The sequence below is a fragment of the Pogona vitticeps genome, chromosome 6, assembly GCF_051106095.1.
Source record: "Pogona vitticeps strain Pit_001003342236 chromosome 6, PviZW2.1, whole genome shotgun sequence".
Lineage (NCBI taxonomy): Eukaryota > Metazoa > Chordata > Lepidosauria > Squamata > Agamidae > Pogona > Pogona vitticeps.
In genome coordinates, this window is record NC_135788.1 from 99,767,490 (window position 1) to 100,055,847 (window position 288,358).

General features: G+C 42.9%; 9 protein-coding genes and 1 long non-coding RNA gene across 19 annotated transcripts in view; 4 read left to right on the top strand and 6 right to left on the bottom strand.

Moving 5' to 3' along the window:
• Positions 1–10,226: 10,226 nt before the first annotated feature.
• SOST (sclerostin) lies at positions 10,227–15,891 on the bottom strand. Its single transcript, XM_020793947.3, has 2 exons — positions 15,552–15,891; positions 10,227–11,894 (listed from the first exon to the last, which is right to left on the bottom strand). The coding sequence occupies exons 1-2, from the start codon at positions 15,781–15,783 to the stop codon at positions 11,473–11,475; spliced, it is 654 nt and encodes a 217-aa protein (XP_020649606.3). The 5' UTR covers positions 15,784–15,891; the 3' UTR covers positions 10,227–11,472.
• Positions 15,892–32,765: 16,874 nt separating this feature from the next.
• On the bottom strand, positions 32,766–57,790 carry DUSP3 (dual specificity phosphatase 3). The gene is made up of 3 exons (XM_020794069.3): positions 57,582–57,790; positions 37,879–38,105; positions 32,766–33,318 (listed from the first exon to the last, which is right to left on the bottom strand). The coding sequence occupies exons 1-3, from the start codon at positions 57,701–57,703 to the stop codon at positions 33,110–33,112; spliced, it is 558 nt and encodes a 185-aa protein (XP_020649728.1). The 5' UTR covers positions 57,704–57,790; the 3' UTR covers positions 32,766–33,109.
• A 483-nt stretch (positions 57,791–58,273) lies between these two features.
• On the top strand, positions 58,274–71,505 carry LOC110079191 (ras-related protein Rab-18-B). The gene is made up of 8 exons (XM_020794067.3): positions 58,274–58,338; positions 59,350–59,489; positions 59,613–59,668; positions 62,847–62,908; positions 65,362–65,434; positions 67,693–67,808; positions 70,730–70,796; positions 71,291–71,505. The coding sequence occupies exons 2-8, from the start codon at positions 59,413–59,415 to the stop codon at positions 71,461–71,463; spliced, it is 624 nt and encodes a 207-aa protein (XP_020649726.1). The 5' UTR covers positions 58,274–58,338; positions 59,350–59,412; the 3' UTR covers positions 71,464–71,505.
• A 5,609-nt stretch (positions 71,506–77,114) lies between these two features.
• On the top strand, positions 77,115–90,474 carry CFAP97D1 (CFAP97 domain containing 1). Of its 3 annotated transcripts, XM_078377972.1 has the most exons (7): positions 77,115–77,792; positions 80,022–80,092; positions 83,064–83,135; positions 84,948–85,066; positions 86,209–86,332; positions 88,281–88,333; positions 88,642–90,474. In XM_078377972.1, exons 1-7 carry the CDS (start codon positions 77,552–77,554, stop codon positions 88,691–88,693), a joined length of 732 nt encoding a protein of 243 aa, XP_078234098.1. In that variant the 5' UTR covers positions 77,115–77,551; the 3' UTR covers positions 88,694–90,474. The 3 variants fall into 3 exon arrangements, with proteins under 3 accessions (XP_078234098.1, XP_020649661.3, XP_078234097.1); XM_020794002.3 differs by lacking the exon at positions 83,064–83,135; XM_078377971.1 differs by lacking the exons at positions 83,064–83,135; positions 88,642–90,474 and having other exon boundaries at positions 88,281–88,337.
• A 3,292-nt stretch (positions 90,475–93,766) lies between these two features.
• Positions 93,767–174,641, bottom strand: MPP3 (MAGUK p55 scaffold protein 3). 3 transcript variants are annotated; one of them, XM_078377970.1, is made up of 19 exons: positions 174,261–174,641; positions 167,144–167,265; positions 164,405–164,523; positions 160,075–160,152; positions 153,829–153,909; positions 146,444–146,581; positions 141,333–141,414; positions 140,249–140,334; positions 130,142–130,216; positions 127,455–127,651; positions 121,776–121,840; positions 120,404–120,424; positions 115,928–115,969; positions 115,083–115,247; positions 113,345–113,425; positions 104,842–104,935; positions 102,576–102,684; positions 98,541–98,663; positions 93,767–98,089 (listed from the first exon to the last, which is right to left on the bottom strand). In XM_078377970.1, the coding sequence occupies exons 2-19, from the start codon at positions 167,166–167,168 to the stop codon at positions 97,910–97,912; spliced, it is 1,761 nt and encodes a 586-aa protein (XP_078234096.1). In that variant the 5' UTR covers positions 167,169–167,265; positions 174,261–174,641; the 3' UTR covers positions 93,767–97,909. The 3 variants fall into 3 exon arrangements, with proteins under 3 accessions (XP_078234096.1, XP_078234094.1, XP_078234095.1); XM_078377968.1 differs by having other exon boundaries at positions 141,312–141,414; XM_078377969.1 differs by lacking the exon at positions 174,261–174,641 and adding an exon at positions 173,755–173,839 and having other exon boundaries at positions 141,312–141,414.
• A 13,885-nt stretch (positions 174,642–188,526) lies between these two features.
• LOC140708460 (uncharacterized) lies at positions 188,527–192,086 on the bottom strand. The gene is made up of 3 exons (XR_013537591.1): positions 191,889–192,086; positions 190,897–190,983; positions 188,527–188,616 (listed from the first exon to the last, which is right to left on the bottom strand). It is a non-coding gene; the product is annotated as an uncharacterized LOC140708460 (long non-coding RNA).
• Positions 192,087–196,743: 4,657 nt separating this feature from the next.
• LOC110079128 (G protein-activated inward rectifier potassium channel 1) lies at positions 196,744–225,893 on the top strand. 3 transcript variants are annotated; one of them, XM_073004383.2, is made up of 4 exons: positions 196,956–198,138; positions 214,453–214,669; positions 224,971–225,090; positions 225,178–225,893. In XM_073004383.2, the coding sequence occupies exons 1-4, from the start codon at positions 197,485–197,487 to the stop codon at positions 225,573–225,575; spliced, it is 1,389 nt and encodes a 462-aa protein (XP_072860484.2). In that variant the 5' UTR covers positions 196,956–197,484; the 3' UTR covers positions 225,576–225,893. The 3 variants fall into 3 exon arrangements, with proteins under 3 accessions (XP_020649610.3, XP_072860484.2, XP_072860485.1); XM_020793951.3 differs by having other exon boundaries at positions 196,744–198,138; positions 224,971–225,893; XM_073004384.2 differs by lacking the exons at positions 214,453–214,669; positions 224,971–225,090; positions 225,178–225,893 and adding an exon at positions 200,757–201,436.
• Positions 225,894–235,141: 9,248 nt separating this feature from the next.
• LOC110079130 (uncharacterized) lies at positions 235,142–249,669 on the bottom strand. Of its 3 annotated transcripts, none has more exons than XR_012088663.2 (3): positions 243,966–249,669; positions 235,859–238,999; positions 235,142–235,677 (listed from the first exon to the last, which is right to left on the bottom strand). XR_012088663.2 is itself a non-coding variant. In XM_073004385.2 (3 exons), exon 3 carries the CDS (start codon positions 238,623–238,625, stop codon positions 237,510–237,512), a length of 1,116 nt encoding a protein of 371 aa, XP_072860486.2. In that variant the 5' UTR covers positions 238,626–238,999; positions 240,205–240,349; positions 243,966–249,669; the 3' UTR covers positions 235,142–237,509. The 3 variants fall into 3 exon arrangements, 2 of the variants coding, with proteins under 2 accessions (XP_072860486.2, XP_020649612.2); XM_073004385.2 differs by adding an exon at positions 240,205–240,349 and having other exon boundaries at positions 235,142–238,999; XM_020793953.3 differs by having other exon boundaries at positions 235,142–238,999.
• A 4,345-nt stretch (positions 249,670–254,014) lies between these two features.
• LSM12 (LSM12 homolog) lies at positions 254,015–264,244 on the bottom strand. The gene is made up of 5 exons (XM_020793997.3): positions 263,892–264,244; positions 261,344–261,477; positions 259,942–260,051; positions 257,476–257,602; positions 254,015–255,984 (listed from the first exon to the last, which is right to left on the bottom strand). Exons 1-5 carry the CDS (start codon positions 264,010–264,012, stop codon positions 255,892–255,894), a joined length of 585 nt encoding a protein of 194 aa, XP_020649656.1. The 5' UTR covers positions 264,013–264,244; the 3' UTR covers positions 254,015–255,891.
• Positions 264,245–268,893: 4,649 nt separating this feature from the next.
• G6PC3 (glucose-6-phosphatase catalytic subunit 3) overlaps positions 268,894–288,358 on the top strand; it is a 21,290-nt gene continuing 1,825 nt past the window's right edge. The window contains exons 1-7 of one of the 2 annotated variants that reach the window (XM_020793983.3): positions 268,894–269,477; positions 271,590–271,820; positions 273,894–274,000; positions 280,881–280,971; positions 285,186–285,304; positions 286,806–286,947; positions 288,222–288,358. The exon at positions 288,222–288,358 is cut by the window's right edge and continues 1,825 nt beyond it. In XM_020793983.3, the coding sequence (XP_020649642.1) occupies positions 269,278–269,477; positions 271,590–271,820; positions 273,894–274,000; positions 280,881–280,971; positions 285,186–285,304; positions 286,806–286,947; positions 288,222–288,358 (1,027 nt within the window). In that variant the 5' untranslated portion in view covers positions 268,894–269,277. The remainder of the gene's footprint in view (positions 269,478–271,589; positions 271,821–273,893; positions 274,001–280,880; positions 280,972–285,185; positions 285,305–286,805; positions 286,948–288,221) is intronic. The other variant, XM_073004387.2, reaches the window with a different exon arrangement.

Sequence of the window (288,358 nt, forward strand, 5' to 3'; positions counted from 1 at the left end):
TAAATATAAATCATACTGATATGCTTAGAGTCTATCCACCATCATAGTTGGCAGAAGAGAATTATGTTGGGGGAAGAGTAAATATGTAAGCTTCTTCTCTCACACACTCCGCTCCCCCCTCCTGACCCCAGCATTTCTGTCTCCATTGCAGCCATGGATGTGTCCCAGCTCCACTTTCTGATTGGTCAGAATAGTTCTAGCATCCTCAGTCAGAAACTGCTGGAAACTTCTGAACAGCTTACACTTCATTCAAGTCCACATTTTCCCAGTTCTTGTGACTTTTATTTTGTGACTTCAGCATGCTGCAGCTGCCGCTTTTGGACCTACACGCAGGTGGTCCAGACATTTAACCTTATATTTTAATTCAGAAATTTAATGAGTTTTTTGCCCTTGAAACTAGAAAGAAGTAAACTGCGGATAAATAAGACTTGGGCAACCACAATACTTAACTTCTAACAGTTCGTTATCCAGCAAATTAATAAAATCCATTGGAAATCAGGAGCCATGTTTGTAGGACTCAGTACCTAAAATATGAAAATCAGCCTCCTACCAATCTTAGAAGCACAAGAGATATTTGTGGCTATTTAACAATTATGGTAAGGGACTCTGTACATGCTCAAGGGTACTTTGCATTTTTCTGGAGTGCAAAAGAAATCCCACAAAATTAAGCTGTGGTTGGGGCTCTTTACACCAAATTCCTCTGGCACTTTCCCCAACTTTCCCACAAGTTAAATCCTTGTCGTGGCCTCCAAACTACCACACAGACATATTTATGACTCCCATATGTTTACAGAAAAGCAGAGACCTCACAATTTCCAAGGTTGATTGAAAAAATGTGTGGTGCTGTCAGCAGAAGATTATGGTTGAGATAAAAGGCAGAGAAAACTGTGCACAGATGTTTACTTGGTCCTCAACAGAAAGGAAGCCAAAAGTCCAAATCTTGGACCAGAAGAGGGCAGAGGGGTGTATAGAACATTAATTGCATTGTGTGCCTGGAAATTTTATCTTTTGGACTACAACTCTTGGAACCTCCTTACTCCCCCCCCCCCCCACAAACATGGTCCTATAGTTGGAAAAAAAAAAGACCAGACCAGAAAAGTAGCAGGACCTGTAACAAAATGATGCAAATAAAAATGCCTCTTCACACCCTCTAGTGGCAAAAAATATTTAACATATTAAAATTTTTAAAGTCCTAGGTTGCAGGGTGGGGAGCTTAAGAATTGACAACATGAATCCTTCACATTGTGAAGTGAGTACAATGAGACTTTCTGAATTGAAAGTGTTCCAATTTTGTTTTGTTGTGTTGTAGGATGCAGTAGCTACCAACATGAATTTGACCCAACTCCGGGAGGCAGTGGAAGACAGGAGGGCCTGGCGTGCTCTGGTCCATGGGGTCACGAAGAGTGGGACATGACTTAATGACTAAACAACAACAGGATGCAGTAGGAGCACTGATGGGCATCTTGGTGCAGGGGATGCAGAAATGCTTCTGGGGGATGCACATGGTCTACAGGTAACATGTTGCCCATCTTTGCATTAAAGACTTATATTATTTCTTTGCTTGCTGTTATACTCTGAATAATTTGGATTATTTTGGCCTCTTTTAAGACTCATAGAATGCCCCATGGTATGAATTAACTGCAAGATACATGGTTTTACAATAAATTGACAACACAGCTGGGTTTCAAACACTGTGTAAATATTTCTGTTTGTCCCATCACAAACTATGAGAGTTTTGTTTAAAACTTGCACACCCATCTCTACCTATTCCCAGCTGGCAGCAGGACTCATCGGCTCAGTGTGAAAGTATCTGTCTGTGTGGTAAACTGGTGCACCAGAAAAACAAGCAGGAAGGGGTTGGCACAAGGCAGAGCATACTGATGAGTGCATACTATACCATTTGGAGGAATGGAGAGAGTGGAGTGCCAGCACTGCGACTCATGAGCCTTCTTGATGAACAAGGCCTGGAAGAAGCAATCCAGGTCCTGAAATTAAAAAATCCCCCTTCAACTGGTATCTAGGCTTTCACAAGCCCCAGCAGCAACCTCAGGCCTAGGAAAGCTCCCTAAGTATCATATTATACGCTGTAGGGACAGTTGTGTGGGAGGGTGGCAAGAATGATTGCAACCACTTCAGCTGCTGGGCAACCTCAAATGGTAGGTTGTTGTTTTCTTAGCTCTGGTTTGCTACATTGGATTGGTTCATTCAGGCACATTCAACTCATGCCCAAGTCCACAATCAGCTGGCTCAAAGGTGGTCCTGCCGCCCGCTCTACAATCTTGCCTGTTGCACCTCTATGACCTCATAAGGAGCCACCTCCTAGACTCCAGTTTTGTCCCTCAATCTCAGGCCAAAGGATGCTTTTCTCCTGCCAGCCCTAAGTGGAAACCCTACAGTATTACGGGCCACTGTGGAACATCAGCTGTGGACTAGTTGCTCCTTCTTTCACTTACTCCACCAAACCCATTTCTGTGTTTTAACGTTGACTTTCTCGGCCCCCAATTCCTTTCCCTACTGCCTTGCTGGAGCCACAGTCAGAAGAGAAGGAGCCAATCTGAAGTCCCTACAAATAGCTTCACCCCTGAAAATGAGGGTGTAATTATGTCAAATTGGAGACTTATTTCAGGCTTTAGGAGGTTAGGGAAAAAATAAACCAACAAAGCCCAAGCTTTTTCTGCAGGCCTGGGTTAATTCCACACGATGAGAGTGAAACGGGTTGTGTTGTGTTTCACAGCAGAGGGGAGGAGGAAGGAAGCAGAGAAGCGGAAGGAAGGGAAGGAGGAAGAGGGAGATTAGATACAAATAGTCTTGCAGGAGCCAGGCTGTCCCAAGGCTGTTCCCGCAGGGGGTGTTCTGCACCGAAAGACTCTGAATGCAGCATGACCTCATTGTGTTATTTGTCTGCCCAGGAGTGATCTGTTTTCTTTAAGCCATGGAAATAACCTCACTTCACAAGCACTACAAAAATTGGTAAAGCACCAAAGGCCTTAGCTGTTTTGACTTAGGGGCTCAAGAACCCACCATGTAAACAAAACTATCTGGCCCCAGCTTGTTGGGAGAAAGTCAGAAACAACATGGATGGACTGGTCTAGCTGGGAGAGGAAAGGAAAGGAAGTTATTAAAAAGTTACTTCTTGGGTGATGATCACAGCATCCCCAGTTTGGCTTAGATTGTAATAGCAGAGGCTTGCACAAGAGAGATCAGAAAGAGGATGGGTTGCCCCACATCCCCACGCAGACACCCCAAAGTATTTTGCAGCCTGAAGCAAAGAACAAGATCACTCCCCCTGGATTGGAATTGCAGGCAAATCTTTCTCCAGCACTCTTGACTGGATAGTATCTCCCACCACATTTGAGGCAACAGGTTAGTTTGCTGGGAAACAGCCAGGAAGTTGATGAGTGCCAGAGAAGAAGGTGCTTTGCATCTGCCATCTGAGGTGATTGCCGCACTCTGCCGAATAGGAGAGCCAACTCTCCAAGGCTCAAAATAGGACATGGACAGGTTCAATACCTCTGACATCTATCCCAGTCTTTAGTCTTGGGTATGAAGATAATTGAATTGTGGTGCTGGAGGAGGCTCTTGAGAGTCCCCTGGACTGCAAGGAGAACAAACCTATCAGTTCTAAAGGAAATCAAACCTGAGTGCTCACTGGAAGGACAGATCCTGAAGCTGAGGCTCCAGTACTTTGACCATCTCATGACTCCCTGGAAAAGACCCTGATGTTGGGAAAGTGTGAGGGCAAGAGGAGAAGGGGACAACAGAGGATGAGATGGTTGGACAGTGTCATCGAAGCGACCAACATGAATTTGACCCAACTCCAGGAGGCAGTGGAAGACAGGAGGGCCTGGCGTGCTCTGGTCCATGGGGTCACAAAGAGTCGGACACGACTAAACAACTAAACAACAACAACAATGAAGATAATTAAGAAAGAAGGCCTGTATGTTCTACACAGAGTGCTCTTTTCTGAACACTGAGAATAGAGTTTGGAAAAGTTAGTCTTTGGACGACTGAGGGATTTGGGGAGTTGTCATCCAAACAGTAACTTTTTCAAACTTTGGTGGACTTTTGGAATCTACTATGTGGCAGCATACCTAACCACACACATTTGTGGACTATCATCTGTCACTCCCTAGCATGTGCTCGGGGACCCCTCTCACTGTGTTTCATGTAGCTGCCCAATCCTCTTCGGGAACATAGAAGGAGCCTCCCCAAAGAACATGAGGACTGTGGACACATTTGGACATGCCCTGGGCAACAACAGCGCTCACTTGGCTGATCCTTCCTTCCGTCCTGGAAAAAAAAATGGACTTGCTTGTGACATGAACAAATAAATTCTTAAGCAGAATTTAGCTTCCCAAACTTCCCTGATCTCTTTGGCCAATCTACCGCAGACCTGTGTGGTGGACCCTGCCTGAGAGCTTATAGAAAGAACCCAATTACAAAAACAGTTGCGTTTTTTTTTTTTAGCACAAACAAGTGTTGCTTGAGTTCAAGGCTGGACCTACCATTAAGCAGAGAAGGAACCTCTTCAAGTAGTGCATGCTGGGATGGAAGGGGCAATAGCTGTAGTGCTTTCACCCATTCTTCCTGGGCTTTCCTTTCTCTTAGAGAGAGGAACATTGTCTGCGTGTTGCTTGTGGCCTGTCTTGCTACACCTCTTAATCTACTTGACTGCCCTAAAGGGTAGTGGAAGATAATACACCATTTCCAGTATTGAAATAAGAGTTAAATTAGACAATATCATTAGCATATATTTTGAAACTTCATTAAGTAGGGATATTTGTTTATTTGAACAGGACTTTGTTTTTAATCCCTGCATGTTGTGAATTAGGCTTTCATTCTTTTTAGAATTGCGATTGGTCATCCTGAGATAAGCATGGACTCTGTTTGCAAGCCCGATTGGTCAAGCATGGAGTTTTGAAGGAATCTATATTTATGGAGGGAAAATACACGATCCGCTTTTGAAAGTTAAGCTGAGATTTCATATAATGTGACTGTGAAATTCATCTGCTAGCCTAGTCGCTTCTGTATGTGGATTGAAAGGACAGAGTCTTGTCATGCTTAGTAGTCAGGATTCAAGAAACTACAGAGTTTCCTGGCCTTTGGGTTTCAGATTTGTGGGCAGATCAGAACAAAAGTGACTACGGTTGTTGTGGGGTTTTTTTGGGCTCTTTGGCCGTGTTCTGAAGATTGTTCGGCCAAAGAGCCCAAAAAACCCACAACAACCATTAGATCCCGGCCGTGAAAGCCTTCGCGAATACAAAAGTGACTACCTTTCAAAAGCAATGACTCCTTGGGCGGGAATCTAATTCCAATATTTGATCTGCTTTTATAAAAATGGGGTGGCCATTCATTCATCACCAGAAAGAGGAAATGCATTACCAGTAATGGCGGTGAGTTTGTATCAAATGTGCATATGCTGATTTACAGAAAGAAACTTAGAATTTAAATACAACTGCAGTGCCGTTCACTATGGAAGAGAAAGCCTCAGGTCAGAGCTCAGAAGCAATCCTGTGGATTTTTAAAAACTACAACTGCCAAAAATCCCCCAGAACAAGGAGAAAAGTTGGGTTTGGAGGAGGAATTTGCAGGAAAGAAGGAAGACAGAGACACAGAGATCACATATCACAGAAAACATAGGGTGGGCAGGCATCTGTCTTATTGGACAGAAGAAAGTCCTTTACCTGAAAGCCCAAGGCAGGAGGAGGAGGAGGTGTTGCACAACAGTTTCCAAAATCCCCACAAGCCAGCACGACTGACTTGTTTTGAACTCCATTTTTTATCTGGCCATGGCAGCTGAGTAGGTCCAGGTCTCAAAAAGCAGAGGCTGGGGTCATGCAGTCCAAGTGCTGTGTGTTATTCATCCTTGAACTACAGCAATTTTAACTAGTGGATGTTTACTTAATGTGTATGTATAGACATAGGTATCTATATGCATATTTATTTATTTATTTGGCACATTTATATCCCACCTTCCCTCCAGTCAGCTCAAGGTGGTGTACTTGAGTCTTTTCTTCCTCACAACAATGCTGTGAAGTTGGTGAAGCTGATAGGATGTGACTGGTCCAAGGCCACTCACTTTTGCTGAGTTTTTGGTCTCCTAAGTCCTAGTCCAGCCACACTCTGAACTTCCACTTCCACTGCCTAAATGCCTCCAGTGGAAGACAACCCACCACCTGTAACACAGTCTTCATTCTGTTGCGGAACACCTCTGATCTTTAGGTTTCTCCTAATGTTTATCTTGCCTCTACTTCCTTGCCACTTGCAACCTTAAAATCCCAATTATGTCAATAGAAGAGTTGAGCAAAGACTTTCTTATATGTGTCTACCCAGGAGGAGGAGGTCCCACTGAGTTCTGTGGGCCTTGCTCAAAAATGAGTTGTGTATTATGCCTTCAGATTTAATTCATCCTGCTGGAATCAGGTCTGAAAAACGCTTCCTTCTTACTGGATCTGTCTGTGTGTCTTCAGAAAAATATTCGCTCTTGACGTAGTTTGACTGGTGACAACTTGTGGACAGCGAATGTTTGCACCAGCTTAAGTGCATTGGTATAACGTGGAGTATTGAGTAGCCATTAATTTACAAGCCTCTGATCAAATTTCCAGATGTGTGCCAAGGCAGGCAATTGAGAACACTACTAGGAATTCAGTTGGGGGCTAATTAATTAACTACTAATTGAACCAGTGTACTTACACATGCATAAACACTCATTTGGTTCAGGCCATGGTGTCTGTTCTACCTTCATAGGGAAGGGCTGTCTATACCTCAGTTAAAGATCATAAACCTTCAGGTCACAGATTTACTAGCAGATATCCAGGTGCAGACCAAGACTTTTTGTTGCCTGAGGTAGGTTGATGCCCCTCTCCCACTCCAAGTGTAGACAATGTCCAGAAAGCAGGGCAATCTTGTTTTACCACTAGTAGGACAATAGCCTGGCTTAGACAGCAGAAGGCAAGGCAGGTGATACACAGACATCGCTGTGTCCACCAGCATCATTCTGCTATACTCCACCCCAACAGAGAAATCTGCCACCTGAAAAAAAAATAACTGTTGCACTATGCCATGTAGTAGGGCTGGCCCCACTGATCACTCCAGCAAAAAGGTTTGGGAACAAATGAGTCCCTGAAGAGATTATTTTAATATCTGAGTGGACAACACTGGGGCACAGGAAACTTGGTAAAAGACAGCTTCCTATGAATACCTGTGGTCTGTGAGGTGGTTTACTTATTCAGCTGGATAAATACGGTAGCTTTGCTATCCAGCCCACACTGATAGCCTGTGTCACATGGCTCTGTAGGCTGCTTTTCTTTCCCATCACAGTATCTGGTCTGTGCTTTCTTGTGTTTCTCTCCACTGTTATTTGAGGCCCAAAATCTGCTCTCTTTTTTTTTTGCAAGTGTGTACAATTTTGCACATATTTCTCAACTCATGGGCATTGCTTGCATGCCTTCTCCCAATGACCTGTAGCACTCTTAAATCTGTGTTTTTAAATGTATACATTTTGTTCCAGGCATACTTTTCAACTGTGTGCATTTTTATCAGATGCGTTCATAGCTGTCCAGTTCCATGCAGATTCCAGGAGGCAGAGTTCATCTAATCCATGTCCATTCTGGACTGCGCAGACAGGAAGGGGGTGGCACTCCCTAAAACGACCCCTGGAGCTGGTTTTTCACACATCTCTAATCTCGGCAGACAGTTTCAGCTGGATGGCTGCCCATTTCCCCCCCAGCCTTCTGAACCTGTGACATTTGCGTTCCAAATGGCAAAGAAACAAGCAAACAAATGGGTGATTTTTTTTCCCCATGGACATGACTTTATTAACTTAATACCTTTAGGGATATATACGTATATCTTTGAAACATCTGGCTATATATGATGAGAGCAGGACTGCCCAGTTTGCTAGATGTAGAAAAACAAAGAAACATATAGTATAAATACTTTTTACAGCAAAAATAAATATAGCATTTAAATCTCAGGAAAAGTCATCTTTTTTTCCACAATCAAGTCCATCAACTGGAAACAAAATTCACTGAAGCTGTAGAAAAGTGTCATCTGTCTTCTGAGTAGAAGCAAATGGTGAGACATGAGCTACTGAGAACAGATGTGCCCAGATGCAAATGTTGGGCTGTATAATTTGCAGCTTGAAATATTCAGCCTAAAGATTTGAGGAAGCTGGCTGACAACTGTTGAAGCTCAAAGGCATAGATATAAAGGAACTCACAATGTATCTTTCTTGTCTTTCCCAACCTGGCGACCTCCAGACATATCAGACTACCGTTCCCATTATCTCTAGCCGATCTTAATTTGCTGGTTGGTTTTGTTGGAGTTATAGCCCATCACATTTAGATGGTGCAGGCTTAATAAAGGCTGTTTTGTTTCTTAAATTTTTTTAGCATGCAGTAGAATTTTTTCCCACATGCCAGGTTTCAGTTATGGAACAAGAAAATCAGAATATAATAAGGAGAGCCCATGAACATATGAAAAGTGCATTAATATTCTTCTCAATTTCTTTGGAAGTGGACAGGACTATTGGATTAGAGGGCATTACATCCCATGCAGGAAATCCTATTGTGATTTTTAAAGCAGGATTAAGCCTTTGGCACAAGAGCTGAGTAGGTTAAAAAGAAACAAGCAAAGGAAAATATTTGTCTTTGTTCAAACATTGTTACACTGAAGACATCATGGCAGGAATATGTGCAGCAAAGCATAATGTGATCCAAGCTCTCATGTGGAACATGTCAGAGAACAATTAACCACACATTGTAGCCCAAGAGCAGGAAACTTTTGACCCACTGGATGTAGTTGAACTCTGAACCCTCTCAGTCCCCACCAACCTAGTCAATGATTGGGGATGATGGAGATGGTAGTTTGAGACAGACAGATTATCTAGACTCATGCACAGTGCATGTTTTGGATGCGACCACACATCTGGAATTAGGGAAGAAGGTGTCCAGGAAATAAGTCACATAACCTCTATGGTCAAAATCCTATTCATAGTTCCTGTGAATCACTAGGATTTACATAAATGTTGACTCACTATTCAATTATTGATTCAATTGATCTCTTCTAGCTATAGGATGGGTAGAGCCTTGACGCTGCTGATTACAGAAACTCACAAGGAAATATTCTTCCTATCTTGCTTTTCTCTCTGATTTAATTATGCTTTTAATAACAGCACAAATTATAGCATCTCTAAGCTTCCTGGATTAACCCTAGGAATAGGTCGAAAACAGCCTTTCTCAAGCAGATTGTTTTGAACCACAAATCCCATCATCCATGCTCATTGGTCATGCTGACTAAGACTGATGGGAATTGTAAATCACACTATCTGAAAAAAGATCACAATGTGGAAAATGAGGATACCCACACTGGTTCTCACGGTGAGACAGCTGGATTCAATTTTCTGCTCAGCAGTAACCACATGAATTATTCTAACTCACTTCCCCCATTTTCTGTAGCAAAGAGCTCTAGAAACTTGTCTGCCCTTTTCCTTAAGAAGAGAGTGAGTTTGGGATTAGCCAAATTCTTGAGAAAGTTTTCAGAATATATATTCTGCAAACAGAAAATAACAATGCCCTGTGAAACATTCAGACCATACTTATCAAGCATCTGCAATATAGAATCTGAGCTTGCTTTACAGATTCTCCCCCCCCCGCCATGATTCTTGTTCTCACCTGGAGGGGCCACAATTATTACTAAAACTAGAGATGCTTTGCATATGGTCTGCTTTGCTATTGATTGTGTTTGCCTTCAGCAAGGAGTTTTAGCTCATCTGCCACAAGAGATGCAGTACAAACACGAGCTCACCCTATTTTTAAGCATGACTCCTTATATGTAATGAATGAAATTGTCCTCTTTTCCCCAGAAAAAGAGATACCTGCTTTACTGCAAGGTTGGGGAACCTGCAATCCTCCAGGGAATGTTGAACTACTTGTTCTCATCAGCTACCATCAGCATGATCTGTGGTCAAAGTGGATGAGAGTTATAGTCCAACATTGGGAGGATCAGGTGTTCCCCCAAATTACTGAGATTATGATCAGGATTACTAGCAATGATGTTTGCAGAGGGGAAACCTATCACTGCTTCTTTCATCCTCCTGTGCCTCCACAATGACGTTTGTTCCTATGCCCCTATCTTGATGTTCTGCCCATTTGCTGCTGTCCAACTTGCCATCTACCTCACCATTTCTGATGCTTTCTGATTCTACATGCCCTAGCAAAGTTAGCTGACTATAAAATATATGTGCATCTATTTTTATGTGCTATCAAGTAGCTTCTGATCTCCGATGATCTTATAAATTAATCACCACTAAAAGGTCCCATCATTAACTGCCCTGATCTTGCAAACTAAAGGCTGTGGCTTGCTTTATTGAGTCAATCCACCTCATATGAGGTCTTTTTTTTCTCCCACCACCTTTCCACTTTTCCTAACAATATTTTCATGTACAAAATCACACAACTTTTAGAATCCCCCAAACCTAGACAATGCAATATATGGAGTAATGACCACAGAAAAAGAAGAAGCAAATATGTGTCACTGAGAGAAAGCATGAAATCACATTGCTTAGGTACAGTCCAACGGCTGCAGAACATAAGGGAATGTGTTGATCAATCCATGAAGAGCAAAAGGATTAAAGACAACAATAGGAGTGTGCAGGTGAACACATACCCTTAGGGATATTACATTGTTCAAACAGATTAGTGTTTATTTTCACAGAGACACTGTACCAACACTATGTAGTTACAGCAGCTTAACTGTCATGGCTCCATGCTATAGAATTCTGGATTTTGTAGTTGGGTGAAAATGCTTAGACTTTTCTGCTAGAACAGTGGTTCTTGACCTTTAGCTCTCCAGATGTTGTGGGTTTCAATCTCAAATCCCTGGAGCTGCTAGCCAGACCTTGAAGGATTGATCCAAAATGCCTGGAGGACCAAAGGTTGAAAACCATAGTTCTAGAGATTGCTCTCCCAGAATTCAGAGCAGATAATTCACTAAACGACACACCCCAAGATTCCATAGGATGGGAACCATGGCAGTTAAAATGGGATCAAAGTGCTATAGCTGTATAGTGTCGATACACAGAAAGGCTAGTTCTTTGTCAAATCAAGGAAGCACAAGGAAGTTGAAGAGAACATAAAGCCCTTTAGCCTTCCGAACCGAACAAGCTCTTTATGACATCTGAGTAACTCTGCTTCTCAGTCTTAGAACAGCTTCCTCATGCTTAGTTCCACTCTTTCTACTTCTCTCTTTTTCTCTTTCTCTCTCCCTCATCCAACTTGCTCAAGGAGAGTTCAATAGCTGTTTGCCTGCATCAACTCTGACCTTTTGGCCATGAGAGCTACAGTGGTAGCGATGGCCTCCCCCCCCCTCACTTGATCCCATTTGGACCTTGATGCCATCAAAAAGGGAGGGTGGGTCGAGACAAAAAATAAAATTCTCCATTTCTGGGCTGAGTTTTGTCGAAGCTCTCCACTAGTAAGAATTCTCAAGCTCTGGTTGGTGGGCTTTACTGCCTCTGGCTCTGGAGAGGTGTGGCTTTTTGTTCTTTTGGCGCCGGGCAGTCTCTTTGCTGAAATCCTTGAGCTGGGAGCGATTGTGGTAGCGAGTGTACCGTTTGCATTTGCAAGCAGTGATGGTTCTGATCTTGATCGTCCGAACATCCTCGCCAGGGCAGGCCAGCTGGACACGCTGAGAACGGCTGTGCGCCGGGATGCAGCGATAATCCAGAGCATTCTGCCGCCACCATTTCCCTTTGCCGATTGAATTGGGGAGGAGATGGGATGGAAGACATTGACCCGAGCATACCAACTCCCTTATTGGCTTAACACTGCGGCACAAACCTTCGGTAACATAGCGGGTAGAGTATACTTCCCGGCAGCTGAACTCCAGATGTTCTAAAAAAGAAACAGATGAGGCATTTACAGATTGGAGGTGCATTGGTGCTGTCAGAGCCATCTTATGCCAAAGGAGGCACCACTCAAACTATCCCGACTTCTTTACGGAGCACATCATCAGGATACACAGACTATAATAAAATACATTAATTCAGCTTTATCACTTGGGGGATTTTTTTAAAATACAGTAAGCAAAGCAGTCTGGCACAGACATGAAATTATAGTTAATTTACGCAGCATGGAGGATACTCCTGTTCAGAGTTCAGTTAGACAGTCATGTCCTTCTGAGGATGTCATGTTCCACCATCCCTCACAGCTCCACCTGGCTTTCCTCCCTCCCTCCTCTTAATGAACAGATCAGAATTCTATATTTGCTGAGCATGCTGAGTCCTCACAGAGCTCAGGGGCCTCATGGTGCAGTGGTTAAGCTGCAGTGCTGTAAAGCCTTTGCTCATGACCTGAGTGCAATCCAAAGGGTTCAGGTAGCCAGCTCAAGGTTGACTCAGCTTTCCATCCTTCTGAGATTGGTAAAGTTGAGTACCCAGCTTGTTGTGGGGCAACGTGTTGTTCGCATAATTATGGTGTAAAATGACCAGACACTGCTTTAGCACTCTAGGGTGGCATATACAATAAAACAACAAAGCTGGCGGGGTATAAATACAATAAATAAATAAATAAATAAATAAATAAATAAATAAATAAATAAATAAATAAATAAATAAATAAATAAATAAATAAATATTATGGTTCCGGCCATACACTTATTTATACATCTGCAAACCTTTGGCTTGCCACAAGCTTGCTGACCCCTTGCTTGCATGTGGACGGTACCATTTTAGCTGCATAAAGACTGGTGCTTGGAGATGGAGTTTCCTAGTGGGCTAGAGATGAATTATGAAAGTTACTTTTCTGGACTACAAGTGCTTAGTCAGCTGTTCAGTCACTGCTATGGATGGGCAACTTCAAGCTCTCTCTCTTTAGGATGCTTTGTCTTTAAATTGGACTTGGACGGCCCAGCCTTTCAAACGTGGGACCCTTTAAAATTGAAAGCTGCCCTCTTGTAAAGTAAGGCACATGCACGTTACAGTTCTCAGGCCCCAATTTCTGGCAAACATCATATGCAGTCTCTCCTCAAAGCAGACAACATCTAACAGAGCAGCAGAGGCTTAACTAGCAATTTGGGTACTCTGGGCAAAGCAACAGCATCTTCCACCAATTCCTTGCCTTGGGTGAAGGTCATGTGTGCTACATCTATTCCAGACCTTATAACTGTGTGGTAGGGCAGAAGATGGATGTGGTATACCATGGTTCTCAACCTTCGGTTCCCCAGAAGTTCTTGGACTATAACTCCCAGAAATCCTGGCCAGCACAGCTCGTAGTGAAGGCTTCTGGGAGTTTTGGTCCAAGGACACCTGGGGACCCAAAGTTGGGAACCACTATGTATCAGAATGCCCTGCTTTTGGTTTTTGTTTTTCCCTTTAAAAGTATAAACATTCTCTTTTTTGGAGTGGGGGTTGCCATAGTGGCACAATGTCATGGAAACAGCACTTTGCTTCCTGCTTGAAGAAGTGCAAGAGCTTAGGCTAACCCATCCAATATGGGAGATCTTGCTATTTATATTTCTGAGACTCACTTCTGGACTTCTGTGCCCTTGGAATTTTAGCACCTTAGGCCAAAGCTCCAGTTGCTTGGCCTTAGATATGGCTTTGCTGAGCAGTGGATTTGCACAAGTGAGTTCCCTTCAAATCAATTCCTTGAACGTTGAAAAGAACATAGGGACAGCTGCCTTTTGCCCACCACCAACCTGAAGGGAAACTAAATTAGAACCCTTTTGCACTCTGACACACTAGAACCCAGATACTGTACAGGTTTACTACAAAGATGGGCCCAAATTTAAAAATTCAAAATCGAATTCATTAAAAAAATCACTAATTCTTCAATTCATATTGGTAAGAATCAATGCCCCCCCTGAATACGAATCGATGAATTTTTAGCAATTTTTGATTAATCAATTCAATTGTCTATAAAATGGGGGGGGGGATGCACCTAGAGACACCAAAATTGCTGAGAAGCTTTCTCTGACTCTCCTCTACATTCCCTCCCTGTTTGGTGGAGATTGGGTTTCCTCAAGTCAGCTGCTAAAGGGCATAATCATAATTTGCCCTCAGCCCAACTCTGCAGCACCTGGGAGAGCTCCCAGGGCAGGAGATTCTGGTGTAATCACATGGGAAATAGATTACAAATTGAACTACTTAGGGTGCAGTCCGATACAATCTGTTTACCAGCAATCCTATGATGTAAGCTGAAATGCACTCCAGCCTGATCCTGATCTGTGTCTCAGCTGGATCATTTTGGGTAGAACTATTACCCTTTGGGGCTGAACTGGAACAATTCCTCACAGATGAAAGGGCTGCTTTAAGGGAGATCACTCCTCCTGAAGTGATCTTTCTGGTGTGATCAGGTACATGCCTTTGCACCAGTCCGATTGCACCTTCTGATTCGGCTGTGGCTGAAGATGAACCAAGGTCTTTAGTACTGGCCTTGTACAGTTATGCATCCATGTTAGCCATCATCTGGACCATGTTTTTGATCCTGACAGGGGATGGTGGGAGAGAACCAGAGCTTCCCAAGAAGGAAGGCAGGCAGGCAGGCAGTTAAGAGAAAGAATCAACAAGAGTTGAATGCCTAGATATTTGAACAGGTAACTTAAAACATCAGTGTATATATTTCTGATGCTAAGAAGTGAATGTCATTGGTTACGTGATCACAATGACACACACTGGCAGCACAGCCCATCTGGAAGGTCACCAGTTCTGGGCTAGATGGACAACTCCTTTGACCTGATATAAGACATTTTCCTATGTGGGCTATCGCATAGCAAAAAGATCCTTTCCCCGGTTATAATGGATGTTCTAGGGCTCCATGTTGCAGTTTTGCACCAAGATTAAGGAAATCCAGGTTAATGCCTCAAGGTCACCCAATGCGCCACGAAAACACCTTGGGTGACCTGGAGTTTATTGCCCTCTCTCAGCCTGGCCAAACACTTCTTGCGAGTGGAAAAGAGTGTAGCTTTCAATACACTGGAGCAAAGGTGGCATGGAATGCCTGGAAAAGTGACTTTTGGAGACTACAGTTCCCAGGCTGGAAAACCCCAAAAAGGGTTGCCATTAGTCAGAATTGACTTGGCAAAACATGATTACTTTATAAATAATAACTAGTGGAGTGTAGTGGATAGAATAACGGACCACGGGATCTAAAAGCCCTAGGTTGGATTCCTGAACTCTGCCATGGACACTCAGGGGAGTGGGGCTGGAGGAACTGGTAAAACCACTCCTTAAATGCCCCACTTACCTTGAAAACTCTATTATTAATAATCATGGGCCATCAAGTCAACTCTGACTTAAGGTGACCATTTTTGGGGGTTTTGTAGGTAGAGAGCACTCAGAAGTGGTGTTTCATTCCCTTCTTCTGGGGGACACCCTGGGACTGTGCAGCTTGCCCAAGGCCACACAGGCTGGTTCTTCCCCCAGGAGGCACTGTGGGGAATTGAACTCCCAATCTATGGCTCCACAGCCAGATCCCTAAACCACGGAGCTATCCAGCCAGCCATGAAACCTCTATTAGTAGGGTCAAGGTCTCTTTCTGTTTGCATCTTACCCATCCGGTTCAAAGGAAGCGCGGGGTACCTCTCCCCTTGTTGCGCCCTGTTGCTCATGGTCTCGTTCTCGTTCTGGACAAAGGGTGACTCCTCCGGCATCTCGGTATTCTCCTGGAAGTCCGGGACGATCTCCGTGGCGTCGTTTTTAAGCACTTGCCACCCTCGGCCGGAGGGAAGGACGGCTTGGAGGAAGAAGAGGCAGAAAGAGCAAAGCGCCCGAGAAGTCTGCATGTCCGCAGAGGTTCAGCTGTGAAGCCTGGAAACAGCGAGCCTGCTTATTTTTCTTCTCCCACTTCCCCGATCCTCTTTCTGGATCCTAAATTCAGGATCCGCATTCATTTCTCCTTTTTAAATTCCACCTTCGAAGCCAGCCAGCCAATGAGAGGCGAGTGGGCGGAGCCGGGAGTAGTATGTGGGGACGGTGGGCGGGGAAAAGCCCATTCATGCCCATTTTCGCCTGCACGCACAGAGACAGGAATTCGGAAAGGGAGGGGGGAAAACATCTGCAACTTATGTTTATTTCTTCGCCTTCACTTTTCTCACTTGCTTCTCAAAATTGAGTGGGCGGGAAAAGGGAGCTGGCCTGGAAAGCCAAAGACCGTCGGGCGGGGGCAGGAAACAAACAAGTCAAGGATAATTTCCTTTATAGATTTAGGTTTGTTTTCACTTAGAACAAAACGATCTTTCTCCCCACACACACAAACACTTCAGATAGCTTTCTTCAGCATTTTTAGACTTCATCTGCATAACTTCCTGACTCCAGTCCTGGGTACAAACGCTTTTAAGTCTTAATCTTTGTTAAATCGGGTCCCCACCCCCATATTGTAATCGATTTTGCTTTTGTTTGTGTCTGTTAGTTATTCTGTTAGTTACTCAGTTCTGGGAGAAAAGCCAGCTATGAATCACATAAACAAATAACTAAATGCATTTGTTAGTCCTAAATAGAGCAGACCCATTGTATGAATGGGGATTTATGCAAATAGCAAAGAAATTGTGGTAGCAGAAACAGTAACAACTTTGATTTGGAGAGAGGTTTCATTTTGTTTGGCAATAAGGACCACACGGCTGATGAAGTGGGCTGCAGTCCATGAAGGCTTATGGGAAATAAAATTGATTAGACTTTAAGATGCAACTATGGGACTTATTGGTAATTAATACTGCAAAGGACTACACACTCCACCTGAAATCAAGTAACTGTTCATTTACAAAACTCTCATTGATGGATGTAATGGATTTACTCTACTTAGACTAGGTTGGATTTAGCCCTCCAATTATATAATTGGAAGGATCGGGTAAGTGATAACTAGAGAGTACAGCTTGAGAGAGAGAGAGAGAGAGAGAGAGAGAGAGAGAGAGAGAAATCCTGCCCCTCCGACAGCTCTCTCTCTGGTTTAATAGAGCCAGACGCATGCTATCTTTAAGTCTGACAAATGTATTACATGGTGGGTTTTTGGGATTATAACCCACTGTGTGGAATCTCATGTAAGAGGTCTAGATATACATACAGTGCACCTCTCTAAAATGATACTCTGTGAAGTATCATTTTGAAGACGTGGACTGGACTGGACTCCACAAAACTTTTATATTGTAATTGCCAGAATCTTATTGGAGTTGATATAAGGTTTGCATAATTTGCTAGGGCTAATTGATGAGATGCTGGGGCATGTTTGTCACAAAACTGGGCATATGATCAGACACATGACCAGGACGTGGTCTGTGCTTCACCAGTTAGCGACAATTAGCCATGGCAGGTTTTGCAAACATTACACAAACATGAAAAGGATTGCGGCCAGTGGATCATTGTTTTTTTGCTGGAGCACACTAACAAGGCAGACTCTATGGAAAATGCTATAAAAGGGCCAGATTCACAGTGTCAAAGCACCAGGACTTGTTTTTTTAATTAACTGGAATGATTTACATTTTCTCCCCACACCCCTTTTTGTTTTGTCTGAGATTAATTGCAGCTCTCATAATAGTGAGAAGGGGTGGCTTTTCACCACAGCAATAGTTGTGAGCAACCCCTTGTGTAATGCACAGAACATGGAAACTTGGGGGGGGGGGTTAGTGCAACTCCCAAATGCCCCAACCAAATACATTATACTTTTTGTTTTGTAGTCCAAAAAGCTAATATTTCCAATCTTTGGTAATGCAAAAGATTTTGTTGTGGCTTAATTTTAAATGGGCAATTAAGACCCATTAGCTTTACAAAAGACCTACTCCCTGATAGCGGCAAAACTACTAGAACTTGTTTGTGGATCAAAACAACTGGCTAAATTTCCAAACCCTCCTTGGAGGTGTGCTGTACGGGTTGCTGTGATCAGCACATGTGTCTCCAAATGTACCCCTATTCCATTCCCCATTCCTCTTCTTGTATTGCAACAACCACACAAAGCCCTCTTAGGGACATGGGCATATCTAAGATGAGCCTTTCCCAACCTGGGACCCACAAGATTTTTTTTAACTATATATTTTGTAGGGTCGCAAACATTACCAATAGTTGAGGATCAAATGTAACTATGGTCCAAAAACATTTAGGACACCATGTTTGAAAGGGCATGCAAGATATTCAGATGTGTTTCTGTGTGTTCATCATAAGAATTTCCCTTCATTCTCCAGGGCCAACCTGGCTGGTCTCCCATTTATACTGCACAGTTATAGCAGTTTGATACCACTTTAACTGCCATTGGGTCATCCCAAGGAATTTGGGGATTGAGTCCATTTGATGGCAGGAGAGGATAAACAGATTAAGAGCAACATAAGAAAAGCTTTAGTAGTGGATCAGAACAAACGTCTGAGAACAAACAGTAGTAGTTTACAATTTCTTTCTTCCAGGGGTGGCCTGGGACTGTGCAGCTTGCCCAAGGCAACCTAGGCTGGCTCTACTTACAGGAGACACAGTGGGGAATCAAACTTCCAACCTCTAGCTCTGCAGCCAGAAACCTAAACCACTGACAATACCACTGATAAACTATCTTATTATGGGATGTTTATGAACTCATTAACTGCTCATATATTTTAGTCACCCATTGTCACCTACAGATATATATATTTAAATTACAAACTACAGAGATATATTTAAATTACAAAGATCTGTGTTTAGTGTACCAATGGGGAACAGAAACATGTATTTATACTTAGAATATCTGGCCCACATCTGGATGGAATATTTTGTAGGTGTGATGTATAGTTTAAGGAAGTTAGGACGTAAACACCTTTCCTTCTTTGCTTCTCCAAACTCTGGCCTTTACTTTTAAAAAAAATCAGTCAGTAGGTGTGTTTGTGTAGAATATGTAGGATGAGTTAAGCCTTCATGGCCATCAGGTCAATTCTAGTGACCATTTTCCAGATTTTCTAGGTAAAGAGTACTCAGAATTAGTTTACCATTCCTTTCTTCTGGGGGCCTCATGGGATTGTGCAGCTTGCCCAGGGCCACACAGGCTGGCTTTTCTTGGTTGAACAGTAAGGAATGAAACTCCCAGCCTCTCTCTCTCTCTCTCTCTCTCTCTCTCTCTCTCTCTCTCTCTCACACACACACACACACACACACACACACACACACACACAGAGAGAGAGAGAGAGAGAGAGAGAGAGAGAGAGAGAGTCTTTCACAAATGTCCTCCAATGCAATGTTTTTTAATATGTGTTCTGTCCGCACTATATTCTTGGATGGGACCCTAAATCTGACGCTTCTTTCACTTACATTTCTTTCTTACATTTCTCTTCCCTTTGCTCACCTTGCATCAGACAAATTCTTTCACTTGTGTTTATCTGGCTTTGTTTTTCCTGCCTTTTTTTTTTTTTTTTTTTTTTTTTTGCCTGTTTGCGGCCTGTGCTTCTCAGGAAACCAGGCACTGATATGGAGCATCAGCAGCCAGCTTGACCTGAACATTTAAACAAACATTCCATCACCCTCGTTTCCTTTTCCTGCGAGACAGTTTTTCTTTCTGAGAGGTTTTCACACCGAGAAGCTAATTGTAGAATTCCAGAGGGAATGTGGCGCCCTGAACACTCTTTGCACAGCAGAAAATGTCTCGTTTCATGTGTGCAGGAACACACACAAAGGAAATTTATTATATCTCATTGGGTTTCTACTGATGGTAGCTCCTTAACAGATATTGGGAAGGTAATCTTTTTTAACTACAACTCCCCAAACCCCCCTGCTAGTTCCTGTTCAGACTGCTGATCCAGGGATGAAAAAAAATCAGCTGCCAAGCAAGTGGTAGCCAGCAATATCTACACACATTATATGGGAATAGGGCCATCACCATAAATGCTGCTGCCTGAGGTGAAGAACGAGTCTCCTCCCTAATATATGTATAGAAACCAGCAAGACTGGCAACTGAATTCTACTTCACCAATCACAATTATGCATATATATATGCATATAGTATTTATATCCTACATTTCCTTCAGTTAGTCAAACCTACATACATGGGCTTCCTCCCCCTCAGTGTATCCTCATGATAATCCTCTGAGGTAGGCCACGTTGAAAGAGTATGGCTGCCCCATGGTCACTCAATGAGTTTCATGAGCAAAAGGGAATTTGAACCCAACCTCCAGAGTCATAGATCATTGTTCTAATGAACCTGGGGACAGCAGGTTGGGGCAGTAAGTCTTAAATGTCTGGAAATTGCTGCTGGCAGTCCCAGCAGGCATGGCAAGAAGTGAGAACTGTTTTTGGAAAGTGTTCTCCAGGACCAAAGGGGTCCTAAGGCAGGCTAGGAATGTCATCAGGTTGGGGAATAGGAAACTTCCCGGACCACGTCTGATGGCATCACCGGACTTATATGGTATAATTTTATGTTACTGGATTACAGCCCATGAGAACAGGAGTTTGGGGGTGAGTAGAAGAACAGCCAGAGACAGCATGGCATAAAGCATGCACCGGGTATGCCACGGACGTACAGCACTCAGGCACGGCTGTGACTACAGGGTGGGGCCACTGGACCTTTACCCAGGATGCCCAGATTTAAAAGTGGTGGCACTGCGGACTAAACTGCAGAAGCCTGTGCTGCAGGGTCAGAAGACCAAGCAGTCGTAAGATCGAATCCACGCGATGGAGTGAGCTCCTGTCGTTTGTCCCAGCTCCCGCCAACCTAGCGGTTCGAAAGCATGCAAAATGCAAGTAGATAAATAGGGACCACCTCGGTGGGAAGGTAACAGCGTTCCGTGTCTAAGTTGCACTGGCCATGTGACCACGGAAGATTGTCTTCGGACAAAACGCTGGCTCTATGGCTTGGAAACGGGGATGAGCACCGCCCCCTAGAGTCAAACACGACTGGACAAAAATTGTCAAGGGGAACCTTTACCTTTACTAAAATCTAAAGGTAAATCCACCGGTGAGCGTTAGGAACATAAGCAGCAAAGCCTTCTTGCACAAGGGAACTTTTTGAGCAAAAAAAGAAATAGCTTCATGGGGGTGATGAGGCCTCCTTCCGGAGGCCACCTACAGGTCCCTGTTTGCCCAACCCTGGTTTAGTTGCTCCTGTTCCAATACAACAACACCAAGCCCCACTGTATGGACCCAATGGGAATTGTAGTCCAATACATTGAACAGGCATCTGGTTGGTTAGCACAGGTGAGCAAGACTAGGGGAATAGCCAGTTTTTAAGTGGTGAAAGCAGCCATTTTCTAACAAAGGCAAGACTGGCAAGCTATCACAACGCAGCTTTCCTGATAATGTGAAATTATTTTCCAAAACTCCAGACAGCTCTGTTCAGTAAGGTATTTCTCTACCCTTCTTCCACTCACTTTTGAAGACTTCTCTTTAACTGGAAGGCCTTTGAAATAGAAGCTGCAAGGTTGGCTCTTAAACATATTGTGCTGATGTCTCTTCGGGTGTTCGATTTGTTTTGAAATTACGATTGTTCTTGTGCTATTTTATTTTGCAATGACTTGGGGGAAAACACTTTAAAGGTGGGACAAAATGTTAATGCTAAACATAACAGGGTGATGATGGAGATGATGACAATGGATTTAATTTATACTCCGCCTTACTACCTGAAAATAAGTCTCAAGATGGCTTCCCAATAAAATGAATAGAAGGAAACATTATTTATATCAGGTAATAAAATAAAATAAAATAAAAAAAAAGACAAAAATGTTTTGGCATTTTTAAGACAGTTATATTTTAATGTGAGCTTTTGTGAATCAAATCCATTTCCTCAGACATAAGAGTAAGATTACATGGCAAATGTTTATATATTTATACGTGGCATCAAGATAGAGAGACAGTGGTTGGTTGGGTAGAAGACATAAGTTGCAAATTGTGTGAGTCAATGTGGTATTTCACACCAGGTATTCTGATCTTTTTCCATTGAGGCTTTATATTGTAAAAGGGAAAATATTTATATATTTACTTCATCTTATATTACATCCTTTCCCCTGGCTGGATGTACTTATAACACAAAGGGGGGGGGGGGAGAGAGAAACAGGCTCAATTAAATATGCACAATAAACCACAATATTAAGAGCTTTAAAATGATTTTCAGATTAAAACGAACAATAAATCAATGTGGTTGAATGCCATTTAAATGCAACAATAACAAAAAACAGCACCTGCTGTTAGAACATCCTGATCAGTGGCAAAAGGCCTGTTTAAACCAAAATGTCTTCACTGAGAGCCAATCTAGTTTCCCTCAGAAGGGAGTTCCATAATTTCAGAGCAGTCACCAAAAAGGCCCTCCTTCCTGTTCTCACCAAATGTACCTGTGATGGTGATGGGATGGGAAAAAGGCTGTCATTTAAATTTTAAAGTGCAGTTTAAAAACATAAAAACAAGTGATTAAAACAATAAAACCCTTTGAAAACCCATTGAAAATTTAAAAAATCAAGAGTGTTGATGATGATCAGTGATGCTTCTTATGCCCTCCATAGGGTTGTGACTACACAGCAAGGAACATACAGTTTGAACTCCTGTGATCTGCAGCTCATCATATCAGATTTCCCTGAGTAAATTGCTGAAGCCGTCCAAATGTCAAGAAGTTCAGCAAAGCAGAGACAGAGAGCTGGGTTTGCACAGAGTTTAAACAACAGAAGCTGCCTTAAAGTGCTAACAATGTGCTAATGGGCCATTTACACCTTTCTCTTTTTCTTTATTTAGTTCTCCTAAGTGTGCTAGCATAGCTCTGTTCCAGTGCTGAGTTGAAGATTGTGTGTTTGTGTGTATGTGTGTGTGTGAGAGAGAGTGCACCCATGAGCACCCCCTTTCCAACAGATCAAGTGAGCACATTGACAGAAAGTGGGACAAAAGTGATGTCCATCCAATGGCAACAAACATCCTTTCCCACATTGAGCTTTACATCACATAGTTCTCAGGTTTTAATAATCAATTAAATATGCCTACTTGGATACAGGACAAATTTTCTGCGACTGGAGAAATGCAATCAACACAGCATTTATGCCCCATCAAGTGTACAAAAGACAACCTAGCAAATGGCTGAGCTAATACTATAGGAGTGGCCCACTTCTGGTCAAAAACAATTTAATTATCTTAACATTTAATTTGTTTTTTTTTTTAATTTTACCTATATTTCATACAGATCCATAATTTTAAATTGTACAACACTCTGATACGAATAGAGAAAGTAATGTATACAAAATCATCTGTGTTCAGCTCAAAATAAACTGCAGGGGGAATTATGGCCAATGAAGTCATGCCCAGGTTCAAGAAATGAGAGGTTTTGCATGCAAAGACTATGCACACTAGTGACACCTAGAGGTGAAAATGTGTGTTCCAAGTAAGTAAAGGTTTCACTTGACAATTTGTCCAGTCGTGTCCAATTCTAGGGTGCGGTGCTCATCTCCGTTTCCAACCCAGTGTTTGTCTGAAGACAATCTCCTGTGGTCACGTGGCCAGCGCGACTAGACACAGATTGCTGTTACCTTCCCACCGTGGTGGTACCTATTTATCTACTTGCATTTTGCATGCTTTCGAACCGCTAGGTTGACAGGAGCTCCTGTCAACCTAGTTCACTCACCGGGCTTTGTGTGGCATGCAGGGCAGTTGTCAGTAACATCGCACCACTCATAGAAGTAGTGCAGCTGGCAATTCCCCACCTCCCTGTGCCACTGACCACTCTGGCTAGGAGGTGAGATGACAAGTCTCCCCACTCAAGCTGCTTACTAGTCAGAAGCTCAGGGAGATGGGGAAGCCCCTGCTGGTTTACTTCAGTGATTGGTGAAATGTTACCAATGGCCTCCACAGACACCACGCGAAGCCCAGTGAGTGGACCGGGAGGGTTCTGGGGGGAGGGTCCAAAGGGCCCAGCCACCAGCGGTGGCAATATTTGTATTTATCTCCTGCAGGAGATGATACAAACATCTCATCTCTAATTTCAAGATATCGTATGATTAGAGAGTACAAAATTTGTAGGCATGGACCCTAGCACCAACATTCAAACTCGGAATTTGGAATTGGAATTATAGCCCTTTGGAATTTAGAATTTTAAAAATTCAGAATGTCCGGATATCCAGAACTCCGTTACAGTCAACATGAATACTAAATACGTAGTCCTTCGTTTCCCATTTAGAAAAAAACCACAGGCAAAACATTTTAAAGGATTTCCTCTCTTGACACCTTCAGTGACTGTACCACCAAAAAAGAAAGAAAGAAAGAAAGAAAGAAAGAAAGAAAGAAAGAAAGAAAGAAAGAAAGAAAGAAAGAAAGAAAGAAAGAAAGAAAGAAAGAAAGAAAGAAAGAAAGAAAAAGTGATCACCAACAGCCAGCAGTGTCTATGTATTAGGAAATGACTTTAATGAATCCAGAACAGTAGGAATAGCACCAGGAAATGCCAGCAGCATTAGGATGCAGAGGACAGGGCACATTGGAGGGTGGTCAGATACCCTGGGCATCACTGGCAGGCAAACTGGAGCAGCAGATAGTCTGTGCTAGGTGGAAACTGTGCCAACAGCATGGGGCAAGGAGGGCAGAGCAAATGGGCATAATCTTGGGCATAGCAAATGGAAGAATGAAGGGACAGCACATGGAAGCATGGCATACCTAGTTCAGTGACGAGTGTGTGCCGTTCTCTCTTACTTAAAGGAGACTACAGGGAAGCCCAGCAAGGGTAGGTTGTCTTTAAGGAAAATTAATTTTTCAATAGATCCAGGTTCCAGGCATGAGCAGTGTGAACTGACAATGTCCCCTGCCTAAAATAACACTCTCTCACTGGGCATACTAGTTGTTGGGCAGTCCCATGACCACCCTGGACAGATCTCCCCAAAGACATTTTTTCCAAGTAAAACAAGGGATTGGCATCTTTAGGCTTGCAGGCCTCCTGCATGTATACCGGTACTTCTGCCATGTCTTTCCTCTGGGGTGGTATTTCTGGTGAACAGATCCCTGCCATGCTTGTCAAGACAGTGTCCCAGAAAGCTTGCCCTGTTGTTTCAGGGGTGAGGAGCTTAGACTTTAGAATACTACTGCTGGCACTGTGGTTTGGGGGGGCTATGAACAAGGCTAGTTTCTTTGTGCTCTATGTGACCCTCTCCATGCTAGCTGGACCTTCTTCACCAGATGCTGCATTGATGGAAAGTTGGCTGGCAGTCCTCTGCTCTGGCTGCTGCTTAAAATCCATTGGCCACTGGTTAATTGGGAGGAGGGGGATAAGAGGGTTGCTAGAACATACTGCTCCTTCTTCCACAAGGGGGCAAACTTGTAGTGGAGCAGGTGCTTGCTGGCCTAGGCGACCACTTTAGGCCAAAAAAAATGCTATTCTCCCCCTATGGAATCCACCCACCCACATACACTGCTCCTTCATTATGCCTTCCATCATGCCAGCCATGCCATAGAACACTTGGGCTCACTTGACTAAGGACAGCTGTCTCCCCACCAAAGACTTAAGTTGCAATTTCAACGCTTTGGAGAACATAAACGACTTCACCCATAAAGTCCTACTTCTCCACCCAGAGGTGCAGCCACACCAATGGAAGCCTCCAGTGACAAGTCATGGAATTCATCCATCATGTACAAGGAGGCTTTTATACACCGCAGTAGCGCCACTGCATCTATAAAGTCCAGTATACATACTGTATTTGCTGAGTGAATCTGGTACTATGGCCACATTAGTGTGAATTGCAAGTGTTGCCACCTACACAGTAGCATCTGTGCCATAGATCCTCTTCAGCTTGAGCGCAGTGATTTTTGAGCACATGGTAGCCTGTTGCCAGAGTTGTCGGTAAGAGAGAAAGTGATTTAAAAATGAAGATAATTCAGTGTTTTCAGAGTACAATTTAGAATTCTGGGGGTTGTCCAAAAACACAAATGCACACACCTCTAATAATCCACCTTTTAAATGAAAACGATGTACAGTTGCATGTTTCTGCTATCCAGAAAGAGTTATGGCACCATCTGGCGTTCAAAGACAATAGCTGCAAAAATAGTACTTCATACACCAAGAGCAAGAGGCAATAGAATTTTTTTAAAAAATTATACTTAAGTAACACTTTTTTCCCTCTTCATTTTTCCTTAAAGATGCTTTAAATCCAGTTCTTTCACCCGTTAGACATGTTGAACTACAACATCAATCATCTCCAGCCAAACAAGCTCAGAAATAATAGGAGCGGTTGTCCAATAAATCTGGAACCTCTGGCTTCACCATAGCCAATCACAGATGCATTTTGTGGGGACATGGGAAAAAAATCTTCTCTGTTGCTGCTCCGACTCTGGAACTCCCTCCCTATGGGAAGCTAGGTTGGCTCCATCTTTGCTGTCCTTCTGCAGGCAGGCCAAGACCTTTCTCTTCAGGCAAGCTTTCCCTTAGCAACTGGCTGCTGAGGGTGTTTTGTTGTTGTTGTTTTAATGGATTGTTGTAACTTAGTGCATGAATGTGTTTTGAAACTGCTTATGTTTTTTTTGATATTGCTCTCGTTGATTCTTTTAGTATTGTATACCTGTTGTAACTAAACTACTGTCTTCATTGTTGTAAGTTGCCTTGGGTCCTTTTTAAAGGAGAAACGCGAGTTTAAAATATTGTCAATAAAATGGTAAATGAATAAATTTATGCAGTGTATGATCCAATTTGTTCCACCACATGGAGCGTCTCCCAACTGCCGTGGCCATACATGGGCATATATTCTCTGGCACTCTGGGGCTAGTCACCACCATGTGCTTATCGCTTCATATGAGATGCTCGGGCATGGAGACTAAAAATGCTCTAAACTAAAGGCTGTTTTGCGAGCTGAAATAATAAATAAGTACCGGTGGCATTTTCTATGTGTCTCCTGGAAATTAGAACCGTTCCAAAAATTTATCCCTGAGGATTTTCAACGACTTGCATTCAATCTGAGAAAAAAGAAATTGCCCTTGAAAAGGATTTAGGAAAAGGAGAAATTTTTGAGGAATTCCCGTGGATGAGGTTCACCTTACTTCTGAGGTAGGTGAAAAGTGTCAGTCAGTCCTTGTGACAGCTGGTAGCCTCCACAACTGCCCCAGATGAAAAGCATAGACAGAGAAGCTGCAGAGTGGTGATGAGATAGATAATAGAAAGAAAACCAACAGGACAAAAATAACAAGGAACCCTTGCCTTTATTTGCATACAGATATACTGGAAATTGTGTAGAGTTGAGAAATGGTGCCCCAAAGTGGATAGGTTGGAACTAGCCTCAGAGAGGTAAATCTGAAGACAAGGGTGGGTGATACCTTTATTAAATCACTAAAAGATCACAAAGATAAGCCAGCTTTTGATTCCTACAGAAGTCTTCATCAGGCTGGGCATTACAGAGCTGGAGGTGATGCAGAAGAAACATAACAGTTCCAAAAATCACAACGAGGTACATATGCCAGGTTGCTCTATTTAAACCAAGTTTTAAAACGTGAACTGCCTTCAGTTAAAGGGTTTCATTTTAACACCAGGACACAGGTTAGAATGTTAGATAAAGGATTCCCAACCTCTCATGATCGACTCCTCTCACACTGTGTAGAAACACAGGGCTCCTTTTTAGCTGGGAACAGAGACTGAGGGGCTCCACACTGGCATATAGAGATGATATATGGATCACTGATAGCATGATTTGGATTGGGGAGGGGATTGTATCTGCACATGTTTCTACTTAGATCAAGCCATCCTTACCCTTTAAGAGCTGCCACACACCTTTCTGGCCCAGCAGTAGGGCATCCATTCTTTTTGGCATGATTCATTAGCTCCTTGTTTAGCGAGGAGACAGCAGCCTCCAACAGCTTCCGCTTCCAATTGCCCTCCTAACTGCAGATTCCAAGGGAAAGTGAGAGAAAAAGTGGAAGGAGGAGGATGGAAGGGAAGTGGGGGTATGGTGAGAAAACAGAACACCACCAACAGTGGGAGAGAGAAAGGGGACATGGAAGAGAATATTTTCACTTCGTCGCTTCCCCTGACCCTCCACAGACAATCTGGGGAAGCACTTCTTTGATAGCTAATTGGGCTATAAGGGGTCGTTTGCTGTTGGGACAGAAGGAGTATGTCAAATGGCATATCACTTCTCCTCCTGACCTCAACAGACCCTCAGGAGCCCAATCCAGCCCACACAAAAATGGCCAGTCTGGACAGATTCACAGAAAGGTGACAAACCCCTTATCAGATAAGATACCTTGAATCACTGACTGGGGCAGTACCTATTATGTAACAGTTGCAGTATTTTCTCAGTTCATAGTCCTGCACAGATGATGTTAACATCTTTACCCCATTGTAAGTACTATTATGTCTCTATTCCCAATCAAAAAGGCATTATGTATTTCTATATACTGTACAGCAATGAGGTGTTGCTGAGTCACTGACAATCCTTGGTCCAACAAGATTGGGAAGGAGATTCTAATCTACATCCTAAAGGTGAAATTTGAGATCTGATGCCTAAGCATTGACCCTACAGCCCCCACTTTGGAATTGGCTTTAAACACAGCAACCTGACATGTTCGTCTAGGCAACCTTTTTCATGCTGGGGACCATAACAACGTCTTAGCACAATATATGTACAAACAGGCTGCTCACCACAACTGTTTTGTGCATTGCCTGGTGTATCAAAACCTCTGAAAGCTTTTATTTACTTGAGGCTGTGCAGTAACTTCAAAGCAGACAAAGGATGAGAAGGATTCCATTAGGCAGGTGAAGGATTCTGATAAGGAAACTCCTGGCTTAGCACATATTGAATTGCATGTAAGATATGTGCAGCACAATCCAAATTAAGGGTGCAAAACCATATTTGAAGGAAGAGCAGAAGCACCCCAAGCCATCTCATAGACTTCAGGAGTGTTGTCATATCTCTTGACTTTACCAGTTCCCTGACCAAACCATTTGGTAGAACGTCTCTACCTGGTGCTTTGGGCAAAACCTTGCTTTTCTTTTACATTTCCTTCTCCAACCCCATCCTGAGGAGCAGCAGAAAAAAAGAAAGTGCTCTCAACTAACACCTGCTGAAGTCGGTGAGTGAAGACATTCCAGTTATCTCTGCTCAACAATGATCAGCGATAACAGCGACTTTTCTCCCACAGCTCAGTGAGCTACGTATCTCACTGTGGAGACAGCAGGTGGGAATCCAATTCTTCACTGTCCCTCCTGCAAGTGTTGTAGATTTAGCTAGTTTTAATAGATATATGTACCAGGTATTTTAACATCTTTCCCCGGGGTTCTGGACAGTTATATAAATCTGCATAACTGGATTAATATGGCTACCATTAGAATATCATGCCCACCTACTAGCCTCAGTTCCCCTTCTGCAGAATGGACACTGTATAAATGCATGCTACACGATTTGCAAATATTAAAAACTGTTACATTAAGAGGCTAAGTGTGGTTTTCAGCTAGCCAAATTGAGCATAAGTTGCCACCTAAAACTCTCTGTAAGTGGACAGTAAATCAGAAAGGGCCATTTTGGGGAATACTTGCTCTAATAATAATAATCATGTGTCATCAAGTCAATTGTGACTTATAGTGGCCCTTTTTCAGGGTTTTCCAGGTAGAGAATATTCAGAAGTGGTTTACCATTCCCTTCTTCTGAGGGCGCTCTGGGACTGGGCAGCTTGCCCAAGGCCACAGGGAGATGGCTCTATTCACAGGAAGCAAACTCCTAATCTGTAACTCTACAGCCAGATACCTAAACCACAACCGCTCCGGGGGGGGGGGGGGATTCTCCAAACATATCTTGGTGGCACAGTTTTGTGGCACTATAAAATCCCATTTGCCCATCTCCTGGAACAGGAGGTGGGACAAGGTGAAATGTACCTTCAGCAGCAGTTCACCCTTTAAATATGGCATGCCTTCCCTGCACCATTTAACATCCCAAAATACTGATTATAATTTTTTTTTTCAAAACTAGTTGACTTCTAGCAATTGCAGGTTTCATTTTCTTTTCCAGAATGTTTGATAATCTATGTGGCCTCCAGAAGATCCCGAGGACAGAAAACTGGACCCCAGGCCACCCTTGCTATAGACCTCGCATTTTTTTCAGAGATTTGTGGCTTTAAAAAAATAAAATAGCCCACTCTGCAAAAATTATTCAAAGGTGTCACTCTTTGGGAAGGCAGTGTGACAATAACAAAAAGGTATTTGTCAGAATGATCACTGAGAAACTCCTTCTGAGATATTTCAATGCAACATTATCACACAGCAAAGAAGGAATACAGAAGATGTCATACATCTCTGGATACCCAGTGTGGTATAGCGGATGGTGTAAGACAGTGGTCCCCAACCTTGGGCCTCCAGATGATCTTGGACTACAACTCCCAGAAGCCTTCACTGCCACCTCTGCTGGCCAGCATTTCTGGGAGTTGAAGTCCAAGAACATTTGGAGGCCCAAGGTTGGGGACCACTGGTGTAAGAGACTGTTTCAGGAGGCCTGGGTTCAAATTCGTACAAAGCCACAGAAAATCACTGGAGAACTGGTAAAACTACTGCTTAAATATCTTACTTATCTTGAAAGCCCTGTTAGCATCATAAATCAGTTCTGACAAAAAATGTACATCTCTACCACAAACTTGGATTTCATGTTACAATGTTAAATTATGCCAATTAAACCTCTAAGACAGCTTTTCAACATTATCACTATTACTATCAATGAAGTTCAATCAAGCAGCAGGAGACTGTTAACAGCTCTTATCAGTTCTCAACAGGAGATCACCAGCAGGCATCTTGAATACTGGAAAACACTGTCTGAATACCAACCATGTGGTACCAGAGCTGAAATCCTGAGAGTGTCAGCCTACCAAGACCATAGTTACACAGCCTAGATCAATGGTTCCCAAACTTGGGAAATCCAGGTGTTGTTGGACTACAGTTCCCAGAAGCCTTCACCATCAGCTGTGCTGGCCGGGGTTTTCGGGAACTGCAGTTCAAGAACACCTGGTTACCCAAAGCTGGGAACCAATGGCCTAGATGGCCATGACCACAGAAATCCAGAACTCAACCACATAAGCTTTTTAAAAAAAGAAATTGCTTTTGACACCAGAAAACCTGAACACAGCAATATCAACAATATATATAAAATGTTACTTGCATTGACAGCATGTTTTCAAATGGCTTTTCATCATTGCTTCTGTACATATATATATTATTTTCCTATAGATGTATTTTATATATCCAGATTCATATGAAACACACAAGTTATAGAAAATATTACCTTGTTACGAGAGAGCGAGAATGCTTCTGCTTATTTAAGTTAATGCTAATGATCCCGTCTCAGACTAGATTTCAGATGGGAAGACAAGAGGGAGAGATGGGTGCCGGTGCTGGTGCTGTTCTTTTAAAATAAGTGAAAGCAGAAAGGGCCAAATTTGCAACTTTTCAGGTGTTCTGATCTGTTCCCTCTGCAATCTTATAGTCTTGCATTCACATCAACTAGCTTTCTGTTCCTGCTGCAGATTCTCAGTGGCAGCCTGGTTTTTCCGTAAGAAAAACACCGATGGGGAGCTCCTGTCTCAAGAATAACGCTGCACAGCATCTCAGCTACGGAGATTAAGAAGGGAACCGAGCGCTGGCTTTAAATATCTGAAGTGTTGTCATGGAAAAAAAACACAGAGCCAATTTGTTCTCTATGCCTATAGAGGGCCACGGTTAGAACTAAAGAGTGGAAATTACTGTACAGGCAAGCAGACTTTGGAGCAATGTTAGAAGGAGTTCTCTACAGCAGGAGCTATTTGATCCTAGACTAGAGAACTTGAGAAGTGGTGGCTTCTCCTTCATTAGAAGTCTGTGTGCAAAGGCTGGATAGCCATCCGTTGGGGAGGTGTGGCTATTGATTCCTCCACAAATCAGGGGGCCAGACTAGATGACCTCTGAGGTGCCTCTGACCCTTACATTCTACCTTTCTACAAACAGTAGGATACAGTTGTGCCCCGCTTTACAATGAAATCGGTGTACGACGATCTTTTTGCGATCGCAAATGCAATCGCAAAACGATGGACTGAATAGGGTTTTTTCGCTTTGCGATGATCGTTTCCCTGCTTCGGGAACCGATTCTTCACAAAACAATGATTTTCCAACAGCTGATCGGCGGTTTCAAAATGGCCACCGGGTAAATAAAATGGCTCCCCGCTGTTTTCTGGGACGGCTTCCTCGCTGCACAGGCACCGAAAATGGCCGCCCTATGGAGGATCTTCGCTGGACGGTGAGTTTCCAGCCCACTGGAACACATTGAAGGGGGTTCGATGTGTTTCAATAGGCTTTTTATTTTCACATTACGTTTTCTTTCTACAGCGATTTCGCTGGAACAAATTAACGTCATAATGTGAGGCACCACTGTAGATGGAAATTACGTGGGGAGGAGGCAGTGCACCAAATGAGCCTGGCTCAACAGGATGGGGCCATATGAGCTGAAAATATCTAAGGACTAAGCAAATCAGGAGTTTAACCTGCAGCTGATTTGCCAACAGTGTAGGAGTCACATGTCAAATCCAGCTGGCTAGTGCCCGAGGTTTGCAGTTCTGGTGTGTTGGCAACACAAGGGCTGCCTGGCAACTAGGGGTAGTCCAACGAAGATCCCCGGCAGCCATTCTGCACAAAAGCACGTGGACCCAATCCCAGCTCTCCCAAACCAGTGCCTTTGGCAAAATATTAACAGGCAGGCAGGCCAGGGGATAGCTCTTGGCTCTTCATGTGTAAACTGAAAAGCTCTCATTTAAACTTCAGTAGGAGCAGCACAAGATAGTCTGCATGAGGGCCCAGAACACCACAAATGAAAGGAGGTCAAGGAGGCGCAGCTGGCTTGGGAGAGTCCTGGCAATAATTTTCAAGAAGCATTCACAGTCGTGATACAAAGTGCTTTAAAAAAAATCCACACGCACACGTGCGCGCGCACACACAAATATTACACTGGGCAGACTCCAACATAATGGCACAGAAAAAAAAGCCAAAGCTTTGTTGGTGGTGGTGCTGGGAGACCCACCTCTAGGAGTTATTTCAATATTGCAGCAACTCTCTGGTGCCTACCGAAAGAAAGAAAAAAGAACAGGCTCTTTCCCTGCCCACAGCAGAAGAAACAAGATGGCTTCTCTTGCCTTCCTTGCATGGCCTGGCAGTTGGAGCTGTCAACCCAAAAACAACGAACAGAGTCCTGGGAAGCCGGGCAGAGAAGCCGAGCCACGAGGCAGCGGTCACGGTTTCTTCAGCTTGCCTTCCTTCACCAATCTCTCGTTGAGCTGACAGAGCTGCCTCAGGAAGCCATCGTTGGGGCCAATCTCCCGCTTCTGTCGGACGGCGCTTACGGCAGTCTTGACATCCATGTTCTGCCGCAGCATAAGGTAAGCAATGACCAGTGTTGGCGAGCGGCTGTAGCCTTCACGGCAGTGGACAAACACCCGGCCTAACATGTGGAGGAAAAGAAGAAAGGAGCAAGAAAGGACATGTTTTATACCACAGTTTGCAAGGCTCATGAGCTACCCAGGACAAAAAGAGAAACCATCTCTCTCACACATAGCTCCGTGGGCAGGTCTACACACACACACCAATATACACACATGCTGGCTGGATAGTTCAGGGAATTAGGTACCTAGCTGTGGAGCCAAAGGTAGGGAGTTCAACTGCCCACTGAGCCTCCCAGAAGAGACAGCCTGGGTGGCCTTGGGCAAGCTGAACAATCCCAGGGCACCCCCCAGAAGAACAGAATGGTAAGCCACTTCTGAATACCCTTTACCTAGAAAACCCTGAAAAGGGTTGCTATAATTCAGAATTGACTTGATGGCACACAATTATTATTATTATATATACACCTATCCATTTTGACGGAAATCAACCCCGAGTGCTCACTGGAAGGACAGATCCTGAAGCTGAGACTCAAATACTTTGGCCATCTCATGAGAAGAGAAGACTCCCTGGAAAAGACCCTGATGTTGGGAAAGTGTGAAGGCAAGAGGAGAAGGGATGACAGAGGACAAGATGGTTGGACAGGGTCACTGAAGCGATCAACATGAATTTGACCCAACTCCGGGAGGCAGTGGAAGACGGGAAGGCCTGGCGTGCTCTGGTCCAAGGGGTCACGAAGAGTCGGACATGACTAAATGACTAAACACAACAACATACACCTATACCCATACCTACATGTATACACAAACACGTTTTCTATATAAAAAGTCAATATCTATGCCTATATCAACACGACACTGGATCCTAATGCCAAGGGAGGCAGACTATGAAAAATAAAGCAACAAGAGCCTTGCGGCGCAGTGGTTAAACTGCTGCATTGCAGCCAAAACTGTGCTCGCGACCCAGGGTTCAATCCCTGGTAGACGGCTCAAGGTTGACTCAGCCTTCCGAGGTCTGTAAAATGAGTAGCCAGCTTGCTGGGGGAGGGGCAATATGTAGCCTGCATAATTAAGTTGTAAACCGCCCAGAGAGTGCTTGAAGCACTATGGGGCGGTATATAAGTAGCACACTTTGCTTTTGGATGGATTTTTAAAGAAAAGAAAAATCATGGGAGGCAGGATGCCTAGCTCTCCCCCAACCAAGAGGAGAAACAGCTTCTGTCTACCATCAAGCAGAGTGAGGCAACCATCTCAAAAAGCAGATGGTGTGTGTGTGTGTCGGGGAGGGGGAGCCACTGTATGCCACATGGCCTGTCCTACAGCCCTTATGTTGGCCTACTGTCCTTCAGGGACAATGGAGGACACGCTCTGATTTTGAAAAGTTACTTTCAACTTCTGGTTCACTTTGTTTCGGTATCCAAAATTGGAGGAAGGGAGAATTGTCATTTTTGTCTGTTCCCTCAGGTAACAATCTCTTGAGCCATCTCTGCTTTCAACATCTGCTGCTCCACTCCAAAGTTCTTCTCTGCCTTTTGGAAAGTGACTTTTTTAAGGTATCCCTTCCTCCACCTGCATGGCTGCTGGCCACTCCGTCTAGGAGATTCTAGAAGTTCTCTGGAGATTCTCTCACCTCATCGACTCCAAGGGTCAATGGGGTGAGAGAATTTCCCCAAGCTCTGCAAAAGCCAGCCAATGCCTGAAATCCTTTTAATTAGCACAGTAAGTCACATTAGAGTATGCCCACTGAATCAAGGGGGAATTTGGTGAATCAACTCCTTCATAATTTCCATCAATTCAAATGGGCCAACACTAGTTGAAACTTTAGTGTAAATTAAAGCTAGATTTTGAGTTTGTGGATCAACAGTTAATTCACCATAAACCCATTGATTTAATGGGCCTCCTCTAGTTATGATTTACTTCGCTAAGTCAAGGGATTTCAGCCAATGTGATGCAAAAGAACAGCCAACAAAGATTGCACGGCTGTTTTTACTTTTCCACCCGGAGAGCTTTTTCCTGAGAGAGCTCAAACTTCTATCTTTATATATAAAATGGGGCTACAGTACATCTGTTCTTTTTTATCTAGCAAAACCAAATTTCTTCCACATATTTGGATGGGGAAGAGAAGGTGAATCATCTAAAGCTCCTTCAGAACCCCATGTGTGCAGCACACAAACAAGAATATTGAGTGTACATATTGGGGTGGGGAGGAGGGGGAGGACAATTCTCCTCTTCCCCCCTCCCAACTAAATCCACAACAATTAAATCCTTCATGATCTCCTTTGAGCTTTTTTGTCTGTCAACTTGGAAGAATCACCAAGAAAATCCTCAATCCACATCGCGTAGAGTAATCATTTGCAACTCCTTCTGCAATATCTCCAGAATTCAGAGCTGAGGAACGTTACTTTTTGACCATGGCCTCCATCATTCCCAGAAAATCTGCCTCTTTGCTGGGGATAATAGTTATCGTAATCTAGGAGTACAGCAACTTCTTGAATCCAATCCCATTCCATTGCAGTGGCGACACCTTCCTTAATAACTGAAGTTTAAATACTGTACACACACACAGAAGGAGCAGGGAAAGAACATGGTTCCATTTTTTAAAATGCAGGCCTTTCTGGCAGCCAAGTCATATCTTGGCATTACCCACACCCAGCCAAGCCCATTTTGGCTTCTGCGATGGAATCCTCTCCTCCTGATGCTATTGGAATATAAAGAAGCCCATGTATGGGTGAATGTTTTGGGATGAAGAACCGTCCTGCTCTTTTCCGATCCTCCAGTAGAAAGTACAGATGATGAAACACCACTTTAATCTTCATGCCCCGAAAATGGGGTGTTTTCCACACAGACCTAGCCCCTAGCATGGGTACTCTGAATCACTGTCAAATAAATAATAGTAAACAAGTTTCAGCCACTTGCCAAGCGCACTGGTGTTTTTGCAAACAACAAACAGCCAAGAAAATCGTCCCAACAAACCTATTGATTTTGGACAATGGTCTAAGTGTTGTTGTTTTTTAAATCCCAACCAAAAACAACAGACTGGGACAAAAAGAGTCCTGTGTCATGTTTCAGAAAACAATGAGTAGAGATTGCCTCTCCTTATCATTCGGTTTGCCCCACTGAACTAAACACTAGAATTCTCACTGGGGTCAAGAAGTACAAAAGGTATATATAAAAGCCTATCTTTGAGCAGAGCTTTTATGTGTTAAATGGGAGGACAAGCCAACAGATGCATCTAAAGAATAATTTTTAAAGTAATATTTTTAATGCTTCAACACTGCTTTCTGAAACATTATTTTCTTAAGATTAGATGCATTCCTTCCATTTAACATGAAAGTAGAAGCACTTTAAATCAAGCACATTATTTCCAAACTCTGTCCTTCACCCTAACCTCAACCACACTCCTAACCCTACTAACTTTTAATATACTGTATTGGAATTCTCATAGGGGTCATCCAATGCTGAACACTTCACTCAAATTGCATTAACCTTCACACCACACTGAATCCTTTAGTGGCCATGTGACTTTGGGCCCAGATCTGAACACTCCCTGATCTGAATGTAATACTGGTGCAACTCCAGAAACAAGGGAATAGTCTGGGTTGGCCAAGAAGGACAAAATCCATACAGCAACAGTGCAGAGTTGCTATCAACATCCTCTGTTCACATTCCCCTCCCAATTGTAGTATGAAGAGATTAGCAGGAGTTGCTTTACAAGCTGTGAAGCCACAGGATGCTGAAGCTGAAATGCAAAACTCGACTTTCACAGCATTTATCACTCCCCCACCAAAAACAAAAAAAGCACAGAATCTACCACCAGCCGCTAACTGAAAGCTATCTACTGCAAGCAGACAATAAACTATACTTCTGGGCAGAGATTAAAGTGAATATAATTTACAAGCGTCTCCTGTTAAGCTTCCTGCGCTGCCTTTGATTCCCATCCACACATGGTACGACCCTTAAACTCCACTCCTCTGCACAGCGAAAAAAAGTAAAAGTCATACAGATGAGCAAGGGGGAAAGATCATAGGATCCAAAACAAGAAAGGACTACGTCAGTGAATGAACACAGCCCTTCAGATGTTGCTGGACTGCAACTCCCATGACTGAACCAACAGTGAGGATGATGGGAGTTGTAGTCCAAGAAGATCAGGAGCTACACATTCCTCAGTCTCCTCCTGAGGCAGCTAAACAATTTTTTTCCACACTGTGGTTGAAATCCTGTTGCTAATTATAGTCACAGTTAGAATTTTTGTTGTTTAATTGTTAAGTCATGTCCAACTCTTCGTGATCTCATGGACCAGAGCACGCCAGGCCCTCCTGTCTTCCACTGCCTCCTGGAGTTTGGTCAAAGTTAGAATAGGCCCATGTGAATCAACTAAAATTACAAAGGAATGGACTTAGCAAATCCCCACTGATTCAATGGTCTTACTCTAGTTGTGTCTTGTTATACTAAGCAACAGGATTCCAGTCTATTGTTCTAAATCAGCTTTCCCCAACCTGCTGCCTGCCTCCAGAAGTTCTTGGACCTCAGCCTCTATCAGCTGTAACCAGCAGAACCAACAGTGAGAGTTGTTAGTCTTTGTAGTTGAAGGAGGAGGCTCCAAGTTGGGTAGGACATCTTACCATCTTTCTGCGCTAATGCCTTTTCAATGAAGTCCGCTGCTTCCTCAAAATAACGGCTGAGGTTGAACTCCTGGGTGTCGTTGGCTTTGATGCCGTGGTAGGTGATGCCGCTTCCTTCGTAATATTCGGCGTTAGTATTCACGTGCATGAAAGACTTGCCCTCTGCTGCATTCAGGATGTGGGTGATACCCAAACGTTGCAAGCGCATAATATTTTTTGCTATGAACCTGTGAAAAGGGGGGGAAAATCTGTCACGTAGGGAAGAACAGAGGAGATCAAGAGAATCTCAGGAAAGTTCTATTAAACTGTTGCATCTATGGGCTTTGAAATCTAGAGAAACAGAAATGAGACCTTCAACAAAGTCCTGCAGTGTAGAGTGGGCCTGTGAGAAATACCGTAGATTAGTGAGAAATAGAGGAATTTTGCAGGATCTTGTAGAGACATAGTGATTAAGTAGATTGCTTCTGTAACCAATTAGTACATGCATTCATTAATTATGTAGCTGACATTAGGAATTTTAGGGGAGGTCCGGGAAGCCAATGGAGAACATACAGATACGGGAGATGCCCTATTGTACTGACAAAAAGATTGAGTGAATGAACCTGGTAAATAATGAAGAAACATAATGGGTCAGTTAGAATGACTGCAGTGAGGTTAAGGGAAGGGAACATATACCAAATAAGGAGAGAAATAAATAAGAGTCTGGGGTCCAGGTAAAGAGAGGAGTGGGAGATGTAAACAAAGGCAGGACTTTCTGTGATCAGTTTAGGCACATTGGATAGGCTGTACACCGTGGAGTACCTAGACCAATGGGGAAATGAGGGAGGGACTGATACTAGAGCAGAATCAAACCAGATTTTAGTATAACCCTTAGCAGAGAAACTAGGCCCCAGACATTCGCGCATAGCTCAGGCAAATAGAGAAGCATTCACAGATAGTATAGGATTTTCCTTTAGTTACTCTTCCTTGCACCCCTTCACCTTTGATCTAGCAGATGGCCAGCTAAGGAATGTGACCAAGGAGGAACCAGGCGATAATAGTCGGAGCATCACCAGCAGGAGAGCCAAAGAGTGAAGGCCATATATCAGGGCCCAGGGAAGCCTACACATAAACATACCAAAAGATAAGATTCTTTTCCCAGACATTTAGACGCTTCCTGAGCATAAGCAAAAGACACATGAGCACACAATCTGCATATCTATAGGTAGCCAATAGGTTAACTTAGTTGGCATCATTGCCCAATGAGGAACTGGATCCAAACTTGGGGTACAAATGACCAATAGAATTGTAGTACCTTTATGACTCTTTGTTGGTATCATTATAAAATATATGTACACTGTATTTTTGGGGTCTTCTCTGCTTTTAAGAGAAGTCCCAGCTGACCTTTTCTTTGCCGCTATTCAAATAAAATTGGGTCTATGGTTCAGCTGTTGCATCTATGCCTGGTTCCTTGCTAGAGAATCTTAGAACCCAAATTTGGCTGGTAACAGGACAATGCAGCCAGGAGTAGGGGATAAATATCATGCTACCTGTAATGACAGGTGTGCCTACCCAGCTAGGACACCTGCCTTTGCAAAAGTGCTTTTAATAAAAAGAATGCTGTTTGTATTCGTGGTTGTCTGGTTACTGCTTTTAAGTAACAAGGGGTGAGCATTTCTCACAGGCCTTCCAGCTATTGCATTCAGTTCCTCTTCCATATTTAATCCGTTCCATTTCCTATCAGTTGCTCTTCAACAGGATACTCCATTCCGTTCATCCTCCATAAGGAAACTCTATTGCAGTGGCCTCCAACCTTGGGTCCCCAGATGTTCTTGGACTGCAACTCCCAGAAATCCTGGCCATCACAGCTAGTGACGAAAGCTTTTGGGAGTTTTAGTTCAAGAACACCTGGGGATCCAAGGTTAGGAACCACTGCTCTATTTTATTCCCATTCCATCCTGATTTTCTATCCCTACCCACAATAGTCAAAATCTCATAGCCACTAGACAGGTTTACTGTTCATGGGGCTGTTGCCTTTTATTCCCGCTGCACTAGTTGTTGGGTTTTTGCCCCTCAAGATGCACTGTACTTTTGCAAATTGTCAGGATTCCCCAAAACTTGCTGACATCCCCTGGGATGCATGTTTTGACATTTTCAGATGCAAGAGCAATGGCACTACAGCATAATGGCACTTCGGGGGGGGGGGAAGTGGAGTAAGAATTATTGGCCTGAATCCTATTCTCAACTTATGTAAGAAGAAATTGCCCTGCTAAGTCTTGGCTGCAAATTGTTGCTCATTATTGAGGTGCATTCTTGGGCATGCATCCGCTTACAGCCAGCAGCTGGTAGGCAAGACATGTGCAGCTTCCCCTTACACAAGCATAAATGGACTATAGAATTCTGGCTACTTAATTTTACCCAAGAAACTGGTTTGACTTATGTGGTGAACAAGTCCCATGCTTGGAAATGTTACTTTTTTGATTACTGTTCTCAGAATCCCCAAGCAGCACAGGAGTTATCTGAATGAATAACCTGTACCAGGTCTTTTCAGTTTTTCTGCCTTTAGGGAATTCTTTCGAAGACATTTTCCCAGTTACTGCACTCCTGTATGCTACAAGGGGTTCTGGGATTCTCTGTGAACTTGGAGGAAAGGACACATTCACTTAATGCAGCATATTAGCCACAATTGTCAGGTCTCATTTGGTTATGAGTAAAATTTAGAACTAAATTGTACACTTCAATAAATTAGTTGCATGTACAGTATTTCAACCGTACTCCCAAGTTGGCACATAGGAGCTGGCCCAAATGAGGTCTATCATATCCAGCTAAAGGAAGGATTAAATCCTTCCTCCTACCTGGTTTTCCTCCTAACTTAAACACACACAGAGAGAGGGAAGGGGTGGCTACTGTATAAGGAAGATAATGTCAATGAGTGCTAATGGTGTTCTTTCAGGTGAATGTAAGAAAAAAGAATTTAAAGAAGGATTTAAGGAAGAAAAACAATTGGCACGGAGAGCCTTCTTGTACTGTATTTAGAAGGCTTTGTTCAGATCAGGCCAGAAGCACTTATGGGTAAAAAAAGGAAAATTTAGTTGCCCATCAGGCATGTGACTGTAGCCTCTACTTTAAGCCTTAGACTATTCCACTCCTCTCTGGACCACCCTCTGCAGCTCTGTTTTTTTTTGGGGGGGGGGGGGGAGAAACAATCTACACTGGTGGACTCATTGTTTTTGAGGTCAAGGTTGTCTAGCATTGCTGAACTTCCAACAATTTACAAAGTGATGCTCTATTCCCAAAATAAACATCATGCACAATGCAAAAAGTGCATGCTTGGAGCAATTTTGAACTTCAATTAGATCACTAAAGGGCAACTGCCTCCCCGGCTCTTCGTTCATTTTGCTCTCTATAATTGTATCTACCTTGCATTTTTAGTTTATCTTCAGGCTCAATAATCTTATTTTTAAAAGCAACTCATGTTAACAATTTAAACTAGCACCAAAGTAGGCTCCAGAAGACGCTAGGCAGCAAGGCATTGTAAGTGCCCCCACCCTTGCATTTAAGTGCGCCTTTCCCCTCCATTTCCTCCCCTTGCAGGCCATCACAGATCATGCCCTCCCACCACGAGCTTACATTGCAGGAAATATTCTTTGAGGCAGAGTGTGTGTGGTTTTGTGGTGACACGTAGAAAGTCTATTTGAGGTCTGAACAATTGCTGCATCGGGGTGAAGAAAGAGAAATCCAAGGAGGCATAAGGAGCTAACCATCAACCACCAATACATAGGGATGGGCAATCTGTGCCTTCCTGTCTGGTTTTGCATTGCCACCCTAAATACAACCTTACTACCACTGCAACTCAGCAACACAGGAGTAAAAAAATACTGTAGGTACATAGTACACATGTAGCTTGTAGTTTAAGGGGGGGGGGTGCACTGGTTTTGCTGCTGCCACAGAATTTCAGCAATAGCCTTGACCATTTCCAGAGGACAACCTTCAGCTCAAGATCCACAAAAGTTGCCCATTTCTGATCTAATGCTGATAAAACAGAAGCTTCTTAGCAATGTACAACTACTGAACAGACAGGACCAGGTTGGTTTCAATCCTAGTAGGTGTTATTTCCAGCATGGAAGGGAAGTTCCAACAGCTGTCCCCTCTCTGGTTGATGGCTGCAGTCTAGCTGGCCTTCTCCTTACCCAGGTAAAGATCTAGTCTGCAGTTGGACTAGCTAACGTTTTGGGTCACCTTTCAACTCTACAAGCCTATGTTTTTCTGGCAAGGCTACAGGTTACAGCCTCCCAGCAGCCAATGAAGCCAGACCTATGGCAAATCTTCACATGCACTGTCATCTCAGCACTTGATCTAATTCCATCGGCAAACACTGACCAGGCCATCAGCTGCATCTTTCTTGAATATGAGCTATGCGACAGAGTCTTCCACTGCACCTGGGGGGGGGGGACCAACTTGCTTATGTAGCAGACAACAGGCCATGTGTCATACAGTTCTCTCTGCTGCCAGAGAAGCCTGCCTCATTCTGCCCAATAACCGTTGAAAAGAAACTCCGTATGGCGTACTAAACAGAATTTCCAAGAATGGAAAACTCAATACAATGAATGTATCTAACATAAGATTGTGATTATTTATAATTGCACAAGCAATTGTGTATAACTCAATCATTAATTAATAACAATACTCCCTTGCGGCTCATGTGGGAATGCTTGTTATTGAGAACCTGGATCGACACCACTTTAATAGGAGGAGGATTCCTAAATGAGGATGACTCCATTTCTTTTTCAGGGGTTTCAGATATTATTCTAAAGACTTGAAGACTCTTGATAAAAGACTACAAAGCCAGCGAAGTGGTGTATCAGGAATAAGAAGCTTGAAGCTCGTTGAGATTGTACATTTTAGACTGCTTTTATCAAGGATTATCGGGAACTAGAGACGACTTATTCCAAGCTTTATCAGAAACTCAACATGGACATTTGACGTAAGAATACACTATGTGCACCTTGGATTCTTAATGTGGAGTACGTAGGATTATATATGTATTAATTTATATGCAATACTTTACAGTTGGTTATATTATTTGTTATATATTACTTTATGGCGGAGTTATATATACACTATTGCTTGTGCTGTTATAATTACATTAATTGTATTGAGTTTTACATTCTTGGATATTCTGTTTAGTACCCCGTGCGGAGTTTCTTTTCGACTGTTGTTGTTTTCTCTATTCCCAACTTCCTACATCACTCTGCCCAGCAACGGAACTGTCCCAACATGCTGTGGTGGTTTGCTTTCCCCTTCCTGTTCATTGTTACAAACCATCCCTCTCACAAACACCCTTCTGCGGTGTACGTCTGTCCCATGGTGGCATATTGGAAAAACAAGCAGGGAGGAGGAGGAGGAGGAGATGCCGAAAATCAAGCCAATTAACCTTTAGACCAGGGGTCTCAAACTCAGTTACCTGGGGGGCTGCTGGAGGCAGAGTCTGGATGAGGCTGGGCCGCATCAGATTTTCCACCAAGTGGAGCAAGAGCCCAAGGAAGCTGCCCAGGAATTTCCTTAGCCCAGCTGGGGCTCTGAGGAGGAGGAGGAAGAAGAGGGGCGCGCGAGCCCTCGTCGCTGGCCATGACCCCCTCCAGCTCCTTCTTCACTACCACCACTACCACCACCAGCAGCAGGATGAAGTGGAGAAGGGAGGGAGCACTGGTGACCGTCTAGCTAGTGGGAGGAGGGCATGATATAAAATTTTTAAAACCCTCACAGAATTCGCCTTGCCAAAGGAGAAAAGCCCCCAATGTACCCACGAAATTAAACAGAACGGGGCGGGGGGCCCACAGGTGTGTGTGCGTGCGCACACACAAGCACACACACATGGAGGTCTGGCAACCTTCCTCTGAGGGCCCCCCTCAAAAAAGGTGCACTCAGCAGCAGCTGCCCCCACCATGACAGAGGAGCAAATTTTGACAGGTGAGCCCAGGCAGCCTCTAGAGACGAGGTGGCTGAAGTAGGACGAAGACGAGGAGGAGGAAGCACCGCTGGGTGGTGAGGCGGCCGCTGGCCAGGCTAGTGCTGGAGGTGCCGAGAGAGAAAGAGAGCCAGAAAGCTGCTTCCCTGGAAGAGGCGGCGGCAGCTGCTGTTGGCGGCTTGGAGGCACTCTTCGAGGATGGACCGGGAGCGAGCTCTGCTCGGCGGCAGCTCGGGCACTTGGGGAAAAGGGCCAGCAGCACACCTCGCTTGCCGGCTCTCGCCCAAGACAGCGCCTCTTGTACCCTCCATCCGGAACTGCAGCCTGCCAGCCACCCCGCCTGTCTGCTGGCTGGCAGGCTGCAGTTCCGGATGGAGGGTGCAAGAGGTGCTGTCTTGGGAGAGAGCCGGCAAGTGAGGTGAGGCTTTTTTTTGATTCTTGACAGCAGAGGACGCGTGGACGCTTCAGGGGGGGGCCCCCGGCAAGGTGGAGGCCACAAACTATCATCCGGCAGGCCGCAAATGGCCCCCAGGCCACATGTTTGAGACCCCTGCTTTAGAGCATATCTGACTCCCAGGTTATTTATTATTTATTTAATTTGTTTCTTCGTTTCATTTTTATATGGCCCATTTGGCCAAAGGCCACGCTGGGTGGTTTGCAACAAGAAACACACTGCAAACATGCCTAAAATAAAGAATGTACAACCAAGGTTCCCTCTAAAGTGAGCGACTGCATGAGTGTGCATGACTCCACCCCTCTGCGCTGCTTTCCTCCTCCTTCACACACCCACAGTGAGTGCTTCCAACCCCTTTGGGGTTCTGGTCATGATGGAACACTGCATGGAGGCGACAGAGTTGCGCAGGGGGGGCAGAGTCACGAGAGACAGGGTTGGAGCCCCATCTAGTGGGGCTGAAAATTAAAGGGAACGTTGAATACAACCAACTTAAAAATAATTTTTAAAAATTTAAAATAAAGAATAGAGTTAAAAGACACCAGAATACAATTACCATGAATAGACAATTCAGATAGTGTTCTAGTACCCCCCCACACACACCCATCATGCACTTGTAGCAAGTTCATCAAACAATTCCCTTGACCTTCCCCACAAACTCCCACAGAGAACGAACTGCTGGTGCCAAGGAAGGGACAAGAATTTGGAACACAGCCCCAGTTACCAATAAAAAAAGTTCAGAAAGCCCACAAAGCTTGAATCAAATGTCATGTCTTCTTCCACTGAAAAGTGCTGCATTGACAAGACCCAAAATGATGAAGCAGCTTTTTGGTTAGGATCTATTTGCATATCCAGAGGAAGGGCATCGAGGAGAGGAGACGGAAGATCCACACCGTCTTGTGGGCTTACACTGATGCTTATGCGTTTACAGTATTTATTTAAGAGACGTCTGTGCTACCCCACAAATGGTTCTCCGAGGGCCCCCACATCAAAACCATGTGAAATATTAAAATTCAAACTCCACATTTCACAGCAGAGAGATAAAAAGCATTTTTAAAACCAGTCCTAAAAGCTCTAACAGCACAGTCTTTAAAAAAATGCCAAAAGTCAAGGAGCCTTTAAAAGCTGAAATTACGGTCATTAGGAAGCTTAGGAGAATTGGAAAATCTCTCCTCGGTGCCACAAAGAATACAAAGAAAGTACCCAGTGAGATTATCTGTCAAGGATGGTCTACAACCAAGGCACTACTACTGCAGAAGCTCTCTCTTTAGTAACCAAATCTGACTAGGCAGGGGTACCTAGGAAAGGTACCCAGTGAAAACATCAGTCTGGCTAGGAATACATACCGTGTTTCCCTGAAAATAAGACAGGGTCTTATATTAATTTTTGCTCCAAAATGCATTAGAACTTATTTTCAGGGGTTGTTTTTTTTTCCATGTACAACAATCTACATTTATTCAAATACAGTTCTGTCATCATCTTCTGCTTGCTGCACAATGGTGGAAGGCGGGGTTTCACTTAATTGAGCCTTATTTTGGGGGTAGGGCTTATATTAAGAGCATCATGAAAAATCATACTAGGGCTTATTTTCAGGTTAGGTCTTATTTTGGGGGGAAACAGGGTAGGAGGAGGTGAGAAGCATAACCTCAGCTCATAACCATAGACACATATCCTCCTCTGAATGCAGATGCATGCAGAAAAATGGTGCCCGTATGCAATTCGTGTAGGGGCAGTAAGCACACCAAGATGCAGGGTATGTGTGTTATTCTCCCTCTGTGTGCCACTAACAATTAGCAGGACTTGGATCCAACATTTCAGTTGATCACTACTAACTACAAGAGTTAAGAAAAAAGCGCAAGAATAAAGGTACATCCCATTAACTGAAGAGATATTAATAGCAATGTAACAGTTTTATCTGAATGGGGGGAAAGCCTCTTTCACTGTTTCGGACATTTAGATACCACTCTATCAAACCATGGTGTACCCAAAACACTATTTAGACTCCAAACTGCAGAATGTGCTTTCAAGTGTAGAAGCAAACCAGGGTTTATACTGCTCAAACATCAATGGGGATTCCTCCCTAGGGCTGCAGAATTTAGGATTGCAGAGTTACAACTGTGCATTTGTTCAAAACATTTAAATATTATATTTTAATCCAGTTTTAAAATCCATATTTTAATCTGTCCTCCAGTTTGACAACCCTAGAGGTAGCTTCCACTCAGTATCTTAAGACAAATATTACAACAGGATCAAAAAAAATTAAAATACAGGGTTATAACAGCAGATCAAATTAGGATAAAACCAACTCTATGCAATTCTCTCTCTCTCTCTCTCTCTCTCTCTCTCTCTGTGTGTGTGTGTGTGTGTGTCTGTGTGTGTGTCTGTGTATGTACTCAGAGGGTGCACTGTCCTCAATTACAGTATTCCTAAACAGTGGATGTAAACAAGTCAGAGGAGGGGAAATCTGCCACCAACTCGAACTGCAGATCTTTGCACCATTTGAATGGTGAGGCATTGATACAGCCTAAAAAATTTCGTGACAAATTTAGAGAAGACTCTCATGTTCAGATCCACGACGACAAACAGTTCCAGAGGAGGAGAGGGAGGCCTTCTTCTGTTGCCATTACCAAGGGAAGCTAGAAACACTGGCCTGGCCCAAATATGGAACATGCTCCAGCGTCAAGCCTTATAATGTTACTCTAGCTGCCAGATCAACATTACCCTCAGTGGAACATTATGCTAGCAAAGAAACTGCCTGTGTCCAGTTATAAGAAACCTCAGCAACCTTTATGCTGTAGAGCTTGACTAGAGACAGATGATATTGCCTCAGGATAGAAATGTAAACGTTCATGCCAACAGGCATTAATTACTATATCAACCAGAAAGGGGGGGAAGCAAAAAACACAGCAGAGGGAGAGGAAAAACCCACATATTAATAAGATTAAAACAGAACATCCTTCAGCAGTGATAAGCAACTGAAGCCACCCAAATGTTCTGGACAACAACCCCCATTTTTTGACCTTTGGCCAGGTAGATTGGGGATGATGGGAATTGCTGTCTAACAGTGTCTTGGGGGGAGTTCTCCCCCTTCACATTCTACAGCCAACTGGCACAAAAAGAGCTCTAGGTTTTCTCAGTCTGTTCTCCTTCCTGAGAACAAGCTAAAAAGTTGGTGCCAAAATCTTTCAAAGGATCTTAAGCTCCAGTAGTTTATTCAGAACATTTTAATCTCACCTCTCCTCAAAAGCAGCCCGGGGCTCCCTTTCTTAACAGTATTCCTGCCAGGTAGGCCAAGGAACCTCATAGGCAAGTGGGGATTTGAACCTGGGTTTTCCCATGTTCTTATCAGCACTTTGACTGGAAATGCCTCTGCTAGAGAACTGGAACTATCTTTGACTGGACATTCTGCAGAAACAGATTTTCTCTTTCAGCAAATCCCAGCTCCAGAAACAGAACTAACTCTTGTTAGGAATGCAAGAAGGAAAAGAAAGGTTAAATCTCTTAGACTCTGATTTCTTTTGTTATCAAGCTGATATTATTTGCATTCTATTAAACCTACAGATTTCAATGGAAAGAGGCATGTAACTTCGCTTTCCAGTTTGGTTTTTAATGACAATTATGATGTGCTATCAAGTCAATTCTGATTTATGGTGACCTTTTTTCAGGATTTTCTAGGTACTGTAGAGTACTCAGAGGTGTTTTACTTTCTTCTGGGTGTGCCCTGGGATGGTGCAGCTTGCCCATGCCTACACAGGCTGGCTCTTCTTGGCCAGAAGAAATTTGTTCAGTGACACAGAAGGTGCAGTAAGTGAAAGAACACTGTAGGAAGTTGTTAATCTGACTTCTAGATAGTTTGTTTTTTAAGAAATCATAAAAGCCATACTCATACAATAAGTCATGGATAAACTGCATCGTGGCCTGCCATTCCTTCATATTCCTCCTATACAGAATCTCGCTTAAAACTTCCTACAGCAGTTTTTTCCTGCATGAGTCTAACATGCCATCATATTATCATGTTAAAATTGATATGTTTTCCTTTGCCCCATTATTTCATTTACTGTATCTTCTGTGCCACTGAACAAACTTCTTTTAGCCAAGAAAGAATAAAACAAAGTCCGTATTGTATAGCTCAGTGGTTTAGGTATCTGGCTGTAGAGCCAAAGGCTGGGTTGTAATATCAAAGTTTCCCACAAGGTGGAACCAGAGAGTATTTCCTTGGCCTGTAATAGCCACAACTCAACATGTAGATAATGTGCAATTACATAATTTAATTACATGACTAAAGCAATGACTATAATGGGAAGTAGGGACGTGGTGGCGCTGTGGGCTAAACCGCAGAAGCCTGTGCTGCAGAGTCAGAAGACCAAGCAGTCGTAAGTTCGAATCCACGCGACGGAATGAGCACCCGTCGCCTGTCCCAGCTCCCGCCAACCTAGCGGTTCGAAAGCATGCAAATGCGAGTAGATAAATAGGTACCATCTCGGTGGGAAGGTAAACAGCGTTCCGTGTCTAAATCACACTGGCCATGTGACCACGGATTGTCTTCAGACAAACGCTGGCTCTATGGCTTGAAGAGCGGGATGAGCGCCGCCCCCTAGAGTCGGACACGACTGGACAAAAATTGTCAAGGGGAACCTTTACCTTTACTATAATGGGAAGTGGGCTGTTAAGACTGAACAACACAACCAGTTCCTTTTGAAATACAATGTCTAATCTTATGTCTAAATATAAACCAAAGACATCTCTTTTTCTTTTTTACACCAAAAAGCCTTGATGTCACTCCAAGTGGGAATAATGCTATGATGATGATGCAGCATTCCAAGAAGCATGCTTGAGCTTAGTTTGCTCCATTCAAATCTCTTCTCATAAATGTGTACTGTATGTGTGTATGAATATTTGTATGTATTAAATGCCTAATTATATATACATTATATAAAGGTGCCTGGAAAGTCTTTTGCTAAGGTTGTGTTGTGCCCTGTAGTAGACCTTCAGGAGAAAGAGAACTTCCACTGTCTCACATTATACCCGAAATGTAACCTTTATATTTTAATTTTGTTTCAACATCTGTTGCCTCAATCCTCCCTGGATTGTTTACCTCTTTCCTTTTCTTTCTGCAGATGCTGCAGTTCTTCATCCCCTACTTCTAGCTGAAAGAGGTTTGACCTTTTATTTCAAGTACATTAATTAAAATGCGTAGAATTCATTGGCGCTTTGCTTAGCTAGCAATCCCATATCAACAACCTTGTCAATATTAGCACCAATCAATGTCAGATAGCAGATGGGCAAAAAGGGACTTTGTATGATACATCACTGAGGCTCACCAATATTTAATCCAGTTCTGGTTTGTCTGAGAGCTGGTGAGGTGGGGCAACCACTGTCTTAAAAGATCAGGGTTTAAACACCTCTATTACAGACTCACTGTGTGATATTAGGCAAATCAAGGTGACAGGTTGAAGTACAGTCGATCTATCTCATAGTCTAAATTCAGACATCATGTCAAAATAAAGTTGAAGGAGCTGAATCACAATTTAGTGTGAGGTCTGAAATGAAAAGGTACAATTTGCAATCTATCAGCAAATTAAAATCAGGGCTCAGATAGACAGGTAAATTGAAGCAGACTGCATTGGGCTAAATAGGGTTGCTTTAGGTCAAATAAAGTTGCATAGAGATGCATGGTGTGATCCTTGCATCCACATGCAAAGATTGGGTGGTCCTGGGTCAGGATGCTATATTGCATCTCAAGTGACCCTGTTTAGCAAAATCTTCTTTCCCTTTAAAAGGAAAGATTCTTTCCCTTTAAAAGGAAAGATTTCTCAAGATCCTTAAACAGCTGGCTAGCTGTCCCTTTTGAAAAGCCTCTTAACAATCTTATTAACGATCTTGCCTCTCAAAGGTCTGGAGGAATGAAAAACTCCCAGCTCTCATTTGAAGGGAGGGGAGAGAAGGTTTTGTATTTCTTTTTAATGGTTTGTTAACTGGCACAAGTACATCAGTGATAATCTGATAGGACTTGAAAAAAAATGTCAGGGCATAACCAATACATTAAAAACAATTAAAAATAAATGCAAAACTTCCACTTCCCTGCCCTGCAAAGAAGAAAGCAGATTTTTTTCCATTTCTCAAGACTGTTAAGAGGCAAGATTATTAAGAGGCTCCTCCTAAGGGACAGACAAACAGCCACTTTGGTTCAGTCTCAGCAAGAGATGGGGGTATTTTATTCGTACTGTATATGAATATTCCCATCTCTACATATCCTGGAATCAAACCAAAACAGAACGATCCTATCAGCACCTAAAAAACAGTAGCCTCCAACAGGGAGACAGAAAGGTGCAAGTAGAAATACTCTGGAGATGGGCTGGTTTGTACTGGCACCTACATTTTCTGGTCATAAGCAAAAGGAGCAAACCAGCCCCTCCCCAGAGCAGACCAAAGAGCAAGACAAATGCCATGTAGCCAGGCACTCAGTTCATGGAACTGATTTAAATCAAATCAATTCAAATCACAATTTAATTTTAAAGTTAAATTGTGATTTAAATCAATTCTTTTTAAAAAGCACACATTTTTTTCTTCCCTGAAATTATGTTTCAGCATGTTGTCTAAACTGACAAATCAAACATCTATAGTTCTGACACCAGGAATCATTGAATCTGGAACCTGGAGTGCTGATTAAATTGAACATGGAAAGAGGTAAAACCAGGGATTGGCTGTATTTCCGAATGCTTAAACCAGATTTAGGGTTTTGAACCGTGGTTATCAAAAACCATTGTATGGCTGGTTAAAAAATTGTGAGAACTCTACATATAAATACCTCAGCTGCTTCTTAAGTTTCAAATAAGCTAATGTTACTATCTAGTACAACCTATTCTGAAGAAAGACCTGCTGAACACAGTGGAATTACATCCGAATGAGCCTATAAATACAGACACAGTCCTCAAGACCAGTATCTGCATTTATCCTGACTGTCCAAATAGAGGCACTGTACAGTACTTCATGACAGACTGACCTAATTTTGAAGATAAGCACCAAATACATTGTATTGTTTTAATGAAGTAAATACATGCATAACAGAACTGTGTTTATATAACGTAATATTTTTGGACAGCACATCTAGGTCTCGGTTAAAACTGTGCAGCATGGTTTGTGGTTAAGTGTGTGGACTATCAGTTTAAATATTCATGTCCAAAAGACTTGAGTATTTTTGTAATCTTATTTACCAATGAGCTGGCTGGAGAGCTCATGGTTTACGTAACCGGCTGCGGAACCAGAGGTATGGAGTTCAATTCCCCATTGTACCTCCTGTTAGTAGAGCCAACCTGTGTGGCCTTGGGTAAGCTGCACAAGAAGAAGGAAACAGTTAATCACTTGTGTATTATCTACCTGGAAAACTCTAGAAAGGATAACCATAAGTCAGACTTGACTAGATGGCACACTATTATTGTTATTAACCAACAGCAAACTCATTCTCCAGATACTTGTATAGTCAGCACTGTATTATCCACACACAAGAGGGATATGGTGGGTTTAAGAAAAGGTTTGCAAAAATCCAAAAATATCTAGAAAAAACAATAAGCAAGGAAACCAGAAGACAATCATAATGACTGGGTATGTTCAGCAGCTGTGGAGTGCTTACTGTTGAGACTAATAGGCAAAGCCTGAAATCAACAAAATACCAAAATAATAGATGTAAAAGAACAATTTCTCATTATCCTCATTAAAATGGAGATGGCAGGGCCACGCCATGAGCCAGATAGATGGGTAACGGAATAAAGATATATGTCAACAGTGACCTTTGATAAGAAGAAGATCACAAACTAGATGGATGGATGATTTTAAAATATCAAGCAGGACTGACATGGATCAGAATAGCACAGAACAGGAATTTGCGGATCCAACATAGGATGTTAATGGACTAGTAACAAAGAATATTGAGAAAAATGCAGGGAGGAGACAGAGAGAAATGTAATAAATCCAATAACTCAGAAAAAGACACAGCTGGCTGGCATCCTGAACTAGAGCACTGCACCCAATGCATCATTTTGTTACATGTGTCAGTACACTTTTGGAGACTTTTTGGAGTATAACCCAACCAGCTTGATCACGGCCATACTAGCTGGGTGATTTGGAGAGGCAACATTTCCAGACTCTGAGTATACTTTTGTTTTCCTTGTGTGGTTTCACATCTATCCCTCTAAATCTTCCACAAGCCCTCTTGAACTAAAAACACCCACTCCCAAACTGGTTGAAACCCGCTCTCAGCTCACCTCACACAACATGCCTGGCAGATCTCTGCCACAGAATCACAGAATAATGGAAGGGACCTATAAGGCCAATGAGTCCAACCCCTCCGCTCAATGAAGAAACACAAAGCAAAGGATATCTGCCAGGTGGTTGTCTAAATGTCTCTTAAATGCCTCCAGTGTTGGAGCACTCAGCACCTCTTGAGGTAATTGATTCCATTAGCGTACTGCTCCAATAGTTGGTAAGTTTTTCCTGATGTTCATATGAAATCTGGCTTCCTGTAACTTGAACCCACTGTTGCATGTCCTGCACTCTGGGATAATCGAGAACAGATCCTGCCCCTCCTCTGTATGACAGTATTTCAAATACAGTATTTGAAAAGTGCTATTCTGTCTCCTCTCAGTCTTCTTTTCTCAAGGCCCAGTTCTTTCAGTCTTTCCTCACAGGGCTTGGTTTCCAGCCCCCTGATCTTTCTTGTTGTCCTCCTACGAACTTGTTCCAATTTGTCAGCATCCTTCTTAAAGTGTGGTATCCAGAACTGGACACAGTCCTCAAGATGAGGCCTAACCATGTCCATGTTGGAACTTTCATTCATAATTTTTATACCCTATACTTGGGGAAGCAAATTTTATTCACAAAAGCTTGTGTTGAATGTTTGATTTTTTTTTAGTGGTCTAAAATTCAGTGGTTCTTAACCCTTGTTACTCAGGTGTTTTTGAACTGCAACTCCCAGAAACCTCAGCCAGCAGAGATGATGGTGAAGGCTTCTGGGAATTGCAGTCCAAAAACATCTGAGTAACAAAGGTTAAGAACCAGTGGTCTAAATAAAGGTATCACCTCTTCTACATCTGGAGCTTTAAAGAGAAGCTTAGACCCTAAATGGATAAATTGTGGCAGGACAAGCTTTCAGCAGATGCATAAAGGCACAGAAGACAGGGAGTACGTCTCTGCCCCTCCCCACCCTTCCAGAGGATAGGTCAAAATAACTGCAAGACGGAAAGAAGAGAAGCAAAAGATCCATCCTGGTTGATTGTGTCATACTCATGTCACAATCACAAATAAAATATAAAGGAAATAAAGTAAAATTTCAATCTTTGATTGAAGAGACATTGAAAACACTTTTTAAAAGCCTGGAGAAATGCAATCACAATGGTTGATGTATGATAATCTTTTTCTTTTTCTTTTCTTGCTCTGTCAAGGTGCTCTGCACTGGGACTGTATCTTAGGCATGCATAAGGACACGTGTTGAGTATAAAAGGCCTCCGGTTTTATTCCTGGCATCTCCAGTCAAAAGGTTCAGGTACTCAGTGTGGTGTAATGGATTGAGTGACAGGTTGGGGCTTCGGAAACCTGGGTTCAAATCCCTTCTTGGCCATGAAAACTCACTGCGGAGCGGCACTGAATATCTCATTGACTCTGAAAGCCCTATCTGTTTCTTTCTGCGGAATTCAACAGATGATTGAAACTACCTGTACCTGAAAGGCAAGAGAGTCAGTATTCATTAAGACAAGACTAGGCTAGACAGAGGGAGAAAGGATTTGGCCCAGTTACAAGGCAACTTCCGAGTTTTTGAAGCTGTGCCATTTAAACTCTAGAAACAGCACAAAAGCATCATGCAAGGAGAGCAACTACTCTCTGGCTAGTGTCACTCAGCCTCCTTTTTAATGTCCAGTTTGTGTTCATTCATCCGCACTGGGCCTATTGTGTTCGGTGTGGAAACATTTGAAACGATAATGCACCACTGATCTGAGTCTGAGTTATGGAGCTGCTTTTTTAAATAAAGAGATCCACCAAAAACACCACCGCCAGCACCACCCCTACCCCAGAACAGATCCAACAGGAGGGATGTGCATGAGATACATCACCTCTCCCTTTCCCCAGTTCCAGCACCTATAGGTGGTGGCCACTTCTACAAAGGCTCCGTTAAAACCAAAAACGTATACAGGGAGCTGGAGGCTTCTTCTCTTCTTGGTTCCCATGGAGACCCTAAGCTAGGGAAGGGCTCTGCCCCTCTTGAGTAGACCTAACTCAGGGCTGGTCTACACATGCAACAGAATGAGGAGCAACCATTCTGAGGTGACGCTGTGGACGTGCCACCATGCCACTTCTGGCAGATGAGAAAATGCCTTCATAATATATCTCCATTTTCAGTTTTTAAGGGAAACTAGCATAGCAGAGACCAAGGAGTCAGGCTAAATCTATTTGCTTCAGGTATGTTCTACTCACAAGAAGTTTGAGATATATGTTCCACTCACACACACTGGAGACTGTTTAAAACAATGCCCACATCCCATCTCATCCCAGTTTTGTCCCGGCTTTCTTTTCTAATACCTCAGGATATTCATTCTTCTTTATATGTAGATCTAGACTTTATTTTCTTTTGTGGCGATTTAGGCTTTTGGGTGCAGAGCCAGAGGCTAGAAGTTCAATTCCCCACCGTGCCTCTTTCACAAAGGCTGGACTCAAGGATCAATAAGGTCCCTCCCAGCTCTGCAGTTCTAAGATTATTATCAATATTTGATAGAGAAATTGAGTGTCACAAAAAATTATCCAGGCCACAGCCTAGCAAATACAAAATACGCCTGCCTCAATAAGCCAGCTGGCCTGCAGAATACAGTACCATTGTCTCTTCTGACCACAGCAGACACCCTAGCAGTTTTTCTTTCTTCTAACTGTATGTGACTTTATGAGGGGAGGCTGGATAGTGCAGGGACAAGAGCAAACATTTTGTATGCAGCCAGTCGCTGTATCAAATCCCAGCCTTCTGAGTTCAAACAAAGATCTCCCAACCCCCTTCTTAAGGCTCAAAAAGACAAGTGCCTGTCAGAGCCAAAACAACATGATGAGTCTATATAATGGAGCTTCATAAAAATCCATGAGCCGCTTTCAAAATTGCAGTAACAAGCTGACACTTTTCAAACTTAGCTACCAGAAAGTGGGGTGGGAGGAAAGACCACAAGGACAAAAGACCAGGGCAAAGGTTCATTTGAGAATTCTTCTTTTACAACAAAGGCCTTCTAAAGTGTGTATCATGAAAAGAAGCAGAAGGCAATTCTCATTTGCAAACTCCCGTCTAAGCGAATTGCAGAATTTTCTCTTCGCAATTATGTCTCAAAGGATCAGGATCTATTCTTTCCCTGTGTCTTCGAAGTCTGCATCAAAGCATTCTCTCAGGTGGTGGCCAGAATTCCTAGAAATGCTACAGACTTGGAACACGTTAATGCAAGATGAGAGGCCCAAGCTAAAGCCAATTTTACACTCCAGCCAGAAAAGCTTTCTGCTACAATTTGCAACTGAGAAGAATAAAAAAAAATGTTGCATTATAAGTGGCGCTCATCAAATAAACCACCACACTCACCCAGAAGCAGATTCCGGTGCAATGAACAAGACCCAATTTCTTAGAAAGGTTTAGGATCAGGACGCCAAACTGTTCACCAGCTGGCCAAAGGCCTGGCTAATCTATCACTGAATTTCAGTTTTGTCCCTTTTATTAAACACAAGTATATCTGTATTTTCATTTACAAGCATGGTTCTATTGCCTCCATCCAGGATATTCATCCACCTGCCATCAAACATTTGAAGTAGAGATGCAGATATGAAATGCATTTCTCTTTAAGTATGACTGTAGCACAACATATATATCTTGGGTACAGCATATGCTTCCTATGCAGAAGGTCCCAGATTTATTCCCTGGGCATCTTCCATTAAAAGGAATCTGGTGGAAGATTATGGATTGAGACCTCTCCCTAACTTGAGCTACAAAGAAATCACAACCAATCAGACTGTACCAGGCTGGATGGACCGATGATCTGACTAAATATAAGACAGCATCAAATAATAATAATAATAATTTTAGAACTGCAAAGCTAGAAGAGTCAAGTGCAGCCCCTGTCAAGGAAGCATCGTAGGGAATTCAACTCCCAACCTCTGGTAGAAGCTCCAATACTTTGGCCATCTCATGAGAAGAGAAGACTCCCTGGAAAAGACCCTGATGTTGGGAAAGTGTGAGGGCAAGAGAAGGGGACAACAGAGGACGAGATGGTTGGACAGTGTCATCGAAGCTACCAACATGAATTTGACCAAACTCTGGGAGGCAGTGGGGCCTGTCATGCCCTGGTCCATGGGGTCACGAAGAGTCGGATACAACTAAACAACAACAAAAAGAGGTGGGCATATTGCTGTCCTCCAGATGTTGTTGGACTGCAATCCAGAGCAGCCTAAACCAGCACAGGGGTGAGGAACGATGGGAGCTGAAGTCCAACAACATTTGAAGTGTCACACTTTGCTCACCCCTGCAATAGATCTTTTAAATGAGGAAACTACTGTCTTCCAAAGAGTTTGGGTTTCAACTCCCAGAAGCCCCATATAGCATATGGAATGGGAAGCAATTACAGAGGTCTAAAGGGTATGTGGGATAAGCATGCAGAACAGATACACTCCTGGCTATCTAGGAACCCGCAAGCTTTTGTCTCAGTCCCTCACTTTCATAATGCCCTGAACCCATTTTGTAAGACCCTAAAAAAGGATCCAGACTGTTACAACCTTAATGTGGGCCCCTCTGGTCTCAGTCTCCCTATCTGTAAAGTGGGAACAGCCTCCCAGCACAGAAAACAAAACAGGGCACAATGCAAAAAAAGGCCTCAGGAAAAGAGTTGGGCTTTATAAATCGGATTTTTAAAGAAATACCTTCCAAGTCAATTGTACAAACCACGAAGAGAAGGAAACCCGGGTAGGTTTCTAGCCTATGACTGGAGGATGGCCTGTAAGTCCTGCGATTGGGCCACCCAGGGCGAGAGCCGGGACTAAAGCAGCCCGTCATCATCATCTCGCCCCCTCAACCAGCACCCTTCCTCTTTTGTAGCCCACCCCGCCGGGACCATCCCCACTACCTCCCCCCACACACACACCGGCGTCCGATCCGGTTCCTCTCTGGCTAATCCCTGGGCCTACAGCCAGCCCGAAGCGGAGTGTGTCCGGCGGGGGGGAGGGGTGATGTCTTTCCTCCCCCCCCCCGAGGCCAGGAGAAGTCGGGGTGGGGTGGGTCGTGGGGAGAGGCAAGAAACTCACGCGTTGCCCACGTGGACGCGGGGCAGCACCTCGTTGCTGTGCGCGCTGGGGAGGCTGTAGCAGCCGCTGCCGTTGGCCAGCAGGTCGTTGAGCTCCTCCACCGAGATCTGGAACTCGGACATGGCTCGCTCGCCCCGCCGAGAATGGGCAGGGCCGCCTCCCTGCTCCCTTCCCCGGGCCCGGCCTGATAGGAGGGGCTGCGATCAGCTGGTGTGCGGCGGCCGGCAACTCCCAAGCGGAGGCCGGGAGGGAAACCGAGAGCCCGATCGGGTGGCGAGCAGCCCTGGGCGCGCCGCCAGGAGAGATCGGCCGCCATCAGGACCCCGCCGCCGCCCGACTGGGTGGCGATCTCCATTCGGAGCCTTAGGCTATCTTTGCCATTTTAAAAGTATTTTACTCGGGATGAACTCACCTCGCTTGGTTGGATTGCTCTACCCTCCGGCCACATCGTGTTTTATTTTTTTAATCCAGATTAATTAAAATTCTGATGTTTACCACTTAAAGCCACAGGTGCCAGGAATAGCGTTTTACCTGGAAATGTCAGGTGTGCTGAGGCGGGCTCTGTGTACTCAGTGATGACAAAAGATGTCAAAAGCGTTGCCTTGGCACCTCACACGACCTGGTGGTGGGGGGGTGACGCCTGGTACTGAAACTAGATGTTGACACCGGCAGGCGAGGGGTGGGTGGGAGAGAGAGAGGCTTGGCTTCGGTTGAACCTGAGCCGTCACCTTCCGCCTCCTCTAGATCTCACGGTCGGGTAAGGGAGAGAAATGCCCTCGCCTCTCATTTCAGGCCGGTTTTGAACCACCGCCACCCCCCAGCTCTTTGGGGGAGATGTGTCTGGGAATCGTGACAGAGCCGTTTTAAAGTAGATCTTGGGCTCTCATTTCTGGACGAGCCATCAAAACAAAACGTAGATCCTCTTCCCCTTGTTGTGGAAGCCAGTCACTGGGGTTTACTTCTTAATTAGAATCGGGTTTTATTTTTTAGTTCAGGGTCCTTCAGATGAAAAAAAAAAACTTTAAAAACGGACAACTATTCTCCTACCAGAGGGGAGTGGTGGGAGGAATTGTCAGCTTATTTGATTGGAGAAAAGCTTTCAATCCTAAGCATTTTGTTTTATTTTCGAAGTAAATCCTGCATATTGTTCTCAGTGCAACTTCTGAGAAAACAGGCACTTGCGTTTTCCCCTACTGGCTCCATGCGCACCTTTTTACTCCAGAGTAAGTGGTGTAGCGACTATAGTTAATGACACCTGCCCAGGCGCCTGTCTCTGTTATTCTTACAGACCATTTACTTGTTCCAGTCCAAACCCTTATCACAGATAGATCCAAGATAAACTATAATTCCAGAACACAGAGTTCTAACTCCTGTCTTCTGAAGATGCCGGCCACAGAGGCTGGCGAAATGTTAGGAAGAAAAACCTCCAGAACAGGGCCAAACAGCCCGTAAAACCTATAATGACCTATACTTTCCTATCTTCAGTCATAAGAAAATGAGTATTGCCAAACTTCTCCCTCTTTTGCAGACAAAAATGAGCACTAGTTTAACCCTGAAACTTCTTCTGATTTTATATGGTTGTATAAAATTATACGCTTTTACTCTGAGCAATATATTGAGGGGACAGTCTTATTTTTCCCTCTTCATCTTTTCTTCAGGCTTATTTTCCTAGGCTGCAGCCTTGTGCCTCTCCCAGTAAGAATTTGCTCCTTCCTACTGTGGAGAGAATGATCCATCTTCTGACTCCTCCTTGTTCGTCTCTTTCCAGTGTCTCTGGCTCAGATGTTGGGGTGGTGCCCTTATTTTGTTTTTGCTAGATCCAGGGCTCGCCATGGCACAAGGAAGCATAGTGCCGTTCCCCACCTTGAAGCTACTGTTGATTGGAGACAGCTCAGTGGGAAAATCCAGGTACATGGAAAAGCAGGGGCAGAGGGTTATGGAGGAAGAAGGGGCTGGCATGTCACTTTAAGGGAAAGACATCAGAAGTGTTTCCATGTTGCTCACCCTTTTTCTCTTTGTCCCCTCTTGCAGCCTCTTGCTGAGATTCACTGATAACCAGTTTCAACCATACCTCAATCCAACCATTGGTGAGCACTGCTGGTTGCCTCTGTCTTTTGAACTCCCTTGCTGTCACCTGCATTGGCATCTGGGCTTCCTCACAGAGTCCCTTTTGCATTGTTTACATCAGGAATCATGGGTGGGGTGAACTGAGCACTTCAGACTCCTCTTTTCCGTCTTGGAAACGTTTAAATAAAGAGAGTGCCCATGGTCCGGTGAAGAATGACTTGCCTGGGTGGGTAGGAAAGTGGTTTTACTGCCAAGGTCATGACTTGTGGAGTGGATCACTGTTGTGCATATGCCTCGTTTTATATACCCCGAGTTTAACAATGGTGATGATGATGCCTGGTTTTATATTTAATCCAGCTAACCATTTCCTTTAATCCAGTTTCCTTCAAAACTCAAGTTTACATGGTTTTGTCCATGTTATTTTCCACCCAGGCCCTGTTCTGATCTATTTAGCTTCAGCATAATGTGCCCGTAAGCCATTTAAATGGATTGAAAATAGTCAAAACTCTGGTACCCCTAAATGTTTTTTTTGCCAAACAACAACTTGAATTGCTTGTTCAGACAGGCAGGATCAAAGACTGCTTTGCCTGCAGGTATGAACCAGTCTCTTCATGTGACTAATATAACCACTGTATTTTTTAAAATGAGGGTTATAGGTTAGATTTAAAGCAGAGAGGAACGGTGCAAGCTGCAGCTCTCCATGCTGCTTTCTAGGCATTGCCCCACTTTTAGAAGAAGACTTTAAAAGAGTATTGCTTAGAAACATTAACAAAGAGGTTGTCATCTGGACCCAAGTTTACCTAGAGTTACTTGATCAGCACCAGACTGATGAGTTGGAGGTACCAGAGATCAGAAGAGTAATGTTTATAGTGGAGGCACACTACACCCAACCCTGCATGGATCATGCCAACCAGAAGACAAAGTAGGAGTGTGCTTGTTTGCTTTTCACTGTGTCAATTTGGAGCAAATTCTCGTTGTTTCATGCCATCAAGTCACCTCTGACTTATGGTGACCCTATGAATGAGTGATCTCTAAAATCCTATCTTCAACTGCCTTGCTTCTCTCTCATAAACTCAGGCCCATGGGGATCAGTCCATCTCATATTTGGGCTTTCTCTTTTCCTGCTGCCTTCCACTTTTCCCAGCATTGTTTTATTTTCCAAAGAATCCTGCTTCCTCGTGATGTGCCCAATTGGGCAGCCTCAGTTTCAGCCTTTTGAAACTGAGATTGTTCAGGCTTGATTTGACGTAGGACCCACTTGTTTGTCTTTCTGACAGTCCAGGGTATCTACAAAGCTCTCCTCCAACATCATATTTCAAACAAAACTTTTTTTTTCCTGTCACCTTTTTAATTGTCCAGCTTTCATACACGGTGATTGGAAGTACAAGAGTGTGGATGATCTTGGTCATGGATGGGTTTCTGGCGATACTTACACCCCTAGGGTCTGAGCCTTTACTGACCACCAGCCCGCTCCTCTTTTCCCACCATTGTATTGCCTTTTATTTGTTTCCAAAATTTCCTCACTCCCACCAGTCCCCTTTATGAAATAACGTGATTTATTTACTTAACCACAGATTAATTACTTGAGTGTAAAATTCCAGCACTCTGTGCATGCCCTCAAGAAATAAATTAACACCAAAGTAATGTAGTCAAATAGCTTGGCTTTTCTGGACCAGATTAACCACATAGCTCTGCAAGAACAGATTCAGCACACCAAGAATCTATTCTAAAAGAAAAAGCTTTATTAAAAGGTAAAAGCATAAGGCAAAAGGTTACAAAATAGCCACACTTCCAAAGATTTCATTTCAGGGTTCAGGCAAAGCATAAATCAGAGTACAGGCAAGCTTAAGCTAAGAAGTTGTTGTCCGTTAACTAGAGATCCTGAAGCTAGCTCCAATACTTTGGCCATCTCATGAGAAGACTCCCTGGAAAAGCCCCTGATGTTGGGAAAGCGTGAAGGCAAGAGGAGAAGGGGACGATTTAAAATCATGGCTCTCCTTCTTCAAGGTACAGGCCTTCCTTGCTACCCACAGAGAGAACATCCACACAAGAGTATGGGATGACTTTCGGAACACTGTAAGGTTGCACCCAAAAGCAGACCATTGAAATGTGCCTTTTTTGGATTATACATCCCAGAATCCTTCAGCCAGCATGGCTACTGGCATAGCTGGCTGGTGGATTCTGGGAGTTATAATGCAGAGAAGGAAGGTTTCCAAACTTTGCCTAAGACCTTGAGAAGGAAGGCAATTCTTCATTATTCAATTTGGTATTCCTGCTTCATGTTTTATCTGTTCTTTTTATCTCTGTTATTAATGGCCTATGGATATAAAAACTGTCCTGAACCTTGCTTGTTCACGATTTAACTTTTTAACATGACATGAAACCTTCTGAACTGCACGGCAGGCTGTAGATTTTTTAAAAATAGAAAAATAAATATGCGTGCTTATGCGACATCCAATTCATCACTTCTATAGCAAGTTACAGTTGTTCTGTTTGAAAGTAGCTCAAATAAATATGAGCTTAAGAGTTCCATCTATTTCTCTTTATATTTCTTAACTGTTCAATTTCTTTGGATTTAACTGTATTACAGGTGTGATTTTTTATATGTCTTCACAAAAGAAAATTCCACCCAAGTCAGTAGAGCTTACTTTCCAGTTAATGCACAAACATAGATCCACTGAATTCTATATATACTGTACACTGTTTGTCTTTTGCATCCCATCTTTCTTCCTGCCAGCTAAAGTCTGTGTTTGTAGCTTTCCTTTTCTCTGCTTTATTTGGACACAACTCCCCTGCAAGGTAGGTCATAGTCAGAGGTCATGACTGGCCCAAGGTCACCCAGTCAACTTCATGGCTCCTTGCGAACTCAGATCTCCCAAATGCGAGACATATAATCACAATAGCACATTGGCCTTGTATGCTGTGCTGTGAAAAGGCAGAGTAGAATTATTTTGAACAGTCAGAGTCGAGTTAAGCTCACTAATTGCCATGGGCCTTGTGTTCCTTTGACCAGTTGCTTGATAAGCAAGCATTCCATTTGGAGCAGCATTTTCCAGCACAAAGATACGGGGGAAGGTTTACCTGTTGAATTTGTTTGCCGCTGATGTGGCCACCAGTACAGGCTCTTGGACCTCTTGCTGGGAGACTGGTGTGTCTCATTCTGACTGCCATATGTTTCCCTCTCTCTTCACTTGCCAGGTGTTGATTTTAAAGTGAAGAAGATGGTGGTTCGTGACCTTCCTCTGCAGCTAGCGATATGGGTAAGGCTCACATCTCCTTGTCAGCACTGAATATCCCTTCCCAGGAAGGCTTGGCTGGCCCACTTCCCACTGTCCTTTTGCCGATCTTCTGTCCCACTAGGTTTCTGTTAATACTAGCTGCTGAGGGAAGGGCTTTTAACATGGGGAAAAGATGTCTATCCTTTTTTTTAATCAGATGTGCTTTTAAATTGCTCTTCATCTTGTTTTTTCAATAGTATCATTTGTTCAATAGTGTTTTAATATTATAATAATGCGTTGTGCTTTGTTATATCCGAGGGTTGTGTGCGTGTTTTAATTATGTTGCAAACTGCCTAGAATCCAGAGCTGGGAGAAAGATGGACTATTAAAGAGTGAATTAAGTAAATAAATAATTAAGCTAAAATGTCATAAATAATAAATTTCCATAAGTGAACACTCTCCACAAAATGTTAATAGGTCGTAATATCTTTCAGCTTCATAAGTTAACTGAGGAACTTTTGGTGACCGGAAAATTGGAACACTGCTTTTATAAAATGTATTATCGGCTTCCTGCAGAGTCATTTGAATCCTCTGGGTCGGGACACAGACTTGCCTAGCTACTGAGATTTCTGATTGGTTTGCTAGAGGCGGGGAAGCCCTTCTGAAGTGGAGGTGGGAGGCCAAGTTTTCTCTCTAGTGCCCCCTTCATTTATATATTCACTGCCCCATGTCAAGTAGCATCGTTCTGCATCTGATCATCCCCATGCCAAATTTCATGTATTTTTCCGTGCATTGCACTACACTGCTGCCAATCAATCAAACGATAAAATGACAAGAAATTTTACCTGTAGGTTTTAGCTGGTGGATCTTTACCCGCTGTGGCCATTCACGCAGTTTCATTTTGCTTATTGTTGTCGCAACTTTAAGACAGTTTTGCCATTGGGGGTTGGGGACTGGGGGTAAGCCAGGCGTTCTGAAGAGGTTTGTGAGACCTCGTTTGGGGGCTGCTGGATCTGTGTAATTCCCTAGTGACAGTGGATGGTGACACTGTAGCTAATAACATTTTGACCTATTTTCACCCCCTCTGTAGGTTGCATCTCTGTCTGTTTGGCTCTGTACACTTCAGTGACTAGGAACACACTCTAAGGCAGGCTTTCTCAGTTTCCCACAAAGTGGAATATAAAAGTTCTATACCCACACCATAAGTACAGTATATAGAACCAAGATTTTGTTATGAAATCCTTTTTGTTAACTTACAAGTGAACCTTTTAACAAATTTATTACATCATGAAGTACTGCTGTTTGGTGCTCCGACTAGCCATGTCCTTTTCCAGCAGACTCCCATTTCATTTCCCCCTTTCCTCTTTCCTTCTGTTTTGTTCTTTCATCTCCCAGAGTTTTCAGAGCCAAATGATATTGTACAGATAATATGTCCTCAGATACATGATTTAGGCAGTCACCTGAGGGATCAGATTTGCAAATAAAGCCTGGTTTAGTTCCCAAAGATCCATTATGAGACAAAACAAGGTAATTTGCAAATAACATTTCTGATGTAAAGGTAAAGGTTCCCCTTGACAATTTTTTTGTCCAGTCGTGTCCAACTCTAGGGGGCGGCGCTCATCCCGCTCTTCAAGCCATAGAGCCAGCGTTTGTCCGAAGACAATCTTTCCGTGGTCACATGGCCAGTGTGATTTTAGACACGGAACGCTGTTTACCTTCCCACCGAGATGGTACCTATTTATCTACTCATATTTGGATGCTTTCGAACCGCTAGGTTGGCGGGAGCTGGGACAAGCAACGGGCGCTCACTCCGTCGCGTGGATTCGATCTTACGACTGCTTGGTCTTCTGACCCTGCAGCGCAGGCTTCTGCGGTTTAGCCCACAGCGCCACCACGTCCCTTAACATTTCTGATGAGGAGTTACTTATTACATTGAGTTCTGTCCTCAGTGTTCTGTGGCAACTGAGCATGCTCAGAAGTTTTTCATTTATTCCAGATACTTTGGTTCCCTCATACGTTTTTATCATAAAGTTTTTGGAGAATTCAGAAACCCCAGGATTCCCAAAGTCTACTGATGAGTGAGAGTATACAGCTTCATACATACTTGGTAGTAGCATTGAGGGAAGGAATACATTAAAAATAATACAGAAAACCACATAATGACTACTGCATAATACTTCAGAAGTGAAATTGTCTTGATGCCCTTTTCACATTTAATGTTACTTATGTTGGTGTGCCTGCAAAACCTTGCAGTAAAACTAGAGCTTTTTCCTTTAAAAATATTTCTAGGACACATCAATGCTTATCTTTTGGACTGTGGCAATGGTTTTTGCTGCAGGCTCCTCAGGCCATCCCCTGGAAATGCTCTCCAAGCCAGAACACATATTTGGAAGTGAATGTTCATATTTGTGAACATTAATTTAGTTTTATAATATTTGTGTTCCAGGGTTTTGAATGACCTTTCGGTTCTAAACACTTTTGTTTCCTTCTCACAGGACACCGCAGGGCAGGAGCGATTTCGAACGCTGACTCCTAGCTATTACAGAGGTGCTCACGGTGTAATTTTAGGTAGGTGGCAGACAGAGTAGGGTGGGAATTAGCACAACTCTGAAGTCAAACACATTAAGGCAGAGGCAAATGGAGGTATTTCTTTTCCTTCAAAGGTAGCTGGCACTGGCAGACAAAGACCAACAATTAATCATGTTGTGTGCCCCCACGCCATGAAGTTGTTGGTTGGCAGCCATAGTTGTTCCCTTGGCAAAGAGTATTGTATTTCTTCAGAGTATTTCTGATATAAAAGCTGCAGCAAGCCCCCTTACCTTGGCTTCTGATACATTTCCAATTGACATTGTCTAAAGCATAAAATTAATAGACCTTTGTAGAATGGGAGGCCCTTTTCCTAATCATATTGATCTCCCTGCTGCATTTTGACATTACCACAGTATTCCTCCAGGGGCTTGTGTTAGGGGGCTGTGTTAGAGGATTGAGTTTTGTAAATTTCCCAAAGTGATTCGGGCTTGCAAGGTTAAAAGTTGGATGGTTCAACAGCCCTAATTACAGGCTGTCCGTGTGCCTGTGACATTCACACAACCACATTCTGTGTGGCAATTATAGTTATACGTTGCTGGTATGTGGTAGTACATTTTTCCAGGAAAGAACTACTGCCCCCAGGGAACCAAATATTCCCTGAAAGGACCAGCTAGTAATAGTTAGAATAAGTAAGCATTACTTGTCATGCTACCACCTCCCAAAGTATTATCTCATGTTTTGAGAAGTTATGGGGTTTTCCCCCCAAGGCTAAGCCAGTTTTTTACTCTAAATATCATGGTCTTCTAGGCAATGCTCAGAAACATAACTGAAAAAGCTAACTTTTCGTATATTTTAAAATCATTTTTCAAAACCGAAACAAATGCCCCCAGGGATCCAAATATCCCCTGAAATGACCAGCTAGGAATATTTAAAAGTAATAAGTAAGCATTGCTTGTCATGCTATCACCTCCCAAAAAATTCACCTCAGGTTTTGGAAAGTTATGTTTTTCCCCCAGGCCCTTCTTACTTAATTTTTTTTTATTATGTGTTCATTCAGAACTCTATTTTGAGCAGCCTTGTATGTTAGTTTACTTATAAAGCACAGAACTGATGTTTTTCGCCTTTTGCTTACCTGCTGCCATCTCCCACTTGAATATGTTACAGCCATCTTGTTCCCAAATAACTCTTGCTGCTTGTGATGGCAGTGTCTGAACCTACGTGGTATTGCATTTTGAATGTATTTAAAATAACACAATTCTGACAGTAGAAAAAAGGTGACATATATTTTGAGTAAAAATAATGAGTAAATAAAAATTAAATGAGCATCTGTATCCATCTGCAAAATGTAAAAATTATTTTATATTCTCAGAAATGGGTAATCCGCCCCTGTGCATATCACTCAATGTAACCTCAAATCTACATAACATAACTAGCCTAATCCAGAGGTGGGGAATTTGTGACTCGTTATTCTTCACTGGCCAACATCTGGAGGGCCACAGTTTCCCCACTTTGGCACAGTTGAAAACATTTATCATGTTTTTGTACACCTGTTTTTTCACCTTTTCTTACTCTCCATCTTCAGACATGCAGAACAATGCAAACTATGGTTTTAAGGTCAAGCCAGGTTCACTCTTTATATGTAACATCCAGCCTGATGTTCTTGAAATGTGGAAGGCATGCCTTCCTCCATAACTCTTGGGGAGGACTCAGCAATATAGATTTGTTTGGGGCCTATGACACTTAAAAGCCAGCCTGATTGCATCATTCATTCATACTAGTGTGCATAAAAACCAGCATAGGGAGCTGCTCCCATACCAATCTAGAACAGCTCTCCACAAAGCTGGTCCTTCCAGATGTTGTGAGCTGTAAGTCCCATCAGCTAGCAAGGCCAATGGTTTAGGACAATGGGTTTCATAATCTAACAACATCTGGAAGAACCCAGGTTGAGGAGGGCTGCACTAGCAACTGTTGAGATAGCTTAGTTTAGGTATATGGCTGCAGAACCAAAGGCTGGGAGTTTGATTCCCCCACTGTGCCTCCCTGCCAGAGGCTGGACTCAGTGATCCATAGAGTCCCTTTCATTGCTGCAGTTCTAAGATTTTTAAAATCAACATTTCCCACTCTCATTGCCTAACACAGGGTAAACAATGGGGCTCTCTAGTCTAGTTACTTCAGATTTCCTAGGGGAAAACATGGGGTGACTATTTCTCCCTCCCAGTCATACTGTAGCGCTGTTCTGTGCACAGGCATCTTGGTGCAGAACAATTGTGTTTGCTTACTTTGTGGCTCCTGTCCAGTTTATGATGTCACCAGGAGAGAGACTTTTCTGGCACTGGATAGCTGGCTGGAGGAGCTGGAGATGTATACAAAGAAGAATGTTGTGAAGATGTTGGTGGGCAACAAAATTGATGAGGTTAGTTGTTGGACCCTTAGCTTGTTTGGCAGAGAGCCAAAAAGTGAGGACAATTCTCATCCTGTATTGCTTAGGTCAACGATTGCCTCTCTCGGTGCTTTGGACCCCCAGCACCCCAAACCATTTATGTTGTCATCCAGGCCTTCTGAAGTCAAAGCTTTCTAGAGGGCCAAATGTTGAAGTCAATGTCTTAGATCATCATGTTGATCGTGGTCTGCATCTGATGGCCACGTGGCTGTTCCAGACCAAATTTCACCCCATTGTCCTTCCTTCCATATATCTGTCCTTCCATAGTCAGGGTATCGCAGAAGTCCCTGACAGCTCCCAAAAGCCACACCTGATCCCTTAAAGTTTGTCTTAATTGAGATCTGCACTGAGTGAATACTAAGTGGATGATGGTCTCAAGGAAAGAAAATTACCCTTCCCCCACTCCCCTGGTGCAGTGAAGTACAATTGTCATGCTGTATGTTTTTTGCATATAAAAAAGAGGGATTGGTGTGAGTTAATGAGAGCTGGGATACAAAAGAAGAGATGCTTAACTCCTCTTCTGGGACTACAGCTTGATGGTCTTTTTCCAGCTCCTCATGAGGAGACAGAGTAACTTTGAGGTAGACATGCAGAAATCTCTTTGGTAGAGAAATAACAAACAGGAGGCTAAGGGAGGTGCAGAGAGAGGTTCATAAAGCAAATACAGACGTATAGGACTATAAGAAATCCAGTGGCTGGGGAAATGAAAACAGTAACTAACAGCGGAAGTTGCAGTTGGGCATAGAGAGATGTGGAGTGGCATGGAGAAGGGAAAAAATACAGGGGGTTAAACAGGGACAGATCCACAGAGAGTGAACGAATAAGAGAGAGCTATGGTATGTGTATAAAAAAGTGTTAAGAGAAAATGGATTAAAGAACTAACAAAAGTGGGGAGAAGGACTTCCCTATGGTTGGTGTGCTGTGGTGTAAAAGGCTCTTCAAGTCATTGTAGGTGTACATTCTGATAAAAGATGCCAGTCACATCTTAGATCTGCTAATAATCAATGGAGACTGCAGGCAGCCTCTGGTAGAGCTGAAGTGCGGACTGCATTAATAGCTAAAGCAAAAGAGCTCAAAAGGCTGCCGGTAATTACCTCCCCTCCTTCTCTCTGGGTCACTTGGGAGCCTTCTCCGAGCGTGCAGGGGCCTGCCGGTTGTTTGCTCCTGTTGTTGCCGGCCTCCTACGCCTCACCAGAGGCACCAGCTGCCTCCGTACCTCAGGTTCTTTGGCAACAGCTGGGCTCCCTGTCTTTCTCCCTTTCTTACTTAGCAGCCAATCTGTTTAGTCTGCCTCCAATGCCAGCCGGGTCCCTTTTGAGAGGCTCTTGTTTTCTGTTGCTGCTCCAGGCTCCACATCCCAATACAAAAAGCAATCAAGACAGAATCAAGAGGGAGATAGAAAAAGATGCATCACCGCTGTTTCGGCTCTCTGCTGCCTTTCTTGTTCGTTCTTTTTTCTTTCTCAGCATCTCTCTGGCAAATGGTTTGGGGGTTTGGCTTGTTGTTGTTTTGCTATAAACTCATCCTCTACAGAACAAAGTCCAAACCAAGATTAATTCTTGGAGCACAACTCCAAAGAAGTTGTGTTTTGCCTCAGAGTTGTTTCCTGTTGGCAGAGTAAGCTGGTGCCCTTAAGAAGCAACTTAATCCTCTGAAATATCAGGGCCCTTTAGAGGAACAGACCAACTCTGAAATGCAGACACCCTGAAACTCATTTCTCAATCCCAACACTATCTGAACCTTCACCCGTACTGGATTATTCTAAGATAAATGGCCCTGGGCCACCTCTTCGTCTGGAGAATTTCAGCATGTCCAACAAATGTTCTTTGAAATAATAACTCCTTTTACTGTTTGAGGAGGATGCTTAAAATAACAGCAAACAAAGCACAAAACATCCCTGCAACTTCTGCTCTGCAAGATGGCAGGGAATAATTTGTAAAGGGGTAATAGAAACCTCAATATGATATAATTACACAGTAGGGGGAACCATATATCCTCCCCCTCTGAGGTTAGGCATTGTTCTGTGCCCTCAGAATGAGGCTCAGGAACATCTTGGACCTTTCCAAAGATCATATGTTTGAAGCCCTCATAATAATTTTACATATACTGTAAACCTGATATATTAATACATATTATAATATAATGACAGCAATAATGACAACATCCTAATACTGTATTTGGGCTTCCTTGAAAATTTTAATGAGCTGGTTATTTTTCCTTATTGATTTTTTTCATTGATTTCTCCAACATTGACCTAAGCCAGGGGTAGGAACTGCTGGATAGTTATGTGGTTTAGGTATCTGGGAGTTCAGTTCCCCACTCTGCCTCCTTGACAGGGGCTGGACTTTAGGATCTTTTCCTGCTTTGCAGTTCTGAGTTGTTGATGATGATGATGATGTAAATGTGGAGTGCCCACGTCCAATTTATTTTCCATCTCCCCTTGACCTCCATGGTCTGCAACTGTCCCTTTTCGAAACTGGAAGTGACAAGAGTCACTTCAAGTTTTAAAAGAGGACTGTTTCAGATTTTTTTAAGGGAATGGGCAGAATAATCTTAAAATGAGGACTTCTGAGGGGATTCTCTATTTTGGATTCAAAGAAAAACAAGTAGTGGGATATTGTTTGTGGAGGTTGTCCTGGTGCTTTGACAGGCTGCATAAAGTCCATGGCCAACCTGATTCTCACCCCTAGCTTGGATCATGACGTTGCTGGGAGTATCTCAGGATTTTTATTCCCTCCTTCAGCCCTTGGAGCTTCTCCCCAAAGGTTTTAGGGTGCTTGGGGGCTGCAGCAGGGAGGGAGATTTACTCCCCTCACACACATTTATTTGTTGTTTTTTAAATGGTCCTCCTCCAATCACACCCATATCTAACAGCCTTCTCTCCCTCTCTACAGCCTGACCGTGAGGTAGAAAGACGGGAAGGCTTGCTGTTTGCTCAGAAACACTCCATGCTGTTTGTGGGTATGTGGGGAATATTGTGAAAGGGGTGCTGTGGGTTTGGTAAAGAGTGGAGAAGAACAGCTTATGGAACACAGCTACCATCACCTCCAGCCCTAGTGGCCCTAAGATATGAAAAAAGAACTGCAACATCCTAAAATGGGAACTGCTTAGAGAATTGAGGATGAATGTTGTGAGGTGATATGATTGGGCTTTCGCCTTATATTAATGTTTCAGGGAGTCCCCACAAGCACGCTGTAGTGAACCAAAATGATTGTTCAAAGTGGACCTAACGCAAGAGGGGCGTAAAGCAAGAATGGGTAACTTGTGGTTGTCCAGGTACCACTGTAGTGCTACCCCCGTCATCCTTACACTGCATATCTATGGACAGATGATGGGAGCTATAGTCAGAAAGCCAGATGCAAATTGCCCATCACAAGCTTGGAGAACACTGTCTTTTGTTCAAAATGAAGGATGTTTCTTGATGTTTTGTGTGTTTGTTTGCGTCTTTTGCATAGAGGCCAGCGCTAAAATGAGGGATGGAGTCCAAGAAGCCTTTGAGGAAGTGGTCGTAAGGATCCTGCAGACTCCAGAACTGTGGCATGTCAGAAGGGAGGGAGGGAAGTTGGCAGGGAACCAAGGACTTAAAGAAGCTGATGCCTGCAGTGGTGCATACTGCACTCTTATTTGAAACCCAACCATCTTCAAATAAAAGCTGCTCAGGTCAACGATACCTCAGAGGTTGACGTGTCCCTCTTGCACTGTCATCATTCCTGCCTTCTATCTTCTCTCAAGAAGATGGCCATGTTGGTATATTATTGCCTGCTCCCCTCATCCCTTTGCCAAGTTGAGACAATGCCCAAGGGTAGCCAAAAACAAAAACAAAAAACAAAACAAAACTCCAGGGTGGGTGTGTTGTGGCCCTTAAGAGATAGAGCTCCCAGTCAGCCCTGGGAAACATGGTGCATGGTGTGGGGTTGTGGGGCTTGCAGGCCATACGGCCACAGTTGCTCATCTTTCCTCTGATCAAGAAAGCACTGGAGATTTATGGCATCTTTGCAATATCTGTTCACAAACGCACAAGTAAAGGAGTTTCACAGAAGACTCTGAGTATTTTGGATGTTCAAGAAGAACTCTATAAGTCAAATCATAGCTTCCTCCTCCTGCCTTCATAGCTGCCCTTGAACCATCTAGCTCAGTAATAGGGTTCCTGAAGCCCATGCCTTAACTACAATGTGCAGTATCCCCAGTCAGCAAATGGCTGGGAATGATGGGGACTAGAGGTGGGCACGAACCACCAGATCCGTGGGTCATGCCAATTTGTCCATCTGATGAGCAGGTGTTTGGCACTTCCCAGCCCGACTTCAGCAGCCCCGCTCCGAGGCAGCAGCAGCCTGGCTTCTCTGCCCCATCTCCTTTGAGTGCTGCCTCTGAGTAAGGGCCAGCCAGGAGGAGGAGGAGGAGGAGGGGCTGGGAAATGCTGAACACCTGTTCATGCCCATCTCTAATGGAGACTATGGGATGCCAGCTTGAGCAAGCTGAGCTACACTGACTGTCAGAAAATCTCCCCCCAAAAAAGCCTTTTCTAGACCCACCCAAGATACTAAGGATTGAAGTTGAGACTTTCTTCATGCAGAGCTAGTGTTCTGCCATAAAACTGTGAACTGTTGGATAGCTCAGTGGTTTAGGTATCTGACTATGGAGCCAGAGGTTGTGAGTTCAATTCCTCTCTGTGCTTCTCTGAAAGGAGCTGGACTTGATGGTCCATTGGGTCCCTTTCAGCTCTGCAGTTCTGTGATTATTCTTATTTCTCAGTCTGGCCAAAGGAAGGAGTAATGTCTAAGTCATAACCATACTACCACAGAGTCATGTTTACAAATTCATCCAATTTTAAATAGAAAAAAATGGGTAAGAGTGGGATTAAAGAAATAAATTCCAAGATTTTTATTCAGGGCCAACTGGTGTGTCTGGGGCAGCTAACAAATTGTACAACTAATAAAACACAATAAAATAATAAAAGAACAGCATGGCATAAGATTCTTTAAGGCAGGTTAAAAGACGCAGGAGCTCAGCACCATCAACCATTTTATCCAAACTGTGCAACATGAATGTCTGTTTTGTTTGTGTTTTAAATATTTTGCATCGACTTGTGTGTTATTTGCAAAAAAATAATAATATTTTTTTCACTGCAGTGTGGATTTTGATATATGATCATTTAGGTGCCGTATGAGGCAAGAGAATACAAAAAAAATATCCCCGCCCCCATGAAGGTTAAGTCTTTGCCAAACAAAAAACAAACTGCAAGGAAATCTTGTAGATAACATTTCACTGAAGGCCAGTGAAGCTTCTTGATTCATTTGAGAGCAAGGAGTTCCGACTTTATTCAATTATTTACATTCCCCCTTCTTCCAATGTAAAAGGGGAGTGGCGGTGGAAACACACTATATGAATTAAGCAGAAAGACCTAAAAAGACAACAAGGTACAATATTAAATCTGAATTAAATTACATTGTTAAAAACAAGCCCTGAAATAAAAATTTAACAACTATTTAAAAGCCTGAGAGAAACAGAGTAAGTGCACTACAGCAAGTCTTAAGATGATGCAATAAACTGCATGCTGAGAAATAAATGGGTATAATTGTGTTCTTTTCCATTTTGTAAGATAAATGTATATAATACTGAACAGTGTTTCCAGGTTCATATCTATAAATAAAGTATACACAGGCCTCAACAGATGGGAAACTTTAACATCTGAGCGTTCAGCCTGGAGGCAGGTGGTGGAGCATGGCCTCTCCCAATTTGAAGAGACCCTTGTCCAGCAGGCTGAGGCAAAGAGGCAATCCCCAAACCTGCAAAATCAGGGAACTGCAGAGGGGACAGATTGTATTTGTCTTCAGTGTGGAAAGGATTGTCACTCTCAAATTGGCCTCCTTAGCCACACTAGACGCTGTTCCAAGACCGCTATTCAGAGCATGTTACCATAGCCCCTTGAGACTGAAGGATGCCTACAACACGGATGTGTTTAGCTCTTTATGGAAATGTGATTTTAAGAATGGATTGCATTTTGCTTGAATGAAAACTCCAGTCTCCTCTTTCCAACCAGACTGAAGCATATTTCCCTTTATCCAGGCTTCTTTCTACTCTAACTTCTTGGGACTTCCCCCACCCCCCAGCCCCAACTCTCCTTTCTAGTCCCTTCCAGCAGTAGTCTTTTTCCGTGGCTTCTTTGTTTTAAAGTGGTGGTTCTTTCTGGATGCCAACTCCTCAAATCCCTGCCATGTTGGCCACAGTTTCTGGGAGTTTATTGTATCTGGAGAGCCAAAGGTTTAGATCCACTTTTTCCAATTGGAAAACAAGTTCCTTTGTGACATCAGGAACCTAAAACACCAATCCTTGTCAGGTCTGGAGATACTTCTTCCCTTGTCCTTCAAGGAATATATTGGTTTCTAGGCAAAGTTAGGGTTGATGTCACAAAGGCACCTGTGGGTGAGCAACTTGTCTAATTGCTGGCATTGCAATTCATCTGATGTATCCCTTCAACATGTGTTCCGGTCATGTTGAATCACTGGCTCTTTGGAGGATAGGGAACTCATTGTATTAATTTCACTCTGGAGCATTTTCTTGACTTTTATAGATGATGTTTATGAGCTTTTAAATAACGTGTCTACTTCCTTGCAGTGGTTCAGAAAAATGGATTATCTGTGCCCCTACTGTAGTAAAAAGACTTATATTACAACATTGGCAAGTTAAATGTCCACCTTCTGTTTTCTGATTGATTTAGCACCTCAACTCTGTAAACATAATGCACAGCATATAGATGACAATTTTGCATGGACATTTTTTAGACATTTGCAGCCTTCTATAAGAACTTCAGTAAAGATTCTTTTATTATTACCATTGTATATCTATCTTTGTTGCACATCTTTTGGAGAGTTTTACATGATTTTTGGTATAATAAAAATGAATCAAAGGGCCCCGCAGCCTCATGGACTTGAAATACCCCACAATAGCTTTCTGTCAACCTGGGGTTTTCCAGATGTGGTAGGTGCCCATTCTCATCATCCCCAGCCTATGGAAGCTGGTGATTCTGATGTTGCAGCTGGGTGGTGAATCCACTCCATGTCTTAGTCAGAACTTTACAGGAGCTCTTCAAGGTGCTGAATTCATGTTTTCAAATTGGCTAGCTCAATTTAAAATTAAAATGTGAAATAGATCTGCTGGCTTGGTGACACTAGTCTCCCACATGAGAGATTTCAAGTCCTGCAAAGATATGGGCAAACTACATGTGACGTGTGCATAACATGTCCCCTCCACTCCCAGTGCTGTCTTTTGTTAGAAAGCAGGTTCAACAGGCCACAATTTAACTTCTGTAGGAGGCAAGGACAGTTAATTTGGGAGAGGGGGGTTGTTGCTCATCTGATTGGTTCCTTTCTTTGACTACTGTTATAGTTGTTAAAACTACTTGCACCCAATTGTACCAAAACATTCCTTTTCTCCAAAATAAAAAGGTTCCTTCAGAGAGAGAAGAGGGCTTCAGATGCAACCCACCATATGTTCATTATTATCAATGTCAGGCATTTAGGGTGCATTATAGAAAGGTGGAATACAGAATAGAAACAAAAGAAGTAGAGAAATAAAACAAGATCAATTTAATAGGTTTCCTGGTTATACGTCAGCCAGAATTCAGTCGTAGACTTACACTTGTTGCATCTAATAAAATCAGCAACCTTTGTCTATATTTCATCTCCCAAAGCACCCTAAAAATCTGTTCTAGAGGGCTGGGAAATGTTTAACATAATGGGGAGCTGCAGAGGGAGAGGGAGCAGAAGAAACTTGCAGTCCCTCTGCAGTTAGGTTGGAAAATTTAACATTAGACACTGACTGTTATCTCCAGTGTAGAAGTAGCAGTTGCTGGGACAATGAGCAGGAAGACAATCTTGTCCTTCTGTTTTTGGAGCTTCCTGTAGACATCCAGACAGTCACACTGTGCAGACAGAATTTTTTTTAAAGTACCGGTAGATACTTAAAGTACCACTGTTTTTAAAGTACCGGTAGATCCACTGAAATCAGTGGCTGAAATCCAGTAGTAAGACACAACTAGAGTAGGTCCATTGAATCGGAACCTATGGAACAGTTATGGACCATATCACCACTGAGTCAATGGGCCTATTCTAGTTGCATCTTACTGCTGGATTTCAGCCTGTAAGTCTTAAACAACAGCAGCAACAATAACCATCATTATTATCTGCCAATTCTGATGTATGATGGCCCTAAGTAGAGAGTATTCACAAGTGGTTTACCATTCCCTTCTTTCTCCAGTTACACTCTTGAGTTTGAATAAATCTGGATCTAACCCAATGCCTTCAAAATCAGCTGGAGGGAAAAGAAATACAACAGGGACACAATAGGGCTGGCCAGCGGGCAATATCACAGAATGCTGCAATGATCACTAACATAGGCCTCTTCAGAAAATGTTCAGATAAACCATTTTTGTACTTTGAGTACATTTCTCTAAGACCCAGTTTTTGTCTCTCCTGTCAACTCAGCATATTCTTAGAAGGTGAATGTGCTGTAATCTGCAAAAGAGGGACTTACCGGTAAAATACTGGGATGGCACCTGCAACAGGAATTTTACAGATCTTTTGGCTGAGTGAGGGGAAAAACAAGGGCAGATTTATCCCAAAGTACAGTAGAAAATAGATTTATCTTTTGGCAATTATCCAACAAGTCTGGAGCATTAGATCAACAAAAAACAAAATGAAGCACAGTAGCACCTTTAAGGCTGATAATTTTATTTTGGTATCAACATTAATGGATTGCAACCCACTTCTCCAGACACAGATGGCATAACTAGCCTTTGAGGGTGTTATTCTCACCCTTTTCATAAGCAGGCCAGTGATCTTCCTTTAGTTCAGTGGTTCCCAACCTTGAGTAACCCAGATGTTCTTGAACTTCAGTTCCCAGAAATCCTGGCCAGCATAGCTAGTGGTGAAGGCTTCTGGGAATTACAGTTCAAGAACATCTGGGGACCCAAGGTTGGGAACCACTGTTCTAGTTGTTTCCTGTCCCTGACAGTCCCTGATAGACAGCACCTAGAATGAAGTGGGCCGTTTCTTTGACACAAAAGTCAACTTTCCCAGGATAAATGTCCCAGGCAGTGTGGGAGTACTAATTAGGAATGGGACTTAAAAGATCCAGCTTTTAAGCCACTGCTAAGCCACCACCACTCTCAAGGCATCATCTTAACCATACCCCTCCCCCCCCCATGTACAGTTGAGTCACAAGACTCGCTGTCAAGTTGGACTTAAGTCACACGAGTCACACAGCTCAGGGTTGTTTTTTCAATAACTTGGACTCACCTCATGACTCAGAATCCAGCCACCCATCCCTTTTTTATGGGGAAAAAGCTTGGCTTTAATAGGAACTCTGATTTGGGGCTCGAGACTTGGTACCAAAGACTTGGACTCAGACTTGGAACTTGGTACCAGACTCGGACTTGGGACTTGTTACGAAAGACTTAGATTCAGACTTTGGACTCAGACCCAAAGACTTGCTAAGATCCCTGACGCAAGGACAGTCTGGCTGATCTAACAAGGAAGTTGTCGAGGCAAGAAAACTAGGGAAGAGGGGAGTGTGAATTCACTGGAGAAAAAGGAAGGTGTAATTCTAACAAGCAGTCCATCAGAAGTAGCTTGTGGTGGTCAGCCCATTGCACCTAAAGGCTATGGGTTTTTGCATGACACACTCAACCCTCCCTTCCTGTGGCATTTTCATAACTGATGATGTCACAGCCGGGCATCTATGACAAGCCTCAGGCAACAGGGAAGGGTAGTTCAGAAGGTGATACCTTAGGCTTTGCCTTTTTTTCTTGGGACCTGGTACCAAAAGGCTGTACCAAAATGAGCAGCTTAGAAATCTTGACATTCCCTGTGGTTGTTGCCAATTCTAGGCATAAACTCACCTCTGGAAAGAAACAGTCCCTACCGGGTGAATTCTCTCGCCGTGGCAAAACAGAATTGGGTAGGCTTCTTGTGATCTTAAACTTGTTTAAGCATTTGAATTGTACAATGCCATCTTATGTGTGCTTATTTTCAAAAAAGTCCCCTCTCCCCAGGTTCCATTTAGGATGACTCCCAGGTATGTGCATGCTCAGCATCATAGTTTCAAAATGGGGATATAGATGCAAAGATCTATAGTGAGCCCACACGCACCCTGCTGAAAATCAGGACATCATTTTCTCTGCTGCTTCTCACTTTGATAAAATTCCCAGGGCAATTCATATTGCAGTTGTAGAAAATAATGTTGAATACAGTGTGAAACCCACAATAACCCTGCAAGAAACACTAAAAGCTGAAGGAAGCACCACACATCACAATTGCACTCTAGCTAAAAAAAAGGAGGGGGGAAAACAGTTTAAATCTTAGGGTGTGGCTACACTAGCAGCAAGGAGCAAGCTAGAATGGGCTACTGGGGAAGAGCTGGGCTTGATTAGAATGATCGAATCAAGCCAGACCATTCACACAGAAATGGCTTCTGCCAATATCATGGTTTAATAAGTGAGCCACTTCAGGATATTGGCAGATTAGTCACTCTCCCTGCTTGGCAGAGGGCAGGGGGAGTGGAGGGGTGGGGTTGACTGTATATATAGACTATTGCTGATACGCTGCATCAGTTATTAATTTTCAACAAAACAATCTTTTCTTTGCCTTCTCTTAAAGGGCTGTTGAGAAACTCCCTACAGCTGAAGCCATCACTGTGGATTCAACAGTGGGCAGTTTCTCGACTGACCCTTTAAAGTGAGGCAAAGAAAAGATCTGATGTAGTGCATCGGCAATAGTGTACATGCAGGCAAAATGATTTTTTCCCACATGCCCTGCCCTCTGCCAATCAGGGAAAGTGATTAATTAGCCAATATCCGGAAGTGGCTTGTTTATTAAGCCACTTCATGATATTAATACATAAATTGAAAGAAGACTTGCTTTGGATTGGTTCTAGTGATCACATGTGTGGTTAGTTCTGGTATATTCTTATAAAAACAGGGGCATGCCTATAGATGGTGTTCTGGTGATGTAGGCAATTGGGCCATGATGTTCAGGACCAGGGAAACATGCCCCCACATTCTTTCCTCTCCCAATTGCCCTCTGAATATTTTTTATTTTTAAAAAATGTGTTACATATATGAGGTTAGTGCTAGATCGTCCTACCTCCTTATCACTGGGTCTTTGTTTTTATTATTTCCCATATTTAAACTCCATAAAAGGATCAGTAGAAGTGGGACCAGAGAAAGGGAGGAAAGAAATGGGGGTGGGCTGGAATGTGAATTGCATCAGATTCAGTACGAACAGCAAACTTCTGAGTGAATCTGTAGCCTCTGTGTGAGCACTGACTGCGATTTCAAATGTAATGCAGGATGTGAATCAAATCCAGAGCATTGACATCCTCTGTGGGATTCACATAATGGTTGATTTGCTATTTAGCAATTGATTCTGGGAGTTGACTCTAATTTGGACTCTCAAGAAGAATGCTGGCTATAAGGTTTCACTCCAAGAGAGTAAGGAAAGCATCATACCTGCAGAACAGCAGAACCAAGAAATCCCTTCGTCAGCATACCACTCAACATTACAAATGGTATAGGGCCATAGTTGAAGTTTTTCCTATTTTTGTCTTCATTTCATGAGTTATTATCAAACAATGCTTTGCTGCTATGGATGCACTGTACATTTTGTATCTCCCTTCCAACCTTCTAAGCACTAACTTCTTCATACATCTTATTGGCATGTCTTTTTTGGGGAAGGGTTTTACACTAACTTTATGTACACAGACATCCATCATCAACCTTTTGGAAGGTTTTGTTACTTTCAACCAAAATGTATCAAATTACTAACAAAACTGGTCATGTTACTAGGCAAAATTAAAAAATTCTCTGAGTTATAGACCCAAAAGATAATGTTTTTAAGATGTGTTTATCTCAGAAGAGCTTGGAAGAAGTCAGTAGAAGATATGCATTATCTTAGAGTGGAGAGAAGCTTAGGTGCTTTAGCACACTGGTTCTTAACCTTGGGTTACTCAGGAGTTTTGGACTGCAACTCCCAGAAGCCTTCACCACCAGCTGTCCTGACTGGGGTTTCTGGGAGTTGCAGTTCAAAAGCATCCGAGTAACAAAGGTTAAGAACCACTGCTTTAGCAGATCAGATCTTGTGTCAATCTACCTTTGTCCTTTCCCACAAATGTTCCTTCTTCTCTCACCAGCAAAGTCTCAGGTGGATAATAAACCACCAAGTGCCAAGGCTCACCGCTACTTCAAGGTCACCAAGATACAAGTATGTGACATTCCATGTTGAACTACAACAATGTGCTCCATGTTGGGTTGTCTTTGGAAAGTGTTGGAAGCTTCAGTAATGGTTGGCTGGGCCTGGTTTGGAAACTACAGAAGATTAGCCAGGAACTCTTGCTGAGGGCATGTGACTCTTTCAATAGTTTGACCGGTTACCTCTGGATTTCAGGACTCCATACCAATTGCTGACTATGCCCCATAAAGCTCTATATGAACTGAGAGGTTATGCTTCTCTGTTGTGAGCCAACTTGCTTCCCTGCACGTCAAGGAAACTTGATCTATGAGTAGAATTATTTGTATTCTGCAGCTTCATAAATGCAGAATTTGTTATTCTGTGAGAGACCATATCTTGGGAGCAGAGTATACAGTGTGCTTTGTGTGTGAAGAAACCCAGCTCCAGCCCCAGGTATCTCTAGTGAAAGTACCTAAGTGGCAGAGCTAATAAATGCTTCTGTGAGGACTCAGGAGGCCTGGGTTCAAATACCCACTCGACCATGGAAACTCACTGAGGGTGAGAACTGGTAAAGCCACTGTTTAAATACCTCACTTACCTTGAACACCCTATTAGGGTCACTATAAGCCAGTTCTAACTTGACTGAGCATAATAACAAACAGGAGACTTTAGACAGCTGTGGCTGGTATAGAGTCAACACTAGTGTTTAATATGTCCAATGGTCAGACAAGAATTCAAACTCGGAGAAAGTTACATTAATAGACTGCAACTTCCAGCATCCTCCACTCCACATAGTGTACTTACATGTTTGTTACTGAGAAAAGGAGCTAATTGCTAGCTGGAAACAATGAATTACTATACTACTGATACGATAGTATAGTAGCATAGTCTTTGGGCTAGGAAGTGCAAGTTTATCCACAAGAACACCGGAAGATCCTGGGTGCTGTAATCCAAAGGAAGTGATTTTTCCTAAGATTTGCTCAGCATGAAGTGACTGTATCTTGTCCTAGTGCATATTTCAACATTTATAGCCTAGACTGATCCATCTTTGCTTTGTAAATCAGATGTCAGTAAAGTTCCAGTATGAAAAGCTCACAAAGCTGTTATCTATATGACTGAATGAATGTTCATATGCATGTATATGTACAGTGGTGCCTCGTAAGACGATGTTAATTTGTTCCACGAAAATCGCTTTTAAGCAAAAACATCGTCTTGCGAAACATGTTTTCCCATTGAAATGCATTGAAAACCTGATAATCCGTTCCAATGGGAACGGATTGTCATCGTAAAGCGAAAATTGCCATAGGAAACATCGTTAAGCGAAATGCGGTTCCCAAGCGAAGAAAGCCATCTAACGAAACAGAGACCATTAAAAGACTCGTATAGCGAAGCAAGACCAAGCTGTCAAAAACATCGTAAAGTGAAAAACAGGGACCTAAAATTTAACCGTCTTGCGAGGCAAGGTCCCTAACATCGTAAAGTGAAAATCATCCATAGGAAACATCATTAAACAAAGCGCAAGATCGCTCCAAAAACCTCATCGTAAAGCGAATTCGTCATTATGCGAAGCAATCGTCTTGCGAGGCACCACTGTATATGTATTAGTTACATTTATATTCCACTTTTCTGGCAGTGAGGTCAAGGCAGTAAAGATATGTATCTGATTGTTTTAAGATCCAAGACTAAAATTAGACAATCCAGATAACTATTGCTGGCAGTGGGAATTCTTCAAATACTTGAAAAATATTTGATTATCATCACATACGCTTTCTCCTCCTTCCTCTTAGCTTTTAAATGAGCTTGTTTTGTTGGATGAGTAGCTTATTAGGAGGCAAACCTGGGCTTTGTTTGCAAGCACAATTGCTCAGGCCTGAAAGTCTGTGGAATTGCTATCAGTTATCATTTGACTTGACAATAAATCCAGGAATAAAGGAAGTTTGACATTAAATGGAAATTCAAAGGTTAAACCAGAAAGGTACATGTTTCTGGTTCAACAAAAGAGTATTTTTTAAAAAAATAAACATGTTGGATCCAGTACAGTAGAAACATTAAACATTTAGAGAAGTCTTCCCTGTCCACCAGATGTTTCAGATTTCATCTTCATTAACCTGAAACAACGAGGCCGACGGACCAGGAAGGCTAAGAGCTGTACTCTAAAGCAGTGGTTCCCAACCTTGGGTAACCCAAGTGTTCTTGGACTGCAGCTCCCAGAAACCCAAACTATCACAGAGGTTGGTGAAGGCTCCTGGGAATTGCAGTTTAAGATCATCTGGATTACCCAAGGTTGGGAGTCATTGGTCTAAAACACTGGTTTTCAATCTTGGTCCCCAGATGTTCTTGGATTAAAACTCCCAGAAGCCTTCACCACTATCCCTGTTGGTCAGGATTTCTGGGAATTGTAGTCCAAAAAGATCTGAGGACCCAATGTCCGGAAGCACTAGTCTAAAATATCTAGAGGACACCAGGTCAGGGAAAATTAGTATAGAGGAAGCTGCTATTTAGTAAGCAGTGTTTCTTCAAAAAGAGGGACAAGTGACATAAGAGGTCAATGTGCCATTTGGTAGTTTTTTTGTGTTGTTTAATTTTGTTTTGTTTTAATCTGAAAAGCATTGTACCATGTTAGAGGAAAAATTGGTTTGAATTAAACAAGACCAAGTAGAGCCATATGGTGTGGTGGTTAAACTGCAGTACTGCAGTGAATACCCTGCTCATGACCTGAGTTCGATCCTAGGATCAGGTAACCAGCCAGAGGTTCGCTCAGCCTTCCATCTTTCGGAGGTTGATAAATTGAATACCCAGCTCACTGGCAAGGTAGGGGGCAATGTGTAGCATGAACAATTAAATTTTAAACCATCCACAGAGTGCTTTAATTGCTGTGGGGTTGGTATATAAGCAGCACACTTTTTTGCTTTAGTAAAGGATGTTTTTTTAAAAATATATATATTATTTAGATGTTTAATCTTAGAAAAAAGCTAATGACGTCTCCGTACTCTCTTTCCTTCAGAAGCTAAAACTCCCCAAGATTGTGGAGGAAGAGAGGACGGAGACGCCAAATGAACCTGTGCCAGTAGCCCATGTAATTAAGATGTTAAATTAGAAAAGAAAAATAAGAGATATATCTAGATTTTGATGGTTTCTCTTTTGAGTTTCAGGAAATATTCTCCTTAGTGGATCCACTGACCAATATTATGAATGTGGACAGAAAGAGAGATTTCCTAATTCTAAGAGGGATGCAAAATTTATTTATTTATTCCGTATATTTATATACCACTGATTTAGTGCTAAGCACTGGTCTTAGCATTTTACAACAAAACAATAGAACAATAATCCATGCATCCGCCCAATAAACCAACATTAAATGAATGATAATTAAAAAGAGTCCCCCAAATGATGGCAGAATCAGGGGGCACAGATTAAAATTAAGAGAGGCTGTCTTTAAACACTTCTTGAAATAGAACAGTCTTTAGCATCCTCTTAAGGGATGGGACTTCTACTGGGAACCTGTTCCTTCTACTGGGAACCTGTTCCTTCTACTAGGAACCTGTTCCTTAAGGATGGGGCCACCACGTAGAAGGCACAATTTCTAGTAGCCATCCTCTTTGCCTCTCTTGGTGTGGCAACCCAAAGAAGCAAGGCCTGTGAAGAACACTAAAATAAGTTGAACTGGAGTAAGCCCATTGAACAGAACTTATGGAGGAACTAACCAAATCCTCGCTGATTTAATGGTCCTAGTCTAGTGTGGATTTCATCCTATATAGTGGGAATGTTATGTGAAAGTCCACTCTTTGTTAAGTCTCATCTCGTGGCAGTTTGCTATAGCTGCAAGGAAAGTGTTCAGCTGTTTTAGAAAGAAAAAGTGTTAACCCCACATGTTTTGTGCATGCTATTTTCTGCTTTTATTGTGGTTTTTATTGTGATGGCGGCTTGTGGCTAAATAGCCATGTATTATAATAACTGAATGCCATCAGAACAATTCTGACTTAGGGTTTCTGGCTTTTCAAGGTTGTCACGGCTACCCAGGCTGGCTCGTGTCCTGGGAAGCAAGTGGAGAACTGAACTCCCCACCAAGTATCCAAGTCATACAATTACTACAGCTGTCTCAGGCCCTCCTCCGCTTCACCAGTCCCATGCATTATTTCAGCATGTCTGCACTTAATATCTTCTAAGAAAAGGTTACCTAAGGGCTCACATAGAAGAATGTCTATAAATGCTAAGCGGTCGTTCCATGCCCAAAGCTATTTGCTCTAATTAAAGCAAAGACACTTGGAGACACAAGTACATTGATATTTTTAAAAGAACACAGTCAAAGAGGGGTGGACAAAGTGAAGGAGGCAGGCAGGTTTTAAGCCACCCCGCCCCACCACAAGTGAATAAATTGCAAAAATATCCTTTTTTTCCACCAGTGGCCTCCAGTAGTAGCACAGAACCCATCTGTATTCCTCCAATCTCCTGCCCCAAAATCAAATGCAGAAGTAGAATTTCCAGCCACTTCTAGTCAAGATTGTTTGTTTGTTTCATTGTTTTGTACATTTCCTGTCATTTCTGGGCCTAACGTAGTCTGAGGTCCTGCAATAAAATATCCAGTCACAGGTCCCCGGTTTGCCATTAAGATACAATAATAGGATTTGTTTGCAGTGAAGAAATTCAAAAGACGGCGAGAAAGACAATCCTGAATTTGTCATTTATAAATAGTAATAATAGGAAAGCAAAACTCTGGAACAAGAGTATATCATGCATGTGAACAGAAACGGGAAGATAGGACTGGCGTGCTGGTTGATTTGGGGGCAACATGGGGTTTTGTAGCTTATCTGTTGGGTGCAGAAGGTGTGGTAATAGCATCTTTAAAACAACAACAATTAACTCACACCATCAACATCTCTTTCTCCAGGATGCCCAAAAGAAAATTGGGCTGATTGAAAGGGAAAACAAAGCCCTTTCAGCACGACTAGCTGATATATATCGCGGAGCGGGCATGGTTGACTGCTGGAACGAGTACCAACAGAAGAGGTAGGTGCTTGGGAAGCATTAATGAATGCTTCCAGACAATCAGAGGTTGGGAATGTGATTGGGTGGAATACAACTCCCAGAATCCCATTTCCATGCTGCATAGGGGATTCTGGGAGTTGTAGTCCTAAACAGTAATACTTCCAAGCTCTGCAAACAGGAGCTTCATTTGTGCATTTTTTAAAGCAGATTGACAGATTTGGTGGCAGAGGAGGTGAGGATGGAAGACGGCAGCAGTTCCCTTGCAACCTGTGCCTGCTGTAGAAAGTCTGGCATTTAGATTCCCAAGCGGACCTTTGGAATGGAAGCTTAATGAGATATGCTGCTCAGATGGAAGAGCAGGCTGCTTGTGTGACGGTTTTGAAAAGCCTGTTAAATAAATGTCCCTCGATGCTTCCAGATGGAAGGCGAGGTTCATAGTATCACCTGTCAAAAGGAACAATTGCAGCAATTCTGCCTGTTCCTCATTCACCAGATTTGGGGAGAGGGTAAGGGAAAAGACAAGGAAAAAAAGGGAGATTTACCAACCCAATCCTCTGTAAAATTAGAAGAAACCCAAAAGCAGATGGTGTTCCGAATGGAGAAGAAGCACCAGATTGCAGGGCACTAAAATAGGTGCAAAATATCCTGATGGGTTATTTCTTTCAAACTTATACTATGTAGTATAAATGATCATAGCAAGCCTTTTTGTAACTTGCCACAGCTAAATGGATGTGTATATTATGTCTTTACATTTGTTAGTGTAAGACACAGCTATTAGTGCCACTATTTAGGTTAATACAGATTTAGTCGTAATTAAAAGTACACTTGTTCAGATCAGTGGAATATAAATTAGTCATCATTGACTTAAATTCCAATGATTGCCTCGTCAACTCTAAGCAGAGCTTGGAAAAGTTACTTTTCTCAGCAACAACACCTGAAATCCCACAGCCAACATTGCCAGTGGCCAATAAAGTAACATTAGCAAGCAATGCTTTTTAGTATATTTAAGTCTGGATCTAAACCCTAAAGATCCTCAATCTGTGCGCCTTCTTTCACCAGCTTGGGTTTCCAGCCCAAGCCAAGCTCCTCCCTCTCCTTTCCTGGGGTGTTCCCCTCGTGCATGTGTCCTCCCATGTGAAATAGAACCTATTTGGGTTTTGCAGCTCATTTCGACAGAAGCAGAATGTCGAACTCGTGAGGATTACTGTGGAGAACCAGGGAATCCTTAAGAGGATCAGAGATCGGAAGCCAACCTATGACCGGAGACAATCTGAGTTGGATTGGCAGGCAAGACCATCCTTTGGCATAGTTCTCAGACAACACTCCATTATCAGTTCCTTGCTTGTAGTAGCTCCAGGCTTGGAAGGACCAGCCAATATAATAGTTTTGCCTTGATGCTTGATAGGATGCCAGGCAAGTCTCAAAGGTTGCAGGACTGACTTTGGTACTTCTTAGAGGCCTGCAAGCAGACATGGATACAAAACAGTGGCATAGGGCCATGTCGAGCCACATGCAAAATGGTACCTCAGAGTCTGATACTGATTACAGTGGTGCTGTGGTGCCAAACTTGGGGACAGAATTGCTGTTTTTTTTTTTAATTAACAGGAATAATAATGCTGATTTCTCTCCCTTTGCTGGGCTTCCTTAATACTTCTGAGTTTAGTTGCTACCCTTATAGTAGCTGGACTGGGCACATACGGAATTGATTTCTCCAAGAACAATAACCTATGACAGTGGTTCGCAACCTTGGGTCCCCAGATGTTCTTGGACTAAAACTACCAGAAGCCTTCATCACTACCTGTGCTCGTCAAGATTTCTGGGAGTTGTGGTCCAAGAACATCTGGGGACCCAAGGTTAGGAACCACTGCCCTTGCACAGCCCTTGCTTTCACAGATGACGCAAGACGTATTTAAATGACCTGCCGTAGAGATCATGAACATTAATGCAGAATAGAACATATTTTCCTTCTACTCCGTTTCTGCTATCTGAGTCTCTTCTCCCAGTCCATTTCTGGAAGAAATAGAGAAATTGGGAAGAGACGGGGTTTGTGCCATTTAAATCATAGGCTAATGAAGTAGGGAAGGGTTAAACCTCTCCACTGTTGTGATTTTTACCCAACGAAAGGAAGAACTTATGAGAAAATGTATGCAGTACCTTGAGCTTCTATTAACTTCCCCATTATATCAGCACCATTTAATTTTTACATTTCCAAATTAAAAACAGAACTTCTATAGTTGATTAATGTTGGGGAGGGAACACACCCAAACCCCACAGCATTCACAGTTGTGATTATCTGGGAGGGGTGTGAAAAGAGGGATAGTGAGGGGCTGTTTCAGAAGCTCCTGTGTGGGAAGTAAATGTTCTAACCCAGTTATTAAGCAACAGTGGAGGCAGTGAGTTTCAATCCCACACGCCACATTGCAGCCTCCACCCCACCTCATCCCTTTCTCACCAGTTCCATTATTGCAAAAAAGCTGCCAGCCCTAATTTCTTTGTCGGGTGGAATAAAAACATCTTCCCAAAGTCGAGTGACATCCCCTTGATGTCAACAAACCTCCCACAGAAAGGGAAAGCAAATGACACAGCTGCCAGCTTTGTCTTTGCAGGAAAAGTTTTGCCACATGTTTCTTGTGTGAAAACAAGAGGCTGTGGAAAATGCTTTATCATCATTATTTTGAAAGGGACTCCCAGTTCTAGACCACATCCTCCCAGTATTATGAGAGGTTGCGCTCAGGTGAAACCTCTTTCATTCCACTGTTTTCTCTTCTTTCTTTCCTTTGATCCACCCAGAAAGCAAAGGCTAGGTGATTCTACAAGAACCCAAAGAGTTAATACCCCTGGAATAGCTATGGTGTGACAAATCAGAGAGACATTTCTCAACTTATTGCCAAATAAGACTCAGGAGAATCTGCATGTTTTCTTAAAGCATGGATGGGGACTGTGTGCCCCTCCAGACGTTGTGGGGCCACAACTTCAAACTAATCAGTGAATAAGAGATGGTGGGGCCATGGGGCATATGCAATAGGTTGCATATTTTTCACTTATGTTTTAAATTCTTGCAATGCTTTGTGAGTCTCTAAAGGAAAGACAGTGTGCAGTCTCTTTCAACTACCTGTAGAGAGGTAGTTTGTGTCTGCTTTGGGTCAAGGTTCAGAAGATTTCATAGGATTCTACTTACCAACTGAATAGCATCCCTGATTTTTTAAATTTACCTTTGTTGTCTTCACCTCTGCAGAATTCAAGGAAGTATCTGAGAAACAGCACCTGCTTTCTAATCTCAAACAGCGAGTAGGTATAAAGCACCATCCAAACAAAGGCATTTGGGGAAGGAGGACATGGGTATAGGGAAACTATGCAAACGTTTAGGCAGAGGAGGGAGGTCTAGGGATCTCGTGACTGGAGCAAAAGAATAATCTCTTTGGCAATTTTGCCCTGTGTCCCCATCCGCTCAGTCCACACGCTGCCCCCCAGAGGGTGATAAACTGAGGGAGACCATATGGCCCAAGAGAAGACTTCCAAAGCAATGAAGGGCCCAGATTTCTCTGATGACACATCTAATATGTCTTTCTAACATTTCTCCTTCTGATTTATTACAGAAAGCGAGGCTATGCAAGGTATAACAAGGGATTTGGGGCTGCTCGAACATAACAGCTAGTTGATGGCTCTGTCAGTGACTGGCTGATAATCTTTATTGAAATATTAGAATAAAACATGAGTGTTGAAGGAACATTTCTCTTTTGCTTCTGCTTTTTCCTTGGGGAAAATCCCAAGGCACACCAAACGCACATTTAACTTTCCATGGGATTCTGTTCCAATTCATGAAAGAAATAAGTGGAGCCATAAGAAGTGCAAAAAACAGTAACACCTTAAAGATTAACAAGTTTTATTTGGCTTACATTTTTATGCACTGCAGCACATGTCATCTGATGCACAGTTGTCTTTGCGGGCAGATACTTATACAGATGCTTGGATGAAAGAAGAACATACAGAAATTGACATGCAAAAAGATACAGACCTTGATCATCATTATCTTAACAGTTGTCACTAAAAAAAATGCAAATGGGTGACGATATAAATATCCTAGCACAGATAAACAGATTCACACATGGGTCGTGATAAAGAGACTTCATCCTATTCAAGTTACAAGAGATAATCTGACCTCTAGAAGAATTCTCGTGGATGTGAGGTTGTAATGCCAAATAAAACTTTTTAAGTCTTTAAGATACAGCTAGAGTATTTTTCGTTATTTCTGCTGTGGGAGAAAACACAGCTACCACCTTAGACATTTTTGCAGAAAACTCAGTCCGTGTCAGTCATATCACTGAGAAGAAAATGTTGTGCTAGTATAGACAAAATGGCTGCTACTTAAGGACATGTCAATACTGTATGTTGTGACTTTGAGATATTACATGCAGGAGTTTCATTGTATATAAACATTCTGCTCAGTCCTCCTTCAATTTTTTTTCATGCATAAAGAAGGGCCAGGTCTGATAACAGCTCTGATCCATTATGCAAAGAATATAGCTGAATCACTGCCTTTACTTTCTGCATTTGCACAGAGATAGAACATGAGAAAACAGCCAATGTGCACATAGCTAGATAGTTGAATTGTGGGATGTTTTTCCTTTAAAAAACTGATAAAGTTTACGAAATATTTTATGGATACCATACTCTGTGTGGATAAGCTTGTAAAAGTAGCCAGTCAGTGATGCTAAAATAGGCAGCTAAAGGGTAAGTGGCAGAAGACTGACCAAAAATGACATGGAGCTTTTTTGAAGGTCCTCTTATTGTGACATATTACCATTTTGCAGTTTGCTATTATGTTTGTCATACTTTTTGCAAAGAATCATTCCTTTTCAGTCTGACTTTGATGTTGTGAAATTGAAACAATCTAGAAACCAGAAGGGACCTCTTCTTTTCTTAACATCACTGCATGGATGCTCAAGTACTGTAAGTTCTTACTCATCTTCTGCAGCCAATACAGACCGTCTTATTTGCTCAAGAAATCACAGATTGTTTCATTTTTGAGGGAATATTGTCACCAGTTTTGAGGTAGATGTTATTACCTTAATTCTTTTGAAACCTTTTTTTGTAACAATGGGCAAATTATAAACAATCTCAGACCTTGCACATTTGCTCCATGAAGTATTGAAGCAGCTATGATGCCTTTTTAAAAAAAAAAAAAATTCATTTTTAAAGAAAATTGCTTTCCTGGTTCTGTTAGATTTCACCAGTCTTTAGAGCAAATATTTACTCTCACTGATAATGTGTATTTGCAAATCAGTGGCAAACATGGCACAAAAATATGTTCCTTTTTTTTTTTTTTTTGGACTTCTCAGTGGCTGTCAATATCTTTCACAGGAAAGCCTACCCTCAAAGATCTAGGTATGGTGCATTCCTAGTACAAATGAGAAAATCAGGAACAAGAGCATGGACTAGGGCTTCCTCTGTTGTGATACCCAAACTGTGAAACTCAACAGTCAAGTTTCAGGGATTTTTAATCTGTCCACCAGTTTTCAAAAAAGCTAAGACTTCAATACCCATGTCATGGGCAGAACCTACTCGAAGTCTCACAATATATGACAAAGTGGCTCTTCTTAGTGGCTCATGAAGATGTAGTTTTGTGTTTAGAAAGGTTCTTACCAGGAGCCAGTGTGTTTTAATTCTTATAAAACTAAACTGAGCCAAGTGACCTGCGCTCAAGCCTCACTTGGAGATGAAGCTCACTGGATGACCTTGGGCCACCCATATCCCCTCAGTCTAACCTACCTCACACTTTTTATCAGTCTAACCTACTTTCCTCACTTTATTTTATTGTGAAGATAAAGCAAGGAAGACAGACGTGTACATTAATTTGAGTTTACTGGAAAAAAGGTGGGCTATGAATACTATGAAATAAACACTCTTTATTAGATCTTTCAGTATATATTTTTTATCTAATCAGATTTCTATTGCCAGAACCAGTAAAGATCCACAAGGTCTGTCTCTGGGTTCCTACTGATCACATCAAATATATTGGGTAAACTTCCTTTTATAGGAGAGGTGAGGAGGCTTTGGCCCTCAAACATTTGAACTACAGCTCCCACAATTCCTCAACATCGACCCTGATAACTGGGGCATCTGGGAATTGAAGTCCAAAAGTGTTAGGCCAGAGTAGTTATGTTGTACTGAGAAGTTCTCACCCCCAGTCAGCAGATTCCTCCAGCCCCATGAGCCTCAGAACTACAGCTGCAACTCTCAGTTTTTTAGAAGTAACCTTCAAAGTCAGAAACAGAAGCTTGTGTTCAGTCATCATTAAGGCCTAGTTGAGAAAGGATTAAGTCTGTTATCATTTCGACACGGTGTTGAGAGCCAGCATGTGTCTATGTCTCCGTACCAGTTCCTGGCTCAAAAAGGTCTCAAAAACAGCTGGATTGCTGCTGTTCAGTTCCTCCTGCCTGAGTCTTCGCAATGATTGAGCAATGGTTCTATTTGAAGGAGGAGAGCTAGCTGCTGTTTCAGGCCCAGTACTCTATCCAACACAGTGATGTATTTATGTTATAAATAAAAGATATTAAATCAGGAACAACAGAGAGCCGCTGCTCATTTCAAAATTATTCTGTGCCATATGTTCCTGTCAATACCGTCTGTAATTAAAACTGTTTAAAATTTGAAGAGGGATTTTTCATTGTACACGATGGGGGGAGGGTAGGTATACAACAGTAAAACAAGATAGATTAAACAAAATGGACAATTATTAAAAATAATAGAGTGCTGTCAAGTGAATTCTGACATATGGCAAGCCTTTCCAGGATTTCCTAGGGAGACAGTACTCAGAAGTGGTTTCCCATTCCCTTCTCCTGGGGGCACCTTAGGACTGTGCAGCTTGCCCAAGGCCACACAGGCTGGCTCTTCTGGAATGCATAGTGGGGAACTGAACTTCCAGCTTCTAACTCACTGAGCTATCCAGCCAGCTGAACAATTTTAGCAGTGGGTTCCCAAAGCAACAAAACACACAAATCTCATTGCCAGTGAGAAACAAACTGCCTAAGGCTGCAATCTTACACACACAGGTTAAGTCCTGAATTTAATCAGATTTACTTATGAGTAGATAAGGTAGAAGTATCCAACTAACAAGAGCAGGATAAGCCTGCTCTTCATGTGTTAAAGCAGTTCAACTTGCATGGCCAGTGCTATCATGACATGGAGAAATCTGCTGCCTTGCTCAGCTGATTGTAGGTGTCATAGAACAGCAAAAAAAATGCTGGTCATTTCTGTATTCGTAATGCTAGGGAGAAGACATTTTCTTTACCTCAGGTCAGGTACCAAAATAACTTAGCTGGCTTGGTAGTATGACACTGATGTGGTAGGAAAATGGGAAGAAAGGGTCCTGTGGCACCATTTGCGGTTCTGCCTCAGGCAGCAAAATGTGTTCAGTGGGCTTGACTGATTAAGCAAATGAAGGTATACAATTTGTTTTTACAGTTTCCACAGTCTTGCATCAGGGCAGCATGAACTGTACAGATATGTAGCATACCTGCATTCTATTGAAAGCACTGACTTTAATTTTTTGAGAAAAAAGGGTGCCAACTCTTTCTTGCCTCATGGAGCACTTCAGCACCGTAACTAAGAAGTGAACATACAGAACCTTAGGAGGACGTTAACACACTTATTTGTTGGTATACCAGGAAGCTCTACAATGTTCTGTATTGTAAGTGTATGCGGCTGATCATAACAAAGCCAGGCCCATCACTGGGTAAACTAAGTTAATTCACCTTAAATATCATGAAGTGGCAGCACATTGCTATGGTAGGCATTTACAGAATTTGTAAATAAGTTATAAGCAACATAGTAACCTGTAGTAATAATTTTACTGTTTAACTCATTTATTATTTAGTTACATGTTTACTTGTTTCATGTTGTGAACTGCCCAGAATAGTGCATTGCACTAATGAGGTGGTATATAAAAATAAATTAATAAATAAATACCTGGGAGATGACAAAGGTCTAATGAATTCACATCCTCGAAGCAGAAATGGAAAAATCTGATAGAGGGGGTTGAACTCAGAATCCAATAGTCAGCAGCATAGTGACTCCAGTAGCTGTGGGATTCTGGGAACTGTATATATTTTTAAAGCCTTTCCTATTGCTTTCCAAAAGTAACACAAGTGGAATCCAGCTATCTTTTGGGATAGGGCAACATCTTCTAGCTACCTCTTCCAGTTATTCTGCAGGAATTGTTTATCTGCAGGAATTTTTCAATTTTAGGTTTTCTGTCATGTATTTACCAATCCTAAGGTTTAAAAAGACTAACAAAAATATGAGGCAATGCAATGAGTTACAGTACTTCTAAATTCTGCAATGAGCTGTTTTTAAAAATAATATAATGAATAATTATTGTATTTTTTACTGCCACAGAAGTGAAAAGAGGAATCTGTTCCCTCCAGTGGCAAAATAATTTTATCAGCTAGAGTACTCTGCACCATGATGGTGGGGAAGGGTACTATTTGCAGCCATACCTAAAAGCAGGCCCTGATGTCCTGGCAGCATAGTCGTTTTTACCATAAGTCTTTCCCTGACATGAGACTGATCCATTTTTGTTCTCCAGTGATTTGCCTGCTTGCATAAAACATGTGCTGTCCGGTCACACTGTCAGAATATCACGCTATGGAAAAATGAAGACGTTTCATGGATGAATGCTAATGTGCAGAAATCGAAGAAAGCTAAACAGGCAGCAGCATGTATCTGGTGACAGAACAAAAGCATTTACTTCAGGAGCAACAATTTAAAAAGGATATCAAAGAGAAAGAACAGAATTCTGAGTTCTTCATCCAGACAGTCTGCCATGGGGAGTGGGGGAGTGGGTTGGACTCAACCTCTTGCACTGAATCTACAAACTCAAAGAAATACTATGCATTGCTTCACTTAAATCACAAAATAAAATATTTACAAAAGGAAAATAACTGTGATTTCCCCCAATTTTCTTCCTTCAAATGACCTTGCCTGTATTAATTTGTTTGTGAAAGAACACAGTAGCACTTGTCTGGAATTCCACCCTGCTTCTCAAAAACTCAGGACACATTCTAGAGCTAGCCTGGGGAATATGAGTCCCTTGTGATTTTGCTGGGTGGTAATTCCCACCACCCCTCACCAATGGCCATGATGGAAACTGAAGTCAAAGAGCATTTGGAGGGCTACCTAATTCTTATCCTGTATCAAAGGTCGAAGGTAGACTTTTATTAATAGGCTTGTTTCACTTCATTCATCAGTAATAGAGAACCTCTTACTTGGGACACAACACGTGAGGAGGCTTTATACAACAATTCAGCTGTCTTCATGCATGTACCCCACATGCAAGGAGAGAGGAATTGTGTCCCTAGTCTTGCCTCCTCTACAGTATTGTTGTTTTCTTCATGTGGAAGTATTGAATCTGAAGAGGGTGTTTTTTTCATGTTCACTTGTTACCTGTATGTACAGCCTTAATGGATAGAATCAGACTTCTTCCTGAAACACATCTTTTGTGTGAGGACACTGATGATGGTGGAGTACAGTACTCCCTTCCTGACATGTACCTTATTCCCAAAATATGTATTTAGTTTAGGTTAAAAATCTCATTTGGAACCAATGTAGCCAAAGTAGACAACCTGCTTACTCCAGACATTTTGAATGACTCCCACAAGTCCTCACCACTGGTCAAGCTGGTTGGAGCTGCTGGGACTTTTTGAACTACAACCCAAGGAGACACAGGGTTGCCTACCCATAAGCATTCTAGCTATACATGGCTTCAGGAAAGAGTGCAATTATAGTGACGCTGGGAGGAAATAAACATCCACTGACCATGTATAGAATTCTAAGCAAGATCCTCCTCACCTCTTTACACCCTCAATTAAGGGAAGGCAAGAGGGAATTGAACACTACATATCAAGTGAATGTCTAATTCCTGCTGGAAGTGCATTGTGCGCAGGGTCTTGTCCCAACTTGTTGGACTGAAAATGGGAAAAGTTCCTTTCAAAAAAGAAGAAAACTCCAGCTTCCAGAAGACTCCAGCTTTGTGTTCTGGCTGGGCTAGTCTCCTTTCCCTCACTCTCTGCTCAAACCTCACCATTCACCTCCATTAATTGGCATTCTATTCTAGTTCTAGGGATATTAAAATGTCTCTGCCTTGATTTTGTTGCATCAGTCTAAATCTCATCTACAACCCCATCCTATCCTTTATTGACACCAGGCTGTGAGACTCTGCTGAGGTGTTACCACCCCCACCCTCACTATGGAAATTCATGTTCTTTTTCTATACAAATGTTTGATAATGCCCACATTTATTTATGCTCTCTTCCTACCATATGTTTTGTACACATTTTCCCATTGACTAAAGTGTATCCGTGCAAATTTTTCCAACTATACACATATTAAACATTCATATTACCAAATCGTAAACAGGATTTTGCACATATGAAATATATCACCAGCTGCAATATTATGCAGATTTCTGAGGCAGGGTGCACTCTGTTTCACAACAAATCTTGGAAGATGCAAAATGGACAATTTCAGCAAAAATTTCATATTTTTGAAATTATTTTCCATCCACATTGAGAATACAGTACATCTCAATTTCTAAGCTATCTTTTGGGGAAGCTGGCGTGTTATTGGCAATCTTCTCCATGAGAAATTCTGATCAAACTCCAATGAACTAGTGAGTTCAACCTCTTGTCAATATAATTTTGCAGCCACTAATCTAAATAACAAGTACATTAATCACTCCAGCATTAAGGTTTGTGATACAGGTTTTGGCTGACACACCTAACAGGCTGAAAAACAGCCAGTGCCAAGTTTTACTCATTGGGACAGTTCTTACAAAGAAATACAACACAGAAAAATATTACAACGGAATAAGTTCAGAAAGGATTTTCCAGGAGCTGGGAGAAACCCAAGCAAACAGTGAACATGAAGGGTTGTGTGAAGATACAGAACAACAAACACCAAAGCAACATCATGTGCCAAAACCCCTGCATTCTGCATTGAGAAGTCTGCAAATGAAGACAACTTGCTTGTACATGTTTACACTGCATAAATTAGTCTGCTTCCAAGATCTCAGCTTGTTTTGTTTTGGGTTATTTTGTGGAATTAAGTAGCAAAGACTGGTGGAATAGGAAGTGTACTGAGATTGAGGATAAGGTGACTATGGATTTCATGGCTACAGGGGCTCTTACGCACCACACCACACCTTAGAATAGCCATGTGCAGCTTCTATTTTTCTACCAAGACCAAAAGAAAAAGCAACAAACACATATATTTTCCATAGCCATAAACATCAGAAACTTGTCTTGCTTTTAAAAAATAAAAGAATATGCATTTTGAAATGCTGAGCTCTGCATCCAGTTCAAGGCATACACATGCAATTTCATGGGTCTGCAAGACACCCACAGGCCTGGATTAATGCTGGATTAATGTCACTCCTGCCAACTGACACTTGTGATTCAGAGCCAGGAAATATTATATTATTTTATTTTTGGACCATAATTTCCAGAATCCTCCAGCCTCCATGGGCTCTGCTATGAGCCCATGAAAAGATCTGATGCATTTACAGTGATATCTGATCAGGAATTTTCCTGTCAATTCCCTGTCCTCATCCTCATGCTGTTTTCACAAATTCAGACCACTGGACTAAACAGAAACTTTTCCAGAGTATGTAGCTGGCCTCCAGAAACATCTCAGCATTTTAATTCTTGCTCAGATATTCTGTACTTTAGAGATCTCTGGGCAATTTGCTCATTTGGAATTTCTGGTATTCTGGTTAGGACAAGGGAAAATGTCTAGTAGTGTAAGCACCTGATTCAGCATGCCATTCTGGATAGCATTCCCCAACCTAGCACCTTCCCATACAGCATGTGCTAGGGTCCCCATCATCCCCCTGCCCAGGAATGATGTGAGGTGTAGCCAAACACATCCAGAGAGCGGCAGTTTGGGAAAAGCCATTTTTGGGCAACTAGCAGATACAATAGAGGACATCCCACTTTGATGACTCTGAGTATATTAGTTCCGACTACACTGTGATTAATTTCGAGGCAGAAATTTAAACACTTCGCTGCTCTCCCCTGCAAAGCTTCCCTTTGGCAAAAGTATGAGTGATCGCCATCTGGATAAGACCTCTCTCAATTCTATCTGCCCAACCGGGTTTTAAAAGAGAGTTTCCGATTTTGTTACTTGAAAATATAACTCTTCAATGGAATTGATTGTTCATCTATTTTTAATTACTGTCATCTTAGATGAAGCTTCTCTTTCTTGTAATACAAAATTCGTACCATTTCCCTCAGTATCTAGTCTTTGGGTGATTCTAGATGAAGCTTTCATCCTGCCTCAAACACAGGACTTTATGGGATGTGGAAGGCAAGGAGCTGAGGACATTGTTTTCCAGTTGTGCCCCTCCCACTGTTCCCACACTGCTCCATCCAGCTTTTCAGAAACAAATGTCTATTAAGGAGAAAAAGACAGAATAGATGCCTGGTGCCTTGTAATTTGTAGTGCTAAAAGCTTTCCATCTGGATACACCCTTTATCTAGGCTGCCACATTTCAAGCCCAGATTGCAAGTCTTTATAGAGAAAAGAAAAAGGCTTCCACCCAGATACCTGGAATGTGAGATCAGACCACTCTCCAATGGCTCACACCACTGTATCTTGCAGTGATTTTTTTCATTACCTTCGAAGACTTTTCATTCCTGTGAAGGTAAAAGGGTTCATCAGAACAAGTTCCCAGGTTCCCTTTGCTGCTCATCCAAGTGAAGCTGGCTGTTCCACTGGGCATTTCTTTCCCTTTTGATCATCCTTCCTATTTACAGCATACCAACAAACAGGCAAATCTTCTTATTTTGTTTGGCACAGCATAGTTGACTACACCCTGACCCAAGAGATTGGCACCCAAAATGAGTCTGTACTTAGTTTCTCCAATATGGCTTTCAACTGGTTGCATGCACTGGGGAGATCTTCCTTTACCAGGACACTGTCAATTAGGTGGCCATACTGTTCCTCAATGAAAGCAGCTGAGTTTACCATTTCTTGCTGCTCCTCATCCTGCAAATCAAGACAGAAAGAGATAGGACAGCATAGTGGTTAGACCCCTGTGCTGGGAGTTGAGTGATGCTGGTTCTAATCATGAATGAGCCATGAAACTCATTAGATAACTTTAGGCCAATCACATTCTTACAGCTAAATATAATGCACAGAACTGATGTGAGGATAAAGTGGGAGAGGAAGTGGGTACAAGCTGTTTTGCATAGGGAAGGTGGGTCAGGGGACCACAAGGCTCTCGGTCAGCACTTCCAGAAGAGTCTGGGCATGCTATTTGAGACAAGGAAAGGGAATCTTAATCCAGATTTGTGTGAACCAAACAGGTGAGGAATCGGTGGTCCTGATGACTCCCAAATCCCATTAGCCCCATTAGGCTACATATTCCCTATAAAGTCCCAACAACATCTGAAGGGCCACAGGTTCAGTCATCCCAGCTTCCATGTGCAATCCTTACAAGAGGGACAAAGATGTCATCTGGAGAAAGAGATGTCAGGACGTTCTTCTTCTTCTCTGTGACAAGAGGCTTCACAAACACAACATAGGGCTTGAACTCTGCCGTCCTCAAGTGCTTCACAGCCTGAGAGCAAAAATAAAGGAGCAGCACAAATAATTGAGTTTATTTCAGTAAGGAGGCTTAACATGGCAGTAAGGGAGTCCCACCACCCTATTCAGATTTGCTTGTTATTACAGTTGTGCCTCGCTTAACGGGCGCCCCGTTTAACGACGAATCCGCATAGCGATTATTTTTTGCAATCTTTTTGCGATTGCATTGCGATGTTTCTAATGGGAAAATATCGCTTTGCGATGATCGGTAAGCTGTTTCGCTTACCGATTTTTGCATAACGATGATTTCTCAACAGCTGATTGGCGGTTCCAAAATGGCCGCCGAGTAAAAAAATGGCCGCCCACTGTGTTTTCGCGCCCATTCCTCGCTTACCGGGCAGCGAAAATAGCCGCCATATGGAGGATTTTCGCTTAAAGGTGAGTTTTTTGCCCATAGGAACGCATTAAATGGGTTTTAATGCATTCCTATGGGCTTTTTCTTTTCGCATAGCGTCGAATCTGTATAGCGACGATTTTTGCTGCATGGATTATTGTCACTATGCGGGGCACCACTATATTTTTTTACCCTTCTACAAAGTGTCGGCTTTGGATGTGGTTTTAATGGCTTGATAACAACAGCAGAACTGTGAAATCTTCAGCTGCCATCATCCTTCCAGAACTTGGAAATATGACTCTTTGGACTACAACTCCCAGGATACCCAGGCCAGCATCACCGCTGGCATCTAAAAATGCAAGATCTTTAAGTATTGTTTCCTTCTCAAAGGAACTCAAAAAAGAGAATTAGAATGCAATAGCTATGGAATTTCCATCGCACCATACCACCCAAATTTGAGCTGATGGTTTAAAAAATGTTCTTTTTTTAAAGAAAAAGGATCACAGCACCCCTACCACCAAAACCACTGAAAGCTCTCTCCCCACTGCCACTCTCTAGGGGCTAAATCATCCACCAATCTCCGTGGTGTTGTAACAGTCACCCCCAATTTGTTCCTTGAAATTGTTGGAAGCAGCCATTACAACTCTCTCTGAAAAGGGGATATTGAGAAGCATGTATCTTTATTAGGAACTTCCAAGTGCATGTAAGTTATATCTCAATATATCCCATTTGTTGTAATTAGTTGGTATTTACATTGCTCCAAGGCACAAAAGAAAGTAACAAAACCTGTTTTCACAGGCATGTAAAAATGTAATGTCACAGTGATTGTTGCTGTGTTCCTTAGACTGCATTGCTAATTTCTTCCTGAATGCATTGCCTTGAACAAATAAGGACATGTTTGCATGGTGTGTGGGTACGCATATGTGTGAACAGCAGATTAAGGTGAAGAGCTGAGTCTGCAGATTGGTTTAAAAAATAATTTAGGCTAGAATAGAAGAGAGAAACTGCCACCCTATAGGTCTAATCGGGTCGACAAAGGATCCAGGAAATGCCTTGTTCCTCTCTGAAGACAGTTGCTTCCTTGGGATTGGGGTGATTCCCCCTATGCCTATCACAGGGGTGGGGGCAGGATGGCCATTTGACCCAGGCCTCACATTCACAGAGCCACAGATTTAAAATATTCATGATTTTGGTATTTCTTCTTCAAAAATGAAAGTGCCTTGGGCCTCACTTGACCTCTAAGAGGTTCTGCACCTTTTGCCTTCCAAATGCAGTGGATAGAGGAGTCTTTCTGTTTTCCTCAGGAACTTTTCATCCCCCCTTGCCTCCAATTATTATTTATTGCATTTAATTTACAGTTGTGCTGCAGATCCTGATGGGCAGTGGGGGTGGAAAATTAGCATCTGGACCCTCTGAACTTGCCTGCCCCTGCTAACAGGACAAATGAATGGTGCTACCACATTTCCCCATGGTGTCAGCTGAGAGTTAATGATGGGATTCTATTTTTCTTCTGCTTGGGTTCTCAGCAGCCAGCAGCGGGTTGTGCTAGCTGAGAGATGCCACTACTATCTGTGATTAGAGATGGACACAAACCTTGGTTTGGAAGTTCATGCTGGCACAGCATTCCCTTCCCCTGCCTCTCTGGCCAGTGAGCCACTCACCTTTCAGAGCATGCTCCTCTTCAGCTGTTCAACCAGTCCGCCAACAAGTCCACCTGGATGAACAGGTTTGTCTGTCCTGCCTCCTTGTCCAAGTGGTTGATCAGCCAAGGAGGTGGGGCAGGGAAGCCCATGCTTCTGCCAGAGACTGGTTGAATTGCTAAAGAGAAAGGGGTGTGTACTGGCTGGTGAGTAGGGGATCCAGTTGGGGAGGCAGAGGAAGGGAATGTGTGGCACCTGCGGTGCCACACATACAAACTAGCACAAACCTCTGAACCAAGTTTTGTGCCCATCTCTATTTGTGATTTGAAATCAAGGTAATAAGGGGACCAAAAAAAGTCCAGAGAGCCAATTTTCCATCTCTAAGACCTGTTATGGGTCCTAGGCAGGAAAAAGGGTGCCTGGGGACAAACTGGGAAGCGGGGAGGAGATGCAGAGAGAACATAGCAAGAGGAATTGAACATTGAGGAAGGAGAAGAGCCAAAAGGCATTCATCTGAAGGGCTAGTACAAGATACTTTTCTCTTTTAATAAACTATTGATTTATTGTTCTGATGTATTAGATGTGTTTCTCTGAAACAACAGCACCTGAAGCAACACAAACAGCTAAAAAATCAATCTAGTGCAAAAACAAGAACATCAACTACACCGAACAGCACTCATTGTAAAATGCACTCCTTCATCAATCAAACGTTGAAACCAAAACACCAGCTAGAGAAATTTTAAGATATCGTCACATGAGCAACAACAGCAGGGGAAGAGGTGACATTTGAGAAAGTTAACAGTTCATCAGCCTCACTACATGGACCTCCTAAATGAAAAGTCTCAGTCTGAAGAATAGAAAACAGAGAAGTGATTCACCAGACCTCCTCACATGTGTGATGTTGGATTTTCAGCCTTATTCAGACAACCAGTTCAAATCACTGGAATGTTAATCATGACTAATTTAATTCCCATTTTTTTTTCAACTAGTTATACAGGTTTGTATTTCTGGACTACAATTCCCACTATTTCCAGAACTTTCACCTGCCATGCTGCCTGAAGAATTTTAGGAGTCATTGTTATAGTCTGAAACTGTAAGCAACACTACCAAACAAACAAAAAAGCACCTACTTTCAGAAAGACAACACATCCCAGTATTTCCCATCAGCATGAAATGCTTGGGGAAGCACATATGAGTAAATGTGTTCCTAGATATATTTGAGATCCAGATCATTTAAAAAATAAGTACTAGTGCCTTAAATTTCTCTGGTTAAGATTAAGGGTTAAGAACACTAAAAGCCAAAGTATACATTATGGATCGCCCATCATTGGAAGCAGAAGTCTTCTAGTCTATGAATAATATGATTTAGGCAGACTTTTGTGATTGACTGATCATACTTGAAATGCAACCTGTGCTTACTTCCTATTGGCCAATCATAAACAAAGCATGCTAATTTGCAAACTTCAGAAAAAATGTGAAAGGCTCCAGCTGTTGTGACAATCATGTTTTCCCCTCTAAAGCAATTCACTCTTTTAATGACAAGCCATCTCTAGTGTACACTTTGGTTGTGAGTCATCCTGTCCTTGAGTGTCAGGTGATTCTCCCTTCTTCTGGACTGACTAGCTGGGCCCATTCCAGTATGGGACCTTCGCCTGAACAATAGTGTATGGGACCCTGCATTTGACCCTGCTGAGGTTCTGATATGGATCTGAGGAGGACAGGTGTGCCACAATACAACTGCAATTTACACAGCAAAAAAACGCCAAAACCCTGTTCTTTTCAAAGAGGGACATCCCTCTACACCCCCTTTTTCTTTTCTTAGAAGGTAAATTGTAGGTGGGTGGTCTCTAAAGAACAAATCTGTAAGACAGATTAAAGAAAACCACAGCAACAAAAATATTTGACAGTTTACCTCAGGCACGACATCAACGAGGCAAATTTTATTTTTGGCCATGACAGACTGTATTGCCTCCAGGCTTGTCCCGTAGAGATTCTCTTTATACTCTCCATGTTCTACAAACCTGAGAAGATTTAAGGAATTAAGTGTGGGAGGAGAAAAGGACAGAAGAACACCTAGCTCAGAATAGATAACAACAGAAATGTGCCTCGGGGTGGTGGTGGTGAGGAAAAGCCCCTTCTCACCCACCAAGATCTGCCACCAGAACAGCCAAAAGAGGGACAAAAGCAGCAGAACAATGGAGGAGCCAAGGTATGCCAGATCCAAACTTCATCAAGACCTGGGGCACTGCCACTATTCTGATGCCAGATTAGGCCTGGTTGAGGATAATTTAAAGTAATGTCCAGTATCTCCAGGTTGGGGAAAGACTGGACTTAGCTGCCTAGTGTCAGCTTAGCTACTCCTCAGTCATCTTGGCAGTTAGGAATCTGCTTTCCTACAGCCAATAACAGATCAACAAAACTGATTTTGCACATTCCACTGCTGTCAAGAGTATCAAGGGTTAGACATCTAAATCCCATTTAGGCAGAGGCAACAATCCAACTTCACACAAAGATGACAACTCTTACATATTGCTTATTTTTGAGGTGGCAAATTGCTCATAGCAACAGTCATATACATTGAACACAAAAGCCCATGAGTGGTGGGGAGAATGGGTGGGTGTGAGCGAGATACTCCAGGCACCCCTAAACAGACCATCTACCCTAGTCCTATGCCCCCTGGTGAGCCCAATGGAGATTCCAGCACTGGGGGGCCAGGAGGGCACAGAAAGGGAAACAGAGACTCGAAATGGGAGAGAGGAGCCAGTGGTGGATGAGCTGCATTTGGGCAAGGAGGTGGATGCCATGCCCTAGGCAAAGAGGGGAGTCTGATATAAAGGAAGAGGAGGAGGAGGGGGAAGATTCATGTCCTACTGGATCTGCAAGAGTGGGGAGAGCTGGAGGAAGAACTGGACTCAGTGTTTTGCCTCCTGGAGAGGGAGGGCATGTTAAGTATTCAGAATCCCTGGAAATAGGTCGAGGTCCAAATGGGAATGGACAAGGGTGTGGCCATGGTGTGCCAGTCTTCAGCCTGTCATTTACTCTGGCCCTCTCACCAACCCTTTGAGGACCATGCTGACCAGCAGGGCACTCAGCCCCTACCCAAATGCACTGGAGGAGGAAGCACCAAAATGAATGGGGGAGGCACCAGCAGGAGGGACTTGAGGGGCCTGCATGCCAGTAAGCACAGGAATACAAGCTCTCCCTAAAGGGAATTAGTTGGTTCGGGGCTGTTTGGAAGACTCTGTACCAACTATGGATTGTGGGTAGCTCAAACTCAGTTAGTGGAGCTTGGCTTCAGGTAAAGATCAAACTCAGCAGGGAGCTAGTGAAGCTAACTCAGCCCTCTTGTGGCACGTGGTGCAGCACCCAACCTTTTCTTGTGCAGTGGACCCTCGACTTATGGAATTAATCCATATTGGAACAGTGGCTGCAGGTCGAAATGTCTGTAGGTCGAGGCTCCATTGACCTACAATGCATTGAAAACCGATTCATCCGTAACCACTTGTTTTTGTTCCATTTTGACTTTTTTCCCCCGGTCTGTAGGTCGATTCTCCAGCTGCAAGTCGAACCTAAATTTTGCAGCCAGAGAAGTCTGTAACTCGAAAAGTCTGTAAGTGGAGCCATCTGTAAGTCGAGGGTCCTCTGTACTTTGCTCCCCTACATTAATAAAATCTATTTCCAGCAGCAAAGAGGGCTTCACCACTGCCACACCATGGATGCGGATGGTGGCACTCACAGTGGGGAAGAAACATTTTAATATTCCCTGTGTTCTAATAAGGATTGATTATTCATGCAGAAACTGTTTTAAACATATGACTCCCCGAACCAGTTGTGAGGTGGAAAAAAGGAACACATTCACTGAGACCAGGAAGGAATGTGCCTGTAGATCATGACAGGTGTTAATAACATGTGTAACTCTGCTGGACTTTATTGTGGATTATATCTAGTCAGTGCAATGTCAGCTAGCAAGTAACTGGCTGATAGCTGCCAAAAATTATTTGGGCCAAGGAATGTAAGAAAACCCAATTTCCCCTCACTTTTTCTCCTCAGTTTATTAAAGAAGCTTCCATCAGCATAGCAAATAGGGCAGCGCTACTGACATCAAAGAGCGTCTGTGATGCAAGCCTGGCCCTGAGACGTGCCTTCCGTTTCCATCAGCACAACAAAGCAATGCCTACTTGTTATGCTGTATATCGCTTTCAAATGACTGCTTCGAAACAAAGTTGTACTCCACACCCTCCTTCTCATGACTCTTCCTGGATCTTGTGGTATCTGGAAAGGAAAGGAAGCCAAGATTAGAGCATATCTATATGGCCACAGGGCCAGTGATGGGAACTGTAGTCCAAAATCTCTAGTGGGCACCTAGCTGAAGAAGGTTGACCCTGTTCAAAGTCCCCATTGGTTTTGGATGGCAAAGGAATGAGCCGTTAGGGCAGCTGCAGTGAAGCTGAAAGAAAGGGATGGGCTTGAAGAGCAGCCTTCCTAGCAGAATTTTATGTTTTCAAGCTGAAAAACAGCTCAGGAAAACACACAGGACATGTTGTGATGTCACAGTTGTTGTCGTTTAGTTGTGTCCGACTCTTCGTGACCCCATGGACCAGAGCACGCAAGGCGCTCCTGTCTTCCACTGCCTCCCGGAGTTGGGTCAAATTCATGTTGGTAACTTTGATGACACTGTCCAACCATCTCATCCTCTATCGTCCCCTTCTCCTCTTGCCTTCACATTTTCTCAACATCAGGGGCTTTTCCAGGGAGTCTTTTCTTTTCATGAGATGGCCAAAGTATTGGAGCCTCAGCTTCAGGATCTGTCCTTCCAGTGAGCACTCAAGAGTTGATTTCCTTTAGAATGGATAGGTTTGTTCTCCATGCAGTTCAGGGTCCCTGCTAATCAGTGCTCTCTGAATAGGTCCTTCTGGTTCAACTTGGCAAAACTTACTCGTTAGGCCCTTGGTCCTTCAAGGGACACACATTATAATAGTCGGGGCCAATCTCACTATGAAACACAGCGAAGTATTGCCCCAGGAACCAGATGATAAATAATATGGGGGGAACAACCCCATGGCCATTGCCTTCTGTTGGAAGACAGCGCTGTGTATCGCACATAGACTGCCCTAAGCTAGCCTGTTGCTCTCAGGTGAGTTGAAACCTGCTGTCACATCTGGCATGTTAAATAAGATTAATCCATTAGTCCAATATGCTTGTGTGGGTGTTTGGGCCAGCACACCATCTTTTTTTCCCCCTCAGGCAGCAAAATATCTTGCACCTGCCCTATATGTATGTCAACTATATGGCAAGTGCGGTTTCTACAGCACAGTAGCTTCTGGATATGCATGTGCAAAATCTTTGAACAAATTAAAAACAAAGCACATAATAACTCATCATCATCATCAACAACAATATTCATGGAGAATCAAGCCTCTCTGCAAGAAATGCTTACCCGACCCAAAAAAAGTCTGTGGTTGGGTTTTCATTTCATGCGGGGGGTTTTACAGTGTTAAACTGCCAGCAGAGAGAAGCCAAAGCTGTATATAAATTGCTCTAGATATTTATCAAGGCTATAATTACTTTCAAAAGGGGAAACTTTACAGAAGGAGAAAAGTTACAGGAAAAATTGAAGGAGATGTTTAGAAGGGTCAAAGAAGCTTAAAGATTATTTAAAGCCATTATAATAGCCACTATTATAGAGAATTTAATTTTAATGATTGGATTAGCATACTTAGTTGAACTATAAAATAAACATCAATGATTTGGAAGGAGGATTAAACCACTCCCCAGGCCCGGAGACTGCATGAGCAATTAATTAAACAGAAGGATTACTTAAAAAATAAGTAATTACTGATTTTAAGATTAAATGAAGTCCTAACCTGGACACAAATTAACTAACTGTATTATATATAGAACAGACAGAAAGCTTAGAACATTTGAATAGAGTTTGAAGCCATTTGGAACCATTATATAGACGGCAAGAGGTTGGAAAGGAAAATAAAGGAGGGAAACCTACGGAAAATTATCTCATAGTAAAATTTAGAATTGGGTTCTAGATCAAAGTCTGAACTCTCCCTCAGACCAAAAATGGCTAAACTGTGGCTATCATACTTTGGGCATTTTGTGAGAAGACAAGATTCTGGAAAAGACAATAATGTTGAGAAAAGTTGAAGGCAACAAGAGGAATACCAAATACGAGGTGGATTGACTCAGTAAAGTAAGATGTGGGCTTGAGTTTGTAAAAACTAAGCAAGGTTGTGGATGATAGGACTTTCAAAAGTTTTCTAATTCATATGGTTACCATGTGTTGGAAGTGACTGGATGCCACATAACAACAGAATTTACTCACAGAAAGCATAATGATTTAGATTATAAATATGAGAGAAGGAACCTGTACCAAAAGCAATCCAATACTGAAAATTCCTCCTTCTGGTATGAAAGGACCACTGATATATGGACATGAAACAGAAAACAGAAACATTGTGAACATGGAGAGTAATAGGAATGTCAGTCTTTTTCCATCACAATCGAATTTATGGTTAGCTTGGGCAAAATAGAAGATAGTGGAATCATGATTTGGAAATATTTTTAGATTATAGTTTCCAGAAGCCCCCAACACAAATGGCCAGTGATTATGCTGGTCTCAGGATTCTGGAACTTACTGTCCAAAAAAAGAAAATTATCCCAAACAGTGCCTTGTATCCTAAGCTACTCCTCTGTTCATATAAACAGGAGGAAACAGCCACCAACTCCTGACCTCCTCCTCACCCACACTTCTCCTGTAGCATATCCCACATGTTGCTTAAGGGATTCCCTGCTTCTAGGACAGTGGTTCCCAACCTTGAGTCCCCAGATGTTCTTGGACTGCAACTCCAGAAATCCTGGCCATCACAACTAGTAGTGAAGCCTTCTGGGGGTTATAGTCTAAGAACATCTGGAGACTCAAGACCACTGTTCTAGATTTTCAAGGGAACTGTGGACATAAGATAATGCAGAAATAAAGGTTATGATCCAGCACCTTTTCCAATGAAGCACACTTCCCTGGATTGAAGCCCAAAGAACTCAGAAATCATTATCTGTTAATAATAATCTTGGAACTGCAGAGCTAGAAGAGACCCTATGAACCACTGAGTTATGTCTGGAACTTCCTGCCACCAGATGTGTTGATTAGCAGCTAATCTAGCTTTAAATACAATGAGACAAGTTTACAGAATTATGGGTCTACAAAGCCCAATGTTTACAAATAACATATCTTGCAGAAAAATGCATGGCTTTCCAGATATTGCTAGACTCCAATTGTCTTCAACAATAGCCAGCAAAGCTTATGGTAAGGGATGAGAGTTGCAGTACCACAACATCTGGAAGGTCACAAACTCAATTGTGAGAAATAACGGGAGTTACAGAACAACCAGTGGAAGGATGCACTTTGCTCAAACCTGTTCCAAACTGTGGTGTAACTAAAATAATTTTGTATCCTGAACTTAGCATTCATATGCACTCTGTCTGGATGGCATGTGTATATTATTTCCATTGTGATGCACGCAACTAACTTGAACTTAGCATTCATATGCATTCCATTTGGATGGCATGTGTATATTATTTCTGCTGTGACACACACAACTAACTATTCTCTTCCTGAACCTATCTCTTGCTATTCTACATTCCTGATATGTTAGATCAAACAAACAAACACAAAACCTATGTGCTAATCTTGAGGTAAGAAAACCCACACTCTAAGTATATGAAGTATGTGCATAAATTCAAAACACGAGGTACTCATAACTACAAAATAAAACAGAGTTTGCATCTGCTGCCTTAATGTTAAAATATTTAGCTTGGGGAAGGCACAATCCCACTATATAAAAGGATAGTACATGTTAAAATAATAATAAATTAAGCTCTTGGACTTCCTTGTCCAACTGCTCCCCAGCTAGAAAACATTCTTCCAAAGAAGAATGAAAGAGGAATGTTGAAAAGAGCAGCATCAGCAACTGGGCCAATTCCTGGTGTTTTTAGGGGGCAAATCATACCCTTCCCCCTGAAATCCTCAGGACCATACCAAGTTTGCCACTACCAGACTTGGTGCCAAAGTTGCTTTTAAATTCAGCAACAACTGCTGCAGCTGTCTGTGGTGCAGAAATATGCTAAAGCAAGCAAGAAAGATAGAAAAAAGAAGAAATTACGTTTGCGGGAAGGTGTGGCAACATATCTCACAGTCTGCAGAAGCACAACACAATGGAGTCCACAAAATCCTCTTTGAGGTTTGAATGTCACCCACTTGCAGTCCCTATTTTGCCCACCCCTGCACCAAATGAACCTTGACCTGATCCAAAAGTATAAATGGTTCTGTTACAAAGTCCTAACTCAGGAGTAAGGAAAGAGTAGCCTTTCAGATGTCACTGGACCACAACTTCACAATATCTACTTGACCACTGACCATATTGGTTGAGGTGGATGGGAGATGTAGTCCAACAACATCTGAAGTTCTCCACCCCCTGCTAAAACTTCATACTTGCTGCCTTTGTACAACATCAAGGCTTCATCTTCTTAAATCTGGCATGAATTTAGAACTCAAATCTAAATGTGTGGAAAATAGGAAGGGGGGGGGAACTATTTAAGATGCTTCCCTCAACAGGTTTCAAAGCTCTGTTGCTGTTGCTCAGCTCTAAGTATCTTAATTAACTTGCAAATGAAGTGCAAAGGGGAGTCAACTGTATTCCTTTCATTTTGCAAATTCAGCTGCAATTTTGGGACAGTTCACCTAACCGACAAGAACATTGCTTATGAAACAACAATGAAGGTGAACTTTCCAGAATAACACTAAGTTAAGAAATATGTTTTCAAAGCAGGCACAAGGGGGAGGTGGGGAGAGCAGGAGGAAGAGAAAGAGGGAGAGGAAGAGATCAGAATAGCTGATTCCAAAGCAAGAAATCATTGGCTTCTGACTTGTCAATTTGAACTCTGCCCAGAGGATACAGAGTCAAGGAAGGGCTTGTGTTGACTCTCAGCACCACTGAAACTCTTCAGACATTGCATGTGAATAGAAGCAAACCTTTTTAAAACCACCAGGGCCTTGCTTTTCTTAACACAGAGATGTTAATAGTGTTACCACATTGCTGGAGTGCCAGTTCCAACGTAACTCACATGCCACTATCCATGCCCAATAAGAGAGGAATCAGCAGGTTTGAGAAACCCCAAAGTTTGCAAAACGGGGGCTATTTTAAGGTTAAAAAGAAAAGACAACCAATAACCTCAAACATCTGATGGGATTGGGCAGTTTTTAAATACTGGCCTCTAGTCAACTGCCTGCCTCTATAATTTATTTTTCAAGAGGGAGCTTTTCTTTTTTATTATATATTGTTATAAGCGTTTGGATTTTAATATTGCAAAATGCCTTTTGGGGGGGAGGGAGGTTTGGTCAGGATACCGGGTTTGAAAATCTGACCTTTTTTGGCGGGGGCTATAACATCCAGAATCCCTCAATGCCATGTTGGTAGAGGCTTGTAGGAAATCTACACCCCTTCCAAAAAAAAAAAAAAAAAATTCCAAAGTTCTAAGGATATCATAATTTACTAGAAGAGCATCCATGTTTCCTTGCTGGCTTTGATCAGGTTGGCTAATGAGATCCTTGGAGGCTGTCCATGGTATTGAAACCCCCAAGCCAAATCAGGTTGGGTGAAGATGTTCTGATAAACATATACAAAATGATGCAAATTTCATCATATGCAGGTTGGAAAGCGCCTACAATGAATGACAGAAAAACACAACTGGGGACAGACAAACTAACAGCCTGAAACTTTACCTAATGAATGGCCGGTCCAAAGAGGAATGTTATTTTAGTTCACGTTGGAAGAATGTACTTACATTTGCAAATTTGTTCATATTTGAGCAGGAAAAGGTTATAAATGTAAAGTTTGTCTAATTCATATATATGAGGAAAGGGACTGATTTTCCCATCCCAGGACCTGATCCTGAATTGATAGAGAAAGGATGCAGCTTTTGTCTTGGAAGTTTCAAAAAGCATACCCTACATCTAACAACATGTGAATGTCCAGTCCATTTCCTCCCTTCCCTCTCCCAACTTGCTCTGCAATACACCAGAAATTTTGTTCATTACACCTGTTGAGAGAGGCTTGTGGACTTGGATGCTGTCAGTGAGGACCAGGAAGAAATTCTCCACTTGGCACATTATGTACAGCTCTGCAACTCACTGCTACTACTGGCTTGGCTCACTGGCCTGAGTCACTCAGATCTATTTTGCCCTGCACACACTAATAATAACAGTGTGCTGTCAAGTCAATGCTGACTTATGGTGACTCTTTTTTCAGGAATTTCCAGATAGAGAATACTAAAAGTAGAGGCATTCAATGTATTCGCGAAGGCTTTCACAGCCAGGCCAAAGAGCCCGAAAAACCCACAACAACCAATACTAAACGTAATTTACCATTCGCTTCTTCTGAGGGCATCGTGGAACTGGGCAACTTGCCCAAGGCCACACAGGCTGGCTCTTCTTTCTAGTGGGGAATCAAACTCCCAACCTTTAGCTCTGCAGTCGAACACCTAAACAATTGATTGATTGCATATTTTAAAAATGATTGTTTTCGATACTTACGATCCCAAAGGAAGCAGCAAGGCACATGATGACAGCCACTTGGCTGCAGAACTGCCACTTCCATGCCCACTGCACTCTGTTTAAAATGCCCATGGGACAAGGCAAACACTGATGGCAAAAATACTGTAATAACAAATAGGCTGAATAGATTCCCACAGGGCAGAAGTTCTCCCTTGGTATGCAAAGGCATGCACATCTGACGCAAGTAGCTCAGGTGCACCTACGACCCTTCGAGACAGAAATGGCATTTGTGATCCCAATGGAGAAGAGGACCCACCTGCACAGCTCCCAAATCATCAGAAATGGGAAGCCTGAAATGGGCAGGGGATCAGGCTGTATCAGCCCCTGCATCCTATAGACACAGCAGTTTCTTTGAGGTCATGATCATTCTTGCTGCCGCATGCCATGGATGGCTACCTTGTTAAATCATCCATCATCTAAATACAGTTTCATACATTCACTCCACAGCCAGCGTGGCAAGTTGTGTGTGAATGAAGAGATACAGCAAGCAATTCATTTTTGCACCTGAGAATTTTCCATTTGATTTCTCCTCTCTCCCAGATCTTGCTGCTTTTACAGATTAATATCTCTCCTCCATCACCCTACATAGCTGTCTGAATTCTTTCAGCAACAGCCGGAGTTTGGGAAAGGTACATTTTCAACCACAACTTTTTGTGTGGGGATTTTAGAAGGTACAGCTCACAAAAGGAACTTTTTCAAACTCTAGGAAATTATTTTCCACTGAAATATTTCTCTGATTTCATACACTCCCCCCCCCCAAAAAAACCCCAAAGTTTAATTGGGCATAGGTCTCAAACTTTTTCCAGAACCAGATCTCAGCTTGGGAGTTCAGGAAGAAAAGTATAGCAGGAAAAGTAGCAAAAGCAGTGAGCTCCACCCATGAAACTTGCCTATATCCAGTTCAGAGGGCTGGGGAGAGCTCTTTCACACCCCATTCAGTAGAAATCCCTGGTGTTCTGTAGGGCAGTGGTCCCCAACCTTGGGCCTCCAGATGTTCTTGGACTACAGCTCCCAGAAGCCTTCACCACCACCTCTGCTGGCCAGGATTTCTGGGAGCTGAAGTCCAAGAACATCTGGAGGCCCAAGGTTGGAGACCACTGCTGTAGGGCTTTCAGAGGCCTGGGAGGGTTATTTCAAGGAACAAGGGGCAGAAAAGAAACAGGGCCTGCTCAAAATGTCAAGCTGCCCTTCCCAATACCCTATACCAGACCTGAGGGCCACATACAGCCCGCGAGCCATTCCTGTCCAGCCCGCAGACAGTTTTGAACATCAAAACCATTTATAGCTTTTTATCTAAAGTTGATCAGTTGCTTATCTTTAACATACCGCAAAAAACCTCTTTAGTATTTGTGAATATTAACAAGTTTAAAATAAAAACAATCATAACATGTTTCATGTTATTTTTAAGTAAAATTGGTTCAGCCCCCGAACACAGTTCAGATTTTTAATGTTTCCCCCCCCCCAGAGATTAATTGCCCACCTCTGCCCTATACAGAAATTTAGTGACTCTCAGCCAACTTTTATTTTCATTGCTGGTGACAGGACAACAGCCTTCACCACCACATGGTGAGGACAGCAGGTCAATTTAGGGAATAAGAGTTTACTACAGGGTGCACCCAAAAGGTCATCCAACAGAGGAGAATGACTAAGAGGTTCAGGAGAAATATGCAGGGCCTGCTGCTGCCGCCCCCCCCCAAACACCCGCCATTTGAAATGGTTGCCTTGCTTTGTCTAACAGTAGAGTTGGCACTGTGGTATGTTCATCTATTGGTTCAATTGTGGAGCACCGAAACCTGGTCCAGCTTAGTGTATCTTTGTAAGTTATTAGCTTTTCTTCTTCTCTTTCCTGGAAACTACTGCACTCCAATTTAGGTTGTTGGTTTTTAATACTACTGAGTTCTATTTTATCATTTTATGCTTTAAGCCAATCAGAAAACAATGTTAACAGCTGACTGGACATACATAAGACAAGCAAACACATAAGAAAAATGTTATGGAGGTTTCAGAGGGAGGTGATGGCTGGGTGGACAGGGAGAAACAGGTTTCATTAAAATGGTGCTCACGTGGCACAGCAACTCCGTACTCCTGTGGGTTTTCAGCTACCACCTTCTGCTTGAGTTCATTTAGCCGGGACCCCAAGGAACCTGAGAGGTCAGAGAAAAAACATAAGTGGACAGAACATAAGGCATACAGGTGCTCTGCAGAAGAAACCGTTTAAAAAGGGAGAAAGAAAAGGAACACAAACTGTAAAATAGGTATGCACTTGTGATTCTCCTTGTTTTACTCTAAGGAGTAAACTTGAAAAGATGCCATGTTGGTCCATTGTGCATGGATGGGGGTGGAGTGTAATATTCCCTTTGCTATTTATATTTGCATAAGGAGAAGAAAGCCCCAATTTTACCTACCAGGAAAGTCCCCTGTGCACAATACAAACAGCAAGCACAGGGTCCCTGATTGAGGTCACAGTACAGGAAAGTGGGAGAAAGGAGCTACAAGAAGGAGCTACAGTACAAGAAGCCAGATTTAGGTTGAATAGAATGAAAAACATCTTAGCTGTTAGAGCAGTACAACAATGGAACCAATTACCTCAGAAGGTGGTGAGTGCTTCAATGCTGGGGGCATTCAAGAGAAAACTGGACAACTATCTGCAAGATCTGCTTTGATCTGGATTATTGCATTGAGCAGGGGATTGGATTGGATGGCCTTAAAGGCCCCTTCCAACTCCATTATTCTCTGACACTATGACCTTTCGCTCTCCAGATGTTTTGAGCCAACCTCCAGAAGCCTCTTTCAGCATAGCCAATGGTAAATGATTGTGGAATCTATAATTCAAAACATCTAGAGATGTAGGAGTTCTTGGCCTACGGAGCCGTCTCACCACATAGTGGATTTCTCTCAGGCATCTGCTATAAAACTGCGGGGAACCTAGGGCTACAAATCCCATTCTCCTGGGGTTCCAAAATGGTTATATGGGCTTACCCAAATGGGCACCATCTCCTTCTCTACTGTCCTTTGGTAACTTCCCAGGTTTTTTACCAATAACCCCACACACACCCATTCTGAAAGGTAGAAATGTATCTCCTCAGAGTTAGGGCTCTTCCAGAGAGGGCAAAAGTTTCACCCAAAAATTGGCTGTGGTTGGATAGCAGGAAAGCAAAGGAGACCATGTCTTACTGGAAGTTAAGTCCAAACTGAACTTTTAAAAGCAACATTTCTAGAAGTACTCCTTTTTGAGAGCTCTTTGAAATCCTTGTTAGAAATCCACTTCCCTGCTGGAGCTTCTCTTCTGCAGATATTTTTCCAAAAATATGTAATGATGCTACCTACAAGTTTCCAACTGGGAGGCTCTGATGTGGAAACAGAACTGTGTAACAAGCGTCAAAGTACTAAACTTCTTCCCCAGAACAAAATAAACTGTGCCTTCAGGAGTAACAAAAATAGGGAAAGGCAAAGAGCAAAGTGCTCAGTAGATGCATGCATGGCAAGAGAAGTAAGGAAACCATAATGTGGCTTCTATTTCTTGTAATGGAGCAAATAGTCTGTCCCAATAGTTCTTAGTTCCTGGCAGCCAGAGCTTTAAACAAAAAATTATACCATCTACCACTGGAATGTGTCCCCAAGAACTGGTCTGAAATTGGATTTGACCCTCAGGGTGAAGTAAATTCACCTCCTGTTCCTATGGCAACTCATGTCTTGTTAAAATCATCCAGAAGCTCTTTTACTGCAGCAAAACTTTGGGGAAATTGGACCTTAAGCTCCAGCTTGTAAGTTCTTGTATTCTTTTTCTACAAAACAACTCACCAATTAAAACCACCAGCCTTTTTCTGTCTCCTGGCGGCTGCTCGTATTTGGTGACTTCTTCATATGTGAGGAGTTCTAAGGGCTGGGTTTGCTCAACTTGCTTTACTTCATTCTGGCCATTCTGTTTTTCCTTCCGGCTGAGCCGGAAACTCCGCCTCAAGCCAGCTACAACACCAAGAAAACAAAACAAAGGGAAACAAAAACCCATAATCATCATCATGAGCACCATCCCTGTCATTATCATCATCAACATCAACATCATTTGTTGAATGCCTTTTTCTGGAAAAGACACAAAATGTCACACAGCACTTAAAATATTGTTTGTTGCTGTTTAGTCATTTAGTCGTGTCGGACTCTTTGTGATCTCAATATCGCTTAAAATATACAAACAGTTAAAATAAAATAAAATAAAATAAAAAAAAATACAATACATTGGAAATTTAAAACAACACTTTTGGCGAAGATTGACAAAGTAAAGAGATAATCAAATAGCAGATTAGTAGAAATAGCAGGAACTAGTTCAAATTCTAACTTTGCAATCTCATCTGAGCTCCCTAAATCTGCTCCAGAAAGCAGTTGAGAAACCTATAAGGGCTGAGCAGGAGTTGAAGGAAAGAGAAATTCCTGTTACACAAGCAAAAAGTTGTTGTACGTAACATTGGATTTAGCTTGACAGCTCTAATGTTCTTACATACACTCTCAGTGACTCTTGCATTCTAACAAATTAAATCCTACTCCTCCATTTGTATTTGCAACATTTTTCAACCAAATCCCCAAGGTGATATGCAAGTATATATATTTGCATTATATGAGCCAGTTTGGATTCAAGCCCAACAGTTTCTCACCTATATACTGTCCGTTGAAGTATCCCTCACAATCACAGTCCTCTGTTTGGAAATAACAGAAAGAAGGGGAAGAAAAGTATCAACAAAACAGAAAGTATACTGTGCCTATTTCAGCAGAGAAAGAGTCTCATGTTGCATCTTTGGTGCTTTGGTAGGAAAATAAGGGACTATAACAGAAGAGCCGAAAAGAGGTACTGTTGTTACATGTGAGTATGTGAAAGAGGTTAGGAGGGGCTTCAGGTTAGTGGTAGATCATATACACCCTGCATGCAGAAGTCCTACTCTAGGGGATAAGGCGGGGTGGGCAATCTTCAGAAGGCTAGATGCTGTACACACTAAACGATGGGCACAAATCAATGCTTTGTGCTGGTTTGTTTCTCGATCAAACAGGAATTTGGCACTTCGCAGCCCCATCTTCTCCTCCTCTTCCTCCTCCTCCTCTGAATGATTGCCCACTAGAGGAGGCAGAGCTGAGAACCACCAAACACCCGTTCAGCCAAGAAACAAACAAGAATGAACCATCAGTTTGGTAGTTCAGGCCCATTTCTAGCACATGCTTCTCCGTGAATGTCGGATGGCCATATCTGTGACACCCCAATCCCAATCTTTTTCTTATAGTTTTTTTAAAATTGGAAAACCCTCTTGCACCTTCTAATGGACAACTTTTTCATATTTTAAGGGAAACAGCGGTAGAGGCTGGGGGTACTTGTGGGCCCCCAAAATACAGCACAATTGCCTCCCAAAGCCTGGAAGGAACAAGGGAAACTCTTGAGCCCTCAGTTTTTTTTCCATATAACTTTTGAAACTTTCAGGGGAGTATGTTGGGGTTCTTGGGATAGGGCAGAGATACTGGGTGGTACAACAGCTAAAGCAACAACAAATATCCCCATCATACTTTAAAAATGGGCACATGCATTATGGCATACATGCTCATAGATTAGAACCCACTTCATCAGATAAATGAAGTGATATCCTGAGCTAGGGGAGGAAGAGGGAGGGCAGTAGACATTAAACAGCGAGGTGATAGAGAGGATAAGCTGTAACAGTGACATTATTAACACTGAGCTCACGGAACTGCTGATAACACAGAGGTCCTGATGGTATGCGAGTTAATTAATGCACAGAAACAGGATTTCAAAAAAAAAAACTTCTATATTGATTCAAGCCACAGGGAATAGAACTGATCTTGGTGAGGAACAGCAACTCAACAGTTTCTCATTCCAACCTTCCTTTGAGGTTTCCTGGCTCAAAGATTCCTTTCAAGTGTCTTTGCTCACGAATGGCTACCTTGAGGCCATTAAGACTGGTAACAGAATGCCAAGAATGCTTAAATACTTCCTCGCTGTGTTGTTGTTTTCAAATATTGCCATTGTTAATTCTGTTTGCTTTTCTTCTAGTGCAATATGCAACATCCATCATCTCTTTAGGTGATGATTTCAAACTAGATCTTCCTACTTCTAGTCCAGGGTTATGCAATTCTAATAGATCGAGACACCAATTTTGTTCCCCTGGCAGGTCACTGCAAGCTGCACAGGACCTCACTGCCACCACCTAAAGAACCATTTAAACAATTTTAAGTTTTCCTGATTGGCAATAACATTCAGTGGCAACCTTGTGTAATTTTTTTAAAAAACAAGATTTTTCCTTACTCTCAGTGAGCATTCCCTACTTGTTTCTGAAACTCAGCAGCTGGAAACTACTATAAGTAATTTAAAACAAGCAAAACACACACTTTAAACATGTTTTCCCCAGCCTGGGATGCTGCTGAAATTCAGCTGTACAATTTATCTTTGAATTCTGGCAGCACAGTCTTGGGTGGGAGTGGTGGTAGATTTCTGGCAGCCAGAAAAACAACCTTAGGAAGCCAGATGTAGCTCACAGTCCACATGTTGCCCATCTGTACATCTGTACCCAACTGGGGAATAGGGACAATTGGAGTCACAATCCAGCATGACTAGAAAGCACCAAACTGGGCAGAGAGAAAGAGTCTTTTGTGTTCCTGCTGTTTCAGACTCCATTTCTCAGAAGTCCCAACCAACATGGCTCAGTGGTAAGGGATTACAGAGCTATACTCCAAGACCTCTAGAGCAGTGGCCCCCAACCTTGGGCCTCCAGATGTTCTTGGACTTCAACTCCCAGAAGCCTTCACCACCACCTCTGCTGGCCAGAATTTCTGGGAGTTGAAGTCCAAGAACATCTGGAGGCCCAAGGTTGGAGACCACTGCTCTAGAGGAACAAATGCTTAGGGAAAGCTGCTGTAACCACTCTGGCTCTCACATTAACAAAATGTGCAGCAATGAGAACAAAGGCCGCTGAAATAAACTGTGAAACTGCCATGTTTACTGACAGATTCAAAACCATTTCCTTTCCCCATAGTCGTTTTGTGTATGTGTGTTCTGTGTTGTCAAGTTGAAACCAAAATTACAATGACCCTAATAGGGCTTTCAAAGTAAGTGAGATATTTAAGCAGTCATTTTACTAGTTCCACTCCCCCAGTAAGTCTCCATGGCCAAGTGGGGATTTGAACCCTGTACTCCAGAGTCCTAGTCTGTCACACTATCCACTGCACCATACTGGGAATCCAGTATAGTTGTATAGTTATTATATTTAAAAAAGAGAACATGTTCTGCCTTGTAAGCTCAGCATCTACAGGAGGCATTCCTTTTTAGAAGGAGCAGGCTAAAATCAGATAGGGGGAGGGGGGAATAGCAGTACATCCATGGTTCAACAGGAAATTACCTGCTGTGTTAAGCAAAGCTCCAAGGAGCATCACAATTGCTTTTAAGAAACAGCAGGCATTTAATCCATGTGATTAGTACAAAAAATTACATGGTAAAAAACACAGGACAAATAAATAGCTAGGAAAAATTAAATAAGATTGACACAAGAGTCCCCAGATGGCAAAAGGGAGAAATGTCAGAGGTTCCTCTACCAACTCCCATCAAAGGGCACAGCCTATAAAGCGGTTGAATGTGCAGTAGAAAGAAGAAACCCAGCTCAAGCTAAGGAACTACGAGTGAATTAAGGCAGAAACACAAATAAACCCAGACTTGAGCTGGACTAGGAAAAGGAAGGAAATTAGATTTAGAAGCAAATCAACCAACTCATTTGGCATGACAGCCACATCATTCCCAAGAGCCAATCCTGCATAGACAGGGTGAAGTGCTGTTAGATCAGCATTTGCAGCGTTGCCACAAGACCTCAGCTCCTGAAATTACTTCTGCGCCAGCCTCTCTCTCCACCTTCAATGTGTTCTAGAAGGAGAGGGCAACTCCATAAGGTTCTTTGCTTACAACTCCCTTTGGCCGTAGCCAGCACAGCTATTGGGAGCTAAAGGCCAAGAAATCTGGAGTGTGACAGCTGCTTGCCTCTCTTTAGAACCTTAGGTCCCCAGATGTTCTTGGACTAAAACTCCCAGAGGCCTTCACCACTGCTTGCTTGCTTGCTTGCTTGCTTGCTTGCTTGCTTGCTCGCTCGCTCACTCACTCACTCACTCACTCACTCACTCACTCACTCACATAAGCCTCAGCCAATCAGGAAATAAGGGACTTTGTATCTGGTGTCTGGCATCTTAAAGGTACCAATTTACCTATCCCTCTACATCAGTGGCCCCCAACCTTGGGCCTCCAGATGTTCTTGGACTTCAACTCCCAGAAATCCTGACCAGCAGATGTGGTGGTGAAGGCTTCTGGGATTTGAAGTCTAAGAACATCCAGAGGCCCAAGGTTGGGGACCACTGCTCTACATCACATCTTATATGTTCCCTTTATCATATAACATAGCACCACTTTAAACCAAAAGTGAAGATTTTTGGCCTTCTAGATGATTTGAACTTCAGCATGATCAATGAGAAGTGACTGTGGGAAGTGCAGTCCAAAACACTTAGCAGACCAGAAATTCATCATCCCTACTTAAATAGAGATTAAAAACAGTAGTTGTAAAATTTTGGAAGGAAGATCATCTGAAGTTTACTCACATGCCTATACTTTTCTTCCAACAGAGAAATTTAAATAAACAGGATATATAGGCTGGATATTAATGAGTAGCATCCACCCTTAATATCATAGAGCTTATAGCTGGGTAAATGTTCATCGAATTAGGCTGGAAAGCATCATATGAAACAAGGGAATGCAGAAAGTAGTCTCCAGTTGTTCTCTTTTTATTTTTTTCGCTCACAGAATTGATGGTTGCACAGAAACATCCCCATCGTCATCTCTATCTAGAGCTCATCTTCCCTCGTCAAAACGTGAACAAAAAGTTATTTGAAAAACCTGGATTTTGGAAGCAAAATCAATTATGAAAAGAGATGCAAACAAATACCCAGATTGTGCCATTTGGGCTTGTCACAAAAGCTGTCTCAGAATCTGGATTTGCTTTACTCTGCGTTAGGCTCAAGGGGACAGATTTTGTTTGGCAAGCCACTTATGTGATAGAAAAGGTACCGCTTGCTCATTCCAGAATATGGGGAGAACCTACCTTTCTCAGAAGACTGATCATCTGTGGTTAGCATAAAAAGACAGAGGCAACAAAGTTAAAACAAAGCCCCCCAAAATGTTCCAAGGCATCAAGGGTCAAATTTTGAATATTCATGTGCCAGGAAGCCCGCTCTGACATATACAGAAAGAGGGACAAAGAAGCAGCAGTAGCTGTTTTCTTCTCCTAGTCTGCCACTATCTCCTACCTAGGACCAAACCACAAGAAATAGGTATACACACAACTGCCTAGTATGGTCATAGACCTGCCACTGGGATTGTAGAAACTAAACGTGGATCTTTCCATGAAATGATGCTCAAGATACCTAACTGCAGTCAAATAGAAAACAAAACTAAAGGTATAATGCTGTCTAATCAAGGACAAACATTTAGAAAATCAATCTAATTTAAAACAAAATAAAAATATCTTTAAAAATGCTAATCAGAGGCATTTGTTACAAGAAATCAAAATCCTTTTAATCAAATCACCTAACTGGTTAGTAGATCAAAACAGTTGACCTTAACTCTATATATGCGGGCTCTCTCTATATGCTGGACAACAGCAACCCCGATCCCCAGCCACTATATGGGAACATAAATTAACACATCTGGCAGACAAGACAAGCTAGAGAAGCTTGAACCAAAACACTAGACCACACTTAACTGCAACATTTACACAAGGATTAGCCTATTTGGGTCAATCCTGATGTTCTTAGACTGCATCTCTCATCAATCCTCACCACGGGTTATGCTGGCTAAAGTTCATGGGAATGGCAATTCAACAATATCTAGAGAATTACATGTTCCCTTGCCCTATTCATTGCCTTGGGGTAGCCTGCCACACATATGGGGTTTAGAAATGCATGTTTATAAGCAAGTTTCCAAATGGCCATTTCTGGGCTTTTCTTCTGGTGCCCTCTCTTGATTTTTAATCATATTAGCAAACAATGGCTGCTTGTTGTGGATGCCACGGGAAGAAGTTCAGGCTGAAAAATGACATATTTTCTTCAGCACCAGAAAACACACATTTTAAGGTCTTTAGACATCAATTCCCAGAATTCTCTAGTGAGCATAGTTATTAGCCATGATATCTAGGGTATTCTAGGAGCTATACTTCAAAAATATAGGTTTTCTCATCTCAAATCACTACGAAGTCTTTTCCCTCATTGCTGTCCACTCCCCATCGTGCTACTTAATTTTTTTGACCTGCTATAGTTTCCGCAAATAATTGATGCAGGCTCCTCATAACCTCAGGGTCACATCCTTTAAACGGCTACATTATAAAGCCTCAGCAATGAACTCAACAAAGAACTAGATGTAGTTGAACACATGCAAGTGCTGTCAAGCACACAAGAGAAAGATTTATGGTGACTCACAGAGTGGCTTTGTGACACTTCTGGTGTTATGTAGTGCACCGACAGTTCTTCTGTACATCAAACGCCTACATGTGAAAGCAAGAACGATGTCATTCAAACAGAAAGGAAAAATGAGAGCCCTCAATCATATGTTAATGCAGATTAAGTTCGGTGTGCTCATTTGTTCCTACCAAAATATACGGCACTTTAAAACCTACCCTATACTTTACTTCATTCACACTTTTAAAAGGGGAGGAGGCTGTAAAATTGCCACTTTTATTCTGAAGTGGAGAAACTCGAAGAAAGTGTTTCTGATCCAGATCAGACATCCACACCAGTTTCCTGCTGAGCCTGTGCTATGGGCACTATTTGCTCTCAGAAGTGCTCTTTATACCCAACAGAATGGTGGGTGGGTGGGGAGGGACATTTAGAGTTAAATTCTCAGATGCGTGCTCTAGATTAAGAAGCGTGGGATGCTTCCTTCCACTTCAAATAAGTATTGGCAATATTATGCCTATTTTTTTAAAAAGAGCATGAGTAAAGCAATCTGCAGGTTAGATTTTAATTCCCATTGATTCGAACTGCAACTAAGTGCACTTAATTCAGTCTGGACTCTGATCCCTCATATTTTTTCCACTGAGAAGTAACAGACCACACAGCAAAAATATGGCAAGTGTTGGCGCTCTGTCTCACGCACACACACACACACACACACACACACACACACACACACACACACACACACACACACACACACACACACACACACACACACACACACATGAACTTTTTATTAAAAAGCAGTTTTAAGTAACCAGAAACTTAGGCATTTTGTGCCTCTCCAATATAAAAAGAGGTTACCTACCTGTTCTACCATGGTTCTTCTAGTGGATCTCTGTGAATTCACACAAATGGGTTTGTTCTGTGCCTGCGCAGGATGATTCAGAACTTTCTAGAGCTTAAAAAAGATTTGACAATGATACATTCCGCCCCCCTGTGGAGCGCAAGCTCCGCCCTCCAATCTTCCCCTCAGTTCCTTCCATAGTCCGCCGCTGTCAAGGTAGTATATTGGAAGACAACATGACGGACAGAGGGGAGGAAGGGAGGGATTGGGTGAATTCACAGGGGTCCACTAGAAGAACCATGGTTACAGGTAGGTAACCTCTTTTTCTTCTTCGTGTCCTATGTGAATACCCACGAGTGGGTGATTGACAAGCTCACTTACTGGATGGTGGGACATCACGGTAGTAAAGATGTCAAGATTGCTCTGCCAAATGCAGCATCATTCTTCGATCTTACATCAAGGCGTTAATGCTTAATGAAGGTCAATGGGTTGGACCATGTTTCTGCTCGGCAGATGTTTCGTAGTTCTATCCCTCGATGGAGAGCCGTAGATGTTGATAATGCTCTAGTGGAATGTGCTTTTAAATGTTCAGGGGGTGCTTTGCCTGAAAGTTCATATGATATTGTCTGTATGATACCAATGTTTTTATCTTTCTTTTTCTGAGTGGCTTCAATGGAGTGACTCTTGGTTTTAGATGAGGATGTCGAGCTGGTCTTTACTGAAGGTTTGGGTGACTCCTTTTGCCTTACTGGAGTTGGCACCAGGCTGGATATTGATCGGGCCATCAGGCTCAATACTGATTAGACTGGCTCTGGGCGCCCTGAGTCCTTCGTTGTTGGTGAGGTAAGTGTATCCATGGTTGGGTGAAGAAATTTCTCCCAGAAATATGACCTTAATCATTGTAATCTGAGTTTTATTGCTGGTTTTGTTAACTTCTTACATTCAGGACACAACTGGGTTTGGTGTTCTTCCCCCAAGCAAAATAAGTATTTGTTGTGCCTGTCCGTAAGCGGGATTTTCCCCCCACAAAGATCGCATTGTTTAAACAGTTCTGAGGGGCCGTAAAAATGGGAAGAAGGGGACATCGTTGTTGGGGGGAGGAAACACAGGAAGCCAAAAAAGTTGTATGTGGGGATAACAATAGAAGTTAATCACAAGGAGATGTAAAATAATGATGATTATTATAGAATCTGAGAGTTCAATTATCAAAAAGGATATTTTCAATGAGTAATACTCACAGTTAAACACTCTAGTTGTTCCCAACATCCTAACCACACGGTGGAGAAAAAGGAACTGAGGGGAAGATTGGAGGGCGGAGCTTGCACTCCGTGGGGGGATGTCTCATTGTCAAATCTTTTTTAAGCTCTAGAAAGTTCTGAATCCTTCTGTGCAGGCACAAAACAAACCCACTTGTATGCATTCACAGAGGCCACAAAGAAGAAATTTTTATTCACAAGACCTCAGACTGGCATACATGGTTTGTCCTCTCCAGTTTTATCCACACAAACATCCTTTGAGAAAGGATGTAAAAGCTCAATTCTCTGATCCTTGCAGACAATGATGAAGGACTGAGGAATTATTCTCCTCGCCCTGTGAATGCGGCATTCCAGAGAAGGGAAGGTGAACAATTTATTCACAAAATAAGCAAAACTGTTCAAGATAGTATTTTTAACACAAATAACTGAACTAGAGTGAAATGACAACAGTTGTTGCTTTATTGTGTTGACTTTGAAGCCTCAAATGGGCTGTTTGTGTCTCTTTTAACAACCATTCTTCTGCACTTGCTGTGTTTGTGCATTTTGATTCTCAAAGGAAAAGGATGCGAGTTCTGCATACAAGTGTGCACAAGTAATGAAGAATTAATGAGGAAAAAAAAATCACCCTCCTTGCCTCACTCTCTCCTAGCTGTGAGGAATTTCATAGGGCTTGAAAATTCCTTGTTGAGGCAACTGATCAATAGCCTAATTCAAGACAAACAAAGAACTGAGCAAGTATTCCCCACATTCCTACTTGTGTGGTCGGCTAGAATGAGATATGACTGATGATTACCCCACAATCTTCACTGGACTGAGTAAGGATTTGAACTTGGGTCCACCTAGTCTTTGTCCAGCTTTCTAACCATGAAGTCACACAGTTGTCTTTGCACTTTGTTTTTCTTCTTATACCTGCTAGCTCTCTACCTTCCTTTTACAGAACCTATCAGAACCCTCTCCCTCTCCTTATTATTATGGAGTCTTTGACCACTCCACCACTTTTCCTCTTTTCTCACTCCTTTTTTTAAAAAGAGCAGATAAAGTTTGGTCTTAATCTTCTGGCTGCTGACTTCCCTGGAAAACGTGTCCTGTGTGCCTCTGCATAAGACAGTCACGTAACAAAAGTAACATGTTAGCAAGTAATCAATAGCTTTTCTTCCTGGTCCAATAAAACTACCTTCTTAGACACTGAGATGTCTGAATCTCAAATAGGCCCATCACTTATTATGAAAGGAGTAACATTCAACTTGGCATTCAGCAATAACTTCCCAGGGAATTAATAAAGCGGGATGGATAGACATAAAGCTTGTGCTATTTATTTTGTTTTTATTTTGTTTTTCACTATAGCCCCAAAGTGCCCCAAGAATACATTTACGAATTAAAAAATTCTAAGCCCAGAAATTTGTTGAACACAAAACACTCAGAACAAGCACATATTCCTTCCTTGTAAAAATGTACTCTGGACACCCTAAGCTTTCCTCCTTTCAGCAGGAGAAGGAACAGGAGTTATGTGGCTGCTACCATTACTAAACAACAGGAGTCACAAATCTTTATTCATCTTCCAGAGACCTCCCAGTAGATTTAGACATATCTTCTGTTCAGTGCTGGTACAAAAAAGCAGACAATTGACAGGTTTCAGGAATGAGGAACTTGTGGCCTTCTAGATGTTTGTGGCTATGTCTCCCACACTTCACCATTGGCCATGCTAGCAAAATCTCTGGGAAGATTAATTACAAAACATCTCACAAACCAAAGGTTCTCCACCCCACCACCTGGTTTAAGGAATAACTCACATCCTTTATTAAAGCCTCTGGCTGGCTCTAGACATCTGTGCATGCAGTTGTTCAATGTGCTTCTAGTTATCCTGATTAAGTCTGCTCAGCTCTATTTAGAACTGTCCATGGTACTGATTTCAAGCCTGAATTCTGACCCTACTTTCTAATTTTTCCTTCAGGGACAGTCACCTAGAAAATGCCATATCCACAAATTTTAGAGCTTTGAGTTATTTTCGGACCACAACTCCAAAAATCTCCAGCATTCTGGCTGGGAGATTCTGGAGTTGTGATCCAAAAAAGTAATGTTCTCAAACTCCGAGGAATTCAGACACAGGATCTAAACTGTGTAACAAATCAATACATTTGTTCAAGGGATGTGAATCCGAGGGTCAAAGCACAAGCTACAACAACACGTAGTAGGCAGCTATAGAGTCTTTAATCTGCATGAGAATAAACTGCTGCACTCCCAGTTCAGCGTGCACAGCTCAGGCCTCCTCCCACCTGAATTTTATCTAAAAACTGGGGCGAGGAGAGGTTTAAAAACTAGCAACAAATAAATCCCTGACTGTCAGATGTTCAATTTCTTCTTTTAACCCATCTGGAAGGAAGGAGCAACTTTTAAAATAAAAACCAAATGAGATGGAAGGCTTAAATTTCCTCTAGGATGAATACTGATTCCGAAGTATACTAGGGTTGTGCACACTTATTTTTGAGTTTATACAAAGAAGGGGATCTCGTGATACATATTTCAAGTCCCATGCAGTTTGGCCCACAAGGGGTAACTCAGATCTTCTCTGGAAGAAAATTATTTTCACAGTCATTTAGCACAAGATGAGAAAGACATTTTGTACTTCCTTTCTACTGTAGGCTTTTCCTACACCCCTGTACAGAGTGCGTACAGAACGTAAATGAAGTTAAACCTATATGCAGCACTGCAACATTCTTTGCTTCTGGGTTTCATCCATTGTATTTATTAAATATTTGCTGCAGGCAGAGGGGAGGACAGCCTTTCCAAAGATGAATAATCAAAGAAAAACCCCATGATTAAAGGTGGAAAGCAGCCAGTTTGCAAAATGCTGAACACTTATTTCTATTACCACTGACTGGTTCCTTTCTTAGCAACAAAAATCAATTTTTAAGAAGAGAAAAAATTGCAATGGCAACTTGCATCTCTCTATCCAGAGGAGATGGATTGTGTTGTTTCAGCACACTCAGTATGGCTGCAGAGGGGTGGGTGGAATTAGTCTTCATAATAAGTATGCAAAATTTGCCACAGCCAGCTGAAAGGATCCTGCTTTTCAGGTTATACAGAAATACTTGGCTCCAATGCAGAATATGACATTTAGGAGGATTGGAATCTAGATGAAAACAAGAGCATGAAACCATCATAATAATACAACCAGTGCAATGTAATGTTTAGAGTGATGGGCTGGGATGTGGGAGACCCAGGTTCCAGTCCACACTGAGTCAGAAATTTGCTGGCTGATCTATAGCCAGTCCCTCTCTTTCATTCTGACCTATCTCAAAGAATTGTTGTGAAGACATAGTAAGGAGGAGAGCCATATATGCCATATTGAGCTCATTAAAGAGAATGCTAGGTACAGTGGTGCCTCGCACAACGATGTTAATTGGTTAAAAAAAAACGTTCTGTGAAACATCGTTCTGTGAAACACCATTTCCCATAGGAATGCATTGAAAACCGGTTAATCCATTCCAATTGGAACGGATTGCCGTCCTTAAGCGAAAATCCCCATAGGAAACATCGTTGAGGGAAACGCGGTTTCCCAATTGAAATGCATTGAAGCCGACACTGCTGGCCCCAACTCACCTTTCCTGAAACTGTTTGGAAGGGATCAGACCCGCCCGAAGGTTTGTGTCTCCCATGCGTTTGGCCTGCCACCATGTTGGGTCATCCTGGCTTACTACCTCTAAGATTTGCCTCTTCTGAAATGGCAGCCCAGCCTCTTGGCAAGGGATGGCTTTATCTTCTTTCGGATTGTAGGAGAAGAGAGCTCTCATATATACCTGTTATATTAGGGGAGAGAAGGAAAATTACAGCCATTGCTGTGGACTGCTAGTGATTTGTATTCGCGAAGGCAAATGCAGAAAAATCACAGGACATTACATAGAGCACATTCTGAGTTAAAATTCTACTTTTATTCCTGGATAAATACAGTATAAGGTAACAATATTTTTTAAAAACCCAATACACAAAATGCATTTTTCAGCCCCAACTACAGCAAACCTAGAAAACGAAGAGGAGTTTGGTAATTCAATGAGTATATAAATTCCATTGATTTATCAGGTCTAACCTCGCTGGGACCAGCAATTAAATTTGGGCCACAGTTTTTAAAAATTTGGCATGCACATTGATACAACAACAGAGACAAGGTTAGACTGAATGAATTCCACCCTTCACCATTCAGTTTGCCACTCCGACTAACAGGAATAGCCATTACAGCTATTATGGATGTGTGTTTTTATTACTTCATTTATAAACACATACATGACTGAGAATTTAAAAAAAAAAAAAGAATGCAACTGAATTGTGCACCTAATTATAATTACATTTCTCCTTAATAAATAAAACAGAATTATTAATTAAATACCCTGTTTTCCAGAAAATAAGCCTTAATGTGTTTTTGGAACAAAAACTAATATAAGACCCTGTCTTATTTTCGGGGAAACACTGTATTATTTATTGCACCTACATAAATACAACCATTAAAGTAGTAACAATAAGTATCCATTATTTATTAATAACAAATGGTCAATTAATATCTATAATTATTCCTCCTTCAATTATTTTGGGTGTAGAGGTTGATATATTTTGAGAGGTTTTCACAGGAGGGATGGTGGTGACTTCCTCTTTTTCTCCTTTTACATTTTTTAAAAAAATCTATATTAATTACAGTGGGAGCTGTTCAAAAATTCCCACCTGTGATAACCAATAATTATTTAATATAACACTACATGGATGCATGGAAGAAAGAGATCCCACATGGATCTCTGCTCATCCCTGGAGGCAGAAGGAGAACAATAACAAACTAAAAAAAATTACAAACTAAAAAAAAAAAACACCATTGAATGCCCTTCCAGGGCTGCTGGGCTGCCTCACTGGATTTGCCCCTTTAGGCAACAAAATTTTATTTATTTATTTAAAATATTTTTATTCCACCTTTCTCCTTTGAAAGGACCCAAGGCTTACATAATTTAAAGACAATATTTAAAGCTGAAAACAGGGAGTATAAAGAGGCAGCTTACATCATTAAAAGACAATATTAAAGCTAAAATAAGAAGTATGCAAATATTTAAAAGGGACAAACAAACACAACTGTGAGAGATGTTAAACCCACCTAGTAGTACTAAGGACCCAATCAGAGCAGTAGTACATAACATTCCATCTAAAAGGCACTCATATAGTTTATATAACTAACTTAATTAAGTTGGCTTTGGATAGCATGCCATAGTGGACTTTTTCTTGTTTTATTCTACTTTATTTATAGAAGAGATAACCTAGCTAAGAAAGCCAGTAATGTACGAAAGAAGGGGAGATCCTATAGCCATTGAAATCCACAAGCACCAGCAGAACTTAAACAAAAAAGAGGAAAGTTTGAAACTCAACAAACTTGGCTTCCAGCTCTGAAAAATACAGTGTACAAAAGGTTAACGACCTCTACCCAGCCACAAGGACCGGGGATCACTACACACAAAAGACCAGCTAATGACACCCATCAATCATAGTGACAGATAATCTCTCCTCCTTATCACAACAATACATCCACAACAAGACACACTAATCACCCACCCCCTGAATAGGACAAAAGCCTATCTCACAGCCATAAATACTCCACTCCCAAGCAAACTACACCAGAGCACAGAGTGCTGTCCTCTGAAGATGCCAGCCACAGAGACTGGCAAAACGTTAGGAAGAACAACCTTCAGAACATGGCCAAAGACCCCGAAAAACCCACAACAACCATTAGATCCCGGCTGTGAAAGCCTTCATGAATAGATCCTATACAGTTTCTAGGCTTGTAGTTTGCAAAAGTGCCACAGCAAGGCTGGCCTTTTAATGCTTTTTCCACCATACATCAGGAGTGCCTATGGCACACAGAAAAGCTGGGCCTTCTTATGCATTAACTTCTACCTACATTACCGTCACTAATAGTTATATTCATCGCATACATATGGCTCCTGTTCTTTTCAGTGCTTTTCAGATTTGACTGATAAAAGTTCTGAGTGAAACAAGCCTCAAGCTACTGCAATACTAGATGGAATACAAAGTACCCATCATGATGCTTGGGTTAATAGCCCCCAAGAGTCTTATCCTCCATGAATTTGCTCAATCCTCTTTTTAAAGCCTTCTAAGTTGCCCCCCAACAGCAAATTATGCTGTTTTAACTCTGCTCTGTGTGAAGACAACACACTTTCTTCTCCACCTCCTGCACCACATTTGCCATCCACCCTCAAAGGGGAGGAAGGACGTTTCCAGATGCCAGCAAGCAATCTTACCTTGCTCTCCTTCAGGCGATCTTCTTCTTTGGTGGCTGGAATTATTTTCAGCGTTATCGATCCTTGGGACTGAGCCTGGAAGGAAAAAAACTTTGTGTTGCCCTTTTTAGGGAAAACCAGACTGTCAGCAAAACACTATGAAGAAATTTGACTCTTGCTTAATAAAGCTCAGATTACTGGTCCACCTAGTTTGGTTATTGTCCGAACTGGCCTTTCCCAACCAAGGGCGCTACAACCCCATTGTTCCCACCCAGTACAATAGGAGTTGCAGGCTAACTCATCGGGAACACATCCAATTGGATGAAGCTCGACAACACTGACTGGCTGTAACTTGCCAAGTCTCCATCATTTCAAACTGCATTTTTAGGCTTCACATGCCTCTGGTCAGCAGACAGAAGAAATCAGAAGAAAGATGAGTCAGAGGTATCCCTCTGTACAGAAAGCTTTAGTTAAGTGGCAAGAGGTTTGTGTTAAGTGTTCATTCTTCTGAGACAACCAAACAAGACCAATGTATTTAAGCAACAGACAAGCATTCTTTTAAACAAATGGTATGGGATAATAAACAGCCTATCAGAATTGGACCAGGGTTGAAATTCCATGGTCAGCTAATAGGGACCAATTGGATTGGTCTCTCTCAGTCAGCTCACCTCTTTGGTGTTTTTGGAAAAATAATATGGGATGCACTCATAGATAATGCCTGGAGATCCACTGGAAGAAATATAGGGTGTTAAGGTACTGTGAGGCAGCAGCCTGAGATGGCAGAATCATGATATGCATCCTTCAGTCTCGAGAGACTATGGTAACGTGCTCTGTATGGAGGACTTGGAACAGCATCTAGTATTTTGACGCTGTACGCGAAGCTGGAGAATACTAGATGATATTAAGAAAGCAGCAGCTGCCACTGCCATTTTCTGGCTGTTTCATACCTGCAGAGGACAGATAACCTTTCCTGCACTTCCCAAGGCAGCTTTTTGTGCTCAGGTGCAGCAGAGAAGGCTGTGCCATCTTGAAATCAGGTTCTGAGACTAGCACAGTTGGCTTCTGCAACTGGAAGGTAAAGGTACCATCCAGTCTTTTACCTCAGACAACAACATGGCTGCCAGCCCTGACAGAAGGCACTCCTATCATTTCACAGCGAAGAAAAATGTAGATTTGGTGCAACAGCCAAATCTATATATCTCCTCACACCCAGCAATGTTATCAAATACGATTTCAGTTTATTCTTTGTGCAGCAAGTTTTCCAAGCTCTACCTTTGCCAATAGCATTATTACAATTTCATTGTCTCTTGTTTTTAATTTGACAGTGCTTTTTAGTTGATTTATTCTTCAGCTACTCACTGACCTGTGTCCACCTTGCAGTTCAGTTCTGCAATTAGCATTCTGCAAATTTTCCCCAACAGAAAAAAGCCATATCTTAATACAAGAGGGTTCATTTTGTATGCAAAAGGTCCGAAGTTCAGTCTGCAACACCTCCAGCAAAGGCCAGAAAAGATCTTATCTGAAACCCTGAAAAGCTGCCACCATACAGTGCAGTAGACCAGTGGTCCTCAACCTTGGGCCTCCAGATGTTCTTGAACTACAACTCCCAGCTTTTACCACCACGTCTGCTGGCCAGGATTTCTGGGAGTTGAAGTCCAAGAACATCTGGAGGCCCAAGGTTGAGGACCACTGCAGTAGACTCTATCAAGCTAGATGAAACAGTAAAGTAAAATACTAAACCATTTTATGAAACCATTCTATGTTCACTATGAACAACTTCAGAATCTTGTATTGGGGTATAAAAACAGCACATTAAGAGCCTTGGGTCTTGGGACCTAACTAAAGGACATGCTTACTACATTTGTAGAAGAGGTCCTTCCTGACGTGGCAAAAAGACATCTATATCTTTTAACACCCACTTTTCTTCACTTACATACTTTGTATTCAACTAGGTTTTGTTTTGTGACTTGATGATGAAAGGTAATCATGGAGTTCATTTATAAGTCTGAGGAATCTCATGCTGGGAGGAATTTCCAACTACCGGTACATTTATTCTATGATTCTACGAATTTCCAGGTTAATTGAAAGATTTACACATTTCCTTTAATGCCTAATTTGACCCTCAGGGTCAACTTGTATAATTTGCTTATGATTGCAGTCTAATCCATATATATCTAGGTACAGATTCCTTTGAATAAAATGAGGCTTAATGTACACTGGATTGCTCTGCATCACATACTCTGAGACTGACGTACTGTAATTATAAAAAGCATGCTGGTATAGTAAAAGGCAAGGTGATGATGAGGAGTGACTAAGCAGGATTTTTTTTCCAGGGTCCTGCAGTAATTCATTAACCCTGTTCATCACTAGCAGATGCAAAGAGAGGAGGAGATAGTAAGCAAAACAATTCAGTTCATAAAACGCTGTGTAAAATTAAATTATAAAAGCCAAAGTAGGCATTTGAAACCAATTCTTAAATCCATACTTTATTGGGTGAGCCCATTTAAAAGGCATTAAAAGTGTGTTAGCTTTTAGGAGTACTATCTCTTCATCAGTGATTAAGTGATAGTATTCTCAAAAGCTTGCACATTTTTGTGTCTTTTTTGGTGGCCTAATGAAGGCATCACCTCAATATGCTGTTTGGAATTCAATTTTCTTTCTTTTCCTGAATTAACATCATCTGTACACACTGCAGAAACCAATTCTTGGCAGAGATATATTTAAAAACACAAATACTAATCCTTGGTCCTATTTCACTGGAGGTCCTTAAATAGAGGAGGAAGAGCCGGCTGCCAGGGATAATGAACGTGCATCCTCCACTGCAGATCTGTCATTGGGGAGGGGGATGTCCAAGAACAGGGAATATCCATGAACTTTGCAAGTCTAGGATTTTAAACATTTGTGTTTTGAGCAGACCTTGGAAAATTTACCTTTTTTCCCCAACTATAATTCCCAGAATCCCCAACCAGCCCAGTTATAAATTTGGGGGATTGTGCATATTATGTATCCCTCTTGGCTCATCTGGCATGAATTTTTGCAGCCTATATGGCTCTCTTGATCATGGCACCCTTAAGACCATGCTTATCATGGTTCTAGAATTTGGAATCTTTTTTTCTTTTGATTTTTTTACTGCTTTTCTATTATTATGTTTTGTTGTGTCTGCCACTCCGACCAGTAACTTTACTACTAGTTGGGTAGGATTAAAATGTAAATAAATAAATGAAATGAAATACAGCTGCAAAAAAGTAATTTTTCGAACAAAGATCTTGCCTCACTTTCTCTGTTCTGAAAATAACAGCCATTTTCCATGCACTGTCCTTGCCGCTAGAAGGGTTTCCCCCCCTGATTAATCTTAAAAACATCGAGGTATAAACTGCATTTTGCACACACCACATTGTCACATTCTCCTAAACAGGTACTGTCACTGACAGTGAAAAAGAGGAAGAGATATGGAGAAGGGCTTTGTAACCTGAAACTCTTCGCACCAAAGCTTAGAATTATTTTCAGATGTCTGAATAAGAATCCTGACAGTTTGGGTTCCTTTGCTATGAAAGGTCCCATTGCTTAAAGAACCAAAAACAGAAAAGGAGACTTCTTCCCTCTCGCACTGAGTGAAAGCTTTCAGTGACTGAGATTTCTTGCATTCAATACATCTCTCATAAACCAACCCAATCAAAGGGACTGTTCCATTTTGCTTTCTTGTTTCCAGTTTGGGTAGTAAGAGATGAAAGGATGTTCCCCTTCCCAGTGAGGCACTTAGCTCATTTTTGCAAGTCAGTAAATGACAAATGTTCAGAGGACCTATTTATGTCACTTTGCAAGGCATCTGATGCATTAATAAACAACACATATATTTAGGGCACACCATTTTACTGAATAACATCAGGCAAGCATTTAATAGTTTAATTTAATCTGATTATTTTAACAAAAAAAAAATCCTACCGCATTTCGTATGCACGTATATTCAAATGCAAGTCTGCACAATGGGGCTAAGGAATCCTTTCTATGTTGAAGGGTGCTGTCCCTCCAGAAATTTACAAAAGTTATTTTTGGACTACAACTCCCAAAATCTCTTTAGCAAGCATGCTTGTTAGACTATTCTGGGACTGTAGTCTAAATAAACTATTTGATTTTGTCATGGTCTAATTTGCTAAGAGATCATCTTTTGAGTACGACATACCAATAATGGACCTGACTGGAGTCAAAAACGTATATAGCCCAGCCCAGTGTGGGTGGGAAGCTACTCTTCTCTCTCTTTGTCACTCTATTTCCTCCTCCTCCTCCTTCCTCTCTCTCTCTCTCTCTCACTCTCTCTTTCTCTCTCTCCCTCTCCCTCTCCTTCTCCCAGAAACTGCTCTGAGCAAACCATTTGTGCTACAACAGCTGACAACTGGACCTTTTTCTGAAGCTGCAGTAATTCTGCTCAGTCCACTGCCATTCATTATAAAGACACACAAAATAAGGAGAAAAACCGAAATGATTTATGTCTCTTAACATATTCATTAAAACTCATTTATTCTTTGATTTCAGAGCACTCTACTTTTGGAGCTTAAAATGGTAGTAGAAGCTTTAGGAAAAAAGCATATTTTATAACAAGATATTTGTAAAATAGCTTACCAGAAAATAAATATAAAATGCATACTGATTTCCATGCAGATTTTCTCAGGAAATACATGCAGATTAATGTAGAACAACATAAGACTTATGAATTAACACATCAAAATTAACAAAGACCAAAATAGCCTGATAGGACTATTCCTTCCTTCCATCCTTCCATCCTTCCTTCCTTTATTTTATTTTATTTTATTTTATTTTATTTTATTTTATTTGCTGATTTTATTCCCATAGGGGACCCAGGTCAGCTAACAACAACTAAAATTATAAAACAATCAACTGTTTAAAATAATATATGACTATATTAAAAAACAATTAAACACATATCAAGATTTAAAACAATTTTTAAAAAACACTTGAAAATCTGTAAGTTAATAAAGAACATATTTTTGAGAAACCTGCTGCTTAAAAGCCTGCTTGAAGAGGAAGGTCTTTGCCTGACAATGAAAGGACAATAGGGAGGAGGTCAACTTGGCTTCTTGGGGCAGTGTATTCCGAAGTCTTGGAACTGAGAAGGCCCTCTCCCGTGTCCTTGTCAAACAAGCTTGGAAGGTAGTAGCACAGAAAGAGGGCCTCCCCAGAAGATCTTAAAATCTGAGAAGGCCTGGCCCCAAGCCAGGGTTTTATAGGTAATAGCCAGTGCTTTGAACTGGGCCCAGAAACAGATTGGGAGCCAGTGAAGTCATTTTAATAAAGGAGTTACATATTCCCTGTAACCAGCAATAATCAGCAGTCTGACTGCAGCATTTTGAACCAAATGAAGTTTCTGAACACTATCAAAGGCAGCCCCAAACAGAGTGCATTGCAGTTATCCAAACAGAATGTAACATTTGTCACTTTAGTCTGACTGGACATCTCAAGGAAGTGGCGCAAGTGGCGCACTGGCTTTAACTGTGCGAATGCACCCCTGGTCACTGCTGAAACCTATGCATCCAAGCTCAGGGTCCTAGGAAAACACTCAAGATACAGACCTGACTTTTCAGGAGGAGTGTAGCACCATCCAGTACAGACTGAATCCCTAGCCCCTGATTTGCCTTTTGACTGACCAGGGTAGCACCTCTGTCTCATCCAGATTAAGCTTCCATTTCCTCATCCAGTCCACAACAGACACTGGTCTAAGCACAGGACAACTTTAAAGGCCATTAAACTAGAAACATCAAGGACAGAATTCGGAGTCTTCTTTGTCCTGTTATCTTCCAAACCGCCAAGCTAAGGGTTCTCCTTACAACTTGGGAAAGTTATCTTCAGAACCTACAGAAATAAGTTATACAAAGTTATCTTCATCCTCTACAGAATTCTAGTGGCTATGCTTGCTGGAGGATTCTGGAAATTCAACCCCCCCCCAAAAAAAACCCCTCTTCCAGATGCTTGATCTTCTCCTTATAATTCTCAGAGACTGCAACACGATAATGTTCTGATATAACGATATACACATCCATTTGTAAGATGTTGGTTTAAGGCATAAAATACCACTGTGATGTTCCCTAGAACATTCTGCTTTCCAGAGCGGGGGGGGGGGGGGAATGATATTTCCAGCTTTTTTTCTGTTGCTTTTAAAAGCAAGGAAGACAACACTGATGATTCAGGTGTCCTTGGCTACTCTACAATCTCGAAAGGACAACTTTTGTAGAGTTCATGTTTACTTTTCAAGATACATCCTCAACTTCAATGGTAATTACAGCACCATTGAGGAATGCCTTTGGGATGAAGGCTGCATTTCTCCATGCTCCCGAGTAGGAGTTGCTGAGCAAGTCATCTCTTCTTTGCAATGGAAGAAGTTGCCTTGTCATTCTATAATTAATGCTGTGCCAAAACTGGCATGTTAAATACAGTTTCTGCATCACTAGGACAGAAGGGAAGTCATGTTCCCAACCAAAAACCTTCTCTGGAAATTACTTCTCAGTAATGACATTCAGCACTGCAGAAACAGTGTTTCATACCCTCTTGGAGTTTGCTGCCTTTCCAGACGTTAGAAATAACTTATAACTTACAATAAACAATTAATTGCAAGTAACTATTTGTAGCTAGTGACTCCCAACATTGCTGCTACTTTTCCCACAGCTAAAGTATCATCATTATGTTATTACTGTAACTTGAGAAGGAGTAACTATCCTCCTTTTCCAGCAGGTCTCACTAAACAGTCTGGGTTTGAGATTTTATAGTGAGTTCTAAAATGACTAGGGGAACTGTGGAAAACACAGCCATACACATGTACATTGTGCGTTAAAAGTGGGGTTTGAACAGCTGTATAGTAGGGGTCACTGCAAAACAGTCAGCCGGATCTCCAGCCAAATCTGAAAGCAGGATCAAAGTAACACTTCCTTGAAAAAAAAAATCTCTTTCATAATTACTTAAAACATGAGCGTGGATGTAAACGAATGATAAGAAATACATAACATTGGAAAGAAAACCATAACATGGTGGGGGGACGGGACTCTTAAGAGTCTTAAAATGTGGACAGAACAAATTGGTACCTGGCCAAGTTAATTCACCAGCAGTGAATGGTCATGGCATTTTGACTACCCAGTAAAACAGTATCCAAGTAAATTATTATGGAACCAGTTAGCTGTTACAGCAAATGCAAGAGCCCAAGTAAAAAAAAATATAAAAAAGGAGTTGCTTCCTTACAAATTTGCTACCTTAGTACAGTAAAAGGAATAGAGATTTCCATTAAAAAAATTCTGATCATTTATATAGATCAGCAATTTACTACACAAGCAAAATTCAGTTTACAACTGGAGGGAAATGTAAAGAACTGAGAGAAATATAAATATAGGGAGATAAAAGACACACACATGACATGACATGACATACCACATACACCAGATAACAACAATACTGATACTAGACACCAGACATCAAAGAGCAGTAACATGAAGCAGCAAAGTAGCAGTAGAAAAGACATGATGGATTTCCCCCCATAGAGTCAAAGTGGTTTGGCTGGGTGAGCACTTGGAATATTTTTCTGTGTGTATCTTTATAAGACGCTTAAAGGCTAATCAATGTATTTTCTTTCATAGTCTTACTTTTAAGAAGTTTGATGTTTTGGAGATATATTCTCTGCTCTTGATTGTGCCTTTTTAGGCTTTAAGCTCCTACATTATTAAAAAATAATGAAAACATATTTTGCAATATTTTTATTGTACCTTTTACGCTCCTTTATTTTGTACTGAAATCTAAGCATTTTCCTAAGACTTAGGTTTCTACGTATGTTCAAATATTTGTGCCTATAGTTTTTTTCACAGCTGCAAGATTTTAGCTGGTCTTTTACATGTCTGCGCCCACAGCTTTTTCAATGCTGTAAGTTTGATTTCACTACATCTGAAATGTGCTTGCAACTTCTCAAAACCGTACATGTTTTCAACAATTCTTAAGTATTTTGATAATACAGAACAGAAAAGCAATACAAAGCCTGTAGACATAGATAAGCTGATTTTGCCTGGAATCATTCCAACAAGGAAACTCCTTATTTTTCCCTAGATACCCAGATGGATTCTGATATGATTGGAATGTTTTTTTCCCCATTCTGGAATTAACCCTAAATGGGATAAATACCAGCTGAGATGAACATAGGCTTCTGATTTTTCTCTCTTTCTAGAGTTCTATAGAAGCTGTTCAGGCATCAGACTTTCTGACAAAATAGTAGTAGAGGAATAATACACAGGACACAGTTCAAGAGCTCTCTTGTACTATAGCTCATACTCTGTTCTAAGTGGTGAGGTGGTGGTGCCCCTATCATTACCAGCATGCACGGTTACTAGTTGGGGTAATGAGGGGGGTGTCGTCCTAAGATTCAGATAGCAGTGAAGGAGAGAACAAACTAAACTGATTTATACTGGAACTACTGAATTCTAGAGCATAGGCAGCTTCCTTATACCAGGTTAGACTATTTCTCCACCTAAGCCAACATTGTCTGCACTGACTGGTAGCACCTATTCTGGTCAAGCAGGAATGGGTCTTTTCCATCACCTGCTGCCCAAGATCTTTTTCCATGCAGATGCTGGGGACTGAAACTGGGATCTTCTGCATGTCAAGCAAATGCCCAGCCATTAACGAGTGGCTCTTTTTTCAGCTGATTTTTCCATGCAGTTACTTCTGACGAAATACAGTGGTGCCTCACATAGCGACGTTAATCCGTGCAGCAAAAATTGCTGCAAAGCGATTTCGTCGCTATGCGATTTTAAAAAGCCCATTGGAATGCATTGAAACCCCTTCAATGCATTCCTATGGGCTTAAAACTCACCTTAAAGTGAAAATCCTCCATATGGCAGCCATTTTCGCTGCCTGGTAAGCAAAGAATCCGTCCCTAAACACAGTGGGCGGCCATTTTTTTTACCCGACGGCCATTTTGGAACTGCCGATCAGCTGTTGGAAAATCATCGCTATGCGATGATCGGTAAGTGAAACAGTGAACCGATCATCGCAAAGCGATTTTTCCCCATAGGGAACATCGCAATGCAATCGGTTTTGCGATCGCAAAATCTTCATCGCTATGCGGTTTCATCATTAAACAGGGCGCTCGTTAAGCGAGGCACCACTGTACTGTATTTTTCCATGTATACGACCCCCCCAATGTATAAGACAACTCCCTAATTTTGACCCTTGACAGAGGTGGAGGAGCAGTCAATGGGCAGCCACAAGGGGCAGCCCAGCGTGGCTGCTCCTCCACCTCCGTCTCCTGCTGCTGCTGCCTCTGCAGCCCAATCACCTCCTCCAGTGTGACTGCCGGGGCTCACCCCCAGCTCACGTTGCTGCCTCGTCCCTTGCCCAAATGAAGCTCACGAGTGGCACTAGAGGAGGCGATCTGACAGCGGCGGTCGCAGTCAATAGATAGCAGTGAGAGGCGGTCAAGCATGGCTCCTTTTTGACTCCATCTCTGCCTCCTCCTGCTGCTGCCTCCGCCACTGGATCACCTCCTCCAGCATCACTCGCAGGCTCCCTTCAGACAGGGGACAAGACGGCGATGTGAGCTGGAGGTGAGACCCAACAGTGGCACTAGAAGAGGCGATCGGACGGTAGAGGCAGCAGTCAATAGGCAGATGTGAGAGGCAGCCGAGTGCGGCTGCTCATTTGCCTCTGCCTCCTTCCATGTATAAAACAACCCTCAATTTTTCCTCTAATTGTTTTAGGAAAAAGTGTTGTTTTATGCACGGAAAAATGTGGTAGATGGCAGGAGATACAATCATGGATCTCTCACTGCATGTTTACTTTGGCCCTTCAACAAAATGGTCTTTAGTATGCTGGAGAACCAGTGTTGGGAGAAAATTAGACTAGCCCTGCAATATTACTGGTTTATCAGGCATACATCAGAAGGAGTAGACATATGCTTCTTTATTTCCATGTACAAAAACCAGATTCCCAGAAAGTTCACAGGTCAGTTACAATGGGGCATATCCCACATATTTAGGCAAAAGCTGCACTGCGCTTAGTTTCAAGTAGATCTCTCTAACATTGCACTGTAAATACTGAAAGCTTAGTGAGTTAGCATTTAAGAGTGGAATAGTGAAAACATACCAAAATTTGGCTAATCTCTTCTGGACGTTTGTGAAGCACAGCAATGCCATTGACTTCTCGCAGTTCATCTCCAACATGGACAAGACCTAGGAGGAAGAAAAGAGAAAAATATTAAAAAGTAACTATCCTTTCTAGAACAGGAAAGGTTCCACATATTGCACAGATGGCTGACGATGGCCCTTTGGGTGCTGGACTGCAACTGCCATTATCCCTCACTGCCAGATATGCTAACCAGGACTGAAAGGAGTTGCAGTTCATCAACTTCTACATGGCCACAAGCTGCCCACTCCGGAAGCCATTCTTGTCAGAACCTCTTGTTGATACCCACCCTTTTGCTCTTGCTGTCAAGACCTAGCTGCAACGCTCACTAAAGATACAAGATATATTCCAAAACATTCTTGCCCTTAACTAAAAAAACCTTATTTTCATGTACCGAGACATCCCATCAAAAATAGTCAGCAATTGCAAAATTTTAGACATGCTCCTCAACAAGTGAAAATAACAGCACTTTTCACCAGAACCAGTATTAGTACAAAAAAAAGTTGTATACAGCATAAAACCTCTGTATTTTCACCCATAAAGCTTTGTATTTTATATAAAATACAAGTGTGGGTTCTTTTTTTTAACAAAATACTTTTTACACAAAATGTGTTTTTTGTTCAGAAAAGGTTCCAAAATGTAAGAAATACACAAAAACTTTCATAAACTCACTTTCCAAGGAGGAAAAAATTGAAGTTTTTTTACCTGTGGGAACTAAGTAACTGAAGGTTTCTCTCTAAGAGTAGGCTGAATAATATCATCTTGCGTAATGGCGCAGTCAGATTCTAACAAGAAGCTGCTAAGCTGGAAAGAACTAGAAGAGCATCTCAACTATTTTCAGATCTATGCATACAAAACATATGTTCAGTGCTACATTCACTGACAAGACTGGGAGTGGGGCAATATCACTTCAAGCCCTTGAATTGGTCCAGTGAAATTATTTAGAGCACCACTCCCCATAAAATCCTAAATCAATCCAAGGAGTACTTCCACTTTCTAACTTCAGCATAAAGGAGAAAAACACCTGCTATGTGAAGAATCATACCACTGCGGTCAGCTGCTCCTCCCCTCATGATCCGGGCCACAATCACAGCCCCTGTGTGCTCATCCCGCCTGATTGTTGCACCCTAGATTGGAAAGAAGATGCCTATCAGTTTGTGCTTCTTGTCTAGTCCACATATAGGCAGCCGTGCACAATTAAACCCAAAGTCCACTCCTGCAACCTAATGCCCTCCAAACAATTCCCATAATTCCTGTGACCAAGGCTGCTCAGGATTATAGGAAGTTCAATCAAAAACATACGGAGGATGCCAAGCTAGAGGAAGCTGATTTAATGATTTAATAGAAAGCCTAAGCACATTATTCGAGAAATCCCACAAGGGCTTGTTTCCAGCAGCATTCCAGGGGCACTATGATATATAATAGCCCAGTGCTAGATTATTTTTCTTGATGAAATTTTCTAATTTCCCTTAAGAGCAGTGGGTCCCAACCTTGGATAATCCAGGCATTCTTGGACTGCAATTCCCAGAAGTCTTCCCCACCAGTTGTGCTTGCCAGGGTTTCTGGGAACTGAAGTCTGAGAACACCTGGGTTACCCAAGGTTGGGAAACACTGCTTTAGAAATAACTAAGGTGAGAATCATCTCCAGATTTTACAGAACTAAATTTAACTACTATTCCAGAAATGATCATTTTAACCTACAATATTTTACACATATTGGGAGCACAGTACCTGATAGAATACATCTTCAGAATCTCTTAAGATCAATATCTGAGGTCTCCTTCCCATCCATAGAATGCTTATCCCAGGGAGCTTTATCTGCTTCTGACACTACTGTCTCTTCAGCACTAGATTAAAATGTTTCTCTGTTCATCGACATATGACTAGCTAATTTTAAAATATTAGAATTATGCCAGTTTATTATCCCTATGATTTTACATAATTGACTGGATAGCTCAGTGTGTTGAAGCATTTGGGTGCGGGGTTATTACCCTGTTTCCACGAAAGTAAGACCTAACCTGAAAATAAGCCCTAGTATGATTTTTGCCGACAAAGTTCCGCATATTCAAAGCTACGGTTTTTCCAGTAGTGTTGTATGGAAGTGAGAGCTAGACCATAAAGAAGCCTGATCTCCGAAGAATTGATGCTTTTGAATTGTCCCCTGGACTGCAAAGAGCTCAAACATATCCATTTTGAAGGAAATCAACCCTGAGTGCTCACTGGAAGGACAGATCCTGAAGATGAAGCTCCAATACAGTACTTTGGCCATCTCATGAGAAGACTCCCTGGAAAAGACCCTGGTGTTGGGAAAGTGTGAGGGCAAGAGGAGAAGGGGACAACAGAGGATGAGATGGTTGGACAGTGTCATCAAAGCGACCAACATGAATTTGACCCAACTCCGGGAAGCAGTGGAAGACAGGAAGGCCTGGTGTGCTCTGGTCCATTGGGTCACGAAAAGTCGGACACAACTTAACGACTAAATAACAACAAATGATTTTTCAGGATGCTTGTAATATAAGCCCTACCCCAAAAATAAGCCCTAGTTAAGTGAAACCCCACCACCCACCATTGTGCAGCACTGAGCAACAACCAGATGACATGACTGTATTTGAATAAATGTAGATTGTTGTACATTAAAAAAAAAATAAAACATCCCCTGAAAATAAGCCCTAAGGCTTTTTTGGAGCAAAAATTAATATAAGATCCTACCTTATTTTCAGGGAAACACAGTAGTTCAATCCTCCACTGAAGAGCCAGCTTGTGCAGTCTTAAGACAAACTGCATGGTGCTAGAGCACCATGAGAATAAGGGACTGATCAACTGTTTCTGAGAACCTTATGCCTAGAAAATCCTGGGAAGGTTGCCATAAGTAAGAATTGATTTGGGAGCAGATAACCTACTTGCATATAATTTGACATCTTTGGTATATTTTTATAATTATACGATATATAGTTTTGAGTTTTATATATTTTATTTTTTGCAAGATGCCTTGTGCCTCTCTTGCATTTTTTTAAAAAGAAGCAGGCATCTAAGAAATTCAATAAACCATAAACCATAACAATCTTATTTTGTTTGAGGAAATACTTTTGGGGGTCTGTCCTTCATTTATTGCTGATCCAGAGGGGCATAAATAAGGCTGTACCAAATGTTCTCGTAAGAAATTTATCACATTCACAGAAATGAGAGAAGGGGGGAAAAAGAGAGGAAGAACAAAGTGGATTGAAGAGCCCTTGATGAGATTTGGGAGTAGCTTTTGGGAAGTGAACTTACATTTCTCCTTCTTAGCCTTTACAGAGAAGTGGAGAAATTGGGGTGGGGTGGGGGCTGCCTAGAGAAGAGCAGATGACTTTCTTATTGGAGGAGGACTTACATTTTAGCAGGCACAAATTGCAGCAAATGAGAAGGTTTTTAAAATTTACATTAACCACCACTGCCATTATCACCACGTTTCTTTATTGCTCTAGCACTAGCCTCATCCACATGTTTTAAAAGCATGCACATACCATGTGATGAGTTGAACACCCTAACCCCATCCCCTCTGTAATTTTCCTCACATGACAATGCATGTCAGAAGAGGAACCTTCGTTATGTTTGCAGAGATTCCAACCATGAACCAGCTTTTTTTAACATTCTGGTTGATGAGTAGCGCCTCCACAAGTAAGAAAGGATGTTTTCTTCCAACTTTTGCTTCAATGTGAAAAAACAGTCATCGGAGGGGCAGAACTAGCATGTTACTTCAACACTGGAATGTGGCTAGCATTTGCTGCTATCTCCTATGGCAGTAGTGATCATCCTCCATTAGAAGCCATCTTGCCCACATCCACGCCCACAGTGCCTCACATAAAAAGAGCCTGCATTTTGTAAAACATTTTGGAGCAAGACTGACCTCACAGGGGACATCAGGGCTGTCACAGAAAAGCAGGAAAAAGTTGTCTTAAAGAAAGAATGAGGGGGAGTTGTAATAAAATCCTGACGGTGTTACTGTCCCTGCTAAAAATGTAAGCATTCCTGCACTTCATCTGCCCAAGAAAGGAGGGTCAATCCAAAACATTCTGGTCCCTGAGGCAAGGAGTAGCAAATAGCAACTCTCCCACAGCAAACCAAGGTCCATCCAGTACTGAAAACCAGTCAAATTATTTTGGCACATGAGACAGAAGATTCTACAGGCACCTCTTTGCATCTGAAGCAATAAAAATATGACAATGATAACTAAGTAGCTAACAATTTGCTGCCCTTTCATGAAAAAACCTATATATGGTACTTCCCTCACTCTGCCTAATGGCAGAGTTTTGCTTTTACTTTAAAAAAAAAAACACTGAAGCTGAGGATAGAAAAAAACTATTTCAATTTTATTGTTTCTCCCCAAATAGCTGCATTGTGTTGTGCTGTATTTATGCCGCCTTCTGACTTTGGAATTTTTGAGAATTTTTCTAACACATTTTTCCAAACATATGGATTTATTTTCAGATTCTACCTAAATTCCACAACTTTTCCCATTACCTCAAGTGCTTTAAAAGCAACAAGGAGTCTTGTGGCACATTAAAAACAAGCAAGCTTTATAAGGCATGAGGTTACATGGCCTGTAGCTCTTTTTTAAAAAGATGCAAATGTGTTTTCACATACAGTATTTTTAAAGATGTATATTTTCAGACATTCATATTTTGAAATGGGCACATTATTTCGTGTGCATATTATTTCTCCAAAAGTTTACAAATACGCATGCTTTTGAAGTGATGTGTGTTTGGTTGTGGGTTTTTCGGGCTTCTTGGCCGTGTTCTGAAGGTGGTTTTTCCTAACGTTTTGCCAGTCTCTGTGGCCGGCATCTTCAGAGGACAGCAAAGCCTTCGCGAATACATTAATGTGTGTTTCTTATTGCTACAAGTCTACAAGTCTCAAAAGATACAAAAATACTCAGAGTGCTTTGTTAAATACAATTAACTATTTTTCTTCTAAAACTCCAGCCATTCATGACTGCACGATAGCAGGACAATGCTCTTGATATTGGAATCCTACCATTGCTCAGATATGAATAGTTTCATATACAGTATCACTATATTTACTGTTTTTAAAGAGCTTCCCACATTCTGCCCAATGATAGGGCCAGCACTGCAGAACAGTCATATGAGTTCCTCAGCTCAAACCTAATTGTGCACAAAGCACTTCCCCATCTTCAGAGCCCAAGAAATGGACAAGAAAGTGTTGAGTGAGACCCTTCTAAACAGCCCAACTTCTAGCTCTTCTTCACTCAAACAGAGCGTGAATGGTTTAAACATCAAGGTTGCAAGCCCACAACATTTCTAAAACTAAAAAAAAGTCACCAATGGGAAAAAAAGGAATGGTTTTAAATTCAGAATAAAGAAAACAGATATACTTAATCAGACAATGTCAAAATCACAAGAGGGCACCTCTTTCAGTGTTTCAGAGCCAAATTTAATCTTTCAGTGGTGGGCAGGAATAAATGCAGATGAACATAACTAAAAATAGCAGAATATTTAAAGCCCTGGTTGCCAATAACTAAGCCAAGAGAGAGGTACTTCAGTATTATGAAACGAGGAAAAAAATCTCTACAAAAGGAGAGTAACCACCAAATTATGGTGCTGTGGTAAAAGACAAGAAACTGGCTATTTGGGAAAGCCCCAATGGACTGATTGCAACCCTGAGAAGGGTCACAATGGAAGATAGGGTACGAGGTTCCTAAACTCTTGTGTAAATTGATTCATTTTGTTGTTTAGTTGTTAAGTCATGTCCGACTCTTTGTGACCCCATGGACCAGAGCACGCCAGGCGCTCCTGTCTTCCACTACCTCCCGGAGTTGGGTCGAATTCATGTTGGTAGCTTCGATGACACTGTCCAACCATCTCATCCTCTGTCGTTCCCCTTCTTCTTTTGCCCTCACACTTTCCCAACATCAGGGTCTTTTCCAGGGAGTCTTCTCTTCTCATGAGATGGCCAAAGTATTGGAGCCTCAGCTTCAGGATCTGTCCTTCCAGTGAGCACTCAGGGTTGATTTCCTTCAAAATGGATAGGTTTGTTCTCTCTGTAGCCCAAAATCTGTTGCAGCAGTAAATGAACTGGGACAAATTGGTTTTTCATGCCCATCATTCATCCTAATCCTTTTCCTCCATCCATCACAGCCTACCTCTCTTACGTACATACCAGTGGTTCTTTATTTTTCACCAGACGAACTATTTTCACTGATTCTTCCTCAAAGTCATCATCGATATTCTCAGGCAAAGGAGGCAGGACAGGGTCAAAATTCTTCTGGGCAACAGTGTCATGTACAACAAGCATCGCCTTGGGGAGATGAGGGGAAATGGAAAGGGCATGAGAAAGAGTAATACAGCATGTGGAAATGGGAATGTCTTATGGTATACTTCACCAATATGGCCGCTTCCAAGTGTATTAGACCACAATCTTACCCCAACATGCACACACATCAAGCAGAATGGCCATCTTGTGGGAGAGAAACATTAGGGACAAATCAGAAAGGTGCCAGGTTACAGAAAGCTGTACTGGAGCTTCCATTTCAGCAGGTGTCCAAGCAAGCTGTCTCAGTACATGGATGCTTCAGCTGACCTTGGCAAACTTCCTTGTCAGTCCAAAGTTTGGGAGGCTCTGACAGATGCATTCCCAACAAGACAGCCCCCCTTTAAGATCTGAGCTTCCAGCAAAAACTATGCAGCCACTCTCTTTGCCTGGAAACTATTTCTAGAGGACAAGACAAGAACTTTAATTTGTTTATACACTGGTTATCTTTTTTCAAATTGCTATCCCCCTAGTTGCGGCTGGATGAACCTTGAATCCTGCTTTCACACTAATCCTCTGAAAATGCAATTAAAAATAATCCAACAATTATCATCAAACCACAGAATATCGACAACAAAGAGCAAAACCCTCTCAAATGTTTCAGCAGCACCATTAGTTCCAATAAAGTTATCAACAAGTCATCCAGCCCTGTTTTGAACCACAAATGTTTCTTTTTAATCTTGTTTATCTCCAGGACTACAAGTTAAATAGGTGATAGCTAGGAAAACAAAGAAATAAAACTCATTAACACAGAAAAGTATACATAAGATTGATCTTTATCCCAGGGTTTATCCTTCCAGAAAATGAGGGTTTTGTTGTTTTTCAATCGAGTTGGTTGACTTTCTCCCCTTAAAATAAGCTCTGGAGCTGTACCTTAGTTTGGTCATCAGCTGCATATTCCAAATTATTCTGAACCAAGTGGAAATTGAAAGTACTGTGAGATTGTTTCCAAACTAAATTGCTGCTAAACTAAATTTTGTGGCTCTCAATTGATCAACTATGCAATAAAAACATAAACATCCAAGAACTGGATGTAGCTGGGATTGTGACCCTGCAACATACAGTAGAACAGCCCAGTGTAAACTTGAGCCTGCTCAGTGGGCTGGAATACTATGGGACTGCTCAAAGGGGGCAGGTAACTGGGGAGGAATAGAATGGATTGGCTGGAATCTTGAGCAGACACATTCCATACTGCAACATTTTGTTACAGAACTTCATTTTCAATTCTAAGATTGTTGTTTTAATATACTCTTTCAAGGTAAAAAGGCAGCTATCTTTTTCTGTAGTGGTCACGGAATGAGAAGGCTGATGGTTTAGGTGATCACAAGTAATTAAGAAAGCAATTAGTCTTAGAGAGAGAAGTTAAAGAAGTCAGTCACACACAGAGATGTCCGCCAGCAGAGTCCTCCTGCCTGTCCACCTTTCTGGGGCAACGCCCCCAGGAGGACTCCCTTTTATTAAGCTTACAGATAGCTGACAGTATACTGATAGGGCACGGTTACATAATGCCAATTAGGACTGGCCAAAGAAAGGCTTTGAAGTAACCGTATTTTTCGCTCCATAAGACGCACCTTTCCATAAGACACACCAATTTTATAGGAGAAGAAAACAGGAAAATATAATCTGTTTTCCTCGCTCCATAAGACGCACAGACTTTCCACCCCCCTGTTTTGTGGGGGAAAAGTGTGTCTTATGGTGCAAAAAATACGGTAGCTCTCTATCTCTATGAGAAAGGGGAAGAAGGGGTAGCCACTCCTCTCCAGAAGCAGCCGGGTCATATCCAGGAGAGTATGCTCTACACTGAAGAACAGACAACAGCTTAGCAACCTTGGGGAGGGCGCCCCCCCCATTTTTCTTTTCTTTTTTTTCTTGTCTTGGGGAGGATTATTCTACTGTATCCTACAATCTAGTATGTCATCAAATGTTTGCATTAGTGGATATACGTAAGACTGCCTTGCAAGCTGATGCAAAACAAGAACAAAATGAACCTAAAGTCAAATAGAGTGCAAGAGAAAGGGAGTAAAGCTGAAATTTATAGAACTGAAGGCAACTACCACACAGAGATATCAGAACCCAAGGCTTTTCTTATTCTATCTCTAGCTTTATATACAAGCTAAGCAAGCTAGAACTTAGGGCTTCAGATTTTGAGAGGCTTCGAAATATATTTTTAATATAATCTTTTGTTAGCACAATACACTTTGAGGTGTATCATTAATACAGCCTCTTGAAGCTGATATAACCAGCATGCCTTAACCCAGATCTGTAAAATTCCTCCTCAACAACCTGCTTTTATGAATCTACAACAAAAGGCAATGCAGATATTTGTGGTCATGAGAGCAATAATTTCCTTACCAGACCCTGGTAAGAGACCATCTGCCTAGTGCACATGTTGTGTGTGTGTGTGCGTGTGCGTGTGCAAAAACTCTGCCTTCTTTAGACTCCTCTCTTTATTTCTCCCTTAAATTGCCTTTCCCCGCTGTTCCTGCATGTTTTATTAGACTGGAGATAAATCTAGAAAGAACATAATATCAGTGCTTGCCTGGTATCATTAAATATTTCATACAATGGATCTAAGCTGGCAGCCAGCCACAAAAGCTGCATCGGACTCAAGCATAAAGGAAGTACTTTTCCACAGTTCAAAGAATAAGTTGACTTCTGAACAAGCAAATGCATATTGATGGAAGGGGTGCAAAGTGGATAGGTGGGAACAATACAGATCTACATCCTAGAAATTCTCAAACGGAGGTATTAGAAGCCAATAAAAAACTGAACCTCGGCCAAGAATTTGATGTTCCAGCATCAACTCGGCCATCTGGGGTTGTATGAACAGGAAAAGAGATTTGAACAGTGTCCAACCAGCAGTACTTCAAGCAGAGCTAGAAAAGTTACTTTTTTTACTCTTCAGCTTCTGGGGGATTTGAAAAGCTATGGTTCAAAAGGTAAAATTTTGCAAATTTTGTCTCTCAGGCAAGGTGCCACAAAGATCCCCCTTGGAGGCCACTGTTCATCATTGATATGTACACTACTTTATAAACATACAAAGTGAGCAGAAAAGACATGCTCTGATAAAGGTACGATCAAAAATTTAAACTCTGCTGAGGGGGAGTGGAACACAATTGCACATAACGATGAACCAAAATTATGGGGAACTGTGGGCGACTTAGCAACAAGCAATGCAGACATGTATACTGCTTAATTCTTTCCACTGGCTATCAGCAGGAGTGGCTATTGCAAGCTAGGAAATTGCTTGTCAATGGTTCGTTGAGCCCCTACTAGCTATTTTTCGGCTATACATGCAACAATTTCTAGCCAGCAGAGCCAATAGTGAAAGAGGATAGACATTTCAGTGAAGCCATATTCAAACATTTAATTGAACACTACCTGAAAGGCCATACCTTCACCATCTCTAGGTGAACTGGAATTCCTGGCCTGCCCATCCCTTACCTTGGAAATGTTCCCCTTTTTGGAATTCTAAAAGTAGAAGCCCAAAAAGCACATGTTTCCAAACTCCGGCCTCACCCAACAAAATGGCTTCAGATTCTCTCTTGTTAGATGAGCAACAAACCAGGTATCCCGGTCCGAATACAATACAAAATCAAAAGAGTTTTCACGGTTTTCTTAACCCATTGCCAATATCAAAAGAGAAATGTGAGTGATCCAGAAAACCTAGATCACCATTGTATTTGCTTGTTACCAACAAACCATTTTTTTTTTTTTTTGGGTAACTCTGGCTTAGTGCTACTATTTGTTCGTCTAGTCCGGTGGTTCTTAACCTTTTCGAAAGAAACGCCCCCTTGAGCCATTGAGGAAGTTATCATCGCCCCCCTCCCTGCGGCGGGGCGGCAGTGGAGGCACCAGATCCACTGCCAGCACCAGCTGCTCTGGATCCGCCTGCCAGATCCGCTGCCAGCACTGCGGCTGCAGCTGCCTTCTCAAGTTTGGCTCGCTCCATTGCCCCCATATTGCCCCCTTTCTGTTCCTTCGCCCCCGTGTTGCCCCTTTTCATTCCATCGCCCCCCTGAAAAATGAAATCACCCCAATATCACCCAGATTAAGAACCACTGATCTAGTCCAACACCGTCTACTCTGTTAACAGCTGGCAGACTGTCTTTACCACTATCTGCTACCCTGTTGGGTTTTTTGAACTGGAAATGAACTTGGGATTGTCTTCATGCAAAGCATGTGCAGTTCCACTAGGAAAACAGGAAGAGAAGGGCTTTGGTTCAGACATGGTAAAGACACCAGCAACCAGGAGTATCTTTTAAGTGAATGCAGTTGCACATACCTAGGCTTTGTTTGAATTTACATCACACACAAATTCATACACCAGTAGCTCATTGGCCATTTTAAAGCAGGAAAACATCGTTCCAGTGGAAATTATAAGGGATTGAGAAGCAATGGGAAAAGAATGCTTAACTGCTCTCAAACTCTTTTTTTAATCCACTCTGAATTACTTTGCAAGCAACTCTCCCTACTCCTCCATAATTCCAATGAGTGTTTGTAAAACAAAATATCCAAAACATACATATGAAAAATGTCATTCTGTGAATGTTATATAAGCACACACTTTTCATACTCTAAAGATATATTTCTTCGATATACTTCTCTCTGTGTGTCTGTATGTGTGTAATTACATATAGTTATATACATGCACTCTTCTCCCCCATTCCTCCCACTCCCAGCCAGCTGGAGAAGATCTTATTGCCTTTATTAGGCATAATCAATTTTAATTTCTGTTTCTTTTGCAAATGATCTGAACCACTCAATAAAAACAACTCTGTGCTACCTTGAATTCCTGTCTCTTTCTAAATCCGTTAAAGACCTCTGCAATTTGAGCTCATTTGAAAATCACTCTCTTCATATCTTATAGCGCTCGGTAGAAGTTATTAAAACCCCATTTATTATCTGCCTATTCAACTCTAAACGGAAGGCGAACGCACACCTCCCTCCTGGAGTGGGAGAATAAAGGTTTCATGCTAACAAGGGGGAGAAGCCATTTATATTCTGCATCAAATGCTGCAAGACATGAAACAATGGGTTTAAAGGAATATGTAGGTTCGAATAAACACAATGAAGAGAAGAATAAAACTATCACTCAGTGAGGGATTAAAACCAACATTTGGCTGGTTTCAATGCCACAAACTCCAAGTAATGATAAAAATGAGATTTCTTCTGAACATGGACAGACTGCCGATTCATGTTCTGTGATTAAATTCTCTCCCCTCCACAACACAGAACCAAGGACTCTTTAAAGTCTTTCCCTATTTCTGCCATACAAGACATCCAAGACAACTTGCTAATAAATCCCAAAATAAAACCTATCACGCTCCTGGCTTTATATCATAAAATTACTAATCAGCCTCAACCAAAAGCACAGGAAGAAAAGCACATAAAGAACTTTAGAAACTCAAGTAGCAGCAGAGCCACTGCGTGCCCAGCAAGAGCAAGAAACAGGCAGTTAAACAGTCATATTTTAAAATGTCTTTTAGAACAGTCTCGTCCTCCCCTGGAGAATTAGGGGTGAGCCACATGGCTACATATTCAGAGGAAGACAATCCCAATCCCAGGGGCAGCTGCTGACAAGGCCCACACCTGTGTGCCTTCTGGCCCCACTCCAGGGGTGATGTGAAGGATCAGGAAGGCTCCATGATAGCCAGGTAAGTGACTGCAGAGAGCACCATCTCAGTTGCACGGCCCACTCTGGCACTCCTTCCCCAGTAAAGGTTTTCTGACGCCAAATCTGAGCTCTTTCCAATACCAGACAATTGCTATGCTGTTTTCCCGTTACAGATTTCCTACGAATGCTCTACCCAGCTTCTCTATTCCTCCCTCTCTTTTCCCTCAACTCTCTTCCATCCTGTCTTACATCCCACTGTTTGCAATGATGTCCCTTAATCTTCCATAACATATTTTATCTCTTCACAGGGATAGGAGGGAGAGGAGCAAGCCAATTTTGAGTAGGCAGATGGGAGAGAGTGGAAAGTTAAGCTCCAGTTCCATCTCGTCTCTCTGTTCCTACTGCACCCACTGGCACTTTTCAAATACAGTGGTGCCTCGCCTGACGGTGTTAATTCGTTCCAGCGAAATCACTGTAGAGCAAAAACGTTGTCAAACGAAATAAAAAAAACCCCATTGAAATGCATTGAAAACCGTTCAGTGCGTTCCAATGGGCTGAATACCTGGTCGTCCAGTGAAGATCCTCTTTACGGCAGCCATTTTCTGGTGCCTGTTAAGCAAAAAATCAGTCCTAAAAACACCGGGGGGCCATTTTCTTCAGCTGGTGGCCATTTTGAAACCTGACAATCAGCTGTTTGCTGATCGTTGTAAAGCGAAAATCGGTTCCCGAAGCAGGGAACTGATCATCATGAAACGAAAGAAACCCATTTAAACCACTGTTTTGCGATCGCAGAAGCGATCGCAAAAACTTCAACGTTAAGAGGATTCGTCGTTATACATGGTGATTGTCCAGCAGGGCACGACTGTACAAAACCGACCACTAGCTGTGATGCACACAGAAATGTGTCAATGTAGCATGTCTGTTCTTCAGTACCTCTGTTTTGTGTGCGGTTCGTATACCAGCCAGAATGGCCACTTGATGTCTTTTAGGGTACCTCTAGATGATGCTTTTGTTGTGCATCACCCTGCTATGGAGTGACTTCTTTTCCCACAGGTCCAGCTGCAACTTCTCCTCCCTTCTTCCTTCTGTTTTATTACCTCAGAAAAATGTTAAGGAAGCAAAGACGGAGCAGCTGAACAATGCATTTTGATCAGTAGCACTATCAGTCATTCTGGATTGGGTGGAGTTTTTTTAAGCATTCTATAACTGATCCACGCAGCAATGCCAATTTCACCACCACACCTGGAGGGGAAAGAGTGCTCTTGTAGACCTAAAGCATGGGAGGTTTGTAGTCCACAAAGCCGTAGCACTCTTAGTGAGCCAGAATCCTCCAGCCAGTGTGGCTAGTGCTGTGCTGACTGGGACTTGTAGTCCAAAATGTAACTTTTCCAATGACATTCCCAAATGTGGGGGACCAAGATGTGCTGGCTAGGGCTTCTGAGAGTCGTAGTCTAAGAATATCTCGGGCCCCAAGTTAGTGAGCTGCTGATTTAAGCAATGATAAATTACTAGACCTAATAAAGAAGGGATAAAAACACAACTCCCACTCCCTCCATTCAGGAAATTACTGGGCTGCACCACCCCCTTTTCCCGAACCATTGAGTATGCAGCCTTTTACCCTGAGATGAGGAGTTGACAGAAGCTGGAGAAGTTCCTTTTCATCGTTATTCATGGGTGCTGTCTGCAATTCTTCTATCACCTTAAGAAAGACAGGAAGAGCATGAGTAACCCATCTATGCACAAGACAGCATCTTATTTTCTGCTTGCATTTTTAGGTCAATGTTTTCCTAATCCCAGTGTCACACTTCAGAGAAGTAGCAGTAATTGCAAACACACATCAGGAGGACCTAAGTCTTCATGAAGCACAGAAACACCCTACAAGATACCCAGGCTTGGGAAATTACATAGGACAAGAGGAAGCTGCCCGTCAATGCATTCATCTTGTTCTATATTGTCTACAGCAGCTGTAGCGATCCCAGATATTGTTGGACTTCAACTCCCTGATTCCCTGGGCATCAGCAATGCTGGGTGGGGCTTCTAGGAGCTGAGATCCAAGATCATCTGAGGGATCAAAACCTGGGAACTATTGATCTACCACAATAACTGGCCATGGCCTATCATAGTCTCTGATAGCAATCCTTCCCAGCCCTATCTGGAGACATCAGGGAATGGAATTTATGATCTTTAGCCTCTAAAGCATATGCAAAAGGGAGAGCCGACATTTTTTTAAAGACCACAGAAAATAAATGGGACTATGTTGTGAACCTTTATGTCACTGATAGCAATTCCACAAATGCCAGAGCATTCAGACTTGCAGTTAAAGCCCATATTTACTGCCTGATGACCAATCAAAAGACAAAGCAACCTAATTTCCTTGATGCTGGAGGTAGAAAAGCTCATGCCACAATAGACTTCCTTCATCGCTTAAGTATGATGTTTCTAAGGGCAGGGCACAAAGAGGTACTTCCCAATGCCTCACATATGATGGAGGAAGCATCAGCCAATACATGGCTGTGGTTAGTTAGTAAGGCATCCTTCAGTCTCAAGAAACTATGGTAATGTGCTCTGAATGGAGGACTTGGAACAGCGTCTAATGTGGCTGAGAAGGTCAATTTGAGATTGACAATCCCTTCCACACTGAAGACAAATACAATCTGTTCCCTGTCCAGCTCCCTGATTTTGCTGGTTTTGGGACTGCCTCCTTGCCTTGGCCTGCTGGACAAGTGTCTCTTCAAATTGGGAGAGGCCATGCTGCACCGCCTACCTCCAGGCTGAACGGTCAGATGTCAAGGTTTCCCATTTGTTGAGGTTGATTCCTAAGGCCTTCAGATCTCACGTGCAGATATCCTTGTATCGCCGCTGTGGTCTCCCTCTGGGGCAATTTCCCTGCACTAATTCTCCATACAGGAGATATTTTGGAATTCGACCATCAGCCATTCTCACGACATGCCCAAGCCAACGTAGACGTCGCTGTTTCAGTAATGTAGACATGCTAAAAATTCCAGCTCGTTCTAGGACTATAGTGGGGTCTCGACTTACGAACGGCTCAACATACGAATGTTTCGACTTACGAACCGCTCTCATAGGAATATATGGACTCGACTTACGAACTTAGATTCGAGTTACAAACTCTTTTTTTCCTTTTTTTAAAGCTAAGTCATCTTAGGTTAAAAGGAAAAAAGAAAAAATATCCCCCTCTAGTGGCAGAAGGAGGAATAGCAGCTTCCCATTAGTTTCTATGGACGAAAAGAGCAGATACGGATTAAATGGTTTTCAATGCATTCCTATGGGAAATGCAGATTCGACTTAAGAACTTTTCGACCTGAGAACTGCCTTCCAATACGGATTAAGTTCATAAGTCGAGACCCCACTGTACTCTATTTGGAACTTTGTCCTGCCAGGTGATACCAAAAATGTGTCAGAGGCAACGCATATGGAAGATGTTCAGCTTCCTCTCCTGTCATGCACAAAGGGTCCAGGACTGACTGCAGTACAGGAGTGTGCTCAGGACACAGGCTCTATAGACCTGGATCTTGGTATATGCGATTAGCTTCTTATTAAGCTATACTCTTTTTGTGAGTCTAGAGAACGTGGTAGCTGTTTTGCCAATACGTTTATCCAGCTTGACATCTAGGGACAGAGTGTCAGAGATCGTTGAGCCAAGGTACACAAAGTCATGAACAACTTGCAATTCTTATGTGGAGATGGTAATAGAGGGAGGTCAGTCCACGCCCTGGCACATGACTTGTGTTTTCTTCAGGCTGATTGTTAATCCTTGGCAGGCTTTACTAAAGCGATTCATGAGTTGTTGGAGGTTTTCAGCAGAGTGGGCAACAACAGTTGCATCATCGGCAAATAGGAAGTCCCGCATGCATTTCAGCTGGACTTTGGTCTTTGCTCTCAATCTAGAGAAATTAAAGAGTTTTCCATCTGATCTAGTCCAGAGATAGACACGTTCTGTTGCAGTTCCAAAGGCGTGCTTCAGCATGAAAGCCCTGTTTCACTCTGCTTTGGATGTCAAAGCAATCTGATGTTGAGCCATCAAAAACTACAGTGCCCTTAATTTCCTCATGAAAGGACCTGATGATGTTAAGGAGTCAAGGTGGACATTCAATCTTGGGAAGTATTTTTAAAAGGCCATCCCTGCTAACCAAATCAAAGGCCTTTGTGAGATCTATGAAGGCCACAAAGAGTGGCTGTTATTGTTCCCTACATTTATCCTGCAACTGTCTGAGGGAGAATATCATGTCAGTGGTGGCTCTATTAGCTCGAAATCCACACTGTGATTCTGGATAGAGTCTGTCTGCAAGCACCTGGAGTCTCTTCACAACATGGGCAAGCAGCTTCCCTACAAAGCTGAGAAGAGAGATGCCACGGTAGTTATTGCAGTCGCTTGTCACCTTTGTTCTTATACAATGTGACAATGTTTGCATCCTTCTTGTCCTCTGGTACTCCACCTTCCCTCCAGCAAAGACAAAAGATTTCATACAGCTTGGTGGTGATTATCTCTTTACAGGATTTCAGCAGGGATGTTATCCTTCCCAGGTGCCTTGTCGGAGTTGAGGGAATCCAAGGCCACTTTTATTTCTGCTAAAGTTGGTTTGCTGTCCAACTCTTCCAAGACAGACAGGCACTCCATGTTATTTAGTGTCTCTTCAGTTACTACATTCTCTCTGGAATATAGCTCAGAGTAGTGCTGCACCCAGCGTTCCATCTGCTGTGCTCGGTCCTGGATAATCATGCCTGTAGCAGACTTCAAGGGAGCAGATTTCTTCTGTATTGGACAGGGCTGTGGTGGAGAGTCCTCAAACAAGCATTTTACCATTGCCTTGCAGTGTCTTTAAAAGGCTCTCTAATAAATTCCTACTTCTAATGTGCTATTTGTATCTTATTCTTCGGGCCTCAGTTTTTCCAGTCTGAATTACCACCAACAAATGTCAGAGAGAGGTGCTCCATCCTAGTTCTTCCATCTGATGTTCCATTTTTGATATGTAGAGAATTAAAGGGTGTAGATCGCTACCTGCAGCCTAAATTGCTACAGACAGGATTAACACCCTTGTGAGAATTACATCAGTGAGTTTCATATTTGTGAGCCTGACGATAAACATGGATGCACCTGGGGGAGGGAGAGTCAGGAGCAAGAGAGAGAGAGGAAGCCCATCAAAGGGAAAACACTTTAGAAGAGGGACAAGCTGTATGGGCAGATCACGGAAAGTTATATTTTAAATGTATTATAGTAATAAGCTCAGCACTTCCCAAGATACAATCAGTTATTGCAACTGTATATAGTAGTTACAATTATTTACCTTTAACACCAGAATGCAGCAGCATGAAGAGTAGAATGAGCCAATACTAGAATCAGTACCCCTTCATCATTTAATGAGGCCATACTGATTGTAAAAGAGAGTCTCTTGTAAAAGTTACATGAACTGAACAATGTGTGCAGTTTTACCTGATTAACTTGCAGCTGTAATGTACTTATATTCTTGCTACTAGGGAAAAGGAATTAATTGCATGTAAGTGGTCAGTTACTTCCCAGCAATCTGTAAGAGTGTTCTACATGCACTAAAAGCCTGGAAGCCAAGATGAGAAAATTATAGTGTGTAATATTAAAAGAGAATACAAACTGAGCGAACATATTGTTCTCTTTGTAGTTTTATTCCCCTATGTTTTACTGTGTTCTACTGTGATGGCCTATGGCTAAATACAATTAAAGTAATATATGATAAATGATGACTGAGAGAACTGGGCAGAACAATGACAATTCATGGGACACAATTCCCCATGGATCTAAAATCTATAGAAAGAAAAGAGTAGGCTGGATTGGAGGTGGTGTTGCTGATGTGTCAAAGACAGCAGTGTCTCCAATAAATTGGAAGTCATCAAAGAAGCAAGCTTATCTGCACAATCTGTCTGGTAAGACTCTCATTCTTTAAGAAGTAAAAACAAGAGGACTGCCTTTGCAGCACCAACAAGTTGGGGGCAGAGGTCAGCTTCTAACACAATACAGAAGAAAAGTTTGGGTTGTGGGTGGCTAGAAATTTCAACCCAGGAAGAAAAAAATTGTATGTTTAAAGAGAAAATATACCAATTTAACACATGATCTGTTACAATGTGACTCTTAGACACAGAAAGAAATGTGAAGCCCTTTTGTACCTCACATTATGTACTTAAATCACCATTCCAATAAACATGTGACATTAGAAGTGGTTACTTAAGTTCTAGAAGCTCCTTTATGATTTTATCAAGGACTACTGAGGATATATGTATACTGCACACTTATAGGAATTTGATTCCACTTTAACTACTATGCCTGTATCCCAAGGAATCCTGGGATTTGTAGTTTGGTGAAGTACTCAGAAGTCTCTGCTGGAGAGCTCTAGTATGCCACGGCACAGAATTCTGGGGCCCTCACCAAACTACAGATCCCAGGATTCTGCAGGGCACAGCTATGGGAGTTAAAGAGGAATTAAACTGCTAAAACTGTAAAACTGCCATCTTGAATGTTTTCATTACATGTCCTTGCGTTGCTTTTTAAAAGCTTATTGATTAACATATATTTATTGTTTATTTTCATATTACTGTGACATTTATGTTGCTACTACAGTGGGGTCTCGACTTACGAACGACTCGACATACAAACGTTTCGACTTACGAACCGCTCTCATAGGACTATATGGACTCGACTTATGAACTTAAATTCGAGTTACGAACTCTTTTTTTCCTTTTTTTAAAGCTACAGTAAGTCATCTTAGGTTAAAAGGAAAAAAGAAAAAATATCCCCCTCTAGTGGCAGAAGGAGGAATAGCAGCTTCCCATTAGTTTCTATGGACGAAAAGAGCAGATACAGATTAAATGGTTTTCAATGCATTCCTATGGGAAATGCAGATTCGACTTAAGAACTTTTCGACCTGAGAACTGCCTTCCAATACGGATTAAGTTCATAAGTCGAGACCCCACTGTATTTAATGTTGTTATTACTGACTTATTTTGTTGTGGACCACCTACAGTGGACTTTGCAGTCTAAAAATAAATAAAGTGCATATACTGTATATATTTTAGAGACACTTGTGAGCATGAGTTGGAAAACTTTTTACTGGCAAGGACCATATTGCCTCAGCAGATGTTTCTTCAGAGTAGCAGTCTGGACAGGGACCACTATTGCATGAGAGTACAGATGGGTAAGAACCAAACTATGAACCAGAAAAAAAGTGTTCATGGTTTGGTTTGTGCAACCCATTTTGCCAAACGGAAATGAAGCACCAAACTTTTCTCCTCTTGGTGCTTCATTTTGCTTCAACAAAATGGACACCCGCCAACCCCCATCTCGCTGTCCCCGTCACCTCCCAACCTGATCCTGGCACCAATTCCTCCACCGTTGATATCTTCAGAGACAGTGGCCTGGCTTCCCTTCCAGGAGCCAGGCCTGCTGTCTCTGAGCATGCACCTGTCTTTCAGTTGACCAGCTGGGGATCACATGCATGTGTACAGGCAGCATCCAGACTCCTGGAAGGGAAACTGATCACTGCCTTTTGTGCATTCGTTCACTCCTCAGCTGATCAGGTCAATCAGCTGGAGTTCAGGCACCTGCACACAGGCAGTACCCGGGCTCCAGAGGGACCAACAGTGGTGTGACAGAACAAGGCAACACCCTCTCCACCAGGGATGAATTGAAAACTGAAGCAGTGCACAATTCAGTTTTCTGGTTGGTTCATGGTGGTTTGTGGCTAACCCCAAGCCATCGCAAACCACCATTTTTCAGGTTCATGCCACCCTCTAGATGTGAGGTATCAGCATGTACCCAGCAATGCTTACTCTAGTGCTAGCCCTAAACATACTGTACATACTATGTGAAGAGACTTACATCTTCAGCTAGAGCCGAGGCACTGTGCAGAACTGGAACTGGACTCTGCCGTTCATAATGACAGAGCTTTTCATGAATCTGAAACAGAAGAGAGCCATAAAGGTATAAGACATGAAACATTCAAGGGTTGGTGGTCCCCACGAGAAGCTCTTCTTCTTACTGCTGAGGTAAAGGCAGCACCACAAACAGACTCCTCCCTTTATTGTGTGCACATTTTTGTTTTACCTATTGGTAGTCCTTTGTTGTTGTGCTGCTGGACACTGTTTCTTTTAGGCTGATTGTTTATTATACAGTGGTGCCCCGCATAGCGAGGGTTAATCCGTTCCGGATTAACCCTCGCTATGCGAAATCGTCGCTAAACGGGGTAAGGGAAATGTATTGGAACGCATTAAACTTCGTTTAATGCGTTCCAATACCTTTGTTACTTACCCGTTCAGCGAGGATTCCAGGTGCCGGCAGCCATTTTCGCGCCTTCGCTAAGCGAGGGCAGGGCGCGAAAACGGCTGCCGGCAGCCATTTCCGGGCTTCCGGCGGCCATTTTGGAACCGCCGATCAGCTGTTCGGCGGCTCCAAAATGGCCACCGCAATACCCGATCTTCGCAATGCGGGTTTTCCCCATTGCGACGATCGGAGGAGTTTCCGTATAGCGATCCCGAAAAAGGGATCGCTATACGGAAACATTGCTATACGGTGCACTCGTTAAGCGAGGCACCACTGTATTCCTGACAGTTCCAGAGGCACAAGATAAAGAAATAGTATTCAGGGATTATTAAGATTTATATGTTCTTCTGTATTCATGTGATCAGGAATGCTTCGAAAACATTTAATATATTAAATAGCTGCTTGTAAAAGCTAAAAAAATAGCTAATTGATAATAGCACACCAAAAAAATTGGAATACAAAAACATAAAATCCAAAAGGGCTGGGAAAAGGAAGAGGACTCTGCATCACAGTGGGCATCATCCTCTTGAAGAACAGTGTCTCCAGAAATTGGAAAAGTTACCTTTTTGGAACCAAAGTGCCAAGAAATTTAGAGTCAATACAGTTAGTTATTGGGATTCTGAAGATGTAGTCTGAAAAATCAAATTTTCCAACCTCTGAGAATTTCAAAGTCAATGTGTGCCACCACTGAGGGAAAAAAACTTTTGTCACCACCCACCACACCTTAGCTGGTGGAAGACACCAAAGAACTTCAGATGAACTTAACATGTAGGGGGATGTGGGAATGCAGATGGTTCATAATCACCATCATCACCACAGCAACAATAACAAGTAATCATTATCATGAGTTCCCATCTTCTTTCCTTATATTCTTCTTCATACACTTTGTTATATCCCATTACAGTGGTGCCTCGCAAAACGCTGTCTTGTGAAAACATTGTCTTGCGAAATGCGGTTCCCCATTGGAATGCACTGAAATCTATTTAATGCGTTCCAATGGAAAGATCATTGTCTTGCAAAAATCGCCCATAGAAAACATCATCTTGTGAAATGCGGTTCCCCACTGGAATGCATTGAAATCTATTTAATGCATTCCAATGGGGGAAAATCGTCGTCTTGCGAAAATCATCCATAGGAAACCATCGTCTTGCGAAGCGCAACAGTGATTGCAAAAACTAATCATCTTGAGGATTAATCGTCCCGCGAGGCAATCGTCTTGCGAGGCACCACTGTAGTTCATATGCCAGTGGTCCATTTCTCTTCTGTATGTCAGCCTATATATCATGTCAATCTGAACCCTTTCCTCTTCTGATTGTAAAACCATTTTTATCACTTTCACTCCTTCAACAAATCCTTTTCTAGACTACTCTGTCCTCACTGTGCCTCTGTTTCCACTCCCAGTGGATTCTCCTCTTTTACCCTATCTCCAAGACTCAATCTATGATCTCTGCACGTCAACACCAGGGTTGCCATTGAAATTTTATTTTTCATTTCCCTTACTTTCTGTGACCAACATTTGTCAATTTCCCTGACCACCATTCAAATATAACCACAAGTTAAAAATGAATAGGTCATATTGCATTAACCCAAGTCTTAATGAAATATTCCACTCTACAATTACACAAGTCTCAACTGCAAAAATAGTTGTCAAAGTAAGAGATTTAATACCAGCTTCTTTCAACATTAACTGCAGCAACATCTGTTTTACAATTGCACCAAAAATTACACCAAGATACAAACTTCAATTCAAGTAAACTCTGAATGCTAACAAATGATATAACATTTTAGCAGGAGACAAAACATCAATTCCATACACAAGCAGGACCCCAAATTTATCTTTATATTTATATGTATGTTAAATGCAGTACTAGCAGTTAGGGAGGAAAACAGTTAGATGTTTAAAATTTGTATCTTGCTAACCGTTTAAACTAGCCTTGCTTTGCAAATGCTACAGGCAGACTTTGGAAATTATGCAGGGACAAAGCTCAACAAACACATTAGGCTGATCCTGGGGATGGAGCTAAGAAAAGGTGGAGCAGGGAAAGGGCATCATTAAGTTTTACTTGTATTCTGCTACTTCTCTATTCCAGTTGCCACAAGAACAGATCATGCTCTTGCAGCAGCAGGTCAAAAATCCACTGCTTTAACATATTTTAATCACAATTCTCCTGACTTTCTCTGGTTTCAGACCAATTTCCCTCACTTTCCCTGACTTTCCAGAAAGTGGCAACTCAGCATTCACAGTGTTTGTTTGTCCCGGAGTTCAAGTAGATGACCCTATGTCACTTCTGCACAGCTCCCAGCACATTATTGACCAGATCCCAGAAAAGTTACTTTTCAGGAATAGAGTTTCCAAAATCCTTCAGTCAGAGGACTTTAATGGTCTCAATGACCACGCTGATTGGGAGAGTCTAGGAGCAGAAGTCCAAAAGGTAAAATTTCCAGGCACTGCTGCTGGTGCTATATGAACAACAACGGTTGATCATGGACATCATCCAAATGTTTGGAACTACTAGTGATAACATAAGTCACTCCCTCTCAGTCAACATCCACTTCCCACCCACTCCCTTTAATATACAGAAATTCTAAAAGCAGTACAGTACAATAATTTTTCCCAAACAATCAGTACCTTCCAGCAAAATGTGTATCAATTGTTTTGTTACTAAGTTAAGCCATGGTATTTAAACTCTGAAAAGCAGTCTGCACACCTTTACTGGCAAGAAGTGCCATTAGAATTCATTTTTTCATTTGTCAGTTGTTCACTGATGTTCATTATTCACAGTTCCATCAATTCCAACTAGAGAATTGGCCAGCGTTCTATTACCTGTAAATTCAGTACTTTCCATCTGAACAACATATACACAACCGATTGGGGGGGGAAACCCCATTTTATAGGCAATTTAAAAGGTGTAGAGGCACAGCACAATGGATGTCTAAACAAAACAGAAGCTTCTGTGCTCTCACTCTTTTTATCCTCCCTGCAACTTTCCCATGAACTGCTGGTGCAGTTCTAGTGTTTCAATTTTTCATATCATTAGAAACTAATGAGACAAATTAGAAACAAACTGATTTTTAATTTTCATCTGCTGAAAATTTTCATTTTCACAGTATAAACAAAATAAACCAGGGAAACTCATTTGTTCGGTATTTATTTTTTAAATGAACCCATGCACCCCTTCTCAAGAGTGTTATATGGAGGTTCCACTCTATACAAGAAATTAATGCCCTGTCATATGCCAAGTTGTGCAACTGGCATGTGACTAGGAGTTCAAATGGCAACTCATCAATTGACAGTAATTCACTGCTGCAATTTAGGCCCTTAAACATATGCCAATGTATATTTCCAAAAGGAATCTGACTATTATGTGATAGAGGGGAGGACGCCTGCACGGCTGCTCCACGATCACATTCTTAGCTAACATGAGGTCCTGAATGTATAAGCCAGGGCTATATCAGGAGGACAGATGGATAGTGCCTGGTGTAGTTCTATCTCAGCAACTAATAAAGCCCAACTGGGTTAGTACTTGAGCCAGACTCCACTTTTGCCAATTGAATGCAGAGATTGGAAACTTCATTTCTGGATTATAGCTTCTAGAATTCAGAACACAGTTGGGGATTCTCAGAATTCTAAAAGCATAACTTTCTCAAGCTCTAACCCAAGAGATCTGGGTGGCGGGGAACAGGAAAGCAAATAAAAAAAATCTGCACATGATCAAATTGAAAATGCTACATCAAAATTCTGTGCATTTCCATTTTACTTATATGCATCAAAATCCAATGTTAGTTCTGGTAATAAAAAGAGATTCTAGGATTAAATGCAAGACAAGGTCAAGTCACCAGAATAACAAGACCAAGTAAAAGTTTTTTTTCTCAAATCCAAAATATTTACCTTCATTAAATAGCTGAGACTTCTCTCACTAAAGATGTCTCTAAGGAACACCATTTCCTCCTTGTGATTTGAGTCTGGTCTTAACTGTGATGTCAGGAGGGCAAGGGTCTCATGCAAACCTAAAGAACAAATACACAAAGAATTCACTGGGGTATTCATTAGCTTGTTACAATGCACTGCAAGAGCTTTAGGCCAAGTCCTGTAGGCAACTTCTAACACAGCTGCAGAGGAAAATAGGAGGTGAGGATAAGAGAAGACACTTCAAAGAATGGGTTCCAAACAAATGAGGATTTTGAGCTACAATCCTAGCATTTAAAACTTTGCAGCTCAGACCTGATCTTCCTTGTGCTGAAGTTGCAATTTAGACCAGCTAAAGCTCAGCACAGTTCAGAACTTGAAAACATTACCTTTTTGGACTAAAAATCCCATGCTGGCTGCAGGCCCTAGAATCTGTCATCACAAAATTAAATTTTACCAAAGGTTGGCCCAATCACTGTATGGCTTGCAAACAGAGGGGTGAACTGAATTATTTTGCATTCCTACAGATAGAACTGAAGAAGCAGGATACGTCAACATCAAATAAAGTTAACTTCAAATAAATCAAATATGTTCATCTTAACCATGTCACAAGATTCTTTGTTTTTCTGCTTTCAAATCATCCTTTCAGCTGTAGCTCTTAGGAGTAAGATTTAGGAGGCCAATATTTCTTAAAATTGAATGACAGCCCGTAAAAGTGGCCTACCTTACAAAGCTTGAATATACATTATACTGTACAAACATTTGGGTTCTATTGTTCAAACTGTGGTTTGGACAACATTGACTGAAATCCAGTAGTAAGTTACAACTAGAGTAGGTCCACTCAAGAAGTGGCAGTTTTGTGCTTCTTAAGGAATTTCTGCTGGTATTTCTTATTGTACACAAGTAACAATAAGGCACAAAACCCAATAATGAAAATTGAGTAATTCACTGCTGTAATTTATGCAGTTCCACATAAGCCGGGACATGGAAACAACAGGATTCTGGCCAATGATTTTTAATGCTTTAATCCAGAGTTTCTTTCTCTCTCTCTCTCTCTCTGACACGCACAAATATTTGCAGCTGCTTTTAAAAAAAATCTTTAATATCTCTAGTTAAAGAAGAAAACGGGACAAAGGGGAGGGATCAAACATAGAGACTAATTATTATAGGTGACAGCCCATTAGAACACACTTGAGTTTTATGGCACCTTGAAGACAAATAGACTAACTGGAGCATGAAGTGTTATCCTCAGCTAGAGGATGTACAGATTAAAAAAAAAATACAAGAAACAGAAGAGTATCTGCCAGCTGAGGATAACCATGCATCTGATCTGTTGGGCCACCACCCACAGAAGAGAGAAGAGTGCCTTTCACCATGTGAATCTATCTGAGACTTGAGAATATCTTCCAAGGACCTGGTCTGTCATTCCCCCAGGAGATAAACACCGAGAATTCTTTCAATCATGATGCAAGGGATGATTTGAATGCAAAAAACCCTCCAACCCACCCCCATTAGAACTGCTCAGGCCCAATTCTGGTGTCACTGAGGTCTTTTTATCCCTTCTGCTGAATTGCATAGTTGTATTTTCACTCTGTTTTACCAAGCAACAGCCTGCAATCAGAGGGGAGCAGAGAACTCCTACCTCAGTCCATGGGCTATCCATTATATCCACTTTTAACTATATGGTTATTATTGGTTTTACGTCACTCCTGCTAACACTGCTGGATAGTGGTTTAGGTATCCGGCTAAAGAGCCAGAGGTTGGGAGTTAGATTCCCCATTGTACCTCCTTGACAGGGTTAGACTCAATGATCCTCAGGACCCTTTTCAACACAGTTCTAAGATTATTATGACTCAGTATTTCTGTTCTGAAGACAAGAGAGCCTGGCATGCTCTGATCCATGGGGTCACGAAGAGTCAGACACGACTAAACGACTAACCAACAACTTCTGTACTGACAGGACATATTCCCAAATGGGACATGTGAGACTGCTATAGATTCTCTGTTCTGTATGGCATGGAAATTTGGGATCTTAATAGGCTACTATAAAAAAATTGTATTTGAAATGTGGTGTCTTGAATTGATAAAGTGACCAATGAATAAGTACTAGAACAAATGAATGACATCCAAGAAATCATAATATTTTGAAACAAGATAATGACAAATGAAAAGTGTAGATTGTTAGAGCTTATCATTCAAGGTAAAATAAGCAGGAAATGAGGGAAGAAGAACATAATGGTAGGAGAATCATGGAGACAGCTTTGCATGTGGCAGTGCATCACTGCTATCCAGCCTCCAGAAGGAAAGGGGAAAAAGAAAAAGAGACATGCTTGAATAAGTCTTGACGCATAAAGAAACCATTTTTAGTGTCAAAACAGAGAACCCATGTCCTTCTAAAACAAGACTGAGTGTATTCCACTGATTTATTGTAGTCAGGTTCCTTTTCTTTCTTATTTATCCTGATAATTATAAGATACTATAACATTTTTTTTTATTTTCCTACAGTGAATTCCAGGCAATGTACCCGGCTCTCCTCACTTCAGTCTCATAAACTTTATAAGTAGTGTGCCTGGCCCAAGGTCATTCAGTGGGTTCTAGAACCTGAATTTCTTTTGCTACCATTCCAGCATTCTAAGCAGAGCACCACACTGGCTCTCTCCCAATTTCCTTAAAACAGAATCATTGTTAGAGAACATATTAATGTAGCAGAAAGTTCCATACCTGAATCTTCAGAAAGGACAGGCATGGTTTGTTCCTCACTCACTAACTACAGATGAAAGCAGTCTTTCAAAGTAACAACCGGTCTACCTCCAAGGGCTAGGGCATAAACAGGAACAAAATGCCTGAAAGTCAAAGAAAAAACTGGATGAGAATCACTTTTATTTCTCTTAAAACACAGCAAATAATAAAAAAAGTGAATATGTCTGTTTCATTGCCCAGCTTGAGAAAGGAGAACATTTTACTTAAATCTTGCTGCTCATCTTTGCTTTTCTTATTTATATTACTTATTACATTTATTCATTAAATTTATATTCCAAGTTTCTGCCAGAAAGGTCCATTCAGTAGCAAAACCAAGATAACAACAAAAATGCAATTAAAACATAAGAACAGAACATTACTCACTCAGAGGGCAGCCAGCTAACATGACCATAGAGTGGGCTTCACATTTTCCTATCACTGTTTTGCCACAGAGAAAACATTATTCTTTTTCCTATGTGGGACCATTATCCTTTGTGAGAATGTGGTTTCACAAATAAGACAAGATTTAGTAGGACTGATGATTCCCCACAAGGCTTGGGAAAGTTCCCTCTTTTTGAAATACTCTGATTCTCAAAGCCCTCCAGCCACATGAACCCCATTGGCAGGGGATTCTGGCAGGTGTGGACCGAAACAGGGAGTCTTCCAACTCCAATGGCTCCATCATCTACCCCAGTGACATGCGTTGACACCATCTGGAATATAATCTGTTTTAGCAATCTTCTGCATGTTTCCACACAAGTAAATCCTGGTGTTTCCAACTGGACTTATTCCCTAGTGCAGGAATGGACAAAGTGTTTTGTCTTCCATGTTGCTGGACTGCAACTCCCCATTAGCTCTAGACAGTGTCTCTAATGGTAAACAATGCTAGAAATTGCAGACTTACATCTAGAAGCTAAATTTTGCTCATTTCTCTTCTGGTGGATACTGAGAAGGTGGAAATGACATGCATTGAGAGCATGCCCACATGTCTCTGCAGAATAAGCCCCAATGGAATCAGACAGTCATCTATTATGCAGTTGCTTGAAAACAAGTTTGTTACATTCTTCTAGGGCTGAAAGAGACAGTTTCCAATCTGCTTGCCTTCAAGCCCTCACAAGTCCTAGGATGGTCTCAAACTGTCTCATGTGATTCAGCAGCAGCTTTGCTATGCCATGGCTTCTGCTCTCAAAAGTCCTGCATCTTGTCAAGTCAATCTATCCTTCAATGGTGCGTGCCATCTCTTGATGCATCTCCATTGACAACTCATCTCAGCTATCCCAGGCATGAATGGCCTGGTTAATTTATTTTCCCACCAGTTTGATGACAACATTCCCTTCTGCAGACTGTTCTATCCACACATTGAAGAAAAACAGATCAAAACGGATGGGCAAGCATTTCACTCCATCGTTTAGAAGAATTCAACAAAATCTGAAAATGTCTTCAAATGGATAAGATTCAACAGCCTTAAATTTCAATGTGAGAGAAAATGAAATTGATGGATTTGCTATCTAGCTCCAGATTTCACTGTTTTAATTCATAAAATCCAAAACCAGGGTTGGATTTATTGGCCCACTAAAACAGTTTTTAAAATGAGTCTTCTAGTCCTCCTGAACATCAGGCTAGGCATTACAGAACTGGAAGGAGGAAGCAGAAAAATCTAAAATTCAAGCCTGGATGACTTTTAGATGTCTCTTTTTCTCCTCATGCTCCAAGTTTTGCATTGCCCTGCCTGATAAAGGGTCTCTAAAGGACGCATGCCCTAATGAAACTGCAGTGGTTTAAGAATTCTGAATTTTGCCCACAGATCACACAGCTAAATAATTTTTGTATTTTATAGGAGTCGGGATTTGGATACCTGTATATTCAACCTTCTAGTAAAAAATTAGTGCTGCCATCTTTTTTTTCTGAAGGACTCCTCCTCTTTAACACCAGAAAGTACAATATGGTCCTCTCTGCACTATTTAAGACTTGAAGAGAGTTTCTTGAGATCCTATTCTTATCGAAATGTTGATCTATAGAATCTATCATTTCGCACAAGTGGTCTCCATGATGCCTTCAATCTTCTGCTCTATCTTCACAAAGGAACAATGTGACTACTAAAATCCCAGTAACTGACTATGTAACCCATGTGGGAAGGTTTTTTGACACTGTATTTCCTCAACTTGAATCATATGGTTGGCTCTAAACACAGTCATTGCTAGAGGAAATCCAGTGAAATCAATGGTTTTATATTTTATATTAGTCCTGGCTAACTTGTTTATTTATTTATAAATATAGAAACTACATATACCTGAAGAGCTCAAAGCAGCATTAAAAATTCATAAAACATACAAAAGAAAACAATACATAAGAAAAAAACACAACATTTCTATTATTCATAAAATAGATAGTAAGTTTTCAACATATGTAGGTGAATAAAGGAAGGCAATTAGCTTTAGAGAAAGTGCACAGGAGTCGACAAGCAGATGTCTGAGCCAGCGGAGCCTCAAGGAAACGCCCTGAGAACTCTTTTTATTGACTTAGCAAGAGTTACATAGTATGTTGTGAGAATTCAGATAGGATACTAGTTACCTAATCATAACCAGGGTTGGATGAGGAAACTCTTTGATCTAATACTCTATCTCTAAGCGAAAGGGCAGAATGAGGGGTTACCCCACTCGCTGGCAGCTCCTGCTCCTGCCAGGAGTGTGTGCATGTCACTGGAATAGAATGCAACTAACAACCTTTAGGCAGAAGTTTCCCACAAACATACACCTAAAGTTAAGAACAGTCAGACCACAACTGATGGCAGAAAGAAGTTTTCCATACAATGGATGCTCCCAGTCCTGGACAACTGCTGAACAGATCTCAGGAATGGATGTCCTTACCAGAAGTGTTCTTCCAAACCTCTTAAAGTGCAAACAGGTCCATTAGGAAGACAATGATTTTTTTTAATAACCAGATAATTTAAGACAATATTTGAAGCTAATTTTCAGTCCAGACCAGCCTGTCTGATTTTTTAACTGATAGAGAATATCTGTGGCTTTGTACATATCTGAGATTCACTCCTTCAGAGGTCCTTTGTGTAAACTAGTCTCCCCCTCCAGATGTGTTGGACTACAACTGTCACCACTCCCAGGTGACCATGGGGGTTGTATTCCAACATATATTAAGGTGTCAAGTTAGGGGAAAGCCATTCTCTGTTGCTGCAAAGTACAATACTGCACTGCTGCTCCCCTACTGTTGCATCATCCACCACAAGGTTTTGTGCTGCCCCACGGCTGCTCCTGTCCACATCTAGGCTTGAAAAGGAAGAAATATGTTTTGTAGGAGAGATGGTGTAGTGGGAGTAGCAGTGGCTGGCAAGGATAAGCTCTCTTGTGTTAAATGATCCAAGCTTTCTCAATTAAGGGGCTGGATATAGTTGGACAGAATGTACATCTAAACTGAGTTAAACAAGGAGATCTGTAAAGGAAGTCATTTATCTCTAGAAATGAAGGATAAAAAAATACATTTTTGGATTATGTTATGGGATCCTGAGAGCTGAAGCCCCAAAGTAACTTTTCCTATCCCTGTTTTTCTCCACTAAAATATAGCAAAGCAAAAAAAAAAGTGTGCTTTATATACCGCCCCATAGCATACCGCACCAGTTACATCTTCAAAAAGAAATTTAAAAGCTAAGCCCATAGTTTTTATCTATTGAATTTGCAAATGAAATTCCACCAAGAAAGAACTATTTTAACATTCTGAACCTAAGGGGTCACCAAACATGGGTATATTAGCCTCAGACTACATTCTTAAGCGCCTGGATCAAATGCCTACATTGCCAAGCCCTCAGGAGCGTTCTAACCTTATTCTCCCCACCATGACAGAATGCTCTCATTCTGAATGTCTTGAGCCTTGCACTATTACATAACTTATTCCAATTCCATCTTCTTATTTTATTAAAGGATTCAGCCAACCCACTTCTTTCCAACTATGTCAGTTCTTTGTAAAATTATGCTCTGTTGCCTTATGCATTTCTCAAGCAAGAATATCACTGGGAAAGGGCTGCAGCACAGCAATCACACACCTACATTTTGCATGCATAAAGTCTCTAGTTAAATCCCTGGTCACCCTTCTTCCAAAACCAGGTATTTTATACAGAGGGCCTCTGACAAAGATACCAGGCAACTGGTGCCAATTACAGCAATACAGGGCACCTTCCAAACATGCTGGATTATAATTCCTTTAATTTCCAGTCATCAAGTTATCTGCAAATATAAGAGCTGTAGTCCAACTTGCAGTAGGTCAGGCAAGACAGACAAACACTCTGACCTGAGGGCCAGAAGGAAACCCCTACAAAAAATACCCATTTTAGGAACTGGAGGTTCTTCATCCCCATTCTAGACCTTTTGCCCATCTGCTCTAGTCTTGCTAGTATGTACAACTGAGCATTAAGTGTTGTGCCGGCCACAGTGCATATGAATGTCCCATATACTGTATCAGGGACTGGGAACATTTGGCCCTCCAGTTGTTTGGATTTGAACTCCCAATGAGTCAAATACAAGGTATTGCAGCAGTTATAATCCAAATCATCTGGATGCCACAAGTTTCCCACCATCTGCTATTGAGGGCTTCTTCTACTGAAAGCATAAGGATGCTAGGTAAAGGTAAAGGTTTCCCTTGACAATTTTTGTCCAGTCGTGTTCGACTCTAGTGCTCATCCCCGTTTCCAAGCCATAGAGTCAGTGTTTGTCCAAAGACAATCTTCCGTGGTCACATGGCCATTGCGACTTAGTCATGGAACGCTGTTACCTTCCCACCAAGGTGGTCCCTATTGATCTACTTGCATTTGCATGCTTTCGAACCGCTAGGTTGGCGGGAGCTGGGACAAAGCGACGGGCGCTCACTCCGTCGCATGGATTTGATCTTACGACTGCTGGTCTTCTGAACCTGCAGCACAGGCTTCTGTGGTTTAGCCCACAGCGCCACCACATCCCTTTTATAAGGATGTTAGCACATAAAAATTCCCAAAGTGAGTTCTGAGGTTTGGGACTTGCTTCAGCCTTGTGTCATTCCCGTCCCTACATGCATCCAATTTTTTTTTTTGCTTTAATGCAGTAGTGCCTATTGACTCCAATTTCAGGATTGCTGTGAATCCATCCTGTTTTTCAGTCTGTATGCAAGAACTATCAAAGGTGCTGAATACCATAATGGGTTCAGGACCTTGGACAGCTGCTGTACAGAGCAAACTACAACCCAGGGTAAATGCACAGCACCCCAAAACTGGAGTTAACAGCTGCCACTGCTTCTAGCCTAAATACAGATAACAGATTCTTCTAGGGCATTAGTCCCCAACCTTGGGCCTCCAGATGTTCTGGGACTTCAACTCCCAGAAATCCTGGCCAGAAGAGGTGGTGGCAAAGGCTTTGGGGAGTTGTAGCCCAAGAACAACTGGAGGCCCAAGGTTGGGGACCACTGTTCTAGGGCTTCTTTTCTTTTCTTTCCTTCTCCCCTTTTTTTGCATTGATTACCTTTAGGGAGCAGGACAGAGCTTATGAAATAACCACAAACGGCATCCATACACAAGTCTCATTCTCCACCCCAAATGTACTTCCCCAGAAGGGAAGCGATTACAGGAACATAGGAAGCTGCCTTATAACGAAGCTAACCATTAATGTTCCCTGCCCAGTATTCTTGGCTCTAACTGGTAGCAATACTTTTCCAGCTATTCAATCAAAATCCTTCCCCAGCCCTGCCTAAAGATCCTAGAAAACCTGGAACTGTCTGCATGCAAATCACATGCTCTCCTGTAAGGTAGAGGCCTCTGCAAATCATCATCATCATCATCACCATCACACTCACTCAATTGTTTAAAATATTTATTGCTGTTCTGCCAACCAGGGCCACCCCAATAACAATAACTCATCTGAACATGTGCAGAGTGCACTTCCCATCTAAGCTTAAAATGACAACTAATTATTTTTATTAAAAAAACACCATAACCGATAGGCAAGGCCTAAAGCCTCCTCTCTTTCCTTCTTATAATTAAACCATAGGCAGCTGCCAACCAGTATATGAGGGAGCCTTCTCCCAAAGTGTTGGGAGAATTTGTGGTCCAGGCAAAGGGCCTTGAAGAGCATCGTGTACAAAAACGCAGTCATGGGAAAGTATCCCTTGAGAAGGCCCGCAGGAAACGAGGGAGCCCCAAAGAATCCCCACCCCACCCCGGCTCGCTCCTTGGCCTTTCTTCCCGGTCCAAAAAAAAAAAAAAAAAAGGCCAGGAATCCCAGGGTTATTATTAAACACTGCGAAGGAGAGAAGGAGGCGATTCCTTTGGGAGGGGGGATCTAAGGTGGGGAAAACACGGGACGTGGCCGAGACGAGGCAGCGGGAATTTCGGTGTCTTTGGTGGGTCTCCAGGAAGGAAATCCCCCGAAAGAGAGGGACGGCCGGTCCGCCGGTGGCTGGGTGGGCTCCCACGCATGCAACCCACCGCCCGGGCTTGGCTCGGCCTGCTTCGGCCTCTCTCCTTCCTTCCCTCTCTCTCTCTCTCTCCTCACGCCGCCCCTCCGTGGCCCGCCCGAGAGGCAACGCCGCTCCCGCACCCTCCACCTCCGTGGAAAGGTTACCCGCAGGGCTGGAGCCACGACCCCGCCGCGCTTTCGTCGGCTAACTGGCTGGCTGGCTGGCTGGCGCCAGTGGCCCCCTTCCTCGGTGCCGCCTTCGGGGGCGTCCAGCGGCGGTTCTGCTGCTCCTCGGGAAAAGGCGAGCCTCGCTCCTGCGCTTGGCGGTGCGGCGGGGACGGGACTGGTGGGGAGGGCGGGAAGGGGAAGAGATGGGGGGCCGCGGGGCCGCTCCGGCGCACCTTTCCCTCCGCCTTTTGTTCCGCGCTGAGAAGAGCGCGACGGAGAGGCGGCCCTTGGTCCAGCTTCTCTCTCTCTCTCTCTCTCTCTCTCTCTCTCTCCCCCCCCCCCGAGAGTTGCGCCTCAGACTGACAGGAAAAGACACCCCCGCTTCTCTTTCCCTCCTCCGTCGGTGCGACTCGCCTTCCTCCCGGGGTGGGGCGCGGGGGCTTGGCGACGGCGGTGGAGAAAGCTGGGAATCTCCATAGGCTGCACTCTTGACTCACGCTTACCCAAGAGTAAGCTGTAATCGAACCAGAGGGATTTACTTCCTAGACAACACGGGCTGGATTCGCGCTGTGTAACTGGCGGCCTCCTCTTAGCAAGCGCAGAGAGGACACCCTCCTTTTTTTTTCCCTGCCGCTTTGTTCCCTTTCTCGTTCCTTGCCGAGTTACTAACCACCACATAACGCCTTCTTGGTTCGTTCACACGCCGCTCCTTCCCTCATCCCGAAGGTTGGGAGCGGATCGCCTGGCCAAGGAATCCCCCCCCCCTTTTCCCTCAAAGGGTCTCCCACCCGCAACATGGAGGAGGAGGGAGGGTTCCCCTTGTTATCGGAGGGGAAGGGAGGGGAGGACGACGTTGTCCTCTGATCAAGCCGGGCTACTCGACTGGGGGAATTCCCGCGCAAGGATTCGCGAAGCTCCCGGATGGAGCCGTGGAGGGGGGGATCAGTTCCGCCCACCAACCCACCCCCCTCTGACTCAAGGCCGACGACGTAGGAGGTCCACAGGGCTTTTCCCCTTTTTGTACGGCTATCTTAAAAAAACAGACTTTCCCCCCAGTCTGGAGCGGATTCCAGATGTGTCGGACTACAGTCCCCATCATCCCCAACGTGGGTGGACAGGGGACAGTGGGCGTTGTAGTCCAGGACATCAGGAAGGTACACAGGTGGGAAAGTCTCCTGAAAGCAATACTAGAGTTCCTGGTTGTACTGTTTTTCCCAGATGTTTATTACGTTGATTTTCATTTTGGCTTTTGATTGGGTTGTGTTTATGTGTGTGTCCCCCCCCTCCTTTCAGCTTTTCCTCTCAGTTGTTTGGTTTGGTTTATGCTCTAGCCCTTTATTTGCTGCTGTTTACTGCTAACTTACACTTCTCTCCTTTCATTCTCTCTGACAGCAGCCATAAACAACCGACAGACAGGCTTTAGATTCTCAAACACTGCCATCACAACAACCCACAGGAGAAGCAGGAGTCAATTATTGCTATAAGCTACTAGAAGGGCTATTCCAGAAATGCAGAAAATCTGAAATACAACCAAATAAGAGGGACTATTTGCATGTGAACAAGCACAAGTCATGCTAAATCCTAGTATTCTATTTTGGCATCTTTAGCATTCTCTTTTATCTGTAGTGTTGCTCTTGAAACAGAGATGTCTTTAGCATTATTTAATGAGTCAGTTTTGATGCTACAGAATGTTTGGAAGCAGTCAAACTTCTCAAGCAAGAAAACTGTTGGGATATTTGGAACCTGGTCCTCTGATGAGAGGGAAATATGCTGGTATGACTTGGATTGAAACCTAATGAAAAGGAATAAAAGGGAGATCCTGCCATCACTCTTGCTTTGCTGAAGCATTGAGACTTGGACATCTTCAGGAAAAGTAAGATATGGGATGAATTGTACATATTGATGTGAATTAGTCAGACTTTCCTTTGATTGCAGTGAATGAGTTAATGCATACGTTGCTTTCAAGTTCTCAAGGACTTCCAGCAGATGTGCAGAGCAGGCCTAGTCTAGGGTACAGCTGTGCACTTGATGGCCCCAAACATACACAAAGAATGCTCCAACTACCGGACAATTGCACTCATCTCACACGCCAGCAAGGTTATGCTCAAAATCATACAAGGTAGGCTTCAGCAGTATGTGGACCGAGAACTCCCAGAATTACAAGCGGGATTCCGAAGGGGCAGAGGAACTCGAGACCAAATTGCCAACATGCGCTGGATTATGGAGAAAGCCAAAGAGTTCCAGAAAAACATCTACTTCTGCTTCATTGACTATGCAAAAGCCTTTGACTGTGTGGACCACAGCAAACTATGGCAAGTCCTAAAAGAAATGGGCGTGCCTGACCACCTTATCCATCTCCTGAGAAACCTATATGTGGGACAGGAAGCAACAGTTAGAACTGGATATGGAACAACGGATTGGTTCAAAATTGGGAAAGGAGTACGACAAGGCTGTATATTGTCACCCTGCTTATTTAACTTATATGCAGAATACATCATGCGGAAGACTGGACTGGAGGAATCCCATGATCACTGCAGATGGAGACAGCAGCCCCGAAATTAAAAGACGCCTGCTTCTTGGGAGGAAAGCAATGACAAACCTTGACAGCATCTTAAAAAGCAGAGACATCACCTTGCCAACAAAAGTCCGAATAGTCAAAGCTATTGTTTTTCCTGTAGTGTTGTATGGAAGTGAGAGCTGGACCATAAAGAAAGCTGACCGCCAAAGAATTGATGCCTTTGAATTGTGGTGCTGGAGGAGACTCTTGAGAGTTCCCTGGACTGCAAAGAGAACAAACCTATCAATTCTAAAGGAAATCAACCCCGAGTGCTCATTGGAAGGACAGATCCTGAAGCTGAGGCTCCAGTACTTTGGCCACCTCATGAGAAGAGAAGACTCCTTGGAAAAGACTTTGATGTTGGGAAAGTGTGAAGGCAAGAGGAGAAGGGGACGACCGAGGATGAGATGGTTGGACAGTGTCATCGAAGCAACCAACATGAATTTGACACAACTCCGGGAGGCGGTGGAAGATAGGAGGGCCTGGCGTGCTCTGGTCCATGGGGTCACGAAGAGTCGGACACGACTATACGACCGAACAACATACACACTGAGAATGGGCAATTGAAGTAACACCCTCCAAGTAGCACTACTGCTGTGGTGGGAAGAACCGCCACCACTGTGCGGATGAGACACCTACCATTTTCCTATTCATGTTTTGACATTCCCTTACTGCTGCACCAAAGTGCTGTTGGAATGTCAGATGTGGTTAGGAAGCCACTATCTTGATAATATTACGTTAGAGCCCCGTGGCACAGTGGTTGAACTGCAGTGCTGCAGCCAAAACTCTCTTCTCACAGCTGGGGTTCAATAAGAAGGTTGACTCAGCCTTCCAACCTTCTAAGGTCAATAAATGGAGTACCCACCTCACTGGGTGGGGTGGAGGGCAATGTACAGCCTGCATAATTAAATTGTAAACGATGGAGCAGTATATAAGCAGCATGCTTTTTTTTAAAAAAAGGAAGACACACCTTGAAATCCACACAAAACAGCTCAAAAGCTAACTGAATGGCCTTAAGACGGATCATCTCCAGCATAACCCATCGCCTGGGGATGTGATGAAAGTAAACAGGGACACTGCTTGACAGTAATCATTCGTACTTTTCTCATTTCTGTTACACACTTCAGCATTTAAAAAAATGCTTTACTATATATACCATTTCTTTTTCTTGCTCTCCTTCCGCCATTGCTGTTCTCCAGCTGGACAATAGGCAAGGGCTAATAGTGGCATGAGGTTTGCCAGGAGTAACTACAGTGTGCAAGCTCCCCTCCCTCCTTTGGAACACAGTTTGCAGCTGTTGAAAATACTTTGTGCAATCCTCCTCCTTCCATGCATGAAGCTTCTCAGCTTGTTATATAACCAATGCTTCCTCTCTTCCCCCCCCCCACTCCACTAATGAGGTCGCATTAAGAAAAGTAGCGATTCGGTGTGATTCTTCTTTGTACTGGAGGGTAGAACAAAGATCTGCATTTTACTTGGTGTATGTACGTGTGTGTGCGCTTGCATACAGGCCAGTACAAATCTGACACAAAGGACCCTCAAAATCAGAATGTTTTGCACAATTTACTCTGCTACTGTGCTGTCAAGGGTTGTGTGTATGTGTTTTTTTTAATGAAATCTAATGTGGAATTAGGCTGACCATAATGCCAGCACGTGTTGGCCCTGTACAGGTCACACAAGGAACATTATTTCATTGTGGTTTTAGGGTTTTCAGCACATCATAATTTGCGGCAACATCTTTATTTATCTAAGAAGTGCAAAGCATCTACATAGAGCCAAAGGAAGGGCATTATCTTAACGACAGCATGCTTCTTTCTTCTGCATAAATAAATATGTTGTTCCTCATCCTAGTGGGATGCTTTCCCAATGGAGAACAGCTCATTATGGGAGTGGGGAGCAGGCATTAGATTCACAATTTGTTTCCTTTCCACGCTGGACTCTTTTGATGGATAAAGATAATATCTGACGAACTGGGCTTTTGTCAATGAAAACTCAAGCTATGACAAAATTGATAGTTTTTATGGTGCCAAATCTGATTTTAGTCTGAACTACAGAAGACTCCAGTGGAATCAATGGGACACCAGTTAGTGTTGACTAACAAGATTCATTCATTTCAATGGACCTGCTGTAGTTGAAAGTAACAATTGGATTTATAGCTCTTTGTAGTTTTTGCTGCAGCAGACTTAAGATGGCTAATCCTTTGGAAATAAATACATACTGTACACTGATTGATTTCCTAGAAAGCAGCAGCCATAGATTTCAAGGGGAGGACCAGCATTCAAGCTCCCTGCAGCTAGCAGAAGCTGCATAGTGACTTACTCCCTATTCCTAAAGGGACAGCTTGGGCCTGGAAGGATCTCTACTTATCTCTCTCCCAGCATCAAAGCCTGTAGAAGGGAAATAACACATCCTGTGCCTTCATCAAACTACTTTAAGAGTTTCCTTTTACCCTGCCAAATTCTTATAACTGCTGCAATTGTTAAAGGCTAAGTACCCCATCCATGTAAATGACAGGTAAATGACTCTATCAAGAGAATAAGCCCACACATTGAGCACACCCACACACTGAGCTGCATGTTCAGCTTATTAGCCATGCAGAGAAGTGTGCCCAGATAGGTCAAGGAAATACCTGATCTTTTGTAGTTTATAAAGAAGCACTTCCTTCTCCCCTTTCCTTCTCCCTCTGCATTTCTTTCTGCACTGACAAGAAGCTCAGAAAAATCTTTCATGCTTTTCGCTTCAATATCAAACCGGATTCCCCATGCCTGCAAATGCCTCTGGTTGCTTGCTGAAGAATGGGTTGAGAGGCATCACTTTGATTTCCAAGAGGAAGATGGGACTAAAGCCAATGCTACTCTTCAAAAGCCACATGAATTTCCAAATGACCTGCCTTTCCTCCTTAACCACAAAGAAGCCTTGCATGGGGGGGGAGCAGCTTGCAGAGGAGAACGGAAGGTGGGGTGTTTGGTCATGAGCCTATTCTAACCACAAGATGAGTGCATGTTTGTAACCTGGTAGGGAAGATGTTTGGTCACGAGCGTGTCTTGACAGCAGGGTGGCAGCATGTCATGACCCTGTCTTGGCAAGAACAGTTTTGGGCCATGACCTTGTCCTGACAGCAGTGGGGCAACAGAACCCAACCCAGGCAGAAAAGGTGTTTGGTGAAGAATCTACCCACGCAGCAGGGTGACAGACAGCACAACCCTTGTACTGTACTGGCAGGTTGGGTCTGGTCATGAACCTGTCCTAGCTGCATAACTCAAGCAGGAGGGCTGTCTAGTCACAACCCTGTTGTGACAGAAGCAGAGAAACCCAACACTGTTCCAAGACATTTTGCTGCCTGAAGCACAGAAGAAAATGGCTCCTTCTCCCATTGTTTGTACTGTACAAAAGATGAATGGCCTGGCAGATGAATCATTTTTCAACATTAGTAAAATATCTCCACTATTCAGAAAGAGAATGGAGCCTGGAAGGGGGATGCTCTAGCTCAGGGGTGTCCAACCTTTCACCTTCCCTGGGCCACATTAGAAGATGAAAATTTGGTTTGGGCCGCACATACATTTGGTTTGGGCCACATGGGGGGGCAGCCCTAGCCGTCCTCTGCAGCCCCACTCCTAGCATGCTTACCGGCAGCTGCGATCTCAGACAGCAGAGGCTGCCAGCTTCCACTCCGGCAGCTTTATGGGGCCGGGAGGGGGTCCACTTATTGACGGGAATGGCGCAATGCAGTCATGCAGCCCCCCTGTCCACTCCCCTCCCACTCTTTCCTTCCTTCCCTCTCTCCCCGTCTACTGTTGTGACATGCCCCGGCCGCAAGCGCCGGCAGTGTAACTTGAAACTTTGGAAATAAAAAATTGCACTGGGCCACATTACGAGCTGACCTGGGCCGCATGCGGCCCTCGGGCCGCAGGTTGGACGAGCCTGCTCTAGCTGAAGAGGAAGAAGAATCCTTAACCAAGCTGGAGATCTTACTAAAGCAAGTCTCTACTCAGACGTATCAAATGTCCCATAAACCTGGGTACTGTCTGCTTGCTTGATTGTTAAACAAATTTAAGCCACCCTGTAATTTGCACAGCTACAAAAATTAGAAGATAATCACACAGTCTGTACTGCTTAAATCAGCTCCCTTTCTAATTGCAAAACAGCCTATCTTGGGCATTTTGGTCCTAAGCTAATATTTTCCAACCTGTTTCCTATCAGGTATGTTGCATTGCATCTCCTATTAAGCAAGCTTGACTGAAGTTATAGTTCAACACATCTGAAGTTGGAGGGTCACCAACTTCAACTAGGACCATTTGTCATCTTTTTGCAGTAAGCAAAGGATTGGATCATATGACCTCTAACACCACTTCCAGCTCTTTGATTCTGCTTCAGTATTGTGCCCCTCAGATAACCGATAGATTCTCTCTTGTTACCTTTCTTCAATATTCTATCTCTTTCTCTTATTATGAGTGTGTTAAAACTGTTCCTACATTCATTTTTGGTTTCTGAGGCTCATAGATTGTTGTTTTTGTCCATTTTTATTGTTTCCTTATTTCTTATTATGTTAGTATTTCTTTCTTTATTTCTAATGAATTTTATGGCTTTAGTTTTATTACATGCATTATTTAAAGAATAGTAAACCAGTATGAGTTTCTTCTTGGAGTGAGGGACTGTGATACTAAAAATGGTCAAATATATAGTCCATAAAGACTGAAATACCCAGTACACCAGAGATGGGGAACACATAGCCCTCCAAATACTTTTTGGACCACAGCCCCCATCATTCCCAGTATTTAGCAATGTTGCCCGGGTCTGGCAGAAATTGGGATCAACAGCTTCCAGAGAACCATAAGTTCCTCACCTCTGCTCTAGTGGCTTATGCAGATTTCTTAGCATTGACTTCTTACTGTATTTAGACATCCTTTATTCATCCTCTCCCATAGGTTTGGCTGTGATTCAATTCACTTTGACATGTGGATTCATGCAGTTTTCTTACACTAGTTGTATCTTGCCTTTGTGGAATTCAACATCACATAAACTGTGTTTTCCAGGTGGTCTCTCAGCATGATACCAACCAGTTCTGGAGGAAACTGTATTTGAATCAGGTTTAGAATGTTTTAAATTGACTACATAACTCACATGAAAGTGTGGATAGTTTTGTCAGGGAATTGTATTATTTTGATCAGAAGCAATGTATTTTACTATAAATGGTATCTGTGGGGTTTGCCATTCAGGGACGTGGTGGCGCTGCAGGCTAAACCGCAGAAGCCTGTGCTGCAGGGTCAGAAGACCAGCAGTCGTAAGATCGAATCCACGCAACAGAGTGAGTGCCCGTCGCTTGTCCCAGCTCCCGCCAACCTAGCGGTTCAAAAGCATGCAAATGCAAGTAGATAAATAGGTACCAATTCAGTGGGAAGGTAACAGCGTTCCGTGTCTAAGTCGCACTGGCCATGTGACCACGGAAGATTGTCTTCAGACAAACGCTGGCTCTATGGCTTGGAAATGGGGATGAGCACCGCCCCCTAGAGTCGAACACGACTGGACAAAAATTGTCAAGGGGAACCTTTACCTTTATTTATTTATTTATTTATTTATTTATTTATTTATTTATTTATTTATTTATTTATTTATTTATTTATTTATTTATTTATTTATTTATTTATTTATTTATTTATTTATTTATTTATTTAATATCCCGCCTATCTGGTCGGTTAAGACCACTCTTTACCTTTACCTTGCCATTCACTAGTGTACCTTCCACGCATCCTTCCCTTCTCCACCTCAAACTGAAGGGTGGGAAAGAAAGAGGAATTTGGGAGGATGGAACTAGAGAGCTAAATAACATGGACTCACGTTTAATGACACCATTGTTTTTAAAAAATGAATAAAGTTTGCAATCGTTACCATTTCATTAGCTTTAATTGGAGTTTTAATTAAAGTTAGCTGCAGTTGCATCTGTCTCTTTGTAATTTTTCCACCACTCTGGTAATGAACTTTCCAAATGGTGTGCTTATTTTGGGTTGTTCTTTATGCATCTGGCAGTTCTGGCCCTTCCTTTGATAAATATACTAATTCATCCAGGTAGTAAGTGACATCTTTCAGAACATCAAACTCTTTAGTGAAGAGAAAGAGAGAACGCTGTACTGCATTGGGAAGCAGTTCAGATGGATTCCTATTTCATCCGGTCTCGTAAATATCACACCAAGATCAGGGTGAAATTAAATGATTTCAGCAGAGCCTTTATTGCATATTCTACCCTGCCAAGAGGCTAGATTGGTGATTACAGGGGGCATCTTCCTCAGTAGCGGCACCTTGATGATGGAATTCTCCTCCAAGGGACATCAGGCTGGATCTTTTTTTGCTGAACTTCCAGTGGACAATCAAAACAACATTATCTTGTTAACCCTTTGGTTTCCAATTGTTTTAACCTGTTTTGATACATTTTGTCCTACATTACATTGGGATCCCTAGCGGAAGAAAAACAATTAATTAAATTGGATGGATGGATGGATGGATGGATGGATGGATGGATGGATGGATGGATGGATGGATGGATGGATGGATGGATGGATGGACGGACGGACGGACGGACGGATGGAGAAACTGATTGATTCAGGCAAGCTGATCAGGTCAAAGAATAGGGAAGGTATGTGGCGCAGTGGTTAAACCACTGTACTGCAGCCAAAACTGTGCTCACAACTTGGGGTTCAGTCCCAGGTAGCTAGCTCAAGGTTGGCTCAGCCTTCTATCCTTCCGAGGTTGGTAAAATGCGTACCCAGCTTGCTGGGGAGGCAATGTGTAGCCTGCATAATTAACTTGTAAACCGTCCAGAGAGTGCTTGAAGCACTATGGTGCGGTATATAAGCAGCACGCTTTGCTTTGCTTTGCTTTAAATGGAATTCCCTGATAAGGACTGTACAGGTAGAGCCAGAGGAAATTCAGTTCTTCAGGGATGATCCAAGAGATTTTGCTAATGGAAGCAGAGATGCTAATGGTACTTTAGCCACACAGCTCCTGGCACACAGCAGACAAAGCCAGACAAGTTGCTTCACTACAGGAGGCAGAAAATAACAGAAATCTCTCCCTCTGTCTCTGGCAGTAATAAGGCAGTACTAATGCATGGATAACTAACAATTTGCTGTTAAATCATGAGACCCCAAAATCTGTATCTTGAGACAATTCCCTCATATTGCCTACTGGTAGGGCTGCCCTTGCTATTAGTGTAGGAAGTAGGAGTAACCGCCCCTTCTGTTCCTCCATCATGCATTCTGAGAGTCTTGAGATCAGACCTGGACAAACATTGCTTTTTGTCTGTTTGGAGGGAAATGTTGAATTTCTGGTTAAAAAAAAATATGCTACACAGAGACTCACAGAGAATACCTATACATTCCCTGTGAAGGAGAGAATGCCAGTGTGCCGTGCTCTACCGAGCAGACCCTTGAGGAAAGCCGCGGCTGCGTGAAGGGAATACTGGTGGAGATAGGGCAGGAGAAGGAGGAATATAAAGAGTCACTAGAGGTGTGTCTAGCTGACGAAGGCGGGAAGGAGCTGGACTTGATTATCTGGGAGGAGGCTATAAAGGAGGAGAAGAACGTGCACAGTTTTAGAATTCTAACGGACGGAGGACAACCAAGAGGAGGAACCGAGAAGTGCAAACCGAACTAGCATTTGGGCAAGAAGGTGCCACGGGTTTGTTGAAGGACTTTCTGAATCTCCAGATTGGAGGAGGCTTGTTGCCAGACCCAAAGGGCTTATATGCGAAGGAGGGTGCTCTAGAACTGCTGGAATGGACTGTGGAGGTATATCCTCGCAACCAGTATGGGGGACGGAGGGTGATCCATCCCAGTCCCTCTTTACTCTGTCCACAACGGGAGGGGGACTGGGTGAGACACCCATGCTGTGGGACAGTTTGTGCTGTGAGGAGCACCCCCCCCCGAGGCCCATGACTGATCAGGAATGGTTTGGACCAGCCCCTCAGTCAGGAATGATTTGAGAACGCCAGATGTAAAAGTACGAAGTTGTAGGATTTTACCAGAATTGAGTTTATTGGATCCCTTTGAAACTGTTGAGTTGAATTTGTTAGACAATAAAAAGACTCATGTTAAACGTTCAGAGCCACCTCCAACTCTTCTTCCCGCGCAAACTCAGGGTTTGCCTCCTGCGGAAGACAAACTTATTCACATTCCCCAAAGTCCACCCCTTTCTCCTTAACTGGGCACTTATAATCTCAATAACATACTCTGAGATATTTGTAGGAGAAATATTTTTTTAAAAAATCATTACTTAACAGTTGTGGACAGATCAACAGCAAGCAAACAACAAACAAACTGCTTCCAACAGACTAAAGAGAGTGAAAGGGCCACTCAGCAGAGAGGCAAAACTCTCTTTGAATTCAGAGGTAGGGAAAGAATGATTGATTAGTGCTGGATAGATTGACAGTCACCTTAGAAAAGTCCCTCCTGGTCACTCAAACCACAGACAGCATGCGAGGTTTTAAAAACTCTGTAAGAACTCTGTCAAAGCTTGGCTATGAGATTCTGTTGTCACTGCCTGCTAACCAAAAAGGCCTTAGACCAAACCTCATGCTCAGTGTTTAAAGTTTGCCAAACACAATCCAAGATTCGTCTCGACATTGTTGTCCTTCTTTTGTTGACATGCATGCCAGAGATAACATGGCCAAACTACTGATTACACAAAGGGATGACTATTCAGAAGCCAAGTGGAATACAAAGAACACATTTCCCCCACTCACTAGGGAAGAGAGCCAAGTGGATAGGACCTGGCAGGCAGGCCAGCTTCAGAGAGACAGGACATCAGCTCTCGTTCAGACTGCCAAAGTGCACCTCATGGTTTCCCTCTTTTAACCCAGACACTCTTCAAACAGCATTTGTAGTGGTCACAGATGTTCAACAGTCAAATAGTGCCAATGTCTGGAGACATGAGACACCTCTTCTGTGTGGAGGAGCCCTCGGCAATGTGCTCTCTGGCAGGATTCCCTCCTATAACAGTGCTCCCCCCCCTCCAGTGGGAGCAGAACAGCCAAAGCCCTCTCGGATCAGCCATGAGAGCTCCAAGGTCCAAACTTCAAATTTCCCCTTAGATCCTACAGAGGTTTGTTCTGAGGTACTGTGCAAAATTAAAACTTCCCAGACCAACCACTTGCAAGGAACGGATATTCCCCCTCAATTTTTTTTTAGAAGTCAATGTTCCAACATACAGTATCAAATTAAATTTGATCAAACACGATTTGAATTTAATGTCTCGATACACCCATCACAAACAGGTTTATCTCAAACACAACCTATCCAGAGTCACAAATTAATAGGGTCCTGCATCTACTCCAAATACATTCAGACCAGTTTAATACTCCAGATGTTCACCAAATTTTGTAAACGTCAGAGCCAAATTGAACTGGCTAGGTTGTGGTAATTTATAGCTAGAAAATTCACTTGGAAGCATGAGATTCCATATCTTAGAGTTTCCCCCACCAGTTTTACAGTTAAATCCCATTACCATACTCTGGAGGACATATCAAGGAACAGACACGATAGGTTTTGGGACAGGACTTCCAGATCTTAAAAACAAAAAACAAAACACAGCTCTCACTATTGCTTACTCTTGACCATGCCGATCATCTTTGTAGTTGGAGGGTACAGTAGAATAGGAGTAATACCCAATAACTTGGAGGAGGGTCAATGTGGGGACAGGGCTCAGGGAGTGTCCAGAAGCACAGAATTGCTTCAGGCAAGACAGTTGTCTCCACAATGGTAAGGGCAAATGGTTAGGCAAAAAACACCCATAATTTACTAGCTCAACAGCATGCCATTCCCTGAGAGAAAGGCCCAAAATCTCACTACCAGCCCAAAGGAGGGTTCTTTTCTCCAGGATTCACATGGTTTTCCACCTTCAACAAAGAAGGCTCACTGCTCCTGATGTTGGTGCTCAACCCCCTTCCTTGCTCCAAAGGCCCCAATAGATCTAAGCGCACACACCCACTGGCTCCAATTCGTTCCACTTCTCTCCTGATGTTTTGGTGTGTCAACCGTGCACACATGCAATACACATATAAACCCCTTCGTGGCGAGTGTCTTGGCATCAACTGAGAATGTGCAGACATGGGTACCTAGACTTTAAAGCTGCCTCTCATACAAAAATCAGTATTAGAACAGGTCTCCTGTATCCAGAGAACAGGTATCCATGGTATCACTTATCCTCAGTCTAAAATATTTAAAATGTTAGAAGAAAAAAAAGAAATATGTATGCTGATGATGTATTTACCAGAACTAACCATTAGAGAGAACCAAAGACTATGCTATATATTCTCGTTGGTAAAGAATACATACAGTAGCATGGTCTCCAGTTCCCTCTAGTGCCCAGTTCTGGTAATACATGATGAAAATACTTTTTTTCAGGATTTTGTTCTTTTACCATGCTATGCACAGTGTTTGCAATTTTCAGCATCCATAGGGGGAGGGGCTTGGAACCAATCCCCTGTGGATATGGGGGTCCTACTGAACTTCCTCTCCAGAACCACTAATCCTGTGATCTGTCTCGCCCCAGAAACCCTCCAGCTGGTGCCCTGAGACCTGGCAACACAACATGCCCGTTCATTTTCTGCATGCATAGGCATGTGAGCGCTTGTCCTCTATGAAGTGGCTTATAGCAGAGCTTAGAACAGCTGCCTCCTTAGACTGTACCTCCAAGAACATTAGGCAAGGCCACTTGGAGGTATCATTCAGAAAGCAACGTTTCCAAGGTTTGGTTCACAGTCACAGAATCAGAATAAGAAGCCTTCACAAATCTGTTCAAATCATTTCATGCGCCCCATGACAATTTAAAAAATGTGAACTGAATTTTCCCTGTAACTAAAAATGTGGCTGCTTTTCTGATTACACCATGGAGGAACATTTCCCTCCTGTATCGAAGAGAGTAAGTATGGTGTGAGGATCGGAAGCTGCTTGATTAGTATTTGAGAGAGGCAAGTTCTGTTCTGCAACAGGGCATGAAACTCACTTGATTGCTGTAAGAATAACATGCAGAGGAGAGCCGATTTTGAGGGTGAGGGAAGAAATAATAACGATGGGCCATCACACTGAACCTTCCCAAGGCTTCCTAGATACAAAACACTCAGAAGCAGTTTACCATTCCCTTCTTCTGGCAGTACCCTGCAACTATACAGCTTGGCTACAGCAACACAGACTGACTGTACCTCCAGAAGCACAGTGGGAAAATTGTACTTTCAACCTCTGGCTCATACTTACCTCTCTGAGCCACCGAGCCAGCTGCTGGAAGAAGTGTGGGGGCGGGGCGGTATAAGAGAACAAATAAACAAGAAAGGAGAAAACTGGAACCAAAATCAGGGAGAGGAAAAAACACACTCATCCATATTTCACTATCTCAAAAAAATGATTTAATTATTCAACAAATGCATGCCAATTTGCAAAGCTGAACATGTTTTTCTCTACATCTATAGTATGTGTGATCATGAGAGCAAATGAGTTGGAGTAACGCATCAATATGTCATTTAGCTGCGATTTTAAAGTCATTTCAAGCATGAAGACTCAGAGGACATTTCAGAGAACTGTAAATTAATAGTTTCCATTTGCACTGAAGTCTTTGTGGACACAGCATCCAGCAGTACACAATCTTTATGGTACTGAGAGATGGTATGGCTGTAATGATAAGAGTATAAGACTAGAACAGGGGAGATTCCATGAGGCTTATTGAGTGATCTTGGTCTACTTACTACGTATCTCTAAGCTAACCTACCCCTCACAGGGTTGTTGTGAGGTTAAAATGGAGATAAGAACCTTCAGCAGTTTGAGGATATAATGTTAACAATAAAATAAGTGAGATAAATGCATATACTGCACTCTCCTCACACATCATTTACATGAAGGGAGAAGTTTAACCCTTCCCTCTCTGCTTGATAAGATCATGTTTAAAAAATCAATAATAACAATCATCATCATCACTGCCAACAGCAACGAAGTAGACAAAGTCAGCAAATAAAAGGGGACAAAACCAACTTCACCAAGGAATGAAAAAGCTAGTTTTTTTTCCTCAAGATACCCTATTAATATAGGAGGCAGCACAGCCCGTGGATTAGATGGGATGTGAAAGAAAAGGCGGGCTCTCCCACTGATTCAAGGAGCTTTACTGAAGGCAACATGTGCCCCGAAAATATTTTACACCCCAGAAATAAAAGAGACACTGCATGGAAAAGTTACCTTTGGATTACAGTTTCCAGCATCCCCAGCCAGCATCCCCATCCTCGAGCATGAGCAAATGTGGGAGTTGTAGTCCAGGAAAACAACATTCTGTATAAGAACATTTGGTCTCTGTAATGCCATCAGATTGATTTCTGCTTTGTAATCATTATGCTACACAGAATAACTCTAGGTATTTTTAAAACAAGGTACCTTATTGAATTTTACTCTCAGAATTTATGACCCTGAGCTTGAAACCAGAGAGAATAGTGGCTGTTATTGCCGTTATTCTCATCCCTGGTCCAAATGGAATACTTTTCAAAGCATATAAAGCAGGAAACCTTGTCCAGAGAAGCTTATAATATAATAAAGACAACAAAATGAAATATAAACATGAAAACTGGAGAGAGGGGAAAAAAACAAAATACTAGAATTAAAGCCATAACTTACTTTCATTAAAAGAAGATGTGTACTATATAATCTTTATCTTATCAAAGATCATACTTGCTCAGAAAGAATTAATGGGGGAACATTTGCCAACCGTGGGTGAGATCCAGAATAGGCTAGTATGGCCTGCATTTAGGGGGCAAAAAACTAGGGGTGTTAGGATTCCAGGGAGGCTTGGGGGCCCATTTTGTCCATCCCTATTTAGACAGTATTGCATATTACACCAATGAAGTCATTGAGAATTAACACTGGTCTCCTCCATCTTTTGATTCATTTGATTCCATTATTTACAATTGCTCTTAATTCCTGGGATCAAACCAAAAACATGCAAAGAGAAAATATACCAATGGAGACGTATTTCATATGACATAGATTGTGTAAATGTCTCCCTAGCATTGCATACATCCGAAGAAGTGGACTGCAGTCTATCAAAGGTCGTGCCAAATAAAACTGTACAGTCTTTAAGCTGCCACAACACTCTTTGACATTTTCACTGTAACAGGATAACACCATCATTTTCTAGGAGTTGAGGCTAATTAGTTACACAGCAAAAGAAATTAAGTTACCCCATAAGCAACTAGTGCTGGGGGCAGATGAGCAGCCGTCCATGTGGGGGTAAGGCTAACCCTGCTTCCCCCCCCCACTCGATCTAGAAGCCAACACACGCTAAATTGCTATCATAATATAATGTTATACCTTTGTTCTGAAGTTATTCCACTGTTATCAGAAAAATGAACTATTTAACAAGCAACAACAAGAAATTTCATACAATACTATAAGCAATTGCAGATCTCAGAAATAACACAATGAGAGCTACAAAACCCAGCAATATTAGGAACAACATACATACTGCACTGATATTTAAGACTTAGGTTTTTGGTTGAAACTTGTATCTAATACCAGCCAATGCTGTTATAATTTTGACCGACCATGCCTGGTGTTTAATAATAATAATAATAATAATAATAATAATAATAATAATAATAATAATAATAATAATAATAATAATAAGAATAAGAATAAGAATAATAATAATAATAATAATAATAATAATAATAATAATAATAATAATGATGATGATGATGATGATGATGATGATGATGATGATGATGATGATGATGGTGATGGTGATGATGTGTGTGTGTGTGCGCGCGTGTGCACGTGCACATGCACATGTGTGCAGGCATGCGTGCGTGTGCATACGCACGCGCACAGAGAGAGAGAGAAAGAGAGACTGGCATCATTAGCCACTCCTATTGGATAGGGCAGAATCCATGTCTTCTGTCCTAAAGGTAAAGTCCCCCTTTTCTGAAGGCTATGATGAACTGCATGTACAGCGTCTCGACAAGGGATCCTGGCCATCTGGCATTTGAGCTCTACAGGTTGCAGCTTCAGGACACGATTTTCATCTCTATATGATGTCTCCTTGATTTTTATTAACTCTCATTATCTGTCAACGCCTTTGATCTAACCAGGAAGCCCTAATTTGTTGCCAGTCTTTTCTTCTCCCCCTTGAGCAAACGCTTTCACTTACTTCTCACTTTCCACACAGCCGTGTGACTCAGATTATAAACCATGCCTTTTCCTTTCTATCTTACAAGTGCAGGCCTTAGATTAATAGGTTGTCTCCATCCCCTCTCTGTTTAATTCTAGGTCTCAGCCCCCTGGAATAAAGATGAGTTACAGGGAAGAAAAGAGGGCTCTGGTGCATGGGAGAAGAGCCTCCGCTGCTGAGCCACTAAGCACAACCAATCAGCCACACGCTTTCAGGATCAGGGACACTGCCTTGAGGAACAAACAGGCTTTTCTAGCAAATCAATGCAGAAAACACAGATGCAAAAATAAAAGGAGTTCAAAGCAGGCAGATGAGAATAGGGGGTGGCAAGGAAAGGAAAGACCGTACAAGGCAAGGCTGGGACAGAGCTTGGACTGAAGTTCTGTTACCTTTTTTTGGACTATAATTCCCAGGATACCCAAGTGCTTATGTGATCACTGTGGCCAAGCCGGCTGGGATGTTTTGGGAGCTGCAGTCTGAAAAAAATTAAAAATACCCTTTTCTAATCTCAAGGAAGGGGTGGCAAACTTCAGGCCCTGAGGTCCAATGTGGCCATCATGGGGCCTCATTCCAACCTCCTGGATTTCCCCAGATTAGCCATGCCCCTTCCCCCTAAAAAAAAAATCATTTGGTGGCACCCAGCTGTCATATGGCTTCTTTTCCAAGAACACTGCATTAACGTAACATAGACCAGGTCCCCTCTTTTTGGCTTCTTCTGCCCTTTACATTTCTCCAACACAGTGGCCAAAAATGTCCCTAAAGTTCAAGGTGACTCTGGACCAAAACCTCCCCCCCACCACCACCATATATATATATATTTGGACTGTTGACCTGACTAGTTTCTACCTGTGTACATTTAAAGAAAGATGAAATTTAGGGTTATAGGGAAGGCAATCTTCCTTTTCTCCTTTACGCAGACACTAATGGACACACCCAACATGAAATGGGTTGACTCAATAAAGGAAGTCTTGGCCTTTATTCTGCAAAACCTGAACAGAGCTGTTAATAATAGGATCTTCGGCAGGTCATTAATTCACAGGGCTGCCATAAATCGCAAGTGACTTGATGGCACATTAATTCACAGGGTTGCCACAAATCAGAAGCAACTGGAAAGTACATCCTACCTATACATGGCAGTGTGAGATAATTAAGTGCACAGTGAAATACAAAGGACACTGTGTGGGGGAGCCATTGTCGGGCTTTTTCCTCATCCAGTATGTGCATCGCTTTTGTGTGACTTCCATACCACACAGACTCCCCACGGTACTCCCATTTGAACGAAGCACTGACTCAACAAAGGTACGTGAGTCCCCGAATGCTAAGGCACTTTCCGAGAGTTGATGGAAGAAAGCCTCGGATCTCAGCACGCTCCGGTTCTCACCATTCATTTGATCCTTAGCTGTTACCGTTTCCTCGGGAGAGCATCGAGTTGATTTGCAAAGAAATTAGATCGAAAACAGTCACTGGGAATCCTGGTTCATTCCACACTCCAGGGACCCCCCTGCTGGTAAGCAGGAAAATAATACGTTTCGGAGATGAGTGGGGACGACTGCAGGGGGGAGGGAATAGCTAGCAAGGAGGACACACTGGATATTTTTAATTAAGATCAGATTGTACAATTGAGAAATAGCTGGTTGGCTTTCGATTCAGAGAGATAACCGAAAGCTGTAGCAAAGCGCAGCTGTGAAGCAGTTGCTCTGTTCTGAACGAAGGCATGGACTCGATAATCCATAGGGTCCTTTTCAGCTCTGCAGTTCTAACACTGTAGAATTGACAGATAGCTCCACAGTTTAGGTCTCTGGCTGCAGAGCTGGAGGTTGGGAGTTCGATTCTCCACTGTGCCTCTTGACAGCAACTGGTCACCATGATCCATGGGGTCCCTTCCACCTCTGCAGTTCTAAGATGATTATATTTCACACACTTAGCAGCTACCTGTCCAGGTCACAGACACCAAAAGAAAGGTAGCACATCTGTGAGGACCCCCTCCCCAAAATGTGCAAAGTCCTGTGAAAATGTCTAACGACACACACACACAAAATGCTTGCAGACTGAAACTCTAGCACAGGGACATTAATGGCATAGCAAGCAGGTTGTACCCTGTTATTCAGTTAGCCATAACATTTATGAGCTGTTCTCTCTGCTTACAGCACTCAAAGCGAATTGATTCATAGGATCAAGGTGACAGAGCAAAAGGAGAATGAGCACCCAACATTCATTTTTCACAGTAATTTATGCTACTGGTTTTCTCTCTTTCCTCTTTTTATCAAGCTCAGCATCATCCTTGTTAATTCTGACCTTAAAGGTGGAACTATACATTACCAGAAATGCATGGCGTTGCGGACTTACAGAGAAGATTCAGAGAGAAGGGGATGCAAGGGGCCTGCTGAGAATCCCAGCATAAGCTTAAGCCATCTCAGCCCCCCCCCCTGTTTTCGTTCTGGCATTTGGCTAAGCTCCATTCCTGATCATTCTTACTTGCAGGTGCTTGAGCCCTCCTATCCTGACTGATTACCTGTTCTCTCCAAGTCATTAACTCTCTTCTGTCCCAAGCAAATTCTTTCCTCGTTCTTTTAATCATCTCCTTGAGACAGGAACCTAAATGAAAAAGATCAGCAGGGGAGGCAAGTGGCTTTGGAGGAGGGGCAGTGAAATTTAGAGGGTGTGGGAAAAGTTAAAGCATGCCTGCTATCTATTAATTCTACTCTGCAAATGTTCCATCCATGCCTACTTTCTTGATAAGTTAGGGAACAGAGTTGAGATGGGCCAATGTGATGCAGTGGATAGAGTGACAGACTGGAGGAGACCTGAGTTCAAATCTCCATTCAGCCAGGGAAACTCACAGAGCAGAGTGCTGATAAAACTGCTCCACAAATATCTGAATACACTGAAACCCTTAATAAGGTCTCCTCAGTCAAATAGCTGGTTGGATAGTCCAGGAATTTAGGTATCTGTCTTCAGAGCCTGAGGCTGCGAATTCAGTTCCATACTCTGCCTCCCAGTAGAACCAGCCTGGGTGGCCTTGGGCAAGCTGTACAGTCCCAGGGTACCCTCAGATGAAAGGGGTGGTAAACCACTTCTGTTTATTCTCTACCTTTAAAAAAATCCCAGAAAGGATCACCGTATGTCTAGACTTGATGGCATGTGATTATGTTATATGTCAGATGTGACTTGATGGCGCGTAATAACAATTAGCAGAAATAACACATTGCTCCATCCGTGGACCATCCTTCCATACTTAGAATAGTTCCCCCAGACTGACTGACAGACAGTTGTGGTTTTCTCACATGAGAGACAGTCTAGTTTAGAGACTCCAACAATTATCAAATACAAACATTTTAGTGTAATCATGTATAATGGCTCAAGAGAATGGATAAAGTCTGAATAAATCATGAGATTATAACATTTCTTCCAAACAAGGAGTACCATGAGTCCGGAACTTGGCATAATTTAAAGACAAATGTTGGCTTCTCAAGGCTACAATTCTCCCTGGCCATATAGAAAGATGTGTTTAAGTACAAAGTCCCCCTGAAAGCTCACTTCTGTATGGGTTTACTCACAAAATGAAGCAAAAGAACTCTCTCTAGAACTCACTGCCTCAGGATTCAATGAAAGGCAGCAGTGTGGTTGTTTTTTTAAAAAGAGAATGGAATTGTGCAATTCCTGGAAGAGAAAGCCATTAGCATCCATTCCTCACCAAGATTGTGGCATAAAGCCTCCATATTAAATGATGGTATGTTTCTAATTTGTTTATTTATTGTGTTTCCCCGAAAATAAGACAGGGCTTTATATTAATTTTTGCTCCAAAAAGTGCATTAGGGCTTATTTTCAGGGGATGTTTTATTTTTATTTTTTCATGTACAACAATCTACATTTATTCAAATACAGTCACATCTTCTTCTTCCGGTTGCTGCACAATGGTGGAGGGTGGGATTTCTCTTAACTGGGGCTTATTTGGGGGGTAGGGCTTATATTATGAGCATCCAGAAAAATCATGCCAGGGCTTATTTTCAGGTTAGGTCTTATTCTCAGGGAAACAGGATAGCTATTCATTTGAAATATTTAGACCCTGCCTTTCTCCTAAAAGGGACCCGAGCTGGCTTACAGTATTAAAAATAAGCAATATTAAGAGCTAAGAACCATAAATTATGAAAATATTTAAAAAGAATTAATCAAACATAATATTAACACTGTAGATGAAAATAGTACTGAAAACATGAACCACAGTGTCTCGTTTTAAGAATCCCCTCTTAGACACTAAGAGAAAGCTTGCCTGAAAAATCTTTGCCTGTCTGTGGAAGAAAAGCAAAGATGGGGCCAGGCCGGCCTCCAGTGGGAAGGAGTTTCAGAGTTTGGGAGCAGCAACAGAAAAGGCCCTCTCCTGTGTCCCCACCAAATGCACTTGGGAGGGTGGTGGGACTGAGAGCTGCCCCGGGAAAGTTTGTTCCTTCCAACTCAACTTGTGGGCCTGCAAAGCACCACTGATGACAACTGTTTTGTTTTGAATCTAAGTAAATGTAAACTTTGTCTTTCTTCTTCAAAAGTGGTGTACCTTTGAGGTCATTGTTTCTATATATTTCTTGCTTGCATCCATATTCCACCTTTCTTCGTCTTCACTTTATCTCACAGCCACCTTGTGGAGTAGCTCAGACTCACAGAGGAAGAGAAACCTGACCCACTGATTTTGAGCTGACAGTTGAGATTCGCACATGGATCTGTCAAGTCCCAGGCCAACACTCTTGACCTCCGTGGGTCCCTGGAAAAGACTCTCCCATCCAGGAAGTGGCCTGCCTCAGACCAGCAACCTGAGAAATCTTAGGCATCCACTTACCTTCTTGGTCCTGCTCTTCCATTCAGTGCCACTCTGAAGAGGGAGAGAGAAATCACTCTGTACATGCCCAAAAGTACCCTTACCACTTGATGACACACAGCCAGATGGTGGGCTGGGCTAAAATGATGCCTAGCTCTCTTCCTCCACCAGCACCCCTGCTCACTATCCACCCTCCTGCCCCCCCCCAAATTCTCCTCCTTCAGGGACTCGCTCTCCAAGGGTCCCTGAATCGGGAGGAGCAGAGTCCGCCCCACCACACGCACCGCCGCGCCGCGCTACCAACCAAACGACAGGGGAGGGAGGGGGGAGCGGGGAGTCCCTAATTCGAATTCCGACCACTTCTCCGCCGCTTCTTTACGCGGGACTTGAGCCACTGTGTCGCTCGCTCGCATGAGTCACCGCGGCTTTAGGCATGAGGTTCGCGTCTCCCCCGTCACCGTCTCCAGCGCTCTGTGGCGGCGGCGGGGCGCTAGTCCCTGCAGCAACGGGAGCCAGCAGTGAGGCCGGGGAGGAAGAGTTTCTTTCCCCCCCCCCCGCTAGGAGAAGAAGGGATCGCACTTTCCACTCGGTTGGCAAGGCAGCCGGTGGGAGAGCGCGGCGGCAGCGCGGCGAAGATCCCGGCGCGCAAGACCGCCGAAGCGCAGGGGCGCGAAAAGGGAGGCGGCGGCCGCTAGGCGGCGCTGCGCAGACCCCCCCCCGCCGCCGCCGCCGCTGCTTTACTACTCCACTTCGCTTCCCTGCGCGATTGGCCGAAGCCCGGGATTTCTGCTTCAGCCACCCGCCTCCGCCGCCTTCCGAACTGCTCGCCCTCCTGACTTCCACCGACACCAATCGCCGCCCTCTGCTAGAGCCACGATCCGTCTCCCTTAGATGAAGACCGAGCCTCCCGATCCAAACGTGCTGGGAAAGGGCTGAGGGAGGAAAGGAAGGGAGACAAAGAAAGAAAGAAAAAACAGAAAGCAAGCAAAAAGGGTGGGCGGGAGGCGAGAAGATTTCTTCCCGCGCATCGCTCCTGTTCCTCCGTCCCTCGGAAACCCGGCGGGCAGCGCGGAGCGGCTGGTCTTCTGCAAAAGAGAGGCGCCGCTCCCGCCGCCCTTCGCCCAAGAAGAGCGCCAAGTCCCGTCCTAGGGAGCTCCGTTCCGCCGAGCGCCTGATCCCCACGGATCCGTATAGCAAAGAAGAAGAAAGGACGACAGACAGCCCTCAGCCACCCCCCCCTTCGGTCTCTTGGACTCCGGCTGACCACCGCCAGGAACCCGAGCGAAGCCAGATCGGGCTTGGCGTCCCGAACAGACCCTCCCCCCTTAAGCCGTCCCTTGGCGGGAAAGGCATCGCTACAGCCAAACGCTTCCCTCCCCGCCCGCTTGTCCTGGAACCCGCTTCTCCTTGTCCGAGAGGGACCGCCGAGGCTTACGTCTCAGCCGGCCGCCAGCCTACAGTCTGCGAAAGATCAGATCCTGCTACCCCGTGCGGGCTCACTTCGGTGTCCATCCACCCACCCCCGATCCATAGGCACCAAGCGGTCTCTGCCCTCTAGCCCCCGTTCCTGGCATTCTCGGGGAGCCTGCAGCTCCCCCCATACACACACACACACACGGGGCAAACCAGCCGAGGCATGTGAAAACGAGACCCCCAGGAAGCCACTCCGGGACTACCTTCAAACCTTCCTGGCAGTGGACATCGCCGGAATACAGAAGTGGTCGCCCAGCCAAACCAGGTGATTCGCTTCTTTTCTACTCCAGCATCAGCCTTCAAGGAGAGGGAGGGGGTGGACGCAATCCTGGACCATCTAGGTTCGTTTTGTACTATCTGGCAGTAGCCCAACCTGGGGAAAAAAACACCACCAGAATACGCTAGCCAGTGCCCAAAACAAATCCCAGTAAGAAGGTGGTACTGGCCTCTTCCAGTGTCCTCCCATGGTGAACGGAAGAGACGACCTGCCAGTCTTGCTCAGTCCTTCACCACCACCCCTTGTCATGTATTCCTGAGTCTAATCTGCCCCTCCCCAGAAGACAAAGAACATCCATTCAGATAAGTTCAGTTTAGGGGCGTGAATCTAGAAGAGGCCACCGTCCAGTTTTGGTTCCTGCAGCGACAGCTCTGGGTAAGAATCTATTTAGCTGCAAACTAGTCATTCTTCCTGATCACAATGTCGGTAGTGCGAAGGAAGTTTGGCGATGAGTACCAAGCTGTGGTGGGTGCCTCGGCCCGCCGGAAGCGACAGCGTTTTGTGGACAAGAATGGACGCTGTAATGTCCAGCATGGTAACCTGGGCAGTGAGAACAGTCGCTACCTTTCGGACCTCTTCACCACCCTGGTGGACCTCAAGTGGCGCTGGAATCTTCTTATCTTCTTGTTGACCTACACAGTGGCTTGGCTGGTTATGGCCTCCATGTGGTGGGGGATTGCTTATCTCCGTGGCGACCTTGAGATGCACCACAGTAACCACAACGGCGGACACAACCCATGCGTAGCCAACGTCTACAACTTCCCATCGGCCTTCCTCTTCTTCATTGAAACGGAAGCAACCATCGGCTACGGCCACCGCTACATCACTGAGCGTTGCCCGGAAGGCATTGTGCTTTTCCTCTTCCAGTCGTTGTTAGGCTCGGTGGTGGATGCCTTCCTGATCGGATGCATGTTCATCAAGATGTCACAGCCCAAGAAGCGGGCAGAGACCCTCATGTTTAGCCGGGCAGCCGTCATCTCCCAACGAGACGGAAAGCTCTGCCTCATGTTCCGGGTGGGCAACCTGCGCAATAGCCACATGGTTTCGGCCCAGATCCGTTGCAAACTCATTAAGGTGAGTGGAACAGGTTCCCCTAGAAAGGGCCGAAGGGGCCTCAGAAACAGGGTCCTGGGGATCCGTGCAATCCATGTCCCCATCCTAGAATAGAACTGGGGAACTTATGGCTCTTTCGTTGTGGCTGGACTCCAGATCCCATTAACCCCAGCCTGCAGAGCCAGTGAACAGGGAGGAAGGGAGATGCAGCCCTGCACCTTCTTTGAGGAAGGATGAGAGGTTCCATACCCCTGGGTAACAAAGCTGCATTTGGATGTGGGAGAGCAGTAAATGTCAAATCCAGCCTCTGCCTAGGCCTATATTTCAGTTGACTAACAAGAGTCATAGGAAGCTCCCTTATGCTGAATTAGGGACCATTAGTTCACCTAGCCTAGTATCATCAACTCTAACTGGCAGCAGCTGGTCTCAGGTGGGCATTTTCCCAGCTTTATGCTGGTGGGATAGCTCAGTGGTTTAGGTTTCCGGTTGCAGAACCAGAGGCTGAGAGTTTGATTCCCCACTCTGCCTCCTGTGAGTACAGCCAGCCTGTCTGGCCACGGGCAAAGCTCCACAGTCCCAGGATGCCCCCAGCAGAAGGGAATGGTAAAACACTTCTGAGTACTCTGTAGCTCGGATCAGAATTGACTTGACAGCACATGGTTATTATTACTAACAGGAATGCTGATGATCGGATCTGGGGTTTTCTACATTCAAAGCATGTGCTCTACCACAGAGCATAGCCCCCCCCCCACCTATCTTTTGGAAAAGGGGAAATTACAAGTGTTTCCCGGTCCCACCAGAAGTATTGGTCTCAGTTCTCTTTTATATAAAATGGAGAAATTCAGAACTGCATCATGGAGTCATTGTGAGGACAAGCACAGTATAGATGATAAAATCCTTTTAATGATAAAAGCCCTTGCAAAGAGAAGCTGCTGTTTAAGGGATCCATAGGACCAGGCATGAAACAGACAAAAAGCAGAGATGCTAAAAACAAGTGGTAGGTATGAATGGGAGCCTGGGGGAAAGAATCATCAAATGACTGAAGCATAACCCCCATGCAATATATTAGAAATCGTGCAGAAACATTTTCCTTTGCTTTGGGGACTTGATTTTGATATGTATCCGTCTACGCATAAACACACCAGTCTTCTTTCACCTGCTCTCCTCTAGACTACAGTTTCCATAATCCCTGACTAGTGGGGCATGGTGGATGGCTCTGATGGTAGAGGTAGTACACAATGAAGGCTGCAATCCTGGCTGTACTTACTTTGAGGTCAGCCCTGCTGAATTCAGTGGGATTTTGTTCCTAGCAGACATGCGTAGGATTTAATGGTAAATATTCAGCTTGCTTGATTCAGTACTGTTATTACTTACTTTCTCATTAAAATGACAACACTTAGAAACCAAGTAAGCATTCAGAGGGAAGAAAATTGGGAAAAACATCAAATCAGAAAACTGTGCAATTTGAATTTTCAGTTACTGTAAGCCACCCAGAGAGCTTTGCGGCAGACAAAACATGATGGCATATATATGATGTAAATAAATTAATTAGAAGTATAACCTCCTTGGGAACTGTGTGTGTGTTCATGGACACACACATATTTAAACTTCTGCTGCATAATTTGAGTGAGGGGTCAGCCTAAGACATTTATAATGTCAGCATTAGCACACAGAAAATTGTTTCAAAGAAGGAGTAGTTTCAAGTACAGGTAAAGTGCCTTTTCATAACAAATGGTTCCAAGCCTGTTGTCCTCCCCATCTGGTGACTATTTTGATCTCAATTGCCATCACTTTCTATCCATTCCTCATGATGGATCCTTGCATGAAAGAATTTGCACCCAGACCTATGCTTTCTGGGACACATCATGGCGAAGTGGTCATGATAGTAACAATTGTCCATTAATATATTCTAGCATAACTATTGAACCCTTGCTTTAAAAAAAAAGTTTGGGAATGCTCCTTAGGATGCCATCCAGAAGTTCAGCTGTGGAGCGAGCACGGATGCCCTCTAAAACCAGCGAGGTTAGTTTTCCACATTTTGAAACAAATAAAGTACCAGCCAGTGGCTTCCAGGGAGTGCACAACACCATTTGAAATGTGAAGCAATGCCTGTTGCTTTCTAAAGAGGAGGCCCAAATAAATCTAAAGTCTAAAAGAATGTGACTACATCATTGCTGCTGTGGATGGCTCATTGATTGAGGTCTCTGGTTGCGAAGCCAGAGGTTGGGAGTTCGATTCCCCACTGGGCCTCCTTGACAGGAGCTGGACTCAATGATCTATAGAGTCCCTTCCAGCTCTGCAGTTCTAAGATCATTATGGTTGTTATTATTGCTCTCAACAAGAGACACAGGAGGCAGGGTGTGTGATACTAGAGGCATTTGGAGAGGGAAAAGAACAGGTATAAAGCAAAAGAACGAAAGAGTATAACAGAAACACAGGGCAGAGTGAGGAGATATGAAAATAAGATCCTTTGCCATGTGTGTTATATGCTGATCTACAGTGATCCTAATGTGGCTTTCAAGATAAGTGAGATATTTAAGGAGTGCATTTACCACCCTCCCCCATGAGTTTCCACAGCCAAACAGGGATTCAAACCCAGGCCATACCTACTTGTTTTTTTTCTCTCCATCCTTCCACAGTTAATGGAACACATACCATTCAGAGACATAGGAATTTGCTTCAGCCAACATGGTGCTCCCAGATGCGTTGACCTAAAACTCCCATCACCTCAGCTGACATGACTGGCATGTTAACTGAGGGCAATGGTGTTGCAGTCTGAGACATCCCAGCGACATCAGGATGGGGGCAGGTTGCTGTAACCACTAACAGTGATGGGAATTTGGATAATGCATCAAGATCGACCCATAACTACTACGCAATGAAAGCCAGCCTGTTGATAAGCAGGAGGTCCCCATTTACCAGATATTGGGAACAATTACTGAGGAATAGTGGTCTCCATTTTAGCTGGAGTGCAGGATTGGATGATGTTTTTGTTTCATACTGGCTGAAATCACAACTAGATTAGGCTCATTGAATCAGTAGGGATGTAGTGAGTCAAAATCTATGTAAGCTCTATTGATTCAATGGGCCTACTTTAGTTGAGCCTTATTACTGGATTTTAGCCACTATCTAAGAATCCAGCGTTCTTACATTCTGTTTCTCTTCTGAAGGAGTGCTCCATCTGAGAATGATTTTTAAGTGGGGAATGAAATTTTGCAATTTGTTATTGTTGTGAAATCTATCATACTTTTCTTCTTTGTTATCTGGATGTTCTTTCCACATCCTCAATATCTTTCAGAAACAAAATCCCAGCCCATGTCCCTTCTGGAAGAAATTAAAGCCAGTGCAACTGTAAACTAAAGTATCAGCAGAGACTCTGATTTCTCTTTGTTTAACATAATTTCCTGTTTTCTTTAAAACTACAGTCTCTAAAATTCTCTCTGCAACCTGGTTTCCACCTTAGGGATTTTAATATTTTTCCATAGCTTTGCAAATTATATTTTAGCTACAACCAATAAAATATTGAATTATGCCCTACATTTCCTCCTTTACATAATATAGAATACTCTTTTAATAACAGAGCCTTTGAAGTATCTTGGTGATAATAACCAGTGATGATATGAATACTGTAATCCATAAGGTCTTTGCCCAATTCAGTTTAATGCATGGGCATCTCCACCACATATGAATTTAACTTCCTTTTCTTCTGCAGTGTTTTAATTATATCCCTTATCCTTTTCCTGTAAATTACCTTTAACCTTGTTGAGATATACAGTAATACTCCTTAATTAATGGACAATTGCTATTCATTGCTATCAGGACACTGTACTGCTTTCTAATACAGTTTTCTTTTCTCAGTGGACCAGAGCATAGATCAGGGTGAGGAAACTGCTGGCCTTCCAGATATTTTGAACTGCAAACCCCATTGTTGTTGTTGTTGTGTGCTATCAAGTTACCTCAGACTTATGACGGCCCTGTGTATGAGCGAACTCCAAAATGTCCTGTCCTCAGCAGGCATGCTCAGCTCTTGTAGACTCAAGCCTGTGGTTCCTTCAGGGAGTCTTATATTTGGCCTTCCTCTTTTCCTGCTGCCTCCAATCTTTTCCAGCATTACTGTCCTTTCTAGAGAATCCTGTTTTCTCATGCCCAAAGTAGGGCAGCCTCAGTTTTATAAATTTTGCCTCCAGAGATAGTTTGATTTGATCTAAGGCCCACAGTTCGAAAACATGCAAATGCGAGTAGAGAAATAGGTACCACCTCTGTGGGAAGGTAACGGTGTTCTGTTTCTAATCGTGCTGGCCACATGACCACGGAAACTGTCTTTGGACAGATGCTGGCTCTACGGCTTGGAAACGGGGATGAGCACCGAGCCCTAGAGTCGGACACGACTGGACAAACTGTCAAGGGGAACCTTTACCTTTACCCACTTATTCATCTTTCTAACAGTCCAGGATACCCACAGAGCTTTCCTCCTCTATTACATTTCAAACAAATACATATTTTTCGCTCCATAAGACGCACCTTTCCATAAGATGCACCAATTTTTTTAGGAGAAGAAAACAGGAAAATATAATCTGTTTTCTTCGCTCCATAAGAGGCACAGACTTTCCACCCCCCTGTTTTGTGGGGGAAAAGTGTGTCTTATGGTGCGAAAAATACAGTAAATTTTCTCCCTCTCAGTTTTCTTACCTGTCCAGCTTTCACACCTATACATGGCGATTCAGAATATAATAGTATGGATGGCCTTGATCTCGAGTGACACATCCTTGCACTTAATGATCTCTTCTGATTCCTTCATTGCTGCCCTTCTGAGTCTCAGTCTTCTTTTGATTTTGTAGCTGTAGTCTCCATTTGGAATGAAGACTGAATGAAGGTATACAAAATCACTACGTTTTTCAATTTCTTCATTGTCAATGCTAACATTATTTCGTTCTTCTGTAGTCATGACATTTGTCTTTCTAACGTTCAACTGCAGTCCTGCTTTGAAACTTTCTTCTTTCATTTTCCCTAAAAGTCATTTCAAGCCACTGCTGTGTTCTGCCAGTAACATCATGTCATATGCATATCATAGTACCTTAGCATTGACTGGTAGTTGGAGGCTACTGAAAGTTGAACTCTAGGGCTAAAACCCAAGGCAAGGAAGCAAAGCAAGGCAAAAGCAAAGCGTGCTGCTTATATACCGCCCCATAGCGCTTCAAGCACTCTCTGGGTGGTTTACAATTTAATTATGCAGGCTACACATTGCCCCCCCAGCGAGCTGGGTACTCATTTTACCGACCTCGGAAGGTTAGAAGGCTGAGTCAACCTTGAGCCAGCTACCTGGGATTTGAACCCCAGGTCTTGAGCACAGTTTTGGCTGCAGTGCAGCGGTTTAACCACTGCGCCACGAGCCCCGCAAACAATAATGTTAAGCTGATTCTTCCCACATTTGAGCAAGTAATTTCATTCAAGAAACATAAAATAAGCATAATTATCATTAAACCTAGTTTTAAGATGTTTTTAACAGCATCTAACTAATTATTGTAATACTAATAGATGTTTAATTGACTTTAATAAGATAACATGCCATGTTTTTAACAGGTTTGTCTTTAAATAACTTGTGAGACATCTTGGATCCCATTAATTGGGCAAAAGGCAGCATAGAAATAAGATAAGTAATACTATACCATGCCAGGTTAGCCTATCTCTCTGTTGCCAAGATCTTCCTCTGTGGGACCCCAGCTATTCTGCAATGTTGACTTAGCCACACTAACATCAAAACTAGTCTTAAGGGCCATTCTGAGGGCGGGGGGTTGCACTGAGGGCAAAATCCGTGGCCAGCCAGACCTTGTTCCTCTTGGCAAGAATCCTCTGCCAGCTGCTGTAGCCCAGCTACAAGTGTAGGAAGTGCCTCAAGCTGTCACTTGCAATTTTTTTTATATAAAAAAAATTTTTTTGCTGCTGTCTTCTCTCAAGTTCCTATAACCATGGAACAAACCGTTCTCTGACATGGCCCAAATCCAAACCCAAGTGCTTTGACTATCAAAGGCAATCCCTGCTGGACCGCTGAGTGCTAGAGATTTTTGACAGATCCTAGCCAGTAAAAGGACACAGGCAATCAGCATCTCATGGGGCATCCATCCTGACACTTGCCGGGGCTTGACTGTAATAGCTGAAGGTCAACATCTCAGTGCTGTGAGCATTTACGTATTTTTCTGTTTCCACAACTGCTATGAGTGACCTATTGCAAACTGAGCATCCAGAGAATGTCAGTTTTACTTTTATTTTTGAAATCCAAGTTTCTAGTCCCTATTGTTAACAGAGATATTTTTTAAAAATATCTGCACTCTGCTGTACATGTAAGAATTATTTCAAAAGCCCAAAAGGACTGGGGCTTAATTTAAACTGTGATCCAGTCTGCTGGGAATATCAACATTTCACAGAATGTGCAGACTTCCATTCCCTCATGTCTCCATCACCACAGCAATCCTCACCATGATGGATCAACAAGTAGACAGATTTTAATTTATTTTCATTTTTTTAAAAAATCAAGCAACAAAAGTACTGGGACTCAAGCAAGGTGCACAGAACAGCTAGCTCTTGAACCAAGAAGGGGCAGGCTGCCTAGAAACTTGAACCGGTGGCCCTTCAGACGTTATTGATCTACAATTCCCATTACGTTGCAGTACTGCCAAGCTAGTACTGATTTGAATTGGAATAAACATGATCTGGAGAGCCTAAAGTTCCTAGATCCTCAAAGGCTGTCCTCAAAAATCTAAGATTCCTGTTGGGTGAAACTTATTTTGCACATGCTCAGAGACACTGCCCAAACAACCAATGCTTTGAAAGTGGTGGCAGTGACCCCTTTCTCTTACTGTATTAGAACTGGAGATCTTACAAGGAAACTGATGGGTACCAGATTCAATACATAATGAAAGGGTGCGCTGTTGGCAGAAAACATCATTAAGGGAACGGAATTCTCTGCCATAAGGTTTGATAGGCAGTCCTGGTTCAGATGGCTTTAAAAGATGGTTAGATACATTCAAGACAGATAAGAGTCATCAACAGTTACATTAGCTGATCGCTACAGTGGCACAATTACAGTATCCTCTTTCCACTCTTCCTTCGTTAAACTGTGGAGTTGGAAGGGATCCCAAGGATCATCTAGTCCACCCCTTTGCCAGTACAAAAAATCCAAAGCTATAGCCTCTCTGAGAGAAGCACTACTGTATTGTTAGTGCCCAGCAGCTAATGATGGATGAAGTCAGGTGTTTCAACCTGCTGCTACATGTCCCTGTTTCCCTTTTCTCTCTTTCACACACTTTCACAAAGAGCGTGAGTTAGGGAGGTAAGCAAGAATGGGCTGGCTGGGATGGGCAGAGCCTGAAGTGGGGCACCCTGTTTGCCTTAATGGGCCAGCTGCTACAGTCAGCCACTTTCCAAATTAAAGGGTACATCAGCACAAAAGCATGGGGTGGGTGGGAGGCTGCCTTTCCTTTTGCTCAGCAAAAACTTGGACAGCCACCCCAAACTCCTGCCCTAACAGTTCTGCCACATAAATACAGTGGTGCCTCACTAGACAGTTACCCCGCATGACAGTTTTTTCGCTAGACATTGACTTTTTGCAATCGCTATAGTGATTCGCAAAACAGTTATTCCTATGGGGGAACTTTGCTGGACAATGTTTGGTCCCTGCTTCGCAAACTGATGTTCGCTTGACAATGATTTTGACAGCTCCCTCCGTGCTCGCAAAACAGGTGTTTTGGGGACTTAAGCTTTTCAAGACAGCTATTTAAACAGCTGATTGGCGCTTTGCAAAGCGGCTTTCCTATGGCCGATCTTCGCTAGACAACGACGATGCTTCCCCATTGGAATGCATTAAACAGGTTTCAATGCATTCCAATAGGGAAATGCTTTTCGCTAGACAATGATTTTGCTAAACAGCGATTTCAGTGGAATGGATTATCATCATCTAGCAACTGCACCACTGTAGTTTCTGTGCTCAAGACCCATTTTAAATTGAGTTACAGTGGCTAAGGAAGCCACAGAACAAGCTCCCTTACTGAATGCCTTCCCCTGCCTATTCATAAAACCAGGGAATGATTGAATAGATAAGGCTATGATACACTGCGCTGCCTGAGATACAGTGAAAATCACCTCCACCTCTGAATCAAAGTGCAAAGTATCCAAAGTCTGGCAAATTATTCTGGTCCATGGGGTACAACATGCCACAAGCAGCTCTTTCCATTCCTATCTACACACGTAAACCAGTAACAATGGCAATTTCTTGTTATTTCATGACTGCCCAAGTTTTTGACAGGGGGTACTTTGAACATAAGGAGGGCGTCCAGCATACGTAAATGAAAAGCTAGTGAGGTGCAATCATTTAACAGGTGCTGCACCAGTGAACAGAAGCATGCCTTTGGACAACAACTCCCAGAATCCCCGTCCTGCAATCTAAAAAAAAAAGTCCCCCACATGCTTTGCTGCATGCCCTAATTAGGGTTACAGTGGCAAATCTGTGACCTTGCTTTGAGGAGGAGGGGAGTTAGGAACCATTTTGCGTGCCCGGGACCCTTCTACCCTCCACCAAGGCCTGCCGTGGCAGCTCCCTCCTTCTGCTGAATAGCAAGGCCAGCCCTAAAGGTTGAAGCCGTCCTTGGCTGAGGTGGCCCAGGTTTCTGGTCGTCGCTTTTCGACTCTGTGGTTTGTTTTTTTTTTTTCCTCAAATCGTCTGGCAATGTTTTAAGGAAGCACACGGGACCCCACACTCCTGCAGACATGCTTTTTTGGGGGGGGGAGGGGGACTGCTTCAACCTGAGGTGTGAGGGAGAGGAGACTAAGGCTTCCCTGCAGCAGCCTCGCCCTCGCCCTGAGGACCCCGTTGCGGGGAGGGGGCGCTCTTCCAATTCCCCCCCCCTCAGCCGCCAGCCAGAGCCCGGGATGGCGCTACTGCCGCCTCCGCTTCGGCTTCGCTCCTTTCTCGTCACCCTGATTAGCAACGCGGAGGCCGCGGCTTTCTTGCCTGTCGAGCGCACCAGGCGGGAGGGAAAAGATAAGCCTTATCACGCCGCCGGGCTCGGGGGCTGCTTGCCATCTTAGAGAAAGCTTTCCCGCCACGCGCCCTCCTCCTCTCTCTCCTCAATCCCCTCCCTCGAGATAAGCGAAGCCTTTGCCGAAAAGGGGTCGCCTCTCCGGCTCCGCAGCGCGCCTTGCCGGAGCGCGCCTGAGACCCCAGTCGACCCCGCGCGCGACCCGGCCTGCTTCCTCCTGCCTCCGGAGAGAGAGAGAGAGAGAGAGAGAGAGACGGTATGACCAGCAGCCTTCCGTGCTAGCAAGCGAGGACCTTTTTAAAAGCAACGTGGCGTGGGGATGATGACGATGATACTTACACTGAACTTCTCATTTCTCAACATTGCTGATGCTTTGGGGGGGGGCGCGGAGCGGACCAAAGGGTCCAGCTTAAGTATTAAAAAATATATATTTCAAATAAATATTTAAATAACTCTTAAAGATCACGTCTTAAGAGTTTGCAGGCGAGCGTGATGTGTTTGCAAACACCCAATTTCGAATTTCGGGAAGCAAATAAGCAGCTTATTGTTAGTTGGTTTTTTTTAAGCGGTACCCAAAGATTTTGGAATGGTGTCAGTTGCTGAAATTACTATGGGGAGGAGGAGGACTTGATCTTGCTTTGAACTGTTTTTAATTAAAAGCAAGTGTTTTAATTAAAAGAATGCTTTCAATTTCTGGCCTCAATGTTTGGTAAGGGGACCCAGTGGGGTGTAGTGGATGGAGTCACAGCCTAAGACTCAGGAGGCCTGGATTCAATCAGTTTGGCAATGGAAGCTCACTGGAGGAGGTTGGAGCTGGTAAAACTACTCCTTAAATAACCTACTTATATTGAAAGCGTTATTCATCATCATCATCATGTGCCCACTTACGGACATCCTTTTCTAAGAGTTTTCCAGGGAGAGAACACTCAGAAGTGGTTTACCATTCCCTTCTTCTAAGGGGTGCCCTGGGATTGTGCAGCTTACCCAAGGCTACACAGGCTGGCTGTCCTCACAGGAAGCACAGTGGGGAATCAATATAAAGGCAGGAGCAGGTGATACCTTTAATCGAGCATTAAGAATACAAAACAAAGAAACAAAAACCAAACAAGTATAGCAGCAAGTATAGAATCCCTCACTATTGACTGTGATGGTTAGGGCTGACAAAAGCTGCAATTCAACAACAAACACCTGGAGGGTGAGAAGCCCACATGCTCTGACCCTCAGTTGACACAAAGACCACACATATAGCACATGTCTGCTTATGGGCTCCTCTTACCAACTAAGGCACAACGTGAAGCAGCTTTCTTGATGACTTTAGTTCTCTGGAATAAGAGAGCATGTGGAAGCATCCTGCAGGTCATTTCAATTACAGCCCTGCTTTTCCCGGGATTGCCTTTTGAACTTGACACCTGGCTGTTACATGCTGTGTTAATCCTATTTTCAAGCTCAAAAAAAAATTACAAAGTGATAAAAACGCATTTGGTTTATTTATTTCTAAAAGAAAATGTGGAGTTCTACCTTCTGCCTCCAGTTGGGACCTTCAAAGCAGTGAACAAAACATTTCTTAAAAAGAAAACTACAAAAAATTATAGATTTGCTCTCTGGTAAAAGCATGCCTGGACAAAGAGCAGAATGAAAACAAGTAACAATGGGCTCAATTCACACTGCTGATTTGTTTCATAATGTGGTGAAAAATGTTAAGTGCCTTTATTCATGATGATAAAACCTTTGTCTATTTTCCCCAAGGAGAGTCCAAAAAGGCAGGCAAGTATATTAACAAACCAATCCATCTCTAATAGGAGCAGATCTTTTCTAAGGTGAATGTATCTTAATTTCATATCCATACTACCCCAAAATACTTCATTACAACAGGGATAGACCACAACAATATATTGTTACTAGTGAAAATCCATTTCTACCTGAACTACAGTGAGAATTGCACCAAAGTTCGGAGGGAAGTGGGAATCAAGAAGGCCACGGCTTGTGATGGTCTTATCCTGGCTAACACGGCAGGCCCTGCATCCCCAATGCCACTGGTTTTGCCCAGCAGTTCTCTCTATATCACAATTATCTAATCAATAAAATGTGGGAGAACTTTCTCTCCTAGGTTGTAGGTATACAGGTACACACTTACACAGAAGCAGAGTATCCCTAAAGCATACACTTTCTGAAGTTAAAATCTTGGAAGGCTGCTATGTAGCATCAAGCTGTAATTGGCTAACTTTCTTTCTCACAGGCTCCCTCCTTGTAAGTCAAACTGCGGTTAGTTCATGGCATGCTTTGTTGCCATAAGCACAATAAGGTAGAAAAGTGGTTCCTAATCTTGGATAACTGGGTATTCTTGGACTGCAACTCCCAGAAACTCCAGGCAGCACAGCTGGTGGTGAAGCCTTCTGGGAACTGCAGTCCCACAACTGGGTTACCCAAGGCTAGTGGAAGCTAAAACCATGCACCCACCCTTAGAAAGGTATGCCTTCTAAAATAGGAGACACCAGAACATGCGCCAATGACTAGCTGTCTCCAGGCACCTCACAAGTCCAATCATCTTCCTTTGAGAACATGGAATCAGCAGGAATTGTGCCAAATCAAAACTTGGAAAAATTACTTTGGTGTAACTGGCTGGGGGATGCTGTGACTTGTCAACCCATTTTCCCAAGCCTGTAGAAAATAATCTGCAGCTTACGACTTTCTGCGAGAGAGTTTCCAGGATTCTTTGAACCTCTGCAAATAATGGCTCTTGGCAGGTACCAACCTCAGGCCTCACCATTTGTCTTTGTGACATGTCAAGGAAGGGAAATGCCCAAGAAGCCTCCTGGCAGCTGGGCTCAGTTCTTTGTTTGAAGGCTCCCACATGTTTCTGTGCCTCCTAGTCCTATGCAGCTTTCTCACTCTTTTTATTATTATTTTTCCCCAGTCATGACATTGACTTTTGCAGTGCTTTCCTCCCTGATCAAAAGAGTGTCCTTTGACCATCTGTTATTCGGGGGACCAGTTGATGCCAAGGCATGTAGCGTTTTCTCCATTGTCACTCCCCCCCTTACTTCTTTGTATTAAATGAAAACTGCAGAGCCTGAAATCTTTCATAGACGTCCAGAAAGGAGAGGGCACGTTCCCCATCTGGTGTTTTTCCTCCATTAAAACTCGCCTTCCTCCTTAGTTAATAAAGATGACATATCCCCTCCCAACTGCTTTTTCCCCCCTGCTGATGAGAGGGGAGAGCAGCAGAATACAAATAACTTTGTGGCCACATGTCGTAAAACAAAAGCAAAAAATCCCTTGAAAATGCAGATGACTTGATGTCAAGGCTGGCTTAGGTATGATACAGTCAACACCTCAGGCAGCAAAGGTCATAAAAGGGATGCAAATCATTAATTATTTGAAAACATTTGCTACTGCATTTTTCAAAATGCTAGAGATGGAGAGAGATTGCTGTGGGGTTGTCTGTGTTGTCTGCTGAAATAATGTACCTGGGTTGAGATACTAGGTCCCTGGGCTTTGGTGAACATGAGCACCATTGTGCTGCTCTGCCTCAGGCGGCAAAATGTCTTGCTCTGTCTCTGCCTGGCATGGTATACAGGTTTTCCTTTAGGCAGGGGGTGGGCCACCTCTAGACAGCCGGGGGCCACACATGCTCATTCCTGGATTTTATATAGCTTCACCCCGTTTTACTGCCAGTTGAGCCCCACTCCTGCACCCCATAGTGACCAAGTGTTATTTATTTTTTTAAATAAAAGAAATTTAACTATTTGTCCTTTGAAAATGTGTTAAAATTGCCCCCCTTCACTCCTAGAGAATACAAGATGACTCTTCAGCCCAAATAAGTAGTCCACCACGACTAGATAGGCGGGATATAAATTAAATAAATAATAATAATAATAATAATAATAATAATATTTGTGGGGAGTGTCTACAGCACAGTAATACTAGGGAATGCAAACGCCCCCCCAGGACTGACATGTTTCCCGCTTCTGAGTTCAATGGGACTGACTGTTCCTTCGTTTGAGCTGCTCCTTCAAAGCATTTCCCATATTAGCCTGGCTTCACCTTATTCACATCTAAACTGCTAATTGCCACCCCCACTCTGCCCACGGGGTTCTTTAATCCCTGACATACAACAATATCTCTGTTATTGCTTATTTAGTTTTTCCACTGATAACTCCTTGGCCAGAATCTTATTGAGTTTTCACATCATGAATCCAGAGTTGTGTGCCCAGTGTGCACAATTGTTCTGGCTGTTTGTTGCATGCTCATGCACTTAGGTGCCTGCCTGCATATGCGACAGACAGACAGAAAATTGTGAAAACCACTTAATACAATTTCCCTAACAGACACAGCATTTTGCAATTAGAATGTCAGCCTTTTTTACCCTTTTCCTTGTCTGAAAAGACACCAAAGCAATTTATAAGTATTAGAAAATGAGACTATCTCTGCCACCAGGCTTAGAATCTAAATGATATGACTCTCTCTCTCTCTCTCTCTCTCTCTCTCTCTCTCTCTCTCTCTCTCTCTCTCTCACACACACACACACACACACACACACACACACACACACACACACACACACACACACACACACACGTTTTTAATTACAAACATCCATCAGGTAACAAATCCAGTTCTTCTGGGAAGTATGCCTAACAGGTTGGAGAGCTAGGGATTAATTTGCAATGGACGAATTGCTTCTTTCTCTCCTTCCAGTGACTACAGCAGTGGTGAACAGTAGCTGGAAGAGAGGGGCTGTTACTCGGGGATGAATCTAGTCAGGGTAGAAGGAGTAGGGCTTTTATAACCTTGCATGCTGCCTTTAGTAGGTTTGGCTGGGAGGGATCTTTCTGATCTGGAGTGACTGTCAGTCTATCCAGCACTGACCAATTGTTCCTTCCCTGCTTCTGAATTCAAAGAGCAGGCCACTCTGCTCCGTGGCGTCTCTCCTCTTTGTTGTTTGTTGGCAATCAATAGTCTGCGGAGGTCTGTTGCTGAAAGCAGTCATGTTTGTAAATTTGCTGCTTGATCTATTCACAACTATAAGTAAAGAAAATGGATTTTATTCTTTCTACTACTAATGTGTCAGAGTGAGCTGAGACTGAAAGTGCCAGTTAATGAGAAAGGGGTGGTCTACTCTGGGGAATGGGAAACTATTTCTGCTCTGTGAATCTCTGCACTTCTGCTGCATAGCCATAGGAATTTAACGAAAAATTCAAAACTCTGAAACACTAATTGCTGCCACCTTGCCTTCCAGAGGCCTCCCAGAGGCTTGGAAAAGTGAATTTCTGGATTATAATTTCCAGAATCCCCATGGGCATTCTGGCTGGCAGATTTGGGGAGCAGTAATCAAAAAATGTAAGTTCACCAAGCTGGGTTCCTTACTGTTCTTTGTATAGCACATTGAAGCTACCTGTGGTTCTAGTTCTACACATGGGTAAGAGGATAGGTTCCCATCACTGTGCCTTGGTTTTAACACTATGCTGAAGTCATGATCCTATGAACCTTTTAGCCGAAAGGACTTAGACTGCCTGCCTTCCCATTTTGAGCTTTCCTGGCAGGGCTATCACAGGGCAGCCCACGCCACCTGCCATTCTTCTTGCATCTGGCAAGAAAGGAAGCTCACTGCTCCTTAAATTGAGGTATTCCCCTGGCAAACAGCCCCTGACTGCCATTCTTAGCAGCTCTGCTCTCCTCAGCCCCCAGGAGAATAAGCCTTTTGAAAAGAAAAAAAAATAAGGAGGGGGGAACCCTTGGCCATTCAGGCACATAACATCACATTTGTTCAGCAGAGGACTTGCGCACTGCGTTGAGACGGAGTGGGGGATTGACATCTTAGTTAATAAAGATGACATCTCCCAACAGTGACTGAAGCAGGCAATACATGTCTGGTTAATCCAGCTCGGCAAGGCATGCTGGTATGAGTGTGGCTGAAAGAAGGGAGCGGAAGGTTCAGATGTACGGGGTCAGTTCTGGATATGCTCAGGCCAACCTCTAGAGGCCTCAAGCAGGGCCCTGTGCTTTTATTCGGTCAAATGTCTCCAAACATCTCTTGCAGCTCCCAGCTCTCTTCCTTTTTTTTCAACCACCCTCTCCATCTCCATCAGAATGGTTTTCGTTTTAATGAATTAAAGCTTATTCTGCCCATATCTACTGCAGACACCTTGCTGGGTTCCCCCACCCCCCACCCTGTGCTAATTATCAAGCACGGCAGCGCTTTCTTCTCTAGCTGCTACCGTGCAGAAAATGAGAGGAACATCCAGTCGTCATGTACAATCTGGCCCCGCATGCAGAGATTCACATGGAAAAGTCAGCAGACATCTCTCCTAAATCAGGAGCAGAGTTCGGAAGAGTTCCTTTTGTTGGACTACGACTCCCAGAGCCCCCCCCAAGCAGCATAAGCACCATAGCCTGGGAAGCATAGTTTTAAAATGTGATTTCCCCCCCCCCCAAAAAAAAAGCCTGGTAGGAAGTGTAGCCAACTTTTTTGCTCACACAGACTCCTAGAGAGGCTTAACTCGCTCCCTGATGACACCAATTGAATGCACACGCCCTTTGGGTTTTCTGGCGTGGGGCAAATTTTTTGGTGATGCACTGTTTTAAGTCCCACCCCACTGTCCTTGGGTCTGACCCAGTATGATGGGGTAGTGTGCTTCCTTGCAGATAGGAAATGAATGAAAGCTTAGCCACATGCTATGCATTTAATATATCATGCACTTCAACTGGGCAATTCAGGTTCACTCCGTAGTACCTGATCCATAGCGTTCATGCTCTGACAGTTAGGTGGCCAAGCTCTTCACTCCAAATCTCCCATACCAAAGTCCAGCTCACCACTGAGTCCCTCCAAAAAAAATAAAAAAATAAATCAATATATATTGAATGCAAACACTCTGTGAATTCCTTTCCCATTCTGTTTCCATAGCTTTCATGCTGGGAGGTTTATTCTCAAATCACTGCGGCTTCTTTGATCCATGCTGGGGTGATATCTTTCTCAGGCCAACAAAAAAGCACCAAAAGAAAAGTGTACAAGCTTTCAAGGTCACGGATCTCTTTGTCAGCCAAGATATTACAAAAATAAACGGCGTGGGGGAGGCCTGGTTTTGTGAGCCTGCACAGGGCAGGCGATGTAGGAGGAAAGCTGTGCAGAACATCAGCTGAAACTCCTCAGGTCATGCAGTGGGATCAGGTTATCACCCAGGGTAACCCCTAGACCTCTTGCAAAGAGAAACATTTTGGGTCTTCCATTTTCTAAATGGGAGTTCTCTGTCTTTGTCTCTCTCTGTCTCTCTTACTCTTCTCTCTTTCCGTGTTTTGTCTTTAGTCACGACAGACGCCAGAAGGCGAATTCCTGCCACTAGACCAATGCGAGCTTGATGTTGGATTCGGAACTGGGGCCGACCAACTGTTCCTGGTTTCTCCTCTAACCATCTGCCATGAAATCAATGACAAAAGCCCCTTTTTTGCCCTTTCGCAAAGATCGCTGAGGAGCGAGCAGTTTGAAATTGTTGTCATCCTGGAAGGGATCGTTGAAACCACAGGTAAGAAGATACTGAATCTGGTACCTCATAGGAATAGGAATAATAATAGCAAAAGCAGCAGCAGCAGCAACAACACAGTAGACAATTTGTATAGCACTTCCAAGCATTCAAAACACATCATATGCATTATTTACTTGTAATGTTTATAACAATGCAGAAAGATAGGTTGGTTTTATCATTCACCATACTATAGATGGGGAGACAGAAGTTGAGACAGAGGGTGGCCTGTCTAATTAGTTTATAGCAGAGGTCAGTTTTAGACTAAGTCTTCCTCATCTGTGACTCAGTTTCTGTGCCCTGTACCCCGACCGGATTTGATGCACATCCTCAATGGCTGAAAACCATGAAGAAAGAGGGCCTATTTTGGTGCTCCGGAGTAATGTTTCGATGCAGAATTCACACAGAAATAGACCTGCAAGGGTGTGTGCATTGTATGCATTCTTACCTGAAGAGACATAGAAAATGTCACCAAGTTTTAGGAAGTGTGAGGTATTTTACAGACAAAATGGCTGGGGCAAAAATTGTTTCAATTAATCTCTTGCTTTTTGCAACTCTGTGTGTGTGTGTGTGTGCATGTGCGCGTGCACACAAGATTATTATTATTATTATTATTATTATTATTATTATTATTATTATTATTATTATTATTATTATTATTATTATTATTATTATTATTATTATTATTATTATTAACAACACCAGGCATGGTCAGTCAAAATTAAGTTTAAGTAATGTATTCTGGTTATTGTTAGATTGGTTACATTTGGGATGGGTAGTGGAATTCTTATACTGTAGGAGTCAATCAAACCCTACATTAAACCTTAGCAATAACTCTGCTGCTAATCTTCAATATACTGGAATTCTTATGGAATTTTTAAAAAAATACTCCACAACTCATTCAGCACAACTTTTGTTCTGCACCGCTTTGTTCTTACATCACAGGGGATGAGAATTAACCTTCAGCCCAAAGATATTGTTTTGTAACCTACTTGGGATCAATACCCTAATTTAGGAGTTATGTGGTTTAGGTCCCCGCTCCCCAAATGCTGGGGTAGAAAACTCTCTATACACAATCAGAAGGGATTTTACTATAGCCCTATTATGAAATGCAGATTCTTTCAGTACTTGGTGCTTCCACACAAAAGGGATTGTTGGTGATCAGTGATATTGGGGAAAACACAGATCTGGTATAAGAGACACAATCAATCAATCAATCAATCAGTCAGTCAGTCAATCAATCACTTTTATTAGCATTAAAACCAATAACCGTACAATCAAGATTATACTTTCCACTGCAATAAGATAAATATGACCAAGTTACGTCAAGGCTCCTTGAAATAGTCAGCTTAGTTTATTACAATAATGTGAAAAGGTTCTTGTGTAGTCTTAGGCAGTCCTGAATTTGGCGTGGAAATCAAAACCGGAGACTCACTGAAAACATTAACAGATTTATTCTTATTCAACAAAGGAGTATCTATAATAACTCCTGTGGGATAAACACGATCCCAATCATATAACTGTGTCCTGAACTTCACAGAACCATTATATCCAGTCTCTCTCCTTAATACTGAGGTGCCGGACCAAAGCGTTCCTTGTCCGTTGGCTTCTGTAGCATGGCGCTCCTCATCGCGCAAATGGTACAGGGGTGGCAAGCCCAATCCCCCTCCGGTGGTGGCTTGTTGTAGGTGGGATGGGGCACACCACTTTCTTCAAGGGACCCTTTCCCCTTGGATAGACCATTACTGTCCATTCTCATGTTTCGGTGATGGTTACACCCTCTCTTTCAGGTACCGGGTAAACCTCCCACTTTCAGATTGGGAAAGTCCTTCAATAGTTCTCTTACTTGATCACATTTCTTTTCCTCCTTCTCTTTCTTGCCTGTCGAAATCCAAAAATCCCCTGCTCCTGTTCCTACTTTTATATCCTCCTCCCACACATCAATCATTTACTCCTCCTCCTTTCCCTTCCCCTCTTCTGTCAAACAAACTGCTATTTTTAACTCTTTCTTTGCCAGCCTTCTGTTTTAACACATCCCTCTCCCTTTCCTTGACCACCATATCTTTACTATCTGGAGGAGACAGCACACTCTCATCCACCTTGCCTTCACAAATAGCAAGATATTTAGCTACATGCTCAGTCAAATCAGGTTGTTTATCTGCTAACATCATTCAGATTAAGCTCTCAGGGGAGACAGATAAGTTTGAAATAACAGAGCTAAGTAGTAATTGGCAGAGCTCACTAAATTTAGGGCAGAGAAGAAGAATATGTAAAATTGAGTCCAGTTCTGCTAAGCAGTGCTTACACCGGCGGTTCTTAAAGGGGATGTTACGATATCTGCCGGAAATAACAGCTGAGGGAAATATATTAAATCTAGCCAGTAAAATGCCCAGCGCCACAGTGGGTTAATGAGGTTGGTGAAATAATTGGCACCAGTTACAGACAAAGGGGGCAAACTATAAAAATGAGGAGAGCAAATTAAATTCAAATCAGCTGCCAGAGTCTGACGTTCAATGTCCCGAATACTTTGCTGAATAATATAGTAAAATTGAGTTTCTCCACAATTTGTCAGGGAGTTGGTTAATACCTATGGAAGTGATTTTAGAGTTAATAAAAGAGTACCATGTGGAGATAAAGAGATCACTTAATAAATCGGTTCAAAAGGGATTGGGAAGATTTCTGAAAGTGTAAACAAAGCCAAAATTTAACAGTGGAAGAGACATAGAGTAACTTCTGGATTTGTTTTCAAGGTGGACTCCCACATGTGCCGTGAAATAAGTATGCATAACGTTTCCTCCCTATTCTCAGTTAAAATTATTTCCAGCTACTTTTTTCGCCTCTTAGGAGAAGATGACTTGGTCCACATGTATCTTCCCCTTCCAGGGAGAAAAGCAACCAGAAGGAAATATGGATTAAGGGAAACAACTAAGAAAATGATTAAATTACCTTTAACCCCATCCATCCCATTGTTTCTCCAATTAGATTTGAAACCTCTCAGTGGCACCAGTACAGCATCAGTAACTTTATTGTATTTATCCAAAGGCTATTATAAGTTAGTGGACAGTGTAAGAAGAAAAAGTAATCGAGAAGAAAATAGAATATAATCTGTTTTTAAAATGTAACACAACTTCCACAGAGCAAATACAAGAACAGTCCTTTAAAATTCATAACTAAGGACTATGAAAATCATTAATATAATAAGCACATCATTTCCCAGCAACTTCAGCAAATTATGCTGCTATCAAGCTAACTGAAGGTTGATTAATGGCCAATAATTGCACCCTTGTGTCTTGAGATAGTGTGGAAACCAAATTCTTCTGGAGATCTGACACCTCTAGTTTGGCCTTGAATCTGAAATCAATTAGAATGAGGTGCTCCTCATTCTAATCATCGCTAGTCCAGCCTGACTGGAAAAGACAGTCTCACAACCAGAGGTACAGCACAGATTTTGATCATGACACTCACCATAATCCCCAAGGAAGGTCCAGAAAATGCTTGCAGCTGTGCTGATCTATATCTGCTTGCCTCTTTAGATGCCTGTCTGGCTGCCTCTATTATGTGTGTCTGCGTCTGTGTGTGGGTGTTGCATATTTCCTTCTCGGAAAAATCTGTCTCCCCTCCCCACAACACCTCCCAGCTAGGGTAAGGACCACAATCAGTTTTGGCGGGAACAAGACAGGCTTGTGGTAAGGATGGTATTGTCCCTGCTGGCCGAAAAAGTCTCTGCCAACCATAAGATCAGAATCTCATGCAGGGCCGGCCCTACTATTAGGCAAAGTACATCAGGCTCCTCAAGCAGTAGATAGTGGGGCAGGATAAGGAATGACAAACAGCAAGTTGTTAGAGTGAGCTTTATAGGCCCCATAGCTTGTCCTAAGACTGCTGCTGTCAGGATGAGAGTGCATCGGCACCTGCCAAGTCAAAAACAAGACACATCGTCACCTCTTGCACCTGAAGTGGAAGAAAGCCCCATCTTGTCTTTTCCCTCAAGAAGCAACTGGACTTAGGCTAGCCTTCATCCGCTGGCTTCCACCACTTGAGCCAACATGAAACAAGCATCCACACCTCAAATCTGAATCTCCCCACTTGAGCAATACTTGGTTTTGCATACTGGCCTGCAGGTTTTGAAAACACACACTACGATTGCCCAAAACATAGAACTCACCAGAGCTAATGTGTGGATTGGGATGGGGGTTTACCCCATAATTTCCCCTTTCTCTGATCACAATCTGCCTATGAGAGTAACTAGTTCCTTGTAATTAGTCCCTTTTCACAACTAAGCTATAACTACATGGCAGCTGTAACTTCCTGAGATAGAATCTCACATTCTGACGCCCTCTTTTCCCTCTCCTATAGTTCTCCTATTTTGTTTAATGTTTTTGTCATGTAAAGACTGTTTTAAATATATATTTACTGTATTATTTTATGTTGTTAGCTGCCTAGAGTGGTCCTGATCCGACCAGATAGGCGGGATATAAATAAAATAAATAAAAATAATAAATAAAATATTTTGTAGTGCAGCTGTGACTTTTAGTGAGGCAGCTTCACTAGACAATAGAGAAGGAATGTGATGTTGCTGAAATGGCAGCTTGTGCCAGGCTCTGCGATGAGGTAAATGGAAGGAAAGTATGTTTTCTCTCACAGGCCATCAAAAACCATCTATTAAATTACTTCTAAGGACTGGGAAAGTGGAGATAGTTTCTATAAAATTGCAACTATAGCGGGGACTAATGACTTGGGAGGGGTTGGAACTACAACTGTATCTAATTGCTTTTTTGAAGTCATTTCTCAACTTCTGCTCTTGCCTCTCTACTGAACAGAGCTGAGAACTTTGTTCCATTTATATATAAGCAATGAAGGCACCCAAGCTGGAAAAACAGAAGACTTGCCTGAAGGCTGACCTGCTGCTTCACTGCCAGGAGTTTGGCAAATGGGACTGTTACAGAGAGATTAATTACATTAATTCCCCTTCTGGTGCTCTGCTAAGGAACCTTTTTATACTGTAATACATACTGGATATGGGTGGTTAAAGGGGGGGAAAACCTCATTTACAGTTCTTAAAAGGAACTCAGTGCTTTTCAAGGTAGGAAAGCCAATCTCCCATGAACCTAGGGCCTAATTTAAGCCACCCCTCTTTTATAGTTGTCAGATCTGCAACCTTCCAGCTTAGCCCTAGGATTTGCTTTCAAGTTCTATATAGACAAGACTCCCTATGGCAACTGTTCTTTGAAACTGCTTTGCTTAAAAGTTAGAGCAGCTCTAAAATTAGGGGGCCAACCGTCCTTTGAGACCGAAATGCTCTTCCACTCCTTTTAATTGGGTCCAGTGACGTTTAAAGGCCATTAATAACATAGTGGGGAAGGGAGGGGAACCACTGAGCTAACAAATATATATATACAGGTCTTGGAAAAGTTATTCTTTTGGACTATGGCACCATGAGTTTACAATCCAACATGGCCCTGCATTTCATTTAATGGGTTGCATTAACAAAAACATGCCAACGCTTATTTTGGGAAGTCCACATAGTATTTTAAGTGCAAGCTTGTGTTATTCTAACTCTTTAGTCTTAAAGGCAATGTCTAAAGTTCTTTGTGCCCTTTCCCTCTTCCCACTAACTCCCCTGAACACCCTGAACATTTTTGGGGAATGGAAATTGCCTCCTCAGAAGCATTTGGGGAATCTTCTTTGTCACATGCAACCAATTTCATGCCCTCTAGGCTCTCTTTCGGGGTACCTAAGTGTGGTGTAGCAGAGAGAATAATGGACTAGGACTAAGGAGGCCTGGGTTCGATTCCATGGAAGCTCACTGGAGATGTCTGGGATTGGTAAAAAAAAAAAAAAACACTTCTTAAATGCTTCACTTAGGGCACTAACTTATTAGGCTGTTGAATCTATCAAAATCCTGAAAAGCAGCAATGACTTGAAATACGGTATTTTTCCATGTAGAAGACATTACTTTTTTCTAAAATCATTAGACTGAAAATGGAGGTGCATCTTTTACATAGAAGTAAGCTGAGATAACTGAGGAGAGAACAAAATGCAACACACCTTGCCTCTGTAAACAGGCTTCCTTCAGTCAAGAGGCTTAGCTTCCTCCAGTCAGGAGCTTTATGGAACTGACCTCATCTGACCCTAAAAAAACCCATTGGAACACACCTCCTTGGAGGTGGAGCCTGTGTAGGCAGTGCTCAGATGCAACAGAGACTCTTAATGTTTTAGCATTCTGAGCCCAGAGGCTGAATCCTCAAAGCTAAGTTTTCTTAATTCTTTGTTTAGAAAAGCGGGGTGGGGGGGAGAGGTTGTCTTATAAACGGAAAAAATATGGTAACTTTTAGTGGAAATGAAAGAAGAGCCAAAGCAGGAGTGCAGTTGAACATGAAGAGAAAAATCATGACTACAGAAGAACTACACAACTTTAATGCTGACAGAACGAAAATTGAAATAGTCAGAAATTTTGTATACCTTCATTCAGTCATCAACCCAAATGGAGACTGCAGCCAAGAAATAAGAAGACAGGGGCTAGGAAGGAATGAAAGAGCTAGAAAAAGATGATCAAATTTTAACTCTTTAGTCTTAAAGGCAATTTACATTAATTCCCCTTCTGGTGCTCTGTGTCACTGGAGACCAAGCGCAAGGTCATCCACACTGTTGTATTCCCAGTCACATTGTATGGGTATGAAAGCTGGACAGTAAAGAAAACTGGCAGGGGAAAATTGATTTGTTTGAAATGTGGTGCCAGAGGAGAATTTTGTGGATAGCCTGGACTGCTAGAAAGACAAACAAGTGGGGTTCTAGTACAAATTAATTCTGATCTATCTCTGGAAGCAAAAATGATAAACCTGAGGCTGTCCTACTTTGGTCATATCATGAGAAGGCAAGATTCTCTGGAAAAGACAGTAATGCTAGGAAAGGATGAAGACAGGATGAAAAGAAGCCCAAATGCAAGATGAATTGACTCCGGCCTAAAGGAACCTACAGCCTTGAAGTTACAATTGCTGAGCAATGCTGTTGAGAACAAGACATTTTGGAGAGTGCTCATTCATAGAATGGCCATACTTTTGAGGTGACTTTATAATATGTAACAACAAGGCTCTCTTTAAGGCCCATAAGTTTGTTTGTTCGTTTGTTTTTTGACAAAGTGGCTAGATGTTTTTTTCCATTTTTTTTTTAAAGGACTTTTAAGACCTGAAAGAGCTTCTGGGATGTGAATTTTGCGTGGCAAATTGCACTCCTACCCCAGAGATGGCTTTGAACATTGGTTGCGTTTTGAGGGTTTTGGAGTGTGTGTGTGAAGATTTTTCCAGGAAGTTTAAATTTTGAGGTTCAAAGAAAACTGAGAGAATGCATACAACCTATCAGCTACATATTGCCTATTCTTTATAATATGTCAAAAGGTCTCTCTCTCTCTCTCTCTCTCTCTCTCTCTCTCAAAATTAGCCAAACAAACTGCTGAATATCTAGAGTGACAGAAAGACTTTCCTGCTGAAGTCTTTAATGTAGATTCTGTGTCTGATTGTGAGCCTTCTCTGTTTCATCTCACAATATTCAGAATTCCCCAGCAACTGTCTGGCTGTTCAAAAGGGTTAATGAAACATGCATAAGTGAATGCTAGCTGAGTCAATACGAAGTGCTGAGAGACTGGCACAGTCACCAGATGGAGGAGCAGGTCCTTGGTTACCTCTACAGGAAACAGAACTGGCGGATGAACTGTGCAAACTTAGCACTTATTCTCTCCCCGTGACTCCATATTTTACCATCTGCCAGCCTTCCCTCGTAATATCGTAGCTTAGAACTCTCCCAACCACCTCTAGATGATGGGAGTTCTAATCCAACACATCTGGGGCCAATATGGTATTGTTCTTTTTCACGTTATGGATTGGGTGCACTTGTCCTGCTTTAGTTCTGCTAAAACCAGTACTGTATATTAAAGCATTAGTGTCTCCCTCGGGACCGAACCTCCTAGTTCTTCTCAAGTCTTCCTTTATCATAAAGACAATTCCAAGTAGTCACATTGAAGCAACTGCTTGTAGTTTTGCTGAAGGGACAACGCAGGGTGTTTGTGATTCCAGAGAAGCACAGAATGTGTTTAAGGGGTCAGAGTCCAGCTATGTAAGCATCTCTGTTGCATTGTTTTTTAAAACAGGTTTCTAGTCCTTAAGATTCACTTGAGACGCAAGCAAATGGGCGTAGCCCTCCTGGAGTTTTAGAGGCCAGAAAAGAGACTCAAAATCATCTCCCTTGGTTAGGAGCAATGCTTCCCAGGTTTGCAGAGTGTGTACTTCCTTTTCCATGATGACCTTCAAGACCAAAATATATTTCACCATATAATGAAAAGGAACAGAAATCATATACATTATAAATCATGCAAAATAAAACAGTGCTTTATGCATTATGCAAAAATAAAATGTTATATGTTGTGCAAAATAAGACAATATATTAAACGATGTTTACTTGCCACAATTTATTCTAACTGCCAAACTCAGCTTTTCTTGGCTCACGATTAGGCTTGCTTGTATCCACAATTCATGTTTAATTAGCTGCTTTTATTCTCGGACAGTGCCATGCTGAGAAGGTACCATGTTTTTAAGAGACATGGCGATGCTACTCTATGCCAGAGAATCGCAGAGGACTCAGAAGGTGCTGTGCCTGCTTCTGTACCAATGGACAGTGTCAAGTATGGTGCAATTGTTAACAACCCCCCTCGGTTTGGAGAGATCCTGATTTAAGATTAAGCTATAACTTAGCAGAGCTGGCTGGATAGTTCAGTGAGCTATCAAACTCTCAGAGCCAGACTTTGTTGCTGTATCTCCCAAGAGAATACCCAGCCTGTGTAGCCTTGGGCTAGCTGCACAGCCCCAGGGCACTAACAGAAAGAAGGGAATGGTAAGCCACTGAGCAGTTTAGATCTAGAAAAGCCTGGAAAGAATCAGTGTATGTGAGAATTGACTTGACAGCATGCAGTTTTTCTTATAACCTGCTGAAGGACCTTAGGTCTCTTTCCCCCACACCCTCCCCGGCTTGGCCTATTTCACAGAGTTGTTGGGAAGATAAAGATGGGAGGAGGGAATGCCATGTTCTGATGGGAGGAAAAGCAGGATATAAATTTTTTAAAAACATAAAAACTGGTGTGGAAGTGACATTTATGCATGGGTTAGTTTTCCCAGAAAAGGACAGCTAGAGAGGGCAGCCATATAAGCAAAGAATCCAGTGGATCTGAAAATACATTGTACATGTGAGTATTAGCCACATGGGAACTGTAGTTCCGAGGGAAGCCTGAGTCTTCCTACAGCTTAGGAAAATGAACTTTTGTGGACTTGCAGAATCTCCCAGCCAACATGGCCATCCATGATGGTCAGAGGATTCTGGGAGCTGTAGTCCACTAAAGAAATTTTCCCAGGCTTCAGGAATTACTGACTAGCTGGCTCAATAGCTACGATGCTTTAGGCATCTGGCTGCAGAGCCAGAGGTTCAGAGTCCAATTTCCCACTGTGCGTCCTTGAGAGGGACTAGACTCAATGATCCAGTGGGTTCCTTCAAGCTCTAAAGTTCTCAGATGATTAGGAGAATGATGATGATGATAAATTGTATACATTTGTCCAAGCTCTGAAACCTATCTGGGGAGACATAGAGAGGGCCAAATGGGACAGGAAGGGCCAAACTGAGACATTGTGGGGTATTTGTAAGCCGACCAGAGACCTTTGGGTGGTGTGGGCGGCATATAAGTTAAATAACTAAGTAAATAAATAAGAGACCAACAGATGGACCTTTTGATTTGGCACTGCTGCTGTTTCCACTTCACACAGAGGGTGAAAGAAGACCAGATAGAACAAAATGGGATTCTCACTGAGCCTGTCTTTCCATTCCCAGTCTAGCAAGGGGCTACTGAGAATGCCATGTCTTTGGGCTGTGCAGGATCCTGGCATCAGCATGAGAAATACAGAATGAAGAATCACTCAGCCTGCACAGTGACTAGCCATGCTAGCTGGGGGATTCTGGGAGCTGTACTACAAAAAGAGCAACCTTTCCAAGCCTAAACTACTTACCTGTTGTTGGTTTTGTTATGTACCTGCTGACTAAAGGCAACCATAGAAGGGTTTTTCGTATGTGTGAGATGTTCAAGTAATGGTTTATCATTGCCAACATCACCCGTACGTTTCCATGTCCAAGCAAGGATTTGAACTCAGTTCTCCTGAGTTCTAATCTTACACTGTATCCACCATACCATTCTGGCTGATGTGCTACTAACCTGCAGTACCATAATTTGAAAATCCACCCCTGATTTGATCATCATTTTATTATCTTAGGAATGACATGCCAAGCCCGAACTTCCTACACAGAAGATGAAGTTCTCTGGGGTCACCGGTTCCTCCCGGTGATGTCACTGGAAGACGGCTTCTTCCGCGTAGACTATTCCCAGTTTCACGGTACGTTTGAAGTCCCGACTCCCCCCTATAGTGTGAAAGAACAAGAAGAGAACTTAGCTCTCCCTTCTCCTGTGAACACCCCAACAGGGAGTAATCGAAGCCGGAGGGATAAGATCTCTTCCCTCGACTGCCTGGATATTTTCGAAGACAAGAGTGGCCGGCTTCCCAGCAAGCTCCAGAAAATTTGCTCTGGGAAGGGGGATCTCCAGAGGGGGCTCCTCAGCCTTTGTTCCAACAACGTGGAGAAAGCATGTAGCACTGGAGACCTCTTGAAAATCCAGCACATCAGTTCCGTCTGCAGCATAGAGGATGGGGGTGAGAAGATTCAGTCCACAGTCTTCAAAACTAAGTCAGAGCTACTGGCTCGGTCTACCGGGAATCTCGAACTGCAGCAGAAGCCTCAGGCCTTGCACAGCCTGGGCGCAAGGTTAGATGACAATTTGCCTGCCAAGCTACGCAAAATGAACTCTGGGCTCCTGTCCTGAAAAGAGCCGCCACCGTACAGAAAATAGCAACCATGATTGTGTTTTAAACTTCTAGATTTCTCGGGTTATTACTGTGAAGAAAAGGGGGTGGGGCAACGTTGTCCCACACCTGTTATGGTTGTTGGACTACAACTCCCATCATTCCTGGTCAATTTCCAAGCTGGCTGGGGCTGATGGAATTTTGGAGCCCAAGAACTACGAGAAAACTACAGGTCTGCCACTTCTGGTAAAGAGGGGTTCTGGGCTGCGGCCATGCGCTACCAATGTCAGCCTCCAATTTGAATAAGAATAAAAAGCATCACTTCAACTCAGTAAAAATTGATAGTTTTGTAAGCAGAGTTTGGGGAGGAACGCACAATAGTGTAAATCAGAGGGACAAAATACCTTGAAAGTAGTGTTGGTCTTTGGGTTTTCATTTTTAGCTTCACTCCTACTTTTCAGGCAACTTTTTTTATCCAGCTTTGTGTGTAAAGAAACAAATAGGAGGCTCATATATAATATGCAGAGTGCTCATGTTTTAGGATGAGTAACTGCTTCACATTCCTGCACACTTCATGGAGCCAGGGAACTGAAGAACCCACATTTTCAGTCCTAAATTCCGGGACCTCTATTTTCAAAAATTAAGCATGGCTCATACCCATTAGAATTGCTAGTCAGGAAGGGATTAAGACTTGTTGAGGTCTGTAATAAATAATAATCATGTGCCACCAAGTCAGCTCTCACTTATGGTGACCCTTATCAGGGTTTTCCAAGCAGAGAATACCCAGAAGTGGTTTCCCATTCCCTTCTTCTGGGGGGGGGGCGCACATCCTGGGATTGTGCAACTTGCCCAAGGCCACACAGGCTGGCTCTCCTCACAGGAAGGACAGTAGGAAATCAAACTCCCAACTTCTGGCTCCACAGCCAGAAACCAAAATCATTGAGCTATCTAAGATATGCCAAATTTCAGTGAACCCATAGCTTTATGCCCAAAATGTGTATCATTTTAAAAGTATCCATAATCATTGTCAATCCTACATAACCTGAGACCTAAACTGTGGTTTACATCATTTGTCCATGAATGTGGCAAAAACTGCATGCACCTGATAGTCCTACATGCTCTCATGATCTCCACCCCACTAGAAAAATCTTACAAAAATGGGGAGTGGGGGTTAAACTAAGAAAGCCCCACTATCCACCCTGTAATGGCCAAATATTTTTAAAATGGTGTGAGGGATCTCAGGTGTGCTGGAGGAGCTGTCAAAATAAGGCAAAATTGACCCCTCCAGTGGTTCCCAATCTTCGACCCCAAGATGCTCTTAGATGAAATCTCCCAGAAATCTTCACCATTAGTTGTGCTGGCCTGGATTTCTGCGAGTTGTAGTCCAAGAACATCTGGAAGGCCCTAGACTGGGGAAGGCTGGAATACTTGTTTGTTCATTACATTTCTATTATAGCTATACAACAGATTCAGCTGGCTGGATAGCTCAGTGAGTTAAGTGCCTGGATGCAGAGTCAGGGGTTTGGAATTTGATCCCCAGCTGTATCTCATGGGGAAAAACTCAGCCTGCACAGACGTGGACAAACTGCACAGTCCCAGGGAGCCCCAAGAAGAAGGGACGAGTAAACTATTTCTGAGTACTATTGTACTTATGAAACCCTGGCAAGGGGTATCATAAATCAGAACCAACAGGTTAACAACATAATTGATACAACTGAGTCAGCCCAGGGTGCTGAATCCATTTGGATTGGACCAGATTAGCAAGAATTGGATCAGATTGATATGGACTGATTTTGACTACTTCTGGGATTGGCATCTGAAACAGCAATAAAAGAAAACCAGATAGCATGTCTCAATAATTTTGCAAAGTGGTCTCATAGGAAGAAAATGCCAGGGTGGGGAAAAGGAGAGCAATGACTTCATTCATTGACACCTCTAGCTTGCATTCTGGAGCAAGACTCTCAACAGCACTCTTTAATCACAAAGCAAAATGTGCAGCTTATTTACCATCCCATAGTATTTAAAGTACTGTTTTGGCAGCCCCTATAATTTAATTATGCAGCCTACACATTGCCCCTTCCCCGTGAGCCAGGTACTCAGTTTACTAATCTTGGAAGGCGGAGTCGATCTTGAGACGGTTACCTGCTCTCCAGATCGAATGCCGGTCATGAGCAGAGTTTTCACTGCAGTACTGCAGTTTAACCACTATGCCATGAGGGTCGTATCACAATAAACATTCATCGCAGTAAAATATTCCAGAAAAGCAACACAAATCATCAGCAAAATGTTAAATCTGTTAAACTAAATTTTGGGGAGTCTACAATAACAATCACCTGGGTCTTGCTCTGTGTAATTGGTCATAGTCGATCTATTCTAAAGAAGCTATGTCTCTAGATAGTGTGCATTTCTGTGGGGAAGGAAAACGCCATGACCGTTCAGATCTCCCTATGCATTTCAAGGAGAGGTGCAAGAATTTGGATAAACTAGTTAGTGATCCTGGTCTGAAGTGGGTTGGGTCAGATGCAAGCTGAATGAGAGGTAGAACTGGCATAGTCCTAAATCCTACCCCATGTTTCTTCCACAAGTTCATAGCGGCATACGTAGTTCTCCTATCTTTTTTATTTTTTATTTTTTCTCACAACAGCCTTGCGAGAGAGAGACAGGCTGAGAGAGATGGACTAGCCCAAGGACACCTAGAGAGTCCCATGGCTTTTTGAATAATTGAACCTGGATCCTTCAAGTTCTAAACCAATGCTCTAACAACGCCAGTCTTGATGGCCCAATGAGGTGGTCTACAGCAATTTGCTGTGCTCTTCCCCCAACCCTCTACACTGTATTCATGCCATACATCTTTAAAGCGTCACCAGACTTCGTTATTTTTGTTGCAACAGATTAGCAGCCACCCCCTTGTTTTGCTTTTGAAGCTGTCTTGCCTGCTTTGACTTTTGGGATGAGGTGGATATAAATCTAGATGAATAAACACCTCTCAGTACTCAGGCTACAGGAGGTAAGAACAGTCAACGTTAGCACAACTCATTAAGAAGCTATTATTTGAGTTAATGGCCAATCGTGTCTCATCAGTTATCCTGAAACAGACTGTAGCTAAGCACCATAATCAAGGTGAACGCTGTTTTCCAGTCCTAGAGATGGGAATGATGGGTAGCCCTCAGTAGCCATGTTGGCTGACAGATTCTGGGAGTTGCATTTCCACCGTCACCCCCCCCCAAATAATCTCCCCTAAATTCTGATAGCCCTGTGGCACAGTGGTTAAACTGCAGTATTCATAGTTGAGACTCTGCTCAGGACCTGTGTTCGATTCCAACAGATTCAGGTAACCATCTCAAGGTTGACTCAGTCTTCCATCCTTCTGAGATTGTCAAAAATGAGTACCTAGTTTTCTGGGGAGGTGGGGTTGGGCAAAGTGTTCTTTGCATAATGATGTTGTAAACTACTGAAAGTGCTCTAGCATTATGGGGGCAGTATATAAGTCAAGACGACAACATATGAGCAACATATGTTGGACATGAGATGAAGCAGGGCACTGGTATATAAGACTTAGGCCACCTTAAATGGGTTTGTTTCAGAAGGATAGCTGTATTGGCTAACAGCAAGACAATAACAGGCAGAGAGGAAATGGTATATAAAGTGGTGAAAGGAGACTTTGTGGTGAAGAAAATGTCACTTCCTTTGCCCTGATGGCTCATGTCAGAAAGACATGTTTTCTACCATCACTGAAGCTTTGGTACTTTCTGAGTTTTGTGTTTGTGTTTGTTTAGCCTCACCTTGATATCAGTTGGAGAAGAAATAAGTAACTCTACTCCATAGTTCTATATACTTTTCTTGCCATCTTGAGGACTGGGGTGTTTGGGGAAAACTGGATCTGGGGGCGGGGGATGGCTGTAGAAGACTTATCTGACATATTTCTGGAACAGCCCATTTTTTTTACCTGCCGCCAGCGGAAGAATGCTGGTCACAGCTGGTCCAAGATGCCTGAGGTAAGGCAAATGAAGCACATATTCATTGGGATGCAGCCACACAGTACCCCAAAAACAATCAGGTTTTCCATTTAGTTTGGAAGAGGGGGCAAAAAAATGATTAAGCACTTCTCCCCTATCTCTTGCCATAAAAACACACAAATGTAAGAGCAGGGTGATGTCCTTGTTGAACCACAACAAAGCAAAATAAATAAATAAAATTGCAAGCTTTTGTGGAGAAAAACCCACTTGCTCAGGCTGGGCACCCCCATTTCATGGACAGTGCAGAAAAATTGTAGATAAGTGTCCCAGAAATTGCTGGCAGAGGTCTGTGCCAGGTCTGCCCACGTCAAGAAAGTTCAGATTCCGACTGCAAATGTCATCTGCAGAGAGCCGTCTCAATCACCACCCCGTGCAGCGTGGTTGGCATTTTCCGTTCCAATCTTCAGATAAAAGGTTTGCTAATTATTCTGTGATTGCCACACCAACACATTGCCTGCTTCCGAAAGACAAAATTCCTTTTTGGCGGTGGAGCTGCTAAGCGAAGAAGTAACACAGGGAGACAGAAACACTGTTAGAAGGTTGGGGTTATGATTTCAGTTCATTCACAAAGCAGAAGAAACCAATTAAAACCAAATTACCATTCATACTTGCCAAAAAGAGACAACAACAAAACCAGCCATGACAATAGCTTTGCATGTGGGTGAGAAGAGGCTAACTGATGAAAAAAGGAGTCAGCTTCTGGGATTTTCCCTTCTTTGGTGTCACTTTGTGAATGGTAGTAAGCACAAGAGATTATCCTGTAGAGCAGGGGTCTCCAACCCCCGGTCCGCGGCTCGGTGCTGGTCCGTGGGCTTTCCACGCCTGGGCCGCGGAGACAGATCTCTGCCCCCACGCACACACACATGCACAGTGAGGATGTTATGCTCACCGGCGGGGCATATTGTACTTCGGGGGGCGTGTCGTGCTCACACACATGTGCATGAGCACGACACCCATCTATGAGCTCAGCACCCCCACCTGCAAGCACAACATGCCCACCCACAAGTGTGGGGGTGCCCCACCCCACCAACTGGTCCTCGGTTCCAGAAAGGTTGGGGACCGCTGCTGTAGACCAGTGGTCCCCAACCTTTATAACACCGCGGACTGGTTGGGGAAGGCAGGGCACCGCATGCGCTCGTGCACATGTGCGAAGGAATAGGGGGCAATCACGCAGGGCACATAGGGGGTGTGCATGCACAAAGGGGGTGTGCATGCACAAAGGGGTGGGGGGTGCTCATGCGGGCTCATGCACATGCATGAAGGGTCTGTGCGTGGAGGGATGGGTGGGAGATCTGTCTCCATCTGTCCAACCCTGGCCATGGACCGGCACTGGGCCATGGACCGGGGTTGGGGGACCCCTGCTGTAGACCATCTTAACAGCTGTCATTGGTGTTATTAACATTCAGGTTGTTCTTTTTTATGTAAAGCTTGACATTCTTTTCCATCAACAAGGAGGATACGATATTGTGCAGCAATATTGGGCCATTTCTTGGTGTTTTGAATTGTGGATACAGAAACACGATATCCCCCATTCATTAACTAGAGGTTTTTTTTAAAAGAATTGAATAACAATATGTGGAAAGTAAGTCTTTGGAGCACAATAATTGCTGTTTAAGCTCTAATTGAATTGTCACAAACTACTTTTCCTGTAACCATTGTCCTGTAACTCCAACGTTTACAATTTATTTTACGCCTGACAACTGGTCACACTCCACTGATCTTATGAAGTAAGCTGCCATCCACAAAAGCTTTGTGCCATAATATAATTTCTTAGTCTGTAAGGTGCCGCAAGACCTTTGTTCCTTTTTTACAATCACATTTTTGAGCATGGGGAAGAGATTACTCTGAGAGTGTCTGTTTTTGTATCCATATGCTACTATTTCTTCAGTGCGCTGAGGGCAGGTTTATGATTTAAAATACAAAAATAGCAAGACACAACAGTCAAGTGGGAGAATTCACTCCCACAATTCCATAGTCATTAATGGGGGGGGGGAAACGGGGACGAGACACCAACCCAATGTTTTCCATCTTTGGAATTTTGCTTATCGGGGAGGGGAAATCTTCTGCCTCAGGAACCACAATAATTTGGTAGGGCCTAGGTGAAAATACAGGATACCCAATGTGATATAGTGTGTAGAGTGATGGACTAGGATCCCTTGGTATCAAACGCTGACCATGAGCAGAGTTTTGGCTGCCATACGACTGTTTAATCACTGTGCCACTCCTCCCAACTTCCGCTGCAAATTATTTTGGGGTGATCCTAACTCACCTCCTCTTCCTACTCTCCCTCCCGAAACAAAAGACTTCCAATAGCTCCTGGGAGAGCAGCAAATAAACCTCCCCAATCATCTTTCCTTCAGCTGTAGGTGATCCCATTACAAACCTACTAGTCCCAAAATAAAGCCATTCCTCGCTCCCTAGTCCAGCCAACCTTCTAAGTTTATATACAATGGGAAAATATGAGGTCAGTAGAAACCTCTGTTAGAAGACATCTATTTATTCTGCTTGAAGGTAAAAGCTCCATGATACTCAAAAGGATGTGGCTTCACAGGAAGGATTGGCCTTATGATGAAGTGGAGTGAGGCAGCTGCTGTTGCAGTTTTTTGAATTTTTTTGGTTAAATTCCTCTAGCTGTGCAGCAGAAGTGCAGGGATTCCGCATCTGCCACCTGAGGTGGTCACTTTGCGTAATCTTATTTTATCTTAGCACTGCAGAGCTGAGATAAGTCCATTGAGTCCAGCCCATGTCAAAGAGCCACAGTGAGGAATCAAACTCCCAACTTCTGGCTCCGCAACCAGATCCCTCAACCACTCAGCTTTAATGGGAATTCCAACCCCCAAGAGGAGCAGATGTGATTTACAAGAGAATTGGCTTAGTCCAGCCCTTTCTGAACACCAGTGTGGTGTCATAGCTAAAAGTGTCGTACCGGGAAACGTGGAACGCTGGGTTCAAATCCCGGCTCAGCCATGGGCACTCACGCACATAGCTTGAAAACCTTACTAGAATGACCATAAGATGAAAGAGACTTGACCACACGGCTTCAGGACAGGGGAAACTGTTACAAAGCACCACTTTGTTCTTTGACTCAGACAGCAAAATGTCTTGAGCACACCCTGCCCAGAATGATAGGTGTCAGAAGGTGCGACATGGCCGGAATTCTGCCACTCTGCACTGGAAGAAACAAACCCAGGGATAATCTTGCTTCCGGCCCCTGGCAACAACGTGTGCTTTTAGCTGCCAAGGAAAGATCTCCCGCCTGCTCTACAGCGTTCATTGTGACAAATTCCAAAGGGGGCTGTACTGCGTCATTTTGTTGCAGCAAGAAATAAGACAGTTTTATGCCATCTTAAAAAAAAACTAACAGCTTTATTGTGGCTTATGCCATCAAGGTTTATGTCATAATAAATCTGTTAGTAGCAAAGGACCACAGGACTTTTTCAAAAATCCTGTTTGGGGGGGTGGGGGTGGAGTGTCTCATTCTCAGCTGCTAAGCACCTCCTGCTGATCAGACTTCCTTGACTTGGAAATTGTGTTTTGTTAAAAATATGAAAGACCGGCACTCCCATTAGGAAGTGTGAGGCAACCACACAAGGTAGCATATTTTGGGTGTTACGAAAGGGCAGACAATGGTTAGGCATTTATTTTCATTGTATTTTTAATGCTAGGTATAGGGAGAAGCTGTTGTGGCATATATTTTTTTTGCTGGCTTTAGGTACCTGCAGTTCATTTGAGTGGATAGGGAGACACATACCATTTGCTGTCTCACTTCAAACAACAAAGCATTTTGGGTCGTCCCTGAAAACATATTACAAGACATCTTATGCTGGAAGGGGCCACAACAGATGGAAGCAAGGGGACCAATAAAACCCACTTTACATGCATATAGAGTTGTATAAAAGTGGAACCTTCTTGACTGACAAAATGAGGCTCATTAAGGGAAAGGTGGTGAAATGCGCCCTCTGGTGACCACTAACTGCAATGGCAGGAGGAAAGCGCACTTCAGGCAGGGAAGGATTATATGTAAGTAATATTTTCTAAGCAAAAACCTAATGAATCTTTCTGCTAAATAGAAGCAATGCTTATTTTATTTTGTCAGTTTCAGAATTTGTGCATTCCCCACAGCTGATTTTTGCATACATCTCAATAAATGTGTCAAATTTGAAAGTGATAAGTGCTAGCTTGTTGAATTGACTAGTAAAAGCTGTAATATCTTCACGCTCAATCCATCTGCCATTTTGTGCTTGTTGTATGTCGTTCACTTCACAAAGGGAAAGATGTGAATCTTCTTTGAAGACCTTGTTGGGAAAACTGTAGGAAACATAGAGGAGGAAAAATAATGTGCCCAGTTCAGCACAGATCGGAATTACCCCTCAATGCAGTGATTATCCAGAATGCTGGATAAGGTGTCTTACCATGTTGAGACAAGTGGCAACATTTCTCCACATCCCTACAACCACTCCATTCTTTAATCATTTGCAGTCAAATTGCAAACTCCTTGTTGACAATGGAGGCTGGTGGCCCCTGTGCCAATGAAGTGGTGACTACAATGCAGGAATCATGAAAGAGGGCATATGTTGAAATCCCGCCCGCACCAGCAACCTGGGGGCTCAATTTACTGATCTCAGAGGGATGGAAGACTAAGTAAACCTTGATCCGGCTACCTGAGCCGAGGATCAAACTCCTGCCGTGAGCAGAGTCTTCACTGCAGTACTGCAATTTAACCACGGTACCACAAGGCTCCATAATCAACCCGCAAAATGGCTGCAACTTAGTTCAGACATTGTCAAAAATAATTTATATTCCATTCTTTCTCCAGGAAACTCCTGTCATCCACCACTGCTCTCTTTCAGCTTCACAACAATCTGGCATGATAGGCTAATAAGTTGGAAAAACATGACTGGCCAAAAATCACTGACTGACTATAAAGAGTTTCGATCTCTTATTTTCCTAATAATAGAGGCTGAATCTAATTGCTGCATCAGACTGGCAAAGGTCAAGGGTGGCCATTCATTAATCACACACAAACACAAAAGGACACGGATTTGCATAACGTTGTTTAGGCTAATTTATATGTACTGCACAAATGGAAATTAAGAAATCTAGGAGTGGGGGAATCCAAGAGAAGTTGGATGCATTATCCCCATGTAACCTTCTAAGATTCTGGGGCTGCCCTTTCAAGAGGTAGGATCGGGACCATCATGGGAACTGTGTGGGCTGTCAGAGGCAATCCAGAAGAACAGGCATAATTCACACTCCTTCTGTTTGCATATCCACAGAGATTGGAAATGTTGCTTTTGGGGGACCAGAATGAGGAATTCTGGGAGATGGTAGCCCCCAAAGTGGAAGACTCTGTCCAAGAACACACACCAGACCCTTTCTTTACACAATCAGTCCCTCAGTATGCAGTTTTGCTCAAATTTCCATTTTGAAAATGAAGGTTACATGCATTGCTCCGGAGTATGTTGAAAAATCTGTGTTACATTATTTTACATTTACACTCCAGGTCAGTGTCACACTTGTGGAGACATTTTCCATAGAAATCTGCCAGAAGGTGTAATAAAATAGGAGGCTTTCAGGAAAGCATTTATTAATGCCAGCAGGGAAATCAGTACATGCACACTCTAAGGTATCAGTATAGAAGTCCAAAGTCCCAAAATGCAGAGGTCAGTTATTATAGATGGTTACACAAAGCACTATAATTAAGGAATTTAAACTGGTATTCCTTTTAAGTTTTCCTTCTTTCACAATTATCCTTGAAGTACCTTATTCACATGATGTTTCACTAACTGTAACATTTCCTTCTGTATCTGGCCTGGCCAAAATGACGGACAGAGTTTATCTGTGTCCCCGGCTGGTTGACTCAAGGGAGAGGACAACTGTGTTAAAGTTTTTGTGAGGCTTCTCTACTAGTGCAGCAGTGCCAGCCTGTTCTTCAGACTTCGTAAGCAATGGCTGCTTCTCATAATACATTTAGCTAGCTATATTAAAGGTATAAAAGAGAGCACTGATTGTTTTAGTTTATAGTATGTCCTACTATAGTGGCGGCTCAGTTCAAAGTTCCTCCTGCCGGGAAAGTGCTGAATGCTATACAGCAGTGGTCCCCAACCTTGGGCGTCCAAATGTTCTTGGACTACAACTCCCAGAAGCCTTCACCACCACCTCTGCTGGCTAGGATTTCTGGGAGTTGAAGTCCAAGAACATCTGGAGGCCCAAGGTTGGGGACCACTGCTATACAGTACATTTCATGGTCTCTGTTTCTCTCTAGTGACCAATTCTCGTATATACACCCTGGATATACATACAAATTGGTATTTCTGGGAGGTTTTATTTAGTATTTTGAGCTAGTCGATAAGTGAATCAGCAGGTACTGATTCTGTGGATAAGGCAGCCCTACCATATTTGTTATATTCTATCTTCAGATCAGCCCAATCTGAAAGCCTGTATGAGATTAATTTAAGAAGCCATTTTATAAATCAAGTTGCCTCGCCCAATAGCAGCTGAAAGATCTCAAGTGCCTTTTTCAATTTCCTGGAAGTCTGCAAAACCAGACACAATTTACATTCCTGTATCTTTCCTAAAGGCCAATTAATAGATTAAAAAAATTTAGCTACCCAACTCCAGAAGAAATGGCAGAGGAGCTTTGCTGATTTCCCATGGATCGGAGGGTAGAACTGTTAGAAGGTGATAAAGTATTTTTTTGCTCCTGAGATTAGTTCCTTCAATCACACTTGCAGATGAGGTCTGTGTTTAATTGCCAACCATCAATCGCAAAACAAAAGCTAGTTAATTTAAAACTCATGGAGGTAGAATCCTCATGTTGGGACAAATGAGCAAATCTGAACTTGTAAAGGAATCTGTTTCTAGCCATAATGCTAACTGCATTGTCTGTTTTGACCCTCAGCTATGGCATTTCCAGAGGAGAGGTGGGAAACTGGCAGCCCTAGATCTACATGCAGGCCATGCCCTCACCATAATTTCAAAAGCCAGCCTCCTCCAACTGCCTTAGAGAAGGGCTCTGAAAGAGTGATCCCTTCCCTCACCTGTAGTCATCTAGTTGTGGATGAAAGATGGGGGGAGGGAGGGATGGAGAGAAAAGGATGGAGTTCACCTACTATGAATTCCAGCTGTATCCACAGCTGGCTTGGCCCCCCTTGCCATCAGCATGTGGCCCTCAACAGATGGTCCCTGACGGAATAGGACCCAATGCTGGCTGGTGTCTCAAATGTTGCAGTCTCACAAAAAGGGAGCCAATGGGAGAAAGTGATGGGTGTCGAGATACAGGAGTGGCAGGTTATAACATTCCAAATGAGCTATGAAACTCACTCCATAACCTTGAGTTAGTCCCTATCTCTTCGCTTGATCTACCTGACATAGTTGTTGTGGGGATAAAAGAGAGAGAAACAGAGCCATTGTATGCTGCCGTGGGCTCCCTACTGCAAAAGTAGGATGTAACTGGAATTAATACATTCATAAACAGATGATTGCAGAGCTATTACAGCAAGAAATATCGGGGGGGGTAAAAACATGAGCAGCAGGATAGCACACCAACCACACAGTAAATGAAGCTGCCCGCCAGATGTTTTAGACTATAGCTCTCTGTCAGCCTCAGCCAGGATGGTCGATGGTCAGAGCCTAAGAAGCTCCTGAGTAGAGTAACAGAGCTACATTTTGGAAATGAGATTCCCTTTTGCTCAGTCCATGTTCCATGCTGGGTCAGAGGCAATGGGAGCTAGTCTCAAAAACACCTGGATGGCACCTTGTTTGATAAGACTTAAAACAGGATGTCTAGAGTAGAGGTTGGAAAAGATCATGGTCTGGATGACCCTTCCCAGAATCCCCCTCACAATTGGGCAGGCTTGAGGATGACTAGACGTCCTTTTTTTTTTCATGACTCAGCTCTCTCTCTCTCTTCCCCACCACCCACCTCCCTTCCTCCGTTTATTTTTCGTGCACGTCAAAGGGAGCTTCTGATTCATTCCAGTTCTTCTCTTGGTTCTTCTTCCTGTTCCTCTCGGCCATCACAATGGCGGCAATCACCGTCACTAAGACCGTGACAGTGATCACCAGGACCGTGGCCGTCTCTGCCACACACAACTGACTGTCCACAGAAATGAGGGGCAAGCCAGCAAGCTGCCAGGGACTGGCACAGGTGATGTTCTCATAGTCGTCCACGTGGAGGTGTCGGACGCTTGTGAGCTTACCAAACACTCGCTGCAGGTCACAGTCACAGGCCCACTGGTTGTTTGCCAGCTGGATGTGGGTGCTGATGGTCTGGATGTTGAGGAAAGTCTTAAATTTGAGATGGATGAGCTGGTTGCCAGTCAAGCCCAAGAGGTTCATGTTGTGCAGAGAGGTGAAGGCCTCCACCTCAATGGAGCTGATGTTGTTGTTGCTAAGCAACAGGACTTCCAGGTTCTGGAGCATAAAGAAGAAGCCATTGTGGACAACCGCAAGCCTGTTGAACTGAAGGTAGAGGTGTCGGAGCCTAGAAAGGCCCCGGAAAGTTCCCTTCTCAATTGAAGTCACACGATTATGGCTCAGATCTAACTTCTCTAAGTTCTCCAGGTACTGGAGACTTTCAAAACCCAAGGCCCCCAGATGATTGTGAGCCACTTTGAGATCCTTGAGGGAGGTCAAGTCATCTGAGAAGTCATGAGGCAGATGGGCAAGAAGGTTGTGGCTGAGATCCATCTTCTCCAGGAAGTTGAGAGATTTGAAGGCTTTGGTCCAGATTCTGATAATCGAGTTGTGGCCCAGCAGAAGGATCTTCATGGACCACAGGGCATCAAAGCAGCCTCCTTCCAGCCCACTCAAGTTGTTGTGCCTCAGGTCCAGCATCCATGTGTTATGAGGGATACCATGCGGGATGCGAGGGAGGTGTCGTCCATGGCAGTCCACAAAATTGGAAGATTCGTAGCAGAAGCACAGGTGAGGGCAAGCTTGGGAAGCCTGCGTCCCAAGGACAGACAGGAAGAGGAAAGCGAGACACACGAGCAACATGTCTCTTGGGCCTAACGCTGGGAAGTGGCTGTTGCCGTGCTCTTGTGAGACCATAAATGAACCACGGGAGAAAGAACAGATATCCTAGTTTCAGCACTCCTCCTACTTCAGATCATCATCAGCTCCCAGAGATGGGAGAAAAGGGAGTCTCAGATTTCTTCAGAGGAACTACAGTAACAAAGAACTCTTTGTCAAGTGATTAGCTAAGAGCTTCCTTGGACTTTAGCCTTGGAGTATAGCACAAGCAACTTGAGTGAACAGGAGAAGAGGAAATGGATCAGATGGAGAAAGCCTGTAACAGGAGCACAGCAGCCGAGGCCCTTTTGGCAAGACGATGCATCAATCATATATCTTTGATCTTCCCGCTTTCCGCTTCAGGATATTGCTTGCATCGAGCTTTCTCCCAGTCAGTCTTCTGGGGAGAGGTGCTAAAAGTGAAGGGGAAGTACAATAATTGTTGGTATTTTTATAGTGGAAGCCAGAAAGCTTAGCTCTGCAGAGATCTGGAAAGCATTTTTCTCACTTCCCTTTCTCACCATACCACGGTTGGGCAAAGGGTGCCCTTCAGATGCTGTTTGACTACAATTCCCAACATCCCTCATTACAGGCAATGTTGGCTAGTGCTTACTGAGAGATGCAGTCCAGCAACATCTGGATGGCTGCACTTTGCCCACCCCTGCTTTATAGGCTTTCTTAATTTTACCATCCCATGATCAGAAGGACATTTTTAACTCCTTCCTGACTGAACAAGCATTCATGTTGGGAAAGGAATTCAGTGTCCGATTGTAAAAATATTTAAAAATACATGCTGGGGGCATTAAAGAGAAAATTGGACAACCATCTTTCAGATATGCTTTGGTTTAGATTTCTGCATTGGGGGTTTGGACTCGATGGCCTTATAGGCTCCTTCCAATTCAATAATTCTATGATCTCTATACTTTGCATCAAGGAACATTGCACTTGTGCCAAGAATAAAGTTTGCCTCTCATCTTTTTTCTAACAAGGGCGTTCCCCAGGCATAGACCACAGGCCAATAGGCTTGGAAAATTTTCCATTGAAGAAAAACAGTTCTCCCCCCCCACCCCCTTCCTACAGACATTTCTAGTTCATAATAAAGAAACCTAGTAAGTAAATTTACTATACTGGCTGGAAGACTCTGAGAACCACCCACTAGAGCAATGCTTCCCAACCTTGGGTCCCCAAATGTTCTTGGACTACAACTCCCATAAACCCTGGCCAGCACATCTGGTAGTGAAGGCTTCTGGGAGTTTTCACCGAAGGACATCTGGCGATTGTGTGTATGTTCTAATGCCCCACATAGTAGGTGGAGTGAGAGAGTGGTGGCTTCAGGTGTCAGAGACCTGAGGCAGGAAGACAGCATCAGACTCCCGGCCCCTTTCAAGCCAACCTGCTTTTCCCATGTGTGGTTGGAACTGCAGTCCAAAAAAGTTACTTCCTTGGAGAAATAATTCTGGGAATTTCAGTCTCCCAAAAAGGAACTTTTTCCTAATTCTGGGTGGAGGGATGTTGTCAAAATTCGGCTACCAGTACAGTCAGAGGAGGTTCACAAGCAGAAGCTAAGTGGAGGCTGCAATGATCCAGAGACCATGCTCAGCACAAGCCAAAGGCTGACCTTTCTGCACCTTCCCTGGCTCCTGCGACCAACCACAGACTCCGTACGTATGCAGGGATTACGAGGAGTGGAAGCCAAAGCCGATCAGTGGTTAGCTGAAACCCTCCAGCTTCAGCTTCTTCTCACAGCTGGGATGCTATTAATCCTGAAGAGAAGGGCAGATGAGTAAGGGCACAGAGAGAGATTCGGGGGGTATGCTTCGGTTTTGACGGATAAGGCACAAATGAGGCCAGTGTTGTGTAACAAGCAGTGCTCAGAAAAAAATCAGCAAGGTAGACTACAACTCCCACAACCCCCTAACCAGGATCCCCATGTAGGCGGAAAAGAAACAGGGTCTGCAACAAAATGTTGTAGTCAGTATGAATCTTGCTGCTCACAACCTCTCTATCCCCATCTCCTCCCTTCAGTCTTTCCACTCATATTCCATCTCTTCCCCATCAAATGTCAGGACTCTATTCAGTTGTGTAGTGAAGCCAGGTCTTGAAGCCCTGGGACTTCTGAATTAACAGGGATGATGACATCGTCCACCCCAGTAGCCTTCGGCTTCCTTGTTCCCTCCTTGAATACACTCCTTGTAGTAGCAGAAAGAAATGGATTTCCCCAGGAACAATATATCTTTCTTGTAATACAATGTATATCAGAGTAGTACTGAATGGGCAATTAAGAGCCATTGGCTTTACGAAAGAACTGCTCCTAATTTGTCAACATAGACCGAACCATCTGCCTGGTGACTGGGACTACCATGATGAGCGCCTAAATTTCCAAACTGACCAGTACATTTTTTTTCATTTATAATCAGTGAAAATGATCAATCCTCACTGAGCTATCTTTTGTATCCTTGTCCTGTAAAATTCTTTCTTTCTTTGCTAGTGTCATGTAACGGTTCAAGATCTGGACTTCATTTTAGCATATCTATGTCTGAATCCCACTGTATCATTAAAAACTCACTGGGTTACCATGAGCCAATCACTTTCTCTCAATCTGATCTGCCTCACTGGGTTCTTGGAAGGATAAAATGGGGAACAGGATAGCCATGTAGGCCACCAAAAGCTCATTGGAGGGAAGGAGGGATAGAAATGTAGCTAAGACATAAATAATACACTATTTTCCTGTATTTAATTCAACATACACGTGAGTGAACATGTAAGGAGATACAGGGAGTCCATAACATGGGTGAGTTACATGCCCTCTGATCCCAACCTGATTTTTGCTAGATTAGTACGTAGATATGTAGTGCCCAGTGTGGTGTAATGGATAGAGTCATGGACTAGGAATCAGCAGACCTGGGTTCAAATCCCCACTCGGCCATTGGAAACTCATGAGGAGGTAGAATTGGTAAAACCCTCACAGAGCTGGCCCAACTCCATAAAAGCAATCCTGGGTTATAGGGTCCAAAGGGTTTCACTGAGAATCCATCAGCTTCAGACACGTATGATGGGCAATTCCTACCCATTCTTTCCTTCACTCCACCCCATTTTTTCAGAATGACTGGCTAAAGCTTTCAGACATTTTGCACCCTTTCAGTTAGTCAATCAAATTTTGGGAAATTTTGAAGAATTATGGCAAAAATTGTCCTAGAAAGGATGTGTGAGAGAACACCGCAGATCTACTCAGACCTGTCCTTTTGCTCCCTCCCCCCCCCACAAACTTGTGGTTGTGTAAACTCTCTATCACAAAGGTGAGGGCAGGGAGGGGAAAAAGAGAACTCTAAAAAGACATTTATCTCCATGTTTATACCCGGGTATTTGTATTCAACAATTTTTAGTTCAACAGCTGGTCATTCAGATTAATTTGGGAGGGGGAAGGAATTAATCGCAGGGGAAGCTAAAGCCACTTGATCATTCATCCAAATTTAGGTCACTTAACACTTTTAATTCTAAAAATCCCACTTCAGATTTTATACCGAAGGCAAAGCCTATGCAGGCTTACTATGGAGGGAAAGAAAAATATAGGGCATAATTAAAATAAAAGAGTAAGAGAGAAAGAAGGGAAAATATCCTAAGTAGAAGAAAAAACAAGAGACGTAAGACAGAAATAGAAGAATTTAAAAAAATACTTAACATCTGATAAATTTAAATAGCAGTTACTCCCTGTGATTTGTGCATAACATATTAGAGCTCTTAGGAGGTATTTCAATCTCATCAAACTCAATGTCACCATCCAGTTATGAATGGTAAGTAAATCATGCCTATATAATTGTAAATTAACAGCCCCAAAAAGAATCCTAAAATGCTATGTTTGATGTGTTGATCCATGTCACAAACCAGTTCTAGCAGTTTTCATTACCATGAGGAGCAAGTCTTCTGTAAAGCTAACAGCTCTTAATTGCTTATCCTAAGACCAAGCTGCCTGAAAACCTTTTCATTACAATAGGAGTAGCTCATTGAAATATATTTAGTGGGGATTTGCAAAGAAACTATTCTATACATAGGCTAGCTGTGAGGACAGCAGTTAATTTGAGATGGCCTGAAATGGCTTAGATTGGTTGAGAGAGAATAACTATTGGAAACACTTGTCTCCACCAGCAATTAGGCAGATATGACTGTAAACTCTCAGGATACCAGTGAACTGTAGAAATTAGACTAGGACTCAGGGGATAACATCTAGCCTGCTGTGGTGATTAAAGTGTTGGGGTGAGACTTGGGGCATCCACATGCAAGTCCTCATTGAGCAATGAAATTCATACTCTTACCCTGACCTACCTCAAAGGGTTGTTGTGAAGAAAAAGCACAGGTGATGAAAACTAAATGCAATTGCTTTGAACTCACTGAGGGAAATACAGGATATAATAAACAATTAACTCATTCTAGCAGTCTTCCCAAGAGCAAATCTTTTGTAATGCTAATACATCTGAATTGCCCATTCAAGAACAAGTAACCACCACCCCCCATGAAACTTTGTTATTCCAATAGGATAGCCCCTGAAAATATACAGCTGCTGCAGGAGGTGGGAGTGTATCCTTCCATCAGCTGCTACAAGGATTGAAAAACAATTCAGAGGGTGGGAGGAAAATATCCCTGCTAATCCAAAAATCATCACCCCTGCTAAAGTCTATGCCCTCCAACTTTGTGGCTACGGTACATCACTTGGGGTACCCTGAATGTGGAGAACCAAGGAGAAGGTGGAGAAGTACATCTGAAAGAGCTATGAAAATCAAAAGCTTACTTCTCATCCTGATTTAAATGGAATGCTCTCCCCCCCACACACACACACACATTCCAGCCCAGCCATTAGGAGAGTTCCACTATGTATCTGCTACTGAAGCCCCAAGATGTAGGTAGATGACAAAACTAAAGGGTTATTTGTACAATTATGCACGCCTCTCGGAAGTGACTCTAGTTCTGTCAGCGTTGCACTCCCGGTTTGTGTGTGTGCATGTACAAACATATGTGTGCACACACTCCCCGAATGTGAGTGACATTTCAGTTGTTCCAAACACTCCAGAATTTTAGCAAATCTAACAAAGAGCCTTCTGGCCCTCTAACGACTAACCTGTTTTATTTGCCACAAGCTCTTTGGCGTGAGGGGACTTTCAGCCACTTCGTTAAAGTGCTCCGGCGCTTTGATTAGAATGTTAGGACTATACAATTTGCTTTGTTGAGTAAGAATCTCCAGCCATGTGGTATCCACAGTTGCAGTTCAGCTAAGCAGCTCCCCCCATCATCCTTCTGCTTATTCCATATACTTCCCCACAGAACCAAACGCACGCACACAGCCCTTAAAACCAGCCCTAAACCTCCCTTGTAGCTTCTGGTCTTTACCTTCCTGAGCCCTTAGTTGTGGTCCTGCAGACAATGCACCGCTGGCTTCCCGCGCTGTGGTCTTCTGCATCCGCTCGGCCGTCTTCCCCTTCATTCTGCTGCTGCTAAGCCTTCCAGGCGAGAGCCAAAAAGCAAAGGAGACGGGGTTGCTTTCCAGGGCTGAATAATAAACACAGCTGAGTTCTAATCTCAGTTTGGGATTACGGCAGGGGCTGGCCTCTTGCCATCCTAGCAAGCCAGCTCACCAGAGACATCTTTCTCATCTCGGGGGTGGGGGTAGCACCTGAGACTGAGAAGACAGGGAAGGACTGGCCCCAACAAGAACACACACATAAAGAAATGAAAGCAGTGGGGCTAAGGCAGCTGGTTGCAAGGAAATGTGTGCCAGGATCCCAGTCTCACAAAGTTCTTCATCAGGAATAACTGAATGGTTGCAGAGAAACTACAGTCCCAAGAGGCAGGCAGCTGCTGCTGCTGACAGAACTAGGCGAAAAGGTTTTGCTTCCTGAGACACATTGCCCCCCACTCACCCCACCCTAGCATCCCCAGTACCTCATACAGGAGCTGCCTGGTGCCAAGCAGCATCCTCCACCACCTCTGAGAGCAGCATGCCAAGGTAGGGTTGCAGAGCAGATTATGGCAGATACCAAACAATCCTCCAAACCCCTTGCCAGTCCTCTACCCCACAGCATCGGCCACCCAAGGCAGTTGCCTCAGTCTGCCTAATGGTAGAGCCGGCCCTTGCTGGCAAGCATTGTTGATTATCACTCTTTCACATGCACCTACTTTGTCATCCTCTGTAGGTTGTCTGTTGTGCTGAGAACAGTGCAATGCACTGAGAACAATGTATATCCTTCAAGAACAGAGACCAGCAGACATGAAAGCATCTTTTTTTTTATTCCACCAGGAAAAAAAGCACCATGAGAACACTGATGGTCCCCGGCATCCTTCATTCATTGCTGTATTCCTGGAGAGTCCTTTTAAATTTGTAATTAAAGCATTGACCTTTTTGCTGTATACTAAAGCCATGATAGCACGTCATATATGTCAGCAAGAACTCACTCCTAAGAGCTGTGTTGTGTGTGGCTTCACACCTTTTGATTTGGCCTTGTCAATGGTGCAAGAAAAATTATCTGCACTTGCCCAGAGACATTCAAATCACTGCTCTCTTAAGCACCTGAGTGCTTAAGTAGTCTGGATCCTAAAGCAGGGCAGCTCAGCTTTAGAGCAGTCTTTAAATGAAATCCCTATGACAGTACAGGCGACTAGTGGATTACAACAAGAGGTTTTCTGGTTGTAATCGACTGCAATCTATTCAAAATGATTCTGTTTGGGGGTTAGTTTGATCTTGAATTGGGCCATTAAGACCTGTTAGCTTTACAGAAAACGACCTCCTGGCAGAGATGAAAACTGCTAGAAATGGTTTGTTGAAATGATCAACACAGCTACCTGAATTTTTGCACTCTACTTGAAGATGTGGCAGTGGGAGCAATGATGATGAGGGCCTTGCATTTAAATTTATGCACTCCTAGATTTATGCACAGACCTCCTAGTCTGGTTTGGACGCTAAATCGGGGCTTTGAAATATATTCTAATTTGTTCCAGAGTTATTTGTCGCCCCCCCCCGACCTGAATTGATTTGTATCTATTGGATTGCATTGGAACACCAAAATTGCTGTAATTTTTGGGGTTTTGCTCTGAACTGGCTTGATAGCTCAGTGGTTTAGGTTGGGAATTCAGTTCCACACTGTCCCTCTTGTGAGCAGAGCCAACCTGTATGGCCTTGGATTAACTGCACCGTCCCAGAAGAAGGGAAGGGTAAATCATTCTATTGGACTTGGAAAACCCTGAAAAGATTGCTTTAGTCAGAACTGACTTGATGGCATGTGATTATTATTAAATGAAATTTGGAGTCATCAGTGGACACTAAAGAGAGACGTATACCTGTCAAATTTCAGACAGATTGTGTGTGCGTGTTATGAACCATAGGGATTTCCAGAAAGGTGAGGTATTTAAGGAACATTTTTACCCATTCCACCGTCACCCCATGCATCTCCATGGCCAAGCAAGGATATGACTCTTGGCCTCCTAGTCCATCACTCTATCCACTACAGCACACTGGGTACTATGTACCAGACATTCTTCAAGTGTGCTTCTTTTACTAAAAAGAGAGAAAGAAAGGAAAAGGCTCAAGATACCTGTGCTTCATCTAATTTGTGCATTTACTTTGCTTCACCCTGCAATCAAATCAGCCCATTCCACTTCTGTCCAGACCTCATACAAATCAAGCTGATGGTTACTCATTTGGGATTTGTCTGAACCTGGTGGAGAACCTTAACCACTAAACTGCTGTTGAGAGAGAGAGAAAGAGAGAGAGACCGACTACTAGCCGACGATCCTCACTTCATAATTCATGAAAACATAGTTCACTCCGGCAAGCATCGTGTTTCAGTCACTGAACACCCACATCCTCATGCCAAGCAGGTAATATCATTCCCCTGGCACCTCGTCTATTATTAACAGCATCTTCCTATGCCCATCCTATCATGGCTTTGTTCACTCAAGGAGTGGCAACGCAGGCGCCCCTGAATTGGCAGATTCTTTACAAGTGGGGCAAGACTGATCTTACCTGAGTAAAGCTCCACACCTGGGGAGAAAATCTGGAATGGGGATAGAAATCAGCTTCTTGCAAAATTTAATCTGCATTAGGAAAGGAACTTTCCTGAAACTCCAGAAAGCTTGCGCATGTCTGTCTTGACAATGTTGGGCTAAACGGACCAATATATGAGTTTATATAACTAACTATATGGCAGCTTCCGTAGGCTTAAGAAGGCTCTTTTCTTCCTTCCTTCTCATTTGATAGTTCTGTTCATTTGATTGATAGTTCCCAAGATGCCCCATCCAACATGCTTGCAGATTTTGGTAGTTCTGCACGAGATGTAGACGAGAAGTACAGGAAACGCTCCATCAACCTAGACACATGGAGAATGCCAATGATGCATGAACCCTGCCTATTCACTTCTCTAAAAGTGCCATTCCAGGGTCCATGGGACCATCAGATTTGGTGTGTGTGTGTGTGTGTGTGTGTCCATCACAAGAGAAGGTGACCTGTCATCAAAGCCTTCCTTCTTTGGGAAAGATCCGGTCCCCTGAAGCCCCCCCACACACCTTTCTTGAAAGAGGAACTAAGCAAGCCCTGCAGCTGCCAGAGATGTTTCCCATTTAATTCAAAGTTACAGAAGGGGAAATTGCAAAAGTTCATACACACCTGATAACATTTACTGTATATACAGTATTTAGTAATATTTATAAGTGACCTTTCTCCTGATGAGGGAAGTCAAGAGGGCTCACAATGTTAAAACAAGTAAAATTAAAAACACCAAAAAAAATGCAATTCAAATACAGTTCAGCTATAATAATTATTAAAAATACATTGAGATGTTAAAAAACATTTTAAACTTTAAAAGCAAACTTAGCTTAGCAAAAACCAGCATCCAGGGACTCACTGATGGTTGCTAATATCCTGTGGATCTCCAACAGTCAGTGGAAGGATAAAAAGAAGGGGCCCAACCTAAGTTCCCAAGGGAGAGCATTCCCCAACTATGGGAGAAGCCCCAGAGAAAGCCATCTCCTTCTCTGACCTTCCCTTCCTTAAGTGAGCTTTGGTGTTTTTTCTTTTTAAATCACAGATAGAGCATGTTCTCCCTCACTGCCACCTCCATTAGAATACATGGATCACCACATGGGGGCGTTTAGGACTGCTGATATAAACATCTCCAGTGCCCATGTTCTTTGTAATACAGTATTGGCCATTGCCCATACATTTATTAATATGGAAACAAAGAGGTGACCCACTGATGCGTTTACTGAGTATCAAATGCTCATCAGCATCAAGAGCGAATCCCATCCTATTTAAGGGAAAAGAGCCAGCCATGATGTGAAGAAATGCTTTTTTGAGAATAGAAAATGGATAACATCGATATCCAACAGATTTAAATATTTTGGCATCCGGTTTCATGAGAAACATGGTTGAAAAGGCTGCTGCAAATCAACACGGCTGCAGGCTGCCACAACTGCAGTTTCTATTACAAATGTTAACTTTTTTTGCAGCAGTAAATAATTTTGACACCCATCTATCTGCAGAAATTATTTATGGAGCAGAAATCAAGGGGCGCTGGCAAATGCCAAAGCATATTTAAAAAACAACCCCATATTTGTAAGGAAAACAGATCTATTTGAAATGTATTGCTTTCTATCTGCATTTCTAAGCTAAATGTTTTGTTTTCTTTACAAGTCAGCTCAGTGAGTTAGGCATCTGCCTGTGAAGTTAGAGGTTGGGAATTCGGTTCCTTACTGTGCATCCCAGAAAAGCCAGTCTCTGTGGCCTTGGATAAGCTGCACAGTCTCAGAAGAAAGGAATGGCAAACCACTTCTGATTATTCTCTACCTACAAAACCCTGAAAAGTGTCACCATAAATCAGAATTGAGTTGACAACATACAATAAACCTTTACCTTGGCCTCTGCTGGTAGCAGTCAACATACAGTAGCTTTCCTGCCTTTCACACTCAGACATGGCAGGAAGGAACTTCCTGAAATTTTGCCATCTTAATCGGCTGGTCTAAGAACAGAAGCATTACTGCTTGTGAAGCTTGTAACCTGGAGGAAAGTTGGCCAGGCATGTCCCTTCACAGTAGCTGCAGAGAGGCAGTTGATTTTTCCAGCAATATATTGTTGTGAGCTATATCTCCGCAGCAATGCAAAGTCACTGGGTGCTGGTGGCTGCTTGGCTTTGAATAGGCAATTGAGATTCATTAGCCTGACAAACCTCTTCACGGATTGCTGCTTTGTCCTGGCGAAGGGGCTTGAGTAATTCAGAGAAGCTATGGGCTATGCCGTGCAGGGACACCCAAGACGGACAGGTCATAGTGGAGAGTCCCGACTAAATGCGATCCACCTGGAGCAGGAACTGGCAAGCCACTCCAGTATCTTTGCCAAGAAAAGTCCATGGACAGAAACAAAAGGCTAAAAGATATGATGCTGGAAGATGAGCCCCTCAGGTCAGAACGTGGACAAGTACAAGTAGCTCTAGAGCTAATGAAGTGGTTGGGCCAAAGCTGAAAGGAAGCTCAGCTGCGGACATGCCTGGAAGTGAAAGGAAAGTCCGATGCTGCAAAGAAAAATACTGCATAGGAAACTGGAATGTAAGCTCTATGAACCTTGGTAAGCTGGATGTGGTCAAACAGGAGATGGCAAGAATAAACATTGACATTCTGGGCATCAGTGAACTAAAATGCACGGGAATAGTGAATTCATTTCAGACGATTATCATATCTACTATTGTGGGCAAGAATCCCGTAGAAGAAATGGAGTGGCCCTCATAGTCAACAAAAGAGTGGGAAAAGCTGTAATGGGATACAATCTCAAAAATGATAGAATAATTTCAATACAAATCCAAGGCAGACCTTTCAGCATCACAGTCATCCAAGTTTATGCACCAACCACGGATGCCGAAGAGGCTGAAATTGACCAATTTTATGAAGACTTACAACACCTTCTAGAACTGACACCAAAGAAAGATGTTCTTGTCATTAAAGGGGACTGGAATGCTAAAGTAGGGAGTGAAGAGATAAAAGAAACAACAGGGAAGTTTGGCCTTGGGAGTTCAAAACGAAGCAGGGCAAAGGCTAATAGAGTTTGGTCAAGAGAACAAGCTGGTCATCACAAACACTCTTTTCCAACAACACAAGAGGCGACTCTACACATGGACATCACCAGATGGGCAATACCGAAATCAGATTGATTATGTTCTCTGCAGCCAGAGATGGAGAAGTTCCCTACAGTCAGCAAAAACAAGAGCTGATTGTGGCTCTGATCTTCGGCTTCTTATAGCAAAACTCAAGCTTAAACTGTAGAGAGTACGAAAAACCACTGGGCTAATCAGGTATAATCTAAACTAAATCGCTTATGAATACACAGTAGAAGTGAAGAACAGATTTAAGGAATTAGATTTGGTGGACAGACTGCCTGAAGAACAATGGATACAGGCTTGTAACATTGTACAGGAGGCAGCAACAAAAACCATCACAAAGAAAAGGAAATGCAAGAAAGCAAAGTGGCTGTCCAACGAGGCCTTACAACTAGCAGAGAAGAGAAGGAAACAAAATGCAAGGGCGATAGGGAAAGTTACAGAAAATTGAATGCTGACTTCCAAAGAATAGCAAGGAGAGACAAGAGGGCCTTCTTAAATCAACAGTGCAAAGATATAGAGGAAAATAATAGAACAGGAAAAACCAGAGATCTGCTCAAGATATTAAAGGAACATTTTGGGTTAAGATCATGGCTATTGGCCCCATCACATCCCAGCAAATAGAAGGGGAAGGTATGGAGGTCTTGACAGATTTTACTTTCTTGGGCTCCATGATCACTGCAGATGGTGATAGCAGCCACAAAATTAAAAGACGCCTGCTGCTTGGGAGGAAAGCGATGACAAACCTAGACAGCATCTTAAAAAGCAGAGACATCACCTTGCTGACAAAGGTCCGCATAGTCAAAGCTATGGGTTTTCCAGTAGCGATGTATGGAAGAGAGAGCTGGACCATAAAGAAAGCTGACCATCGAAGAATTGATGCTTTTGAATTGTGGTGCTGGAGGAGACTATTGAGAATTCCTTGGACTGCAAGGAGAACAAACCTATCCATTCTAAAGGAAATCAACCCTGAGTGCTCACTGGAAGGACAGATCCTGAAGTCGAGGCTCCAATACTTTGGCCATCTCATGAAAAGAGAAGACTCCCTGGAAAATACCCTGCTTTTGGGAAAGTGTGAGGGCAAGAGGAGAAGGGGATGACAGAGGATGAGATGGCTGGACAGTGTCACCGAATCTACCAACATGAATTTGTCCAAACTCCGGGAGGCAGTGGAAGACAGGAGGGCCTGGTGTGCTCTGGTCCATGGGGTCACGAAGAGTCGGATACGACTTAACGACAAAACAACAACAAGCCTGACAAAAGACAAGTTCTCTGTGAAAATGAAAACAGCTAGAACACAGAGTCTAAATCTGCAAATGGCTGTGTTGATCTTTATCAGAGTTCTCATCACTAGTAGTTATTTGTAAAGTGGATGCATCATAGTTATTTTCAAACGTTTTGCAATACTACAGAGAATTCAAATCAATGTACAGTGGTGCCCCGCATAACAAGCGATTTGTTTAACGACGAATCCGCATAGCGATGTGTTTTGTGCGATCTCATTGCGATGTTTCTAATAGTAAAACATTGCTTTGCGATGATCGGTGTTTCGCTTACTGATTTTCGCATAGCGGTTTTTTTAACAGCTGATCAGCGGTTCCAAAATGGCCGCTGGGTAAAGAAAATGGCCCCCCACTGTGTTTTCGCACCCTTTCCTCGCTTACCAGGCAGCGAAAATGGCGGCCGCATGGAGGATTTCCGCATAACGGTGAGATTTTTGCCCATAGGAATGCATTAAACGGGTTTTAATGCATTCCTATGGGCTTTTTTGCCCCGCATAGCGATGAATCCACATAGCAATGATTTTTTCAGAACGGATTATCGTTGCTATGCGGGGCACCACTGTATTGTTAAAAAAGCCTATCTCCCTCCCCCCACCTGCAGTGAAGGCTGCAACTAAACTCAGGGAACAAAGTGGCGTAGCTGTAGAGGAGAGAACACAATGCAATCATCCCTACTAATTCTTGGTGTTCCAACCTGGTGCTTTAGCCCCATGCGCCCGGTTCCATTACACCACAGACCAAGACAGCAGCCTTGGGCTCTCCTTGAGATTATGATTAGGGAATTGGCAAAGTTAGTGTTTACAGTTCAAAAGGTGCCACCACAGCAGCATTCACATGACCCTCTGGCCATGCTGAGAAATTCTACATGAAGTCCTTTTGAGCCACAGTCAAGCAGACACTTCCCAGTGCTCTGCCCGACCACTTCCCTGAGAACCTTTCCTTGGATTGCACTATTTGTTTGAAATGCTTCTCATGCACTTGTAATTGCACCACAGTAGAACTGAATCCTGGCGACTAAACTGCACACAGGCTTTTCTCCATTTCCATCTGCAAGCCATGGTGTAAGAGCCAGCAGGAGCATAGATTTTGTGAAGAATATTACAGAACAGTGACACACAGAGAAGTGCCACCATCACAACAGCCAGAAGCCTCAACATCTCCCTTAAGCCCAGTGCTTTCCAGCTTTCTGCTCTCCTCCAGGACTGCCAGTTCACAATGCTAGGCAGGACATGGGCCACATATCTCAGCAGGAGCACAAATCCTTAGCCATACAGAATCTGTAAGACCTCTGTGTCCTAGCATTCCCTGCCATAGCAATTCTCAGATTAATCAGGTCTGGCTTTATTGCCTCATGATGCCTTGTGTGGTATCAGAACTGCTGCTGGAAACTATGCTCTAGGGGCTGTGTTCTAGGGGCTGTTTGATTTGGTCTGGTAAGGAAAATATTGTCTAATTATAAAGTTTAAATTTAGAAAGAAAAGATCTTCCTCCAGCCACTAGGTAATACTATTAATTTGGCTGCAATTGGCTTATCTAGTGTGAAAGCCAGATTTTAAACAAGCCATTTGGAAACTTCCTTTTGACAAAGGAAGTCATGAGTTTTGGGTCCCCTGTCCCCTCGCAGCATCCACAGCTCCATGTTGCACTGGCCAATGAAGACCTCTATGGGGTCAAAAACTATCTTATGATATCAAGTTTTTTTAGTGATGTAATAATACAGTATCAACCATCTTGACCTTCATTTGAGATAAAGCTAGAGAAGAGCTTTTCTCCTACTGGAGCATAACTTAGGACCTTGTCACCTTTATTTAGTTAACAGAATATCAGTGCACTTGTGCAGAAATGGCAAAGGGGAAATCCTTTTGTGCTAATATGCACTTGTACCGCTATAATAATATCCAACTTCAGTCAACACACTGCCATAAATTTCAAAACAGGACACAATGTAAAGTGTCCACATTTGTGATAAATTTCTCCTTAGAGAATTGCTAACTTCCACACTGAATGGATTGCAGACTTCCTTCCCATCATCCTGTTTTCTGTGGTAGGTGGAATTCACTGTTTTATTAGCACAGGCTTATCCTAAGATGAAGGCAACCAACATTAACTATGTCCCATATCAACAGATTTCCTACTTGACTCACCAGTACCTTTTTAAAAAAATCAATAAAAGAAAATGTTGTTTGAGCTTTCTTGCTTTAGTCCAGAACTAAGATGAATCAATTTCCCATCACAAACTAATCTACACCCCCATCAATCTGGAATTACCTTGCTTTCTCTCACCAAATGATTTTCAGCAAGAGAAAGGATAGAAGCAAGACCTAACTCAGAGCTGTGTGTAGGAATGGGAGTAGTGATATTTTATTTATTCAAGGGAGTAAAATGAGCTGCAGGTTTTTTTCCTTAATGGAATGGATAGACCTTCTCCAGAAAAAGAGGTGAGGGGTACTCATGTGGGAACTATGCTCATCACCCTTGGTCCCAAATTATGCATTCAAGAGTTAGTGCTGACATAGAAGTGATACAGGAGATAATGTCCCATGTGATCTAGTTAAATTAGATGGATGCTCTGTAGTTGTTGGATTTCTTTGCTGTTTTGTTTAGTTTTTTTTTAAATGTATGCTGAAAAGTGTATGGTTGAAAAGTAGTAAAGTTTTCTACTTCCCGTCCCTGTTCCAAGGCCAGTGGCTGTATTTTGTTTGTTCTTACCTGTTGTGACTGAGAATGAGAGTATCAACACATTCAAGTATTTTATGAACAAGACACCCATTAAAAATGGACTGGATATACTAATTGTGTGTAAGAGGTAATGTACATACATAACCACTTGTGAAAAGTTTGCACGGATGACACTGTGTATCCACTGGCATATTTGTAGATCCACTGCCTTGTGCTCCTTGGTTCTTCAATTTGACTCCAATCCATTAATCCCCAACCACCCTATACCTCCAATCCCTTCATCTCCAACCACCCTATACCTCCAAACCCTCAAAGACAGAAAGCCACCAACACATGCCTGTTTGATGGTTAAAAAAATTCTGGGTTTTTATTGGTTTTGCTAGACAATACTAAAAAAAAATCCCTCCATTCTGAAAGGCAGGGCTTGAATTATTTAAAATTTGATCCATTTCTTTAAAAAAAAGGGGGAAGGGAAGAAGAGATCATGGCAAGAAAAGTTCTCTGTAAACCGACCTGTTGTCCAAATCAAAATCCATTTATTCGCGAAAAAATTCCAAGGCAAGGATGTTTATGAGGAGCGGTCAGCCTGGGAGATACAAATCGGATATATGCAGTATCACTGAAGACCACTCTGTGACTAGGGTCCTTGAGATTAAAAGCTGATCAGAACACTATGTACTGAAATGTACCCCAGAATTGCAAGCTAGAATTTAGGAATGCCAGTGATCTGGGCAGGAACAACACTTTTTGAAAGCAGGTACTATCTGCAAGTAGTTTTTCGCTACCCACAGCATGGAGATGGTTTTCCCCAAGAGCATCACATTTTATTTCTCCAAACAATGGCTACTTGTGCCTTATGGACATGTATTCAACGAGGAGCAAAGTACAAATGACATATGGCACTTATATTTACTTTGATATAACTAGGCACCACTGCCAGGAGGAGCAACAAAAAAGTGCATCTCTCAAAACCGAAAGGATCCCAGGTTCACCCACTGTCCAATCTCTTCAGAACTATTTATTTCAGAGGAAAGAGGCCAGTGCAGTTAAGACTGAAGCTGAGCACAACCATGTATTGACTTACTCTAAACCTTCATGTCTCTTTCCAACTCCAGGTTGGAATACAAGGTGCAAGATATACATATGTCAGCCACAGGCTCTACTCAAGCAACCTTGCTCTACAGAGAGTTCCAGGTGTGCTTTGGTATGGCCAAAGGAACAGCCCATGAACAACATGGAAGCTCCAAGAACTTCAAGTTTTCATATCCTTTGAGAGAATAAAATTACTCCCAAGAGTACCGTAGGTTGTTGCTCAGCAGCTCCAAAACAGCAGCATTCCCAGAGATCTGATTTATGGGGGGGGAAAAGGAACATACAAGCTCAACTTGTGAAAGACCATAAGAAAAAAGCTGCAATCCATCTGTGTTCTCCTGCCACAGGCTATGCCCCCCCCCCCAATAAAGCCCTGGCTTCAACACTTGGGCAATCTCCAGAGTTATGCATGAAAAATGTTGCCTGCAAAAGGCCAGATTGATTAGCAGAGAAACATGCATTTGTTTTTCTGGGTTTTTTTTTTCTGCCATGATCCCTGCTGCGAGTACTGCAAGAAGCAGAAAATATTTAAAGGACATCTTATATATATATATATTTATTATATATATATTTTGAGATAAGAAAAATAAGGCTAATTCAAGCCTTGCCCTGTGCAAACAAAAACCAAAATGAGAGATCGCCAGTCACACAAAGGTCCCGATTACAATATCAGTCAGCTTGTTATTTTCTGTTTTCTCTATGTTTTTAATAGGACAAGTGGGAAAATGAATTCTCCTATTTATGATACAGGAGGAATAAGGGTGGCATGGAACTGATTTCTTTAAAGCTAAAAAAAAAAAAAAGATTGTGGGAGGGAGAAAAACTTCAAATACAAGACAGCTGACTGTTTTGGGGGGAAACCTGATGGGCAAAGTAAAGAGTCTGTTAGTCAAGTAATGAATGAGTTTTTAAATTATTCTCTTATTTTTGAAGTCTAAAGTCCGGAAGCTGTGGGTCCCATCATTACAGGGCCACCGCAAAAAAGAAGTGGAACCCCCCTGCCCTCCCCTGACCTCTTTTCGAAAAAAGAAGTCTGTGTCATCCACTGCTGCGTGTTCGAAGGGTTCCCCCCACCCCCACCCCCCGCAGGAGCAATCTGTCGCAACCAGGAAGGGCAGGCGGGACTCAGGATGAGAGGGCGCTTTCCTTCTGTGTTGGCTGCACTTGTGAACGCTGCATCACCTTTTGGCTTTCAACATCTCTAAAATGCTTCTCAACCTGGATGGAGGAGAACAAGAAAGTGAAGGTATTAATCCTGATCATATTCAGTACAGTAATCAGCAAACTAAGGTCTTGCCTGATGTGCTTAGGTCAGGGGTGGGCAACATCTAGAGAGCTGGGCCTACACACACATAACCCTCTACAGTGTAGAGGACTTAGCAGTGCTCACTGGTTATAGGTTGCCCCGTAAATGTCTATTGGGAAGTGTAGACTAGAGTCTACACTTCCCAGGGCTCTCCGCACCCCCACACCTTCAACATTTTCTCTTACTTAGTTGAAACCTACCCCCACCATCCTCTAGAATATGCAGGGTTAACATCATACTTTTTTTCCCAGTCCACCATGGTTTCCTTTAGGCTGGGGAAGAGCAATTTTCAAAGCTAGAAGTAACTGCTGGGCACCTCTGGTTTTTAAAAAGGCCCTCTCGGAGCATAAAACAATGTAGGATAGGTGAATGGGAGGAAGAACAGGGAAAATAAGGATACCTGTGGGATTTTTAACTAAAAGATTGAGGATAAGAGAGTATGATGTTTAAGCCTCTGGTGGAAATGTACACAGCATAGTTAGCCCATTTCTGCTCCAGCGGTCTTCAGACTGCCACAATGATTAAGGGCAAACAGGAACTGCAACCTAAAACATCAGCAGCGTAGCTGAAAAAATTTACATTTATGGGGCAACGTATAACCAATGAGCTCGGCTAAGTCCTAGGAAGCGGAATCATTATGTTTTCAAAGGAGTATAGGCAACTTGGGGGGGGCGAAGCTTTCCTCTCAGGCCACAAACTAAACAGTTCCACCTACAACGCAGCTGAAGAAAGTATATTGGAAGGATGCATGGGGCATTGGAAGAATGCTAGCATAAGTGTTCTGCTTCTCTAAGAAAAGCACTGCCAATGTTTAAATTACTTAATTTTAGCTATTCAAGAAATTTTATGTTTTTGATTGTGTCTTATCACAGCAGCAATGAAAAGAGCTAGTTCACCTCAGTGGGCTGGAACGCAGGTTACAGAGTTCCAGGGGCAGCGAGTTCACATCCCAGTTCTGCTTCTCAAGAAGGGTCTATGTGGCTGATGATACACCCTGACATTTGTAGGGCCTTGGAAAAGCTACAGGGGTCCCAAGTACCACCATAAGGGGGAAATGATCAACTACATGGAAGCCTGCACACTTAAAAACCCTGAAAGGGCTGCCATGAGTCAGAATTGACTTGGCAGCATGTAATTATTAATTTGTAAAGAGAAATCTCTTTCGCTTCAATGAATAAGACTACCACCTGAATGAGCTATAGCTTCAATTTTTGTGGGAGAGGAAATGGGCACCTTCAGGACAGATCTTTATGGCAATCAAAAACTAGCTAAAGGCTGACAGGAATATGACAATGTGTTTAGGATTTGGATAATGTCAGTCTTATTTAGCCTGACTGCCTTTAACATGTCATCCCCGTGTTGACTTCTCCCCACCCCCAGTCCTCCAATCTTTGTCTACTTACTATTTTGCGTACATGACTTAGGGCACTCCCCTCTTTGCCTTTACAGTTTTCCACTTGGTACGGAGGGGCAATGACAACGTCTTCCATCACGACTATATTCTTCTCTTGCCATTTACAATCTTTAATACTAGAAGAAGCAACATGGGATTCATTAGCTTTATAATAGCAAATAAATGCATAGGGTCACCAGATTAACAGCCAAAATTGCATAATACAAGAGGGGAACAGATGGCCACTCCAGTCTCACTTTCCTGGTCACAAACACCTTGCTTAGATTTTGGAAAAACTACTTTTGGGACTACAATTTCCATTGGCCGTGCTAACTAAAGAACTTTAGGACTTGTAGTCCAAAAAGCATAACAAAGCTGGAGAAGGCGAGAGGGTACTATAAAACTCAACAGGAATACGTGGGACAAAGACAAAAACCCGGAGAAACAAGGATCAGGTTGTGAAGAAAAATAATTAACATGCCATCTTACTCACTCTAGTGCTGCAGAAAGCATACTTACGGTCTTTTGTTCCTAAAAATTTCTCCCTACTTAAAGACTTCATATCTACTTATTTAGAAGCCTTACTAGATGTAAGACTAGACAAAGGCATACCGGAAGCAGGGGCACTAGTACTATCTCCTCTTATTGCAATATTAGTAACAGCAAGGAGGTTTTCGTGAACCACATACAGAATTTTGTTCGGTTTCATTAATATGCAATACACAAAGACTCTTTTTGGCAGCAGCCACAAGCTCACTGTGTACTCGAGAGCAACAGGTTAACAGCTTAGTTCCACAGTATACATAACAAGGAAGGGAAGATCAGGAGAGATTCTCTTCTATGATTAATATAGAATAAAAAAGGAGGTTCTAGACTAGACTCTTACTTAGTCAAGACTATGATACAGTATCTTCCAGAATCAGTACTGGATCAGTGGATCTGATATATTTGTTCTGAACAGCACGGGAGGCTTGCAGAGAATTGTAATGGCATTTAGGTATTTTCACTTTTTATAAACAACTGAATTCTAACACCTACGAGTATTAAAGAACAACATCTACAAAATGATTCAACATTTCTGTTGTTGGGATTTTTGTTACAGAATAGCCTTGGAATCTAACACATTTGGAGAAATTACTGGGTATTCATTTGGAATTACATAGTACTTTCAAGCAAATATCCAGCATGGGTTTCCATCACATATTCAGGGCAGTTTCAAAATCGCTGAAGGTACCAGTCTGATATAGTGACATGCGAGGACAAGAAGCAGAATGTACACACAATTCTACTTTGAGCTCTGTGACATCCAAGTCTGATATGTGGAAATATTCACAACTTAGGAACATGATTTTTGGCCAATGATCTTAGAAACATTCTGGGAGATTTAGTCCTAAAAAGTAACTTTCATAATTTCAGGATATACTGATGATGCTAATTATCAGATTATAAGAAGTTGCTGTCATGTGTAACTTTTGCTTGCTGTACCTGACATGCCATATAAATTGCTTTAAGGAACAGTATCCTCTGCAGTTCCACACACTGTTGTGAGTAGAGATGGGACCGAGTCAGTTCGAATCCTGTCATGCAAAGATCTCATCCCTCCCCTGAACAAGCTGGTACACTCACCTTCTATCCCGTGCTGTCAGGGTCCTTTTGCTCTGGCGGTACACCAGCTGGCACTCCCCCTACTCCCCCAGCAGCCAATCACTCCAACAAGGAGGTGGGCAAGGTCTAGGGGTGGGACAAGGGGTCACACAGCAGCTATGCTGCCATGCAGAGATAGTTAGATGAGGGGGTCCGAATTGATTTGGGTCCCATCTCTAGTTCTGACATATTCAACTGTTTAGATAAGAATACCCTCTGCCTTCACAAGCATTATTATACACTTTCTGCAACATAGTAACTTTTTGCTATACAAATGTTGTGCTTTATGTCTTTGCCCTTGGCAGCTGACACAGCAGTCAAATTAGCACTCCACAAATCGTCTGAAAAACAGAAGCTTTATGAAATAGAATTCCTAACCATTGTTTCAGCAATACAATTTCAAAATCAGGCACATCTCTGTTAAGTTGTATAATACACCCTACACATTTTTTTTCTTCACAGCATCTTCAGCAGTATTCCTGTCACACGTGAGGCAAACAGCTATGGCCCAAACAATATCTATTTTGCACCTAGGAAGCTATCAAATTCTACACCATGATAATCCAAATTACACACGCTCAGAATCCCCAGCACATTCTGCTGCAAACAGAAATGGAAACAGAGGAAAGTGAAACATTTTGCTTTTGGGCCCCAGGTTCTCCGGAATGTAGGAAAAAATACACAAAGAAACTTGTTGGAGGAACATCTGGTATAATCACAAAACATTTGTGAGGGCCAAACACACTTCACAGCCATTTTGGTGTGCAGTAATCTGGTACTGCTACTTGACTACTCTCTAACCCACATTCTTCCTCTCATGCCTACTACTTACGTCTTGTGTATAGTCTGGAAAAGTTGTTGTCCTTCCAAAGAGACCCCAGCACTAATTGCATATGCCTGGCTCAGCTTTTCTTCCTTCTCCATCCGTGCTTTGTTTGCAAGCTGGAAAGAAAAAGAAGGGATGCAAAGATCTTAATCTTAGACCACAAACAGCAGCAGAGACTTCAAGTCTTAGAGTTCTGTTTGCAAGAAACAATACTGAGATGACAGATGTGACAAATCTAATTTCATGACCTGAAGCCCTCCAGCCATCTGAAATAACCTCGCAAGAATGCACAGTAGACAACAGTTATGGAGAATTACAAGATTTAGAAGTCATGAGATGTTTGTTAAATGGACAGAATGGGAGACAGGGACGGAGACTACAGTTAACAAGTCCATTGTCCTATGCTGCATCAAAGTGAAACTGTAAGGATGTCTGCAAACATTAGAGGAGTCGGAGATACAAGTTACTCATAAACATGAGTTAGGCAATGGAATAGCAACAATGGCCTCCCTTGGCCTAGTTCACAAAGAGAGGCTTATTTCTTCTGCGCGAACTAAACTTTATTTCCAAAAGTCTGTGTTATCAATCATAAATAATGTGACAAGAAAGACTTTTTTATATAAGGTAGCCTTCCTCGATGGAGGAGAAGGGGCAAATATGTTGCTCCAAAAGGTATATGATGATCTTGTTCAGGGAGCTAGTTTTCTAGTGGATACAAAGAGCAAACCCACTTAGCAAATTACAGCTTTGTAAACAAATGTCCGTGAGGTAGTTAAGTTGTCACTGTAGTAGTAAGCCTCTCAGTAAAATACAACAATCACATGATTTGATTTTTTAAAATTAGTATCTTGCATTTCCAGTTCAAATCCCATGATTTGCTACATAGCAAACTTTCTTTTCACCAGTATGCAGAGACTCTACCACTGTAAAAAAGGCAGGGGATTCCCCAACAGTTAACCCCACACAAACAGAGAAGGACACGGTGTGGGGTACCTCCAAAGGCCAGTGCTTATGACTTCTTTCATTCCCTTCTACATTTTTATAATTTCCCCCACATCTGTGGTAATCAGAGGTGGAGGTTTCTATGGAATATACAAAAGGTACAGCAATCAGTCATCCAGAAGGAAATAAAGTGGTATGAATTAGGTGCTCTGCAGGAAGTAGATTTAGCCCCCATGGCAAGCATATCAAATCCCATTTCAATGATAACCAGGAAGATCCAAGTGCATCAGTCAAATCTAGATTTAGGTAACTGGGATCCAACTTATTCTCAAATGGAAGACTGTCATGGTTTAAAATGAAGACTGTGGTCTATTAGCTATGTAGTTAACTATAGACTAAGTCATTTTTAACAAGTAGATGTTCAGTACTCAATGACAAGAAAAACTGCTTTACAAAATATTCTTACCTTGCTAACATTGAGTGAAGCTAAAGGTGGGGGAGTTTCTGTACGGCCATTAATTATTTCCACTTCTGAAACATACTGTAGGTTTACAAGCAAGATATCTGCATGGTTAGCTTTGCCACTTGAAGAAGGGCATTCTGGAGAACGAAATCATTAAGGAAATAAATCCACAAATATAGAAATCACCATCTCATGAGAGAAAAGAATTATTGAGTTCCATTTGAAAGAACAGCACTTACAATGTTTGATTGTCAGGGCTGTCAGCTAGGAATACTTGTAGTGTCTATACTGGTTTCATGAGAGCTTTGTGAATACCCACCTTGTAGCTACAATTGATTAGCAACATTCTGCACCAAAAATAAAACCTTGACTTTTGCAACATGCAGATGACATGTTACAACAAAGTAGCCTTCCCCAAGCTGGTCTTCCCCTGAAGTACAACTCCCATTATTCCCCACCTATGATTCAGCTGAGGAGGATGTATGCTACATTCCCCCACCAGGCTGAAGGGGTATTAGAAAGCATCATCTAACTGCCCAGAAGACAAGCAATGAAGAGTTAGTTCACTCGAGCATCCAGCCAGGCTAAATTCCAGGAAACCTAATACAGGACCAAACTTTGTAACACGTGAAATAAGAATACTATGGCCAGTACCAAACTGCTAGCCCCAGCTACAGTAAAAGCACTGGCCCAATAGGATTTCTATAACTGTTGCTTTACCAGTCAGCAATAGATTCAGTGGCTCATATCTAGTAGTAAGTTACAACTAGGGTAGGCTCACTGAATCAACTGAACTTACAGAGGAGCTGATTCACCACATCCTCATTGATTTAATGAGTCTACTCTGATTGCAACTTACTGCTGGATTCTAGCCACTGGGCCTACTCTTGTTGGGACTAGTAGTAGGATACTGGCATTAATGCAATGAAAACATTTAGGTAGCCAAACATTTCTATAGCCCACCAGCTTTACCACTCAAATTACCAGACATATAAGTAGATAACTCATGAACTGATGCAAATGTTTTTAGCCACTTATAACTGAGTAAGATATCAGGTAAACCAGAACATATATCAGTGTTACTTCTAGCACTATCTGGTCCAGCATCCTGTTCCCAAAGTGACCAGCCAGATGAAAGTCTGTAAGCAAGACATGAGACCAGCAGCATCCTCCTGCTCATGCGGCAGAACAACTAGTAGGCAAAATACCTCTGATGTCAGAGAAAGCATCCAGATTTGTGACTCTTGATAGCCATCTTCAATAAATTTGTCTAACCTTTTACAATAATCCATATTGATGGTGATCACAACTTGTGACAGTGATTTTTGTATTTTATGTGCTGTGTGAAGAATCACTTCCTTCCATCTGTCCTGAAGCTCAGTCATTTCGGATATTAACGTGGGTAAATTCTGATGCCAATATTAAAATCCTCCTGAAATTTAGGATGCTTCTAATCAACTCCTCATCTAACTGAACCTACCAACATATACAATACAAAAGCAGCTCTTCTACCAAACCTATCATTGCTGCCTTAGCACAGAAAAAAGATGAAGCACACAGGGCCTTGCTCTGTGATGTATGAAAAAAATAGCAGCCCATCCCCCTCCCTTAAGCCAGCTCCTTTAATTTCCAGACAGCATTTCTTGCTGCTAGTCACTGTCTAGATTCACATGTTTAGGACTGCCTGAATCTTCACAGACCTCAGCATTTTGTGAAGCCTCCCCAAGTACACATTAGCCCATTTCCCTATACCTGTTCCACTCCAATGTATGACAGGTAGCTAGAACATATCCTGAAGCTGACATTTATCCTCACACAAAATCATTGATTCATGATAGCAAAATCAAACATTTTATATAAACCCTCATGAAAACCTGGTCATATTAACAGAAGATAATCATATCATTCCAAAACAATACCTAGAATGAACACCAGGTCCAGTGGAAGCTGCAGTTCAACATCTGGAGGACCACACATAGATCACCCTTGACATAGGGCAGCTCTCTCACCAAAACTCTCACCTGGTCTCCACCACACCTTCCCTGCATTCTTCCTTTAATTCCTACTCCAATATTTTTCCAATGTCACCAAATAAACCAACATATGTATCTCTGCCTTCCTCTTCATTCCCACCATGAAGCACCCCATTCCTCCTTTCCTGTCAAGATCCCCAAGATAGGCCTCTCCCTGCCCAAACTAACCGCTTCCCCCCTCCCCGCACCCTCTTTCCCTTCACAAATAAGTTCATGTTTTTCTCCAGATCCACCATCACCACCTGCCCACATGGTCGAAAGGCAGCCCGGCAATTCAGCCTGGCACATCCCTTCCTCTCCAACCCTTCCCCTTCCTGGAAAACCATGCCCGTGGCTTCCCTTCGCCCCAAGGGCATCTTCCCTGTCTCCAACAGTCCAGCCTCATGAAGCTCCCTCCAGTCACCATAACCGCCTCAAGCCCTCTCGCCCCTACGGTTCCCTCAAACGCCAAAAGCTCACTCGCAGGCCCGGCCCCGGCATTCCCCCGCCCCTCCTTTTCCCTTCTCCGGTGAGGATACTGAGCGCCAACATCTTGGTAGGGTAGTCGAAGGCCACCACCTCGCCCTGCAGCCGCTGCTCCTGGCAAGTCCGGCACGACACCTGGCTGCCCACACTGAAGTACTCGCTCGGGGCCGCCATCTTGTTTCAGGCCCAGGCGGTAGCAGCAGCAGCGGCCGCGGCGGCACCCTTCGCGCCCCCGCTGGGCCGCCGCCGCCGCAGCCTCCGCCGAGGAGGAAAGGCGGGAAGAAGGGGAGGCCCGCGGAAGGGGGCGCCGAGCCTCACCCCGGCGCGCGAAGCCGGGCCCCGCGCGGGCTCCCTCCGTTCCTTTCAGCCGCCTGGCTGGTTCAGCCTAGGCGGAAAAAAAAAAAGGACGAGGCGTGGCCAAGGCGACGGCGCCCCGCCTGTACGTCGGCCCCTTCCTCACCCACACACGTACGTGACGTCAGTGCGCAAGGTGAGAGGCGGTTGGTTGGCGGGTCAGCAGAGGTTCCCTCTCAGAGAAGGGAAGACGGGAAAAGGGAAATTTGTCACCGGCGAGGTTCGGAAAAGGAAGCGTGGAGCGCTCGAGGGGCCGATTTAAAGGAGGAGAGGGCAAGGAAGTGGGTGGGGCCGGAATAGAGGTCAAGGGGGCGGGGCCATTCTGCCATGCGCACGGCGAGCGTAATACAGAGAAAACCAGGCATGTTTCCAAGGGATGCTCCTCGTCCTAACTCTGTGCAGCTTTACTCAGAAGCACGTCTCGCCGAGTTCTGGGACTTAACCCTCAAGGAAGGGAGGAGAAAACAGGGAGGGGCAATTTACGACTCTCCAGAAGTTGCTGGAGTACAAGTCCCATTAGCCCCTAGTACCGTTGCTGACAATGAAGGATGATGGTAATTAGAGTGCAACGACAGCTTGCCTCTCTCTGCTAGGGTTTGGTATGGGATTTCAGCCATGTTTTTTTGGAATGTACATGCCCTTCAAAAAAAAAATTAAGTTGTGTTTGCTCTGTATGCTAGCAACTGTTAACCTATGTACTATGTAGAATAAATTTCATTTAACGCACCTTGCACAAATTTTTGTGATCTTGTGGTTAGCTTAATAAAGTTTTTGGGTTTATAACAGAGGTGACATTCTTTGTATAGTCAATACAGTTCCTTTTGCTCTTTTTCTTTTCTATTTCCTCTTGTTTAAATTCCACGCTGAGGGAATGCAGCTCCCATGCCTCCCAGCCACTATGGTGGTTTGGGCGAGGGGACTCTAGGTGTTGTAGTCTAGAAGTAACTTTTCCAAGCTCTCAGCTAGGAGAGTGACTTGTATGGCTTTCTAGATGTTGCCTTAGAACTGACATGAATGGAACTGCAGTCCAAAAGACAGCTGCAGGACTACATAGTTCCTATCCATGGATTAGATTGCCTGTGCACATTTGACATTCAGTCCCTCTGATCTGATGCAAAACCATTGGTTCTTAATATGGAAGAATATCAGGGGATGAATCCAGTGGTTACTCCTAGCGAGAGTAAATCCACTGAATTAACAGGACTTTGGTTAATAACACATACATGACTCCCTTTGGTTCTGTGCATATGCCGTAGTTGGGTTTAACCTAGTTCTCCTGGGCATGTGATATGCTTTCTTATTCCCTGTCATTAGACCCATTTTTTCTTAGTGTCCTGTTGGTTAAAAAGGAGAGGAGATTCCCTAGTGGCTCAGCAAATTCTTTTCTTTTTCACAGGCCAAAAATGAGGTGACTGTGTATTTTGCACTACTGCGCCTTCCACATTATGGAACAGACGTGCTTCACTGACCCCACATGAATTAACTGAGTGTGCCCTAAAGCAGAAATTGGGGTGGCTCCAGATAGTAGGATACTGTAGTGGATGGAGTGACAGACTAGGATTCAAGAGGCTTGGGTCTAAATCTCACTAGCCCATGTTCTATGCTGTTAAGTCAGAGCCAACTTACAATGACCCTAACGGTTTTAAAGGTAAGTGAGATATTTAATGAGTGGTTTTACCAGTTCCCCAAGGGACATGGTAGCGTGCAGGTTAAACTGCAGAAGCCTCTGTGCTGCAAGGTCAGAAGACCTGCAGTCGTAAGATCGAATCCACGCGAGGGAGTGAGCCCCCGTCTCCTGCCAACCTAGCGGTTCGAAAGCATGCAAAATGCAAAAATGCGAGTAGATAAATAGATACCACCATGGTGGGAAGGTAACAGCGTTCTGTGTCTAGTCTAGTTGCGCTGGCCAGGTGACCACGGAAGATTGTCTTTGGACAAACGCTAGCTCTACGGGTTGGAAATGGAGATGAGCACCGCGCCCTAGAGTCGGACATGACTGGACAATTTGTCAAGGGGAACCTTTACCAGTAACACTCTCTCAGTCAGTTTCATAATTGAGCAGGGATTTGAATCCTGTTCTCCAGAGGCTAGTCTATCAATACACCACACTGGGAACCTGTTGGGGAGATGGAATTAGTAAAACTGCACCTTAAAATATTTCACTTACCTTGAAAGCCCAATTAGGGTTGCTATAAGTGGGTTCAAACTTGATGGCACAGAAAACACACAACTTAAGGCACCATCAATTTTTTCCATTCTTCTAAATTCAGCAGCTCTGATATGTGCGTGAATGTATGGAAATAGAACACTCAGCCTATATAATGCCAAATGGATAGAAGTACAGAAGTTACTGGGTGCAACACACTACTTTGCTTTTCCCTCAAAACTAACAGGAATCTTAAGTGGGAATATTTTAGGTTCAGGAGAAACATGATGAAAGACATTAGAGGCATGAGTAAACAATGGTCATTCAGTTTGGTTGTTGTGGGTTTTTCAGGCTCTTTGGCTGTGCTCTGATGGTTGTTCTTCCTAATGTTTGGCCAGTCTCTGTGGCCCGCATCTTCAGAGGACAGCACTTAAAAAAAAAACCACAACAACCATTAGATCCCTGCCGTGAAAGCCTTTGCGAATACGTCATTCAGTTTCTTACTTTTGTGAGAGTACTTGTTATGGTTCAGCTGAAGATAACAATAGAGCTTCAAATATTACTGTAAACCTTTCGGAGGAACTTAGCTCTATTTCTCAGCTCTCCAGGAGGTACACTACAGAAACCCATTGTTGCTTGAAACCTGGAAATGAAAGAAAATGCATCAGCCAGTTTCTTGTCTGATAAGTGAAATCAAACCCAGAAGGCATCCTGCAGAGAACAATAGACAACTCTTTAACTACACAGAAAACAGGAGAATGACAATAGCTCTATTGCATCTATTACTGAATCACACTTCAGGGGAACTTTGATGGAATTTGGCAGAAAGAGCCAAAATGCTGAGATATACTGTACATATTTTTATACATAATTTGGTACCAGGGAGTTTTTTTTTTTAAACTGGGGATTCTGGAGAGTAAATAGGGGGACATCAGTAGTCACTAAAGGTACCTTACTGCTGATATTGAGAGCCAGAGAAAGCTTGCTACCTTCTCTGTGTTTTGTAGTTTCTTGCCACTTTGATGCTCTTCGCTGATATTCCTACCATGAAGAAAAAAGAAGAGAGGTCCAGCATTAAAGAGAGTAAAGAAAATGTGTGCTTCTGCCTCATGAAGTGTTCCCCCCCCTCCATGGGGCAGATGCCTCCAAATTCATGAATATGAGCAAATACTTTTGACTGAAGACAGCATCTCTTTACACCACTGTAACCCTTAAAATGCTGCCTCCCACTTCCCCACGGAGAGGGAGGAACTCTGCTTCCATGACTATTTGCCTTTTACTAAAGTATTAAACCTTTCCAATCCTGATTGTTTATTCTTCACAGATGGATCTGGACTGACCTTGCTTCCATCTACATGCAAAATTGATCTCTCGGTAGTCATTTTTGAACTATTGTGCCATGAATGGATTTCCTTGCTACCTGATTCCATGCCCATTCATACCTCAATTAATATCATTCCCTAAGAAATAAAGGGACTGGGAAATGGAAGGATGGTTTATATTGGCTCTGTGGTGCTTCATATCACAAAATGCTTCCCTCAAATTGGGCTGGACACTGCACTCTTGGTTTCATAAGTGCAAGTGGGGAGTTTTGCATTCCCTCCCTAGACATGGGTTAAGGAATGGACAGCCCTCATAACATGCAATTCTGATGAAACATACAATACAATTTATTTTGGCCTGATACACAATTGCCGGGTAGGTGAGGCTCGTCAGCCATGGAAGGCAGCCCATCTAGGAGAAGGAAAACTCCAATTTCAAACCTCCACTGCCTTGTGGCTATATCCACTCATGGAAAAGGCTTCAGGAGTTAACCTCGAGGCAAAATCCGGAGCTGGAGTCCCGAAGGCAGCATGTGTCGTTCTGCCAACTCCTGCGACATTGCTGGAACCAGTTGTATTGGCTCTTGCCTTTCCATTGGACCATTTCAGCAATGTGGAGAGGGGGGATCTGCTGCTTGGGTAACAGCCTATCCTCCATATTACCTTACCCGGGCTTCATGCTCTGGAGAGGACACTCCTCAATTCAGAGCATGTTACCATAGTCTCTTGAGACTGAAGGATGCCTATGATTAGTATTATCTCATGGAGATCAATTCTGAAAATCAAGCTATTTACACAGACAATGATACACATCATGTCTTCAGCATTTCGGGAATTACATCCTGTTCTTCATGGAGGGCAAAGCTGAACACAGCTTCAATAGCAGAATAGTTTAGCTAGTATCCTATTCTAGGATCTGCAAGGAATTTACTCCTAATTCCCAAAAGTTTCAGGAATTAGTTATAGCAGCTTCGTGCTTCTTTATCTGTCCTCAACAATCAGAAAAAGGCTGCTTGGTCTCCAAAACAATACAAATGCAAGAACTGGTGATACATTTATTAGACCACTACAGTTTTTTAAATGACCTTGGGTTGATAAATCATCTTCTTCAAGGCTGTGCACCAAGTTCTTGTGGGTAGTTCCAAAATAAAAGCCATGAGGCTGATGTTGAAGCCAGGTTAGCTTCTTAGTTGGAAATAAATGCAGTCTGCAAATGGTCTTTGGGGGGGGGGGGGAATGTGTGGCTTTAGGCCTCATCTCAGGTAGTAGTTTGGAATTTATCACTCATCTCTTAAAACAAAGGACAGGCAGGGAATTCACTCACTCTTCCGATACACAGGCGTAAAATGCCTTTGTTGGCATGGAAGTCAGTGCTGTGACATCCCGTGTGCCTGTGGAAAATAAAAGGGAAAAGGTAACGTCAGCGTTGCCTCCTGTTTTTAAGTTCAGAAAGATACTTGCCACGTGTAGCGGGTGGCAAGCTGACCCGTGAGGAACGCCGTCTGAAACTAACGCTCTTGCCATAGAAGCCAATACAGGTCAACTCAAACGTGCACGTATTGGCTCAATGGGATTTAACAGTCCAGATGTCATTAAGTCTTGTATTTGCATGTTTTGATGTACGTATGCAATGTAAGGAGCAGTCTGCAAGGTGGTATCTATAGACAAGTGTCGCAAAGTTCTGGAGGAAATAAGGTGAATTCTCCCCACCAAATTTACTCAAACCGGATACCGGTTCTTCCCCTCGCCTCTAGGACTTCTGGGAAATGTAGTTCCTGTGTTCCATGTCGCGGGCAAACGGATGCCGGCAATTGGAGGTAAGGAGAGGAGGGACGTGGAATGAATGGGAAGGGTGATGGGGAAGGAAAGAGGGCAAAACAGAAGGGGCTGGAAAAAGGGAGGGGGAGAGGCCCGTACAAGGGAATCTAAGGGGAAAGAAAAAAAGGAGGAAAACAAGGGCAGGTCGTTACAGATCTTCCTTCCTTGCTTCAGTTATCGGCGTTTTTTAAAAAATGCGTTATTTTAAGAAGTAAAACTTCGTGTAAGCTGCAGGGTTCCAATGGGAGACTTTGAAGGACACTTTCAACCGATCAGTCAGTCAAGCATATAAATATTCTAACATCCCGGTTGACTTGCAAGAAGAAGAGCCATTTTAAGAAGTCTAGCAAATGTCGCTTCCGTAGTTCCTTAAAAGTCATTTGCACTGTAATGGCTTTGTCCTGGCTTCACCTCTTCCCCCTTTTCCCACTGCTAGCCCAAGAATCTTGGGAACTGTAGTTCTGCAGTGCAGTCCGGGGCCGCCTATGCAAAAAATTAGACTGTGGTTGGTGCAAGGTAGGATTTAGGGTGCTGTAACGAGCCCGGAAGAGCCTATTTTGGGTTTTGCCCCAGCCATGAACTCGCTACGTGGCTTAGCTCACGATACTCTGCCACGAGATGGGTTACCTTCCTTTTTGGACCTCACGTCCGAGAATCTCCCAGCCAGAATAGTTGGGAATTGTAGCCTAAAAGGTAGTGGTTCTAAACTCGTCCTAGTGCTGCTGCTGATACCTCACACACACCTATAGTAGAGGTGGACAATTATACTTGACCTTCTTTACATGGGTCTTGTGAGGATGAGGTAGTTAAGAGGAGAATGGGGTGGAACTAGATTAGACTCCAGGAAACCAGTGAACTTTAAGGTGACCGTGACAGGCTGAAATTACCACAGATTTCAAGAGTCCTGCTCTTAAGTATGAGTAAGTTTTGATTTGCCTTTGCTAAAAAAAGCCATGTGATTGCTAACTTCTGTTTATTAAATGTGGGCAACTTGATGGACGAGAACCTGAGTGCCAGTTGTCTAAACACATGTGATGGGTAAAATGGGACCTCTCTGTACATTTTGTGATGGTGTCTGAAAAAAAAATCAGAGGAAATGCACACGCCTAGCCTTTATGCTCCTAGGGCTTTTCAGATGTTTTGGCAGGGCTTAGAAAAGTTACTTTTTTTGGACTTCTGTAAACTGCAGCCCCCAAAAATAACATTTGTGGCGTTTCCTGTTATGGCAAATGCTTGTAGCGGATTGAGCCCAGCTCAGTGGTTCTGCCCAGCCACACTTGCTGCTACACGTATGTTGTAAAACATTATATATTTATTTATTTAAAATATTTTTTACTCCATCATTTTTCTTAAAAGGGTCCAAGGCAGTGTACGTTATTAAAAGACAACATGAAAGCTAATGACAGTGAGTATACAAATACCATACAAAAAATGTAGGCAATGCCAAAACACATTCAAAGCAGTAAGTTACAACCATCCATTTTAAAAGCCCACTCAGGGAGCCAGTCACTCAGGGAAAGCCTGTTTGAAGAGAAAGGGCTTTGCCTGCTTGTGGAAGGACAGCAAAGATGAGTCCAGCCTGGCCTCCTGTGGGAGGGAGTCTGGGAGCAGCGACAGAGGAGACCCTCTCCTGTGTCCCCACCAAACGCACCTTTGAAGTGGGTGGGACTGAGAGGAAGGCCTCTCCTGATGATCTTAATACTCCAGCAGGCTCATAAAGGGAGATGCAGTCCTTGAGATGGTTGAGTCCCAAGCCATATAGGGCCTTATAGGTTAGAACCAAAACCCCGAATTCATCCCTGAAATGGATTGGCAGCCAGTGGATATGCACTTGCATACATGAAAGAACAGGAGCTTTGAGGACCAGAAATTTAAGTGACTGGTGAATTATGAACTCCAGACATTCTCAGAGAAGAATGATAATTGCCTGACTAATTTAAGTCTGAGTTCTGAGCCTGCTTTGTAGGGATATCTGGCAAAACTCCAGTTTCCATGTAGGAAGCTAAGTGGAACTGATTTAAAACCTGACATTTGCAGTGCACCTGATATTAGCTTGCTAAGATTTTATCACAAGGGTAAGTCTCCTAACCCTTCTCTGTATCATTTCCCAGTTTCCTCATCATGGATGCTTTCTACTCCAGTGGAGTGTGGATTGCGGAGATACTTCAGACCAGTTTGCCAGGACTGGAAGAATTTTGGCTTTGGGTGACCTTCTTAGGTGACCCCAAATGCGTCTTCATCATTTATTTCCCTCTCGCTTACTTCCTGCTGGACCAGAAGGTTGGAGTGAAAGTGCTTTGGCTTGGCTTAATCTCTGAATGGCTCAATTTAGTCTCTAAATGGTGAGAAAAAAAGAAAATCAAAGCAACGTTCTAGGATTAAACTGAGTTGAGGACTGGATGTTGGAAGACCTTGTGGTAGTGGAGACTGGTCACTTTGATGTTATGAGTTGGTGAATAAGGATGGGATCTTTGCATTTATTTGACCACAGGACCCATTGTTCTCCATTCTGAGAGTTCCACTTGACTTAAATTTGGCTCACCTGGGAGAAAGACTTCAGGTGGAAGGCTCTGAGACCAAGCTAGCCACGGTTCCACTCAAGCTTCCTTTTCAGAAAGGAAGTTCCCAGATAGCTCCAGAGCAGGAGCAGGAAGCTTGGGTGCACTAAGGCCTAAAAACTTTCCAGCTAAGGCCTTTCTACCAAATGGAACTCCAAGAATGGAGAACTGTGGGATGTATAGTCCAGAAAAACTGAATATCCCATCCCTGCTTGTAGAATATGTGCCAGGCTTTAAACACACAGAAGCTGTCCAAGGTGCTGAATTGTGCCCCCCCCTCCAATAAGTTTATCTTGGGTAGCTCTTTTTAAGTTCAGACAGAAACCCAGGATGGATCTGCCTCCCCCTCTGAGTAATCTGAGTTATCAGTTTCCAATGTCTTGGGGCTCAGCTAATATGAATTTGACAGCTGTGACACAACCTTGGGTAACCCAAGTGTTCCTGGATTGCAAACTCCCAGAAACCACAGCCAGCATAGCTGCTGGTGAAAGCTTCTGGGAATTGGTTGTTCTGGGTTTTTCAGGCTCTTTGGCCGTGTTCTGAAGGTTGTTTTTCCTGACGTTTCGCCAGTCTCTGTGGCCGGCATCTTCAGAGGACAGCAACCTGGGAATTGTAGGCTAAGCACACCTGGGTTACCCAAGGTTTGGAACTACTTCAGGATTGGTGGGATGATGGCAATCACAAGTTGGGTTGAAGTATGTGTTTTGCAAAAGGAGAACAACTTGAAAGAAAGAAGCAAAACACAACCCACCAAGTGTGCCCAGTAGTCACACAAATTGAACAGTCTGTTGTGAGCAATAATGGTTGGAATGGAGTACAGTAGCTGAAAGCTTTAACTGCAGCGCTCCATGCTGCAACATATTGTTGCAGGTAGAGATCTCAGAGAACAATTTGAAAAAAGCTTTGTCTCTGTGTATGGGGGATTTTTCACCAAGCTATATCCAGGGGTGTCTTGTTCACATTGTGTGTTCTGTGTCATCCGGGGGAAATTGACTTATTGCAACCCTAATAGGGTTCTCCAGATAAGTAAGATACTTAAGGAGTGGTTTTACCAGTGCCATCCCCAGTGAGTGTCCATGGCTGACCAGAGATTTGAGCTCAAGTCTCATGAGTTCTAGTCTTTTACTCTATCCACTACCTCACACTGGGTATCCTTGCACACATAGATGGATCCAATTCCAGAAAGAATGTGGAAGGGGAGTCTGTGGGGTGTTCCACCTGTGTGATCGGCTGACACCCAAGAGGGTGTTATGCACTTGTCAATATATCTGCATAGAGCCAAAGCTTAGAAAAGTTATTGTTTTGAAGCATAATTCCCAGAATCCCAAACCCCGTACTTGCTCAAAACTCCTTTCAATTTCTGCATAGAACCCGTCCACACAAGAGGGGTACTTCCTGATTCATTCACACATTGTTATTGTGATACCTTTCATTGTATCTCTTCTGTCTTTTGCCCTGGATTTTGCAGGAACATGGGACAATTAGGGGAGCTAGTAAGGCATGGCAGTCTGTGGATTGCTAATAATGAGAATTTAGGTCCTAAATAAGCCCTATAGCTAATTGAGAAGCTATTTGTTGAGGTTTAGACCTGGTGCCACTGTTCTTCTCCCGAAGTCTTGGAAAGGACCCACCACAGGCCACTTTTTCTTGGCTCCTCATCAAACCCAGGCATTCATTTAGCCGAGGTAGACTCATGTTTTTTCCCCATGATGGCACTGACATACTTTCATGTAAGGGTGTTGCAGGAAATTAAACTGTGACCACTAAATTTTAAAGCCTCGAGGATTCTAAAAGCATTAAGTGAGGTCTTGTCTCACCTTCACACATGACCTCTTTCCCCCTTCTCCCTTTCTCAAGGTTCCTGTTTGGTGAGCGACCTTTCTGGTGGATGTTTGAATCCGGTTTTTACAAAAAGGAGGATGGCTTCCCTCGCCAGTTCCCTGCAAGTTGCGAAACAGGACCAGGTTGGTGATTCAAAACCACTTTGGGCTTTGTGGTTTCAGAATGGGTGGCGTGTCGTCAGGGCACTGAACTCCTTACGTGTGGTGCTAAATCTGGAGACACAGCCGTACAGTCTTGTTCTACCCACTAGCTACAGGACTGGTTGTGCAATCCTGGGACAGCAGCTTTGCATTTTTCCATAGCTTCAGGCAACACATTAAAAGCTGAAGTGGGTTGAGAAAGAATAGATTCCTGGCAATCTTGTCTTCACATAGCACCAGACAGAGGTCTGTGGAAATTTACAAACAGTGAGGTAGTGGACATTTGTCTTGAGGTTCATAACAGGGAACCCACAGCCACTTCTCATGGATAGTCAAAAATGTAGGCTGATTTGTTGATGCGTATCAACTAACCAGTCCTGACAACCTTCGTCTCTATTAAAAACGGGTCTTTTGCAAAACGAATGGCCTTTAATTGCACATTCAAGACTCAGACATTTCAAAGTATTTTTCCATTACAGCCGAGGAGGCTCACAACAATATATTGTTATTGGGGAAAATCCCTTCACCCAAGCCTTGCTTTTGTAAGGATTGCAGTTAAGCTAAAATGGAAAAGAGAGGTTTAGGCTTAGATGATGTCATCATCCCTGCTAACCAGGACTTTCATTCTATCAGTCTTACTGTGCCGCTATTCACAAGGAGGATATGGTGATGATGGCGAGGATAGCACCATCGGGCATGAATCAAGACCCCATCCCAACAGAGGTCTCTCTACCAGTACCTGGGCACTCCAAATTCTGCTACCTCTGCTTCCTCTTTTACAGAGGTGGACATAACTGAAAATAGTTTTATTGGGTTCCCCAGACTGTTTGCACAGTTCTGGCACATACGTCAGTCTTGACAGATCCAAGGTCTTTCACTTGGTTTACATTCTAGAGGAGCAGAATCTATTAGGCTTACAGTAGTTCTAGTGGATACTCCAAACTTGTCATTATTCTTTGCTGTGAAATCATTTCTAACTTACCGTGACCCATGCAGGAGACTTGGGGATGCTTGAGATATACAAGGAGTGGTTTCTGATTCCCACGTCCACCCCCTTGAGTTTCTATAGCCAAGCATGGATCTGAGCCCAGGTCTCTTGAATCCCAGTCTGATGCTCTGTCCGCTTCACCACACTAGCTCTTCTGGACTGTGGTCATAAGAACATAAGAAGAGCCCTGCTGGATCAGGCCAACGGCCCATGTAGTCCAGCTTCTTATATCTCACTGTGGCCCCACCAGATAACAACTAGACAACTAGATACCTGTCTCCTGATACCACTCCCCTGCATCTGACATTTTGAAGTAGTGAATTAAAGAGAATTTGATAAGTCAACATTAATGTAAGTTCCATTGATTCAGTGGCTGAAATCCTGTTGCTTAGTGTAGTAAGCCACAAAACTAGAGTAGGCCCGTTTAATAAGGATTTGGTGAGTCAGCTCCTCCATAAGTTCAACTGATTCAATGGGCTTACTTTAGTTGTGACTTAGTATGCTGAGCAATGGCATTTCAAACAATGGGCCAACTCTAGTGGGGACTAATAACTACATTTAAGACAGGATGGCCTTGGACACTACAATGGACACTCGACTTGCAGATGGTTCCACTTACAGACTTTTCAAGTTACAGACTTCTCTGGCTGCAAAATTTAGGTTCGACTTGCAGCTTACAGACTGGGGAAAAACTCCAGACCGGGGGGAAAAAAACCCAAAATGGGACAAAAACGGCCGGTTACGGATTAATCAGTTTTCAATGCATTGTAGGTCAATGGAGCCTCGACCTACAGACTTTTCGACCTGCAGCCACCGTTCCAATATGGATTAATTTCGTAAGTCGAGGGTCCACTGTACTTCTGAGTCTTTGATTCTGTATCTCTGATTATATACATTGCTTTGAAGGTTGTTGCAGCCTCCCACCCCAGTACAATAGACTTTACACATAGGAACAAAGATAAGGTTGGTGTCTCTCTGAAGTGTATATGCAAGCCAGGGCCAGGCCTACTGTTAGGTAAGGTGAGGAAGGTGGCAGCAGATTACGGGTCAGGGTAACAGCTTCTTCCTCTCTGTTGAAGGACAAAACCATGTGGCTTAGGCCATCGGTCCTCAACCTTCGGTCCACCAATGGGAATTTATCACATAGAGCCCTTTGATCATGGTGGTTGCAACTTCTTGGAGCTGAAGTCCAAGCCATCCGGTATCAAGTTGAGAAACACTGCCCTCTGCACCTCCTAGGCATCTTCCACCTCAGCCTTCAGATGAGGTGGAAGGTGCTCTCCCATCACCAGTATCCAAGTAAGGTTAAATTGCCAGTCTGCCCAGCTTGTGAAGGTGGTAGGGAGAGCTGGGTTTGTCCAGGTTTGCTCACTTAAAACCAAGGTACCCCAAAATGTTTTGCATTGCAAACAATCTACTGTTCTGTAGCTTACAAAGATATAGTGCTGATAGTACAACATCTATTCCCCAGCCCATCTTCCATCATTAATTACTGTGAGGATTGCTACTAAGCTGAGAGGTATTTTGGAGTGGGTCTTAAGTATGCTAAGGAATGTTTGGCTGGGGTGGCAGGTGACATCATCTCTGCTTATCAAAATGTCCGGTGTGGTAGTCCCAGTAGTAGAGCCGAGTCTTGAAATGCAGGTAGTCATCATCTCAGTCTGCATAACCACTCCCACCTCCACTACAAGGAAAGTCAATAAACACCAGCAACTCAATCCATCCATATCAACTAAAGAGTTTTAGCAGTTTTTCTTTCCATCAGGAGCAGGCTTTTTGTAAAACTAATGCCTCTTGATCATTCATCCAAGATCAAACCACCCTCAGACACTTTGTATTACAGCAGGTATAGCTTGGAACAATATACTATTCCTGGGAAAATCCATTTCTTCCCAAAGTACTATCAGGATTATAGATAAATTCAAGGACATCTGGGGGTTGGGGGTGGCAGCGGATGATGTCATAGTTGCTGCTATCAGAAAATCCTGGGACGTCAACCCTGCAAGCCCTATTACCACTACACTGCTGGTCACACCTGTGAGCTCTGGTTCCACCACAACGTTGCTGGGTGGATTATTCACTAGCTCTCAGCCTGTTTCTCATAGTTTGGCATTTGGAACTGTTCTGGTTTTGGACAACAGTGGCAAGAATTTTTCAGCCAGCATGAGCACTGTTGCTGGCAGGGGGATTCTGGGGGTTGTACTCCCCCATCCCTCCAAAAAAGACATTTCCAGGTCATGGAAGGGGGTGAAAATGATGTGTGTGTGCCTCCGTGGTTTATTTGCTACTGTGAGGTTCTTCGAAGAACTGTGGGATTAAATTGGATAAACAAATGAGCCAAAAATATTTAAGTCAATAAGTAAATTTGAGAGACCTGCTTGAGGAGAGATTCAATTAGGTTTCCTGTGAAGAAAGGTTATTAATATGTTCCCATGGGATGAATGAAGTTGAATGATTGGAACATTTAAGTGGGATGGGGTTGAGGGGAGAAATCACACACGCACTTGTATAAGAAGAGATTAGGGAAAAATAATTGCCTGGCATATTGGCAAAATTAAATTTTGACCTTCACTTTAAACAACACCAGCACGCCACAGCTTCAGGAAACATCAATTTGTGACACCTAACGGTGCTGAATGCTTGTGTATTTGGCTGATAATCTTCCAGACGCACTGAGGAAAGCAAATGATGCCCCCTGTCAATTTGATGAGGCAACAGGAGCTGGTAAAAGTCAAAAGGCTGGCAGTTCCCAGCTGTTTTGATGCTTCGTAAAGGTTACTGAGGATGCTCTGTGTTTATTTTGTTCCCTGAAATTGCAAAAAGGTGGTAAATAAATAATAGTTCTAAGGCAGCCCTTGGAAGATGTCCTCCAAGAAGTTCTTAAAAATGTTTTGTCTAACCTTTGCCCTCATGCCTTATGGTAATTATATGAGAAGTTAGGCTGTCCCATTTGTTTGACCGATTCCAGATTTTGAAAAGTCACCATTAAAATGGAGGAAAGAAAAAAGGACATATAGTATTGGCAGAGTCTAAAATGTTAATTTCTAAAAGTAGTGAACTATACATGGTTTCAATGCCCTAGTAGTTAGTTACTGTTATAATTGCAGTTGGTTAAACATTGCTGCTTACTCACCACATTTCTAAAAGTAATTAAAATAGTTGTTTTAAAGTTGCTTTTTAAAAAAATCTGGATGCTGCAAGCACATGGTCTGTAGCACAGAACATGTTCTCATCCCGCCATCTTTCTGTTCCCAGAACAGAGTCCAAGGCGGCAGGATTGGGCAGCACTTAAAACATGTGATGTCCCTCTTCTGCAATTTAGAAAAGGCACAGCCATAATGGTAAAAATAACTAAAAGTTATAGTTATATTATACTTCAAAAGGAGTTGAATTATTCCTCAATAATTACAACTGTAACATAGATTAGTTATGCTGTAGTGACTGCAGAATTGTAACTAATACTGTACCAGGATAAGCCGATACCCAGTGTGGTGTAGTGGATCAGGTGACAGACTAGGGCTGAGAAGGCCTGAGTTAGAATTTCCTCTCTGCCCTGGAAATTCATGGAGAGAGGACTCATAAGACTACGGCTTAAGTATCTCACTTACCTTGAAAGCCCTATTAGGGTCACTCTAAGTCAGTTCTGACTTGGCAGCACATAACCTAACAAACGAAGTTAAAAATTAATTAATTAATTACCACTTATTTTAGCCAGTTATTTGTAACTATTTGCTTCCAAGCTATTGGCATGGGATTGTTTAGCTTCCACAGAAGACAATCCTGGGCTTCTTCTTTATTAATGGTTCTTCTGAAAATGTCTACAACTTATGAACAAAGAGTTAGACTTGTAGAAATGTCTTTGCTCCCTTTGATCACCATCATTTATAACTCATTTAGGTTTAAACCCATCTAAAATGCATTAATAAAGTACAGTGGGGTCTTGACTTAAGAACGGCTTGAGTTAAGAACATTTTGACTTAAGAACCGCTCTCATAGGAAAATATTGACTTGACTTAAGTACTTAGATTTGAGTTAAGAACTGAAAAAAAACCACGTGGGAGGCAGGGAAAGTGCAAAATGTGAACTTTCAGTTAACTGTTGGCCAGTGAAAAGGGTGCCTGTCTGCTTCCTCACTCCTCCCACCGTTTAGAGAGTGGATTGGGAGACAGTCTTCGGACTGCCTGGTACTGCCTGGACTGTATTTTCCCTGCCTTCCCTGAACCTTTCTTGACCTAAGAAAAAAAGAAACAAAATATCCCCCTCTAGTGGTCGAAGGCAGAATAGCAGCTTCCCATTAGTTTCTATGGACGGAAAAGAGCAGATACGGATCAAATGGTTTTCAATGCATTCCTATGGGAAATGCAGATTTGACTTGAGAACATTTTGACTTGAGAACCGCCTTCCAATACGGATTAAGTTCTCAAGTCAAGACCCCACTGTAATGATCCAGTGAAGGATCCAGTACCAGATGAAATTACATGGGACCTTCACGATGTCTCAAGACCTGACACAGTCTTCCCCTCTGTTTTATCAGTGAAGGTTATGGGACTTCTTGCCCAACCTACCTCTAAGGACCTGCCTTGAGGAGGGCTGTTACGAAATAGGTGTAACACCTCCAGTGATTGTATTTTCGTCCATCTATTTTCTGTGCTAGAGATAGGGAAGCCCTGAAGTCACTTTGCTCTTTCCTTCTCTAAATCATTTCTGACATCTGCAACTAAGCTTAAGTTGCAGCTAAACTTGAAACATTATTCATACATCTACAGAACAGGATTTTCCAATTCCTTGAAGCTCATCCAGCTTATTTTTCTTCAAATCTACGGATTTTCCCTTGGCCAAAAGATAGATTTCTGGAATTGGATTATGAGTTTGTGAAGTCCACGATTTGGGCCAGGTACTTCCTAATATCAAGTTAATGGTTAATAAGATAACCACAGTTGCTGAAAACTTGGATGAGGTTGCCACTAGGTTTGAGGTCACTGACTTGAAGTCTCAGGGAAACAACTATGGTTATCCAGGTCTCCAGAGAGGGAGACAAATATCCTCTCTTCACTTGGTCCCAGATAGTGCCAGAGTTCACCTGCTCAGTACAAAGTGGTTTGTATGTGTGTTGCTCCAAATAGCATGATAGGCCCAAGTACATGCACCTACCAGGTCCAAACTCCTCCCCTGGTTCCTAGTTTTCTGGGATGCTGACACTGGGGCCATTTTGCCATTTGGAGCAAGTTAGGGAGTGGAGCACCAGCATAATGACTCATGAAACTTGCTATTGCACAAGCCCTGGGGGGAGGGAATAGTACAAAGCCTAGGGGGGAAAACCCTTTCCCCTCCCAGTCTTTGTCTGCCCCTTCTGTGATATCACAAGGGCTTGCCTTGTTATATCACAACAGTTGTGTGACATCACAACAGTCCAGCTTTGGCCCTGAAGTATCAGGGAATGGAATGCTGTCAACCCTATTCTTGGCCACTTCTGTTTGACAACCTTTCTAGTATGAATTCTGGCATTTTTGTCCTTAACTTTATCTCCTCCAGGCAAAATATACCTGGTCCCTTCAACTGTCTCTCATTAGGTCTTGTTTTTCATGCCTTGTTTCTAATTAAATTCCAGGTATAGCATCAATTCCATCAATTGTGTTTGTGTTTGTGTGTGTGTGTGTGTGTGTGAGAGAGAGAGAGGGGTAGTACTAATAGTGAAGTCATACCTGAAGACAATCCATTGAGCACTCTTTTCTATAGTTGGCAAAGACCAAAAGGCCATCAGGTTGTCACCTTGAACTGTGAGGTGTGTCCATCTCCTGAGGATGCTGATCAAAGAGGAAAAATAACTCATCTCCTCCTCCCCTTTTTATTTTTAATTTTTTTTTTTTTTTGCAGGGAGCCCCTCAGGCCACTGTATGATCACTGGTGCAGCCCTATGGCCAGTAGCAACCACTCTGACTGCACGGATATCCCAGCACTCCAAAAGGTACTTCTTTCCCCAGCAATTCACATGCCTCGTTCTCTCTCCCACTTGTTTTACAATCTGTTTCTGTTTGTTTTAATAATTAATTAATATAGCCCACCTTTCCAAATTGCTCAAGATGGCATCTATGTCTCTCCTCCTCCTCTTCACTTTTATCCTGTGAGATAGACAAGGTTGATAGTGATAGGTCCAAGACTGCACGTGTGATCGGTGATAGATTATGTTCTTTCACAGAGTTGTCATGAGGATAAAGTAGGAAAGGAAAGAGCTTGGTAGAATCTTTTTATCTTTTCCATAAAATCAAAGCAAAAGAGAATTTAAATGAATTTGGTGATTTGGGATGCTGAAAGATCAAAAGAGAAGTATACTATCTGACCAGGCTACAATAAAGAGAAGATGAAGCAGTATACTGAAGAATTATATAGATGTGATGCAAGGAAGACAGATTTCTTTGAAGGAGAATCTTGTGATGAAAAACCTTCTATTTTAGAAAATAATATGAAAATTCCTCTCAAAGCACTTGGAAGAAATAAATCACCAAGAGTATGTGGAGTTCTACTGATATTCACAGGATTCCTGATATACTGGATTTATCAGAAATCCTAACAAAGAATATCCCACCAAAAATGGAAAACAAAACAATGGTTTGTAGACTGAGAGCATTTGAAGTCATATTGCAAATGTATGCTGGGTATGGGAGCATAGCATAGATTTTCAAAAGAAGATAATCCTGTGATTTATAGATTACAGCAAAGCCTGTGATTGTGAGGATCATGAAAAGCTATAGATTGTTCTAAAAGAAATGGATGTGCCTCAACATTTGATTGGCCTAATGTGTTACTATACTCTGTACAATAGGCTACCATTAGAACAAAATTAGAATGGTTTTACTTAGGCAAACGTGTCAGACGAGGATATTAGTTAATCTCTTTATCAATCTTTATGTGAAACGTATTATATGGAAAGCTGAATTAGATTCAGGAAAGGAAGAGTGAATATTGATGGAATAAATATAAATACTCTAACACAGGCAGATAACACCATATTATTGGCAGAAAATATCAGTGATTTCAAATGACTGTTGATGAAAGTGAAAGAAAAAAGTGCAAGATTGCAGTTGAATATTAAGACAATATTTATGTCTCCAGAAGAATGATGTACTTTGATTTCAATAGTAAAGAAATTGAAATTGTCAGATTTTCTGTGCCTTTGTTCAGTCCTCAGTGGAGACTACAGCCAAGAAATTAGAAGACAGGCGTGGAAAGGCTATAAAAGAACTAAAAAAGAGCTCCACATGTAAGGATATTTCACTGGAGACTACACTATGGTATCCCCTATTATTACATATGGACATGAAAACTGGGCAGTGAGTAAATCTGATGGGAAATAAATTATTTGAAATATGGTGAGCTTTAAAGATACCATGAACCCTAGAAAGAAATTTTGTAAGTGCTAGACTGGATCAACTAATAAAAAATGATTAGACTGAGGTATTTTGGGCACATCATGAGAAGACATTACTCAGTGGAAAAGACAATAGTGCTTAAAATAGTTGAGGGCAATAGGAAAAGAGGAAAACCAGATACGAGATGGATTGACATAGTAAAGGAAATAAATCATGATCTTGAGTTTGCCAGAGCTGCTTAGGACCATTTACGGCTCATTAATTCATGGAGTTGCCATAAGCCATAAGTAACTTTACAGAATCAAAAATCCTCAAGCTCATTTGAGGAGAAGTAGGCTATAAAATATAACAAATAAGTACGAATAATATATACTGTACAGCAAGTGCTGTAGCCCATTGATCACTTTGATCAGTTTTTCTGAGCTTTTGTTCACTTTGTAACAAATCTTTTGAAGCAGGTCGACCAGAAATTGGCAAAGCATTCCAAAACAGGTGAACAAAAGGTGGCTTTCAAATGGACATACCCCTCCCGCCCAAAACACCTCTCAAAATGAATGACATGGGGGATGAAATGTTCTGATGGTTGTTCTGGGTTTTTCGGGCTCTTTGGCCATGTTCTGAAGGTTGTTCTTCCTAACGTTTCACCAGTCTCTGTGGCCGGCATCTTCAGAGGACAGCACTCTGTGCTCTGGTGTAGTTGGCTTGGGAGTGCAGTATTTATGGCTGTGATAGGCTTTTGTCTTTTTCTGTAGATGGGTGATTAGTGTGTCTTGTTGTGGGTGTTATTGTTGTGATAAGGAGGAGAGATTATCTGTCACTGTGATTGATGGGTATCTTTAGCTGGTCTTTTGTGTGTAGTGATCCCCTGTCCTTGTGGCTGGGTGGAAATGTTCTCTTTGCACACGAACTAATGGTGCTTCTTGCCCTCTGGCACTGGTAACAGAAAGCTTAGAAAAGCGATAGTTTTGGACTACACATCCCGCAATTCTGGGGCTCCAGGAGGTGTCCTAAAAAAAAAAAAAAACAGATAAATTTTCCAAGCTCTGGGCTAGTGGTCTAACTTCAGATAATTCGGGTCCTTGCTTGGCTCTGAAGCCGGATGCAAACACTCTCTCTACTGAGTTTCAGGATTGTCTGAGCTCCGTCAAGGCAAACTGGGAGCAAGTTCACTGTTGCAACCTTATTTTTACCAGCTTAGTGCAGCAGAGAAGGCACCCAAAATAAAATGTCTCTTAAAAAAAAATCAAGCAACAGCACCACACAAAAATCTTCCTGTGCCAAGCAAATGCCGTATCAATTGCAGAACATCCTTCCAAGCACGTAGCTCAGGCGCCTCTCATAGACCGAGGTCAGAATCCTCCGTGAAATGCTCTGCCTCAATTAAGGCGTTTCCCCTCCCTCAGCCACAACTTCCAGAATCACACAGTTAGCAAGAGGGATTCTTTCGCTTGTGAAATGCTCACTCTGCTAAGGAACTAGTGTTCATAGGATTGCTCCACTGGTTTCTTTTGAGGTCGTGGTGCATTCAAACAAGTTGCCAGGGTTCTTCTGACAATATGGTTTTTTTTCCTCTTTCATTTCTTTCCCCTTGAATGATCGGGTGTGACAACCTCTTTTTTTTCTTGCTTGTTTAAATGAACTGGGTTTCTTCTCTGTATCTCTTCAAGTTCCCCATTAAACCCTGATCTTAAATTGAGCTCACCACCACTGCCACCACCCAGATGACGTTTTTCTTATCTGTAGTATCAAATAATACGCCGAAGGTTTTTTCCTGTAAGTTCCTGCATTCTGTTTATTCTGTGCCACCCTATGCTGTTCCCTTGCTTGCATATACAGTATATATATTTCTTTTTTTTAAAGGGAGAAAAGCACCTCTATTCAAAAATGGGATAGGGGATGGGCCGGATTTGCCATGCAATATTTCCCCCATCTTCCAAAAAAAAAAAAAAATTACAGGGAAAAATGTGGAAGAGTGTTATGAAGTTTCTGGGCACTAGAGGAAGAGACAACACATCAGTAGGAGTGCCCGGAAGTAGCTGCCCTCTTAATTTGGAATGAAATGCAATTGAAGTAAGTGTGCTGCTTGTTATTATGTCCCATCTACTCAGCACCGACAAGCCTAATAAGGTTTTCAAGGTAATTGAGGTATTTAAGATGTGGTTTTACCAGTTCTACCTTCCAGTAAGATTCCATGGCAGAGCCAGGAAATGGAAGCCAGGTCTCCTGAATTCATCGTTCTGTCTACATCATGCTGGATACAAAATGGAAGTGGTCCTTACTTTAGAGTACTGTAAACTCAAACTCTGGCTGTTAACCTAACCACAGCAAGTTCTACATCCTCCCGCTCAGATCAGTGTCTCCTTTTATCATTTCCATGGCTTTAGTATAGTGGTGGATATCTCATGTGGTGTAGCAGGTAGACGGATGAATTAGGATTCAGCAGACCTGGGTTTGCATTCTCCCTGGTCCATGTAAAACCTGGGAGGGAGGGGGACTGGGAAAAGTGTTCCTTAAATATCTCACTTACTTTGCAAGCCCTGTTAGGATCACTATAAGAAGTCAGTTCTGACTTGACTGCATAAAACATGTAACATGGTGTGTGTGTGTGGGGGGGGACACAAATCTGGTAAATCCAAGTACAGCCAACAACTTTCCCAGTGGAATGGTCGGAACAAGATGGTACTTATCCTCTGGAAGAAATGGTGATTGGGTGACAGGTGTTTGCCCTGGACAAGAGGACACCTACTCATTCACCCCTTCCCCCTGCAGACTTAGCCTACCATTCTCTGTTTTTTTTTTTCCCTTTCCACAGCCAGATCGCAAAGGTGGTGCCCATGCAGGTCTATCTCCTCCTTTTGCTGGCTGTGGGCCTCTCGCGTGTCTTCATACTTGCTCATTTTCCCCACCAAGTCCTCGCTGGGATTTTGGCAGGTGAGCATATACTGTTGTTATTTTTTCCCCAGCAATTGCTTCTATTTGTGCCAGTGCGAATGCTTTGATAGTCCAAACGCCTAGACTTGGAGGTGGGTGGAAAATGTGCTCTTCTGGCCAGTTTTTAGTTGAACAAATGGTTTAATGTGGGGCGCTACACATTTTTCCTTTTCTCCTGGTATGCTTTGAAATTATTTTTAAAATTGCTGTTAAGTCCGTGGATGTTTTAACCTGACAATAGATTGAATTGAGTTTTAACACTGTAATGTATTGTTTTCACTATGTCTGTGTTTTAGTCATTCTGTAAGCTGCCTTAACTGACTGCATTGTGAGAAAGGCAGGAAATGAACAGACACATTTTTAAAAACTCTCCTGCCCAAGACTAGAGATGCTGGCTAAGGTTCTCTTGAGCTAGGATCAGACATTGGGGGTTACTTTCAAAGAAAGGGCCATCATGTGGATTTTTCACCCAGTATAGCCCATGGCCTACATGGACATTAGAAAGACAGATTCATATGTGAGACCTGAGGTTTTGAAAGAGCTCTAAACTTTCTCTAGCTTGGATCAAAAATATTCCAGGCTTTCTGTGCTCAGAGGGAATTAATTCCAGGCCAACTGGCTGCAGGAGGAGCACAGCCACTGGAGGGATAGGGATTAGCTTTGGAGTGTAATGAGCTTGATAAAGCAGTGGCAGGGTGTTGTTTTTTTTTTTAAGATCAAAAGAGGGGCAAGCTGCAGGGGTTTTGAGGTGATTTTGTATCCTCCTTCAAGACCTTTCCAAACTGATACATTCACATTTTCTCTAAACCAGAAGTGATCTCAACTTCACTTATGATTTGGAAGAAACACTAGAAGTATGCACCCTCATGCACACAATCATGGGCATGTAAGTGCATGCACACACACAAGCATGCACTTTTTATTGCTTTAGAGGTGTGATTCCTGGGGACTCCCGGGAGTAGCAGTTGTTCGTTTTTTATTGTGTGTCTCTCCTGTTGATGAAGGAAGTCTCTGGTGGTTTTATGTGTTCCTCTCTGCTGCTCTTGGGACGTGGTGGCGCTGCGGGCTAAACCGCAGAAGCCTGTGCTGCAGGGTCAGAAGACCAGCAGTCGTAAAATCGAATCCACACGAGGGAGTGAGCTCCCATTGCTTGTCCCAGCTCCTGCCAACCTAGTGGTTCAAAAGCATGCAAATGCAAGTAGATAAATAGGGACCACCTTGGTGGGAAGGTAACGGCGTTCCGTGTCTAAGTCGCATTGGCCATGTGACCACGGAAGATTGTCTTCGGACAAAACACTGGCTCTATGGCTTGGAAATGGGGATGAGCACCGCCCCCTAGAGTTGAACACGACTGGACAAAAATGGTCATGGGGAACCTTTACCTTTACCTGTCTGCTTCCCGCTTTTGCCTTAAGTACCAAAGGCAAGGAGAAGCACTCAGCTGTGGAGTGAGACTTGTATAGCCAGGTCGCCTTCTCTCCTTCTCTGCCATCTTTGCTAGGAATCAGCCTGGGTTGGCTGCTGCAATCTCGGGTTCCACTGGAGAGAGAACTCCCCTTCTACCTGTGGTCTTCACTGTCCCTTTTACTGAGCACCTTGACAACCTATTGGATATTGATTGCTCTTGGCATTGATCTCAGTTGGTGAGTTCCTTTGATGGGAAGAAGGATTGGGGCCATGGAGGTTTCAACGGGGGGGCCTTTTCTTAATGGGGCCATCTTGCTTAGTGTACCTGTATCAACGTGAGAGTGATTATCTTTCCATTTATAAAAACTGAGGTACGGAGGCAGATACTCTGCACATGGATCATTTACTTGGATCATTTACTTGGTTTTCTGAAGACCCCTCAGAGCTCAAGGACATGGCTTTAAAAATACTCCAATATCCTGATTTGCACAGACAATTTTTCTTTATATAGATTACCTTTCTTTCTCTGAAGATGTATGGCCTATCTGGGTCTTATCTTCCTTACTTTATCTTCACAACAACCCTGTTAGGTGGATCTGCCCAAGAGTGGCAGGCTGAAGATCACCCAGGGCGTTTCATGGCTCGGTGTGTCTCTCAAGTATCAATCAATGGACATCATTATTACAACATCTGTTACGTAGTAATGCTAATCTTCTCCCATACTTCCAATGACCTCAAGATGGAAAACATAGCTCTCCTCCTCCGATCTTTGTCCTCAAACAACAACTCTCTGTGAGGTAGATCATGCTGAGAAAGAATGTCTGGCCTAAGGTCATCCAGGAGTGGAGTTGCATGGCACCTTGAGGATTGAACTTGAAATCTTCCAAGTCACAGTAAAACACTGTAGCCATTACCTAATGCTTTTAACTAAACAAGATGGTATTTTGAGGCCCGAGGAGAAAGAAAATATGGCATCTTCCTTTATCCTGAATTCTGCATGCAGAAGTCCTCTGGATTGGCAGGCTAGTCTTAGTTTGGTACCAAGAGGCCAACTAGGTCTTCCACTGAAGCTGACAACAGCACACCAGATTAAGGGTGCACAACTGTGTTGGACAACATTCTCCTGCCTTTCCTTGACCCCGGTTTTTGCTCTACTGTCTTGAGTCAGCTGCCTTAATCTGTTTCTTAGAAGGGCTTTCTCTAATGCAGGACTGGCCCTGCACCTGAATGTCAATTTATGTTCACTTCTTGGGTGAAGGGGGGTTGTTTTAATTCACTCAGAGGTTGCAGTAGCTGACATTTTAGACGACAGTTTCTAAAATGGGCGTAAGAATCCAAGAGTTATCACCTCCTCCTCCCCCAGTTCTGAGCTCACCTCCAGACATAATGGTTTGCGGCCTCAGAAATGTGAGGAAACCTGTTTGTTCTGCCTCAGTGCCTGGTGGCCTCCTCCCACAAACATGGCCGTGCAAGACTTTTCCTCACGTTTGCCTTTCTCATTTCTCTCCAGGTCGATCAACCTGGCCACCAAGTGGTGCGCCAACCCCAGATGGATCCGCATGGACACACGGCCTTTTGCGTCCCTGTGCCGTGATGTGGCCACCGCTCTGGGGCTGGGGCTGGCCTTCCACTCCTCCTCCTACAATC

What these genes read in the sequence shown, in the direction of transcription:
- SOST (XM_020793947.3), bottom strand. Translation starts at nt 15,783, where the DNA reads ATGCAGACTTCTCGGGCGCTTTGCTCTTTCTGCCTCTTCTTCCTCCAA. An exon ending in GCTTCCTTTGAACCGGATGG is followed by an intron (nt 11,895 to 15,551) that starts GTAAGATGCAAA and finishes TTTCTTTTTTAG; the next exon opens with AACATCTGGAGTTCAGCTGC.
- DUSP3 (XM_020794069.3), bottom strand. Translation starts at nt 57,703, where the DNA reads ATGTCCGAGTTCCAGATCTCGGTGGAGGAGCTCAACGACCTGCTGGCC. An exon ending in CGCGTCCACGTGGGCAACGC is followed by an intron (nt 38,106 to 57,581) that starts GTGAGTTTCTTG and finishes CCCTTTTCACAG; the next exon opens with GTTCATAGCAAAAAATATTA. An exon ending in GGCATTAGCGCAGAAAGATG is followed by an intron (nt 33,319 to 37,878) that starts GTAAGATGTCCT and finishes TCCACATGTTAG; the next exon opens with GCCGGGTGTTTGTCCACTGC.
- LOC110079191 (XM_020794067.3), top strand. Translation starts at nt 59,413, where the DNA reads ATGGCACAAGGAAGCATAGTGCCGTTCCCCACCTTGAAGCTACTGTTG. An exon ending in CTCTGCAGCTAGCGATATGG is followed by an intron (nt 62,909 to 65,361) that starts GTAAGGCTCACA and finishes TCCTTCTCACAG; the next exon opens with GACACCGCAGGGCAGGAGCG. An exon ending in ACACTCCATGCTGTTTGTGG is followed by an intron (nt 70,797 to 71,290) that starts GTATGTGGGGAA and finishes TCTTTTGCATAG; the next exon opens with AGGCCAGCGCTAAAATGAGG.
- CFAP97D1 (XM_078377972.1), top strand. Translation starts at nt 77,552, where the DNA reads ATGATGTCACAGCCGGGCATCTATGACAAGCCTCAGGCAACAGGGAAG. An exon ending in AATCTGAGTTGGATTGGCAG is followed by an intron (nt 86,333 to 88,280) that starts GCAAGACCATCC and finishes TCACCTCTGCAG; the next exon opens with AATTCAAGGAAGTATCTGAG. An exon ending in TTTCTAATCTCAAACAGCGA is followed by an intron (nt 88,334 to 88,641) that starts GTAGGTATAAAG and finishes GATTTATTACAG; the next exon opens with AAAGCGAGGCTATGCAAGGT.
- MPP3 (XM_078377968.1), bottom strand. Translation starts at nt 167,168, where the DNA reads ATGCCTGTCCTTTCTGAAGATTCAG. An exon ending in TGTCAACTCCTCATCTCAGG is followed by an intron (nt 146,582 to 153,828) that starts GTAAAAGGCTGC and finishes CATCTCCCCAAG; the next exon opens with GCGATGCTTGTTGTACATGA. An exon ending in GTACGGAGTTGCTGTGCCAC is followed by an intron (nt 104,936 to 113,344) that starts GTGAGCACCATT and finishes TTTCCTTTCCAG; the next exon opens with ATACCACAAGATCCAGGAAG.
- LOC110079128 (XM_020793951.3), top strand. Translation starts at nt 197,485, where the DNA reads ATGTCGGTAGTGCGAAGGAAGTTTGGCGATGAGTACCAAGCTGTGGTG. An exon ending in TCCGTTGCAAACTCATTAAG is followed by an intron (nt 198,139 to 214,452) that starts GTGAGTGGAACA and finishes TTTTGTCTTTAG; the next exon opens with TCACGACAGACGCCAGAAGG. An exon ending in AGGGATCGTTGAAACCACAG is followed by an intron (nt 214,670 to 224,970) that starts GTAAGAAGATAC and finishes TTATTATCTTAG; the next exon opens with GAATGACATGCCAAGCCCGA.
- LOC110079130 (XM_020793953.3), bottom strand. Translation starts at nt 238,625, where the DNA reads ATGGTCTCACAAGAGCACGGCAACAGCCACTTCCCAGCGTTAGGCCCA.
- LSM12 (XM_020793997.3), bottom strand. Translation starts at nt 264,012, where the DNA reads ATGGCGGCCCCGAGCGAGTACTTCAGTGTGGGCAGCCAGGTGTCGTGC. An exon ending in TTCCAGACTATACACAAGAC is followed by an intron (nt 257,603 to 259,941) that starts GTAAGTAGTAGG and finishes TGCTTCTTCTAG; the next exon opens with TATTAAAGATTGTAAATGGC. An exon ending in TAAGTCATGTACGCAAAATA is followed by an intron (nt 255,985 to 257,475) that starts GTAAGTAGACAA and finishes TCCTCCATCCAG; the next exon opens with GTTGAGAAGCATTTTAGAGA.